The sequence below is a fragment of the Cygnus olor genome, chromosome 5 (assembly GCF_009769625.2).
Source record: "Cygnus olor isolate bCygOlo1 chromosome 5, bCygOlo1.pri.v2, whole genome shotgun sequence".
NCBI classification, from domain to species: Eukaryota; Metazoa; Chordata; class Aves; order Anseriformes; family Anatidae; genus Cygnus; species Cygnus olor.
The window spans coordinates 26,209,814-26,497,029 of NC_049173.1; the positions used below are offsets into that span (position 1 = coordinate 26,209,814).

At 39.9% G+C, this 287,216-nt stretch overlaps 4 protein-coding genes and 1 long non-coding RNA gene across 24 annotated transcripts; 2 read left to right on the forward strand and 3 right to left on the reverse strand.

The window, feature by feature from the left end:
- Nucleotides 1-41,539: 41,539 nt before the first annotated feature.
- Nucleotides 41,540-46,741, reverse strand: LOC121070917. Its single transcript, XR_005820294.1, has 3 exons — nucleotides 46,613-46,741; nucleotides 43,285-43,469; nucleotides 41,540-42,593 (listed from the first exon to the last, which is right to left on the reverse strand). It is a non-coding gene; the product is annotated as an uncharacterized LOC121070917 (long non-coding RNA).
- Nucleotides 46,742-61,878: 15,137 nt separating this feature from the next.
- BRMS1L (BRMS1 like transcriptional repressor) lies at nucleotides 61,879-83,877 on the reverse strand. Its single transcript, XM_040559028.1, has 10 exons — nucleotides 83,665-83,877; nucleotides 77,268-77,358; nucleotides 74,808-74,935; nucleotides 72,519-72,598; nucleotides 69,906-70,002; nucleotides 69,439-69,522; nucleotides 67,437-67,501; nucleotides 66,031-66,070; nucleotides 65,057-65,183; nucleotides 61,879-63,440 (listed from the first exon to the last, which is right to left on the reverse strand). Exons 1-10 carry the CDS (start codon nucleotides 83,798-83,800, stop codon nucleotides 63,317-63,319), a joined length of 972 nt encoding a protein of 323 aa, XP_040414962.1. The 5' UTR covers nucleotides 83,801-83,877; the 3' UTR covers nucleotides 61,879-63,316.
- A 6,376-nt stretch (nucleotides 83,878-90,253) lies between these two features.
- On the forward strand, nucleotides 90,254-221,730 carry RALGAPA1 (Ral GTPase activating protein catalytic subunit alpha 1). 20 transcript variants are annotated; one of them, XM_040557426.1, is made up of 44 exons: nucleotides 90,254-90,619; nucleotides 101,589-101,699; nucleotides 102,180-102,229; nucleotides 103,744-103,801; nucleotides 104,346-104,389; nucleotides 105,309-105,486; nucleotides 107,074-107,189; nucleotides 109,946-110,084; nucleotides 115,435-115,643; nucleotides 116,000-116,239; nucleotides 118,285-118,476; nucleotides 118,965-119,102; nucleotides 122,059-122,207; nucleotides 123,452-123,581; nucleotides 124,010-124,247; nucleotides 126,507-126,668; nucleotides 131,000-131,140; nucleotides 135,035-136,603; nucleotides 138,528-138,652; nucleotides 140,904-141,120; nucleotides 141,970-142,170; nucleotides 142,243-142,419; nucleotides 145,583-145,735; nucleotides 147,254-147,447; nucleotides 147,573-147,671; nucleotides 147,775-147,930; nucleotides 149,498-149,626; nucleotides 150,678-150,803; nucleotides 151,522-151,580; nucleotides 155,925-156,033; nucleotides 163,323-163,433; nucleotides 164,436-164,504; nucleotides 166,332-166,478; nucleotides 166,949-167,132; nucleotides 173,952-174,816; nucleotides 176,374-176,445; nucleotides 177,786-177,909; nucleotides 179,566-179,721; nucleotides 188,167-188,325; nucleotides 189,554-189,681; nucleotides 211,341-211,465; nucleotides 212,107-212,137; nucleotides 218,346-218,348; nucleotides 220,304-220,481. In XM_040557426.1, the coding sequence occupies exons 1-42, from the start codon at nucleotides 90,514-90,516 to the stop codon at nucleotides 212,112-212,114; spliced, it is 7,863 nt and encodes a 2,620-aa protein (XP_040413360.1). In that variant the 5' UTR covers nucleotides 90,254-90,513; the 3' UTR covers nucleotides 212,115-212,137; nucleotides 218,346-218,348; nucleotides 220,304-220,481. The 20 variants fall into 20 exon arrangements, with proteins under 20 accessions (XP_040413360.1, XP_040413354.1, XP_040413356.1 ...); XM_040557420.1 differs by lacking the exon at nucleotides 212,107-212,137 and having other exon boundaries at nucleotides 220,304-221,730; XM_040557422.1 differs by lacking the exon at nucleotides 212,107-212,137 and having other exon boundaries at nucleotides 166,344-166,478; nucleotides 220,304-221,730.
- A 98-nt stretch (nucleotides 221,731-221,828) lies between these two features.
- On the reverse strand, nucleotides 221,829-224,316 carry INSM2 (INSM transcriptional repressor 2; the record flags this gene model as incomplete). Its single annotated transcript, XM_040557951.1, has 2 exons — nucleotides 221,829-223,800; nucleotides 223,891-224,316. Coding segments are annotated over 2 exons (930 nt in total), but the record flags the coding sequence as incomplete, so codon positions are not given.
- A 38,220-nt stretch (nucleotides 224,317-262,536) lies between these two features.
- Nucleotides 262,537-266,418, forward strand: NFKBIA (NFKB inhibitor alpha). The gene is made up of 6 exons (XM_040559143.1): nucleotides 262,537-263,025; nucleotides 263,341-263,449; nucleotides 263,932-264,142; nucleotides 264,672-264,760; nucleotides 264,881-265,141; nucleotides 265,662-266,418. Exons 1-6 carry the CDS (start codon nucleotides 262,787-262,789, stop codon nucleotides 265,707-265,709), a joined length of 957 nt encoding a protein of 318 aa, XP_040415077.1. The 5' UTR covers nucleotides 262,537-262,786; the 3' UTR covers nucleotides 265,710-266,418.
- The last annotated feature ends 20,798 nt before the right edge of the window (nucleotides 266,419-287,216 follow it).

The window sequence follows — 287,216 nt, forward strand, 5'->3', positions numbered from 1 at the left end:
ATGTAATATTTTGTATTAATAACAATCTCTTTAAGGTCACACAGTTAATCACATATGGATTAAACAGCAGTTAACTAATGAGGACAGCAACTTATTAATAAATTGCAGATGATACATTTCCGTTACTCAGTGTAACCTTTAAAGAGCAGAGCTAAGACTGAGGGCTGACTTAAAGACTTTTTGCCTCCCTCTTCCTATTTCTTCTTGAGTTTTTTTTTTCCTGAATTCTAAGCTTTTTTTGTAAGCTATTGTCACAGTCTTGCTGTAACCATATGGGGAGCTTTAGCAAAGCAAGAACATGCAGCTGATGCTTTGATAGAAAAGGTGAAGAGGTTACTTGAATTGTACTACTGTTAATTTGTCCTTTAAGCACCTACAGCGGGGAGTCTATAATGGTAAGAACTGAAGCACAGAGATTTGTCTATCAGATTATTACGTCAGAAATGCTAAAGATTCAAAGGAAAGAAAAGGGCAAAAGGCTTTTTGTATCCAATTTAATATAATCCACTGAGCTTTCACTGAGGCCCATCTGTAAATGCACCAGCAGTTTACTCAGAAAATTGCATGCCTAAATTTCTCTTCTTAAACATTTGTATACCACTACTCACTGGCATGAATTTGTAGTTGTGTTTATAAACAATAAACTTGCAGTCCTTACATTTTTATGAAGCATGAAATCCCTCAACATGCCAATATAGTACAGATCATTCTGTGAAAAATAATAGTCAAACACCCTCCAATGTGCTATTTGTTAAATCTCAGCTATTCAATAGCAAACACATTTAATCACCTCTACAGTTAGTCTGAAACAGGCTCATAATCTTTAGAAGGAAACAACCGATGTGGGAAATATAAAAAAGCATAAAATACATGGTTTGCAGTTTAGGACTTTAAAAATTCCCAACAATCATATTTTAAAGAGTAAATCCAAATTAGCCTTAAAGAGTAAATCCAAATTAGTCTTGCTATGCTAAATTTGATGCTGAATAATGACAGAGGACATTTAAATACCATAGTTACTGTAATAATCCCTGTTTGAATCATGGCTTCCATGAACTGGGCTAAGCCTTCAGACAGAAACTAATTGCTACAAACACTAATTTTCAAATCCCTTTTGTTTCCTATTGCAGGCACCTCTGGATGCAGAAGGTACCCAATTAGTAGAATTCATGGTTCTGATTGTGCATTGTGGGGCTAGTATAAACACTGCTGATTACTATTCCACTGTAATGGTTGATTTTTATTTATTTTTTTTTTCTGATTGCTTAATAGGGCCATCTATTCTGCATCAGGCACTGGCAAGGCTGCTGGTGAAATCAGTTAGGTCACTTTTTCTGGTCATAGTAGCAGGAGAAGCCTTGTGATGGTAACAGATGACTAAAGGCGTAATTATAGGCTATTTAACCACATCTGTTTCCCCACTTAACATTGTTTGCTCAAGTTAGATGTAGTTAAATAAATCAAAAGGAAAATAATGGTGAAGACACTAAAAAATTATTATTACATGGGTAAAACTCTAGGGTTTGTTATAATTACAGAAAACAGAGTTTACAGTGATTTTTAAAAGGCACTAATTTATATTAGAGAGTTTCTATACACATACACTCTGGCTGGTTGCTGCTGATTTTATAGCCTATGTTATTTAAATACCTATTTGTACAGAAAAATTAATTGAAACTAGAAAAAAAATGAAGATAACTATTATGTATTCAATTTAGCTCTATGTTCTTATCCAGTATAATAATTATATGTCACATTTAGTAACTCTTTTAACAGTTTTGTAATTAAGAACAAATCCAAAAATCTCTCTGTGTTTCTCCAGCTATCCAGGGATACTGTTTTTATCCTTTATTTTTTTTCTACAGGTATATCCCTTGTTATCATCCGTTAATATATTACTACTTCATAATCAAATATAGCACATAAGTACATTGAGTGTTATAGAATTCCATGTTGCACACAGACATATAGCCAAACCACTCAGTGCAGCAGGTACAGACATATCCGTATGCCTAGCCAACATCAGCACATGCTTTAAATGTCCACTGCAATACTTTTTTTTTTGTGTGTGTGCAGGAAAAATGTAGTCAAAATATGCACTAAATTATGTCAGATAAAGGGACATACTGGTGTGGTTTTTTGGTTGTTTTTGTTGTTGTTGTGCATTTGGGTTGGTTGGTTTTAAACTAAGGAACTGAAGAATTAGAGCAAATATTGAACTTCTTTATGACAGCTGCCACCAGCAGGCAGATTTTTAGAGCTGTCCCTGAGAAAACTACTGGACTAGTCTACACCTTCCACCAGTGTAAAACCCACTGAAAAAACTGAAGTCTTTCTGATGAAGGCATGTGTCCTTACGTGTTCAGGCTATGAGTTCTAGTGTGAGACCATTATATGGTTTAAAATAACACGGCTTGACTCAGGGCAGTGGAGTTCCACACTCTTAAGTCTGATATGTCTATAGCCCTATTTTTATTTTTTCAATTTAGTTTTGTTTGTTTGTTTGTTTTTGGCAGACCGTTGGAAAGAGCTTGGGATCTTGTAGGGGAACTAGTTTGGTTTTTCAGGGTTCCAAGTGCTCAGGGCTGCATTGGAAAATCATTTTGCCTAGATACATTGGATTGGAAAGATGTAGCTCTGTGTCCCCTGACATTTCTGACCATTAGAGGGGAAAAAAATAAAAAATAATAATAAAAAAAAAAAACAGGAAACAAACTGTTCTAAAAGTAAAAATGTATTTGCAGAAAGATGGGTTAAATAAGCGGTACGATCTTAATTTCAAAGGTGTGGTGGAAAACAGTGTCCTTTCAAAACTAAATGTTCCAGGGTCGAATATAACAGGGGTGTGACGAGAGCTTTCATCAGATGTCAGTGTCAGGACAGGCAGAACCTGCCGACTAAATTAAATCTGTAGGAGCTATTGTTGACACAGGAGGTTCCTATTGTGTGAAATGATCGGGTGACAATTTTTGCTTGGTAACAAGTAGTTGTGACAATGCACATCCCTACTGTGCATGTGCACTTGTACACATATGCTCACCTATGCATATATATCACTTAAGGTCAGATGTATGATTATGGAGGATTGAGAAATTCACTATTCTGCATGCTGTAAAAGCATCTGTACTTCAATTACACTGCTTGTTCCTGGGATTAGACTCCTCATTTTCATGAGACTCTCACTCAAGCAACGCATTCAAGACTGACCTTATTCATACTTCATCTATTTCCACACTCTGCACAAAGAAAATGAGGCCACCGTTCCTCTTATCATTACAGCCCCATTTCATGATTTTGTTTTCCTCTAAACTAATACAGCATCTTCCCTTCTAGCACATCTTCCTCTCAGCTCATCCCTCTGTGTGCTGCCCAAATTCAAACAGCTAAGACAGAGTTCCTCCTGTGCCTCCCTCTGACACTTCATTAAAATTTAAAATCCTGCTCTCAATTTGAAGGCCATATAACAGCTCTTCTCCAGGTTCTCCTGTGCTATTCAGTCATATCTCTTACTACAGCTCTTGCAAAAAAATATGATTTATTCTTTGACCATTTCTAGTGAGCTGTGACTAAACAGAACTGCACGGAACCATTTGCCCTCTGTAACTACAGACACTGGAGTCATGTTCCCACTGTCACAACTCCCCATCTGAGCCAAAACAAAACATTTAGGAAAAAAAGATATGAATGTGATACAAATACCTAAGCTATCTATACTATCAACTGAATTTCTTAACAATTTCTGTACAGTCCTTGAGGTGACTTGTGGACAACCAACTCTCAAACACTTCCCACCCTACCTCAGTACTATTAAGAGGGCATGCTCAGGCTCCTGTGTTTCAAGTAGCTGTCACTACCATGTGCTGGAGGCCTTCTCTGGGTCTAAAATAAAATTAAATTAAAATTAAAATTTAAAATAAAATAAAATAAAATAAAGCAGATCCTTCCTACCCCTCCATCTCACTAGTCAGTTTTGGGGACAATGCTGCTTCTCCATCTGGAGTACAGCAACTCTACAGCATCCTGGCACAGAGACATGTAACACTACATTCATGCATGGACAGTGGCTCAGTGAATTCCAAGAGGTGCACGTGCATTTATCGGGCAGTGGGAAAAGAGGGTACAGCCATAAACACGATCTAGTACAATTTATATACAGCCAAATTTCATGGCAAAGTCACAGCCAAAGAGGTCTACAGCTTCTGTCTCCCATTACCACCAGGTTCAGGCTGAATCCACTGCTGCTGTAGTGGTAAAGTGCCGTAATTTAATCAGAGATAAGCACAGTAGGAGTTCTGAGCTGCCACTATTTTAAATATGATTTTGTACACTGTTTTCCCTGGGTAATTAGGTTGAGAACCATCAGGAGCACCTAATACCTATCTGAGGCTGCACAGCGCTGCCAACAGCTTGACTCCCTGCCCACAGCAGTGCAGTTCATCACCAGGCAATAGACTTAGAGATGACAAGGGACAATAGACATGAGGTACATCATCTCTTGGTTAGCTGCAATATTTTCTAGTAAAGCTATTTCAGGGAAGTTAGAGCTAGCACATATCTTTTTCAAACTTACATGAACAAAGGTATAATTACTTTGCAAAAGAGCCCAATTTTCTGTTGCAATGATGAGGAACACCTCTGTGAGTTGGCCTGTATTTCTGGCAAACACAACAGTTCAACAGATTTGCATAAGTTAATGTTTACTTATATAAAATATTCTAAGCCCATTCTCTTAGACTCGTTAATCCTTCACTGTTATTCAAACATTACTTTCTTTCCATTTAACTTATTTTTGAAATTATTGTTACAAATTACATCTTAATGTTTTTAAATAAATGCTCACCTAGTTTGCTAAACTGGTAGTGGAGCCAGAAGTGTGACCTCAGTTAATGAGCTTAAAGGTAATACCCTGCAGAAAGCATACAGAAGTTGTATATATATATACTATAATCATGTGTGTAATCACAAACCTCCATTTTTTGTAGGAATTTACTGCTCTCATAGCAGAGGTGGTAGAGAACACAGAAAGTGCTGGTGGTCAACTGCAGCAGCTGAGATTTGGAGCATGATCATTCTCAGTTGCAATGGTGGCAAGCTCTGACAAAGCAGAAGGACAGAGAGCATGGTAAACTGTTGTCACCTGTTACAAAGGAAATTTTTTTTTTTTTCACTTGGAAGGAGAACCAGCCCATAATTTTCATTGTCAGTGTTATGTGACTGCCCTAGACTTCAGCGAGATGTTGTTAACCAAACACATTAGCAATATCACATCAGAACTATCTGTAAGGCTCTTACAGAGCCTTAACTCTTAAAAGGACAGTTCTTACAGAAGAACTTTTAAGTGGCCATATAGCATCAGTCCAAAGGTTTGTCTAATACAGCATCCCGTAGCCAGAAGCAGATGCCCATGAAAGAGCACAAGAATAGGAAAAAAATATATGATGCATTTTCTTAATACTCTCCCAGGCTTACTGCAGCCTTCTTATGCCCAGCCCTGTTGGTAATTTGTTATTTTTTTATGAAGATTTAAGGATTTTACATTTCTTAAACACATTTGCTTTCACACCCATGTGTTGAGGAGCAGGAATATACAATACTACCACTGCTGCTGTTTAATGTTGTTTCATTTAATTTGTCTTGTGCAGAGTTAATATGTGTTTAGGTGAGTCACTTTTGCCATCACACTCAGCCATCAAGCTGAAGTTTCCATTCCTCTTCTAGACAGGCCGTTCTCATGAGCATTTTCTGATAGTACCACTCCTACAAACGCAGAATAGTGTGGCAACTTTACTTGGATAGCAAACATCAAGTAGGTAGAACTCAACCATAATGTACAAGCAGTAGAGATTATTATACAAAATTAATAAAGGCACAGAAATGTTTCATGTGGTTCCCACTTATAAATCCTTATCTTATTAAGCATTTTAGATTTGAATACTCAAAAATGGTTAATAAAATATATAAAAAAATATATCAACTATTTAAAAATATTGGGCTTCATACTTGGGTTAAGTAAATTTCAGGAAACAGTTATTTAAAAAGTTATTAGAGAGCAGACAAAGACTGAATCTTGTTTTAAATCAAAGGATGCAATATTATTCATCTAAGTTGCAATTTCAAACTTTGTATTTTAAGAGAGAAGAGCCTGGAGCTTTGTTCCTTTCTTGTGTAATAAGTTATTTAAATCTATTGAAATAGATACCTCGCTATGCCAAGTAGTGTTACCAAGCAATCAAAATCTGGAAGCACACAAGTGTCATTGAGGACAAAACATATAGATCACGTATTCTGAAAAGTATGTTACCCTTTTGTGTCAAAAATATTATCCAGCAACTTTGTTCCAACTGGATGCCTACCAAAAAAACAAGACAAGTTGAAAATCAGTAGAGTTAAACCCCTTGGAGAGATGTAATACTGTGAGTATAATTGAAATGTTAATAATTATGCTCATGCTGATAATTACCAAGAATAGTTTGGTATAGTAGTTACAGAGCTCACCTTTCACCCTGGGTCTTGGATTTGATTTCTACCTGGGACTGTATGAAAAGAGTTCAATTATCTCCATCTCCCTTTTAGTGGATGGATTTTCCACCCCATTCACACTTCAGAAATAAACAAGAATAAAAATGGAGAGGGACAGAAAGAACATTTTACGGCCCCTAATTAGCTAATTAGTGTGAAGTTGTTTTTGTTTTTTTGTTTTTTTTTTTGTAATTAAATTTGACAGGAAATGTAATACAGTTTAGACCATTTGGGAAAGACACAAAATGACTGAAAAAATGCAAGCTGAGAACAAAGCTCTACTGAAGGCCTTCCTCTACAGTTTATTTTCATATTTTGAGTATAACATACAAAAATTACAGTGGTCTCTTAATGTAAAGATAATACACTTTGTTGCTGCGCAACAGCCTTATAGCTGCATACCCAACCTTATCAACATGACACAAACACTTTAGCTCAACACTTATTTCTATTCAAGCTAATGCATAATAAGAAAAGGAATTAAATTACAGCTTATGCACAGGATTAACAGCAGAAGTTTGAACAAATACATCAAACCTACTCGATGTTTTGATGCTGGATTTTAACCAGCCCAATTACATCCATCTACATATAGCTGAAACAAACTGTGAGAATACATAGCTATCTATGCTATCTCTAACTTGAGGGTTTCAAAGGTTGTATGAAGTTCTGCCCACTTTGGAGTGCATCTCTGAGAACTGAAAACACAATGATAGTATGAGCAGGTCAGCACCTGATGCCCCAGTGCAGATCTACAAGACACTATGCAGTCAGGAATTAAGGAAACTGAAAGGTGTCTTATCATACCAAGTGAAATCTCAGAGAGTTCTGCTGTGCTACACAAAGAGTAAGGCCAACATTTACAAACAGTCATTGCTTATGAGATACTGTAATTAGTCTCCATCAGTTACTTACCATTTACTATGGTAAATGCTGGCTTAATCTGTGAATTGTACAAGTTAAAAAAAAAAAAAAAGACAACAAACAAACAACAACAACAACAAAACAACCAACCAACAAAATATAGTGGACACAAGCTGCATTCCTTAAGTATGTTAAGAACAAACCAAATGGGCTTTTACTCCGTTCTTATTTGGAAACAAAACCATCATTATCTGTACTCTTCTTTCTAACGCATTATAGATACCAATATAAAATAGGAAATGAAATAAGATCCAGGCATCATGAAGAAAATATATATTAGAAAATGTATACTCTAGTAACTAAATACCACAACACAGGAAACTAAATACAGCCTACGCCTGGAAATGAATAGGAATTTCCCCTTGGGTTTCAGTAGCATTCAAAAGGAATTTGAAATCAAGTAGGCTAGGGACAACAACACGAGAGGATTCAGCTTAGCTTAGAACTGAAATATATGTGCCTTTGCATCACAGTGGACTTTGAAAAATTCAGTGTAATGGGATAAAATCCACAGAGGTAGAAGGAAAGGGAGCACAGCCCTCTCGTACCCAGAAAGTGCTCCAGTTACTGACAGGGCACACTACACGTTGCTCCAGTTCTGTTCTGCTTTCCCTGGCTTTTATTTGAAAATGCTTTGATTTCAAGTCAAATGGCAGGTACTGTGTCATTATACTTGTTTTGTCCCTTTTCTTCCAGCAAGGTAGAGAAGTATAAGGGAAACAGGAGGGAACTAGGGCTATTGCAGTTTAAGCACAAGGCCAAAAATTTGTGAAATCAAGCTGCGCTTGCTCTGTGAAGCACCTTAAGTGCTTTATTCCTCATACATGGCAGAGCCAACTTAAAGCTATTTTCTCTAATAAAGTGCTTCATGAGTCTTTATTTCTCTCTGTGCTAAGACGACACCATCCCCAATTGCAGAATTAGCCACAAGAGGATATTTATTAAGCCATACTAAAGTTTGCTCTCGCAGTGCTAGCAGGGTACCTTGTGGATGAGCTATACTTCCATTTGGTAAACATGCAAATTGTCCTACATTTGTCACATCTGCAGCTTTAAATGCTACAATTACAGCATATGAAATGCTCTGGGCATCACACAAAAGCCTTGGCAGGGATTTGAGAGCGGCAGCCCACCACATGCCCCACTGCTAGCACCGATGGCACTGCACCCTGGCACATCTCACTTAGACTGTCTCAAGCCATCAGTAAATATGTAGTAAGACCTCGTGTCAGAGTGCACGCCATGATGCATGTTGCTGATCTGCACAAACTCTGCAAGAAGCGGTGTGCTTGGTGTGTCAGAGCCGTCCATCTTACTATAGCAGCAAACAGGATACTGACAGGAGGGATGGCCCAAAGCCCAGCAGGGAATCCTGCCCTAAGTCTCACAGGAAAGGACAATATACATGACCTGAAACAGAGGAGAGCATTGGAAAGGCCTTGCCATGCATATTTCCTTTATCTGTGAGAGGTGTCATACACAAGTGCACAACGCTTCAGCATCATGCAGTGCCACAGTTTGTTCTCTGGCTGTATATCACCTGTGGTGTTGCCACTCACTAAAATGGATAAATAAATAATTAAAAAATCCACAACCATCAACCAGAGTGTTACAGACATGGTTACCTATCAATTAAAATGTATTGTGAAATTTTTGAAGTGGTAAAAAGGCATAAACCTATAGGGAATGCAAGAGTCGCTGGAAGGAATAGGGCAGGGAAGAAGAACCCCCCCAGCTTAATATAATCAAAGGCTTTGATATTAAATGTACAGGTGCTGCACTGCACCCACAGAGTTTCAAAACAGTGAATATCAGGTTTTTCTTCCCTGGGTTTTAAAACAGGAAAAATACTAAAACCCAAGTGAAAATGGGAAAATAGAGAATCCATTAAAGATATTCTCACAGTGGGGCACAATAGGCTTTCTATTTAGCAGCTCACAGCTAAAGCGTTTGCAAACTGTATAGTTATCAAGAAAATCATAGATGAAGGAATTTAAAATAGTAATTTCAAATAGGTATTTCTTTGGCCTTGCTCTACTTTATTTCACAAGAGGAGTTTACCTACAAAATGTTTAGACATCAAAGAATTCTGGCCTTGAAACTGCTCTCACGCCTGCTTTATGCTTGTACCTCTTGTGTCCATGATTTCTTTCAAAATATAAATAATTCCACTTCTTTATGTATAGTTTGACTTATTTGTGTCCCCAAATCCTCTGATTTCTAAAGAACGGAGATTGGTGCTATTGGTCATTCCATATGCACTCTGTTTTTTCTCCGTATTAAATGTCCTTCTTTTTGAATTAGAATTTCAGTACATGTGAGGACCTAAAGGAAATGCAGCATTTCAAGTGCGGATGCATTAATGCTGTGTGTCTTGCAGACACCGTTACTTTGAGTTTGTGCACTGCCTCACAATACATTCCACCACAAGCAGCCTGGCCTTCACTCTGTAATTTCATATGCATTTATATATCTCCATATATTCGTATCATTAAAACTCTACCCGTTCCTAAAGTTGCTGATATCTGAAGTGCTAATCCTCAGTTTGTATCCAACCTGTTTATCTGCTTTCATGTGCCATACATATGACTTTACACTTGCTGGTATTTAACATTATGTCAGATGCAATTTTTCACAGTGATGTACTTTCCAAGCTTCCCTTTTTTCCCCTGATTTTGCCCAGTGAATGTGCAAATCTCTTGGTAATATTTCTGTTTTCTTTGCACTTAGTTTGCTGTTTCTGGATTAGCACGTTTTCTCATGTGTGCAGGCAACTCCAACATGAAATCTGTTGCCTATTGCACACTTACACAGGGCTGCCAAAGGTCTCGGACAGGTCACTTGCTCTGGGACCTGGCAATATAAAAGACAGGTGCCTGGGGCACTGGTATTCCTCACACCTTTTCTCCCACTTCTCCCAGCCTATTTTGACAATTTCCAGGCTCTGCCAGTCGATTTCCTGATTGGAAAATGGAAAACATTGTGAAGAGGCTGCAGGCAGGCAAATACTTTGTTTGATCAGAGAAAAGCAGTCTTTGATATATGGTTATCCTTCATGGATTTCACATGTTTACGGAAACGTTTGCACATACATATACATACTAGCAATATGATTTATGCAAGTTAACTCCTCTGTCTCCTCTATTCTTTAAAGTGCACATTTTATACGGTATTTTCTACAGGCAAGAACTGGTAATCAGACACCAGCTAAGCCAGGGCTTGTCACCACATCTGGCAGTGCTTCCCTCTGCTTGCCCTCCGCCAGCACCCAGCGCCGCAGCCCGCGGGTGCCAGCCAAGGAAGGCAGATTCCCAAGCATCGTGCTGCTCTGCTGCTCTCGCTGGGGCTCCTCTGCTTCACATCACCGCCCAGCTGCAGCACAGCACAGACCTGTTCTGCCTAGGACCAAACCAGCTGCATCGGGTACCACTCCTACTCAAAGCAGAAAGCCTCCTTGTATATGGTAACTTTTCTTTTTCTCCTTCTTCCGACTGTGTGCTTTTATGCTCTCTGCGAAATGACACAAACTTCCAAGGCATTCCCTCTTCAAACAAATGCCAGTTTCTTCCACCTTGATCAGCCTTTTCCTTGTGTGTAGATTATGGTTCACATTAAAATTGAACAGCAATACCTTATGACATTCACAGCACTGTGTGCCAAAAGGAAAATAAATTTACCTTAACCTGTCCTTTATCATTCTGTGCAGACTCCATGCTGATTCATTGGATGTTTTGGATTCTCTGACTGATTTCCTTTGGAAAATCACTGACCATGATTTTTTAGACACCTGTTATTTTTCACTGTATCTTTGTAAATAAGTAGGCCTTTTTTACACTAAAATATGCTAGCTTGGTTAAAGAGCTTTTTTTCCCATTTTTCTACAAATACCGTTCTGTTGAAAATGGAGTCCTAGGGCACTGTTCTCTGCTTGTCTTTGTAAATTGACTATGCTTTTTGTTGTTGATGTTGTTGCATGCCCTCCCTCTTTCCTCTGTCTTCTTCATATTTCTATGGCTAGAAGACAAAACTGAGCTGGTTATTGAGACTGTATCATTTATTTGTGTTCTTTAAGCAGGCTGCAGCAGAGCCAGAAGATAATGGGCACCTCATTTATTCAGGCTTTGAATGATCATATTTAATTCCCAGTGACAGCTGTCTTCACTGCATTAGCATTGCAAATCAGCTCTGTTTTGTAATGGCCTTCTATTGAACATGATTCAATTATGTGTGGTCCATGGTGAGGCAGGATACGGTCTTAGTATCTATAGCAATATTTCTGCAAGCTGCTGCTCTTTACACTGCTCACATTTAAGCTGTCTGTTTACCACAATGCTTTCCTTGAACTACACTGAACTCTCTTCATTTTGCAGCTAAATAAAGAAGAATGAATATAATTCGTAAAAGCAGTTATCTGGTCAGACATATTACATACCCCATCTTCTTTACACATGCCTGGAATCAGGAAACACTTGTTAAAATAATTGTTATTATACTTAAATCATTTATATTACAAAAGTCATTAAAGTGGATTTAAATGATTATAGTGTTAAATGGTACTAAGTACTAAAGTTCAAAGCTGGTTTGAAGAAAGATTATAATAATATTCCAAACAAGTAAATTTTCTTTTAATGTCAGAGCTTCCCAGGAAAAGGGCAGCAAGGCTTAACACCTATAAAGTAAGCTAAAAAACACAAAATTTTGAAAACACAGTTTCAAAAGGTTTGAAAAGTCCTATCTAATTTACTGTGAAATGGCTAAATCCTGTGCACCATAAATTCCAGTCCTTCTGCATCTGGGGCTGATGTGCAGATTACTTTTCAGACTAAGCTGCTGAGGGTCTGGATCACATCACAGTAGCTTAATAGGTCTGTCTACTTGGTATAATATAAAAAACCTTTCTAAATTCTGATTCCACTTGTAAGGCAAGTCCTCCTATTGTGTCAGGCAGCCTCAAAAAGAAAAGCTTCCTCTGTACAGATCCTGCAAAAACATGCTTATGTCAGTGCAAGGCAAAGCACAAACCATACCCTTTTCTTCAGGATTTCCACTCCTGTGATCTGTAAAATATTCCACGCTTGCAGAAATCTCATTATACACAATGCCACTGTCCCCAGCCTCAGGGCTCTTCTGGCACCCTTCATCTTACTGATGAAGTGCACGTATGGCAGAAATATCTTACTTGTTCCACACACTAGAGTGCTGGACCATCATTCCAAAGTATCTTGTCAAACAATGCAAGGCAAGGTTTGTTAGTCATACACTACTTGGAATTGTTTAAAGATCCCCTCCAGCTAACAATGATAGAGCAGTTACGGTGTACCTCCTGCAGGACCCCTGGTCTGAGGCTGGACCTGGGCTGGAAGGTCACAGACACTCTTGTAAGATGCTGTTCCCTCAAATGCTGCTGCACTGGACACTGCTGTGCATTTACAACTTTCTTCCAACATGATGACCTCCAGATAAAGAGGCACTCTTCTGTCACAAAAGTAACACTTCAGCTCCTCTGCTTATGCACTGCCTCCCTGAGAGAGAAAAATGACATAGAGGTGTAGAAGCAAATGTGCAACTCATTTTGACTGTTGAGAACCCAGAAGAGAAGAAAACCTAAGAGGACTGCTGTGTATTTTAAGTTTTGATCTTAAATTTCTTTTCTATTTTTTCCCTACAGAACAGCCCATTAGAAATGTCTTTGCTAACTTCCAAGTCTGAACAAGAGGGCAGCTCAGCAAGGAACAACTTGTATGGGTATTTCTAACCTTTTCCTCAAGCCTGACTCCCTTGAGAACACAATCTGAAACTGATATCTGTCTTTTCTGACCATTTTCTGACCATTTTTTTCTTTTTTAAACCTGCATTCACACCTTTCCCTCTCCACTGTTCCCTATGACATATTCAGTTTTCTTTTCTGCCAAGATTCTGGACATTGCCATTTCTTGATTATGTTCTTAACTTAGTTTATGAAGTTATACTACATTTTGGAAAACACAGAATTTATATGAAAATAACGACCACTTCATCACTCATATAGGTGATTCACATTTTTTAAAATAAGACCCATCTGTTTTTAACGGCTGTTTATTTTACATACCTCAAGTTGTACATTCACCTACCTGGGAAACACACTGAATTTACAGAAGCAGTAACTTTAGCAGGGTCTCAGGCCCCAGTCCTCAGAGGTATCTATGGATCCAGTGCCCATCAGCTTAGGTGCTAGATGAAAAATTCGGCTATATATTTTAAAGAAAGGAGGTGCCAATATTTCAAAAATTGATGTTAAATTGTATTTAAAATCTACTCAGCTCAGACCTCCAGAAAAGGAAGATGTCTCTTTTTTTTTCTTTTCTTCTAATTTGCTTGAACCTTTCTGCTGATTAAAAGCAGTCTACAAAAGGAATGAAATACTTGATAATGGAATAAACCAGTCTCCATCACATTAAGAGTTGCATTCTCTACACTCTTCACAGACAATCAGAGATTTTTTAAAAAAATTGTTAAAAGGGAGTTGTTCAGTTCTCTTTCATATCATTTCCCTTACTTTCTGTAATAATACCCACAAAGGTTTAAAGTAAAATTAGATTTCTTAACAGAAACTAAGTTTATCAGGGATAAAACTTTCCTTGTGGATGAGTAATGGAACCAGGAAAAAGAGCAAAAAGAAAGCCTGCACCACAAGCTCTACAGGGAAGAACAGAGCAAAAGAGTTTGGCAAATAGATTAGAGGAGAAACAAGATCTTAACTGTACCTTTTAATTTCTTTCTTCCACTGAAAAATAAATGAAGGAAATATTTATTTCATTAAATGTGAATATCCAGGATTTCCAGTAGTAAACAATTCCACTATGGCACACATTAAGAACACTTGTACATACTAGAGTATCTTCCTTTTTCATCAGTCTTTCACCTCAGAAGCATTGCACTGTGACTGAAAAGGAAAAACAAGTACAACGTCTACACCGTGGCAGAGGCTGGTTGCACTCCTGGTGGAGTATAGTCTCATGCTTTGGCAGCCAGTCCCAAGGCCCATACTATCTGACACTGCTAGATTGCTCTCAGGTTCATATTTTCAGATGCTGATCTTCATACAAAATATTTTTTGCCTAAGGAAGAAAGGTCTGTGTAACCATAGTATCTCTCTCTCATCTATTTTCCCCCTCTTGTAACCATTATTAACCCAAATCCCTGAGGTATTAGAAGTCCTAAAGCTGCAGAAACCAACCAATATCACCTTTTGTATATGCTTTGCTATTATGTAAGATTGGTCATGTTTACAGTCAATTACAGAGGAAAAAAAATAAAAGGAAATTTCTTTCTATATTGCTTTATGTAATGGATACTAATGAAAACTTCCTCCACCTGTCATATAATTTGGTGCAATTAATGCAATTTGTTCTGGTAATTGTAAAAAGGTCAGGACCAGAGTTCATGAAATATGAATCACATCCCATTTCAATATTTATCATCCTGTGCTATCCAAAGATACCATTAATATACAAATAACTTCATTGAGAAACAATAAAGATTTCTAGAAAAAAAATAAACCTGTTAGAGAAGTAAGAAAATGGAAAGTAAATCCCATAACACCCTCTCATTCTTCAACTGAAGGCAGACATTCTTTAGCATTCACCCACCATAGGCCATCGTCTTGTAGCCAGCCTTCCAAAATAACTGCTGATCAACTGATTTGTTGTAGTACTTTGAAGTTTGTGCTGTTGTGTCTGCCCCAGATGTGTTCCAAGTACAAAGGGAATTAATGCAAATAGATCAATGAGGGAAATAAAGCTAACAGTCATCTTGATCTCACATGACTGTGCTGATGCTGCCCCATGTATTAGTCCTAGTTAAGAAGAATATTAAGTAATTAATAGATAAAAATATTAAAAGATAATTATTAAGGTTGTGTCTGCCTAGACCTTCAAGTAGATGAAGAAGCCTGTGTTTGTGGGCTAAATAGAAGTTGGTGTCTTGCAGATAAGATGATAGGTAGGTTGTCAAAAGCCTTAAGAATGAATCCACAGCTTAGGTTTGGTGACGCTAAGCGGACTTCTGTAAAGCAAGGGAAGTAAATGTAAGGGAAACATAGGAAGAAAGATTCTTGCAGCAATATGAAGAATTGTCAGAAGAACAAAATTAAAACAAAAGAAAAAAAGTTATAGTAACTGAGGCATAAGACAATGCCAACTTCTGCTAGCTGGAAGGAAATACAGAAATGTATTTTAAATATTTGAAATTTGAAATGTTGCAGTAAGAACACATACCTCTTGGACATATAAGAGATTTGGTCCAAGATTTTTGTTTGGACAAAATAAGCAAATATGCTTTAATAAAGTATATTGCACTGAAAAATCGACACTTTAAAAGGCATAATATTATCAATGCCAGTTACTGAGAGCAACAGAGTTGCTATGGGTAAGCTGGAAATAAATGGCTAGTTTTTAAATCAAAAAAGATGTGTTTGGTTTCTTAGATATACAACTCATAGAAGCTTGTTGGTATTTGTTTGGTTGGTTGGCTTGGTTTCTGTTTTGTTTTGTTTTTTACCAAGAGAAACCACTGTTAAGTCATAAAGTATAGAGAACAATATTTTATAAAATGAGTTTCTAATAGAGGAATGCAGGTAAACAGTGACAGTTTACATGAGTTAAAAAAACAAGCAGTCAACAATTGCTGATATAAGAATAGGCAAGTGTTTGTTTATTATTTCCCAATTTCCCCTCTCATTAAGTAATTTAAATGGGAAATGTTTAATATAGGGAATATTGGCTAGTAAACTTGAAGCATACTCCAGTAATCTATAAATAAATGAGTTATGTTAAATTATCACAGGTATTAATAAGCCTTCTAAAATCCATATAGTCTACAAATATATATTTAATTTGACCTTGACTGATCTTCATACAGAGTATTCCCTAAATAACAACTAGGAGCAAAGCCATGTAAAAGATTATAAAATTCTTTCTTCAAAGATAAAAAGGACACTAGCATTTCCTGGTTTCCCATTCTGTTTTATACACACTTTTTTTTTTTTTGGTGGAATGCAATTTATTTTCTCTTACATTCCTTTCTTCCATACAGATTCTCTGTACTTGATATATGGTAATTCACGATCACCATTTTTAAAAGGCCTTTAAGGGCACTATAGGTAGAACAAAGAGAAGCCAATTCCCTGAGTTCTCTGTGGACAAAGAAGTCAGGTTAGCAAGCTTCTGTTACAAAAGAAGCTCTCCAGCAATTTCAAGCGTCTGGTTCAAATTAACAGTTGTCAACTAAATCAAGGAGACTGAAGCTGAGAAGTTAAGCAAGATAAACATGTGAAAATGCTCATGAAGAGCTGAAGCCAATCAAATAACCATTTTATCAAATTCCAGTACAGTTAAATGAATTAAGTATGGTATTATTAATATGGTGAAATGGTCCCCTCACTTTCTAAGACTCTGGTTGTCATTCTCGTGAATGCCATGGCCACTTGGAGCTCAGCAGCAATGCTGGAGATGAAACTCAGAGGTTACTGCTCTGAAAGCAAAGCCCTGAGCTCCACAGCTGGTGAAAAATCTGTACTAACTTGGAGACCAACAGAACATATGACAAAAATAGGGTTGATTACTTTAAACATTCAAAGATTTTCGAAAGATAATTTATCTTGATTTTAAGATGTCAGGTAATGTGTATCACACCACTTAATCTTCACTGTTAAAAATAATCATTTCAGATTTGTTGGCATTGATTCCATGTCTTTTTCTACAGGCTCTTTTCTATCTGTATCTGTTTCTACCACTTTCTTCTGTCAAATGATCACTCTAGAACACTGTTTCTTAATCTGATCACCATACAGGCAAAACTATTACAAAAAACACTTGGCAACAGACAACTGCGTTTGCAGTAGACAACTGCATAGTTACACATGCCCATACTCACAAGCAAAAACAAAACAAACAAACAAACAAAAAACTAGAATATACTATAATACATTTTTTTAATAAAAACTATTTTGGTACTGCCATACACCAAACCACTCTGAAATAAATAAATTATCTTTGGGTTTTTAAAGGTTGGAAACACAATAGAGTACAACTAAGGCATCTAAAACTTAATGACAGTTTACAAGTGTCATGCTTGGTGCAGTTCTGTGCACTGTAATATTGTTCAGTACCACATGAAATCAATAGTTGAGTAAGGAATGCTCCAGATTTTATCTTCAGGAAAAGTCCTCCTTCTTATATAATAGTGCCTTAATACTGGGGTTGGATGTGAAAGGTTGCAAAATATGGGAGATATGTTGGCATGGCTTTATCCAAGACATTCATGCTTTAAATATATTGTGACATGCAAGATTAGCTGTATAAACAGCACACATCATGTCTGTTCAACGTGTTACAGTATTTTAGGATTACTAAAGTCGTATACATACACCCACAAAACCTCTATCAATATAACTATCCTTTCACTTCTCTTCATCAAGAACAAAACAGTTATTTCTGAGCTTGTAGAACAAATGAGTTAAAAAATCAGTGATGTCTTCATCATGAATATTTGTCCATATCAGAATGGAGGCTCCTGGAACAATTACTACGTATCTAGGCAGCAGCACTATAAGTGAATGTGAATTAGCATCACTACAGATTATTCCAATAGTTCCTATTCATCACAAACAACAACAGCTTCAGGAAAACATAGCACTAACACATGCGACCAGACAGGGAATATAACTGAAAGCACATTTTCAAATCAAGAAAGTAGTCTAAAGACTATCAAAAATACTAGTATATAAGGAAACCCACAAGACAGTGTTCAAAATTAGAATATTTAATTGAATTCCTTAATAATTTCTGAGAACTGCAGCAAAAAAGCTCTTATATGTGCAATACAAAAGGTTATAAGCAGACAATCCATTCAGACAGTGACCTTGCCAGCCAGTACTGGTGGATAAAAAAATAAATAAAGCAGTACCATTCCATGTCACATTCTCCAACACCCTTATTGCTCTACCTCCCAATAGAAATGTCATGCAAATAATAGAGGATAATCCATGTTAAATTATGGTCCATACATGAAAAGGTTTTGGAAAACATAATTAGTGTTAACATGAAAAATATTTTGCACGTTATCACCACAGTTTTTATTCTAGCAAATGAAAGGAAATAAGCCTGCTGTCTCCCATCCTCTCTCCAGTTATTAGTTATCATGAGTATAACTACATGCAAGTAGTACAACAGCTCTAGACCCTGCATTTATACAAAATTGCTGAACTAGGTTTTACAAATAAACACAAGGAACAAACATGTTGTTTAATATGTTCATTTCAGATTAATCCTTTTTAAAAAGTCAGTCAACTCTGTTTATTTGACAATAATTCTAATAGCAGAACCTATGTTGCCAAGAAAAAGTGAACAAATATTTTCAGAGATTACAATCTGCATACACTTTATGCCATTATCACTTTATCAGTATCATATGCCTGGGGAAGAAGAGGAACCATTATTCACACTTTACTTAAATTAGACTCACCTCAATGGGCTGGTATTTGGCAATCCAAAAAGCAACCTCATTTCTAGAGTCCACAACAAATTTGCAGAGGTAACAGTCAGTAAGAAGATGGATTTATTTTAAAAACTTTTCATAGAATCACAGAATCGTCTAGGTTGGAAGAGACCTCCAAGATCACCCAGTCCAACCTCTGACCTAACACTAACAAGTCCTCCACTAAACCATATCACTAAGCTCTACATCCAAACGTCTCTTAAAGACCTCCAGGGATGGTGACTCAACCACTTCCCTGGGCAGCCTATTCCAATGCCTAACAACCCTTTCAGTAAAGAAGTTCCTCCTAATATCCAACCTAAAGCTCCCCTGGCACAACTTTAGCCCATTCCCCCTCGTCCTGTCACCAGGTACGTGGGAGAATAGACCAACCCCTACCTCACTACAGCCTCCTTTAAGGTACCTGTAGAGAGTGCTAAGGTCACCCCTGAGCCTCCTCTTCTCCAGGCTGAACAATCCCAGCTCCCTCAGCCGCTCCTCGTAAGACTTGTTCTCCAGACCCCTCACCAGCCTCGTCGCCCTTCTCTGGACTCTCTCAAGCACCTCGACGTCCTTCTTGTAGCAAGGGGCCCAAAACTGAACACAGTACTCAAGGTGCTATATATATATAGGTATATATAGGCATACATACCAGTCCCAAATAGTATTATCTACTTTACATACAAAATCATTTAAAATATAGCCAGACTTTACTATCTGCATTTTAACAGTATGAAGAAACAAAGCCTTAGAAGTTTTACTTAAAAATGCAGAATAACAGCAGGAACTGAATCCTATTCTTTTCACCTAATACTTTCTCTCCACTAGCCCATAGACATCAAACCTACACCGATATTGGGTCATCCAAACCACACTCTACAAATTTTCCACTTTGAGTATTCCTACTCTGGCCAAAATGCATATCCCATTTCTATTCTGGTTTCATTGAACTGTCATTCCAGGAGTTTAAGAAGTGAGTTCAGAATATTTCTGCAAATAACTACTTGGTTCAAACAGCTGCAAACATATCAGATGTAATCAAAAAGCAATTGGCAGTGACCACATGCATCAAGCATGCCAGAGTGGATGAGAACTTAAAAGCTAAGATCAAGAGAGTAATTTGGAAATCTAATCCTCACTGATACCTGCATCCAATTTGCATCTCAATTTTTGCCACAAATTCCTCAAAGCACCTAAAATTGGCCACTAAAGCATGTGCAACAGCACCTGAGTCCTACTCAGGGACAAAGTGACAGGGTTCTTGGAGTCTAAGTCCCAAGAGCCAGAATGTTGATATGGTCCTCAAGACTGTGCTGTCTTAAGCTACAGTCTTATGACCTGAAAGGACTGTTCAGCCCTTTGCCGTTGTACAATATAGCCAATGCTGGATGCACCTCTACACAGTGGCGTTCCCTGGTCCAGCACCAGAACTACTACTCATACAGCTGGAGCCCTCCTGGACAACTCTTGGAGCCATGCACAGCATGGGTGTTTCATATGAAGCTGGGGCTGAGTTTAACATAGCCAGACACCTTACATTGGAAGCAAGTGATAGCACAAGTCCCAGCTCCCTTAGGAAGCTGCATGAGTAGCCGGGTGCCCATCAGACAGGGCCGTTCATTCTTCAGCTTTCAAAAATCCAGGCAGTACAGTAGTACCTGTCTATAAATTTTAAATATATAACAGAACACTTGATTCTAGACTGTTCATCTCAACATTTCAGTGGCTGACGTCAATATTAACAGCCAATCTTTCCTTTTTCTGTCATTATTCCCATCTCACAAGTACTAAGGGTATGATTCTGCCTCAAATATTTAGGGCTTTTTTTGCACAATACTCTCAACTCATTCAGCCTTGCAGTCAAAAGAATCTAATTTTCTCTACCCAGAAAGGGGGGAGGAATACCCCTCTAACACTTTGCAGACCTTCCACATGCTGATTCCAGAGTTACGTTTTTGTTCATATTGGGCCTTGACAGAGAAAGGATTATTGTCGCATTAGCTCTGCAGACCTGTGAAGACACCCGCTTTCTCTGACCACACTGTTTTCTGTTCCCACAGAAACCACATATTTAGTGGGGGCAGCCCTTGAAATGAATGGAAGTCTCAGCATTCATACAGTAATAAAGGACTACAACCACCTGGATTACTGTTTTTCTGGTGCTATTTTATAAATACAAAGATATTGAAAATACTGAACCATTCCTTCCTTCCCTGTTTTTGCTTTACTAAAACAAGAGAAACTGAATTAACATCTTTTGCTAGATCATGTAGGTACATCTCTCATTTGCCCTTCAACCACACTGTACTTACTGTTTTGAATCTCAGTCTATGTGTTCTGTTTCATTCCTTATTCAAAGTAACATTTAAAATATTTGTATGTTCTTAGATATATGATAAATGCATAAAAGGAACATTTGATTGAAGGTTTTGATTGGAAGTTACACCAAATTTAATCATGCAACCCCAATGAAAACCTGGTTAGCTTTTATGCTAAGAATAGGCCAGCGGAAAGGATAGCAGAATCAGAGCTTACATATTTAGTATTGAATAAACCCTATCTTCTGTGCTGTTTTCCATAAAAACAGACATGCTAGATCAAACTAAAAGATTTTTCTCAGCCAGTGGCCAGAAGCTGATGTTTAGAAAAAAGAACATATGAAAGAGGGAAAGTAGAGTGCTAGTTGCCAGCTACTCCTGTTTAAAATCATCGACCTCTTATTTAATGGCTTTTCATGGTCTTTCCTTTATAGAACTGTTTAATCACTTTGGAACTTTTTTGTAATTTTGGCATCCCATGAAATTGAATTTCAAAATATAATATTCTTAAGCAGAAAAGGTCTTTCTTATGTTTGTTTTAAACCTGCTGCCTAATAGTTTTCTTGGGTACCCCACAGTGAGTAATCACTCCCTATTCAGTTTCTTCGTGTCATTCATAATTTTATATTCCTCTATCACACCCACCTTTTGTTGTCTCTTTCCAGGATGAAGAGTACAAGTACAATTCTGATACAGAAGCTGCCCCATACCTCCAACCTTCCCCTCTGCTGTTCTGCCCTTTCTGGGTCTACATATCCTCCAGCAGTTCCACAAAGCATTCACTGTGTGGCAGTCTCATCAATATATGCAGGGACATAATCAAGCTTTCTGTTTCTTTTTATTGTTATTATTCTTTTCCTAATACTTCCAAATATTGTTTGTCCCTTGATAGCTGCTGAGAACTGGGATGATGTTTTTAGGGAATTAATCAGAATAGCTCCAAGATCTTCTTTGCTAATTTAGAATCAACCACTGTGAGCTTCATAATTGCAATTGTTTTTTTCCTCAAGAGTATTGCTTTGCATTAATTTCTCACCCAGTCATTCAATGCAGTAAAATCCTTCTGCAGCTCTTTACAGAAAGTTTTGGCTATCTTGAGAAATTTTATATCAGTCAAAAATTGTTTCCTAATCTCCACCCTTTTTTTAGAGATGTTAAGATGTTGAATAGTTAAGAACGTTAAGATGTTGAATAGCAGACAGCTCCATTCATTCCCCTACTAAACCTTTTGGAAAATGACCACCTGTCATATTCTTTTTTATTCCCCTTTTCTTTAACATATTACTAATTCAGGAAGAAACTTATATCCACTTATACCCAAAATGGTTATTTTTTATTAATTGTTGTTAAGACAACTATTAAATATCCAAGTATGTAATGCCAAGTTTTGCTGATTTATCCCCATTATCACACAATAAAACACTGTCACATACTTGTTCTGGTCTTTTTTTAAATTTTAGCTAATCTGCTCACTAGAGAATTGAGATACACTAATGAATTTCAGTCTTGCACTCTTCAGTTCAGGTTCTTTCAAAAAGATTTTTTTCTTTAGTTTAAATCTTTCTTGAATGGTGCTTTGATACTTTGTCAGAACTACAGTCAGCCTTCCTCCTTTTTTATTTTAAATTCTGTAATTAGTTGTGTCAATGCTTTTAGCAAGTCAATGTTCAACAGCATTTTGGGCTAGTTTCATAACAGTTAAAAATTAATTTTCTATGTTCTCATTTTTTCTATGTTTCTTTTTCTAGGGTTTTCTATGTTCTCGTTTGGACAGAAGTTCCAAAATGGAATTTTTTGCTAATACCTTTAATAGTCTTCTGAAAGCATTTTACCCTTTGAAACACCTCTTTTAACTTCTTTTGAGAAATGTTCATCTGTATGCACTTTCCTGTTTGAAGTTATATTATGATGGGAAGATGGGCATGGAGTTCTTTCTTTGTGCCTTCAGTGATATCAAATTTGAGAAGGCTGTGACCAGTATTGCAGAGCAGATTATCATTATGATTTTACAGCAGAATTTCAAGAAATAAATAAATTTTATTTTCATTACAAATGTCTAATCATTCATTGCTGGATTAAAATAACTGCCTTAGGAATACACTCACAGGTGTGTGCACTGCATAGCATATAGTTAACATAAAAAATCTGATTTAAATTACTGCCACTAAGTGAGAAACTGGGATAAAATATATGTTGGCCTGGATTATTTGTGAAATATTATATTATTATGATTACCTTCATCTATTATGTGGACCTTTTCGTTGTTGTTTTAAAATTGATTTAGTTCATTGACCTGACTAAGCCTGCCTTTTTCATGGAAGTGTAGAACCTTTCACCTGGGATAAAGATTAGATATTGCATTTCATCATTCAACAGGAATACATAAAATCTATTTATATTGCAAGGAAAATAGATCCTTTTAATCATTTCAGCAATCCCTATTTTGCAGATTATTCAAATTAAAAAAAAAAAAAAGAGGAAATAATCCATTGATATCTACATCACTAAGGACGAAAAATAAAATAAATAAATAAATAAATAAATAAAGATAATTGCAGGTTTCTAGTTAAGTAAATAGCTTAAAAGAAATTCTTATTAAAACAAGAATTTCTGCATGTTGCTATTGACATGAGTGCCCTCAGAAAATATTTCAAATTTATCTGCAATTTGTTTTCATTCTTTGCATATACTGTGAAAAATACAGCACATTTTTTTCAGAAATGCCTTTGAATTCCCATTTTTAAGCATATTAAAAGGCAAAATAACTGAAAATGAATTACTAACCTAATTTTTCTTCTGTGTGACATTAATTGTCATATTGGTCTGTCCACAATGATATTCAATGAAAGTTTATTTTTGGTTGATGATTACAAATTTTTATTTATTTTCAATGCTAGACAGTATTATCTTCTCTTCATTTTACCAGTGACTGTGGCAGACTACAAGGTCTGCCAGGTCTACAAGGTTTGAAAACACTGACCCATGCATGAGCACAACAAAATTCAGCTTTTGTAGTCAGTGCAGAACAAAGGCTACAGGTGAAAACCAATTCAAAATCAGTGTTTTGCTTGTTTGTTTTTTAAATAAAAGAGGATCAGAGGTTAAGAAATATCTATTTTATATAAATACTGACTAGTATTTTTTGACATTTTAAATTACAGAGTTGTTGCAACAATAGTCAATGTCAGCAAATGACTCAGATCTGCACAAACAGAAAGAATCAGTTGTCTTCAGATCACCTGGACCACAATTAAATTGGCCCAGACGTATATAGATAATTCTTTATAATTTCTTTTCTACCTGTTTTGCCACCTACAGCATTTTTTCCCCAGTTCAGTGAGATTCCCCAAAATAAGAACAGAATGGAGACAAGCCATGTTCATTTTACCCAGAGATAAAGTCACTCAGGCTGCCCCCTCAACAGTGAGTGAAAAATAGTGGGTGGGAGAAGATCTTCACGTTAGTAAAAATGTGCTGAATGTTAAAAAATAAAACAAAGAAACAAACATGAGCAGTAAAGCTAATTTTGAACAGAAGTTAGGGGCTCTGTAGCAACAATTTTCAGAACTGTCTCAAATTTAAAGGATAGGAGCTGAATAATGACAGCCCCACAGCCAAGAGGAATTTCCCTTCTTGTAATTACATGGATTGTAACCAAAATCACCCTTCTATGCACTCCAAACAGGAAAAGCAATATTTTTCTATCAAATACACTTTAAATATAATAAGATATGTCACACAAATACCTCATGCAAGAACTCTAAAGAAATCAAACTTAGATAATGTAGAGTATAGGCAAGTATACATAAATCTATGCACACACAACATTGAAAATCATTTAAACTACATATAAACTACATAACAAATTGCAACAAACTTTTAATAAAACAAAAACATTTTCTTTTTACCCTGCTCTTTTCAAAATTAATACATTTTTCTCCTTTCCTTTATATCTGTATATATTGCCTTGTTTCTCCTTTTTCTGTTAATGTTAGATTTTCTCCCTCTTCCTCCATTTCCATGTGTATTCTTTTACTCACCTACCTGACTTCCCTCTTCTTTCTCTCCCCTCTTTATTTATTGCCCTGTATCTAAATAGCTGGGTGGGACATAAACTCTGCCTAAGCCAATCTCAGCGACTTTATACCCACTGCTTAGAGAGGGTACTCAGGGTATAAATGACTTTTTCCCTGGTACCTCAGTGTCCCTTGTATCAAGGCACAGTCTTGTCAAGGTGTGGCCTGAAAATAATGAGGATGGAAATCCTTTTGGCTTAGGGATCTCCACGTCTGTTTGTGGTTTAGAAAAAACAGTAGGTATTTTACTGTACTTTTTATTTTTAATCTGTTTTTGCATTTGTTTTGTTCAACAGCATGTTATTTTAAAAATAAAATAAAATAATGAAATGAAATGAAATATAAAATAAAATAAAATAAAATAAAATAAAATATAAAATAAAATAAAATAAAATAAAATAAAAAATAAAATAAATAAAAGTGTGTGTCTTTTTTCTCACAGCGATGTTTCTTGTCTCCTCCTCCCATCTCTGCCATGCATAACAGGGCTGCTTGTCATGCACAAAGCAGGGCCACAAAGGAAGAGTGCAATCCTGCATACTCTTTACAATTTCGCCACTGAACTTTGCCTGTGGTTTCATGTTATTCATGGAGCAATTTATAAAAATATGTCTTCTGATGAATATTAAGCCATATTATCTTCAGTGAAATGCTCAAAAACACGATCCTCGGAGTACTTAGCACAAATACCAACCCACGTTCCAGTTGAGATAGAAGCCAGACAAGTTTTCCAGGTATCAGACAATCACCTGCATGTCTTTTCTTGCCAACATCGTAATGTTTTCAAGGACAACACTCTTAGTATTCTCCTATGTAAATAACTCACAGTACAGTCAATGGGATGTGTAGCTGAGAAGCTCTGGAGAGATGTTACCTAGCTATAAAACACTACAATGAAAGTTTTTGTTGCTGAATATACACCTGTTCACAGAAACTAATAGGTATTTGCTGCATTTTATGAAATGTAAATATATTTAAGCTTCAATTTTATTAAAATCTATTGATGAGGAGAGGAGGTTCTTTTAACAGAGTGCTAGGAAGACATTTATGAAGCCTTTTCTATCATACTTTGCCAACGCTTTTACCAAGAGGTTCTTGCAAAGAGCTTCTGCCTTAGCTTTCTCCAAATCCTATATCCCAGATGTACATGAGCTTGAGATTCTGACGATTTTTTATGTTTAGCTCAACTTTTAGGCAAAAATGCTTCTTTTAACCAAGAAGTTAAAAAATATCCCTGAATCAAGAAACACATTAAAACTTACCTTCCCCCACCCCAGCCCCCGAAATTAATAGAATAATACAGTTTCCAATTTACCTAATTTTAAATAAAATTAAAAATATATATATAATAATAAATGAAATTCCTGTAAGCAAGAGATTTTCTCTTCAGAAATATTTTGATGAATAATAAAAATAACAATGAATTCTGCTGGGAATCACTTCATCGTGAAATTGCCATTCAATATTAAATCAAGCCACTCAATACATCCATAAAATAGAATCATTGGCCCATTAATTTGTTAATAGAATTGTTACTTTCATAAACATCACAGTTATAACTGAATCTTATAAAGCAAATGCCATAACAAGATTGGTCATTAGACAATTAGGAGATAAGTGTGGCTACCCTTGTGGAACACATTTCCTCCTCTTTTATTCATATTTCTTCATTGAAGTATTAGGTTGCCACTGATTTCTTTTCAATAGCACGTGTGTTTTTGTGACCAGTCAAGTTCTCTCTTCATTCTGCTCTGCGCATTTATCCGGTCTGTTTACACTATAATCTTGTTGCCATTACAAATTAAGGCAATGCCAAGCAACACATGGCCTTTATTATTTATAGAGCAGTAAATAAAGTTTTACAAATTGCTTATATAATCAAAGTAAGTTTCTTTTTAGAGCTCTTATGTTGTCAAAAGAGAGGTTACTTTTATTTTTCCATATATTGATAGAATGTTTTTTTGCAGTTATATTGGAATGGTTCCAGTAAAGAACTGTCTTCCAGACACAGCAGAAAATAAACCAGCCATGTGTGCTGTTGCAATATTCATATTTGACACATTCCATATCATGCTTCATTGGAAGCTTCATTCACCAAATATGATGTCAAATGTGCTCTATTTGAAAACCTGAGTTGCAGTATTTTTGGCTACTCTGCTGTTTGCTCAGGCATGTTTTCTGTGTAAGGACTCTTCAAGTGAAGTCATGTGCAATGACAAGGAAGCCATAAGCACTCTCTGTTCAGATGCAGGCTGACACAAAAGAAAAGGCACACCATGCTTCCTACAAACACTTCAGAGCCTCTAGTTCTGGACTTTGTTTGATATATAGAACAAAAGTTATTAGACCTTGAAAGCAGAAGCTACACATGGAATGTGGCAACACAATTTCTAATACACTAATAAATTGTTTATGAAAAAATGTTGAATTTCTTTAAAGCACTGTTACCTTTAGGCAAGAAGGTTAGATGGCTATGTGCTTATTGTATCAAAGTGGGCAAGAAAGGCTCTAGGGAGACCGTACCGAGGTTTTTTAATATATAAAAAGAGTTTATCAGAAAGATGGACAGAGACTTTTTTACCAGGGCATGTAGTGATAGGACATGGGGCAACAGTTTTAAACTGAAAAAAGTTAGATTTGTATTGGATATAAGGAAGAAATTTTATATGATGAGGGTGATGAGGCACTGGCACAAGTTGCCCAGAGAAGTGTGGATGCCCCGTCCCTGGAGGTGTTCAAGGCAAGGCTGGATGGGGCTTTGAGCAACCTGATAGCAGATCTCCCTGCCAGAGGAGGGGAGGGATGTTGGACTAGATGGTCTTTAAGGTCCCTCCAACCCATACCGTTTTATGAGTCTATGATCTAGAAGTCAAGCTGGAGGCAGGAACAAAGTTGCCCTGGTCATGAGTGACACAGCACATAAAGTCCAGCTTCCCAAGGAAGTGGGCAGCTGTAAGCCAGTCTCCACATATGATGTGAAGAGAAGGCTCAGATCCTGGTGAGTGTGGAATAAGACAAAGGTGTATTCTATACCACCCCATGAGGGCCTTCAATAGCAGTCTATCGAAAACTGGATAGCAATCTATCGGCTAAGAAGCACTACTGGAATGTACACAACTGGTTCGTTCTGTGGCAGTGAGGAATGATTTGATGAATGTTAACAATTTCTCCCACTAATTGGTTGCAAAAACAATCTGTGTGGAAAATGCTAGGATAAGGAAGAACCAGTTAGATCTCCTCAATGCTTACAGTTAATTAGGTTCATCTTTTTCTAGTGTTCAGGTACACAGACAGAGGGACCAGAGCAGGGACCATTCTCGGTGCAAGAGAACTTATGTTGACAGACAAGCCAGAAAAAAGGAAATATATATCCTCTGTAACAAATCATGAAAAAGGCACAGAAACTTTAGTTGTAGCTGTAATGGAACAACAGAAGATCAACACAAAACCATTCTCATTATCCCTGAAGAAAAAAACAAAGAATGCACAGATCACTTTTAATGTCTGCCTGACTTTAAATGTCTGCCTAATTCAGACTTCTGCCTGAAACAAAAATAAATTTTGACAGCATAGACAAAAATGGATCATTTTGACAGTGCATGGAAATATCTTTGGGGGGAACTTAAAAAAAAGTAATAAAATGTAACATGGCAGGCATGGCAAGGAGGGATAAAATAACTACAATCTTGCTCAAAGTGGCAAAGAGAATCTGGGATGGCAGTCCTGTGTCTGAGCATACCAGTCACCTGAAGGACTGGGAAAAAGGAACCACTATGAAACTGTATTACAAATGGTATTAAAATAGCCTTAACAAATGGCATGCGATCTTATTGCTAACAATTCATGGCAAATATACCACACTTTTTCTGATCAGAATGCTAGCAATTGCAGATTTTAATTCCCTACCCCTACCCTGTCAGTGATATTTTGCCTTTCAACTTACCCTCGCCTTGCAGAGTAATAGTTGTCACAAAAGAATCTCATTGAACAAAGCTGGATGGGTAGTATCTCTCCTCTTTTAGAAAAAAAATTCAGTAGTGTAGTTGAAGGGCATATGTGTAGACAATGGTGAGATATTCCTTTGGATAAAACAACTTCCTGAAGTATTGTCAAAATAGAATATGTCCTCAGATGTCCATACCAGGACAAATTTATTGGCCGGATATTTCCTAAATGATTAAATACAGATATATTCTTTTCCATTTGAGCTTGCCTTACAATAAACCTCTTTCACCAAATCAGAATTCTGCAGAGAGACAGAGAAATTAATTTTGCTCATGTTATCTATTTCCTGCAGACATTGACAGATGAACCAAAAACTTACTCAGTGACTGGAGTCACTAAATGTTAAAACTTTAGGAGAAAAATTTCAATGAGATTTCAGAAAAGGTCTCTATTTCAAGACAGTTGACTAATGCATTTATCTAAGCAGTACACTCATTGTTCTGATTACATTTTTAATGTAACAACTTAAGTCAGCAACGAGAACCGTGCCTCTCAAAACCTCACCTGAAGAGCTTAACACCATTGCTCATCACCCCTAAGTAACAAGGCTTCAGTAATAACTTTGGTGCTTCTGTGTCAAGGGTTGTGAAGGAGCCACAAGCCTTCCCTAGAGAAAGGCTTTCAGTGCCGATGTATGGAACATACTGTGAAACTATTGGGCAGAACAAAGGAGGTGGAGGATTCGGAGCAGTGACAATGACCAGCAGCTATGCAGCAGCACAGATGCAAAAGTGGACACATCTGGCCAAAGTAATGAGCTCTCGCAAAAAAAAAAAAAAAAAAAAAAAAAAAAGCATTATTTTGGCAAGCCCAAGAACAATTCACAACACATTTAAAGAGTAAAAGCTAAAAAATTGATGAAAGCATTTATCAGAATTGTCTGGGATGAGATCTCTACTTGCTATCTCTCAAAGTGGAGGAAAGTGACTGGATTGGGATGGGGGGAGGAGAAAATTAAAAAAAAAAAAGAAAAAGAAAAAAGAAAAAGGAAGAGTAGCAATTAATTTGTTTTTCTGAAGTTGAAGAGCAATACTCTTCTACATACTTTCTTCATACTTATACAGCTCAATGGGCACAAAGATGCAGCTCAGGGCAACGAAGCTAGTGAGGGGTCTGGAGAACAAGTCTTACGAGGAGCGGCTGAGGGAGTTGGGATTGTTCAGTCTGGAAAAGAGGAGGCCCGGGGTGACCTTATCACTCTCTACAGGTACCTTAAAGGAGGCTGTAACGAGGTGGGGGTTGGTCTATTCTCCCACGTGCCTGGTGACAGGACGAGGGAGAATGGGCTAAAGTTGCGCCAGGGGAGGTTTGGGTTGGATATTAGGAGGAACTTCTTTACTGAAAGGGTTGTTAGGCATTGGAATGGGCTGCCCAGGGAAGTGGTTGAGTCACCATCCCTGAAGGTCTTTAAGAGACATTTAGATGTAGAGCTTAGTGATATGGTTTAGTGGAGGACTTGTTAGTGTTAGGTCAGAGGTTGGACTGGGTGATCTTGGAGGTCTCTTCCAACCTAGATGATTCTGTGATTCTGTGATTCAAAGTGTATCCCCAGGGTTAACAAAACTAACGATCTGAAGGAAGGGAGTTTCACAGCTTTTAAGCCAAGCTATAGGACATATAGACAATATTTTATAACACCACTACTGATTCACATTGCTTCCCACGTAACATTAACTCAGTGAAAACTTGCTAGCATAATTGGCAGTCATTTATCATGTTATCATTTCAAATGGAATAAATCCAAGTGCAGATATACACATCAAATGATTCCAGTGAGTAAGTGAAATAAATTTATCATAGATAAATACAGTGCTTTATGAGTAATACTTTTTTTTTAAGGCAAGAGTATTTTGTAAGACAATATTTTACTAAAGGAGACCAGGGACAATTTTACTACAAAGCCAGGGAAAGATCTTGTAGCCTCCCTGGCTTTTAGTCTTAATTCAAATGCAGTAACAAATAACACGCATTTTTAAAAAGAACCCTTCAAACTATGCTGCTGTCCTTCTGCCTTGCAGTTAATTCATTAATTAAAACACTTCCACTAAAAATACTAACTGGCTGAAAGTGGAGTAGGATATAGAGAAAAATGAAATTGAGCTTCACTTCTATTATAATCTCTATACAGCTAAAGGAAAATACGAATTTATTGAGGGTGACAATTTTTCTTTCTCTAATGGACAATTTCCATTTTAATTTTTTTTAAATTCAAGTATAGACTAGAAAATGGGTGGTGTTTTACCAACATTATATGTTCATTATGTTAATTCAGATAGTAAGCATCCACTGTTTTTCAGATCAGACAGACAGTTAAGATGATTGCTTCTTTTATGTATTTATACACATTTTAAGAAATTGCATGCTGTCTGCTTCTGCTATTGATTTCTATCCCCTTTTTCAGCTGATAAATGCAAAAAGTGTCTATCTGCTTGGTGACCTTCCCAATATATAAATGCATACTTTCAGCAAAGGCATGCCCTTTCCCAACATTTTTTTTTTTTTTTAGTTTGCATTTAACAAAATAACTGCAAATGTCAGGTATTAGAACGGTTGAAACAACCTTTTCTATTTTGTTGTCTTTAGAACCCCATCTTTTATTCATGACTTCTCTCTTGGTGCTGGAAGGGAGGCTGTGTTGCCATAGCAATGCCCTGCATATCCTTGTGGATAGCTTACAGTTTCACTTTTTTTAAACAACAAAGAGCCATTGATACTACATGTTGCCAAAGGTTACAAAAGTTGAATTCTAAAATGGAAATATTTCTTCTATAAGACTGCATAGTATATATGCCATGCAAATTCAAAGATTCAAGTAAACATACAGCCCTTTTGTGAATACAGGCGAACCTGGGATAATACTGTTTGGTGTCAATATATTATGCAGAAGAAAAGTATTTAAAATATACTCCTTGTTATCTCCTGTTTTCAAGATATAAATGTTCAGATATGTACAACATACTCTTACAGCTTTCTGACCTATGTTAGAAAAAAAAACTTTCTACATTTTAACAGTTCCGGATAATAAAATACAATCTTGTATTCCAATTATGATTTAATGGTAAATACACTCCCAATGTCAGGGAACAGTCACCTTATAGGAGCTTCCTTGCCCACAATGGATATTAAATATAGTTGAGTGTCCTTCAGGACTTCTCAAGTATGGTTTTTGTTCCTACCCTAATTGATTTCTCTTCTGTCATATTTGAGTCCCACAGATAGATGTTTACATAGTACGAATTCAATAACAGTTCAACAAGTTAAATCAAATAACGAGTTAGATGGAAAAAATTAGGGTTACAGTCATAAAAAAGAAAGGTATACTGGTGATTCAGCAGGCAGCACCCAATGACTCAGAACAGATCAAAGAGGATAACAGGGGCAAAGCATCTCCTGTCGCTTCTACAGATGAGTAAATCAGAGAGAAAATCCAGACTTTTCCACCCGCAAAATGCAAGACAGATGACAGAACAAATGCCTCTCTCCCTGAGCATACTGAAGGTCTTTACTCCTTTCTCCTACTATACTTACTAGAGAACCAAAGCAACTTCAGTAGGGGTTTCAATGAAGGGATTCAATTTCATGTGCAATCCTTTTGGGATCACTGACTGGTAGCAACATGGTCCAGGTTCAGTTCCCAGATCACTAAAGTACTCAAAATGAGCCTTTCTGTAGAAACCTGGCACACAAAGGCCACCACTCGACACCTGACAGCAGTGCCACACCAAGCATCTCCTGCACCTCACGCCCACCCCAGTCCTCCCTCAGGCCTGTCCCGATGCAGCCGTCTGCTGGGGCCATGCAGGAGTTCATCTCACAAAAACAGCAATCACAGAATCATAGACGGCTTGGGTTGGAAGGGACGTTAAAGACCATCTCATTCCAACCCCTCTGCCCTGGACAGGAACATCACCCACCAGACCAGGTTGCCCAGGGCCTCATCCAACCTGGCCTTGAACACCTCCAGGGATGAGGCATCCACAGCTTCTCTGGGCAACCTGGTCCAGTGCCTCACCACCCTCTGAGTGAAGAACTTCTTCCTAATATCTAATATAAATCTCCCCTCTTTTAGTTTAAAACCATTCCCCCTTGTTCTATCATTATCTGGCTTAGCAAAAAGTTGCTCTCCATCTTTTTTATAAGCACCCTTTATGTACTGAAAAGCTGCAATAAGGTGTCCCCAGAGCCATCTCTTCTTTAGGCTGAACATCCCCAGCTCTCTCCTTCCACTCACAGAAGTCTGCTGTAAGCCCTTGGGTTGGTTGTCAAACCTCACTAGATTTACTAATTCACAAACAGTTGCTAACACAGTAACGGGCAGAGTGCAACTGACGGAACAAGGAAATATTCATCAAATATCATCCTGACTGGACCATGTGGGTACTTGACAGTAAAACTTCACCATTAAGCAGAGACTGGGACAGGCAGGTTTAAACAAACTGTTTAAGTGGAAGAGAAGGAAAAAGAAAAACATATATAAACAACCCCAAAACCCACCACCCTGGCAGAGTACCTAGCACTTGTCCTGATGCCATCTCCTCCAGGCGAGAAACTGCTGAGGCAAACACGTGTCATCTCCTCCCTCCCTGACTTCCACCACTTGCCCCCTGACAGAAGTCAGTTAGCTGCCTTTCTCTGCAGAAGGAGCTCCCCAGGCATTCCCCCGGCCAGCCCAGACAACCATTTTCCCCAGGTCATTGCCAGCTGCTCTGATTTTGGTTTTGCCATCAGTGCTGGGACCAAGTCTGCTGGTGCCCCTCTGCCACACCACCTCCCAGGAAAGCAGTGACATACCAGCCCCACCTGGGCCCCTGACCCAAAGGGAAGGCCCCACTCCAAGTGGTCCCTTGGCCTTGCAAACAGCTCCTTGAAGCTTTGGCTCCTCACCTTTTTTTTTTTTTCTCCCCAACTCTCAAACTGCAGAATTTAATTAGGGTGGCTCCCTCATCCCAGGAAACAGCTAGGCTCCTTGAGCTTCTCCCAACATTTTACAACTTTATTTATTTTACGACTCAGAAATGCCCTTAAAAAGCTGCTCAATAAATAAATAAACAAACAAAACTTTAAAAAGCTGCTCAGAGAGGGACAGGTTGCATCACCCTGGCCTACCCGCCCATTTCAGCCACCACTTCCCAAAAGAGGCTCTCAGAGGAACAGGGGAGCTCTGGATTTAGAGTTCCCAGAAAAGTACTTGTCCTTGTCCTTCTTGACACCCACAGTCAAGCATACAAGGAAATATTATAAACAAAAGACTAGAGTGAAAATAAAGCATGCCACAGCATCAACTCACATTCTGTAAATTACCACAGAACATTTTGTAAAAAAAAAAAAAAAAAAGTTTTCTTTTTGTATGTGATGACAGTGAAAGCTTGCTAGAAACTCCTTGCTGGACATCTACAAGGCTGCTGTGTTTGAGCCTGTCCCTTACCAAAAATAGTCCATAGAAAGCCTGTACTCCATGTCTTCATACACATTTAGACATTTGTGAACATGATGCTGCTCACTTGTAACAACATCAATGTTCTTAACACCATGGGCAATTTTATGAATAGTGGAGAATGAAAAATTGTTTTGCTGATACATTTTTAGTAAATAATATGTCAGTGCTACATTACCAAATTTGAATATTAAAGTAGTCATAGGATTGTCTCTGAAGTCACTGTTTCTTACAGCAAATAAAACTCAGGGAAAAGTCAAATGGTTTAGATGAAAATATGTCATGCTCTCATCATGATAAAGGCAGCCAAACCCATTTAAAATAAAGCTTGAGGTCTGATAATGATGCATTCAATACCAAGTACAATTAATAGGCTGTACGCAGGCAGCTGCCCCAGACTACCATGTGCAGCTTTTAACAACTTGCACCTTCCAAACCTGGGCCTAGAAGCAAAGCCATCACCATTAGCTGGAGCCAAGCTGGAACCCAGACTAGCCAGGACAGAAAGATCTTGCAGAGACCATACTTAGGTGTCTGAAACTTTTATACTCATTTTCTGTGTCTCTACCTACTGCCTATTAAAAACAGTATTTGTGGGTTGCACAAAGCATCAAACAGCAGTTTGAGGTGACTGGGAAATTTTGTGGGTTTGCTTGCAAAGTAGAAGAAAATAAAACATTCAGAAGAATTTGTGTCACATATTTAGTGCTTGAAAAGTTGTTAATTCAGTAAGAAATTAATTTGTTGCCATCCTACTTTAACCAGAATTACTATTTCTGGTTTACTTTCATTTTCCACTTAACCTGGCATTACAAATGCCTATCCAAGAAAGCTACCCACCTCCCACTGCTGAACCACCTGCAGTACTTACTGCTGTCTTTTGCTCTCAAGTTCTCAGCTGCCCATCCCTCTTCCCTAGCCCTATTTCCCTGCTTCTGACCTCTTACACATCTTTCTTCTGCTCTCTGATGGGTTCTACAAATATCTTCTTTACTGTACGTGTGCTCTTGCAACTCTAATTCCCACTCTCAACATGCTCTTGCAGATGAAGTCTTGGGTTATGACCACAGGTCCAAAAACTGCTCTTGGATAGTTTTATACCCCAGATCACTGCTGAGCAACAAATGTATAAGGGCTTTATTTCTATCATGCTAGTCCCCAGTTGGCTGCTGTGTTTAAACATATGGTTTTATGTTGCAAATTCTAAGTAAACCTACATGCATTGGACCTCCCTCCAAAACCCAACAACAAAGATCCACGTTTACTGTCAGATAGATACTACTGGAAGATGGAGCTGAAGTTAACAGTACGCAGAAAAGTCTTGTGGTAAAACCATTAAAGGATTGAATTGTAATCATTCATAAAATCAGGAAAATCAGGATGAAAATTACACTTCATATAAATCCAAATATATCAAGGTATTTAGGATATCATTATATGCCTTTTTTTTTTTTCCCATATTCAAGGGCCTTATGTACTGGCCTGGAATAACACCAACTAATAATCATGAGATTGTGATTAGGCAAATCTGGCTGTTGAGGCCAAACTCAGAGTCCTGCAGCTGTCCCATGGAGCTATATTGAAGCTTAGAGCTTTTGCTTAGTCTTTAAAGTATTTGTCCTTAAAAGTCTGATAATAGCTGTCATAGCAGACCATGAATTTCCACAATTGTCAAAGTTTTGAGGGCTCTCAGATTGGGGATTTTTGTGCTTGTATGCCTAGATGAAGTCCACATTTAAAGCACACTTCATTTTTTATGCTTTCTTGCCCTCACAACAGGAGGGCTATTCTTATGGTCATTCAGAACAAAATAAAAGATGGAGAACTGTGTACATGACCCAATTTTTAATTATTTTCAATTTAATTTTGTCATATTGAAATGTTTTCTTTTTTAATAAAATAGTAACTGAGACCATCACATTTTCTGAAGAAAATCACTGCAGCTTTCATATATTAATGCTCAGTGCAGTACCGCATATTAAATGGTTATGCTGAAGATATATATTCTATACAATTTCTTCTGTGTTTCATATCAAAATGGTAGGACAGATAATTCTAGGCAGCAGCACTCAAAATCTGAGCTGTATTTGCAAATACCTTAATACATTAGTGTATCAGGCAGCTTCTAGCGTCCAAGTGATAAACCTTGTAAAGAATTTAGAGGGTAAAGTGATGTATTAAAATCAATGTGAAAGATGACTTAGAAGAACTTATTATGGACCAGAAGCACAAAATCGGGTATCCAGGAAGGCAGGGAAGAGGATGTCACAGTTGTTTAAAAGAGAATGACTTCTCTATTGAAATGACGGATTTAGAGATTCTGAAGAATAAGTATCAGGATTTGGGGCACTCCTGACACATGGGTTACCAACTAGTAGAAGGGCTGAGTATTATGCAGAGGCTATCTAAGCTAGTGGCATTAATAGTCTCTCTCTTTAACTGTTAGGTAACATGGTTCATTGTCTCTTTGCCTTGATTATGTGTTGCAAATTAACCTCTTCAATGTTGCTTGAGCTTGTAGAAATGAACATTACAATTAAATGGTCTTATTCAGTCATGTGGCAACGTTTGCCCAAATTAGAAGTTGTTTTCTTGACCTCTGAATGTTTAATAAAATGGTAAGCAAAGTATTATTATCTTTTGTTTGTTCAGAATGACTGTCCCATATCTCTCTCATCTTTCCCACTTTCTGACAACAATTAATAAGCAGTGTGCCCTTTACTAGCTTACGAAAGCAATCTAAAATTCAAAGGAAATGCACAGCATCCCTCTGCACCTAGAAATGATTAATCCAACATTTTATCTTCCATTTTCTTTATACGCATACATATATATGTATTTTAGACCACACTGTAGTTACTAGTAAGACTAAGCACACATTTCATTCAGTATCAATTTGAAAAATTAAACATATATTTCTATACCTAACCTATCACTTGGTACTCACACATACTTTTAAATGTGTGCATGTTGTGGATTAAAGCCAACATTTTAATAGATTCCAGAAACATGAAAAGGAGACAGTGGTAGACAGACAGACTCCAACACTGTGCTTCAACACTGACTAGGCCAATCATGGGCAGGATTCAGCCTCTGTCTATCCAATTCAGAGAACAACTTTCAAACTAAGGTCTACCTTTCTCACAAAAAGAGTCCCTTAAAGGAGTCCTCAGAGAACCCAACAGATGCATTCCGGTGTCATTCCAGCTGCAGACACTGCGTTTCATATAAAAAAATAAAATAAAAATAGTATCTAAAAACAAGGACTTAAAAACGGGTGTACCAGAACAGTGACGTAACTGCTAATCTCTCTCCTTTTATGTTCAATAGGTATTTAGAATATTTGTAACATACACAAAAATCAGTTTTAAGCAGGATAGATTTTTACTCTAAAACACACATTTTTGGCCTGCTTGTTAAAGCCTTCTGCTGGGACACAGACGACTTGGGTTGCAACCTCTTTCCCAAATCAACAAGGAGATGTGAATGTAGGTTTATACATTCTTCTTGGGAGTCTTGGTTACTGACTGCAAATAGATTAGGGGGGTTTCTCGTTGCTGTTTCTGTGAATGCTACCTATCACCTTGAAATTTGTATTAAGCCAAAAACAATTCATCAAGTTGCACTCAAATTTGCAAAGCTTTTCCCTTCTCTTGAAACTTTCTCAGTGGGGGAGTAGGGGGGCAGGAGGGAGAAAAACAAAACAAAACAAAACCTCAACCATAGTAACTATAATATTGGGCATAAAAATTCTCAGTCAAAAATAAGAGGGTATGCACATGTGATAATTTTCAGGTTTGAGAACCATAATTAATACTCAAAAAAGAGTACAAACATCTACTAGCTACAGAAAGGATGCTGCTTAATACTACTTTATAGCTTTACCTTAAAACATATTGAAGGATAAAAGGGAATTCTGTTCTTTAGTCTCCTGGTCTCATTTTCAGTTATATCACACATAGTTGTTAAAGACAGTTGTTAAGGAAAAAAAAAAATCTGACTTAAATTAGTTCCCAGATTCTCCTTTATTCCTTGCACGATTCTCAATTACTGGTTAAGACCATAGAATAAAATATAGGTGGGAATGCCATAGATCCATTCGATTCTAATTGGGTTTATGGGCACTTGTCTGGAGTGTCAAGCAGATAAGCTGCCCCTCTGGGAGTCTAGTAATGGGTGCACAAGAGATCCCATAACATCCAGTACAGACAACTCCTGGCAAGAAGTTAAAAATGAGCATCCTTTCTAAATGACTGCTTTTGCACAAGTCAGGACCCTATACAGTAATGGAAACAACATGGAAAGAAGCAGGGGAAAATGACCAGAATAATTTTTGATCAAGGTAATTTTATCAAATTTTATACCAGAGGGTAATCACAGCAGATAAGAGTATTTGAATAAGTATAATAGAAGAATTAAACTGATGATGCTGAGCACACATAAAACATAAAATTGTTTGTGAAGTCACAAGATTTTAAGTAACATAGTACTATAACCAGTATATAAAAATAAATGCAAAGTATTTATTGTACGATGGCTACAGAAATCAAACCAAGTTATCTGAAGACTTAGAAACAGAAGCAATTATTTTTCTAAGGGGATGTGTAAATTGATGTGGTGACTTCATTAAGACACAGGAGGTGGTAGCGTGCTGCCCTCCAGAGACTGGATTGATTGCTTCTGTTACCACTTTCTTATTTTTACTATTAGCAGCAAAATGTTATGTCCTTGCTTTGCCCGATGCCCAAACAACTCTGAACAAGTTAGTTTTGTGGCATTATAGACTTCACTAGCCACTTTAGGAAAATTAATAATTTTATTTTCTGCTACAGCTGAAATCCGATTCTAAGTGCAATAAGTAGGTGCAGTGCCTTATGCTTTTCGTTTTTGGGCATCTAAGTTTCTAATATGTCCACAGTCATCAAAACAAATTTGAATATTTATTATTTACTCACACAGAATCACATATCCCCACATACAGTTTCTTTGTGTTTACATTTAAGAAAATAAAACAATAGATGATTGCATCTTACTTCATCTGAGCTGCTTAGCAGCCATCACAAATGTACCAAGGTAAGTCTTCTAGCTCATTCTTCCACAACCTTTCTAGCTGCCTGAGTTCTTGTTTGGATTTGATATACAAAATCATGGAAGACTGTGTAATGTGGGAAATAAAGTGTTATCTTCAAAAAAATAGGCCTAGGAAGCCAGAACTCAAATATTCACAGCTGGTTTGCTGGCTGTCTTGCCTGTCACTCTACATATATTTATTTTTTCATTAAACCTCTCTAATCTTCTCAGAGGAAATCAGTCTCAGGTATCTCCTCCTTTCTGGTCCTCTGCCTTACCTGGTTGCCTCTCTTCCTTTATTTTGGTCTGTTTTTCTCCTCATCTTTTTAACCAAACTGAGTATTTGCAAAGGACTACTTTCTGCTTCATATCTTTTCTTTGTAAAATTTTCTCTTTGTATTGTCTACTTCAACTCTATGTTTTACAAACCTGAAACCATAGTCTGCATTTAAAATTAATGAAAATGTGGAGTTGAATTGCCCACAGTATTTTTCAATTAATTCTTTCTGCTTTAACATCCTCCTCCCCCACCTCTACATCCACATGCTTCCTGTTTTCTCTACAAGGTCTCTAAGGCTAAGTCTGCCCTGTCTTGATTTTGGTTTAAAAAAAAAAGAAAAGAAAAAGAAAAAGAAAATCAGCACAAAAATAAACAGAAACCCTGGTAGAGAGTATTTGCTGTATGGTATTATAATGTCAAGGAAAGAAAATGACTCATTTCTCTTCTGTCCTTCATCTTCAATCAAAATGCAAATTTGTTATTTACAACAAGTTGAGAGCTTGTCATACTGTCCTCTGTATTTTGAAGACAGAAGAAGTGATCTAGAAAAGGAAGGGTTGGATTTGTGGGAGATTGGTTACAAGGCAAGTATACATCTTCCGGGTACATACAGTTCAGTCCCAGCAGATTTCCCCTGAAGCGGGTGGGAAATGAGGTGCAGGAAATATAAGGTGAAGTTGCACGTAAGTGGTTAACCCTAGATGCAGGGACATTTAGCACCTGTAAAATTTTTGAGTGATATTTTCACAAGGTTGAAGGTAAAGAACCACACAGGTAAATAGAAAAGGCATGTCCCCATCAGTTCATCAAATTAGAAAAGTCAATACTTGAGCTCACAACATATATTTGGGGTTCAGAACGCTTCTCACAGCACTACTGTTAATCTGCATGAAGAAACATAATCTCTTGCCCGAAGGACTCCAGGGAGAGCACACAAATATGCAAGGACAGGGGTAGTCTTGCATGCTGTCATTATTCAAAACCAACCAAGGGCTTTCAAGCCACTGATCTGAATCAGACCATTTTAGCTTTAGCCCAGTAAAGAGCTCATATAGAGCCAGCTCCCCCTGGCCTTTTTTCCTTAACCCTCAGAAGAGAAGATCTCACTACCTGGTGTCTGACTGGCTTAACAGAGTAGTTTTAATGATCACAACCAAGAGCTGTTCGTGTCATCAGGTATAAGTTAGAACCAAAACAAAAAATGGAGACAAATATTTTGGATTCACTGGCAAACCTCAGTGAAAATCCTCTTTCAACAGGACACAATTGTAATGTGGCACATATTTGTTATTTAGGAGTGACACACAGCATCTGCCACTTCCCATTTCAACCTCGCTGATTTGTAGTCAATGTTTGGAAAGGATCGCTCCCTTTATCAAAAACCATACGCACAAACCAACAGCAGAAGTTTAATTCAGCATTTCAGTCATGACTAGCCGCCACTTCTCAGGTATAAACATACAAATACATATATGCTATACACGTCTAAACATGACTGATACACAGTAGGATTATATGCATGCCTCTGAGCAACCTGCAGTGGTGACTACACCGACCACAGGCCACCCCAGCACCAGCCAGGCCCTGCGTGGGCCGGGTCCAGGGCCGGGGCCTGGCAGGCTGGCACACAGGTGCTAGGGACGGGTTTGCTGTCACAGGCCAGGGCCAGGGCTGTGCAGGCTGTCGCAGGCCTGCATGCAGGTGAGGGTGGCCCAGGCCTGTGGGAGGGGCACTCTCATGGCAGTAGGTGTCCCCTTTTCAGCTCAGTAATCAAATAGGTTTGACTGGTCGATGTCCGCCTTTGTCCAGCACTGACCTACATGTTCTGCCGAAGGACATCTTTGTCTCACTTTTCTTTGGTCACCGAGTTCATGGACCTCAATAGGCTGTGGCTCGCAGTCCATTAACAAGGGTTCTCAGCGCGGCCCAGGCCACCCAGGAGTCCCGGTGCATGTTCTCACTGAATGGCTTCACTGGTGGCCCATTCAAATGCGCTAATGTCAGAAAAAAAGGGTTGAATGGAGGAGCCAATGTACACCATTGCTCAGGCAAAGTGACTGCAGCCTCCAACAAAGCCTCCCCTGTGGCGATGTTAAGCAGAGTTATCAATAGTGCTAAGGCAGAGCAAGAACTAATGCTCCAATCATGTCATCAACAGGTGGCACAGATGCAGCCACTTCAATGCAGAAATCACAGGGCAACATTTCCTGGTAATTCTATCCTCTTTCCAGTGCTAACTTACAGAAAAATGTGCAGATGTCATGTGGCTTTCTTGTAGTGTGTCAGACCCCCTTGAACTGCGCTCCAAAGGACTTTTTTGTTTCCAGTTTCTTTTACTATTCACACCAACTGTAGGCAATGTTAAAGTCTCATTTTGTGTAAAGCAGAAGACTTGGTTTTAAGGTACACATAAATAATTTTCTGTAGTTTTCCCTTAGCTGCATGAATGGGCACTGCAACCAAGAAAGGGAACCATTTCAATATGCACAATACTGGACACATTCTTATACCATTTCATTAATTCTTTAAGGAGCACACTAGGTTATTTCAATTTATTTTAAATCAAATTATCGTTGAACTCACATCAACTACGAACACAATTATCTTTTCTTTTCAGTTCAGTACTATGTCCACCTCCAAGATTTTGGGGGAAAATAGGGCACAGTAAAAACAGGCCTCACAACAATTCTGAATGCAACATCTATACAATGTGAATTTGAAAAATATATTTGAGGCAAAGAACTCCCACAGTTTCTGGCTCTAATTAACTCATCATTTTTGCAATGGATTTCCATTGCTGTGCTCATAGTAGGTGGTAAATGTGCAGCAGAAGGGTAGTAACCATCTCCACAAATGTTACTTCAGAGGAAGATGGACACCCTCCTCTGTTAGGCCTGAAGACTTGCATTAATTTTCAAACTATTAATATGAGACAGAAGGGGAGGAAAAAAACACTACGGAAAATTCCCCTGCCAGGGGAAATCCCAGCACTCCAGAAGGCTGAGATAGGACTCCTTCCAAAAGTGATTCCCACAGTCATCAATCTTTCAGGAAAAGCCCCAGGTCATGGACCACTCACAGAAAACTCACACCACTCACACCCAGACCACTCACAAGAAAGCTTTGGTGAACTCTGTAACTAACCTGAAACCAAGAACCACAGCTGGAGTAGGTCCCACAAAGAAACAGAAGAAACTACACCAATGTTCTAGGTCTTTATGCTACAGGGCATTGGTTAAATGGAATTCCCAGATGATTTTAGGAAGCGAATTGAGCCCCATGCTACAAAGGTGAGAGGAAAAATTCCCTTTGGTTTCTAGCAGTCGAACCTGGGGAAGAAAAAAAAAAAAAGAAAAAGAGAAAACACAAACAAACATACAAACTGAACAACAACAACAAAAAATTCTTATTCAGACTTGGGCTATTGTTTGAATATCCTGCTTACCAGCAGGGAACAACTTCTTCTTTAGATAGACAGGAGAGAAATTGTGGGCCAGAAGCATGAACTAGGCAATAGTCAGTGCACAAGTGACAGGTTTAACATTCCTCCAATTCAATGCAAAGAATATCAGTTTAACATTCCTCCAGTTCAATGCAAAGAATATCCACTTTAATGACAAATAGAATTGATAAAAAGAGATAAGATTTTCATTGCCATCAGGTAGGTGTACTGTCAGAAGGGGTTAGTTTTTTCCTAGCTGCTCTAAATTCTTACAAATCCATTAATGTGTATACAGAGTACTGAACCAAGATTTCAGTTTATTTGTTTGTTCAATTGTCTGGATGTGATCTGCATTGTTTATTGATAGCTACTTTAATCATACATAATTTAGCTATTCCAAATTCAGGCTGATTATATATATATATATATATTAAAAAAAAAAAAAACAACCACCTAGTAATACAGAGTGGTAACATTTTCATATAATCATTAAATCAACCTGGCTCTGAAATATGTGATTATTCATTAAAAACAATAGAATGCCTGTACTGAAAAGAGAGCTTTTGCTTTAAACTCTACAAAACCCTAGAGAAACAACTGTAAGACAGAAATGAGCCCTTTATAGATACCTACTCATTACAGCAGATTTTCCATGGCCCTTTCCATGAGAGTTTATGGAATAGTGAATCACCAAACACGTTAGCCTTCTTTCTCTGAGTTTTTGAAAGATGGAAGTAAAAGCAAAAGGATATCCTGATAAAATAAATGTTTTCCCTATTTCTTTGCAAATTGTTACAAATTGTTTTCAGCTTCACATCCAGCATACAAAATTTCCAGCATATTTCACAGAAATTTTGTCCAAAAAGGGGTCTAACCTGCAGAATTCAGGAACCCTTTAAATCCTGTATTTATCTTCAGTCTGTGCTTTGTAATAATTTTCATTATAAATGGAACTGAACAGAGATTTTATATTTTAAAAACAATAAAATACTTTTTTTCATATTTTCACCTTAAATGCGACTAAGCTTTTTTTTTTTAATTTCAAGTTAATTTGCCCCAAGCAAAACTGCTTTTAGTTAGCACAGAATCACCTGCTTTTCATTAGTTTCCTCTTCTTTTATTCTGTACGCTTATGACCTTAAAGGCTTAGCAGATCCCTGCGGACCTTTAAACTGTGAAGTGGGAAAGAAACTCCTGCTGCTTTGCATGACTTAGTCTTTACTGCCTTTATAAACATGAACAAAAAATGAAGGGCCAAAACACAGACTGCAGTAATTTCGCGGCTAGCCTTCTCCTTCCACATCTGAAATTCTCCATGTCTAAAAGCAGCACCTCTGCGCTGCTGCCCTGCACAGCTGACAAGAGTCAGCGATCTGGTGCCTGTCCCAGGGGAGTGACCACAGGCTGTGGCTCCCAGACGGCAGCACAACAACTTTTGTTCTTAAAGGACAGGCCAAAGTGTTTTACATACTCATATTTATACTCAGAATGTAATAAATAAAAAATTCTTCCTATAAGTATCAGTAGCTCTTGCTTGTTTTTTTACAATGTTAGGATTTACAATGCTGACTATTCTTCCTTCCTATTTCATCCAGGTGTTCTCACTAGGTTTTCTAGTCACAAGAGATACAATGCGGACTGGAGGTTCATACATGTAAGGCCTCATCCCTACAAGCATACTTAATATACCTTCCTGTTTACACTCAGAGAAGTAATTCATTTGACTAAAGCAGTCTTTGGCTAAAACAAATCTTTAATATGCTTTTTGATGTTATACATACATGGATGGAGGATCCAAATATAACACAGGATCATTTTCTGAAATACTACTTAGTACCTTGAAGAGATGGGACAATAAAAGACCAAGATTAGAATATCTGTATTTTAAACTTTAAAGCTGGCTTAAAAATTGCTCCATTTCCAATGGGAAGTGGCAGTTTCAGTTCTCCACAATGTAATACTTAGCACTGTGTAAGGAAAAGTTTTGTGCCTTACAAATTCTTTAGTAGGCACCATTCATATCTAGGTATTTAGGTAATGGTAAGAAATGTTGGTATTTCAGGATAGAGTAGCCAATGGAAGTATTTGGCTCCAGCTGCTCTGTCCTGCACAAGTTAAAGATGGGAGTGAACAGCAGCTCTCTCACTGGTGCTAGAAGACAGAAAGCACTGCCAGTTTTCCTTAGGTCAGTAAACCAGCCAGGCAAGGCGAGAGCCCTTCTCTTTTGTTATAATCCACCAAGTGTTCGTATAAAACCAGAGAGCGTGAGAACCTCACAGGGATCAAAATTTGGAACAGCATCCGATAGCAGAGATCCTCAGCTATACCTGCAGAGGAGCCCTCCCCACGTCCTCTCTCCCGCTCCCATGCAGGGACTATAAAAATATCCACCACAGGGCAGGCAGAAAGAGAGATAGTATAGGGAAGGAAACACTGTGGCTGTGACCTGCTTTTTGAAGTATGATTCTCTTTCTTCTTGTCCCCCTTTATCCTAGTGCATTCCGCAACTTCTGTGCTATCTTCCCCTCCAGTGTGTAATATTTCCTCAATCATCTCTTTCTGCGGTGCTCAGGAGGGCTGAGGGAGCTGTGAGGACCTCCTTTTCTGCCTTCCACCCACCCCACACACAAACACGTTCCCACCTTTTTCTCTTCACGGAGTGCAGCAGCAGCCTGTGCTTTTAAAAAGCAAGAACTTGAACCAAACCCCCCCCCCTTTTTTTTTTTTTTTTTGCCCTAGCAACTTGAGAACACAGAGCAGAGAAAGGAAGAACAGGAGCTTGAATATGTGCCAAAATACTGAGATACTGCCGTGAAATCATAAAAATGCAGGGCTGAAATAGACTTCAAGAGGTCATCTAACACAGCAGGGTGCATTAAAGAAGAAACCTCTCTGTTCACAATACTGATGTTAATACTACCAGTCCACCTCAGCGACTTCTTATCAGAGTATTTGGCTGCCACTCACTCTTTTTTTTTGAATCATGCATAATTTCTGTCTGTTGTTCAGCCAAGTATCGCACCAACTTACATCTCAGGATGCAGCACTAGCTCCAGATAACCCTCTCCTCCTGGGCTGTGTTCTGACATGGTTTGCAGACACTGTTGTTCAAGGAACTTCTTCCTGTGAGTTCCTTTCAGAAAAGGACAGATGCATTAAAGGGTAGTTATTCTTACTAAACCCATTGAAATTGCATTTGTGACATCAGAATGGATTTTTTTTCAGGCAGTGCACTGGACTGGTGAGAAAACAGTTTTTCAACAGCAAATGAGAGTGAAAATTAATAGGAGACTAAGGCAAAAGAAAGACCACTGGTTTTGTTCACCCAGCTCACACTGCTTGGATTTGGAAGAGCACACTTTGACCTTCCCCAGACTCATTACTGCTTTCTGTTTGACTGTTTAGGACGTTAGTCATCCTCATAGAAATATGCAGAAAAAAAAAAAAAAAGTTCTGCAGAGAAAAAAAAAACGTGTATGTTTTGCATCTGTTATAGCAGAAGGATTATGTGATATTTCCTTTCCTATGAATATATGAAATTGCCACAGACTGCTGTGCTAAGCTATAAACTACCAATGTAATTACCAATACACATATGTGGATTTGCACAATGATTCATTAGTCCACTGCACCTAGTGCTGGGAAGGGCAGTTAGCAGAACATGTGGCCCTCTCTGTAACAGATGATGTACAAATTTCAGACATGCCATAGTAAGGCAGGAAAGAAAAGGAAAGAAATGGGATGAGAACAGGTGTGGTAAGGGATAAAGCTATGAATTCAGACGGAGGCGAACGTGGCAGGATGATCTAAGGTCAAAGGCTCTATTGAGTCTGTTTACAATTCACTCAGACTCTCTTTGGGGTGCTGGATAAAAATACTTCCTTGCAATTCTGCAGCTGGTCCTGTGCAAAGCTGGGGGAGGTGTGGGAAGAGGAGTGTGCGTCGTCATTTTCTCCCTCAGGGATCTCAGTGAGACCAGTTCTAGAGCACCTCAAGACTTAAGTTTTGCTTCATCTGCCTAGGATACAGGGAGAATAATGCTTCCCTTTCACCACTGTTCTTCCTTTAATCTATGAATGTATGTGCACTTTCAAATTCTAGTAAGAAGTAACATACATGCATTGAACAGTGCATACCAAGTTCTTATGGCCTTGCATTCTCTGCATCAAATAAAAGCAGATTGCCAAAAGGCTCTCCAAAGCCATGCATTGACTTTAGTGCCAAGACAGCAACAGCTGGGATGGGTCATGTGTGCTTATGGTTTGCTCCACCTCTCCAATCTCAGAATCCATCAACATTAACACTTTCAAGATGCAAAAATATCCAAAGAGAAATTAGAAGAGCAGTTAAAAGATGCATTGTTCAATCCTAAATACTGTGTGTCAACATAGGGATTTTGTACTTCTCTGAGTAATTTCTCTCCTCTATCATAGTCTCCACTTTGCTGATATACAAAACCAAAACAGATTACTACTAGCAAGATAAACAGTTCTTCTAAACAAGCTGTTTTTCATTAAGATAGATTAATGCTTTTTTTTTTTTTTTTTTTTTTTCTGGAGGGAGAGGCCAATAGGATGGAAATAGCAATATAAAGTCAAACAAACAAGACAGAGTATTTTGCAAGTTATATGGCATTCCTGCATTTTTATAGCCCTGTAAAAAGGAATAAAGATTTTTTACATCAAAGGTATATATTGAGTTTGTATAGGAAGGAAAAGCAAGGGAGGGAGTATTGGCCACGTTAAACTGACTTGACATAAGGCAAAAAAAAATAAAATAAAATAAGGTCAACACAATACACCTAAACATCTCTTACTAAGTTATATTGAAGCATATTGTTTCATATGTGTTAGAAAGAGCCCCATTCATAGCTTGAGCCTTTGCCTGTAGTTCTGGAGCTAGCTAATGATTGCTACAACTGTGTTTGCCTTGGGTTACCAGTTTCACCCAGATCCAGGATTTATAAGCAAGGTGTTTACTGTATCATGAGCAGCCCATTACAACAGCCCATTTAGCAGGGATGTCGCTGAGAACTGTATGCTAGCAGCAGGTTTCTGTATGTTCACCACTGGCACCAGCCAGGCACTGCATTTTTCCACATCCATCCCAACATGCTGAGGTGACCAGAAACACCCCACTGCCAGGGTGACATATGCTCAGGTCACACACTCACGTAGCCAGCAAAGCAGTCTGCAGGACAACGTGCCAACTTCTGCTACGGGGTAACCATGAAACATCCAAACTTACCTCCCTACAGATGAACATGTCCTGCACCAAGTAACTTGGCTTACAAAATAGGTTTGATAATAGTATATTAAACTATTCTATTGGGTAATTCCTGACAAAGTACTTCATTTCTTGAAATAAGACATGTAGTCTAGGGCTTCAGCTTATTGTATATTACTTAGGTGCACTGGACGTATCACAGTAGGTCTGCAGTCTTCCTTTGGAGAGACTGGTGTGTATTTCTATATACATACATGTTTAGGTATGTAAACATACACAAATACACACGCAGAGGTGTACTGTAAGCTTAGTGTAAATTACGCTGCCATGTTAGACTTAAGTTTCCCTTAATATATCTTTGCCATCACATTATTTTTGGCCACTCTTCAGCAGGAAAAACATGAATCTGAGTTTAGGAAGTATTTGGAAGCAGAAAATGCCTACTTAACTAAAAACACTGGAGGCATTTTATTTTTGTAGTAGTTGGATATAGCAGATTATCCTTATTCTACATTAGACTCACAGCTTTCCCGACAAACACTAAGAATTCCCTCTGTCCTGCAAAGAGTCATACTGCAGTATTTTTATTTTTTATTTTTGCCAGCTTAGTGCAAAACTCAAACTTTCCACAGTCTGAGTGGAAAAGAATCTTTGGAAACAGAACCTGGGTTTTCATGTAGTGATTGAAGCTGTTTCCCGTAAAACTGTCTTAACAACCATATAAAACATTTCCAAATTCTTTTATGTGGTATATAGCCCATTACATAAACTAGAAGATTTTGGCTAAGTCTAAATGGTTAATGCCCACGCTTGTACATTTTAATCCTTATTATATCAGTGAGACTTGTTTTATATTGCAAATCTAATTAGAAGGAAGCCATTCATAAATAACAGTGTACATAAATCAGAATGGAGCAATAAGGATGCTCAATATTTGTGTACTTTTTCTATAAGGTTTCTGGAACCCTTTCTTCTCACAACAATAGAAAACCTTGAATTTAATAGTTAACATAATTGGCATATATTCATTTTCTGTGCAAATTGGATGAGAAAACTAGAAGCAAACATGACCCTGAAAACACAGAAATAAATTCTCTAAGTACGTCTTATAAAGGGACTTATGCTATAACAGGTTCTTCATTTTATTTCACCTTTCTAGCAGCTCAAAAATTTAAAAACAAAACCACCAAAAAAACAAAACAAACAAAAAAACACTTTCTAGTCAGATCCCTTATTCCATTCTCAGAGGAAAAAAGACACATCCACAAACAGGAGAAACCACAATTTTAGGTCTTTCCAGAAATCACATAAAAAGGAACACAGTATGTTCTACCTGTTTAAAAATACTGTATTTTTATCCTCTGAAGACCTGTTTTTGAGCTGTGTTTTAATTAAACATCACAAAGCCATCACACAACTATTAAAGGTACAAATAATCATTGCTGAACATGCCCAGTACTTATGACTTCAGAGCAAACCCATCCTTTTCCATACTTTTAGATGTTCAGAAGATTTCAGCAGAGAATAAGTGATGACATTACTAAAAGTACAAGGATGCACTAATAGAAAATAGAAACAGAGCTGGGTTTTAAATGGATATCTTCTGTGTGATTCCCTCCAAGAAATTAATGAGTAACAGAGCAAGCACTTTGTCCTTATATGCACCAGTAGTTCTATGAAAACGAGAATCTCTTTCCTGCTGTCCTTTGAAGCACATAGTGTGTTAAGCAATTCAGTTCTTTACTAGCCAAACCCTCCTTTCTTACAAGAAAAAAAAATAAAAAGGTTTTGAAAGTGCAATGGTAACAAAAAAATAATACTAAATTAAAAAAATAAAACACTACAACAACAAAAAAGCCAATTCACAATATGGTAATCCCACCTTTAGGATTTCTGGTGTTGAAATTTTTCTGGTCTGAAGAAGACCAAGTTGCTAACTGGTGTTTGTATGCTCTGACCTCGCAACAATGCGGCGCAGGAATAACTGAGTTCCAGGAGCATTATTACGAAAAACAGGCGGAATATTACATCCAAACCACCCTGGATCACAATGTGCTCTGTGCATTTCTAACAGACTAAAACTGAAACAGACTTAAATTTACATTCCTGAGATGGGTTTCTGGGTTTTGTGCAAATCAGGTAAGAATTGTTGTGATGATCCATCCAATTAAAGTTTTTTCTCCTTAATAATACCATTTTTACATCTTCATTCTTTGTACGTCTAAGACCATATTTTCTTATATTAGCCAAGTAACCAAGTGCTCATATACCCTCAAAATATGAGAAGTTTTTACACACTTTTATTCCAAAAATCACAGATTGTTTTTTCTGGATTACAGGATATCAGTGTTAGCAAATAAATGGCAGATAAATGCTTTTAAAAGTGAGTAGTCACCGCACATAAAGATTGAAAAATAATGTACGCTGTTTTAAAATGAAAATAATACAAGTGCTAGTGCACGAACTGCATTCATATTTTCTCTTTTAACTCAATAATTTTGTTTATTTTAGAGAAGTTGCTGTGAAGCTTCCAGCATTCAGCAAAATGAAGGACCTTGCAGAGAAATTCAACTCCATTTACTAGACTCTCAAAAGCAAGTCCTTGTTATTTCCTCCGAAATCTTCACCCAAGGTCCGCCAGACTCAGATGCCTCAGGCTATCACCCGAAGTGCATTTCAGCAGGCACCAAGCACTGACGAGTGCGTTTCTCATTTCTCCCAGACATTTCTCTGCCAGCCCCAGCACTTGCAAGACCCAGCAGCAAACTGTGAAGAGAATTTGATTGAGGTGAATAACCAGGGAAGGAAACACCTGAGGAACCCTGCCAACCCCCAGATGCTGTGTGCCTGACCCTGAACCCACAGAGAAGCCAACCTTGCCCACACTTCACAGCAAGGCACAGGGCTCCCATTTTCTGTTTCTGTGTGTAAAAAATACCTCTGGTTTAAATCACAGACCACTATGAAAAATATTTCTATAGCTTTCCTAAGGTGATCTTATGCAAAACATTAACAGACAAATTCTATATTATGCAATGTCAACAGCAATTTCAACTGCTGCTGTAGCTCACATCTGTACCTACCAGCTTGGAAGGAACACCATCAGTGGCACAGACAGTGACAGGGTAGCCTTAGGAGTACAGAAGTTCTAAATATAGAAACTGAGAGAAGGTAGGTAATTCTCCATTTTCATTGAAAGACAAAAGCCTGATCCTTCAACAGATGCACACACACACAAGCAGATCTGATACCTCTGCAACCCTCCTTCAGGTCAGTAAGGCCCTTCAGGAATGCAAACGTTCATCCACAGGTTTCTCAGGTACAAGAGTGGTCTGCCTGTTCTGACAGCACCTGATATGCACAGAGTTAAACCAACATTAACAGGCATCTACACTACACAAAACAAAAGGTAAACAACTGGAACTGAATAGCAGGTCCTCAGAGTGGCTGGAATAGCACTCTTCCTTGTACACCTACAGTTTTTTAGGTCTTTCAAGCTCTTATGGGATTTTCTCTAAAGAAAGCAATTCTGCTCATTTCTACTGTCAGCCACAAAGGATGTTCACAGGAGAAGGTGCTGCCTTTTGGACAAGGACAAGGCCCCACAGGTGGTGCAGTTGCTGGTATGGTTATGGCGATGGCCAGCTCCTCAGCACCCTGGCTGGAATTGCTGCTGCCATGAGCGTGCTGCTGGTGCTCCTGGTGCACGTGGCAATACCCTGTTAGTTGAACAAGCTGCAAAGCCGTAAATCCTCTTTATTTTTCTGTTTTCCTCAAGAATTCCTCACAGCATTTAAAAAGAAAAAGAAAAAGAAAAAGAAAAAGAAAAAGAAAAAGAAAAAGAAAAAGAAAAAGAAAAAGAAAAAGAAAAAGAAAAAGAAAAAGAAAAAGAAAAAGAAAAAAAGAAAAAGAGAAAATCCATGTACATTACACATATTTAAACTTGATGTACCAACTATAAAAATTAAATTCCCAAACATGATAATATGCATAGAAAACTCCAAAGTATGTCTGTAATACTCTTCTCATGATTGTTTCTGATCACTTCCTAGCAGTTTAGAAAAGAAACTGTGTACTGTGATAACTTTCAGGCTACAAATTACCAAGAACAAAAAAAAATATGGACAGCAGGCAACAGTTTGAACATTTAGGATTACATTTACAATTAAGACATAAAGCACTATAAAAGTTATAAACAAAGATGTAAAGGAAATAAAACCCTATCCCTCATTGTGTTTTGCTTGCTCACTGCTTTTGATATAAAATACACATAGGATGGGCTTCCCCTGCTTCCCCTGGTGACAGCGAGGGCCGGCTGAGAGCTGTTTGTGCAACACCCAGAGGTAGGAACGTGGCTGCCTACCCACGCTGCAATTGCTCCTGCGAAGGGAAGGATGCCAATTTCCCCAAAGCTGGCAAAGCTGAAAGCATTTCTAAGTGGATATCACCAAACACAGCTGCTAACAACAGTCTGGCTAGGTATGTTTCTAAAGTCAAAACTAGGGATAACGTCATTAGTCTGGTCTAAGGTATCAGGAGATAACCACTACGGCAATAGACTCCTTCATAAAATAAAATATGAATGTGTTAGGGTGAGCCTTCTGGGGGAAAAAAAAAAAGGAGAAAAAAAAAACTTTCTTGTATTATAAAACACAATAATAAAGCAAACCACATCCTGAATCCTACATAGCCAGAAAAAACATTTTTATGCTATGCTATTCCAAACAATACCGGGCTATTTATATCCCATAAAAGCAGGAAAAGAAAAAAGAAAAAACACAGTGAGCATTACTTAAAATGAGAAACAGCTTTTTGTGAGTTGAGCATGAAATTTTTATGATAGAGCCCAATTCACATGAAGCCTGATTAAAAATGGTTCATTTGTAGGCATGTTGGAATTGGCTCGCTACTACCTAATCATGAGGAATATTTATATGCATCTCAAACTATTTAAAAGGGAAACAATGGAAGAAAGACTTAAAAAAATAAAATAAATAAAAATGTAAGCTTTCCCTTACTTTCTATTTAAAGATTTAAGTAATACTGCAGTTACACAAGTAGCAAGACCACGCAATAAGAGAATGAAAGAACCTGAACAAATATGAGAATTTAGTATCTGTGTTTTGCAATTAATAATACATTTTATCACAGTATCTCACAAGTTTTTCGACAGGTGCCGAGTTTCAGGCTGTTCAGCACGGTACTGCACTATTGCTGTCTGCAGCACCTGCAAGCAGACTCAGCCGTGTACCTGCTCCTCTGGATCTTGCCCACAAGAGACTTAGAATAATTGGTGGTAGAATGGTACCTTAAGCTCTTCCTCAGATGTTTGGGGAATGTATTCTGGCACTTTATAATCTCTCACATTTACCCATCATTTCACTTTGGTGAATGCTTTACGTCATATTTCACGATATAACTCCTCTGTGCATCATGATGGAGCCAGTGAGAGGATTCCAGCTTATTTCACTTAAAGAACTGTGAAGCACTAAAATGTTCTATGGTCTTCCTTGGTATTTAAGAATATATATAAGATACTATATATCTCCCTGTAAAAGATTGAATTGATCTGATACTTTTATAATTTTGTCACATCTACTTTTTTGATGAAATTTGAAAACACAACTTTTCAGCCCCCACTCTTCTTAAAGAGCATCTGTTATTTTTTCTCCAAATGGTGATTACAAAAAGATTTTCTTCTTTTGAATGCATTTGAAGGTTGCATTTGAATGTATTTGAAAGCCCTAGCAGTTGTCATGCAGCTTCATATCCACCATAGCAGTGCGCCAACTGCTTTGGCATCATATGTTTGCTGCTGAATAAATACCCTGGACTGAAATACTTTAGCTGTCTCCTCACACCAAGGCAATCAAGAGCTGAGTGGCAAACTGAAGGAGAACAATTTTTACAAGCATTTTGCCAAGATAGGCAGGTTGGAAATTATTTGGTTGGTAAAATAAAGAGTGAATAATTGTCTCAGCCTTTAGAAAGGTGCAGATGGCTTAAGGGTCATGTAATGACTGGTGTAGTGCTAACCACAGAAAATTAGGAATTTGGTATTTTACAGATGCTAAACACAGAGCATAACACAGAGCACATTGTTAATCATTTAAGAGGATAAGTAAATGGTGACAATTTTGCATTATAGTGAGGTAAAACAAGATTTCCAGCAATAACACTGGATACAACGCTTGTGGTGATTTCCCCTTACCCGTGAGGTGTATTATCCTAAGGCGCTGCAATCTCATAGCAGAGAGAGAAGCCAGCAGCCACCAGATGATTCAGCACATGCAGCTCAAACAACTCAGGTGGAAGGGGGGGGGGATTCTGCCAGCAAGAGTCACAGGACAGGCAGATATGTGTTACAATGCATTAAGGTAAGCATGCCAGTGCATCCACACAAGGAGGCAGAGCAACCAACCTATAACCAGCAAGAACATAGCAGCTCAGAGGACTCAGACATCCAATAAGATTTTTTTTCCTTGGTGTTTTAGTGCAATTCACAATTTTTCTAACTTTCTGAACTCTTTTCTTTACTTCGCTTGTTTGTAATAACACTACAGATAGCACCTACTGCTTCCATTTGACATGAGAGACATTAGGGCAGTTTTTCATTAGGATCAGATGACTCCATTAGGGAAGGCTTAGGAGACAGGAGAAAAAAAAATGTCCCTAAGCAGTTTTTTCACAAAGCTAAGACACAATCCTCTTGTGAAAAATTTGGGAAAAGAAAGAAAGGAAGGAAGGAAGGAAGGAAGGAAGGAAGGAAGGAAGGAAGGAAGGAAGGAAGGAAGGAAGGAAGGAAGGAAGGAAGGAAGGAAGACATTCAGAGAAATTCAAGCTCAAAATGCAACTCAACATGTGAAGAACAAACAGAACCACTTATCAATAAGAGATATTAACAGCCAATTACTAGACATCCAAAAGCAGTTATTCTCTGGACAGATTGCACCCAAATATTTTCTTCAATTAAATTTTGAAAGTTTTGGGATAATATTCAGTGTGGGTAGTGTTTATATCTCTTAGTTCTAGAGAAGTGTCACTGATTTACTCCTTTTGTTTTTCTGTTAGATACAGTTGTGCATAACAAAATATAATCCAAAGTGTTGGAATTTTTATAAACAGGCAGATATTTCATACCAGCGCAGACAGGACTTAAGTACCAGATTTACATGTTAAAATGTTTTTTGACAGGATTGAAAAAATAACATCTGAACCATTACAGCATTTTGTATCATAAAAGATTTTTTGAACTATTGATAAAAGTGAAGAATCACAGAAGAATTTCAAATGGAAATAATTTAGTAACTTAAGGCAAGACGCTAGACAAATGTTTATTAACTTTAAACACATACAAGTAAATAATATCAGTTAATTGTGTTTCACTTCAGTGTCTTCAAATGCATGTAAAGAAGAAGACGCTTTCATAATATTCCAAAATAAACCTGTTCCTTAATAATTAAGCAATGGTTTTACTAAAACACAAGTATACCTGCCCACATGGGTTTTTTGGGATCATCTCTAACACATCTTTGGCATTGCCTTCCCCTCATTTTTAAACATTTTTTGCAATTTTTGTTTTGGGGTGGCAGTGGTGATGTTACATTCTAAGTTGCAGCATCTTGATTGTAGAATACGTTTATTTATTTATTTAACCTAAAAACACTCCAAAAAACATTTAAAAACAACACATTTTCCCCACCATACACAACCAATTTCTTTGTTAGATTGGTCTACGTTGTAATTATGAAGAACTCCAGGTAACTTCGCCTGATTTAAAAAAAAAAAAAAAAAAGTCTTTGCCTTCTGAAATCTTAGCAGTGGCAGGTAGGCTAAAGCATGGAGGACGAATGGGTTTCAGCACACAACCCAAAAGAAGAAAACCAAAGGGAAAAAGTCAAAATATTTTTCTAGGTTTTGTTTGTTTACTTAAAGATACTTGTATGATAGCATTGGTTGCCTGGACTAATGGATGAGATGCTTTAGAAATCAATTTAAATATAGGCCATCACAACAGGGCACACATACCTGACGATGAAACAACTGGTTGTTGGAGGAATAAAAGGTAGGCAGGCAGACCTGAAATGAATTCCTGTCTCAGAGAATTCCAGGATTTTCCTTCCTCCTTTTTTTCCCCCTCTATTTCCCTTTTGGTCTCAAGTGAGCGGGTAGGGATGGGACAGACTTTGCCCTTGAGGCAGAGCTTGCTGTCTGTGTCCCCTTCTGAAGTGTCCTATGATTTGTTGAGACCTGGAGGTGCCAAGGACTACAACTAGGTACCGTAAAATAAAGGAAGGATCATAAGAAGGGATAAAATAAATTCATTTCACGTAGAAGCCTTGCAAGCAGGTGGAGGCATACCGCATAAAAAGTGTTTCCAAGGTAAACAGTGCCTGGATGGGGTAGATTCTGTCATTTTAGCCACGTTTTGTAGTAAGTACCTGAACATGAAAGCAAACATTGATGTGAATACAGGGTTTCTTTTATCTTCCTTCATTTGCTTCACTCTGACAAATAAAGATGACAAATCATATATTGACACATTTTACGTGTCTCTCTTTTTTCTTTTCTGTAGAACTGAAAGCTAACCAATTTTAGTGCTCCTCCTATGGCCACACTTTGAGCCATGTGCTAAATAAAAGATCCTTCCATGGAAGCATGCGTCCTTAATTTACTGTTAGCAAATGTGGTCAACTTCAGAATTAAGCTACCAAAGAGCAGTAACAGTCACTGCTACCCTTCTGAACTTTAAACCATGAAATCTTATGATGAAAGAAGAAAGAGAGAGAGAAGAGGAAGAGAGAGAGAGAGAGAGAGAGAGAGAGAAAGGAAGAGAGAGAGAGAGAGAGAGAGAGGAAGAGAGAGAGAGAGAGAGAGAAGAGAGAGAGAGAGAGAAGAGAGAGAGAGAGAGAGAGAGAGGAAGAGGAGAGAGAGAGAGAGAGAGAGGAAGAGAGAGAGAAGAGGAAAGAAAGAAGAGAAAGAAAACAATTGAGAACTCAGGTGAAACTTTCAAAGTAAATAACATTTCATAAGAAACCTCAAAGTGCCCTCTTCTGGCAGCTAGTACTAACTGCTCGCTGACTCGAAATGCATGCTAAACCCACAGTACTTACTTGCTGATTTGATGGAAGATCTTTTGACACATTATCTGATACGAAATCGTCTTATATTCATTTGTCTTGCAGATGAACTAATCCAAAAATACCGACTTACAGCTCAAAATGTTAACATGACATTGTTACACGTCTCCAATGTTTTTAAGAGTCATCTTTTGAATGGTATGCGAAACTGATGTTATAAACAGCAAGCATAAACGTCACAGAGCAAGGATGTGAATCTCTTAATATACTCTTATAGAATAATAAGCATTGAAGTGATCTGTTATTTTAAAGTATATGAATATGAACTGTTTAGTTAAATTTACGTTTGTTTTTCCCCCCAAAAAATGTACTTAAAGTTTGTATCATAGTATCATCAGTATCACATAATATCAATGTTAATAATTTGCAGCAGTACTGATGAGAGACCTCAATGTATTACTTACTGATTAACACTCCTTTTTATAACTTCACCCTAGGAAACAAAATATTTTTGCTTTGAGTTAGCTGAGTGCCAAATATGCAGTAGACAAAAATCGTATTAGAAAAATAATCCCAAATCCTGTTTATTTCTTGATGTTGCAATATAAAACACTCACTGTCCAACCTTTCCTAAGTACTTTTCAGTGTAAGAGTTTAAATATATTTCATTTTGTTTAATTACATATTTTGTTTCTATAGCAACTAGAAAACATCTAATCCGTTTCTATTGCTTCCTAAGCCTTTACAAAGCAATTTTCCTTCACGATACAGTAGCAAAAGATAATCCTTCTTTAGAGCTCTGTGTACTATCTGTTCTTTCTAAATATCCCTTAATTAGCATGCATTAGGATTAAAACCAATTGTAATAGTGCTACAACTAAAAGAAACAAAGCAAAAAAAACTAACAGGATCTTGACAGAATATTCAAAACCTACCAGTAATTTGGACGTAAATTTACTGCCACCTGCAGGCTTAAAGAAAGAGCACAGGAGCAAGGATACCCCCACATCCGGGATCATAATGAAATTTCTGCCAATTGTTTCAGACTTATTTTGCTCATAGGAAAAAGAGGATCCACTCATGCACCCTGTTCAAGGAAATAATGCAGTTTATTTTTCCTTTGCATTGCCCTATTCCAGTTTGTTTCTATTCACGGAGACACGGTGCTTTCTATAATTCAAAGAGATTATTATTTTCAAAAATATAACACAGATTTTAAAAATATCTAGCAAATCAGATCTTATAATACAAATATTGTCAGTAATAAAAACACCTGAAAACAGTTTTAGCAGAATTTGGAGATTACTGACTTACTAAACGTCTGGAGTCCTTTATATTTCTATTCCTTCCTACACAAAAGCCATTCTTAAAGAACATTCACACTTCCAAAGGTCAGAAATGCCAAATACAGTTTGCCTACTAAGCCTTTTTTGAACTCATTGTCATGTAGGACAATTCTTAATTACAAAAGCTTTTCTTCCTATCAGGAGTTGTCTGTCTGTGCCCAGGATAACTATGACTAAGTTACTCATCGCACCATTTTTTTCAAAGCAGAAATTTTTGTCACAAACTTCATTTTTTCCATTTATCCCTTCAATCTTTATTCTGCAATTGAAATTTCTTCCTTTCAACATTTCCTTCAGCACCACAACTTTGGGTCCTCTGCCAGCTGGTCAGTCTCTCAGCTCACTTCCAGCATTCAAAGTCTTTTTACAACATGCCTGGGAAAGTCAAATTTCTAGAAATGAGGTCTATAGGAGGCAGCGCGCTGAAACAGCCGCCAGCTCAGCACATCACCTTCTCGAACCACCTGACTGCAAAGGTGAACCCAGAAAAAAATCTTAAAGGTTCAAAGTCACATGTTTCACCAGGACCAGGTTTTCCATGCAGAGAAATAAAAACATACAGAAGCATCATTAGGCTGACATTTCAGGAAATTGCAGGCTTAAGGAATACATGCTGTGTTTTTGATTAAATCGTAGACTGCAAATCCCAGGCTGATTTCGGGCAACTGTATCACGCAGCTGAGCTACACGCATGCTGCAGAACCACCAAAGGATTTCCAGGCTTCAGGCAGTTACCAGCAGTACCACCAGGAAGTACCCAGCACCCAGTGCATCCTGGCTGCAAGTCCCTGAGGTAAAAACATTGGCTACTTGGTCTTAATGTCAATGGCTGCTGTGCCCCTGACCTAGAAGGACCTTGTTTCTGAAGAACTTCCTTAGGAAGGATTAAGTGCCCTAAAAAAAGAGCTCAATCAGCCATTTTAAAGGGGTTTTTGGACAGAGTTGTCATAGGTATAAACTGAAGAAAATATGCCTCATTTAGCTAACACTAGGAACAGTGAGAAGTGCAAACCCACCTGATGCAGGTAAAAGCACTGAAGATTCTGGCTACTGAAATGCACAATCTACCGACCACGTTTTCTCCGTACCACTTCTCCTTGCCCTCAAAAAACAGACAAAAAACACACCTCTTCCCACATTATTAATTGAAGGGAAAAAAAAAAAAGGAAAGTAAAACAAAAAATGGAACAAATTAAACCTGTCACTGGAAGACAGCACAGATTTTGAAACTGAGTTAAAATTTTAGTACTTTATCATCCCTTACCACTTGATGGGGTTGGTGAGCTGGCTATGCAGGCCTTGGCTTACAAATTTTTAACAAAATGTTCCATGAACTATAAATAGCTGATTTTTAGTCTTAAAACACACACAGTGAGACGCGCCAACATCTGAGTGTTTTTAGAAAGTTTAAGAGCTTGTTTTTACAAGATACCTAAGCTAAATTCCACAATATTCATGCATTAAATGTTTTCAGATTACATCAATAACATTTCAACTGAATATACTGGATATTTTGTTATGAGAAAGATGAACAGATCATCTTGCTCCATGTGATCGGCAAAAACAAACAGCATCTCCTCTGAAGCACAGCTATATATATATATATATACACATATATATCTTTGTCTATACATATACAGAAAGATATTTTTGTCACAAAATGCTCTATTATCCTTTTACATAGTGTACGCCAAGAAATAAATAGTATGCTCAACATCTTTTTCCTTTTGGTGCTCTACTGATTTTAATCCTATTTGTAGTTTAAAACAATGCTACCGAGGCTTGAAATGTTTTACTGTAGCAGTGCAAAAGATAGAAAAGATGAACAAGTTGACAATGTCTGTCCTTGAGATTTTAGTCCTTTGAAGACCCCTTATACTTCGTGACAGAGTGAGCAAACCATTACCTGTCAAAATATAACAAAGATATATAGCACGTATCAAATATGGTTTGCATAAGAATAGAACAATTATAAGTCATACTATAAAGAACAAAAACAATTATAAAAACCCTTCTCGTTCCTTTCCTATCACATGCACAGAAGTGACCACATGTAAGAAGGAAAGCCATAGCTCAGTTGCTTGGAATTGTAGTAATGGAATAGCAAGATTCCAGCTGTTTGATCACTAAGACATACCGCTATGCTTATTACCTGCCATGCTAATACAAATAACGTTTATTCTAAATAAAGAAACCACACTCACCATGTGTCAATCCAAGCTGCAAAGTCTGTACAAAGCAAAGCTCTGCACCGCAAGAGATCAGATTAGAAACAGCTTTAGAAATAATCGATTGCAACTAGTGTGGTGCATAATACAGGGGAGAAAATAGGAAAGAGGTGAACCACAGCCCCAGTACACCCTAAATGCAAGTGGATTTAAGCTCTTTGGGAACCAAAACATTTTTAACAGTGTTTAAATTTGATTTTATAAGCAGTGCAGATTATTGCTTGCATAAAATATTACAGAAAAAAGTAAAACAAAAGATACACATCTATATATACTCTCAAATTTTGAGAGAAAACGCAAGTCAAAGGTCTTTAAAACGATTTACACTTTCTGAAAACAACTTTTGATTTAGGATTTGTTACATGAGCAACTCCAACAAGACTAGAAAACCAAAAAGCAAAACACAATACAAGATATTCACTACCACCAATGATTTATTTATATACTAAGTTAAAAAATACGAATATTTTATTACAAAAAGATTATCAAACAACTGTATACATACAGTTCATATTGTTAAAAGCCAACGTCAATTGATACTTTATATACATTTGATTATTAATGTCATACACTTGTAGAAAAGCATCACTCAGCAGAAACCGATTTGGCATTTGGAAAGTAGTTACTACCCTGCACTAAAAGAGACAACTAATATAGGAATAAACCATTTTTATGTTACAATAAAAATACTTATTTGCTGTGATCCTTTAAACCAAACGGATGCTTTCTTTCTCCAAGAAGAGTCATCATAAGTGGAGATTAAAGTGCATATAACCAACATATTAAAAATTCTTCAACGATCCCATCTAACATTCTAGATGTTCCAAGCACATCACAGTAACATTAAGGATTTAGGACCTTTCTCCATGGCTTAAACAATAAGATTCAAGGGAAATTCAGCTTTTAAAACTGCATTAAATAATTCTGGTGTACAATAAGACAAAATAGGTTACAGAAATTTGGAAAACTGTTTGATGAAAAAGTCAGTGTAAATTTGCCCACTTAAATGATTTCTGGGGAGATGTTTTCCTTTTGAAAAAAAAGAATTCATAGTATTCCATACAACATGGACCAAATAAGCAGAGCATGCAATAATATTTACATAATTGTCACAGCAGCCATCCTTCGTAGGCTGCATGTAACAGGTTGGAGCAACACTGTCTACTTTATGCATAAATTTTGCTGGTAATCTGGGGGAGAAGAAAAAATCACCAATAATTTGTTTACTATAGACTAGGGTCCTAAGCCAGAAAAATGCTCCTGAAAAATTGTAACTCAAAATATTGGCTTTGTCTCATTATAAGCAAGATAGTAAACCTTACAAAATATAACGCAGTTACAACTAGCAGAGCTGTTGAGGGCAGATTTTAATAAATCGATCCACTTTGGATAAAAGAATGCTTATGCATGTTACAATCTATTCAAAAGCAACAGCTGAACAGGCTAAATTTACATCCACAAGAGAAGCATGACAATGTTCACTGAAAACAAAGTGAGTTGCTGGTAACTGTGGTTATCATTTTTATCACACGAACTGGTCAACAATGGATTTTTTTTTTTTTAAATTTCATTTTACAAATATGACTATTAATGAGAAGTTCTGAGCCATTACATTTGAAGAGCGAACTTCATACCTTAGGCACTGGACCCAGTTTAGAGGTAAAACTGTCAACATGATTTAACGTCCTCAGGTTTCTGAAGGCCATCCATATGAAGTTTACATACAGCACTACAAATACACATCAGATACTGCTGTAAATTTATAAGGAATACAAAACACTATTAAATACAACTTTCATCCCATGGCACATCAAGCATGGCAATACCACTTGTTTCATTTCTGGTTAGCAATAGTCAGTTGTGGTTATGCTTTATTGAATATTTTCCTTTCTGTAGCTGAGAAATATATAGCTTGGACTTGCTTCCATCCGGTCTTTTGAACCAAACTTCATCATGGTTAATTGTTGTAATTATGGCACTACAGAAAACGAGGGAAGAAGGGTCAGGGAGAGAAAAACAGGAAAAATTTAGACATCTTAGAAGTAATTAAATAACCTCAAAACTGCAGCTGTATTTCTGTACTGTAAATGAAAGTACGCAGTAGGTGTAAACGAAAGCAGAATTCTTTAGTAACTGCACGTCTTCAATAAAGGTAGTTGATTTTCCAGCCAACTGTTTTCTTCTCCTGCTATAAGAAAACCCTCACAGTATCTACAAATATTTTAACTGTTTAAATGAATAGTCACCTATAGTAAACAATAGACTACCCATAGTAAAAAACAGATCTGCTGGAAAACATATCCAGAAAAAGGTTAAACAGTCTGAAACTCAAGACAGACAGGAGGAAAAGAAAAAAAAAGGCCAATTTATTGAATTTAACTGAATCATTCTTACATGAACTTTGCTTTTATGCTTTTTGTGGTAAACCTTAATACAAATACTTAAAAAAACAATATTTTTTTCCAAATAGAATTGATGACAAAAATGGCTCAAAAACAGAGAGCAAAACAGTTAGTGGAAGAAAGATCCATCACATACTGAGTGTAACAAAACTCCCTGTGGGAAACTCTTCAGCATTAACAGTTGCTGAAATCTTGAAATGCTGGGGAAATTCCACTGTATGCTAACATCAGCTTTTGGCCACTGTCAGACACAGGGCACTAGGAAGATTTTTTTTGACCTAGTACAACTGTTATGCTGCGCAGAACAACTTCAGAATTCTTTAAATTTCAGAAATAACATATGATTTACTAAAACACCTTTGTTTCAGCTCTGGAAAAAAAAAAAATCTGCTCTCCCTCACCAGGGAATGAAAGAAACAGTTTTACAGTAAACTACTGCTATATAAAGTCTAAGCATGAATTGGGAAACTTTTTTTCCTTAAGGAACAATATCTGTCTTACCTGGGTAACAATACTTATTTAATCAACACTCTGCTCTTAGACTGATTTATCCCATTCAGTAGAATTTAACATATATTTTTAACTATTTTTTAAAAATATACTTACACTACAGAATTGACAAATACGACCCATATAGAAAAAATACATTTAGATATCTTTAACAGTCAACCAAATTTGCACTGTTATATTTAGACCAGGGAGAAACTTAATTATGAGAAGGAACACTGTTTAAAAAAAAGTTCTATTTGGTTTATTTCTGAGCAATCAATCAAACAACAGAAAAACAAAGCTTATCTTTAATAGTAGAAAATATTTTTCCATAATTAAGTATTTTTCAGCCGGCCAACAGACCAAATCCTCAAAGGAACAAAATCCCTGCTAAAAAAAAAAAAAAAAAAAAAAGCACCGCACACCGCAATCCCAGGGTATTCAGAAATGAGCAAGAGCTGAAATGCTCTAGTGAGATACCACCCTGACAAAACATCACATTACCTTCAGTGAAATTCAACCTTTACTCCTCTCTCAGAAGCCAAGGGCTCAAACTTCTTTGATAATGCCTGCCTTCCAATGTGAACTAATAAATGTTAGTAAGCTGGCACTACCTGCAAACAAGCCTTATTCTTCAATGCCATCATGTTATCTTTTGCTTTAACAGGACTGTACAGAGCTGTATAAAATTAATAGTCTTTACCTTGTAGGACATTCATCTTTCTTATCAATGCATATCGTCTGTCCACGTCCATACCACTCTCCATCGTAATAGAGCCTTCCTTCTTCAGATCTAGCACTATGTAGATGTTTCTCTAATTTGACAGGTGCTGAAATGACCAATAAAAAGGGATTTAATATCAACTGGCAGAAGCCAGCAAAATTTATAAACACACTTTCAGTAAGTTATTTACATACAACACACAGTTTTTCCGTTGTCAAAAGTAGCCATTTTCTAAATAATTAACTCCAAATGGATGAAAATTAGAAGATAACTTTTTATTTCCAGTCAGATAAAAGTTACATTTCCATTTTCAGATAGAAGTTTTCTTCTCTCAGTGTATGAATTTTCACAAATGGAGTAATGCAATGTAGGCAAGATTGCAAATGGAAGACTCTGAAACCTCTTCATCAATGCATTATCACAAAATGCATGTAAGTAATGCATCACTGAAGAAATATACCACCTGCTTGTTTTCTCTCCCTTTTCCTCATTACTAACCACCTCCATGTACTTGATTTTACCTAGCCTTAATGTGCTTCTCAGGCCAAATTATCATTTACCACTCCTTTATCAGACCTCTATTTTTTCCAGAGTTGTAGCTTGCAGTGAACGTGAGCTGCTTTTAGAAAGCTCCCCTAAGGTTTCTCAGTTTTCTGCTTCATGTTTTGTAAACATTGGCATAGCTTACCAATATTTATTGGTATAATCCACTTTTAGAAGTCTAAATTTTTTGGATAATTTTCTACAATTTACCATCAATAAAATCATTAATAGTCAAGCTACAATTATCAGCACCTGAGAGCAGAGAAAGGCAAAAAGCCACATCCGCCAGTTACCTCACCCCATCCTCCACCAGTATACCATGGCTAAGATAAACATGACCTGCCTAGATGCAGTTTGCATCACTGCACACAGCAAGTTCTGTCTTGTGAAACCAGACAATGTTTACTTACGTTCCGGCTTTACTCTGTGTGGCCCCAGTGTAGCCATTGCCTTGAAACACACACACAAAAAAAGTTCATCAGCAAACAGTCTTTTTTCTTAGCTGTCAGCTTTAATTGTGTTGTGCAGTGTAGCTCAAGATGCTTGCTTTTGCATGCAAAAACACAATCAGAACAAATCTGAAAAGTGTGTTGAACAGTGACCCAGTAACTGAAACAGGATTTGGGACGGAGGGGAGAACCACTTTTTTAATTAATTTTGATTTTATATAACTCAAATTTTCTAAATTAAATCCTCAAAACTGCTGTTATGTAATTCTATCAAAAATGCAAAATTACATTAATTCTGATTCTGAAAAAGAAAGTGCCATCTGAAGCAGTTACTCTTCAGATTCATAAGCTATACTCACAAGCTCACACAGTAGCAAAGTAGGTTTAAAAAACATAAAACTAAGTTGTTTTTTTTTAAATGATTTCAATAAAAGACAAAATCCCCATCAGATTCTAGCTTTAAATCATGTTACACTACAACAAAGAAACTGAGGGAAAGCTATTTTGTGTCTATGCCTCTGATGTGATAGGTAGAGAAAACACTCAGACAGGTTTTCACATAGGAACCACATTTTACTTCTTGTTTAGGAAATATTTACAAGTATAAAGCCGTATGGAAATAGACTCAATGCCGTCTCCCAACAAGCTTTTGAATTCTCATAAAGTAGTTTCCTACTCCATAAGCTAGGAAGCACTGATTTTTGCTAGCTTACTGTGGGATATTTTCCAACTGCAGATGCAAGGCAAAGATAGCATTTGGTTACAGCAAGTTGTATTAACAATATGGTAAAGATCCTATATGACACTCTGTACCCAAAAGTTGGATTTATTTTCTTCCAAATATATTAACTGGTCAAATAAATTTATCTTCCTGTAAACCCTGATCCTCTTATAATCCGGGAAAAAAAAAATAGTTATACTTTATACCAAAAAAGTGTTGAAATGAAAAGCTGAAGAAGTCTTCATAAAATAAACAATTTACTATCAGAAAACATACTATATGACATATGTTCAAATTTTGTTATTTAAAAGAAAATCCTACCAAACTATCCTATCATAGTCTGACATAGTTGGGTAGAAATTCTGAGAAATCTCATCTCTATCACAGAAATTGTGGTCTACACATTTTAGAGTTAAGCTCTTCCACTCCCTGATCAGATTCCTCTGCATGATTTGGGTAGAGTCAGAGAAAGTAGCAATAACATAGCTTGAACAGAAGCATTAGCTGACCAATGAAGAAATGAAAATCTGCTTTAAGTCTTGATTGTATTCAAAACACATTCACATATTTTTAAGAGGCAAAAGGAACAGTCAAGAACCCACACAAAACCCAAAGGAAGCTACTGGCATTCAACTTTTCATCTTACCTTCCTTATTGTCGTCCAGTCTTCAAGAATATCAAGGTCTTGTAACATATAAACTATATAAGGGCGTGGAAAAGTTAAGGAATACTCCTTTAAACAGTGATAATAAAAACACCTGAAAGATTGTAGAAAGATATTAACACCTGTTCTGACAAGCTCTCACATAAAAAATACCTACGTGAAGTGAAAGCTCAGTAATAATAAATGCATCTTTGAATTGTGCAACCCAGAATCATAGAATAGCTTGAGTTGTAGGGGACCCTAAAAACCATGACTGAAATTGCTGGGCTTTTAGGTCTAAAACTATGTTAATGTTTTCTGTTTGGAATGTATCTTAAAATGGCAAGGTATTTCATAATCCACAGAATCAGATGCTGTTTATCTTGACCTCCTAAAGACGATGACTGAGAACTAAAGGAATGCACCTTCACAACCTGGCACTGAAATTTCCAAAAGCAGTTAAAACTAAACAAGGCATTTGTAATCTGTATTGATTAACAGCACTCAGCTTTTAAGCACTAGTTAAAAAACATCTCCACTAAATTGCATGTATGACACATTCTAATGTCAGTTGTTATTAGTACATGTCACTCATCTGGGATGTGTTCTGATAAATCAACCATCCTGATGCAGGGTGTCTCAATTAGGACAGGTACAGAAAAAGAAAAGAGATAATACAAATAATATAAATACAGAAACAAAATTTAAAAACATTTAAAAATAGAAAGTGACCATTCTGTCAAAGCCTTATTCCTTCATATATTATCCTCCCAGTTAGTCAGAAAAACATGTGAAAGTAACAGGATTCTTTTGCAGCACCTTAGCAATAAAAATTGCATTTATGCCACATAATGTCAGTATTTAATAGAAATTTCTTTTACAGGCAGTCTCCATGATTCAGGCATCTTCTAAGCCATTACATCTCTATCCTGTAATGTGGGGTAGGGCCAGAAGGGAGATAGAACACTCGGTTTGCAAACATAATTCCTTCTTTCTCTTAAGAAGGATGATACTGTCTCCTAGGTCTTATACCCTAAGAAGTTTCAGCTGCACTGTATGCTCATCTACAGCTAAAAAGAAGTCATCAACACAAAATACTTAAATACTTAAATACTACACTCACTTGAATCCCAAGCACGCAAAAAACTTTAAAAGTTAAAAATTCCAAGAACTGAGACAGTTAATCAAAGAAGGTTCTAAAGTCTATAGAATTGTTAAGGAGTAATAAATTGAGGTAGATATATCCCAGTATGACAAGCAAAGCTATAAATCAGAAGTTACACCAGTCAAGTTATACCCTGTAAACATAACACCTAACTGTTTCTTCTTTCATTTTGTAGCTAGCTGATCATCAGGCTGAATCCCCACTGCACTGAATGAAGGTCAGCACTTTACCTCAATTTTCTTTTCACCAAATTAATCCTTTTAGTAAAATCAGAAGGCGGCTCCAGTTACAAGAAGTTATTACTTATTCATTCATGCCCAGAAGAGCTTTTAATCTCAGGGTAACCACCTTTCTATGTCTCCGCACAAGAAAAAAAGTCTCTTCCTAACTTGTAATAACTATCTACGCCTTTCTGCTCTAAGCCTCTTCTCCCAAGTTCCTTGTTTTTCAGAAGAGCAGCTGGACTGAGCACGCTTCAAGATACGTTCTTCATTATGTACAGGATATTCCTTAATATACAAGGTACCTAATTCAGACCTCTGAAGTCCTTTCTTTCTAACCAACCATATTGAAAAAATGATGGCAAATACTCACGAAATACCTGAAACATGAGACAAATTACTTCTATTTTCTGAAGTTAGAAAAGTCAAATATGAAACTAGTAGTTAGAGATTCTTAATTTCAATTTCAACTATGTTTCTCTAATCTGAATTAGAATAATATCTGCCATTCCAAAATCAATTTTGAGAATGCATTCTCTCTTCAACTTATCAATGACATGTAGTAAAAGTCCCTATGTGAAAGCTACCAGGAAGAACAGCAATTTCAGTAAAAGGATATCTGATACAACAACAGGTTTCTTTTTATCTGGACTAAATGGATCCTTTCTTTTCTTCCGGGACTGTAGCTCATCATTCCATAATTCTGAAAAGACATAATAAGAATATGTTACGAATCAGAAACGTGCACATCTAGCTTTTCTTACAGTAAAAAAACACTGTCCAGAAATGAGAAATACGAAATTTTCTGGTGAGATGCAGTTTCTGAACAGAATGAAGATGTTGCATGATTATGCAGTCATAGATTAATATTCTCAAAACACACAAAAGATGCTGACAATTACTGGACTAAAGTTTGATTAAACCTTAAATTTAAGTTTAAACCCACCTCCCAAAGCCTACACTGTAGTTCTGAACAGCATTCTACTGGATAACCTGAAACTCACCAGAAATATTATGAGTACTGTCAACCAACTAATCAGTAGCTACAACATTAAAACAAACCAAACACTTTTAATTTCCATTCACCTGAGGTAATATCAATGCTATGCCTGTCTTCTTCAAGTCTTCTAATCTTCTCTTCTAATTCACTTTGTACAGTATCATACAACAGAAGCTTTTCACTCTAAAATAAAAAGAAATTAGGCATTTATACATGACTAAGTTCTATCACCTAAACACACATAAGATCTATTTAAAGGCTCAGTGGAAGGAAAGAACTGATTTGAGATAAAAAAAATTCAGAAGCAGTACAGCATACAACATATCCCCATATCCATTTCCTTAGCACACGATCCTGGTTTCTCAGAGACAGCACATTCATTGGCATAAGCATAAATACAGTTATCAAATATCAGAACCAAGAATAACTAGGTATATAAAGCACACAGCTAGATCTCCAGAATAGCTACTTGTATTTTGACACAAATTCAGTATTTTCCTTTTGGGTAGCAAAAATTTATTCACGATGAGTAACTGTAAAGTCTTAAGCTCTTCTCCAACTTTCTTTAAGGATCAAAAAAGCTAATGTTTTCATGGAAAGTCCTTTATTAACCCACCTCCAATATTAACAAGACTGTAGTCAATAGATAGATAGAGATGTATCATCCACCACTACAGTATTTACAATTGCCTATTTTCAGAGAACTGAAAAATACCTACTCACAACAAAAATAATTTATTATGCACACAAACTAATGGTCTAGAAAGTTGTGAAAGCAAAACTGTGTACCTCAAAGCTAAGAGAAACACTTTAAAACTGCTTTAGAAAAGTATGCTAGTTCATTCTTTCAAAATATAATTTCTGATCCAAATAGATTAACACAAACCTTTAACCTTTGTATATAAGAAGTGCTAAAAACACACCTAAGATAAATGGAAACACTTTGGTGTGAACTTTCTACAGAATTTTGTAGTCTACCCTCTCTTCCATCTCTAAGCCTTTGACAATGAGAAAATCAACTTTGTAGTACAACTGCTCTCAATTATAATTCACCATATAGGACTGATGCCAAAGTTACACAGTACCTATATAGATGAGTTACCCTTTTAAAGGCAGCTTCTGAACACACTAAGCACACTAAAACAGTAACTTCAATTTAAGGCAAGTTCCAAGCTTCAAGACAATAAATTTACTGCATAAATTTGCACACTTCCTGAAACACAAGTAGAAAATGCAGCCAACTATTACATTTTAAAGTTCATTTTTGCTGAGCAGCATCTCTAACAACTCTGGAAAACAGAGACTTGGACTTACAGGGAAAAAAAAAAAGGCAGCTTAAGCAGCACAAGTATCTAGCTATTAGGTACCACATTGGAACCAGAAGTTGCAGTCCCTAGAGCCACTAGAGTAAATGTCTGCACCTCATCTGCTCCTGCCCACAGTACAGCATACCAACAGAAACTTACCTTAACCAGTGTTCAAGCTAGTATGCAGGTGTGAAGCAAAAGAGTTATAAAGAAAACAAGGACTCCTATTGCAATAGATGGTTGTCATGCTTAACATTCCCTTCAAGTCACAAAGTACTTACACTCCAGAGACCTCCTTTCATATATTTTTCAACCCCTTGTTACTAAAAATAAAAATATTCCCCACTGGAATTGAAAAGACAAAACTTTCTTATATATACCTGAAAGGTCAGATGAGTGTTATTTGTTCTGAGACCGTTTTAAAATTAAATTGTGTTTGTGTTTAGACACCTGTTTTGCTGCAAGCACTTGGTGACAAATAAGGTGTGAAAAGCTGTTACAGGCAACAGAAGCTGAATGGCTGTGCTCTAGTGTAACATTGATTTTACAAGCAGTTCTACTGACTTTGAAGAGCTTTCCCCCTGAGAGACCCTTATTGGATGGTGCATGTTTGAATTCTGAAGGTTTCACAGGAGAAGCATAGCAGCAAAACAAGCAAGAAGAACCACCTGAAAGAGGAATAATATATAGCCAAAGCAAATCATTCATTTGTGGATGGAAAACCCTGCCAGTCTTACAGCATTCTGTCCAGCCTCAGGAGAATTCACAGGAATGAAGAAAGTCAGTAATGAGTAGTCCTACATTATACCTTGAAGTAAACGAGAAAACAAGCAAAGAAGAAAACACTGTAATGGGGGGCTGAGGAGGACTATGATGCAAACCTCAGGATCTAAGCAGCTAGGCTAGAGGATCAGACATGCATGTACTTGAGTATTTGTACAACAGTATGCAGTATTTAGATACTTAAATACAAGTGTTTATGCTCAAGGAGAGAAACGTATTTTTCCCGTAATTGCTTTTGAAATGACAACTCTTTCCACCAGCAGACCAAGATACTTTAAAAAGACTTAAGACTATTATTATTACAAAAGTGTAGTGTACCTTTTCTTAAAATTATGGTAGATAATTTAGCTACTGTTCTTAGTAATCATTTCATAAAAAAGGCTAAAAAATCTAATAAGAACTTGCTAATGAAAAATAAGAGAACTTAATTTATATTCAAATCTAACCTAATATAAAGACAATTTTAATATGCTTTGAACAAACTTTAACGTGGGCTTAAATATCACAAAACAAATGCATTAAAATAACTGCAATAATAAAAGTATGCACTGAACATGACACAGTAAAGACAAATGAAATTAGCTAGCAATATAGAATAGCTAGCACAACCTCACAGTGCTGTCGAGAGGCTTGAATTTCACATTCATATTTGTTCTTCACAGATTCCAGACAAAGCTCTCTATAGATACCTGTAACCAAGCAAATTACAACAATATTAATTTCTTTAGGTGACATCTGATTTCAAAGTTCTCTTTTAGGACTTCCTGCACATCCCAAAATAGGTACAAAAGGGAAAATATAGATATATTACTTTAGGCAATTACAGTGGCTAGCTCCTTTACAAAGTAAAAATAAGTACAAGTAATCTCTTAAATCTAAAGATCTGATGAAAAATAAATGCTATTTTCACTTTTTCCCCTATCAGTCAACAGATCATGCTAACCTTACAAAACAGGTCTATTTCATATTTCTGATCAAATTATCCTGGATATCCTTACTTTTCAAATACAGGAAGTACTTGATGGCCTCTTCTATCCTGTAATTAGTATTTTAAATAACAAGGGGAGGGGTGTTAAACAGCTAGAAATAATATTTGGAATGAGGCTTGCTTTGCACAGCACAACACTAATAAATCACATCAATTAACAAGACTGTTCCATTCTTAGAACCAGCCTTCTTGCAATACAAGGAGCACTGCTTCTGAGTATTAGGACTATTTCTTACACCTACCAATTTATCATCATTGTTTATCTGCCTGAAATCAGCAGTGTGGGTATAAATGTTTCTAGAAGAAACAGAGATGTTTTATTGACTTGCTGAAATAGTCGACTCATGTTTTGTGTGAAGTGCTCACTGCCTTAGAGAGCAGAGGAAAAAAAGTTTCTTTTCTATTACATCCATAGTTTTTGTTTTTTTTTTTCCCCCTTCCTCCCCTCTTTAAGGAACAAGTGGGTCCTTTGGACCTGCTGGAGCTCAAGTCCTGCTACTACCCACTTCTGTCAAGGCTGTGAAACAGCAAGGACAAATAGACCCGTTCTGCAGTTTCCAGTGTCCTATGGAACAACTCTGTGAATCTCATTAAGTTGAGGACAAAAGGAAAAAAAATAAATCTGATTTCTAGTCTCAACTTCAAGGAAACGTGTAGTCTTCTCCCTGGGCTCTTTTTACATTGGAACATGCATCTTCAGTGCTGCTGAAGACTCAAATCAGGAAAATCTTTAATATTCTCCCTATCCACACCCTCCTACATGAAAGCACTGACAGAAAGTCACACTTAAAACTGAAAACCAACAGCTTGGGTTAAGGTTGTTTTCATGTCAAACTTTCAGGGAAGTTCATCTGGGAATCTACCATTAAACACAAGAGGGCTGCTTAGGATTAGTCAAGTAAAGTTGTGGTGAAGATCTTAAAACCCAGAAATTCCAGGTCACCATCTGAGGGAAAGCATTACAGAGATGACCAGGAGGGAGAGAAATGCAATAGACCAAAAGATTCCAATTTCATTTCACAGTCTGCAGTCAAAAGTACCAATGAAAACATACTGTGTACTACTAGTATTATAAAAAACATAAGCAGGCTTGTCATTTTCCAGTTGGCTGACGTACTGCTTCTGCTGAATTTTTTAGAAAAGACATTGGCATAACTTCTCACAGCTGTCTGCCTTTTGTCTCTGACTGCCTGTTTCAGGTAACCCCTGGACAGCTGAATTACTCTTTTAGGAAGCTACAGAATGAAAAGACTTTACCATAAGGAAGACAAAGTTGTATATGTCCCTTAATAGCACTATTCCATGTGACTATACGGTTGTATCCTAGAAGAAGATAAGACTTCTTGCCTGCTTCTTCTATGAGCATAAAAGCCCACCTAAACATTCACTAAAATGCAGTTTACATAAAAGCTGTTAAGGACAAGGATTTTCTTCCTTCCCCAGACTGGAACAAGAGGAGGGGAGCAAAGGACTGAAGAGACATAACTAGAGGAGCAGAAAAAACATGATGTTCTAAGATGACAAGAATGAACTGGATGGCATCTATATAGTTCTTCATTTCAACAATGACCCACGTGAGCAGAGTTGATCCCAAATCTTCTGACTAATAAAAATGATTACTGTTTCTAATTCAATAATTTTATGCTCACTACACAAAGACAGCCAGACATTAAATGAAACCTAAATGAGCCATATTTTTAATGTAATGTTATCAGGCAATTTGTGGAAAGAAGTAAGCAACCTATTCATTTTGACTTGAAAATTACTTTAAGTTTAAAACCATGCCATGGTGTTTCTAGCTTTAAAACACACTGCTTTAACAATTCTAAAGTTAAAAAAAAAAAGATTTCCCTTAAAATTCATAGCAACATTATACTGTTGAAGCAGAAATATTTACTTTTTATGCCTACCTGCCACCTTGGTTCGGATTTGCATATTTTCTTGCAATGCTGCCAATGGTTCTAAATATTCAGGTGCTTTTCCAGCTATGACCTCTTGTAGTTTTGCATCCACTTGACTTAATCTCTCTTTGTAAAGTCTTAAAGAAAATGAACATTAAAAAAATTAAAGCAAACAAATTAGAAGAAATATTTTTAAAAGACCTAATCTGCCTCTCTTTGTTAACATTATGGCACACCCACTGAAGCAAATTTAAGATTTGTTACCATTTGAATTTTCCATGCTTGTGTCATGGAAGGGAGGGAAGGAGAGCCATTTTGTGGACAGAAAATCCCATCCACTTTGTTGTTCACACATCTGCTCTCATCCTACCACAAACCAAGGCAAAAGATAGGTAGGCTCTTATTGAAGCAACCCTCATTCCATCCCCTGTGAAAATCCACATATCAAATACCATCAAAACGTCATGGGATAGTGTGTAACTGCCATCTTCCATTCCCACCAAAAGGAAATATTACGATATTTTTATTTTACCTGATGTAGTATCAATTACAAGCCTTTCAATCACAATAAAACTCCACTCTTCATAGCTAGTTAATTAAATATAATGTTGAAAGATAAAATCATCAACATAAACAGCTCATCCTGTTCTCATGTTTTCACTTTGCACTCCACAATCAAAAGTGTTAACACTGAGGCAAGCATATACAAACTTCCATGTATGTGCTGAGAACACATCAAACATTACCTTTTAACGCAGTCTCCTCTTCAGGACAGCAATGCTACCTTTTTACTTGTTTAGAGTATATTGCTTAAGTAATGAATTAAACAGAAGAAAGTTCACACATACCAAAAAATCAAGACCTGCTTGAGAACTACTGCCTGTTCACTTGAAGCAACACCAGCCTGATTTTCATTTTATCTTGATGACAACTCAAATAGTTCAAGCATATGTACCTAACACAGCTATAGTTAAATAGTGATCACTCCCACTTATCTGCAAACTGATAATAGACTCAATCTGACCTGCAGCCAAATGACATAGCCTGCAGCTGATTAAAGACCAATTTGGTGTTCTCAGTCCTTGATGAGCATGCTATGCACGCAGTCATTAACATCTAGCTACATCAGAATAATCTAACAACAACATAAGCAGAGGTACATAGCGCACATGACTGGCTGCGTCACTAACATCACATTTACACAGCACCAACTTCCAGCTAAATCAGGCCTGGGTGCTGCAAGCACTTGGTATCACATAGCAGTTGATGAACTAAAACTGCTTACCCAGTAATTTCAAACAGTGATTTGCCTAAAATGGGTAACTGCTGTCAACAAGTGTAAACCCCACTTATAGGATCCAAATTTAGTTTCCCTATAAAACAATCGCTTCTTCATCTCTGCTGCTGGTTGAGGAACACCCTGTTGTTCAAGCATCTCTTCCTTCTTTCCCCCTTTCTTTTTTATAAAGTTTGCTATTACGTATCTCAGATCTCCAGTAGAAAGAGCTATCACACAATATGAACACTCATCTGGAATGCAATGACAACTGATTCATTTTCAATTAGAATATGTACGCCCAAGAATAGACAAGGTTTCCTGAATATTTCTTTTGCAGGTACCTGGTTAAGTTAATTGCCGAATTCCCATCAATTTAAACTGGAACAGATACATCTAGCTTACCTGGGCACATCTGAAAATAAATTTTATATACATACAGAAGACTGGGTCTAACTCAAACGAGATTCTCTTCTGAATAACTGTGACTATTCAGTTCTTCTCTTCTACTTACTAGGTCTTTACTCTGAGTGATGCAGATATTATGGCAAACTACTGACAAAGAGCTAACAAAGGTTTCATTTCCAGTATTGGTTTCTGGTTTGCAGTAACTACAGGAAATTTTCATTAGTACTGGCTATAAAAACTGCTATTATACCTTGTAAAAAAAAACTCATTTCTAGTGTAGCAAAGACAGTGCTTGGATCTGTTTATGCAAGTCACATATATATAAAAGGAGGACAAGGATCTTGATACATACCTCCAAAGATCACAATTCCTTGGTTTTGCTAAGCATCAATTCCTTGGTTTTGCTAAGCATCTAGATGCAATAGACCCATGTCAGCCCTATGCAGCAACACTTCAGAATCATTCTTACAGCAAAGCAGAAATAAAATAAATATTTGTATATATACACACAGTAAATTCTCTCTCTCTCTCTCTCTCTCTCTCTCTCTCTCTCTATATATATATATATATAAAATATATGAAAACAAATATATTCTCTCATATAAGAGCCTGCAGAAAATAAAATAATTTGGAGCAACTGTCTGCAAATCATTTCAGAACTTCCAATCCTTATTCTTCTCCAAAAGTAGTATCTGCTTATTTGAAAAACAAGAAACACCAGCTGCACACAGTATTCTCATGGAACAAAACCTCAAACGAGGCACTTAAAATATTAAAATACTTACTGATCTTTGAGGTCTGTAAATTGCTTTTCAAGATTGGACATTTCATCTAAACACTCCATTCTTCTTCTTTCACAGTCCTCATCATCCATTTCTAAGAATAAGAAAAGGTAACATATTTTGAACAACATAAACAAATAAACTGGATTTTTTTTCTAGCAAATTTTCAACACATCTGAATTTTAGCCAAAAACAGATCAACCTCTCTTATCTTACAGCAGGTTATAAGAAATCATTTGTCACATGAACTGCGAGGTTAAGAAACTTAGGTCTAATTCTAGAAGAAACCCCATAAAGTGCAATTTTTCTTCCTCAAAGCAAGATTAAATCATTGTAAGTCTTCAAGAGGTTAAATTTTGTAACTGATAATGCAAAGTACGCCTGAAGAAAGTAAGAAACAGAACTATTAAACATTTTATAGCACGTCAGATGAAAGGCAGCATTACCCATGAAGATTTATTTGCCATAGCTGAAAATTCAAGTGCATCCTTGTGTTAGTATGAGCAAAAGCAATCTGCAGAAAGCAAACACAGTCCAAATGTTACATTTGTCATACATAATTCAAAGCTTAGTTTTAATAATATCAGTTAAAAAGAAAAATGTAACACTTGGTTTTGAAAACAGCTTTCATCCTTTACAATTGGGACACTTGTTTGAGTCTCAATTACTCATGTAGAAATATCTGCAGCTCATCATAAAGACCATTTAAAAATACTGTATTTGTAATGAAACAGGTCTTAACAGCAAAACCTGCAAAATCTAGAATTTTGAAGAAATTTGATTTCATATGCTTTTATGGAACAAGAGTTACTAACATTAAATTCTTTCCAGAGCTTCTGAAGTGCTTTGAAAAGTTGAACTAAAAGTTTTAGCTTAGTTTCCTTTTGTTGAAGAAAGCATTATCTACCTTTTTCCTTGCTTTTGTGATGAATTAAACAAACTAAAAGTTGGGAAGGCTTTCCTCAAAACAGCATTTCTTGCTTCATTTCCCTTCACACAGGATCTCACCCTCTGCTCTTTTAGATTTACCAAAGCACAACTCAAGAGGATAAAAGGTATGGTATCTCAAAAGATGTATGTAACAAGTAGTAAAGCACACAATGGAAAACTGCTGAATTTTAGTGACATGCAACCTTCTGCTGTACTTCAGCAAATATAAGGTAGAAAAAGGCAAGTTCAAAACCCTATTTCTGTCAAAGAGACGCGTTTCCAAGGCATTAATGAAACTGGTGCTTCATTAATCACAGTTCTCCATAATAAAAAATTAAGTATCTAGGCTCGAAGCTACAAAATTCTTCACTCCTTCCTGCCCTTCCTCCACCAGCCCTGCCCATCTGAGCGTTTTAAAAAGAAGAGTGAAAAAAAAGGCTCTGCTAAGCCACATTCGGAAGATAGAGATATGCTGAAGCAGCTTTACAGCAGCAGCATCTCAAGGAAATAGCTCCTGTACAAGTGACTGATGATGAACAATCACAGGAAGAATGGAGAGCCACGCCATCAGGAGCTGGGGCTGGACTGGTGCAAGCAGGCCACAGTGTGAGAGCTGTCCTGAGGGGGCCATGCCCAGCTGAGGAGTTAAGCAAACTCCCAGTTGCTGATGGAGAGGCAAAGCAGGATGCTCTGCATCCGTTCTTCTAGAACGCAAACAACTTCAAAAGCCTTTGCTTCTTCCTCACCCACATCTTTACAGCAGACACCTTCAATTGCTTTATGCTGTCTCCTACACCAGCTTTAAAAAAAAAAAAAGGCAGCGTTCCTCCTGATTGTTTTGCAAAAGAGCATGGCAAATCGCAAAGGTGATGGGATAAAAGGAGTACCTTCGGGCATGCACATCACCTCCCTGACTCAGAGGAGCCAGTAGCTCAGATCTTCCACTTAAACCTCTTGAAGTACGAAGTTAAGTCCACGTACCTTTATACTGGAACCATCACAAGCTTTTCAGACTGAACGCCACACTAGCCCTCTCTGCCTGGATATGAAAACCAACAGGCAATGGAGCAGTACATGAGTCCAAATCAAAGCCTTATTGCAGTTCTCACACTACAGTGAGTATGAACAATAGAAGGCAGCCTTTACAAAGTTATAAAAACATGGGATAGCCTGAAGAGAGAGAAGATCTGCAGTCAGAACTTCAAAAATTGCTTGGCATGTTGAGAAGGGTGTGAGAAGAGAATATGAGGCTGCTAAAAGACACTTTCATTTTAAAGTATCATTCTCATAAATAAGGCAGATCCCAAAACTCAGAATAAGATCGAAAGTCAGATTAAAGAACAAAGTTTTAGTCAGCTGTCCAATGCAACGCTTGAGCCAAAATTGACTGAGCAACTTTCATCTTGGCCAGATTTAAGGAATGTGCCAGTCACATAACTTGAAGGTTTGTCTGAAGCATTTGTGTGCTATAAAAATAAATTTCCATTAAAAATTGAAGGAACCTCCCCATGAATCCAGGCAGGAACAAGCCCTGGGATCCAGATGGCTTTCCCACTTGTTTCTCAAGCTCACATACACGTTTCAGACATTTCCAGGTATGGTTTTGTTTCTAAGTGTGTTTTGTAAATAATTCATTCAGAAGTTTTCCTTAAATTAACATGGATTTCATTGCTCATGCACGCTTAAGGACTGCAAATAAAAAAATAATATTAGAACTGTGGCCCTTTCTGAGGATCGATGCAGACTGAAAGTGACTGCATCTTACATTTTTATCTTCTGCTGCAAGAAAACAAGCATGCATTGGGATGTGACGGCACAGCTGATACTCCTGTAGATGCTGAAATAAAACACAGCTCTCTCCAGTCTCCCCTCAGCTAGGTCCACGCTCAAAGATGTTTGACTTCCTGCCTAGAAGACTATTCTACCTATAATACTGAATGGCAACTGACACGCTAAGTCACTCTTCTGCTGTTTCACCTTTATTCTGCCAATTAACCTTTTTCACATTTTCAGAGTCTTGAAATACCTTCAGTTTCCCAATTATGGAACTTCTTCCCCACAGCATTAAACAACGTACAGATCGGGAAATATTTAGTATTAAAAAAGTAATTTTTGAGATTAAACCTCATGGCTTTTCTGTTGAAAATTTGTATTGCTAGAGACAGAATCCTTCTCATTTTATATTAAAATACTTGCTAACAGGCCAAAACTGTCTCAACACCTCAGATTTCCCATAAAGTTCTGTATTGCAGAAAGCATTTGGGGCATTTTTAACACCACTGAAATCGCAGTCATTTGTTTCCTACTGCATTTGAGTAGTCCAACTCCCTAACTAGCACAGCCCAGTTTTAAGACACACAAAAAAAAGTACTTAAAATGTAACAGCACCTAAAATAGTCCTTTTTAATAAGCTATGGCCTATATAAAGTGCTCTACAAAAATGTTCAAATTCTCATCTGGGATGGCAAGCATAACTTGTGGCTTTTTTATTCATCCCTGATACGCTATTCTATACCCTGGTCAATAATTTAAAAAAACTAAATATGTATCATCAAAAGAAAAAGGATAGAAACAGTGCCAGCTCTCAAGAGCATGTTATGCTGTTTCTAGCCACACCTTCTGTATTCTCAGTCAAATACTGGGGGGGGGGGGGGGAGAAAAAAAACACCAAATGCAAGTAAAGCGTAGGACAAATTTAATGAAAAAAAACTCTTCCTTCTAAATCTTTCTTTTTTCCCCTACTAATTTTAATTAAGACTTATTTCTTGCAGTGCTAATCATCTTGTATCTGTAGAAGCAATATGATTCCATGGAGTACATTCATATTTGTCAAGACCCCAAGACAAGCATGCAATTTCCTGTAATCATCACTTTTTAAGTGCTCCCTTAAAAGCATTTCTCTGCGGAATGCTACAGAAATTATCTGGAGGGTTTCTGGTATTATTGTTGTAAAGAAACACTCCCACACTACATTCACTTAAAACATAGCTCCTCCTTCTTCCTCCCAATCCCAAAAGAAACCAAGACCAGGAAAAGATGACAGAATTATTTGCCCTCGACAAAAATAAAATTAAATTAAACAAAAATAAAATAAAAATTAAAGAAATCGACCAAAGTGTCTTTGTGGACGTGTAAACACCAAAGTTTGGTTTTAAAGTGACAGCTGGTTAAAACTTCATATAGGAGTACAAGCAGGTTTTGAAAGAGAGCAAACTTTTTGAAGAGAGCAAAAAAAGTCAGTGGCTGGAACTAACAGAGCCATTTTTCCTTTCACCAGAGCCAGGGAGCTGGAGGAGAGATAGGTAAGTTTACATCTGTCATACCAAGCTCCTTTCTCACATAGAAAATGAGATTTTTTTTTTTTTTTTGACATACTGATCGGCTAGAATAATAGATGAAGAAAAGGCACCCCCGGACAGCATCTTTTGTAATCTACATAAACTACATAATCTGTTGTAACACAAACTGGAAGACCCTAGACTTCCAGTGTGCTAACTAAGCAGGGGTAATTGTTGCAGTGGTGCTCCTGGACCTCAACAAAGACTCCTTCACAACCCTGTGTCTCACCCCCATAATGCCCAATAAACTTATGTATTCCTCCTCTACACTATTTTATGTTTTCCCCTGAAAGATTTAACAAACTTCATTCAGCTATGTTAGAACTTTTTGAAAAATAGTCATGTTTAGGTGGGAATAGTCATGTCTGTATTTTCCAAAATACAGAATTCACTTTCTAGTCCATGTACAATAGCAATAACGAAAGAATTGAAACACACCTTCCTAAGTCGCATCTAAAAGGAGCAGAGCACGCTGCTGTGCAAACAGGGACAAACTAGACATGCTTTTCCAACTTAAAACTTGATTACCTCCAGCTGCTTGTCCTTGTATCCGCACTCAAGTTTGCCTTTCTTTGAGCATAATCGCCAGCACATAGGGATGCTGCCCAGCTTAGTTTTCATCAAACCGACCCGTGACAATTCAAGTACATTTTTCTGGCCCTCTTTTTCAATTCAATCACTTAATGTGATTAAGGAAAGACCAATCAGTCTTCCTCAGCAGCAGATCTGTAGCTGGATCAATACACTCTCCACCCATAACTGGAGCCCAACTATTTATAAAAGTTGCGTGCACGTTCATGTGTCAGTACAGGAGAGCTTTGAAGTGAGTCCTATGACTGTGTGAGCTTACCACCCACGGGGTCAGTTTGCAGCCGCTTCAGAGAACACAAACCAAATTAGTTTTTTTATCAAGTTAAACCCAAAGCTTCATTCCAGGTTCTTGTCAAATGTACTCAAATGTCTACAGAGAACACAAGGGTTTGAAACAATGACTTGGTCTTCAAGCAGCTTCCAACCAAATGTGTTCAGTTGGGGATACATTATGTGAAACAAATCCCTAACTACTTTGGAGATGTATGGGCCTCAGTACCGTCTACTCTGGACTACGTATCTCTATTCCTGCTTTGCCAATTTAGTTGTTAATGTAGGCACAAATAAAATCACTGTGTTTATGATCATTTTGCTGGCAGTGTAGTGGCAGCCAGCAATTCTATCCAAGCAGGCAGCCATGGATCAGCAGGGTAGAGCTGTAAAATGGGGTTCAGGCAGTGATATTTGATATCTCAGAGGTACAGGGGAACAAGGGAGAAGGGAGGGGGAAAAAAAGACACGGGAAGCTCTATATAAACTCTGGGCAGATTACCTGGACTTGGGGATTAGCCAAGGCCTCTACTGGGGGATCACCTCTGGTCCAGTGAGTATTAACTCAGATCAAGGGCACGACTGCTGTCTCCCAGCACAGCAGCCACACTTTCCCAGCACCAGCAGAGCCTTCGCTCTACTTCTGTGGAGCCAGTGTGGCCGACCCTGTCCCTACCGTGCCTCTGCGGCCTCCAGCAGCTCAGCAGTCTATGCACAGCCCAGACAGGAGCAAGTGCCACAGGTAAGCATGGCACAACCAGGACAGGGCTTTCCCTGAAACGAAGGGAGCGTGAACATAAAGATATACCGGGACGTAACACCCAAGATCTTCTAACACCAAATAGGGATGAATTAGCCCGAGGGTTAATAGTACACTGAGGGCTCCAACGCGCTCAGGTGGCTCAGTTACAGCAGCAGTGCCACTTCCCAGCTGCCTAACCTGCCCAGCTCACAGCACCCTACCCCTCACGGGCCAGTGCCTGGGAGCGGTGCCGGGGCAGCAGCACCCTCGGAAAGCCGCCAGGCTCCCGGTAGGTGGCAATTTCCCCCCGTGTGAGCCCCCAGGGGAGCACGGCGAGCCCCGCTGCTGCCCGGAGCCGGCCCCCCCTCGCCGGCCCGGGGCGGGGCGGAAAGGCCGCGGGGCGGGGTCCCGGCGGGGCGGGCACCGGCGGCGCTGTGGGGGCCGGGGGGAGGCGGGAGGCCGCTGCCCAGCCCCAGGGCGAGGGGCGCGGGGGGGGGGGGGGGGGGGGGGGGGGAGGCGGTGCCGGTACCTGAGCTGTCGCCCTCCTCGGACACGGAGGAGCTCTCGGTCTCCTCCTCCTCCGAGCTGCTCCCCTCGTTCTCCCCGTAGTCCACCTCCATCTCATCGTGGTTGTTCTCCTTCTTCTCCCGGGAGTGGACCGGCATCGCGCCGCCAACGCCGGGCCCCGGCCCCCGGCACGGCCCCTTCCCGCCGCCGCCGCCGCCGCCGGCCCCGCCCCGCCGCCGCAGCCTACCCCGCCCGGCGCCCGCCGCGCCCTCTCATTGGCTGAGGCCTGCCAGCGGCCGGGCCAGCACGTTCGGTGAGCCCGCGCGCGGGGCGTGCTGGGAGTTGTGGTTCTCCCGGAGCGGCGCGGCGGGGGCGGGACTCCGGGACGGGGCCTCCGCGCCGCTGCCTCCCCTCCCGGCCCCTGCCCCGGGGCCGTTGCAGCCTCGTCACGGGGCGGGGCGGTGTCAGAGCCTCTCTGCTGGGTGTCAAGAGATTCGCTGCTCGTTTACCCACTGCCTTTAATAATGCTGTGCTGTCTGAGCTGCCCACCTGACGAGGGAGCTGCTCAGCCTCACCTCACAGCACACGTCGACAGCCCCAAATCCCTCGTGGGTCATAGCCCACAGGCAAGCGGGGGCGGTTTTGTTGTGGCCACGGGCAGGTGGCCCAGCTTAACTTTGTTACGGGTCTGGTTATTTAAAATAAAAGGCGAGCAACAAGTGATGGTGTCCTCAGGTTCTCCTTGTTTAAAAGCAGCTTTTAGGAGCCCCAAATATGATCAAGTGCTGGTTCGTAAAGTTCAAAAACTTAAAGGATATTACCAAAGGGATTGTAAGCTGGTGATCTTTCAAGCTAATGTGGCGAAAGTGCTTCAGTAGTGGTGTCAGATATTCAGAGAGCTGGAAGGAATTAGGAAAAGGCCTGAAGTAAGCTGGAAATGACCCCAAAGAAAATGGATAAATTCCACAAACAGGGGTCCACAGGGATCTGACAAAAAGAGAAACCAGAGGAAAAAAAAAAAAAAAAAAGAAGAAAAAAAAAAGAAAAAAAAAGTTTAAGAATTGCAAATTCAAGGTTTGCATCTTGGACTAGTAAAATAAAGCTAGAAGTCAAAAGATATGGACAAAAAAAAAATAATACTAAAACCAGCGGCAGGGAAAGGAATGGCAGGAAATCAGAAAACCTTTGGCCTCCTGGTTGTAATTTCCTATCCAAACAGTTGAAAGTAGGTCTAAGGGAGCTAAAAATAAGTTCCAGAAGGAGAACAAAGTTCCCATGCCACAGTGGAAATCAACAACTAGGATGGGGAATTGAGCCAGTTTTTTTTAAGGTTATGATATGTTTTTACATGTTTCTTCTATTAATTGTTTATCCTTTCAAGGCAGGAAGGAGCTACCCAGCTAAAGCAATCCAACGTTTACAATACAACATTTACTGTCTAGAGGAAGAAAAAATGTACCAGTTGAAGTCAACCTCACTGCCTAAATGGAATGCTAGAAAAGCTAAGAGAACAGGCTAATTCCACAAGCTGTGTGTGGTGGCAGAGCAGTGTTGGCACATTATAACTTGTTTCCAGAAATATAGGTTCATCTGGTTAATGAACTCTATAAGCCCATAACATATAAAATGGCAACACCTGTCTGAATCAGCTATCTAAGGCCCAGATTTGTGCTAGATGGACAAGGAACGATGCAATTCTGGCTGGCTTAATAGAGGACATTCAAAGATTTGTGTTCTTGCCGTGTGAAGATACCATCTAGGAATCCACATTCAGCTACCAGAAGACCAGTCTATAGATCGGCCATCTTATCAAGGTAAGTGAAAGTAAGCATTAGATGCCAGCAAAGCTATGATATGTTTCTGGACTAAGTTATACCTACAACCAGTAGAAAAATAAAATAAAATAAAAATAAACAGCCATAAAGAAGAAGATGATCCTCATCATCTTCAATAGCTCCACTCTGCATTTAATAGGAAAGTGGTGATTAACATCTGGTATGTGGTATTTTTGAACAACTAGAAAAAGACATGGTCCAATAGCAGGCATAGTTGGCAATAATGTAAGTTTCAGGACTGGCAATTCTGTTAAAAGCTGGTACTGAAAAAATTTGGATACAAGAAGAATAGTTGTAAATGAAACATTGGCCTGCACAGACCTTGACAGATGGTGAAATCTCTTTCCAGTATGGGAAGGAGAGGGATGATTTCAGATCGGGAATGTGCTGTCTGTCTGTCTCTCTCTCCTTCTCTCACACACACACATGCACACACACGAAAAGCTTGAAAATGCAGGCATCAGCTTCATAGGACTTAATCTGGGCCAATCTTAAACCATTGATAGGAACCAGCTATTGAATAGCACCTGTGAAACACACAGAAAAGTGGAACCTCACACAAGCATAGTGGCTGTTAGACGAGGTATTTTCAGAAAAAGGCTGGGAAGCTGAGATCTAATTTTGCACCTGATTTGTTGAGTGGAGACAGTGACTGGAAATATGCATCATTCTAGAATCTGATAGCAGTTACTAGCTTTCTGATCGTCAAACTGATTGCCAGATTTCATTGTAAAGTAAATGGAGAATAATCCTACACCTTTCTACATGCATTACAAATCCTCTTTAGAGAGGTGGCTTGGTGAACACAAAAGAAAAATGGTTGTATGCGTCAGTTTTGCCTTCTCTCTGCCCTCTAGAGACTGAAACCACAATAGCTATACTTCAGCAGAAAGGCCAGAGTGTTTGAAACCTGTTTAAGACTAGCTTTCAAGTCAGATTTTCTGCATCTGAAACTGGAAAAAATCCCAGTTAGTTTGCTGAATATTTCTGACAAGAAGAAGATTGCAAAGAGAGAAGCCAAAGATGTAAATGAGAGTAAATAGTGATGCAGGTATGATGTCACCCTCCAGGAAAAGCAAGGACAGAAAAGTTTCTTTTGTGTGCGATCCAATACATCATACTACATCTAAGTGAGTTTGAAATATCTTGGTAGGAGTTGTTCACCCAGTTCAGAGATGTAATTTGTCTTGTACTGACCACAAGATAGATTGGGGGGCACAAGAACACAGAAAAGACTATTTTCCCTTGCACGACAAGGTCTGCAGCAAGGTAAAGTAGCAGTATTCACAGTGTGCGAGCTACTAGCTGCGTTGAAAAGCTATTGGAGCATGTTCCTCCCTCAGCTCATGTGTTATCTAGGCAAGATATTCTGGTATATACTGCGAATGATCTAAAGTATACTTAAAACTACTAATGAAAATAAACCCAAGGAGATATGATTTATTTCTAGAAGACCTTGCTTACTCCTGCAGGTGAGATATGAGGAGAGATTGGGGACAAAATATCTTCTTTGATAAAAAGGGAACAATTGGTGCAAAACTGGCTCTCCCCTTGAGGCTGGAGGACATGCAGAGCTTCTGCAGGGCTTTTCTCTTCTAGAAATACTTTTTGTGGGTTCATCAGTATTGCAATACTATTTCATAAGTTGGGAAAGGAAAAGAGAACATCTTAGTTGTTGAGAGAGAGAGTTTGAGCATTTTCAGTTTAAAAAAGGTTTCGTAACTGTGGCTATCAGTGCATTCATATTTCAAAACCTCTGTCATATCAGATATGGGTGCTAGTGCTTACATAAGAACTCAAACACTGTGAGTTGGAGGTGACTTATTACAGCAAAATTCTAAACTCTCTAGCACCATTGGAGGGGAATTAGTAATGGTTACACCTGTTAAAAATAACTTTCACATGTTTGTAAGTTTCTGGTCGTGGCAGGCCATATATCCCTTCTGTTCTTTAAGCATGGCTGATGTCATTAATTAAGCTTTGTTTTTGTAATTTGTTAGGACTTTATTTTTTTCCTTAATTGGACTCTCTCTTTGCTACTCTTGAAGGCGTTGTCTAATTTAGATCGAATTTTACGTGAAAGCAGAAGCATTAAAAATACAGTTTCTGAGAGTTTTGAAAAACTGTATCTGAAACAAAAAGCCCCTATTAATGTCTCACAGAGGACACTGTAAGACTTCATTTTTACCTTTCCAAGAGTCAGCAGTGAGCTCACCAACCTGTATACACGTAGTTAAGTCTTAACTGCAGTTGGGCCTCTTGCCTGCCTCAAATAGGTGGGGAAGGACTAAGCAAAGGAAGGTTTATAGCTGTAGATGGAGGTGACTCATGGCATTCAGTGGCTAGGGTAGAAATTCAGAGGAAATCTGGCTTCATTAATCCTGTAGCTCATGGAAAAAATATTCAAGCTTGGGCTCTTTAGTGGATGAAAAGACTACAGTGTACAGACTTCATACCAGATGCCCACACAAAAGTGTTAATGCTGATATAGTACTTAGCAAGTAAAGTAATAAAGCAGTAATTGGTTGCTCGGAACATATGCTCACAAAGAGCTCTTTTACTCAATTACAGAGGAATATAGCTTCCAGATTTTTATCTGTGAGATAAGGGGTTGTGTGAATGGGAAGCTGTGCTTATTTTGCAGATGAACAGGATTTTGTTGCTGGCATAGCTAGCTGTACCATTATTCTCATGCTAGAAATATCTTACAGGATCTTGATATTTGACTGCTTCGGTCAAAGTGGCCAACACCTCCAGTATCAATGTGTTACACTAGAGTAAAGAGTTGTACAGAAGCCTGGTTTTGACGAGTCAAACCTGAATTATTTAGATCTGGGGGTCTTTTTCTCAAATTAAAGTTGCCGATCAAGTTAACTAAAAATTTGTTACGCAGGATGGTTCACTGTAGCACAGGCAAAAGCCATATACCCTGAGGATTACAGCACACCACCCTAAAGCACAGTATGCAACTTCAGGTAAACTTAATTGTGGAGGTGCCCTCATGGCTGGATGAAAATATTTGAAAAGTTCTTTCTTTAGAGTGGAAATGCAAAGAATTGGGTACAGTAATAATGACCTAGAATGTAGTACAACCTAACTCCTCCCTAACTAATTCTGGTCTTTTCTAACCTTGTCCTCTATGCATTATCAAAGTCATTGAAGTCACACGCTTCAAAGTCAGGCTTTTGCAAGACCATGGCCTTCTATAGAACATGCCCTTCCTGCCTGGTATGATTTCAATGAGGACGTTCTCTACAGAAGCCATCATTAACTTGGTTAACACCACTCCCTCCCTCCTTTCATTTACTATTTTGTTGATGTCTTACTCTGTTCATTTATTATTTTTAACCTCTGTCTTAAGTTGAAGTCCTAAAAATAATGAGAAAAGCAAGTAAGTTCTTCAAAGTGTTTTTTAAAGGTTGTCAAAATACAAAAATATGCATAGAATTTGTAAGATCTAGAATACAAAGCACTTAATTTATAGTTGTCAAATCTTACAGAGATGTACTGTTATGGAAAAATAAATAGTTGTAATAGTAGCTATTACATAACATTACTGATCCTCAGATCTTATTTAGAAAGGTGATAGAACCGTGAAATGATTTGTGGCAGACCACATGGGCAGATGACACTGATTCCTTAAAGCCCTGCTGACTAAAACCCACTGCCCCACTGCTCATAATATTAACTATGATTGGCCATGCATTTAAAGATTTGGGTTATGTTATTTATGTATCATGGATATTCAAACTCTTGACAACTCCTATGATTTTATAACGTCTGAAATAGTTAAGTATTCCCTATAGTAAAAACTCTGGCTGTTGTAATCACCTATGGCTGAGGGAACTTGATTTCCTTGATAGAAATCCAGGTACCAGGGACTATTAAAAAAAATAATAATTCAAGCAGAGCCACTAGAAATCTTAAGTCTTAATCATCAGCAGAAGTTTATTGAAAAGTCCAAGAATTTGGCAGTACTAACAGAGGCCTCAGCAGCAAAGTTCCTGTGGCAGACAGCACGTGTTTTTGACTGCTGCCACAGGCCTCACTGGTGACTTGGACAAATTCGGCTTCTTGAGCCTGTTCCTTGCATTTCTCCCATTCTTGAGGAGCCATTTCGCAATTTATTGAGGACCAGCAAGGGCGTGAGCGGCCTAAGGAGCGCAGCACAGAGGCAAGGATGGCACCGCAGAGTGTCACGCTGGTTGGACCACCTCTGTCACTTCACTCTTGACGTCAGCGCTGCCACCAGAGATGAGGTGACCATGGGCAGGAGCTGGGGTGAGGAGCTGCAGCAACTTGGGAGCTGGCGAGGCAAGAGGGGCTGTGAGGCAGATCACTGCCTGCTGCTCAGCTGGGGCTTGACTGGAAGAAGGCTTGGAGCCACTGCCTTGGCAACCACGGTCCTGGCCTGCGTTTTCTGTCCACGTTCCCCGCAGGATTTCACAAAACCACACAGAACTGTAGGGGTCAGAAGGGACCTCGAGAGATCATCGGGTCCAACTTCCTTTACCTTGCTACATTTCAGTGCCTCTGTACCATCAGGAGCACCTGAAAAACTGGTTAACTTTCTGTTTTACATCTGAACGGCCACCAGCGGCTCCCGGCCCGCTCCCTGCCGCCGGGCTCAGCAGCACACCGGGCCGCCGGACCCTTCCCCCGGTCCCGGGGCAGGACGAGGCCCAGCCGGGCGCTGCCCCCCCCCTCAAGCCGCCTGCCTCCGCCCGCCGCGCCTCCGGCGGTGACGTCACGGCGCGGTTGCCATAGGAACGGCCGGGGTCGCACCTGACGGCTGTCGTGAAGCAGCGGGAGGAGGGCGAGGGAAGGAGGAAGGAAGGGGGAGCCCAGGCCCGGCCCGGCCCCCGCCGGGCCCCTCCAGCCCCGCCGGCCCCGGAGGAGGAGGAGGAGGCCGGAGGAGAAGGAGAAGGAGGCGGTGCTGCTGCCGCTGCCGGCGGCTATGTAGGGGCCCCGGTGCGGGCGGATCCGGAGGCCGCTGCTCGCCTCTGGAGCGCGGCGCCGGGGCCGGGCCCGGCGGGATGTTCTCCAAGAAGCCGCACGGGGACGTGCGGAAATCCACGCAGAAGGTGCTGGACACCCGCAAGGACCCGCTCACCCGCCTCAAGCACCTGCGCGTCCTCATCGGTGGGTGAGGCGGGGGGGGGGGGAGGCGGCGAGCGGGGTCCGGCCCGCGGCGCTGTGCGGCCGCCGCCCCCCGGCCCCGGCGGAGGAGGGAGCTGGAGGCCGGGGACACCGGCGGGTGGGGGGCTCGGGGCCCGCAGGGACACCCCGACCGCAGCCCCAACCCCAAGCTTCGGGGCTGGGCCGGGCCGGGGGACCCCAGGAGCTCCGCTCCCCGCTGCTCTGCACAGGCACCGGCAGCCCCACCTTGTCTGGGGGAGGAATTCATTGGGCAGCGGGGACAGAAGTGAAAAACGGGTGGATTTCCCCACCAAAACGCTGTTGTGAAGTCAGTGAGTTTGAATAGAAGCGGTGAGTGAGCAGTAGTGGTGCCCCTGGCTCCCTAATCCATTTTCCGCCAGTACCTAAAGTAACAACGGTGTTCTCTCGAGTTGGAGCTACCAGGGTGAGTGCTCACCAGGACCCCAGTAGGTGAGCATCCATACAGCTATCCCAAAGACATCTCTGCTTCGCAAATTGGTCAAGAAGGGAGCATAAGCACTTAGGTGCCACCGTAGTGCAGTGCGGACAGCTGTTTAACCTGACCAGCGAATTATATTGTGTGATTATATGCAGTAACATGCCTAATGGAAAAGGCAGAGTTAACCATTCCAAAATATCTGCTAGCTGGAGGTGTTTGTAGAGATCTAGGTCCTTGTCATCGAGCTGTCCTTGAAAAAAGCAGCTTCCTCTCGAGCATGTTTTGGGTCCTCGAGTTCAGTAACCGTATGGGTTGTTTCTGACAGTTTATTAATGTGTGAGCAGAGCAGGGTCAAGGGCAACTGCATTCCGTATTTAGAACAGAGTGTTGAATGGATTATTTTGGGTTCTGCCCACAGTCTGGGGGTATTTGAGTAGATTGTCCTCAGCCTGCAAAGCTGAATTCTTTCCTTTCAAAGGAAAACGGTTCTTGCTCTCTTTTTTCTTTTGTATTAGTGTTTGAAGGAACAGCTGTTCCCACATGGCAGCAACTGCTGCTGCATGACTTATTTTTGTAATGTAATTATGTCTTTTGAAATGGAGAATAGTTTTGTAGCGAGCTATCCCAGACACTTCAGTAGTCAGATATAGCCTCTTGCCTCACTCAGGATCTTAGAACTCGTCCTAGCTAGCTGCACTGAGCCAGTTGTGGCTTGTTTTATGTTGATTTATGTTTATTTTTAGCTCCTTAATCAGTTGAAGAAATTTAAGAGGAAAGATCATTATAAAGAAACTAAATACAGCTCTGAATTTAGTTTTCCTGGCTGTTGTGGGTTAACCCCAGTAGGCAGTACACTGGGTAAAGCATGCTGAATATTTCCAGTTTGCTGTAGTCTTCAAAACATTATATTTGTCTGATTTTGATCTGGTTTGTTCTGGATTTGGTGTTTCTGTAACTTGTCTGCTATTTACAAGATTTTTCCTTCAGGTTTGTTAACAGTCAGGTGCATTTAGTGAGATGCAAGCTGTGAGCTCTAGTCAAGCAAATGTTCTTATCTAATCTTGGGTTTCTGCTTACTGGCTTTAGGACAGACGAAATCTGCTGGGACATGTTTTCATGTGATGGCCATTCCCCTTTTTCCACCGCACATGCATATTTCTTGGCTGTTTTAGCACAGCTCCCACATATGCTTTCTCTAAGTTTGGGAGAATGCAATTCAGTGTATGACTGTATGTAGGGAAAGGTGTGACACTGCTCTTCAGTTTGTCTGTCTTGTATCCATCTACAAACTTTTATTGTTATGCAGGCGTATCTTAGATCCACAAGGTACAAAAACAAGGTGTTTTTTTTTTTTGTAAGGGGGGCAGAGCGATACTTCTCTAATTTGTAGTTGAGTGCAAGAGAAGTGTAGTGCAGATTATTTGAAGTCCATTTTCTTCTGTGATCACATCTTCGCTTTATTCCTTAAATTTTTCTCCTCCCTAAACAGGCCTTCAAAGTGTAAGCTCTATGCCTTTTCTTCTCCATTTGTTTCTTTGACTAGTCAGCAGGACCAGATTAAAGAAAAGAAATGTGCCCACATGGGACAAACTGCTGCCTGAGATGGCTTTGGATGCAGACGCCATGCTGCAGCTTGAGCAGCTTAGTGCTGCATTTTCCTGTTTATCTTTTTTCTTCAGTGACAACTTCCCCCCGCCTCACACACACCCCAGCATAATAATCAGCATGTTTCCATGTGCTTCAGGGGAGCCAAGTGAGCTAGTGCCAGCAGGCTGTCTGGGGGAGAGGAATGGAATCTCTGTTTGGTATCTTCATTAATGAAAAATTGTTTGTCTTGTTCATTGCTCTTAGCCTCTGTGTATCGGAGACTAAAAGACCGTCAAGAAGAGAATTCTCGGATGTTTTGCGTGCAGAGAATGGGGAGAAGTGTTTCTTGTTCATAAATGGCAAAGTGCATTGGACCAGAATTATTTTTTCTGCTCTGCATTTTAGTGTTCGGTTCAGCGACAATAAACTGAAACATGGCCTTAGATTCATGGTTAAGACTCGCAAGGAAGAAAGGAGTGCTACTTCATCTTCCTTGTATTTTAGCAAGGCATCAAAAGCACTCGTTTTCCATTAAGACATTACTAAGATAATGAAATAGTCATGAAAAGAGGCAGAGTGGTCAGGAATTTTAGACTGATTGTTATCTATTAGCCAAAGAAGACACATACAAACCATTTTGTTACGGTGAAAGATGGACAGTTGAATCCCACAAAGCAGCAGTGCAAGTCAGACGTTATCTAAAAATATTTAAGCTAGGATCATATGGTTGTTAGACAAGACCAGAAGAGAGCGAACAGTTTCAGAGAACATAATACGAAGCTAAGTGACCGGATAGCACAAAGGCAGGCAACGTTTATTTTTAACAAATTAAAAATAGTGCACATTAGATGGAATTACGTAAATGCCTTTTACAAGACAACTTAGAATCCCGTGAGTTGTATCATTTCAAGAAAATAAATACTGTTGTTGACAGCTCAGTTTAAATTTAGTCAAAAATGCAAATTAGTCTGCCTAAAGTATACAGAAAACTTTGTCTTCATAAAACAGTAGTGAAGTTATCTGAAAATATCACTGCAGCATTACTAGTCTTGTTGCTGTAGTCAGTATAGAGAGGATTTAGAGATGGGAGTGGCTCAGATAAGAATAAAAGTTTAATGTAAAAAGAAATCTTTGGAATCCCTTTTTGGAGGGATAGAGAGTGAAAAATGTGGAAACATACATGAAAAAGACTAGGAAGTAAAGCCTATTAAGAGCTACTGAGTTTGAAGTTACAGGAGAAGATTTTGGCTTGGGGAGCTCCTGAGTGCTAGCCTGTCTACCAGGTACGGGTAAAGTGGGGGGTAAATGTATTTGCCTTTTTTTCAAAACAAACAAACAAACAAAAAAAAACAAACAAACAAAAAAAGAAAACTCATGATGTAGAATCTGCTTTTTGCCACTTCAGTCCAGTATCCTGATTCTCTGCTCTGGCTCAGTATGGCTTTTTTCATGGGATATTTATTCAGTCCGTTTTGTAATTAAGCAACCAAGGAAAATTCAGAGAAATTTAGGTGACCAATTCCTAATTATTTAAATTAGCTGTTAAAGTAAATATAATAAATGACCAATTTATGCATGTCACAGACATTAAGTTTCCTTATAGAGGTCAAAGCCTGGAGGAAACCTCCAAGTAGTAATAAGCGCTGTTAATGCTAAGAACTGCCATGAAAAATTGGAAAGAGATTGAAGAAGTCATCCTGCGATTTATCAGTCTCTGAGCAAAGGTAATCTGCCTTTGTGTGTTGCCGCTGCAGTACCTTTCTTGAAACAGATGGAACTATCTTCTTTCTAGAGACTTGATGATTTTAAGGTGGGTTAGTTTCTTCCTATAGAGAACTGATCATCCTCTTTATTTAATTAGTTCTGGGACGTGCCTTTGAAGCATACAGGCTGCTAGCACTGTCTCTGTCAGCATGTGACTTTTTTTAAATCAAACTCTTCTCTCTGGTTCCTCTACACCGGGAAGGCTGTGGCAGTTGCGCTTACCCAGAGCTGCTTTGGTGGTAAGAGCACAGGAACCCTGAGCAGGAGCATGGCGTGGGATTCTGCTGCCAACGGCGTGGAAGTGGCTCAGCCTTGTCAGCTAATGGCCATTTGGGGGATTGTTAAGAGGAAATAGCATGGAAATAATACTGCCTTTTTCTTATCATCAGTGTTGCACTGCTTAATTGGACCTCAGCATCAAAGAGGTCTTTTTGCTGTGCATATGCACATAAACGGTAGTAACAACATAATTAAGATTCTCTGGTTTTAAAGTGATAGCTCTTAGAAGTTCATTCTAGTAATTCTTCAAGCATCAAATCATGCTTGATTTGTCCTATTGTTAAAGCTGTGCTTTGGGATCTCTGTAAATAATTACGGCAGCTAGGTATTTGACTTCATACCGTCATACCTTAACAATATTGACAATATTGTTTTTTTTATGGTTGTGGTACCAAACATGTTGCTGCTACGGCTGAATATGTGATTTCAGTCAGAATTTTAAATACATGTATATAAAGAAAGCTAAAACCTGATATCTTTAATGATTTCTGCATAGTCTTACTCTGTGCAAGCAAGACAAATGAACATGCTCAGTTTAGGATTTACTTTTATGGCTGAATTCTTAAGGGAAATCCTTTGTTTTTCTACTTTTTGGTAGGGGAGGAGTTACAGGCCTGTAATCTGTCAATCCAGGGTAAAGCAAAAAGGAGTATTTTGTTTCTCAAAAATTATTTTATTTGTGTCTGATACCTTTAAAATACACTGTATCTCTGGAGCCATGGAGAGCATGCTTGTTAACATTTAATGCTAAGAGAACAGTGTGTTTGAAATGTGGATCTTCTTAGTTGTTATTTGGTTTTGGTGTTCCCAGTGGTTGGTTAGTGCTCGACATCTCCTGTGAGTGATCTCTGAAAGGGAGGAGTCAAACTGTGCAGGACAGAATGAGACAGTCTATATTTGACATTGTCTGATATATTTCTCAATATTAAGACAATATACTTAGACAAAGATTGCATTTGTCTAAAGGGATTTTAATTTGAGAAATGTATCTCACTGGCAGCCAGCCCTAATGCTTCAGCTGGATGACATTCATTGGTGTTGCACATGGTCAACATCGTTCATTAGAGTATCGCTGATGTACTGTAAGAAATAAAAATTTTTTACAGCTGTTCAGATGAAAGGCGGGTGGGGAGCTGCAGCAAACTGGCTGCCTGGAATTTCCTCTGGAGATAACTGTTCCAGAAGTTTCTGTGGATATGCAGCGCTGTATTATTTTTGGCATGAGTTGTGTGTATTTTTTTATTTCCCTCTCCTGGTAATTCTAACTGCGGAGGACATGTCACCGGCAGTATTCATGGGTTTGGCTGCAGGCTAGGTACAGTTTAAGACATCAGAGTTGGTGTTCTGTCAGTCTTAAGCCTGAACCCTTTCTGATCTGTTTTAGCCAGGGGGAAGAAGTGTTTTGCTTTAGGATTTTGGCTAATGTTCCGCTTGACTTGCAGGCAGCAGCGCTGGCCAGTGCTGCCGGCTTGCAAGGACAAGGGCTGGAATCGGATCCAAGTCCCAGACCAGACAAAGGGACGGCTCTGACCTCTTGGATGCGAGGGAAAGGTCTGCGTGGGTTCAGCTTGTGGCAGTTCGCAATGGAAATAAGTGTACTGCTGTGGAAGTGCTTGAAGTTACTCAGATAAAACCTACTTTCTGGAACACGCCTGAGTTGTCATGGAAGTATTTTTGTAAAGCTCACCGGTGTTGTAACTCCTCTGGAGTCTGCCGGCAACCTGAAACAATTAGGTTGGAGAGCTGTCAGCTGCGCTGCTCATTCCTATAGAGCACTGGTGTTGAAATTTGGCAACGCTTTGTACGTAGACCATGTTCATTAGTGCTGTTAATGTGCTTATTCATTCATGGGTTTTGCCTTGTACATTTGTCTCTAGAAGGTGCTCATGATCTGGAGTTCAGACTTGTCCAACACAAAATTGAAGTCCATTAAAAGATTTCTTTTAGTATGTTCTTTTTTCAGTACCCAAACCCTCAAGAATATCTTCTTTGACAAAATTACTTCCAAAAAATGGAATTGTCTGGCCAAATAGTTGTTATTGTTACGATAAAGCTAAGGTGCAGCCCTTGTTTAACAGAAGTGCACTTGTAGCGCACTGTTAGAGCAAACCAGGTTGTTTCCATCAGCTCTTCTTCGCTTTTTCAGTCTGTTAACTATGTCAGAGCCATCAGTTAGTTCCAGATGTTTTCTACTTAACCTTTTAAAATTACATATTTTGATATTCCAGAGACTGCTTATATGTAACTGAATCTCTGCACTGCTTTGCTATAAAGCAGCAGTTAAATTTTCCACCTTGGGAGTTTGGAATAAGTTCTGCTGGATATTTTGCCTGTATGTTAGCTGAAATTTAGGACACGTAGAAACTTCTTGCTTACTAAAGCCACCAATTTATTATGATAATTGATACTGAATACTCAGCCCGTAGCAGGCCTCTGCTTTACAGAAATGGAATTAGAGATCTGGCCGTCTTCCAGGTCATTGCTTGTTGCAGTTGTCACTGGTGTTGTGTTTCTGGGTGAGGATGAGGGAAAGTGACTCAAAAGCCACCGAGTCTCTGAATGAGACGGGATAATACTTCTGTTATCTATCAAACTGTGGCAGCGTGTAGTATAAACACACTATTAAATTCCCTAACACTCAAAAGTCAAATGTAAAATGAACCACAACTTGGAATAATGGTAGACTGTTCTGTTAGCTGCTACAGTAAATTTCTGTGATGCTATGTGTGAAGCTGGTGAATGTTAATGCTCTCTTTAGAAAAAGTTAGTGTATTTCTAAGATCTGTGTGTGGTGTTTTTTTTGTTGTTGTGGTTATTATAAGTTCACTAGGTTGATTGTTTACCACTAAAGTTCTGTCCTGTGCAGAAAATTCAGGTTTACCTGCTTTATCTGTATAAGATTTTAATTTCACATGGAGGTGCAGTCATCTACATAGTATTCCCTTGCTTACTCAACTCATTCATAAATATGCAACAGATATTGCAGATTAGTTTATAATCATTTATAATGTAATATGTAGGAAACAAAATAGGTAAGGAGAGTTGTATTAAAGCTCGCTGAGGTTGTCCTGCAGAGGATTGGGGTGTTACATTTGTAAACATGAAAGTTTTCCAGAGTCTTGCTGAGGTGAGCCTGTACAAGTTTAAATATACAGTAAAAGTCTCTGTTGCTTTTTGTGTTTTACGTCTGACAAAACAGTGGTTTGTGGGGTTTGTTTTCTTACTTTTTTTTTAAGCTCTCTGAGATGGTACTTGGACTTAGAATGCCGAAGTACTGAATTCTAAGTATACCATCCTGTTTGTATCCTTCTTCAAATGCTTGATATAAAGGATTTTTTTATTAAAATCCTGAATTACTTCTGTGGGTAAAAATTATTCCTCCTTAAAAAGGGAGATGCTGATAATTGAACTGTAATTAAAGCCTTTGAGCAAAAACACACTTACTCCTAGGCAGAGTTGTGTAGCAGAATTAAGCCTAGAACTGCTCTTCCTAAAATGGTCAGCCTCTCCAGGCACTGAGGTCTGCATAGCTTACTGAGGTACTTGAAAAGAATGTAACCTTTTGGAAAGTTTGAACAATTAACCTTCAAAAGAGTTGGCCATTTGAAAATACATGAAACCAAGTTCCTGAAAGAGCAGTTGGCCATTTGAAAATAGATGAAAGTAAATTCCTAAAAGTATAGTTGCATATAAGCATGGAAGCTGATAGGAGAGGTGAAGTTTTTTTATTATTTGGTTCTGATGTTTTGTTTTCATTTAGTCCTGTCCTACGGCTCTTGTCTATAAGATGGGGAACAGTACAACTTCCAAGTTTTAACGGATTTAATGGAAACCTGAATTCTGGTTGATCTGATACTCAGTTGCTCTTGTGGTGAGGTTTGTACAGCTACCTTAGACGTTGTCTTCCATTTTTAGTTTGTTTCTCTGTATCGTGCAACAAAATAGAACTGAATTTGTAAACAGAATACAGTTTCTACAACTTCCGTAGGAAATGCTAATTTACTTGCTTAGTGCTGGACCTAGAAAAAACAACTGCTGCTTTCATAAAAGCTTCAGGGGAGGAGGGAAGGACAGAAGTTGTATAGTGTCTCTTTGTGCTTAAATGTAACTTTCTCCCTTTATTAAAAAAAAATTAAAAAGAACACAGTTAATGCAGAGATCAGATTTGTACCAATTTTTAGGTTACAGAAGAGTAGTAAGGAAAACTCAAATCAAAACTCCATGTTTTTGTTTTTCTATTGGGAAACATGAAGAAAATTAAGTTTTCTTGGCAAAACTTCTGTAAATGATGCTGGAAATCTGGATTTTATTGTATTGGAACTATTTTTTGTATAGTTGAAGGTTTGGTTTTTATGTTCTTGGAGTACAGTAAAATATATTGCCCCATTTTTCCCTCTCCTGTTCTGGGATACTTTTTAAACTATTCTAAGTGGTGCCAGATCTATTTTTGAGTCCTTTTTCTTTTCCGTCTGGGCACGAGTACCAAGAACACAAGGAACACATTAGTTTGTGTCAGTTGCATGAAGCTGTGGTAAGAGGATACAAAGTTCTTTTGTTTAAAAAGAAATTGGAAGCTAGGGAGGCAAGTCTGTTTCTGTGTAATCCCACTTTATGCAAAATGGCTACATCTCTCCTAGGAAGGCAGGAAAGTTAAAGGAGCCAAAGCAGACAAGCAACTTCCTGCAAATTCCCAGTTCAAGGCTGTGTGAAAGGGGCATGCATGTGCTCCCTGTAGAGGAAATAGTTTTTACCTCTCTGCATAGCATTTGTGATACTTTGGGGGAGCAGAGAGAAGAGACAAATGGCTTTGGGTTGAAGAAAATGGTTTAAGGTGAGAGGATTGAAAAGCCGTATCTTTTGGTTGATTACAAGGATAGAGGTGAACTGAAAGTTTTAGAAACACTTTCATTGGCGAAAATGATCAGATTCTTAATGGAGAAAAGCACAGCAGTGTATAGCTGGAAGTTAGGTAAATCCAAATGGTGAGCAAGGGATGCGTTTTTGGTAAAGTCATCAAGGAGAGCAGTAATGTTTGTGCCTGTTGCAGTCATGGGTTGTGCTGAGCACAGGGGCAGCAGTGAAATGGAACCATCTGCACAGGTGGCCACACAAGGTGACTTCCAGACCAAAATCTTCCAAGGTCTGTGTCACTATTTCTGTGCTCTATCTGCTTGCTTTTTTCTTCTTCTTCTTGCTGAGGTTCTTGGTCCAGCTGTGCCTAGGTCCCAAGTTTCTTGATCAGTAACTTAGAGAACCACTAAGCGTGTTGTTTGATGGTGAGCAAAAGCTGTCCTTTACTCTAGGTGGCAAACGGTGCCCTTTCAGACCAACAAGCGTGTTTTCCCTTCTTTAAAAGGAAAGCCAATTTTCAGCAGTAACAGAAAGTGTGCGTGTTATTTTCAGGTAATGACAGGACAAAATTCCTATTCAAAAGTTCTATTTTTATTTCCTTGCATCCTGAAGCAATAGAACTTATTGCAAGCACCCAGTGGTTAACTGAATTCCATAAACTTCCTTTTGTTTATGCTATTGTGTGGGATCTTAGGAAGAAAAGAGTGAATTTCATTTGCTAGAAAAGCTTCAAAGTTAAGGACCTTTTGACTTGCATCCTACTCCTGAGCTGTGTCTGTTCTGGAGGTGTGCTTTCAGTGCTCATCAGGTGTCAGTGGTAACGCTGTAGGTCAGCAGTGCTCCTCTGGCTCTTTTCTGAGGTGACTGACACCACATGGTATTAAACAGATAACTAGAAACTAAAACGGAGCGTTCTCTGAAATTCCTCCCAGAGCAGAGCTCTGAAAAGACACAGGGCTTTTCCATAGCGCCAATTATACCTATGAAAGTGTCACTACAGTGATGGTGAGACAGATAATGAAGATTCACTGTTCAGCTGGTTATCTAGGCAAGCCTTTAGTTTGTTTCCTAAAGAGTTTAGGAATTTCCAAAAATTAAGAACTGTTGTGATTAAGAACTTGCCCTGACCTCCTGCAAATCACGGGCCACTTTGTTTAGAGTCAAAATGTTTTTTTGTTGTCCTGTAATATTGCAGACTCTAAACTATTAGTGGTTCAGCTGCTGATCAGTGAACAGTGTGCAAGTGGTCTGCAACACTGAAGGTTTGGTAATCCTGTAGATGGTCAGGAAGACACCTACCTCCCTGGGCTGCGAAGTTTAGTACTAGCTAAGCCACCTTGCTCGAAGAGTTGATCTTAGTTTTTAACATAGCACTATCTTCAAGAGCACTCTGGTTCCACCACGCTGACTGTGAAAGGCAATGCAAGAAAGCCAGGATGCTGCAGAAATTGAATGTGTATTAGAAAATCTTGTGGCAGGATTTGTGATAAAATTGAATTGGTGGTACTGTAAACACTGTTTAAAATACTTAAACAGCCTCCCTGTTCCTGTGTGCTTCCCTGCAATTCTTCTGCCACCTAGTTTTTCTAGTTTTTCACAGTTAAATATCAGAGCAGGGACTGCGTTTTGATTCAGTGAATGTATTGGTATGAAAGAATTAGTTAGAACAGTGGGTTTAAAATTAATCTAGATAAATCATTGTGTATTTCTTTGAGGATTTCCACACAAGTGTTCATAAGTACAGTGCTAGTATTGGTGGAATTCTGGTTCATCACGGGGGTTTGCAGGTGTTACAGTCATGCAAGAAGATGCTGTTCCCTGTTTTGAAGTTTGCAAGGCACTTATGGCATGCCATATGGAATTTCATTTGGCTTCTGTTTAAAAGAATGAAAACTTCAAGGACTTCTTTAGCAATAATAATTACTTTTTTTTGTTTTAAATATCTCCTATTATTACTATTGGATAAAAGTATATTGTGGGTGACTGAATATCTGAAGAAGAATGAAAATGATCTTCTGTTCTGTTTTTCAGACAATGCGGAATCAATTGATCTCAAACAGTTTTTTGACCTACATTTCTCACATATATATTATGTGTTCTTTGAAAACTTTGTGACTATTGAAGTAGGCCTTAAACAAAAAGGTGGGTATTTCAAATAGAACACTTTGTCTTTGCGCTTCTGTGATCACAAATTGCATTAGGTATGCAGAAATACATGTAAGCACTAACATGGCAAATAAAGGCAGAGCAACTAAAGATGCATACAGTGTGGATTGAGGAAGGAGAGTTTATTCTCTGGCTGTTTTTTCAGTTTTGCAAAAGGAAGATTATTAAGATGTTAGGCTTTTGGTGGTCTGCAGAATTACAGAAAGCTTTGCTTCGCAAGATAGCGTTTAACTTAATCTCTGCTAACTGCTGATGCTATAATAGAAAGTTATAAACTGTACATGTTTTACATCATAGCAAATCAAAATATACTTCTGCTTTGTATTTGCAGAAGGAATACAAAATAATTCATAAAGTTGTAGAAATGAATGTCTTTGTTTTATATGTTTAAGGATCTCTTTCAGTGTTCCTTAAATCTTGTTTTGGTATCTTCTATTTATTTTTAATTGTATCTAGGTCACAAGTCTCAGAGAGAAGAATTAGATTCTATTCTTTTTATTTTTGAGGTAAGATAATTTGAATATTCCTGAGTTTTTGACTTTGAATTTAGTCCTGTTGAATAGTAACAGTATAGCTATCCTGCAGTCACATAGAAATATGCTTTATGCTTAACTGCATTCCCTTTTCCTTTTGCTTAGTGTTGAATATATGTGGTTAATGTAAAAAGAAAAAGAATTTGACTTGCTCTGTTTCAGGAAGGTGTCTTAACGGAAGAAACATGTTTTCTACATTTTGTGGATGGTTCCCAAATTTGTTTTTGTGGTGGTGTTCCCCTCCCACTCCCCATGTATCATACACTTTGAAATTCTTATAAAAGTGATCTCTGATTACTCTTGATCTTTGGTTTTTGATTGCATGTTATCCCTGAGTTTGTTCTCATAATAATAAGATTGCTGCTGCACAGCTAGTTTTTATAGGTCCCTTTTATTCTGGAGAGATCTATGATTTGAAAATAACACTTCACAATATCCTTACCAAAAGCATAGCCTGACTTAATTAAAATGATTTAGATTCTAACTGAATAAAATCAGACCATTTCAGATCAGAGATCATAATTTAGAAATAACTTAATGTCATTTTTCTTTTCTATTTTGATTGAAGTTTTTGATCATGGAATCAGGATTTTTTAAGAATACTTCATTGAAAGCTGCTGAACGCTTATTACAATGTTGGACACAGATTCAAGAGGGTTTTTTTGTTTTTGTTTGGTTTTTTTTTTTGTAATGTATGTTGGTGCTTAAAACTGTGGGATTGGCTGTTAAAAGGGGAGTGAATCTGAAGAGAGCTAGTTTGTTTGTTCCCTGAATCCTGCATAAGGATCCAGGTCACCTGTATTAGGTGACCTGTGCTTTGGGAGCAATTGCACGGGCTTCTAGAGGGACAGGGCTAATAATCTGTTTGGGAAATCAGCTTGTTTACGAACTGTTAATGCCTTGGACATAAATATTGAAGTGCCTTTGTTACTGTTCTGTTTCCTACTATTTGAAAGATGGTATTGAATTGAAAGCTGCAGAGGTGTTAAGATTATTATTGCCCCACCTCCGCCCTTTTTTGTTTTGCTGGAGCTCTTTACCTCGCTGTTGAGGAGTCTGAAGCAAATGTTTGCCAGTGCCACAGAGACAAGTTCACAGCTGAACATGCTTGCTTAAGCCACTATAAAGGTGGAATTAGCCTAATAGAGCCTGTTGTGAACGGGGAAAGCTGAGACATTTGTCCTCTTCCGCTCCCAGTGCTGCAAGAAGTAATATCCAGCAGAGGCAGTGAAGCCAGATAAACTGCAGTAACATCTGAAGTCTACAGGACTTGCTAGATAGCCCAAAGGCTCTGACAGACTTCTTAACTTTAGGAAGGGAATTATCTTGAAAGGACAGTAATGCTTCCGAAGAAAGCAGTGCGGAAACTTTGTAAATTAATCCTTCAGCTTCTGATCCGTGGCCTTGGTGAGAGTGCTTCTTAGCCTTCTGTTTGTGATATCTGCAGCATAGGTCTGTGGGTTCCATTTTGTTGTTTTTTTTTGTAGAAAATTTTGCAACTCCTTCCAGAAAGGATTCATCAGAGATGGCAATTTCATAGTATTGGTAAGTTAATTTTCTTTTTTCCTTTTTTTAATTTTATTTTTTATTAGTAGCTGTTTCACACTACTCTTTTCTTAGTTCGCACTACTCATTTCATAAACCTGTAAGTGCCCTAACAGGGATTAAAGTCTTGAAAGAGTAGCAAGATAAGGGGGGAGGAAAAAAAAGAGGCAGGGTGTGCATGTGTGGAATGAAACAACAACAAAAATCAACAATGTAGTAAGATGCTCTTCTAGGTACAAATAAAGTTGGGCTGTTGAGAAAGAACATTAATAACTATAAAGTTAGAGTTACCCATTTATGGCTACATTTAATGTATACCTCCCAAGAAGTTCTTTGGGAAAGATGTTATGGGTTATAAGGAAGGTATGAAAGGTGATCTTTTTTTTTCCTTCTGGCATTGAGAGAATTGCCTGAAGATAAAAAAGTTCACCAAGATTAAACTGGAGATTGCCAAGGACTTGTTTAAAAGATGTTATCAAGTCTGACCGAGAACTCTGACATCTTACTTGACAAAGAACAACAACAAATTTTTCTTTTTTTTCAGGGTTGATTTTAAAGAAGCTTCTTCATACTGGAAATTCATTAAAGGTATTTGAGAAAGTTATATACTAATTAATTTTGTCTAAAATGTTTAAAAATACAAGTAAGAATATAAGGGTGAATTTTATGGTAAAATCACAGGAGTGAGGTCATGACTTGTGTGTCATGAAGTAATGACTTTTAATCATTATCTTCAGTAGAACTACTCACAGTAGTAATGTGCTTATACAGAGTAGCCAAGAATTTGTGCAAGTGGTTGAAGGATTTTGTACTACAGCAGAAGTAAGCCTTTATCATTTGATGTTAGGGGCAAAGAAACTGTTTTTGGAGCTGAGGTTCTTAAAAGTGGAAGATTATCTAGGTCAAAGAGACTAATGGGTAGTGTAATAACAGTTGACCGTGGGACAAAAGTTGCCCATGTAGTTTTGGTATAGCAGCAAACAGCTGTGCCGCTTCTCTGTAAACCATCTGCAGGCTTGGTTGGTGCTGAAATTTTCCAGCATGACAGTCAGGAGTGGAGTGCTCTAGGACTCCATCACCTCCCTTGAAGAAGGAATGAAAAAGGGTAGAAGGAGTCCTTCTGCAAAAAAAAAAAAAAAAAAAAAAAAGCTCACTACGCTGTTTTAATTCACAAATGTGTTTAAAAATCTTATGATGTTATTTGGATTTTCTGAAAAATTCAGATGGCGTCTTGCACTACTGTATTCAAGCAAATGTCTAGATGCATGTTGGTTTTCTTCCTCTTCTTTTAGGGAAAGCCCTATGAAAGACTCTGGGACAAACAGCAGTGCCAAGATGCCAGGGTTGTCCTTGCATTTCATCAAGGACCTGCAGATGTGCTAGTTTGGCTCTGCTAGTGGCCATACTGTCTATGTTCATCTTTTCTACCCTTCCCTTTCTTCTCCTCCTTCCAGGACATGTCAAAGTGCTTTGGGCCAAGCTAACTTGTTCCATTTTCTTTTTTAAGATACGTCGAGAGGGTGTACGTCTCTTTCTACTGTGGCTGCAAGCACTTCAAAATAACTGTAGTAGAGAACAATTATGGATGTTTTCTTGCTTAATTCCTGGATTTTCATCACCACAATCTGAATATGGTCCCCGAACACTAGATAATCTTATTAACCCTCCTCTTAATGTTCAAGAAAGTAAGTAATTTGATAACATTACTCAGTTCTTCACATAATTCAATTCTCAGCACAGAGCAGGAAAGTTGAAGCAGTGTTTGTACCCAGGAAGATTATGGATCTATTAATGTGTTTCCTGATAGTTTGAGGCTTTATTGAATATTAACACTGTCCTTTTTTGTTGTTGCTGGCTTTTTTTAAACATACGGCAATGATAGCTCAGCACATGGTAGGTGAAAATAAATTGACCAATTTCATTTATTTTTTTTAAGAATTACAAGCAGATGTTGCATCTACTGAAAACTTGCATAGGCATGTTCTGCTTGTGCTGAACTGTTGCACTTGCTTTGGCTTTATTCTAGGGGATTAGAAAAAAATAGTAGTTTCTGCTATGGCTTTCAAGACAGTGAGGAGTTGTTAAGGCAACTTGTAAAACCAAACAATTGATCTTCCCACTGTCTCTGTGTATGACCAGGCAATTAAAGCTGCAATATTCTTATGGCTCAGAAGGCATTTTCCAAAAAAATTGCACCTTTTAAATTGCAGAACATGAGGTCAGAAAGGTATACATCATTGGAAAGGCTTGAACATTCTGAGATAAGCTTGTTACACTTTCTTTAATGCCAATATAATTGAGTGATCAATATTGAGTAGTCAGTAGAGTAAGGATGATTTTTTTCTGTTACGATTTTTTTATGACAAATTTTCCTTTGTTCACTCTAGCAGTATTGGACACTTGTAGCTTTAGGGAAACTTGCTTCCTAACTCTACGTGTACCTGTTAGGATTTCAGGTTTATTGATGACTTGGAATTGGGTAGTCAAGTGCAAACTGTGCATTCACACAAATGCAAATAAGAAGCTAACCACTTTTTCTTCTGAGCAGAAGGTGCTGTTACTTTTTTCCCTATCTCTACCCAGTGCTTCAGAGCTGATGCAAGCATTGCTTATAGAAGCAAACAGTGTCTCCTTCATTGTTAATTAAATTTACTGAAAGAAAGCTGATGCTAGCTGCTGAATTTCAGCTCTGCAGAGAAAAGTTTGCTAGATTAAGTCCTGTTTTAGAGTTATCTTGTGTACGTATCTACAGCAGGAAAGGAGGAACAAATCTAAACAGGATGTAGGCAGCACAGAATTGCAGAGTACAAAGGGTGTAATGCAAATATGTAACTGCAGGATCAAGAGTAAAATAAATACCTATCTAGCTTCACTTTAGAGGCAAAGGAAGTATAAAGCTAAAACTTTATGCAAATTAACTGGTGAATTGCTAAAGGAAGAAAATAATGAAAGATATAAAGGTTTGGCATTTGTAAAATACAAACATTACATTCCATTTTGGAATTTATGCAAATAATAAATTGATAACGCCTTTTGGAAAAATTGTGTTTTAGCAGGTAGATTCCCAAGATGCATAGGGAGAATTTATTTATCTTCTGTATTTTTAGATATAAACCAACACAGAACTAATTTTTTACTTTAGTGAAATTTAATAAGTTTGAGCTAGTATGTTTTGCCTGTAGGTGTCTGTACGTTTCTACTTTCATTACTTGGTAGATATTTATGTATGGAAAGAAATGGTATAAATGTAGACCTGTTGTTTTTTTTAATAGCTCAAGTGACTATAGAGGAAATCACTCCACTTGTTCCTCCGCAATCAGGAGATAAAGGACAAGAAGACTTAACAAGCTATTTCTTAGAAGCGCTTTTGAAATACATAGTAATTCAGGTATGTTCTATAGTTTTCAAACAAATAAATATGAAATAGCTAACATCTGTTTATTCATTACAAGGCGAATAATTCGCTATGAGCACTCCCTATATTGCAAGCATATATAAAAATAGTTTAACATCCCTCCCCATCCCACCAAGTCCTTCATGAAAAGCCCAGTCTCTTAGAAAATCCTCAGTTGTCTTGTGAACTGACCTCTCACCACAGGGTCCTGCATCAGATTGAAGCATGGATTAAAAAACAGGCTTGTCAGTCATTGCAAGAAATGCAGATTCCAGCTCTCTTCCCATTTCTGTCTCCTCACCATGTTGTCTTCAACCAGTGAAAGGATCAACTAGGCCCTTCCTTATAGTGTAGGCTTCTTGATGGTCAGGGATTTTGTTTTTCAAACTAAGGGGAAACTTGTAACTGAAAGCACTGGATTTTTGTGATAAGGGTTTTAACAAGTCTGAGCAAACTTTTGCTGGCCTCTTTCCTAGGCTTATACTCAGGCTAGCTGGCAAAACCAAATGGAAATAGGATTTCAGACTCAGTGATCTGTAAAACTGGGACAGACAGTGTATCTGTGCTCAGCATCGTATTTTTCCTCCATCTCTTTCCAGAATTGATGTTGTTACATGAGATTATATGTACAGCTTCTCCATTCTCTAATGGAAACTCTTAGCTACTGGAAAGTTCTAGTTATTAGAAATACTCCAGGGTATGTTGAGAGTCTGGTACAGAGGTTATGGCTTTCTAGCAAGAGCTTGTGTCTTTTTCTGATCAACGAGGTATTTGCTGCCCAGATCTTGTGAGGATCAAGCTGTGACTCTTGTAGCTATTTTAACCGTACTTTCTGGGGCTTTAGTTCTAGGAGACTTGTAAACCTAGGTGTAATACAGTATGCTACACAGAGTTTGGGATTACTGGTACAGCTGTGCAAGTGAACCTTTTCAAAACAGAAGCAGTGGGAAGCAGTAAATATTTGGAATGCTTCAGATCTGACAAAGCTTACAACTTAAGCTCTGCTTGAAAGTAACTGCACTGATGAGATTATACTCACAATATAGTGGCATTGCTTTGTGAAAACTAGGTAATAAGATCGTACATGTTCCAAGCTACCTAGAAGGCAGATTATAGAACTAAACGGTGAACAGAAAATAAAGACTTGAGTAAGTATCTAGTCCACAGCATGCAACTCAAGTGTCTCTTACTACCTCGCACTATGTCTTTCCCTTTGTACTTTAACACTTCTGTGGTCTTTGTCAGTATTTCAGATGCTTAAGACAGGGCATGGCAGGAGCTCCTATCAAAAGCTGTTTGGCTAAGCTATTAGTATATAATTAATTTGCTGGCCAGTTAGCACACTGCTTCAAAGCCTGCTCTGCTGTTATGCTCAGCAACCTGCTTGGCTGTGTGACAGTCTGTAGGTGTTCCAGGGCACTGACCTTCTCGGTCAGAATTACACAGCAGAACCCAATGGGAGACCAATCTATAAGTTCTTCATGCTTTTAGAGGTTGTGCTAAAGTGGCTGGACAGTGGCACAGATACTGTCAACATAGAGTATAACATTTCATGACTTGATTTTATCTGTCTTCCTGTGTGAACTCACAGTACTGGAATAATTTGCAGCCTCATTTAATTGCTTCCAGCATCTCCCAGTTTGAATAGAGGCCATCATACTTGTGGTCTGTAGATTAATGATGACTGTTAACTTTGACTAAAATTACCCCCTTATATTCTTGAAGAGAACTGTCCTCTCTCTAGTAAAGTGGTAGCATTACATCTAAATTTAGATGTTGTTCAGACAAGTGTCACAGAACTTATTCACTGTGTGAATGCTGGAGTCTTCAGTGCTTCTAAAAAAAACTTTAGCAAAAAATTTCAGGATGAATAGCTACCTTTTTGGTATTAATACTGCTAAAAGGACTTCAGGTTACTAGTTCCTATGCGTTAGTCATCTATTCTGTTGACTGTTTTGGGGTGTGTGTATGTATGTGTGTTCCATCCTAAAGGCTTATTGTCATGAAAATATATCGTTAATAAAACTGTGGACTTGGAGGAAGGAATAGGGTGTGTTTGGGGAAGGTGCTTTCCTGAAAACTTCCTTTAATTTATTTGTAGTAGACTTTACACAACTCTGCAGACAGATGCATTCTTCAGGACAAAAACAGAAACTGGATATTGAGTTTATTATTGAGAAGAACTTATGCTTTTCAATAGGAAAACATTTTGTAATGAGGAGGGCTTAGCACTCATAATCCAAAAGCAGATCTGTATAATTCAACTTTAAAGTTGTATCTTCTAATTGCAATTGACAAATTGGGTTGTTTCATGTTGCCAAACGCAGAGATGAATCCAAATACCTATTATAATGAATACAAGGACAGTTGTTAGTCAAAATGTTTTAAAACAAATGTTCAGAGTAGCATGGGTAATTGTCCTTTTCTTATGAATATTTTGAAATATTAAAACCAAACAATTAGTTTGACTTTACTTCCTGACTTACCTAATATGACTATAAAAACAGATGCATTTCTGTTGGTTTCAATATTTGATGTGTTTAAGTTCCTTTTAAAGGGGAAACAGTCTTCGCTTCATTGAAATTTACCAGTTAATTTCTGTTCTACCCTTTTAAAAAGTGTTTATTAAAATATATATGTTATTGTTCCATAGAAATAATGTATAAAGAAACAATTTCATCAGTCATCTTTCTCTTCTACTTCTAGATGTTTACTTTACCCAACAGTTGTTTTCTTCTTTTGCTTTTAAGGTTAAGAGTTTAGAATGGAAGAACAAGGAAAACCAGGAAAAGGGATTTTCATTTTTATTCTCAAATTTTAAGAAATATTACTTGCCTTCTATTTTCCCAAACATCTGTAAGGAGACCAGCTTATATAACCCTATACTTGGTAAGTGTTAACACAGCTGATAAAATCATTACATTTTCTCTAATACAGAATATGGCAAAGCAGTTTTTTTGATTGAGTCACATTGCCTGTAAAGAATATTCTCCAAAAGTGCTCCTTATGAAAGAATATGTTATGGTTTCAGTTTTGTGGTTCTCAGTTCTCTATTTGTGGAAGCACCTGAACACTTCATTAGTTTGAGTCAATCTTACTGTATTAACCTGATTCAGGTAAATTAAATGTTGTAAAACAGTTCTTTAATGTGGTCTCTGTTGTTGATGCAAGTTATGCTCAGAAGAGCATTCTGTTGAGATAAGAGGTTTAGTGTGCTGTTCTTTGGGGGATGTTGGCTTTATCTGTACAGAATCACAGTGTTTGGATCATACGATGTTTGCTCAAGTTTTCAGTCAGGGCAAAGTTGGTTGCATTTTTGTATCAACTGTCTTTTGTCAAGAGCTTGCAGTAGGAGGAAGAAGTGAGGTTTTAACACCATCTTTAAGCTGATCATGCTAAAATGCATCTTTCCATATAAAGACTGGAATTCTAGGTGTTTGCTAAGCAAACCTAACTAGAGTTTTGTTTAGAGGTTTTTAGCCCATTCTAAACTAGGATGTTGTTTGCATATCCTGATTTTGCTGTCTCACATTTGCATGCACCCATGCACAAAGTCTTGTAAGCCAACGGAGTTGAAGACTCTTGTTTGTGAAAATATCATCAGCTCAGGCTTTCAGCTGCCATTTTGTTGCCTGAATAATATGGGTACCTCACTGTTCTTCTTGCATATTGATGCAGTGTCTCGTAAGGATTAATAGCAATCTCTCCAGCCACAATTCCAGCTTCTAAAATCAAGTCGTCAGAAGCATGTTGAAAAGGTCTTTCTTTCTGCCAGTCCATGTACATGTATTTGGATTATGGCCTTCTGCAGAGATGAGTGTTTCAGAAACCTGGGATGGGTGTTCTCCTGGGAAAGACAAACAGCGGACATCTAAGGGAGAAGAAACAATATAAATCCAGTTATACATAACTGTAGAAGAAAAGTTGTGTGAAGATACTGGAGAGTTTCAGTGTTGAAATGGCTACAAGTAGAATGATAGCAATGCTGGGAAAGCAAACCTGCTTGAGGTCTTGGAACAACATACGTGGAACCAATTTCTTTTCGTGGAGGTCTTGATTGAATCTTCCACAGAAGTGCTACTGTAGTTCTTTCTTTCTGTGAACCATAAACAAGAAACTTCCACTGTTTTGAACAATGGGGAAGAAGAAGAAATGGGCTCAGATCTCCAAAACTACTGTCAGTACCTTAAACTGTGCAAAGTCAGAGGCAATTCTGAGGATCTGGGGGAAAAGAACAGTAATGAAGGCAACAGAAACATTGGTAAGTGGGATAGGATTTTCTCCTTTCTGAAATTCTTCTCTGGCATGCCTCTCCCCACCCTATTTGAAAACAATCCTGTATCTGCCTGTTATGAACAAAATTGATAGCTCTTTCAGGCAGAAAGCAGTGCAAACCTTGACACAGAGCATGCTGCTGAAAACCGAATTTTTTTATGCGACTCACCTAATATTTAATTTAGGAAAAGTCAGAAGATACGAATTAGAACAGTTTTACTAAGCAAGCATTAATACAGGGGCTTTGCTGGAGATGGTATATTGGATGCAGATTTTTTTGTTGTTGTTAAGGCAGCTTTACAGATACACATATCAGTTACAGTAATGGACATTCCAGTTACAGGAAGCTAACAGTATGCCTCCTCCAAATTCCTTCATGAGTCTCACAGGCTTAGAAGAGCAGTACAGTACAGGAGTATGGATTTGTTTTGTTTTGACTGTCTTTTAACATATATTTAGACTCAGTAATATGTCCTTTGGAAACTTTAGTAAGAGCTATGGTTACAATAGGTAGACTTCAGGGGAATTCTAACTTCCATCATTGTAATGTACATATCTGTTCCATTTCTAAGTCATTTAGAAGGGCTCCTTCATTTACAGGTAAACAAAAAAGCAGGCTGCCATATGGCTCTCTTAAGCTTGTTATTGACTTACAAAGTAAGCATGGTCAAAACTGCAAGTATCCGCTATTACAACTGTGTTTTTTTCTAGCTTTTTCGTTTTCTGCCTTGTGTATGTCTTCCAAAACTTCTTGTCCTTTTGGACACAAGCTTACACAAAGTTTCTCGGGGGGCAGGACAGAATGGAAAAATGGAAAGTTGGGGGAAGGGAATATTTTCTCTTGTGTTATTTGAGTCAATCTAGTAAACTTCTGTTTTACTTTGGTTTTAGGTCAGTGCCCTCACCTGGAGCCTTCACAAGAAATGTGCAAATACAAGAAACAGTTGAAGGAAGATAGATTTGAGAAGCAGCTGCAGCACATAATCCAGTTGAGAGGAACTGTGTATAGAGAGGATGTTCTGAGAAGATACCATGAAACTACAGAAGGAGACAGTGTACTGCAAGGACGTGTTTACTGCATGTCTCCTGGTTGTCCTTTTGAAAATACTGTCTACGTGCTGTTGCTGCATAGCCAGTATTGCAGCCTTCACACCCTACTGAATGCTAATAGATAGCAGAGAGAACTGATTTTTGCATCTTTTTTACTGCACTACCAGGCAATTCCTTTTTTTCACTTACTGTGCTGTTATATATGCTGCTGTGTAAGATGTTAATTTTTTTAGTATTCTTCCTAAGCTGCTGTCTTCCACAGAATGAAAACAATGTACTGTTTTTTATTTGTATTAAATAAAACCTTTGTAAACAGTTTAAAAGTATTCTGTGCATTTGTAACTTAGTTTTATGTGGTTGGTATGCAAGAGTCACGTAGTTTTTCTGCTTTTTTTCTCTAAAAATAACGTTTCCATTAGAAGCAGTTGATGTTATTTTAAAGTGTGTTCTGGAAACAGTCATCTGTTAGCAGCACCAGGATGAGATTGTCACTCCTTTCGTATGTGTGTGTTGAAATGACACTGAGATATACCAGCTTGGATATCCTCTATGCTGGTGCTAGCTGTTGTGATGTGCATGTGTAGTGTTAACAGGGAAACCTTTACAGCATGGTGGCAAGTAGGCTGTGTTCACTTCAGACACCTAGAAGTGTATATGCCTGTCAGAAGACAAGCAGCTACTATCTAGGCAATTATTTCTTTGCTGCTGTCCAGATTTATTCCTCTTGAATTATGACGCCATAACCCAGCAGAAATTGTGCTGGATCCCTTTCAAACAAATGAACACAAAAAACTCAGCTGTTGGCTTGGCATTAGGAAGATATAGTCGGGAAACAACTTTATATTATGCAGTGTGGCTGCTTTGCATCTTCTTTGATTTCAAGCATAACTATTTTTGAACTGCCTTCTGGCCTACTCAAAGATTTGTAAAACCATGGAACATACCTCACTACTTAGCTGCATACTGTAGAAAAGTTGAGACAGTGCTGAAATACCGCTCTGCACAATCAGTCTCTCTCCATATGTGAACAGGACCATCCTTTTCCTTGCCTTCTGTTTTGTGTTTTTGTTGTTTGCTTTTGTGAGGGAGGGGGAGGTTGCATGGTATCCCCAGATAAAAGCTGTGATACTGAAATGCCAGCAGTAGGGTATGTTCTGACTGAACATGTCATCTTCAGTCCTCGGACAGATTTTCATCAACTCCTTGTATTGGAGCAGATCTCATACTTGCCCTTCTACGCTGAAGAACCAGGAATAAAGTTGGCACACTGCTCCAGAGAAATGCCATGCATATCCAGGAGTCTTGTAGTCGCTTCAGATTGTTAATGATTTGTATCACAGCAGTGTTCTACACTCTGTATTGGGCTGCGAAACCCAGAGATGGCTTTTGCAGTATTGAGGTTGCTGATACATGCCTGGAGTTTCACTGGGATGTTGATACATGTCCTTGCAGAAATGCAGACTATGCACCATTTAAAAAAAAAAAAAACAAACAACAACAAAAAAAACTATTCTTTCCCCACCCTGTGTTTTTGTAACACTTTTACTGCAGATGTCTTCCAAGTTGGGTTTTCAAAAACTGCCGCTCTGTTTTTTTCTGTATCAGATTCAGGAATACGACTGGTACCATCAGCATCTTTGTCACTACAGGAGTAGAAGACCAGGTGGTGTACACTATTCTGAAGCATTGCATAGAACGTGGGATGGAGAAAAGAGAATTGTAGATTTAGAAACCCCAAATGACCACAGTTCTTTCAGAGCTGGATTGTCATCCTACTGGGCATCGTTCATTGTGTTTCTTGCAATCCAGGATGGGAGTTAGCACTGTTAGAATTGTATTTTAGCTGAATCACGTGAAGTTGTATGTGCTCTTGTTCTGGCAGCAAAGTCCACCAAAATTATCTGGTGCAAATGTGGCATTAGATGAAGCTGTGAGACTCCAGTGGCTTTGGAGAAGAATTTTTCACTGTCCTATTACTCATCTTTCACCTATTTCAGAGCCAGAAGAGGCTGTTTTTATTGCAGCTGCTTTTAAAATGCAGTTTGGAATTAAGGCTATCCCCTTATAGGCATGATTAGATGTTAGGATCTGTATTAGTAAACGACTGATGACCCTTATCTCTAACTACGTGGCTTAACTGTGTGTTGCTGCAGACAGAGAGATTTCAAAGACTGCATTAGAAAATTTAATGCATTGCTTCTGAACTGCATCTGTTTTCCCACTAGGTTTGGTATTAGGATGTAAGTGATTTACAGGGTTCTTCAATGTCTGTAAAGTTGGTATGAGTCACAGATAAATTGTTGCTTAGTAACTTAGCTATAAACACTTATTAAAAAATAAAAAAATTGACATTGCCTTCATTCTATATGAAAACAATTTTCTTGTATAGGCTGCATTCTAGTGTAGTTAATGGTTATTTTCCTACTTAGAACTGCTTTGTAGTTTTCAGTGCACGTGTGAAGTAGTTCATTATGCTATTGGATGAGTTTGCTGAAGTTTATCTTTAAATATTAAATGTAGTGCATAGCTTAAAAAAGGCTGAAAACATTACAAGAATATAAAAACGTTTTAACTTATTTTAGGGGAAAAAACTGCAAGCCAGGCAATGAGGCTATACAAATCACTTTCCAAGGAAAATTAAAGGCTTTGTAATAGCAGAAACTTGTTGCTGTCTGTTGGACTACAGATACAGTCTCTCTCTAGGAAGAAATTACAACCTTTTGAAGCCGTATAGTCTAGTCTTGGGATTATCTATATCATAGCCATTTAGGCACATCTTGGGATGATGTGTGCAACAGCAAATATTAACAAAACAATCTCTGAATGTTCACCATGTATTCGTTATGGCTTTCAGATTTCTTACGCACATAGTTTTCTCTCTGCATGTATTTTAAAATGTTGCATTTCCTTACAGATATACCACAGATGAGACCAAAGCCACACTATGTAATGGTTAAGAAAGATGCTGAAACCAATGAGGCAATATATTGCACAAAGGAACCTTTTATTAAGGCTCGTGTTATTGTCATTCGGTGGTTGGTGTCTTTCTGGCTTGAGCCAAAACCTCATGCAGGACCTCATATTCCTGGGATGGAAGGTGAAAATGTGCCAAAGAATATACAGGTAAAACCAAATATGCAAAGTTTTCTTCTTTTCATGTGTTTGTCTTAATTGTATTCTCAGCAGCATGTAATCCTCTGATAATTATAGCTGATGAAGAATTGGAAAAAGGAATTTCTAAACAATTTTTCTGCATATGAATTCAGTCTAGAAGGATTTGCTGTACTTTAAAAAAAATAAATCTGCTAAACATTTGGGTTTTAATCAAGTGGAGGTAAAAATCTTTGAAATGCATTGTATCTTGTCTTTTTTTTAATTCTTTGTACTGTTTTAAATTATTCTTCTATGCGATTTAAATTTTATGTTCAAATTGTATTGCTAAAATACGTTATGGAAATTCCCTTTAATTTTTGTTTCAGAGAGCAGCTGCTAGCATGGCTTCGAGGGAAGACAGCAAAAATGACAGCACTGATAAGCAGGACAGAAATGCAGAGCCAGAACAATCTCATTCTAATACAAGTACTCTAACAGAGAGAGAACCAAGTTCTTCCAGCCTCTGCAGTATTGATGAAGAACATTTAACTGATATTGAAATTGTCCGCAAAGTCTTTTCTTCTAAAAGAAGTAATGTTAATTTTCTAACTGAGATTTTTCGACAGGTAAAGAACCTGCTTTAGAATGGAAGAATATTGACTATTATACTGTATACGATGTCAGAGTTTTTTCAAGTGTATTTGCTAACCAGAACATTATATATGTTTTTTGTCATCTTGCCTTTAAAATTAAAGCATTAGAAAATATTTCAGAATTTTTCCCTTTTAATCAGAATATCTCCAATTCCTGATTTTTCTAAATCTATTTATTTCCTAACCGGCTTTAGAGCATTTAACTTGGATTTTACAGTTCCCTATAGACAGGAGTGTTTGATCTTTTCATGCATCAACCCCATAGCTATTAGAGCTCATAATCAAACATAAAAATAAACCTGCTGTAGGAGTCTGCAGCTGTTCAAGAGCTGTTTTAGGAGCAGTCAAATGCCCTTACCTTGACAGCATTCATCAGAAGGGTGAGACAGATGGCTACAGAAGGTAGCATTCTGCTTCTGACTTCACTGCAACCACAAGTGTTAGCTAAGTGTACTCAAAATAGTGTTTTTCAGATGTAAACTTTACTAAACAAATTAAAATTAAGAACATATGCCAGAATACTGAGTCTTTCCTATAATACAAAAATACTTAGCTTTGAGTTCAAAGCAGAAAAATGGAACTAAGTAGATTTTCTGTATGTCCCAGAGAATAGAACAAAAGGTGAAGAGGTTTTTCTGAATAAAATTAAAGAAAAATACGCTAACTTTCAGTTGAAGTGCAAGATGCTAATTGCTTTAAACAACATAAAACTAAACATGCAAAATCTCCAGTATTTCTGGATGAAGGGGTTATTTTTGAGTGAGGTGAATGTCAGAAGCATATCCACTGAAACTTATCTATCAGAAGCTTAACCACATCCCATGTGTTGAAGAACTGGGACGCATTACTGAAGGAGATAGCAGAGTTACCAAATTTAGACTGCCACTCGGGTTGACAGAGCCTGAGGCATTGAATGTAGATTCAAAATTATTGATACATCTATTTACAACCCTTTCGTTTTTTTTTCTTCACACTTCATTTTAATGGGTTTCTTTTTCTTCACACTTTTTAGTTTGATACTCAGATGACACATCCATTTCTGGAGAGAGAGCATATTGTTTGTGTCAAGTGGGCACTAATTAAAGGAGTCAGTGAGTTTTCAACATTCACACCATGGGCTCCATAAAACATTGTGTTAATGTAGTTTATCTGTTCTTTTTTTCTTTTTTTTTTTTTTTTTTTTAATACAGTTAGGTCATCATGGTCTTTGGTAAATGCATTTATAGTTCATTGAAACCTGCCTAATGTTAAAAGTTCCTGATCTCTGACTACTTGTTACCAGTACAGCAGGTACATAAAACCTCCTGAAGAGGGCAGAAATTGGCCGTCACACTGACTCAAATGCATTATTTTTAAAAATAATAATTTTGAAATCTTTTCAGGGAGTCAAGCTACTGTTTAAGGCTACTGTTTTGAATCTCATCTAGATAAAAATAAGATATGTGCCTACCAGTAATGTATGACACTTGAAATTTTGTCATTTAGAACTGATTTAACTCCCCTCTTCCAAGTCCTCTGAATCAAAGGTGCTGTAGTAGAAACTTCTGCTCACTTGTTTTGCATGCTTTTGATGAGTGTTTGTGCTTTAATTTCAGCAGTTCTGGGCACTGAGTAGATCTGCCTGTACAGATTCTCATATCTGTCTCTTTGGCAGTGAAGTTTTCAATTTACTTTGTTGACAAGTTTTCTTGTTAAAACTTTTTCTCCATTGCCTGTGTGCACACTTTCAGATTTCAGATGAAGAAAGTGAGCTAACATTTAGGTTCAGGAGTAATTTACTTGTTCAGATCCTACAGCGGTTGTAAGGTTTTTTTGTTTGTTTGTTTCTCTTATGCCTTAGAACCTGGCCATTACAGAGCACTAGTTTAGTACTTATCTTGATGCTTCTTGACTTTAGAAGTACACTTTGTACTTAAAACTGTTCAATTCTAATTACAGCTTGAAGCCACGTAGTTTAGTTCCAATTTGATTTCAAGTAATGTAACTGGGCTTTTGTTTGTTTCTGTTTCTACTCCCAGGCATTTCTGTTGCCAATATGTGAAGCCGCTGCCATGAGGAAAGTGGTAAAGGTTTATCAGGAATGGATCCAGCAAGAAGATAAGCCCCTATTTATGAAAGAACCTGAAGAAATAATGCAGTGTACAGCTGTAGATTGTGATGAAAATGTTGTAGACCATAATTCATCAGAGAAGGCAAAAGAAAGAGAAGAGGTAAAATATTGTTGGTTACTATTTGTGGATCTTTTGCACAGTAGACAGAGGCTGAGACCAATTGGCCTTCTCAACAGACTATAAGTGGTTTAGTTGGATGTTACAGCATGTTGAGGGGAATGAAACAAAGGTAATTAAACAGCGCATGTATGTGCTACCGATTTGTTCCATTATCTGTAGATATTTATGTGTCTATTTAAATTTAAAGAAATCATATAGATTTATAAACTACTTCCAAGATATCGTTTATACGGTATGTCAACTTTCAGCTGTGTAAAAATTATATACAAATAAATGGGTAGGAAAAAATAGTAATTACTTTATCCAGATACTTTAAAATAATTGCTACAAACACCTTTAAACATGATGTTCTCTTTAAGATGTATCTGTCTGACATGTATTATCTATTACATCTTTTGTCCTTTAATGTAAAACAAAAACTACCTGTCAACAGATCAACGGGATTTTAAGAGCAAAATATTTTTCAGGAAAAAGGTATGAATTCCAGTCATGTTAGAAATTCAAACTGGGCAAGAAATGGCTGTTACCAAGACACTTTGCATAAACTTTCCGAAATTGATACTGAAGAGCAAAATGTACGAGCTGGAGTGCAGTCAGTATTGCAGGTATGGAATGAACTTGCTGTCTGATTTTCAGCCTAATAGTAAAAATTATGGTATCAGTACGTGAAAGAGTAGAATACAGCATAATACTCTTGCAAAGGCATCCCATGCCCCTTCAAAGCATCTCCAAATTCTGCAAATTATTTTAGATATAATCAAAAGTATATAATTTGAGGTTCTTTGAAATGCATTTATGGTCATAGAAGATATGTGCATTTTATGTATAATATGTACACACAAACTTACATTGTAGTGTGTATATGACTGTAGCCTTCTATCCAGAAGAAAATTTATTCTAAACCAAACAGGTGTATATTTACTACTATTTACTACTCCATTGTGTGCACTTGAATTATGGGTTACCATCCCAATTAGAATTCAAAGTTTTTACTGTAGCTTGAATGATTTCCTATAATGCTGTTCACTGCTAAATATAAAAATAAACTTTGTAACTGAAATGACTTTTTAATTCAAACTTTATAACAATTCAACCTTCATAATCTTTGCATACAGTGACTATATGTAGAATATGTATGACATGCTTCTAGGAAAGGAATGAAGAGTCTGTCCATTTGCAATGTATTTTTAAGGTTCACGCATCCGTGAATGTCTGGGAGATACTTCATGTTGAAGTTTTTCTAGACAGAGGTTCATTTGACCAGCAAATATCTTATTTAGCCAGAAACAGAATCAAGACATTCTGTCCCAGCACAGTGTCTGAATTTGAGAGGTTTCCGGACCTAGAACCACATTTGCCATTTGCTGTGAATGAAGAATCCAAGACTTCTATCTTAAGTTTTCTTCCCATTTAATTCTTGCATAGGCTTATTGCTAGGTCCTTCAAGGCGGGTAGGTTCATTAGCTGAAGCAAGTAACTTTTAACTGTATACTAATAGTTTTTAATCATTAAACTCCAAAGCTCTCAGTAGAGGGAGATTACAAGTGTAGAACCAATGCTTTCATGAACATGTGGATTAAGAAAGACAAATAAATTGGAGATCTAGAACTGCCTGTGATTTAAATATTTCCTAACCTCACATGAAAATATAACAGCACTTTAATAGTAGATCCTGTAACTTCTGAAGGGTCCATGCCTGCTTTGGTTTCATTGTTTTCATTCTAAAAGCCCTAATTCACTGTCTACTGAAGTCAGTGGAAAACTTGCTAATATTTAATAACATTGAAATCATTCAGCCTTAAGAAGACTTGTTCACCAGAGGATAGAGTCCAAATCCAGCCTGTCATAATACTCTTTACTAGATCTTTTTTTTTTTTTTTTTTTTTAATATTCGGTATGTTACCCTTTTTCATCCCGAGAATGTTATTACAGTAAATGGTATTACATTAAAGAGCACTCCAGAGGACGTAATTATTTTCTGTCCTCACAATAGATGGACTCGCCATTAATTATTGCCTTCTGTGAAAAATACATTCCCCAACCTCCATAATGTTTTAACCCAGATTAAAGACCAAAGCTGAGAATAACTTATGTTAAGAACACAGTTATTTAAAGTCTAGTAGTGTATACATGTTTGTTTTTTGTTGTTGTTTTATGTTGCTTTTGTTTTTTTTCTTGTTGCTGCATAATGCTGACATAGTACAATATCATTCCACTGCACAAGGAGCAAAGGATAATCAATGGCACGAAGAATTGCTTTGACTATGTTTTTCATTCATTTCTGAATATTGTGAAAACAGTACCTTTCTGGATACAGGCTTACATGCTTGAATTCCCTAACTCCATCATGTACTTTGGCAGGCTTCCTAACGTAAATATGTAGGAAGTAGTACTTGTGACCATTCAAACTTGACGGCACAGTTAATCCTAGTAGCTTTTATAGTTTATATGCCTGGTATGTTGCACCTTGGAAGAGGACAGGTAAGTAGCATCCATAAGAAGATTTTCTGCAGCTTACAGAAACTTTTAAAACCTATTAAAAATTCTGCTGCTTTCTTTCCATATGGAAGAATAACTTACATAAATTATGTAAATATACCTATGAGAAAAGTGAATTTGGTGACTGTGGTTTTGGTTGTGAGCTACAAATAGCTTACAAGAACTCTTATTTGTCTTGTTTGATGAGAGTGTATTACATGTGTGGTGGTGGTAGATCTGTAGATCTGTAGCAGTGGTGGGTACGGGCTTCCAATGAACACAGTTTTGCACTGTAAAAGGAACCAAAAAGCCAAGAGTTCCTGAAGCCAGTGCCACTACACGTTACTTGGCTGCCATATATTTTCCTGGAAATCTTGTCCTTTTTTCTCCCTTTGAACCATCCTGGGGTTCATCCTCACATGAGCTTGCTGGGTATTTGACGTTTGTCAATTTTATGAAGATTTTGGTATGTGATTTCATAGAGCCGAGGAGGTAGTCCATATCTGATTTGCAGCATCACATGGAGCTATTATAAAATACATGCATATTTGAATTGTACTGCTGGGTATGATGGCGACCACTTTGGAGAAGGTATCCTGTTTCCTATTTCTGGTAAGCCATGCTGATCGTGATGGGATGAATACTGTAGATTCCCAGAATGTAGTACACTCTTCATCATGCTGATGCACAAAGAGTGTACAAGGACTCATTCAAGTAGTTTAGTGTGTGTTATACTAGTCAGTTGCTCGTTTACAGTGGAACTTCTGTGCTTAAAGAAGCAGTGGACTTCTTTACTGGAATATTTTTGTCCATCATACTAAATAATTGTGTAATTTTTTGTAGCATATATCTAGGAGAACAAAGATATACAAATAGGTTTTATAGATATTTTTTTTAATCTATTGGTTTTTCTGTAGCTTTATCATCAAATCAAGCTAACTTGTGTTCAAATACATACTTCTGAGTGTATATGCAGCCCGTTCTGTTAATCATGGGTGTTGTCTTTCCGTGTTACTATCAGCTAAACTGTTGAAAATATCAAAGTGCTTCAAACTCATTACACCCACTTTTTTTTACTTACAGGTTTTTATTATAAATTCTTCAAACATATTCTTTCTTGAACCAGCAAATGAAATTAAAACTCTGCTGGACGAACACACTGATATGTGTAAACGCATTCTTAATATCTACCGCCACATGGTAGTCCAAGTGACTATGGACAAGAAGACTTGGTAAAATGCTAATGTTTTTGTCTTAGATTATTAGTTCACAAGATAAATGTGAGATGGTGCTTGGTAGTAAACACAGTAGGATGGTATTGACTATGTGAATCTGTTCCTCTAAATCAGTAAATGAATGGGCTTTAAAATCACAAACGACTTACCACAGGGGAAGTGGTGAGCTCCTCTGTTAATGCCGATAATAAGCACTAGCTAGTTTGAGTCAGCTTAGCCCTCAATGAAAAAATAAGTAAGCTAGAATATACAGACTACTATCAAGGATTGACTGATGACATTTTTCCAGGACATTTTGCTCATGTGTCAAAGTGCTAAGTATGAAGTCACATATGAAGCTTCACAGCCTTATTTAAAAATAGACAAAAATCCTCAGATAAGCTTGGATAATTGTTATAATGAATGTGAGTTGTTCTTGATCTATAATTAACTCCAGCTTTAGACACTTCTTTACAAGAGTCCATTTACTGTTTTAACTGTTTTGTCCTTTCCAGTGTTTAAGATTCATAGCAGGGACAAGGGACCCTCCTTCAAAGTCATCTGCATTATTTCCCCCTCTTCTTTAAATAGCTGTTTTTAATGAGGTAATATATTGCCACCATTCTCCATTGTAAGGAAGCAGTATCAAGGGGATTTCAGATGGCTGATTTATTCCATTTTAATTTGACATGCATTCAGTCTCTCACTGGGTAAATAGAGCTGGCATTACATGTCATTTAAAATTTGTTTGCTCATGTTAGGAAATAAGGAATCAGTTCAAGGCTAGCCACTGGGAAATTTGGGAGTAATAAAAGAAAACAGATCACACTAAATTAGTATTTTCTTCCCCAATTTCTTGTCAGTAAAGAAGTGGCTCTAGACTGTGATGACAAAGTTTCTGTGCCACACAAAAGAATTAATGAAGTTTGTTTATGATCATGTAACATTGCCAAAACTTGTCATTCATACAAAAAAAGTATAAACTCAGATCAGAAATATGACTAAACCTTTGTCCTGCAATTTCAGGCCATTGAAAGTGATGACCCTTGAACAACCTTGCACATGATGTTACAGGGCAATAGGGGTTCCTCACTGTGAAAGTCAAGTGTGGAAGGCATGGGAGTAATTTCTTTTACAAGAAAAAAGTCAGTCTGTTTGCAGTGTGTTTGGGCAAATCAAGCTCAGTCATTGTCTTTAAAAGTATCTTGGTATATATAGGATTATAGTAAAATAGTAACTCTAAGTTTAATATTGTTTTGCAGGGAACAGATGCTACTTGTGCTGCTCAGGGTTACTGAATCTGTGCTGAAAATACCACCCCAAACTTTCTTGCAGTATCAAGGAAGAAAAAACTCCACCTTAGCAGGAAGACTTGCAGGACCTCTTTTCCAGGCAATTAAACATTAATTCACTTTAATTAATTCCGTTTCATTTTGACCAAGAGACTAGAAGCAACAGCTGCTGTTGACTGGTTTGTTCTAGGATCTGTAAAGTCCTCAGATTCTTTAGTAGGGTGAAAAAAGGATAGAAAAGATATAAATGTGATGAGAACTAGGTGAGGACAGTGTTACAAAACTGTTCAACAAAATTTGTAATGTATGGAAAGATCTTACACAAGTCAAACCAGTTGTTCCTCAAAGTCAGAAGCACGTGTTAACATAATACTTGATTATTCATGGAAAGTCTGTGTACTGGCAAGGAAGTGAATATTAGGACTACACAAAAATGTTTGTGGCAGTTAGAAACTTCTTTTTAAGCAGTAATATTGAATGTTGTCATCTTTTGTTGGTAAGCCAACATTTCTCATTTTATTCTTTTAGACTCTTATAGTAGCTTGGATCAAAGCAAATCTAAATGTGTACATCTCTCGAGAACTTTGGGATGACTTGCTGTCTGTAATGTCATCACTGACATATTGGGAAGAGCTGGCCACTGAGTGGTCATTGACAATGGAGACACTAACTAAAGTATTAGCTAGAAACCTCTATAGCCTGGACCTCAGTGACCTGCCATTGGATAAATTAAGTGAGCAGAAGCAGAAAAAACACAAAGGCAAAGGTAAGACAGCACTATGTACATATTTTAAGAGTTTGAGTGGAGCTAATGAGATGTTGGGTACAACGGAGTTTTTGTCCCGTCTTTTCAGAGTACCTAATTAGACATAACTGTCACCTGAAATAACCCAGTTTCTTTACAGTAAGGCTGTTTTTTAGAACCACTGTTAAATCCTACCATAAAGGTTCAGTCCTGCAAATAGGCACATATGGAATTTAATTCCTAAAGGTATGTAGAATTAAACCCAAAATTTTACACTACTATGGGTTAAACCTTTCCATTTTTATCAAATAAAAGTTGAGTCCCAATCATAACATCTTGAAATTAATGAGGATTACATGTCTGGTAAAAATTAGGTAGCAAGTGCCTATTGCAAGCATAACTGGAACACGGATCCTGAAATCCTATGAATGTTGAAAGATAAAATGTTAGATTAACATAGTTTTGTTTGAGCAGTAACTCACTGCTAAACCATGGTGAAGACTGGTTTTGTTAAAGTGACTTACTTTGACTAAGTGAAATGATACTAGTACCATGTGAATGGTACCAGTTTTTAAACTGATTCTGATATGATGCAGGACTCTGTAGGACTATAAACAAGGAGAGAGAGGGTGGCTACTTTTATTGTTATAGTTCTGATATTGTTGAGGCAGGAAATCTGTCCTCCTGTATAGAGTGCTGAATTGAGATTGGCAAAGCCTGGCTTCTGTTCCCAAATTAGAGACTGACTTCCTGCATGTCACCACAAGTCTTGGTTTAGTCTACTGTATAATACGTGTATGTTCTTTAAAAAGGGCTTTGAGAGGCCGAACTGTATTTAAGATGAGTAATAAAGATGGAAAAAAGTGTCGTTTTTAGTCTACTTTTTAATCTCTCTGTATTCTGATGGATGTGGTTCATCACACATCTCTGAGGGAGAACCAAACCTAAGGGAAGGAACTTAAAACGTCCCTAGGGTTTGTCAGTGAGAAATAATCAATATTCAATGTGCATGTTCCTTTCCCTGTCTTAAAGAGGATATTCTTTTAGCCTGTATTTACCAATGATGTTTTCACATGCTTCCAAATTCCTCATCTTGGGCAGAGACATTCATACTTTCATTTTGTTCTTCTCATGACGACTGAACAAACATACATTTTTCTTTCTGAGAGATTGCTCCAGACCATGCATTTTTACTTTCCTGTTCTATACAGCTACTTTTTCTTTGAAAAGATGGTTGTTGTTGTTTTTAAAAAATAAATAAAACTGATACTGGATAAGAATGTGTATAGTTATGTTGAATAGAGGTTTAAAAAATATTTTGATTCATCTGTATCACCCATACAGAGCCACATGAGAAGAGTTTATGTTATCTTTCAGCAGTAGAATTCCAGAGCCTCCATTATTAAATGAGAGTTGAAGAGTTAACTCTAGTGGGTTTTGGAAGTAATAAATTCCATACAGATTATGCCCAATTTCTTTGGCTCTGCTGATTTGTTAATAATAATGAACATGCTCTATTAAGGCTCACTTTCCAAGAAGATGCCCTTTTAATGATCGTTAACTGTTATAAAGTATAATTTGTGATCATAAGTCGGTTCAGTGTGGGTAAGGAAATATACTGCAAATATTCTTTAGTTCACAGGGCTTTTTTGTGTACAGTTTCTTGAAAACTCCTCATGTGAGCTTTATTGACTTTGATATAAATGTCAATTCTGAATTTGTTACATCTTTTCTTCTTATAGTATTTTTAGGGTGAATTTCCAAAAAACCTTGTTCTTTGAGCCTAAATTCCCTTTTACTTGCTTTTGCATTTGATGATAAAATATTTTATCATTTTTACTTCATGTTCCTCAAGTGTCACAAGGTTATTTGGCAAACAACTGCAGTATTAATGGTATGTAATGTATGATTTTGTGTGTTTTGTCTAACAGGAACAGCAAAGGTTGAGATAGAGGTAAAATGTATATAGTTACACATTTTATTTGTCTACAGTCTTTGTAAAACCAGTTTTCTTGTGTTTTTGAACTTAATTGGTCAGAAAAGAAAATCACAATAGCTTAATAGCACCAGTGCTTCTGAAAAAAAATTCAGTATCCCTCAGTTAATGCTAGCTGAGTGGATCTATAGAGATACTTAAATATAGTAATGTGCTGTTTAGCTTTTAAAATCATGCTAGCTTTGATAATTTATCCAACTTTAAATCTCTCTGAAAGAATACAACTGTCACTGTTTGGTGATACCAGCATAGTAGTGAATAAATTTACAATTCTATTTTTGTAGGAGTTGGGCATGAATTCCCCAAATCTTCTGTTGATAAGTCCTTTTCTAGAGGCTGGAGCCGTGATCAGCCTGGACAGGCACCAATGAGACAACGCAGTGCTACAACCACTGGATCTCCAGGGACAGAAAAGGCAAGAAGCATAGTACGGCAGAAAACAGTTGGTACGTATCTGTAAAAGCTGATTTAAGTGACATTTGAGAAAGGGGAAGGAATTCATAACTGACATTGTAGCTACATGGTTAACTTTTTTTTTTCCCCACAAAAGTATACTCTCTGCAGTAATTAGTTGAATATATAAGTGTAAATGATGTAGCCTTACATGTTTTGAGGGTAGTTGAATAGCTTGTTACTACAATTACAGTTACTGCAAATGAGAGTAATGTAGTTAAGTATTGTGTAACTTTTAATGTTTGATCACACGCTTAAGATGCATTAGAAAAATAATACTGTTGTGTGTCTATGGAAAAGAAAAAAAATTGAGTAATTTGATCAATGGTATGGATAGGTGGCTTTTTAAGTCTGTTTTCATAAATTATGCACACAATAGGTAGAGTATTTTCCAACTGTGGAAAGAAAAGTGTGAGAATTATGTACATGTCTGCATAGTTCATAAAATGTGTTGTCTTTTACTATACCCTGAATCTTGCGTTAATGAGAGATTGGCGCAGCCGTGTAGTTCTCCATTTCTGAAGTGACCTATTTCTCAATTTCATTACTTGCAGATACTCTTTCCAGTGTTAGAAATGACTGATGGTAGTCAATGGTTTAGATGGATTGCTCAAAAGAAGACTCATTTACATTTGTATGATTTGCCTACCATATCTTAACATGAACTGGACTGTAAATTTCTTTACTTTGTTTTCTTATCTTGATGATCTCAGTGCTATCCATTATGTGAAGGAAGTTTAAGCGGATTTTACTTTTTCATGTAAAAGAAGAACCTTTTAAGGAGTATCTCATGCTTTTTCACTGTCTCTGTAGTAGTAGTGGCTTCAGTCATGAAGTGTTCTTGCACTGATACTTCTTGGAAGCAGGTACAATCTGACGCAGTTTTAGAACGCAGGAATGGTAATCAAATATGTAATAGTGTTAACTTTTCAGAGATTAACATCTCTGTTAGCTTTCCAAAAATCTTCACATTTGTTTTTTGAAGTCACAAAGGTTATGTAGCAAAGAAAATTATTTGAATATTCTTCAAAATTCTTAATAAATTTTTAAGATCTGTTTACGAGTAGCATCTGAAGCCTTCTGTTGGGGTGGGAGAGTTGTTTGTTCTGTAAGCACTACTATAAAAATGCTAATTTTGTGTATCCAAATGCTACACAGCATTTCCTTATCTCATGCTGACAGCTAGTTTGGCTCAAAAGTTTTCCTTATGGATTACAGATACTTTAAATGTAACTTCTGCTTCTCTTCAGATAGGCTGTGATTAACTGTTGCAGTATTTTTGCTTTAAGTCTTAATTGTCTTAACAAGGTAAAGCTCATGTTAAAATTTCTCCCTCTCAAATTATTATTTCAGATGTCAGAAGGTTATACTGCTTGATCAATTTTTAATGGTTTTGTTTTGCTGTTATTTGAAAGATGGCTATTTATATGATGTTAGCCCTAAAATCACTGCTTATACTAATCAAGCTATATATTGACCTGGTTAGCAGCAAAATAATCTGATTTTAGTTTCACTATACTTCAGCTTCCTTCATTTGGTTCTTTTTTGCCTTATATTTGATATTAATGAGCCAAGTTTATATTACTGTAACCAGTTAAAATTTCATCTCTATTCATTTTATAGAACACCATCCATAGACAAGCATCTTAGCATTAGTAGGATAATTTTAAAAGATGAAAAGCCCCCAGAAAGTTTCCAGAGCCAGAATCCCAAACTCTTCAGTTCTTCATCAACGTTTTTTTAAAAGATGTTGATGAAGCATCACATCAGGTTACAAAAGCATACATCTTAACTGTCAGCAAAGATTTGCTTGTTATCGTCTCAGGTCTTCTAAGAGAGCTGTTCAGGTGCTTCCTAACCTGTGCCAGTTAAAATAGGGTCACATAACAAAAAAATGGTTTATAATAAGTAAAATTTTCTGTATAACATTTTGCTAGTTTGTCTGCTTCAGTTAATTAATGCTGCAAGCAAAGCCTAGAATTGAGTCAGACCTCAGATGTGTTGCATGATGTCTGATATGTAGTATATTTCCTTTGATTGTGAGTAATATACTCTTTATATCTGAGTAGGTAGGATGTGCATGTTGAATATGTTATGGTAAGAAAAAGCTGGGGTTTCTTTTTCATCTGTTTTATGTTGTACACATTTTGTGTACATCTGCACACCTTTGTTTTTTGAGCCATCCTCATGCCAGCGCACGTCTATTGCTGCACTATTGTGTTTTACTCAAATAAAAATCACAGCTTTCCTGATATGCAGTGTGTACATTTTTAGCCTGAACTTATGTAAAGTAATTTTTGGAAAAGGGCCTTTAAATGCATATGGGTTGAAAAATCTTTTGTGCGGCTAGATACAGAATTTGTAGGCAGCAGATTCTCGTCCTATAAAAATACCAGATCTGAAGGAATTTAGGAGTCTATTGTTCTGTGTTTTTTTTTCTATAGATAACAGCGGAAGGTTTTGAACTGACATATCTAGTCCACATTTTGTGTTAAGTCTGACTCTACTTGACTACTTAATTGAACATGACACATCTTATTTAAAATAATTATTCAGTGAGATCACATTTTCATTTTACAGCATCACAATGTTAATCTTGCTTTCAGTAATAATATGTTACATTTTTCCTTTGAAAGTTTCTCTAAAATTTCTGTCTTCCAAATTGTAAATGTGATTTTCTATTCCCTCTTTTTAGAATCAAAGTAAGATGGTGGAAGAAAATCAGTCAAATTACAAGGGACACTTATTTTTAATGATTTGTATTCAACATAGTATCCAATCTCAAAAGTTTGGTTTATTTACTCTGTAGCTTGATATTTTCTCTCTTGGCTGCATTCATTTTAAAATGCATAATGATGAATGCAGTGCATTTAACCATGACTGTATTCTGAATTTTAATATTGCATCTCTTAAAAAGAAGTTAAACAGTTGCATGTAGTTGTCTTTTTCTTTTTTTTTAAGTTGGTTTCTGTCTTTTAAACTAAATTTAATTTAAAATAGAGGATGGCTTCAGTCTTAAAATATCTGTCTTTCTGAATTGTTTTTTCAAACTGTTGTTAAGATTCCACCTAAGTTGTGCTGCATTTGTCAGATGTGTTTTCTGCTCTATGTACATAGACCTACCCAAGTTATCTTCATGTTGCTGTGTTAGAGACCATTCTTTAAGAAGATTTATAAGTGTGATGTGCTCAACTTTTTCTGTACTTCATTCTTTTCTTCTGATTCCCGTATAGATTAGGAGCACTGAGATTCTAAGGGTACATTCCATGTTTTGAAAATATGTGTGTAGAAGTTCAAAGACTGCTTAAGTATTGTGCAAACAATATTTATGTAGGATGAACTGAAGTTTCCTTAAGAGAAGTTTATCAGCAACTATTTTAGCATAAATTCTGAAATTTGCAACAATTCGAAAAGGAAACTGCTTGAAACCATGAATAGTATTTTTTGAAGAACTTAAGCTGTACTTTGAAATTGAATGCAATATCAGTTCTTGCTATGTCTTACTATGACAATGGAAAACAAATGTCATAAATGTTCACTTTAAATCTGTTGGAAAAATTGCAGTTATAACCTTGATCCTGTTGCCACAATTCTTTTGTAAATTTTCTTTCTGTAGGACTGTTGGCAGGATGTGAGAAACAAAAAGGTGAATTGGGATCAGTTTAGAAAGATTTATCCAATATCCATTAAAATCGAGACCCTGTGGATAAGAATGCAACCGTTTTAGTTGACAAACCATTTCACTTCAGTCATTTCATTTTTAATGCAGAACTATACAATGTTGTATTGCATTTTTTTCCACACAGAATTGCTTGTTTCCTTCTTACAATTTTGAATCTCTTTTGAAGAATCTTAAATTCAAGACTATAGATCAAAATTCAGATGTACTTATTTAAGAGCAAACCAAAGTAAACTAGAAAAATGGAAATGTAGTGTAAGTTGGTTTTTTTCTGTTAAAATATATAAATTTCAGAGTGCTTGTGGAGTGCTTTAACTTTGATTTTTCAACCCCTGATGCAATGGGAGAAAAAAAAAGTGTTAATTAGTTTCTTGGTTTTGAATGCAAAATCTCTATAATAGTCATAATAAAAGCATTGTTGCTGCTTTACATAAAAGTTGAAAACTCAAAATGTCTTATCAGTGTCCACTGATTTTTTCTTTCTTACAGCTCTGCCAATATCTGCCGTGCTGAAATGTTTTAATTTTTAAATTTTCTTCCTTTTTATCTTTGTTTTCTCTGTTGCTGCTTTTTCTGTGACACAAGCCTTTCATTATAGTCACTCTTCTTTTTTCCTTCCCCACTTCTTTCTTTTCCTTTTTAAAGCCATGAGAAGCCGATCCATTGGTGAATGTGCTCTGCCATCGGCCTATATACGCAGTGCTAAAAGTGCTCCTGTTCTGATCCATACTTCCAAACCCTTCTTGCCTGATATTGTTCTCACTCCCCTTTCTGATGAGCTTTCAGGTAGTGCCACCTCTGCTAATTTCTGCACCCCCTTTATCACTTTTTTAAACCTTCTGCTTTCAAATTCTGCAAAATCATTAAATTTTTCAAAGTAAAAATACTTGGGGGATGGGATGGGGGGGAGAGGGGAAGAGATTAAGAATGAATATTTTGAATTATGTAATATCATGCTATTTCGCAATCCATTCTGGAACTGTTAGAAGTTAGTGCTGTGCCAATGTTTACTATCATAAAAATGAAAATGAGAGGAATCTCTTGCTTTCTCAATTTATTGGTAAGCATATGTGTGGCCAACCATGATAATGATATAATTTAGCTCCCATGAAAAAAGAATTCCTAAAGTATATGGTATCGTATAGTATGCTTTACAGAATGCCTGTTTTTCATTAGTATATAAAACCATAAAGAGTTAAATACAGTTTTGGATTCTGAAGTGCTATGGTTTGGTTTCGTTTTCCAAATTATCCATCTTTACAGAGTTGTAGTTTTCTATAATATTATGTTTGACCCTGCAGGATGGTTGGCTAGAAGTTTTTTGGTAGTAGCTTTCTTTGGAGGATAGTCTTTGAGCAAGTAGATTAAACAATTAGGGTTTTCACAGGTTTTTAAAATGCACATATGAAATTTTACAGATAATGTTTTTTCTTGTACCCCAGCTATTACTTAGATAGAAATTAGTAAATGCTGACAATCCTATTATGCCTTTGTCTCAATGAGTACAAAAGTGAAAGCACAGTGGGATATATACACACACACACTCAAAACTGTGTACAAATAGAAGGATTTAAGGGCAGTAAATTTTTGTATGGAAGATATGTCCTATTTTTTTCCCACTTTCTTCTTGCCTGCCTCTTGTTACCCAAGAAGTATCAGGAAATGTGTTTTGAAAGTTGTATTCCATGCTGTATTGCCAGAATGTGTTTGTATTGACAGAGCATATCTGTCTCCCAGCTGGTACTGAAAAGCTGTCTTTTCTTTCTGCCTTCAAGCAGAAAAAGGGGAGGTAAGGCTGGTTTAAGGAAAGTTGTGATTAGGTGAGATTACCCAGAACTATCAATTTCAGTGTCTTCCATACTGTAACGTCCTAGGAACCAGGCCAGCATTTCTTCCGAGTATGTGCGCTGTCAGAGACGCAGCCCTCTGTGGCACGCTTGTGATGTAGTCAGTAAAAACTCTTTAGGATAGTGTCCCATTTTGACTGTATACCAGTGTGCAGGGGTGAGCCCTGGTTGCCAAGGAGGCTGTTCATTTGGATTTTAAAACATTTTCTTTTCAGTGCTGATAATACAGTAGCAGTTTTTCATTACCTTAATTTCTTCTTCTATTCTACAAAAAGGAAATTTCTGTTGGCACAAGCACTACACGATTGTATGAAAATGTTTGTATACTTGTGTGTGCTAGTCCTGCATACATGAGCACCTAATAAATAATACTGGATCAACATTGAAATAAATCTTGCTGAATTTATTTCAATGTGTGGAGCTGCTTGGCATGCATTTGGAGTTCTCCATCCAGTAATTTTTAACATCCTAGAAAATCATAATCACTGCATGCATGCATAGTATGCAATCCTCAGGCTGGTTCTTTATATAAAATGAAGTTTATAAAACATACGAAAGATGCATATTGAGGACTCAGGATGAGATCAGTTTATCATAAATATATATATTAATCTCATCTATAACCTTATCATGCATATTTTAGCTGCATCCTTTGGTCCTCAGTTGCTGCTTTCATGAAGACCAATTTCTTACAGCTGCAAAAAGAAATTCTTGAGGCTCTATAGGCACAATCCATGTTAATATCTGCCTAAGTCAATAAAGACTCTGAAATAGCAGTTGTAGCTAGAGAGCAACACCCATTTTATGGGATGTTAGTTTGTATAGTCAAATAATAAGTTGAACAAGAATGTTGTAGAGAAATTTGTTGCTGGTGAAAGCAGAAGAGAAAGGAAAGGGTTAATAAATCTTGCAGTATACAACAATTTTCAGTTTATGTTTATTTTCTGGAAGAGCTTGTATGTATACTCTCTTTTTCAATATAGACTTCTCTATTTCCTGTCCAATAGCATATTTACAGTTCAGTAAACTTTGAATCAGGTCAAGCTTCAATTTTCAAATTATAACTTCCCTGAAAAATTGAGCGTGGAAATTACCACTTTTCATCATATTCCAACACATTCACTTAGTGCAGATGTATCCGATTCCTCCAGGTTATATGCTCTGCTCAGAAGGAAAATACGACAATCCTTCTCCAGTTCTTTCTCAGAAAAGTGTGAGCACTTCAAAACGGGTGACATTTTTAAGGTGACTTCTGATTACCATAATTAAATATTATTGAAATAGTGTAAGGACAATGAAGTAATAATTTGAAATATTTTTAAATGAATTCAACATACTTTCTTCATTTTGGCAATAACACATTGGGATTTTAGGATGTACTGAGTTTACGTAAATGTACTACTGCAGTCCTGAAGATAAACTCTCTAGATAGAACAAGGTAAGTCTGTTTATTGTGGCAACTGTTACTCTTCATTGTTATTCTTGATTTTAAAAGCATATCTACAACTTCTTAAGCAGTATGTCTAAAAAATAAATCTGGGGAATAAATGATTCTATGAAAAAGGAACTAACAGAAAACTGACAAAGCTGTTTTTACCTTACTGTTCAAGTGCCTGTCCCATAAAAAGACAGCAAGGGATAGCTTGAATTTGTACAATTAGTTGAAGAGACACTTAGCCTTGCCTGTTTCAGTGATTTTATAGTATGTAGTATTCCTGTAACATATCAAGAAATGTGATGAGGAATGTGAAGGTTCTGTATTTTGGTGGATGATGTGAAGTGGGTTGAAGATATTTCCATACGTTTCCTAGGTGATCCCTGTTGGAACTGCTGCTTTCATTACAGTTAACTATGATTTGTGCTGATGGTAAAGTATTAGCTGTCTCTGTTGAGACTAGGAATCACTAATTTAAATTTTCATAACAAATGTTCTTGTCTTTTCATAGGTAAAAGTGATTTTACTCTAATGTTAGCTGTTGTATGGCTGCAGGATTTTTTCAGTATTTCTTAATTTGGTAATTCCTAGGACTCATTTTGAGTAAAACTGGAAGAAGATGGGGAGGTTAGCTTCCATTTAGCATTTAGTTTTGCATTTTGAAGATGAGAGACGTTTCACAAAACATCCTTTTAGGGGAAAAAAAAAGTTATATTGTTAAATAATGTGTTACTTATAGTCATCTTTTCCCGACAGGGCCAGTTCTTCCATGTCATTTCAAAGCTTTTTAAAAAAAATAATTAAGTCTCAGGTATACGCTATATTACATATGCCATAATATTCATAACTGTGTACTATAGTTTCTGATATTTCAGCAACTTACATACATTCGCACAAGTTATGAAAAAGTAATAGTTTGCCACTTCAGTAGACAATTCTAATTTTCCAGAAAACTTGTATGTTCTCTTTGGAGTTGTGTATTTTTCTGAAGACGTAAATTCTATGAAGGGTGCTAGTGTTAAGCTAATTTGTATTCAAGTTAACCATTTCTTCAAGCTAGTTGGTATAATATTGGTTGAATTATTGAACTTATTGGCACAGCCCTAGCTTTAACTGTATTTCCAAACGTTCCATGGTCTCACTGTTTGTTCTCATGCATGTTAACATTTAAAACCGTGTTCTGATGGTCTAACTCATTTATATTACATTCTGTACTGGATATTATGTGTGTTTGTTTTTAACACTCTAGTACTGGAAAAAGTATATTTATTGTACTTAAGTAAACAAGGCTCTGGACTTTCCTGGCTTTTTAAATCACATAATTAGGATGTAGCGGTAAATAAATATTATCTCTGTATGTAAATTCTAGTGTGTATTACATATACCTTTTTCCTGCAGACATTGATGATGCTCAAATTCTTCCACGTCCACCTCGAGTCAGACATTTTTCACAGAGTGAGGATGCTCCAAGTGAAGTTTTTGGTGCATTAAATGAGGAACAGCCACTGCCACGAAGCAGCAGCACCTCTGACATCCTGGAACCATTCGCAGTTGAACGAGCCAAAGGTGCAGTTCCTGTCATTGACAGTTCATCCCATCACGCTCCAAGCTTACAGAGTTCCACTGAGACCTCTTCAATGCATAGATCCACTGAAAGCCATATTACTGATACAAATAGCAGAGAGTCCTCCTTGGAAGTTGGGGATAGTATTTATGACCATCTTTGTCATTTAATAGGGCCGGTAGAATTTGCAAACACAACCTTTGAACAAAGCCAATATGTTGACCTTGAAGGTGAAGATGATCTTCTTTCCTCTCTGAGAGAATATCTTAAAGAAAAAGAAGAACTTTGCGGTAACTTTGAGATAGATAAATGTGAGGCTTCTGCTCACGAAGGTGATACATCAGTAAATAGGAATGATAGATTACCACTGGATGGATTAGAAAATAGTGATCAGACTGCTCAATGCACGAATAGCATCACTGTTACAGAAAGAGCTGATAACACAGAGCTGCACCTAGAACAAAACCAAAGTGGCTTTATAAGTAATATTGCACCTACTCAAGTAGACATTTTTGCAAGAAATGAAGCACTCGATAAAGCCAGACAGTTAAATATTGATAAACAATATGAAAGCCTGTTTGATCATGGGTCAAGTAGTCCTAGCAGCAAAGAAGGGAAGAGATATCTGTACAGGCAAGCAGCCACTGAAGCTGATGTAGATTCAGCTGTGGAAGCAGCATTAGCTGAAAAGCATAGAAGTACCCAATTTAACGAAAAAATAACCAACTCACGTGTTATGCATGCAAAGAAAATTCTTCCTAAAGCACAAGTTAACCCTCAAATGCCTCACATCACAGTTACAAGCAAACTGTCACCAACTAAACGGAGTATATCTGAAACAGTAACTCATAGGGCCAAAATCATGAAAATAACAACTAAAAAAAGAAATAGTGTTCATGTAACTTTTAGACCATCTACAGAATCAGTTCAATTTTACAATCCTCTTGAGAACAAAGAGGCTGCTTGGAAAGCACGACTTCGTAAACTCAGTGGCTTCAGTAGTGGTGGTAGTGGTAGCAGCAACAGCAGTACCAGTACAAGCACCAGCTCATCAGCTGTCATGGAGCTGGTTAGACCCGGAATATATAGACCTCTAGATGCGATCAATGCTGCTTCAGTTGGTAGCAAGCAAACTAAGGAAACTCCAGAAACTCAAGCAGCCATGCTGCAAAAAGAAGGTATTGCAGTTAACCAGTTCCATAATCGTAGTGCATTTAGATCATCAGGTCAGGAGTCAGCGCAACAGCAGGGTTCCCTGGGTGGTGTTTATAAAACTGTTGTACATGCTCTTTCGAAGCCGAAGGCAAATGTTTCCCCACAGAGGCAGAACAGAGTGCCAGCAGAGGCTCCACTGAGGGATCTGTACAGTCATGTAATGGGCTATTTTGGAAGGAAAGCTGCAGGTGAGCACTAACAGTGTGCAGAGCGCAAAAGGAGAAAGGCAGCACCAGTTTGGCTTAATGCGACTGAAGCAAGCTCTGATAAGCAATCAAAAGGCTTTGGGATGATCACTGCTTTCCCTGTTTGGTTATGCATGCGCCTATAGCCAGCTGATTTTCTCCCAGCATAAGTTACTTTTACATACTTTAAATTACTAATTTCCCTTTTAAAGATATTTAGTTGAACCTCTTTGCTGCTGAAGACCGTCATGTTAGGGAAGAGGAAGAGACAGTAAATGACCTAAAAAAGGACAAAACCTTGAGAGTTTTGAATTTTCATCTACCATGCAGAGCCTCAAAATTCAGCCTACCAGACGATTGGCATGTGAACATGATATCAGAGTGTACTACTCCCCTGTAACTGTACTTTGTCAGAAGGACCTGGCTATCAACCAGCTACGTTCAACTGACTACATTTCTGGTTCATTTAGTGTGTTTTCTTCCTCCTCCTCTTCCTCGCCCTCTCCTTTTCCTCCTCCAAAACAAAAAAAGCCCCTCAAATTTACATTTGGAGGTCAGTTTAGATAACTTTTTTAAAAGTTGTAAACAGAAATCTGTTACTGGAATGATTTCGTTGTGACAGTTCTCTGTGAATAGTCATAAGGTTTTGTCTGAATCTTTTTCAAAACATTCTGTAGGCCTTTCTGTATGCATCCATCAAAATGGATACAGTTACATCTTGGCAACATCTTCCATTGCTTCTTTTTTCCTTGGAATCATTCATGGATGTTCATGAAGGTCTCATGATAGTCCTGCTAACTATGAGACCTCTCTGGACTGAGCAAAAAAGAAGGCTGTCGCTCTAATATCCATTGGCTTAGTTCACATCCTAAATAACCTCAAATGAACAATAAATTAACTTTCAGCAGTAATGTAGGTTTTCTTTTTTTCCCATTGTTATGCTAGCATGATTAACAGAGGTTCTGTAATGCATCCTGCATTGAGATGTTAATGCCACCTGAGGGCAGTCTGTGAAAGCATAGCACCATGACAAGTGGGAAGTAGTGTGATTGTCACGTTTATCCAAAAAACAAACAAACAAACAAAAAAACAAAAACAAAAACACGATTTGTTCTCAGTCATTTCTGTTTCTCTGCAGGATCTTTTCTGACAGAGATATCTAGAAAGCCTATTTTATTTAAAATCTGTAACATCTAGCAGAGCCTCAACATGGAGCCATGAGGGGAAAATTCTTATAGAGAAAAAAAGAACTGAAAAAACTTGAAAACTTTAAAGTCTAAGATCATGAAGTTAGGTCTAACAGCCACTGCTAAAAATTAAAAGGATAATTATATCGAAAATATAAAAATGATCCTTGAGTGAACTTAATTAATTGTTCATCACCATTGACCATCCAGAGATTGAAGTTTCATTCCATATAGTAGCATGCTGTTTTATTACGTAAGACTTTTATTTGCACTATTTATACTAAGTGTATACAGTGCCACATTGACATTTGTCATTATTTTATATCACAATCTATTTTTTCCACTACATTGCTTTTCATTAAGAATGCAATGAAGAAGGAGTGCCTGTAGGAATAGTATACAATTGTTAGGATTTATTCCTTATTTTTTTGTGATATGGAGGAAGAATATGTGCTGTATCCTTAAAGCAAGCATTAACAACTTTAAGTAGTGCTTTCCTATAAGCTTTCTTGCTCTTAAAGGTTTTACTGGAAATTGACTAACACCTGCTTAGTGGGAAGAAGTTGTTTTACTAATTCCTACAGTAGAATCTGCTTAAAAAGAGGGAATTCTTAAAATGCATGTTTGGCAATTTTGATTTTTTTTTCTATTTATTAGCAGGGCTTCTTTATTTGTTGCCTTTTGTTTTGAAAATATGTTGATTTGTTCTTTACTATATACAGTTATTCATTTGCTTTTAGCTAATAGAGAGGACATGAGTCAAAAGCTGCACCCTATTGATAGTGATATTGGCAGCAGCAATACAAATGTTCCTGACCTCATGGATGAATTTATAGCTGAGAGACTCCGCAGTGGTAGTGCACTGGTAAGCCTTTAAACTTCCTATATTTCAGTATGTAAGTCTGCACATTTGTGTGAACTAATAAATGACATTATTAAATCACTTTACTATATAGTAAGATGTTTATCTTACTCTGTTTTTTATGAATCAGAATTCAGAATATCACTAAATTATTCTTTGGCTTTAAATCATTTTGAAAAAGATTTGTGGTATTTTATGCATTTGTGTTTACATTTTTATTAAATTTTCATTGTTCAAACAAGGTAGAAATAACTGTCAGATGAATAGTCTCGTTGAATTAAATGGCTTTAATTGCACCTGCAAAGATCTTTGTACGCAGGCAGTTCCAGGATAATAGTTTATATATAAATTTGCAGACCGCAGTGTAATACTGTATTTATGCAAATACTGGAGTACTGTAGTATGGTACTATTCTCTACAGTTTCAGCCAGTGCAAGACTACAAAACTACATTAACACATGTTTTTCCTTTATTTTTTTTCTACTTAAAAGTGTTGAATAATTTCTTGTAGTTTTCTGCTAACAGAATTTTTCATATGCTTTATTCCTATGCTTTTCCAGTAATGACATGTTGTTTTGATTATCATTCATAATCAAAAATTTCAATCAATTTTAAGTCAAGAATTTCTGGTTACACTTGAATGCTTACCAAATAAGACAAATGATTTGAAGAGATAAGTGTTTTATTAAGTAGCAAAGAAGGGAGAAATATTCAAAGAAATGATGCAAATGAAGAACAGCATGGGTGATAATTGAAATGTACTGTTTCAAAGTTGTTCCGTTCTTTTTTCTACTTTTTTAAGTTTGTTTTTTTTTTAAGGAAAAGAAGGTCATTCTAAGACAAGCTACTGTAGAAAGCTGGCAACAAGTATCTTAGTTGTTGCTAATAAGGGACAGAAGAAGATTCTTCAAGGTGATTGGAGAAATTAGTTTGTTTATCAGCATCTTTGATTATGGAAAGAGAGGACCTATAGAGTTTGTTCAAATGTATGCTTTTTTTCTTTTTTTTCTTTTTTTTTTTTGTATTGAAATTATGTTTATCAAACATTTTTTCATCTTGCATTACAAGTTAAAAATGCTAACTTGCAGTTAATATTTTTTTACATATTTCAAGTTGGTAAAACAGAAGTCATCAGAGCTGGCCACAGAAAAAGAAAGAAAGAGAAGGGGGTGTTGTTCATTTTCTCACATAGTTGGTCAAGAATTTTGATTGTTAATAGTTCAGGTGAGAGAATTGGTACTTTCCTCAGGTAGCAAAAAACGGCCAAGGTAAGTTTGAGTAAGTGCTATGAAACTTGCCTGTCACTGATCTTGCAATCTAGCACACAAGAATGGATATTCTGTTTTAAAACAAAGTACCAAGTTATTAAGATTACTTTTAGATTATGGATCTATTGAACGCTAAATCCTTGTATTTTGTCAGACTTGTCATTCTGAGTAAATCTCTAATTAGTAGCAAGATGGTGATGGGAAAAGAAGTGACTAGACCTAATGTAAGTCACCTTCAGTCTCTTAGTTTACAATGTGTAAAGATTTCAAGCCATTTCGTAAAAGATCATAAATTTCTACATTTATCTTTGCTCCTTCTCAAACAAACAGTCCTACTTTCCACAGTCCTTTCCACTCCATGAAGAGTGGCTTAAAGAAAAGACTTGAGTAGAACAGCTTACTTTTACATGAGCAAATCTGTATGCATTATTTCTTGTATATACTTTTTTTGCCTTAAGTCAATACTAAGTTTTGGCTTAATCGTAAGAAAATTAGATGTGAATTAGAAAATTCATTTGCTTGTGGTGTACATTAAATTTTTGCTTATAGCATCATAGTCTGTAAGCCAGAAAACACTATATTTCTTGAAATCTTTTTTCTGCTTGTGCCTGAAACAAAGGTTAACAAGTCTTGTTTAGTAATTTAGAATAATTTGGAGATAATGCACTTCTTTACTATTTTTTTCTGAAGTCTTATATAAGTGCAGCTTGTTTTAGTCTGAATCCTTGTCTTTTAAAATATGTACCCAAACATCTGTTGTGCAAATAGAATTTATATGTATGAAATTGTGTGACTACCTAGGTTCTTCACTTTCTGCTGTCTGGGGTTTTAGGAAGTCTTGGCTATGTAGGATGATGACAATTTTTGGCTTAGGTATTTGTCAACTGTTTGTTATATAATGACATTTGCAAATGACATTTGCTTTTTCCATTGTATGTAAATAAGTCATCCCAGGTTGTAAACTACTTTGTCTCTTCAATGTTTAGAATGTGACAAGACGAGGAAGCAGTCCTGGCAGCCTGGAAGTTCCAAAAGACCTTCCTGATGTATTGAACAAACAGAACCAAATGCGTCCTATAGACGACCCGGGCGTGCCATCCGAATGGACATCGCCTGCTAGTGCAGGCAGCAGTGACCTCATCAGTTCAGATAGCCACTCTGACTCGTTCAGTGCTTTTCAGTATGATGGCCGCAAATTTGAAAGCAAGTATACTTTTTCAAAGTAGGAGCATTTTTGGTTGACTGCTTGTGAATTTCCTTTGCCGAGTTTTCTTTAAGTTATATGCCAGCAGTCTTCTGTAAAAAGAGCTTATTTTGATTCCCCTCAGAAATTACTAGTAAGTTAATGGAGCAAGCAGGGTTCTTGAGAGAATCATTTTTATAGTATATGAATAAAACAGCACTGAAACATTGCTGTACAAAAGCTAAACAACAGTGCACAGAAGTTAGAAAGCAATATTTGTTGTCTTTTCTCTGGAGTGTATCTGCGTTTTATGCACAAAATGTAAAAATGAAAGACTGCTTACTTCAGAATTTATTTCAATTCTTTTGAAAAATTTAGGTAAAAGGTAAAGAAGGCCATCTGATATTATTACAGTGGTCTTTTTGTAGCTGTAGCTTAATCGAGATACTAAATGTAATATCATAAAATTAGTATGCTATTGTAATAACTTAGTATGCTTTTCATTCATTTCATGCATCTGTTCCCACTCTTACTCATATGAAGGGGTTATTGTAGTTGCTTGGAATTATGTTTTCATGTATTACAAAAGGGAGAAATAATGTTTGTATGGCAGAAGTATTTATTGACAAAATTGCAATTTTTATATACATAGTTGTTATGTAACTAAGTGATGTTATTTAACTACATTTGAGCATGATATTTTGTCTTAAGTGTTGAAAAAAACATTAGCCAGAATGCCATTTGCTGTATAATTTGTAGTTTGAAGTTAGTACTTTAATGAAAAACTTGGCTATTTCTTTCATTTTACAGATTTTGCATATAAACTTCTTAATGTATGTTTCCATTATTTTTACTTTATTCTCATTTAGGTACACTTACAGCGACTAAGCAGAATACAGGACATGCAATAGGAATGTCTTCTCCAGAAGTTCAGTCACAGTTTTGTGACAGAAATGAGAATGTCCATAATAGCCAATTACTTTCTGCTTTTACATCTTATGTAAATTGTGCAACAGTGTGTTGGAAGCATAGGAGATGTACATACAAGTTTTACATGGAAGATTTTGGAGGTGCTAGGCTTTTGTATTTTATATTAGTGGTATTTTTAAATTGTCAGTTAATACAACACTTTCCTCATACAGATTTCAGCTTTGGCACCGAGGCAGGGACACCAGCTTCCACTGATGTTGATGCAATTTCAGGACAACAACAGAGTGCCGAGGAGCAAGAAGTAGCCAGTCTAACTACACTCCACATAGATTCGGAAACAAGTAGTCTCAATCAGCAACCATTGTCTGCTGAAGCTGCAACTATTACTGGTAAAGTAGTTAAAAAAATAATCATTTTTTTCAGAATTTCTCCACCCATCCTGAAGAATACAAGGTTCAGGTTCTGTGATGAATCTATATTCTGTATAAAACAATTCTTGGAATTCAGTTACTGTTTGATTGCAATAGAACACTAATGTGTGAAATAACAATTGGAAATATTTTGTTTGACTTAGCTACATACATAATCCGTTTCTTGATGCTAAATGTGTTTTAAACCCTTCATGAGAAAATCTTTGTAATTATCAGAGAGAAAACGTACCACAAAGTGTAAGCTAGATCTTACCAGTGTCCTTATATTACTGGTTGCCAAATAGCTAGTTTTGAGTAAGTTATTTTTTCTTGAAAGGCTTTGCAAGTGCTTTCAAACCAGTGCACAGAAGTCCTATGCGATTCTTTTGTTTACACCCATATTAACCTCTCTCCATATTGTCTGTTGTTAAACTTGGAACTTTCAATATGCAGAATGTTACTGTAACATGTAAGATCAGCTTCCATTTGTGTAACTTATTTCTTTTTCTTTTAGGGTTTTCCCTGTTTTGTCATAAAAGTAAGCCTGTAATGAACCAAACCAGTGTTTCACAACCTCAGTCAAACTTGAGGCTCTGCCAATTTATTTTGCAACTATTTCTTGAGAAAGAGAGAGGATTAACAACCATCAAGTGATGCAGTTAAACCAAATTGAGTGGGCTGCTTTCTGAAAGAGAGAATCTCCCTCTCTCAGAAGTATTTGGAAGAAAGGTCTCTCAACATATTTCATGAATGAGACTTGAAGACATCCATAGTCATTTTTATACTCCTTGTTCCATAACCGTTAAGCGCTACCATGCCTATCACAATCCTGGGAACAAGTACTGATTTGTCTGTGAAAGCTTACACCTACCTACAGTGTCCTGTTCGCTGTGACAAATCACACTGCATTTTCAGAGATACTGAAAAGACCATCTTTCCTTGCAACTATTTTCATATTGTGAAATTGCCTTTCTGCTGAAAAAGCATGATATTAGCTTTTTCAGTGTAGTTGTTTAGCTTGTTCAGCAGTGATCAGCTTGACTTTTATTCTCGTCGCTTTTCGCTTTGCTGTGTGCTTGTTGAGAGTCCTCGCAGAAAATGTTGTCTGTTTGTTTCTGTGTTAATGATTTCATTACTGTTTGGTGTTTTTGTCTAAGTTTGCACTATAATTGTTAAGATTGGAATTAATGACAGAGTTGTCCATTGAGAAAGTTCCGTGGCTGTCTTTTCTTGTTGTTTGGACCACTGTTTTAGAGAGGCAGCTTTTGTGTGTCATTTGTATCAGTTAAATGCAAGGTTTCCTGAGAGGAAGACTTGTGCACTTTTACCGTCTGTCTCTGTCTGACTGTTCCATGCCCCCAACAGTGTTGGAACCCATTGTCTAATTTCTGCTAAATTGACATATTAGAAGAAAACAGAAGGGTTTTTTTTTGAAATTTTATGAAAGATAGGCAGCTGTATAGTGAAAACCACATGTATGAAGAAGAGTCCTATGACAGGGAGACTGCAATGTGAATTCTCTTTATTAGATACCAGAAAATCCATGCAAACTCAACTTCAAAGCACACTCATAGGAAACCAGTTTTCAGTAGTTCTGCTGCTCAGAAACCTACTTGTTTCTAAACACGTTTGAGGGTTTGGGGAAAGAAAATGTCTTCTTCGCATATAGGCTTTATTTCATATTCTTAGCAAATGACTGAGTTTAATATAGACTGTTGTTTACTAGTCTCGGAACAAGCTGAACCCATAGTATTCCCTGTCAAATTTGAATCCATGTAGGCTGGGGTATCTTCTAGTGCTTCTTAGATGACTCCAGTAGTTCAGTAGTTTTTCCATAATTATGTCTGTCCATTATTTTCCATTATATGAAGGTCTGTTTCCCTTTCCCTCTCTTTTTCTCTCCCCACCCCATTGCTTTTTCTCTGGACCTATTTCAGTCCCTCCCCTCTTAGTGAGCAGAATGGAGAAGTAGGAAAAGATTTCTTTGAACATCTTTAAATGTGTATTTTATATTATCTTTGTGTGTATGTGGAAAACAAGTGATCAGTAATGAGTGGAGAATATAATATAACTGTTGAGTTAAACAGTCGTCTGTGTGTGGAGTAGTGGAAAAGGAAAGGCACTACCACAATTTATCATTTACAGAAATTAATGACATTCATATGTATGTCCCTCTCTCCTGCATAGAGGTGTTGATTTAAACATGGTAAAAGTTGCATTACCTTTGTCATTTAAAACAGATAGAAACCTTTGCAGTTTAACAATTTACGTTCATTTACCACAATTTCTGTTCTGATAACACTTCACATTTTCTATCAAGTTCTTTAAACAATGCAATTTTCTTCAGAAGAAAGTACATTTGACAGCCCAATAATTTGGGGAAAATACTCTTAAGAGCCTCATTTTTGATTTGCTATCCCTAAAGTCCAATTAAACTTGTTTAGCAGAAGATAGTGCAGAAGAAAAACACAAGTACCAGCTCCCTCCCCCTATGTAGGTATCTCAGTAGAGATCAAGTAGTTGCCTAGAGAGGTTGCCCAGTGGTGATCATGGAAAGATGCCTTTGCAGCACTGCCAAACTTGTATTATTCTGTCTTAGAGGAAATAACATTCCTTGCACTATATAGAACGTTCCCTCCATTTGGATTTTCTAATCACCAGATAAACATCAAAGAATATCAGTTCCTGGTATGAGCTTTTATTTATAAATTAACTTGTATGCATCCATAAACCTGGAAAAATAATTGTTCCAGCAAAATTTATGTTTAAATAATTTGCTGGAGAGAAATTTAGGTGAAGGAATGTAGAGAGAAATTTGACTGATTCAGAGCACTGAAAGTGCTGCAGAATAAACGCATTTAAAATGTTTTGCACTTAAAATGGAGCTCTGTTAATCCATTTGACTATCTGATTTTGATGTTCATCTCTCAGCTTTCCTGCATGTAATTTGTTGTCTTTTGGAGCACCATTCACAGGGAGATCTGCTTACAGTTTTTATAACTTTTCTTTCTTTTTTTTTTTTTTTGGACAGATTTGGTATATTAAAGTAGTTCAGTTTATTTTAATGCTATGTTTAGTCAACATTTCAGCTCAAGAAAATAGAAAAGGCTTTTAAGGTAACTGTTAAAAATTGCATTTGCAGGCTCTGAAAGTGCTTCTCCAATCCAATCTGCTCTTGGATCCCGATCACAGACACCCTCTCCTGCCACTCTTCATGCAGATCATATTGAGCAGAAGGATCTGCAGCTGGATGAGAAGCTCCACCACTCTGTTTTACAGACGCCAGATGACCTAGGCAGTATCTGGAATAGAAACTATAAACCTGTTTTTTTTTTCCTTTCCAATGCAATATAGTGAAGTAGCTAGTATCCCATTAGCTGTAGACAATCCTGTACAAGTCTATTTCATCTGCACTTTTAAAAATATTTAATTGCAGTTATTTTCTTTAAAAGCAAACAAAACTCTTTTTGTCTTGCATTTCATTGGAACTATTTGCAGTAGATTACTGGTCCACACATTAATAATTGTTCTATTTGATATGTAGAGTTGTGCCAACTTGACCTGCTATGTGGTCCTCCCATGGACAGTTCTATCATTAATGTACAGTAATAAGACACGATTTTTAAGTAGTGTTTTAATTTCTTCTTGGAATATCTGTTGTTTTCCCTTTATTGTTTATAATATATATATATATATAATTACTTTAGTTATCAAATTCTAGAATATGTTTTGTAATGTAAATACAAAGTTCCCATTTCTCCCATATTTCATCTCATGGAAACAGAATAGTGTCTGATGCATATTTCAGACCCTTTTCTTTTAAGTAGCCTACTGATGGACAGAAATGCCATCATTTTGCTTTATACTTTGAAATCTACAACCCAGAAACCATTAGTGTCTCTACCACAGTGGTCCAGATCTTCAAAAGAAGAAGCTATGTGATAGGACTGAATTCAGATTTCATTTTCATTTTGTATGCCTGTGGGAGCTGCAAGATTTTCAGAAGATCTCAGCAGGTTCTGGTGCTGAGGTGTTTTGAAAATAAGTGTGAGAGGGACAGGAGGAAAAATCTGGATACCTGCAGCTTTAAAACTGTGGCTCTTCAGCTGGTTTGGTGTGTTTGTGTAGCCACATCAAGAGCGAGCCATTGTAATCTATCATTTTTCTTTGTACGGATGAACTGAAATGAACAGACCTTCCACCTAAAAAGACTGTTCATTCATATAATGTGTAGAGATAATGTGTACCGATGTGTAGAGAGAACTGGTTGAGAGTAAGACTGCATGGTGCTAGGTACTGAATGTTGCCTCTCAGTCATACAAATTTACCACTTAAAGAACATTAGCCAGAGACAACAGTTTACTCCCACCTTTCTCTTCAATTTGCAAGTAAAATACATGAATAGTAGATTCTAAGGAAAATCATCTTTCTGTTTTATTGGAAAAAAATATAAAGTTGAAATGTAACTATGCTTGGAGGGAGGCAAGTGGAGTTTTGGAGATTCATTGACTCCAAAAAATTGAGAAACTTCTTATAAAAGTATTGGCCCTGTGAGGTCCATCAGATTAGTATTAGGGCTGCAGCGGTGACCTAGATTGTTACTTACGAAATGAATATAAGAAACAGAACAATTCTTTTAGAGAGTTTGAAAGTAGATTTATAGTTAAACATTTTTGAGATGGCTTAATGGGTAAGAAATATCTTGCTCTAAAAGCCTTTTTCCCTTTGGTTTTAAGAAAACCGTGTATGTAATAGTTATAGCAGAACTTTTCTTTCTCTGAAGGTCTCACTGTACTTTTTTCTTCCATTACAGAAACTAGTGAATTTCCCTCAGAATGTTGCAGTGTGATGGCTGGGGGAACACTTACAGGATGGCATGCAGATGTTGCTACTGTGATGTGGAGGCGGATGCTAGGAATTTTGGGGGATGTCAACAGCATCATGGATCCAGAAATTCATGCCCAGGTTTTTGATTACCTCTGTGAACTGTGGCAGAATCTGGCCAAGGTAAAAGAACTGAACATCTTCTCCAAGCTGACCTGATTGGTCAGGATTTTCAGAGGGAAAAACCATCACCTTATATATTTCCCTTAAATGTTTTTATCTTTTTGTTTTGTTTTTGATGATTGCAGATAAGAGACAATCTTGGTATTTCAACAGATAATCTAACTTCACCATCTCCACCAGTTTTAATTCCACCACTAAGAATTCTAACACCTTGGCTGTTCAAGGTAAATTTGAGCACTGAGCAGTGAAGCAGAAGTAAAAAATTGTGTAATGTGTGTAATTTACTTTTGTCTTCTATGAATAATAAACATTTTTCTGAAACTGTAGGCAACAATGCTGACTGATAAATACAAACAAGGCAAGCTACATGCTTATAAGCTCATTTGTAAGACAATGAAGCGAAGACAAGATGTATCTCCAAACAGGGATTTTTTAACTCATTTCTACAATATAATGCACTGTGGACTTCTTCATGTTGATCAGGTAAGTTTAATTATGATATTCAAGTTAAAATAAATAGAACTAACAATTAAATTGTTTTGTTGGGAATACTGAATGGATTTTAGCTGAGTAATTTAACTTTGTCTTTAAAAATAGTTATGTGACTGATACTTTTTACAAGCTTTGATAACTGATTCTTGGTTGTAATCAGGAATGCTTTTTTTTGTAGTCCATTTCAAGCAAATAAGAGGGCAGAAAGGGTACTCTTTCTTTTTTTGCTGATTGTATGGTACAGATTGAAGCATACAAGAATGAAGGAAGTAGATCTCTCTAATGTCTGCTCTTCTTCTTACATGCTCCCTGATGTAACAGTTCAGCTAGTGGAAAAGTAAATTGTGCTCACTGTATGTCTGGAGTAGTTTATTTCTACAGCAAGTATAGGAACCAGCAAAATGAGACATACTAAGTATATTTAATCGAGGGAGTAGATCTTTATAAGATTTAATATGAAAAAGTCTGAAAATACTGTATGGCTTAAACACTCTTTTTAGAGGCGTACATCAGAGGTGTGAAAAAGTTGTTTTTGTGACCTTTTTAGGTGAGCACTTGAAGGTATGGGGAGAACAAAGGTTCAAACAGCCCTGTTTGGTTAGCTGGGCTAACCAGAACTACTTTAAAATTATTCCACAGACAGCTATAGATAGGACAGATCTCCTATCTCTGTCCTCTAACAACTACTTTACTCTACTTTTCTTACTGGATTGAAAATCTTCATATAACATATTGCCATCTGCTGGATACCATTATTATTGGAGAATTATGTGGAGAGGGAAAAGGGTTCCCTTTTTGCCTAATCTTGGGATGCTTTTTAATACTGTTTATATTTTACACTTTTTCTAATACTTTGAAAGGGAATATATCATGTACATTATTTTAAAAACTGTGTCATTAAGTCTACGATCACATAATATACTGTGTTGAATAACTATATACCAGGTATGTTATAAAACACTTTATTATAATTCTTTTATGGTTCCATAAAGGATATAGGTAAGAGCTTAATACCTTTCTAAAAGTTATAGTCAAGTGACACTTGTTGGAGGGGATTTAAGCATGCTGTTAAGAAGGTATGAGCAACTTGATGTAGTGGGATAGTATCCTCGCCTATGGCAGTGGGGTTGGAACTAGATGATCTCCAAGGTCCCTTCGTATCCAGCCATTCTATGATTCTATATAATAAGTGGTTATCTCACTATCTCTCCTCTGTAGATATTTAAATGAACTGTTAGTCATCTATCAAACTGTTTAAATGTAAATGGATATAGGATGGGACCTGGTGCCAAGCCGGTGCAATAGTGTCCAAAGTTAAATCTGTAAAGTTGATCTATAAAGTATACCACAGCTTACTTGTATTAATATGAATATTCATAATGAATGTATCTTTTTAGTGCTACGCCTTCCTCAGTAATGAGAATTTAGAGTGTCATAATTGCTCCAATGAATTTGCATGCTTTTTACTCTCAAGCTTCAGTAAATATCTGCCTTTTTTCATTCAAGGTTTATCTTCTTGACATTCTTCTTTTCCTTTTTTCCTTCTTCCTCTTGCAAGGATATTGTGAATACAATCATCAAGCACTGCTCTCCTCAGTTCTTTTCACTTGGTTTGCCTGGTGCCACCATGCTTATTATGGATTTCATCGTGGCAGCAGGAAGAGTGGCAGCTTCTTCTTTTCTCAATGTAAGTGCTCATCAGATCATTCTCATTTATGGGCAAATAGGAAGGATATGAGAGAAAATTGAGCAATATTTTTCCTTGGCTAGGGGGTTCATTTGTCTCCAGACGTCAGTGTAACAGTTAGCAAATACAGATACTGTCAGTGCTTCACTCTAGAACACTACACATGCAAGTCCTCTACAGAAAATGTAATGCAAAGAATGCAAAAATTACTGTTGAAACAGTAATTTGGGAGTCCTAGGATTTCTGACTGCTTTAAAATGTTTTAAAATACATGTCCATTTAGACTGTAACTTCATTTTAGAAGTATGTATATATGTGTATATAGATATATTTGTATACTGGACGTGTATGCATATATGGATATATTTCTATATCTAGTATACACATATATATACAGTATATACAAATATATCTATATACACACTGCAATGACTTTCATACTCTGGCTTAAGAACTCATGTATCTGATAGGCCTTTTCAGATGTCTCTCTGATATTGTTACCTAGGCATCTTCAGCCTTGTATGGTGATACTGATATGATTACCTAGGTTTTGTTGACCTTGCATGCCTGTACTCTATCAAAGGTCCACAGTACTCCCCTCCAGTTGTCAGCAACTTTTGGCTGTTTCTCAAATCATTCTCCCTTTAAATCACCTGTGAAATTTAGCTTCCCTTAAGACACTATCAAAGCTGACCTTTGTCATCTTCTTACACCATTATCTGTCACACCCAGCAGTCTCATGTCACATCCAGTATTTTTCCACATCCAGTTCAATTAGCTTAACCTACGACCCAAGCCTAGTTAGCTGCTCAGTCATTTGTCTGTAGTCCTAACAATTCCTCCACTTCCCTTCGGCCAGCTTGGAAAATGGGAACAGGGAGTGTGCGTGAGTAGCAATCCATGGGGCAACGGTCTCAGTTTACTCAGCTCTGTAGAATTTGGAGAAGGAGAAAGGAGATAGCTGTGCTAGTCATTGTTCTTTATTAAGGCAGCTAGAAATGTCACCTTCCTGATTGCAGTAAGAATACTCCTCACATTTTTTTTCTTTTAGGCACCAAGAGTTGAAGCACAAGTTCTTTTAGGATCTCTTGTCTGTTTTCCCAATTTATATCATGAACTACCAGCTCTTCACCCAAACATTCCGGACATTGCTGTGTCTCAGTTTACAGATGTTAAGGTAGGAAATTAAGTATATGTGGATAGTATTCAACCACCAAGTATATTTTTAATATGATGATGTTCCAGGAAATATTAACTACAATTTTAAGATTCTAAATTTTTCACACGTCATTTCAAATAGATTATAAGGCTTAAGATTACAAAAATCTTGTAAAACTTTATACTTCTAAATGTACTGACTGTTTACTTGAGCTTCATTGAGAGGGACAGTTGAGTCAGAATTCTTCCTGACATTGTTCTTAAGGCACTGTAATCATTTCTTCTGCAGATACTTCCAAAGACTTCTTTAATTAATATAGTTTTGATTGGGAAGAATATGATTGTTTAATACCTACCTCAAAGTGACCAGTAGATACTTTGTGTAATATCCTTCATGGCTATTCACAGAAGCTAGCTTTAGGGAGATCATTTTTTTGTTTGTCTGTTTTGTTTGATTTTTTTTCCCCCCATGATACATTATGAAAATATGTTGGATGAACAGTTAATTAGCAGAAATTAGGACAGTAACCTGTGGAATATTCTTGGGGTAGCACAATAATGAGCATTTGGAACAGATGAGAAGCTTGGAGTAGAAGCAAGCAAACAGTTTGTCTGACCATAAATCTAGAGACTCAGCTAAGCTACGTGCCTGTGTGCTATAATAAAATTCTAATTTCCTAAGATTTCATGTGACAGAGTTATTGGCAAATCAGTGAGTATTTTCATCTTTGTTTTAGGAGCTCATAATTAAAACTGTGTTAAGCTCAGCAAGAGAGGAACCGTCTGGTCCTGCACGGTAGGTCATACAAAAAAGAGCTTCTACATTAATAGGTATATACATATACATATACATATACATATATATATATATATAAATAAATAAAATACTGTTTTGAAGAAAATATATTGGAGACTGTAAAGTAAAACTTTGTATGTATTTTATTCGTGTTTTTCTTCATCACTATCAAAACTGTCGTCCACCATGTTAATTCAAACTTGTTTGTAAATAGAGATAATAAAACAAAAGACATTATGTGTCAGACCAGAGGTTGACAGTAGTCCTTTCTCTGACAGTGGATGATAGAAGGTGTAAATATGAGTAAGTGCATAAGCTTTATGCTCTCCCATGCTAACCTGTTTTTCAGCTCAGGAATTTTCTGCACTAGAAGGGGCACTTTTGAGTTTGATTAAGGCCAAGATTATTTATGAAGGAGGTATGGTTATCTTTTATTAGACCACATTATATGGAAAAACAGAAATAATCCAAGGTACTTGAGCTCTTCTTTACAGTATGGAAGTGAAGTAGATAACATTGAGCTATGCATTAAACTGGGAACAACTGCTGTGATGCTTAAAGCCTAAGCACATTCATCAAATAGAGAACTTCAAAGAAGATAGTTACCACTTTTCTTTACCGTTTCTTAAATTACGTAGTGTTTTGTTCCTCCTTCCCAGTCCCCAGAGTTACAGGGTCCTGCATATGGGATTGGAATGGGAATCTGTAATGCCTACCAAGGAAGAGCACACCTTTGTGCCTTGTGTATTTGGATAGTGTCTATATATGTGCTCAATTAATAGATTTTTACTGAAAAAAAAAGCAAAATACGAGAAACACATGCCTGAAGAATGTTACAGAAAAACAAATTCATTGCACCTTAAACACCTTAAAATGTTTTGCTGGAAAACCAAGAGCAGTTTTCATTGGCCCATTTATCTGTTCTTCACTTGAGCTGGTAATATCTCCCAACACAAGAAAGGGAAGGGAAGGGATGTCCTGAGATAATTTTAATTTAATTTTCATGTTCTTTTTTTTTTTTAAATGAATTTTTTTTTTTTTTAAAAAAAGAGCTCGAAAAGCATAACACTCTCCATTCTGCTTTTGAAAAAGGTGTTTTAAATTCAGATGGTTCAGAACATTACTGCTTATTCTGTGGCAACTTCAGTTCTGGCAGTGTGGCTGGGAGGAGAAAAGCAACATTCTGCATGTCCTTATATCCTGTCTGACTGTGAGGGTTTGTGTATAGGAACAGGAGGCACGTGTGCATGCCTGACCTTTCAGAATGCTGAGTGATCCTGCCCCCAAATTGCAGAGTTGGAGCACTGTATGTAATGGCATTAAGTGAAGATTAAAAAGAAATAGATTTCCAGTGTCTGTTTAGGATATCTGTGCCCCTTTCCTTCTTCTGGGAGAGGGATGGGTATGTCTTCATTGTGGGGAGAATGATGTTTCCATAGCTCTTGAAGTCTGACAGCCTCACTCTTCAGGGGCAGTTTATCCACTGTCTCTTTGGGGAATCATCTCTCTGATACCATCTGCTTCACACAACAGTACAGGGTTCACCTGTGTTACAGTTTAGGTTACATTCAGGATATGCATTACAGTTCTGCCATGTCATCTCGGTGACTAGTCGAGACATAATTGTCTTTATAGTTTCCTAGCAGATAAGTTTCATGGAGCTTAGGTTCATAGTTTTGTATATCTCTAGTAAATCTGAGTGCTGTTATTGTTACCCAAGCTATGAGTCTATTCCTTATCTCTTCCACGGAGGCTCAGTGCCCTGCGTTACGTTGCATACTTGACCCAGCTGAGCTTCAGGGGAGTCAGGTATCTGAAAATGCATTCTACTCTTCGATCTCCATCTGTAAAGATTAATAACTGTGTTAGTCAAATTCTTCTCCTACTGCTGACAGTCTGAAAAAGAAGCCTTAGGTTGATCACCTAAGTGTTCATCTCTTCATCTTCTTGTGCTGTTAAGGCTGCGACTCTTCAGTCACAACATTGTAGGTACACAACTACACAGCTTTTCAGAGGCTACTCAAAATAACAATAGCTACCCTGGTGTTCTTAGTAGAAACCTCACAGACTCCTGGATATTTTGCAAATCAGTGTATGATCAGATGTAGAATGATTCTCAGTAGTCTGAAGAAAATTTTGAATTAGTAACATGGACTTAGAACTGCCTGCGCTTCTATATACTAAAGGTTCGTTTTCTGATTCAGGTTACACAAACCATGATTATTGTTGTATCCATGCTTTGCTCTTATTTTCTTTGGTTCAAAAAGTATTGAAACAACACGTGTTGTGGAAACAGCAGAAGCGTAGATTAGGAAGGGACCATGAGCATTTCCATAAGCTCCTCCTTTTCTGAGACAGAAGTATATCTAAAACATTTCTGGTAGTAGTTTGCATAAAGCTTTCTGAAAATATTCTCAAAGAGGAAAATTACAAAAATCTTAGACTTCCAATATTTAATTTCTATGGTTAGATAGTTTTTATTACTGGTATATAAGAGAATTGTTTACTAGAAATTAAACTCGTCAGTGCCTAACTATGTCAGAAGATTTCTTATCATTTACTTCCTTAATTGTGATTTAGAGTCAATGAGCTCTTCAACTTTTCTTCCATATGTAATATTTCCCAAAAACCTTTCTCATTTTTGTCACTTTTCTTCTGGACTCCCTCATTCTTGTCTTTATTCTTAAATTGTATTATTCAAAATGGAGGCAGTGTTGCAATTGTGCTTTCAGCAACAGTGTACAAAGCAAGCATCTTATCTACACCCTCATTGTTGCACAGAATTCATTCCAAGATGTATTTTTGCAATCTATTAGCAATTTAACGATTCTTTGTAGATTTGAAATGGTTTTTGTACTACACATCTTCGTAGACGTTTCTGTTTCTTTTTCTATTCCAGCATATGATTTTCCCTTCCCAGGTCTAATGTTTTGCTATTCCCATGACTAGCTTTCTTCTTGTTGATTTTTGGATTGCTCTCCGGTTTTATACAGATGATTTTGGATTCTGAAGCTATTTCCAGAATATTTGCAGCCTGTTTCAATTTGTTCACATCTTTAGTTTTATTTCTGTAGTCTTTATTTTATCACTCAAGTGACTAGTAAAAGTACTGACTACACTTGGGCCCACGATAAGTTCCTTCATGGTTGGCTTTTGAAATGACCCATCAATTTGGTTTTATATCATTGGTAATTATTTGAGTGCAGCTCTTCAATCAGTTGCATGCCTCCTATGCTGCTGTGGTTTCCAGTAGGCTGACCTTTCTTTATATGCTTATAAAAATAGTCATGTGGGACTTCTTACGTTTGCTGTTTACCCTTTTTCACTAAGCTAAGTAGCCTGTGAAAGGAAGATTATAGTTTGGTTTGACGTGATTTATTCTCAGTAAGTCAACTTTGTCTGTTTCTTACCACCATATTTTCTTTTTTTTTCTTTTTCATTTTGCTTGTAGTTTTTTATCTCTTCATATCAAAATTGGATAGATTATAATTGTCCACATTTAACCTTTCTCTCTTTTCTTAAGATACATAAAGTATTTCCTTTCCAGTTCAAGCATTTGTTTCCAGTTCCATGGAACTCCATGGTTCTCCTTTAGTTTTTTAAGATAATTACAAATGATTCAGAGATTGCTTAAGCCTAACATTTCTGAGCAACTTTCATACATGTCTGCTTCTTTGAGCCCGTCTATCTAAATATACTTTACCTTTACAATTTCCTTCTATAAATTTCCTTCTATATCACTGTTTTAAAAGAAACAGTGATGTGTTATTTTAAATATTTAATCAAAATATGTACAGTCTCTAGCATTCGTTTACTCCTCTTCCATTCATCCTTGTTTATTGCCAGTCTAAAAAAAATGTAAATATCTATGAACAAATAACGTTCCCCTCTTCCATCTGTGTCCCAGAAGCTCTAAAGAGATATGTACAAACTCTCACACTGGGGAGGAAGGATCTTCAACCATAGTTTTTTCTTTGGTTTAAGAAAATACTTTTTAAAATAAAATATTAATTCAAAATATTAATTTAAGAAATTAAAATATTTAAAAGAAATAAGAAAATATTTTGAATCCATAAAGCATATAGTGATTCAGAGGTACTTAATTGCTTTTAGATTTTCCAGTTTGTCCTTTTTGCTTTCTTGTGTTTTGACAGGGGTAGGTGGGATTTCTTACTCATTTTTTTACAGTTAGAAGTTACAGAATTTTAAGTATTTGTTTAGTTCTTTTAGTAATTAAAACAAAACATTTCTTAGGTTTTAGCAGGGCATGTCATGAATTATAAAAATTATGCATATTTTTGAAGCATGTTTTTCAACTCTTTATCCTCCACCACTGTTTTGCAGATGTGTTGCTCTTTGCAGTCTTGGTATTTGGATCTGTGAGGAGCTAGTTCATGAATCCCATCATCCTCAGATTAAGGAAGCATTGAATGTGATTTGTGTTTCTTTAAAGGTGAGAGACTAACACTTTTACAATGTACATTATCTTACAGATACATTGCCTGTTCAAAATCATGATGACATTTTAGCATCCTTACTTCACAGTCTCATTTTCAGTTCTTACAAAAGCATGAATTCAGTTTAATTGGTGGATTTCTAAACTCTTAATATTACCTGTATTATAATTTACTCTTACTTAAGTTCGGAGGAAATGGTGTGCTGGAACATGAGATGGTGGATTCTGTTTAATGTATATCATTAGCCACTTCACTCTGACCTTTACCCATGGGAATATAATAGTCCATCACCCCATCTTCTCATAAATAATCCTTGCAATTCAAGTTTCAACAAAAACACTGCTGGTTTTGTCTGACTTTGTCCAGCTATACCTCTTCCCACATCCTGTACCCAAGGTTCCATCAGGGCTTTCTGTATCTCTTTGTAACTAGCTGACTTTTTGCAAAACATCTAGGACTCTGTGGTGGGCTAAACTTTTCTAAGGGTCAAACTCCCAGCTGCTCACACATTCCCCCTCCTCAATAGGACAGGGGAAGAAAATAGGATGAAGAAGCTTGTGGGTTGAGATTAAGACAGGGAGATTGCTTACCAATTACTGCCATGCTCAAAACAGACTCAACGTGGGGTAAATTTGTTTAATTTATTGCCAGTTAAAATAATTTGTGTAGTGAGAAACAAAGATAAAAAAATTAAAACAACACCTTCTGCTGCCTTCCCCTTTCCCCAGGGAACTCCTTCACTCCTTTATTCCCAGCTCCTTTACCTCCACCTATTCCCCCCACACAGAGGAGATGGGGGATTACAGTCAGTCCATAACAGTTCCATAGTGCGGGTCCTTCTCCTGGTTGCAGTCCTTCAGGATAAATCTGCTCCAGCGTGGGCTCTCTATGGTCTGCAGTTCCTTCAGGAAATATCCAATGCTCTTGCGTAGTGTCATCCACAAGCTGCAGCACGGATATCTACTCTGGTGTGGTCTTTCCCACAGGCTGCTCTGGTGCCTCAACCATCATCCCCCTTCCTTCTTTTCTGACCTTGCTGTTTATACTGTTGTTTCTCTTTTTTTTTTTTTTTTCCCTCCTCCTTTACCTCTGCCAGGGTGGCATTTTTGCCCTTTCTTAAGTATGTTTCCACAGAGGTGCCACACACTTGGCTGGTGGGCTCCACCATGCCCTGGGGTGGGTCTGTTGTGGATCTGTCTGGGACCTGCTGTGTCTGGGCAGCCCCTAGCCTATTCTCACAGAGGCCCCCCCATAGCACCTCCACTACCAAAATATTGCCATGGGCACTCAGTATAGATCCCTACAAAGACACTGGAATGTAGAAGTGTCAGAGTCTTTCCTGCTCCAACATCTAGAGATCTTCTGTCTAGACTAGACATGGATGCCCAGGGAAATCACATTCCCCACTAATTGGTATCCTGTGTTCCCCAACTCTGATGAACAGTACTGTTGAACCCTCCATGGTACAGTCTGCTGACCCATTACAAAACAGAAAAGCCAGGGCAGAGAGGAAACTGGAAGGGATCCCAGTTTGTGAGCCATCTGCCATCATATGCAAAAGACCTGTACCAAGCCAAGTTAATGCCTTGTGCTCTTTGGTTGACAGAGCAGAGCATCCAGTGTAAGAGGGGGACAGGGAAGAAAGTGGAAAGGTGACAAAAGCTGAGGGCAAGCAGAATTTTCCCAAAGGTTCTCATGCTTCTTGCTTACCTGTCCTCTTCTTGCCCCCACCAACAAAATCCCGTTAGTATCGCTTCTTGGGCCTTGCCAGATGTTTAGAGGGAGGTAGAGTACTTAAGCCGCATGCATGGAAGCACTGGAAGATGTTTGATTTCCTGTGGTAAAATACTTCTCTGTGCTCATTACCAGACAGAATCATGTAGGACCTATTAAAAAAATCTGAATCCGAAGAGAGGTCAAGAGTTTGCATCAAAGTTTCTGTGATTAAACTACATATTGAAAGGGAATAATGAGAACTCTAATTTTGGTGAAATGTAGAGAGGAGCTGTTTTTATGGTTATTATAAAAATGAATTTCCAGGTTTTAACAAAGCATGTCAAAGGACAGGGAGATCACTTATCAATTGCTGTTGCAGGCAAAACAGGGAACTCTCAACTTGGGGAAATGAATTTGCTGCCAATTAAAATAAATATTTAATTACGAATTTGGTTAGTCAGAAAAAAAAAAAGCCAAAAGCATTAAAATACATAGGTAAAACGCCTTTGCTACCCTGTTTCCCAAACTCAACTTCACTCCAAATTCTTCTCCTCCTCTTCCAAGTTATCACTACAGGTTACAGTTAGTCCCATCAGCAAGGCAACAAACAGCACAAGTTGAAGGGGTGTCTCTTTTCCTTCTCTCTCACCCTTTTCCCCTGCTCTAGTGCGTGCTCTCCAGAGGCTGCAGGGAATATCAGCCCTGGGACCAGCTGTGCATGACAAAGAGTAGCTCCTCACCTCCTCCCACAGTGGCCAACCATGCTGCCCCCTGCTACCAACACCTTGCCACCTAAACCCAATGCATTGGTTCTGAAAACAATTTGCAAGATAAAATTTTACAGTCTCTGGTAGTCACTGTGCCATTATGCACAAACACCTTCACATTACATAATTGAAATCTGAATAATTTACTGACTTGATATTAGCTGTTTTGTTTGAATCTGTTGGATTCTAGCATGCAGTGATTCTCACTTAGAAATGCAGCTTACTCACATACAGTTTGTTCATTGTGGTGCAATGCCTATAAAATGTTTCTGAATAGATTTGATGTTATTTGTCTTTTGCAACTGACAAATTTTCACTATTCTGAAACTAGTGTCACTGGATTTCAAGTCTAGTCTTGAGATTGTGTATTGGTGGTAGTACATCAACAGCTTTCTTTCATCGTCTCTGTTAAAAAGCTGGAGTTTTGGGGCTTTTTTGTTTGTCTTTTTGCTTAAACGAGTGGTTTTGCTTTCCTACTTTTTTGAATTCCATTCCCTGTTAGTTCATATTTTATGGAATAATTAGAATATTAATAAAAACATTTTCTAGCATTTTGCAGACTTGCATGCATGTTCATCAACAGTATCTTCAAATTAAATATTTCCAAGTTTATCTTCAGAAGCTTTCTACACGCTTCTTGTTTACACCAAAACTCAATAAATACTCTTTCTGTATATATGTGGTGATAAAAATTGGGTGTACACCTGTTATACATAGCTTGTGCCAGATGTTGCTGACTATTCTTTTCAGCAAAGGGAATCTGAAAAATATCTTAGAAAATCAGCTGATGACATCCTGTGAAGCAGGATTTGAGTCTGCTTCTAAAAGGGATTGCTTCAGGGCTTTTAGTATTAGTCTCTAAATTGCAATTTCCTGTTTTGCAAAATCACATTCATGCTTTGCAGCTTTACTAATTTTCTCTTCCAGGGTTCTCCCCTCACTTTTTAATATCCCTTAACTAATTCATTTTATCCAGTTCCTGTGCAAATTTGGTATTAAGCCAATGACACTGTTATCATCTTACTTCTACAATTTATCAAATTTTTGAAATATATTTAATCCTGACATTCACAGTGTTTTCTCCTATTTTTCTTTGATGTGTTTATTAAACCAATTGTTTGTATCTCATCTGTATTAAATATAAATTACTTCTTGAATGAGAAGACAAAGGTGTTTATATTTCTACTTTTATCCAGGGCATGCTGGCTTTTCTCCCATTTTGAGCAGTGGTATAAACTCACAACAGAACTTAATCATGAAATGATTAAATATATATCATGGGACAACAAATTAATTTGTTACCTAAGCAATCTCTTGGTTTTGAAGTAGTCAGCTATTTGAACTCCAAGAATTTTCTCATTTTCAGGAGAAATGAATGGATAGAGATCTATAGTGCTAGTCCAACTTACTAATAATTACAATTGAGCAAAAAATATTAAATATAAATGTTAGCAACGATTATATGCTTATTTCTGAAATACAGAAGTTATTGTCAGAATTACAATTGAGCAGCTCATTCCAAATCTCACCACACTTCCCTCAGCAGTGTGGTGATAACTGCTGTAGCTGTGTTAACCTCTGCTGAAGTCTGAGCTCAAAGGATCCTAACCAGCCATCCAGACCTCTGCATCTCATGATTAAATTATATTCCTCTCAAAAATGTTGCAGATACACCACAAAAATGCGTTGTACAGGCTTAGTTGAATGAGCACTAAAATAGTTTATTTGCAAGTTTGGACAATGTTAAACTACTTATGTGACATCCAGAAACTAATGGATCCTTGCAAAGATTAAAAGTATATTAAGACTTACCCTTCTGAGAAAAACCCTGAGAGTAAGGTATCAAGCAAAGTGCTATTGGAAGCTTCTCTTATTCCCATCAAGTAACTTAAAAAAATACACCCACAATTACACTACTAAATATAAAATAATATAAAAGTAGTGAATTCTTATGCTTTACTAAACATCCTTCTGAGATGGAGAATGGCTGGTGGATTGTTTGTTGAATTGCACAGCCACCTTTAGCCGGCTCTGAAGGCTCCTGGAAAGAAGTTAGAACAGAGCAGTGTGAATTCAAGGGGTTGAATTGTCCTGCTACGGAACATAAACTTGGTGCTGCTGCTTGGATTCAGGAAAAGTGTCCTTGCAGGACATGCAGCTATTTGTCTGTTCAGAAGTTTCCTTGTATTCTTTTGAAACATGGTTGGAAGACTGTGCTGGGACAGATTTCTGAAGTAGATGAAGGGTTTGATCTGTTTGGGACAATCCCTGTATTGGTAAAAGCTTCATACCTGGTGCTCTTTCCATGCATAAGTCTTGAAAAATTCAGTGCACAAGATTTTAATTTTATTCATATTCATTATTTTATACCTTTCAGCCTTACGAAATGAGTCTCCAATACATTGTTCCCTTTTTCTTTAAAGAAAAAAAATAAATATTTTCTCTCCAACTGGAGAACAGAAAGAGATTAAATAATTTGCATGAAACATCACTAGAAATCATTCACTTAATTCATTTTAGAGCCTAATGACCCTCTTTTTTTAAAAAACAAAAGAAAATGCTCAGTTTTTATGTAGTCAACAGCTGACTGTACAAAGTCTCTGAAAAGTCTCTGGGTGTTTCTCTCAGGCAATTTTTCTTAAATTCACTAATCTGGACATTCTGCATTAAGATACTCTGGCTTGACCACCCATTCTGTCTTCTTCAGTGACTCTGGGGTTTTCTTGCAAGCTTGTAAGGATATTTCCAGCAACCTGGATTTGATCTCAAGTTCTGTAATCAAATTGTTGCACTTTCAATTTTATTTAATTTTTTTTGTTGCCTGTTGGGGTTGAACATTAGAATCTGCAGTCTGCTTACTGCGCTTGCATGATGTACCTTCACAGAATGGAGAGAGGCTGTTTTGTGAGGAATAAAAAGTAATGGTGTTCTTATCACAAGCTCTGGGAAGGCTTGTGGATGTAAGATGTCTGCATTGTTTTGGTTAAATAACAGCAATAGTAGGGAACTGTGACCACTGAGAAAAAGGAAAGGCAGAACAAGAATTAACTAGCCTGTCTACTTTCTGACTCCGTGGCTGTCTTATAAGAGCAAATCACAATCTTTATTTATGCTTCCATGCATATTAAATAAAAAGTGTTAAAGCATGGTACTCCATACTTTTGCTTATCCTTGTACCTTTTTGTCTTCTTTTCAAGACCTTAAATGTAAAACATGATAGCTCTGCTTTGTAAGAAGCTTGCTCAGGGTAGAGTTTTCTTCCAGTGTATTTTTCACCCTCAGATTTTTGCCATTCAAAAATTTTATTCTGCAATCCTTAATGTTCCATTCAAGCTTTGTTGCCCAGCTGTTTCAGCTTTCTTAAAGCTTTTTTTTTTCCTATAGGTTTGTAAAATATACCCATCTCTGAAAGGTTAATAGCACTGGAGTGATTAAGAACACATTCTAAGAAGCCAAGAAAGTAGATCTAACTATTTTTACAACATAATTCTGACTTAGGAGGTAGGCACTTAGCCACGTTGCAACACACCTGTGATAGTTTCACTGCTAAGTGAGATAAAAACAAGTAATCTACTTTATTAGTCTTTTAAGAAAGGAGGAATTCTAAAGTCACTCATCAAAGAAATAGAATAGGATTTTTCCTGATTAAAGCATGGATTGCCTAAGTATTTTCTGTGTGATTTGCAATTCATCAGAAGTATGATTTGGAATACTTGTTTTCAGCAAAGATACAGCATTTTTTTAAATTAAGAATGTATTTGAAATCCTTCCCTTTCCCATATGCTTGGGGCTATTACATGTAATTTATTCTATGAATTTTGTGCCGTCTTCTGAAATCTGTAGTTTTGCTGTGCTAAAATAACCATTTTCAGTGTATCTTTAGCTCAGATTTGTAGGATTTTCATGTCTTAGATGAACGAGATTCACTTGTAAAATTGACTTCGTTATTTGATGCACAGCTTAGTGTTTGAAGGCAACTGTAACACAGGAAGAAGCCTCAGTTACGTGTCCTGTGTATTAACAATTCAGAGAAATATACCCCTGTCTCTTCTTTTTCTTTGTTTTCCCTCTTAGGAGTCTATGGCAGTGTGTACATCCACTCACAAGACTAGAGAGTGTGGGCTAGATTGTATAAATTCATTCATGTCTGCCTCAACCCATACAGTTAATTTAACTTAAGCAGTTTAGGAACTGTTTAAACCAGGCTCCAGTGCAGCAACATTGTGCTACCTTTAAAAGACAACACAGAAAACAGGAGTTAAGTGTAGAAGTCAGGGTGCACTCAGTTCCACTCAGACAAGTGCTGTACGCAGCAGTCACTAACACAGAACAGTCAGTCTCGCTCTCGTTAGTACTGTGTCTTGCATTTCAGGTACTTGGCTGTTCACATGTCTTGGTTCTCAATAAAGGCCTCTGATAGCAAAATCAGATCCTTGTCTTTTTTCAGTGATGTGTTAACATTAATAATCATGCAGGTACTAAGAAATTTATTTTTTTGTTCTGGTTTCATGGTCCTATACTAACCAGTCTGACATTGAACTTGGAAGACTCCTCTCCCCTTTCCTTCGTTGTGTGCAGCTCACTAATTGTCTGTTCGAAACCTTTGATGTTAGCTGATAACATTTATTTGTGACTATCGTTCCTTTTATATTTTGTAAAATTTGATTGTTTTTTTTCCTGTAAATAGGTACATAAGGAGCTATATGTATAAACCTGTCATCGGAATTCCTGACCAGCTTACCAACTAGCATGCTATTACATGAAATCACATAATATCATTACCGTGCTGTGTTCTTTTCTAGTTTCCCAATAAAACAGTAGCCCAAGTTGCCTGCAGTATGCTGAACATGCTGATACATTATGTGCATAGACTTCAAGTGTATCAAGCTGATTCACCTTTAAGAATTATTCAAGTAAGTAATTTTTAATTTTTTTATTATTATTCTTTTAAATTTAACAGTAAAATGCATTTCACTAAAATTAAAATACCAGAATATTGGCAAGTATGTTTCACAAAATCAATATAAATATAATCTTAACAAACATTAACAGTATGGGTTCACATAACACTTGCTAACTCCAGTGTTAACATGTAAAATGGCTATATAATGCTTTTTTTCTCCAGTACAACTTTGTCGTTATTTACATGAGCCATATTGTCAATTAAGTCTGTTATTTATATTAAATATGATTGAATATGTATGTTTAAGTTTAGTGAGAAAGTGATTACTTAAAATATGGATCTGCAATTCTATTCTGCATATCCATTGAAATTTGTCAGTATAAAGCAAGTATATATATATAGAGAGAGAGAGAGAGAGAGAGAGGGGGGGAGAGAGAGAGAGAGAGAGAGAGAATACGCTTTAAATAACAAGGAGTTAGGCTATGGCCTCTGAGAGTCTTAACAACAGAAAAAAAGATAGAGACCTCCCAGGTAACCAGAAAGGGAATTGTGTGGAAGCTTCTTAAGAGGTATAAGAAGTATTTCTCTGCCCCTGTGCAGTAATGTTATTGAGTCATAGGTAGAGTGTTTACAAATTCTAGTATTTCTAAGAAATAATGGAATTCAAATAGTCCCATACACAAACCTTCATCAGGCTCTTTACTGCACTCTAAAGTGTGTTGAATTAAGTTATCTTCCTGCCTAAATATTTGGAGTAGCTACGTAATTTCTTTGTCCCTAATGCACCTATGTCAGCCATGAATAACGTTTTCCTTTAGTGTCTTCTTTGAAATTCAATTAAAAGGGTTTTATTTACAAAAAAAAAGTGGCCCTATCCTTTGTCTCAAAGTAACTTAAAAAGAATTTAACCATGAATCTAGCATTGTGTCACATTTACCTGCTTAAAAATTCATTATATAAACTGAAATATTTTAATTATATTTGTAAAGAAACTATGCTGTATTTTCCTCAGATTCTGATAGCAACTATTACTCATCTGTTACCCAGTACAGAAGCTTCCTCATATGAACAGGACAAGAGGGTAAACATTTTCCATTCCTTTTTAATGTGTTAATATTATTGCAAAGCTGTGACAGAGTTTTGTTACAAAATTTAAGATGTGCCTTAAAGCGGGTATTCAGCTTTTAAAGTATAATACAGTATAGTCTTCCCAGACTTTCAGCAGTATTGTCTATGCAAGTGAATTTCTGAAGTTTTTGTAGGAAAATACGCATTTAAAATTAATTGAAATAGATTGCTTTCAGTAATTAGAAAATCTTATGTCTTTTTTCCTTATGCTAAGTGAACTTAGAAGTAATGTAGACTCTTCAAAATTGTCTTATAGTGAAAATATATTTTCAACTTGTAGAGAGTACATTTCAAAATACTTACGAGGTTATGATTTTTTACTTTTTCCATTGTAAGTACATTTTTGAGCAAGATTGCATCTGTAATATTCAGATTAATTTGATTGTTGTCATCCTTCAAAACAGTTGCATCTTTTTATATTTTCAGGGCACCTGAGTCCCCTAGTTAAGACGGGCTCTTTCTTCAACCCTCTGATACTCACAGTAGTATTTGCTGTCTCCTGAAAGCTGTATCTTTTCTGAGTTATTTGGCTTTCCTCTTTTACTGGGGGACCAAGAGCTGTGGGACACAGTGGTCATTTAAATTTGGACACTTCAGTGCGGTTTTGCACTGGCAGCTCTGCTGTTCTGGAACACCCATTCCAACGGGAGCTACAATTCATCCATTGGTCATTTTGGTCACCAGAGCCCCATTTCACCTCTCCTTTTTGCTTGTGACAAGTCAGTGGCTGTTGTAGGATACAGCAATATATCAGACTAACCACCTCTCCAACTGAGGATGCTTCCCATAAATGAAAAAGTTTCACCATGACCTCTAGCTGATCATTTTATGTCAACGCTGCATCAGAAATGGGTTTGCTTAGTTTGACAAACTTAGTCCTACTGCCTTTTCAAAAATTTGTTTAATAAAAAATACTTAGAGTCCTTCACTGTTAGGTTTATTTTATGGTGCTTCTGTGAGACGAAGTTGTAATGTATTACGTGAAATGAGTAAGATGTTTTTACGTCTTTTATTAGTAAATTACTTAAGTGGATTTTCTTTGAAAGACTTTCATTTAACTTGGAAAATATTTTAGAGAATCTTAAGCTATTTGTCTGAATTGTTTCATCTTCCACAGCTAAGTTTTAAAAATTAAAAATAATTATTTGAAGCCGGTAAGTTATTAATAATTTGGCGTGTGTGTTTGTCTTAATCTAATTATGTTCTACGGTCTTTACAAATATCCCCTAGAGGGAGTTGGTTCTTTTGCTGACTGAGGAGCCTACAATAGAGAAAGCAGTTGGATTTCTGTCAGATAATACCTGATGCTGCATAGCAATATTGACATGTTGTGAAGGAAATTCTGTATTATTTATAAAGCAGAAATGCAGCTGTGTTAGTTCAGTTTTGTGTAATCCTTCATTCACTTTACAGTGAGATTTATATTCCGAATGGTATGTCAGCCTTAATTTGTATGGTGTAATCTGTCATTTTGTAAACAGCACCCTACAGACCAGTTTTGAAAAATCATGGGTGTTTTCTTAAGCACGGTAGCTACTCAGACTTACCATGATGATAAACTCTTGTATGGATGGTCTTTGTTAAATATCTCAGTAGCTAAAATTTTCACTCATGCTATAGCATTTTGAACATACAGCAGCTTTCAAACAAGTGTGACCTGCCATTTCTGTCTAAGGTTGACAGGTTCTCTAAACTGAGAAAAGAAAACAAAACAGAGAAATGAAATACAGTGGTAACTGTGAAGTAACGAGTGCTGGTTTAACTGATTTATAATTGAAAGTGTTTGTTGCAGTTGGTGGTTTCCTTACTTCTGTGCCTGTTGGATTGGATAATGGCCTTGCCATTAAAGACCTTGCTGCAGCCTCTTCACTCTACAGGAGCAGAAAATGATAAGACTGAGAGATCTGTTCTTAATTGTATCTATAAGGTACATGTTTCTTTACTTGGTAAATGAGAATACCATTAGCAATAAGCAAAGTAAAAAGTGTTAATTTATAATTACTGCCTTTATGTACACAGAACAAAGATTTGTTCTGTTTGGGTATTTTTTAAGTGAATGGGATTAAAACCTCCAACAGCATAGACCTAGTGTATGTAATTAGGAGAGACAGGAGATCTATGAATACAAGTGGCTTAATGATTTGTTGGAAAACGTGTTTCATGTTTCTATACTGTTAAATTCCACTTCAGTGTAGACACAATTTTAGTGGTTTTCCTTGCAGACCTGGGTTTGTTTCTGTAAATATTAAGCCTCTAAAATTTTCCCTCATTTTATCCTACCTACATGCTTCCAACAACTTCATTTGAGAATGTAAATAAAAATAAACTTAATTTCTTATAAAACTATCAAATAGAAATTTCAGTAATTAATGTAATGAAATCCTGGTTTTGTTCTAGGTTCTGCATGGATGTGTCTATGGTTCTCAGTGTTTTAGCAACCCCAAATATTTTCCTCTAAGTCTTTCTGATTTGGCATGTGTGGACTACGATCCTTTTATGCATTTAGAAAGCTTGAAGGAACCAGAACCACTGCATTCTCCAGACTCTGAGCGTTCTTCTAAACTTCAGCCAGTCACTGAAGGTTTGTGAAATTGCCTAAATACATTTTATTTCAAAAAGATTTTTATCTTGGTTTCCACTATTGAAGTGTTTGTCTAAAGCATAAGTTTTAAATCATAACCAGACACTACATAAGGACCTTTAGTATGGAATTAGCTAACATAATTTTGAGCAATTACTGTTCAATTAACTGAAATATATATCTTCTGAACAGTGTGAAGATCAATTTGATACAGATTCTTCTGTGCTCTGTATCAACAAAAAGCGTTACAAATTGCAACATGGATAAATGTTGCTTTTGAGTTTACTTTCCGTAAATTATTTTTTTCTTAATTTTACTCCTTTTTCTAAAAATATTTCAGATTTTGTTCTTATCTGAGATTGCAATATTATAAGCTTTTTTTTTTTAACGTCATAATTTGTTGTTGATCTATTTACACTTTTAGAAGAGAAATTTTCTCTCATCTATTTGGAACCATAAGAGACCTGAGAATTAGCATTTTCTTCAGAACTCAAAAATAGAAATAAGCAACTAAGATACACTGTATAATATGTACTACTCTTCTGTATCTAGTAAATATCAGATGGCTACTTTGGGAAGAAAATTGAAAAAGATGAGATTAATACTGATACCAGAAACTCTGTGTAGTGCTATTCTCCTTCCATATTAAGTTGTTCCATTTAGGCTTCCTTAAAGGTATTAAGAACCAGATAAATGCAGAAGCTCTTTGTAGCAGCTGTGTGCTAACAGCAGGTGATTTTGTGGTCTGTAGTGACTACGTGCTGTTTTTTATGTAGAGAAAATGACTAATCATTGTGCCCTTGTCTAAGGCATGCTTCATCATCCTCAAGTACTTTTTTGGCCAAAGAATTCTAAACATAGAGCTGTCCCCTAATAAGCTCAGTATTGGATTGAACAAGTCTGATTTGAGAACTATTGGCAGGAGGAGCTGTAATTATTAAATTTACTGAAGAATGAAGCAAGGTACTATAGTTGGCTTTTTGTCAAATGGCTGTGGTCTTATTAGTAAAAAGTAATCATCTGCTGGGTCAGAATGAAAGAGGCTTCCAAGGATTCATTCTGTCCTAATTACAGTCTCACCTATACATATTATGTAAAGCTAATATTTAAAGCATTTGCCAAAATTAACTTCCACCGCATGCTCTATTACAGTGTAGTGAATTGTAGTAGCTTTTTATGCCTGGCATCTTTTGTATTCTGTAATAATCTGTAATTATGGGTTTGCAGCAAATGCTGTGTGGCTTGTTTAATCTGACAATCTGAAAAGACAACCCTGAATAGATTTCTCTTTAAATGAATGCAGTTGCACAAAGCCTTAGCATCGATATCTTCATTTTGCATTTCCCTACGTGATCTGTTCTTTTATGATTTCTTGTTAAATTTCTAAATAAAAGTAATTTCAGGTGTTCCTTTTCTCTCTCTCCAGATAAGTTAAGGAAGACCCGTATGTTTTTAAAGTTTCAGAACTCAGGAATTGTAAGTCAGATTGTGAAATTTAATTGGCAAATGACAGCATTATAACGCAACCCTGGTCTTGCAACCTTGGCATTTCTAGCCTGCATTGCCAGGCAGAGAACAAAATTGGCAGTTTTTAACCGATCACACAGCATCTCTGGCACTGTTGAAGGAATTGGACAAGTAAATTCAGTAGATAATGACCAGCCTAGGACTCAGTCAAGACAAGGGGGTCAGGTAGTGCAAGCTAGCAGCAGAGCAGTTTGCCAGCTTCTTATTTAGTAGAGTAGAAGTGCTGTCATATCTTTTTGAAGATTATGGAAACAGGTAGGACAGCAGTAGTAGGGAAATCAGGGAAGTTATACAAAAACAGGGTGCGGATTGTTAGACTCTTTCCTTAGGTCACAAGCAAAAGCGAAAGTACTGAAACAGCAGTATTCTAAACAGGATGCTTTTTATCAGTTTAAGGGTTGTGATTCTCGTACCCTGTTATGCCTCCCATTGCTCAAGGTCAGATCCATCACAAGTTTTATGGACACTTACCCCCAGTACAAATTGGTATGAGACCATGAAGGTATAGGACTTTCAGTGGTACAGCTGTATAATGGGGACAGGATCTATTCAGAGGTTGGAGCAAGCTGTCCGATAAACAGCTGCACAAAGATTTCTTAAATCCTCTGGAAACAGGCAATGGGGGGAGAGAAGAGGAATATTCCCATCTTTGTTTTGTTAACTTGCCAAATGCTGTCTCTTGCAAGGAAGGCATTAGGTAGAATTATCAGGGAAACTGTCTTTTCCTCCTTTCTATAGTTTTCCAATAAAGTAGTAAATTGCAGTAGAAGATGTACAAAGTATGATTTTGAAATTGTGTTAAGTATATTAAAGTGTTATATTTAGACCAGAAAGAACTTTCAGCAGCTAACAATAGACTTCAATAAGCAGCTTTTCTTGCATCATCTGAATTTGCAGACAGCAAGTCTGTGGTGCTTTAATACATCTAAGGAATCACAGAGCATGTCTACCAGATGACCATATCCTCCAGCTAGCAGCAACAACAGCTTCCTCTAGCTACAGTACAGTCATTAAGTGCTGCCTATGCTGATTAACTGCACCTAACTAGCCTAGAGTCAGTATCACACTGATACAGGTATACTTTCACCAAGAAGTACAGCATTATAGTGTACAGTTTAGTTATATCGTGCCATGATCTGCTCACCTACTTCTGATCTTTTACCTGTCATTAAAGGACCATGAACGTATATGAGGGAGAATTAAAACGGAGCCTCTCATTTAAAAATTTTTAAAAATGTTTATATTAAATGATGTAAACATTTACGAAAAAGTAAAATTATTTTCTGTAACACATGTATAAACAAGGAAGGTGGTTACATGAAAATATGTAGAGTTAAGCAAGTGCTATATATCTTCTAATATTAATAGATAGCAAAATCAGACCATTGAATAGAGTCTAGTTGGAAGGAAATAGTATTTTACAGGAATCTCTTTGCAACTGTAGGCAAAACACTTTAAATCCTGTCCTTCATAGATCACATCTGCTAGAAGTAGATGTGATTGGAAAGACAGTAGTTGCATTGCATAGACACAGTGGTGCATCAGTTATTGACTTCATGTATTTTACCCTATTTATGTCATTTCTTCAAACATTTTTAAACTGTTTTGTGTAGACTGATCATTTTTCCTAACATGTTTCAATTTCTGAAGAAAAGTTCTCCATGTGATGTAAATTTAGTCTTTGCTTTTCTTCAAAAACTAGAAAAATAAGGTACTTTCACTTTTTTTAAGGCTTTGCTGCTGTTTGCTTTTTTACTGAAAGAAGACAAAAAGTACACATTTTAAAAAACAGCCTATACATGGTGCATCCAGATTTGTGTTTTGTGATGGATATTCTAGAGAGGGGCTCTCTCTGTACCTGTAGCTTAAAATTAGAAAGGAGTAGGACTTCCATAAACTAATGTAAAATTTAGATATCTAAGCTAAGCTGAACTCTCTTAGGCTTCATCTAAAAGTGATGGAGGAAAAGAGTTTCCAGAGAATGATTCATCACATTGCTCCAATTTGTGCTTCTAACTGAGATGAGTCACTCTGTACTGGTGCATCATTCTTTTGGATAGCTAAAAGGATGAGGAGAGTTTAATTTCACCCTCAGTCATTACTTTTTCCTTCTACTACATAACTGTAGTTGTTTAGAAGCGGTTCGACCAAAGTTGAAGTAAAGAGTTAACACCACATCCTAAGGAAATTCAGGAATCCTCCATTCGTGCCACTGATACAAATTAGTGGTGATGGACTTTTATTCTTCCCACAAAAGTGGTAATTTCAGGAACTGAGAAAAATGTAACATGCTTCTAGCAAATTACCAAGTGATCACATACACATACAAATTGCATTGCCCAAGTGAAAGACTGTACCACTGTAAAGAGAGCAGAGATGTGTTCCCTTAGGATTACCTGTTGGCAAAGCAGCCAGTTAGACTTCTTTAATGTGCAATAGCATGGCTTAGTTGGTAGAATCTGTAGTAAAGCTGTGATGGCTTGCATTATTGCATGTTTTGAGCTGCCCTTTCAAAACACAGTGCATGGTTTAGATATTCATTTTAAGAGTCGTAATATATTGAATATGCAGTTGTTCCTGATTGAGGAGATGTGCTTCTAGGAACAAATTCCTAAATGTATCCTACATGTTACGAATTTAATTTAAAACTCTCATATTTTCCAAATACAGTATTGTTTGGTTTTTGATTTGTTTGTTTTGTTTCCTTTTTTAATAAGGGAAACCATCACCAAAATCTAATTTGCTATGTGGCAAAAATGTTTATAGAGACTGCTTTATTTTATTTCAACATAACAGGCTATGTCTTACAGTTTATTTTTCTGTATGCTTCTCTTAATAGTTCTGATTTAAGTTTTCTGTGACATTTTGGATCAAGTGATCAACATTAACATATTCTGAGGAGGTGCAGTGAGAAGTACTGTTCTCATGTTCTAGTGGAGGCACTTAGAGATTTATATTACAGCTCTTTTATTTTTTATTTAAATTCAATAATAATATTTTCATAGAAAGACTATGGTAGGGCTGGGAATGGACCTTCCAAATTTTAGTTTGATGTTCCACTCTTTGTCTCATTGTATGTCTTTCTGTATGTCTTCAGGCTCCTAAAGCAGTATCTTTATGCATGTAGGCACAATACATCTGTGATACGGTTTGAGATCTTTAGGGTTTGCCACAAAATAGCAATAGTAATAACTTACATACTATTAAATCCCTCATTCTTCAGTTGTTTCAGCAGAAACACGCTGAAGACAGTCTATTCAGTGAGACTTCACGTAGCTGGGAAGATCACATCTGTTCCTAGGAACCTGGCAAAAGCATTATCGTGCTTATCTGTGCAGTAACAAGTTGTAAACATTTGGCATAAATGTGCTGACAGAGGTGGCCAGCATCTGTACTGTCCAGGTGCTGCTTAGTACCACACAGATGAATTATTCTTCAAGCATCCAACTTGTTTTCTTTGTCTTGTATACATTTGCTTACAGTTCCTTCTTATGTTTCAGCAGATGGCACTATAACTTAATTTCCTCATATGCTATCAGTATCTGGGCATTTAATTCAGCTTCACTGAATGTTTTTATGTTTGTTAATTTTCAAACTTCAAGAAGGCTATTGATAATAAAAAATAGTATATCTAATTTGTTTTTATCTGTTTTCAAGGACTTAATTAATCAAAACATTTGAAATTTTCTGAGTTTTAGAAAAATATAGAAATTAAGTGGATTTATTAACAGGATGAGATGTTTCCCTTTTGGCACTTCAGATCTAGTGCTCCCTAAAGAGCCAGATTCCCAAATGTCCCTTACATGCTTTACCCAAACTTTGGGAGAAAAAAAAAAAAGGAAATATATACTATTTGTTTACTTTTGCAGATGCAGAAAATATTCAGTGCTTTAGAAACTAATTAACTGTCACAACAGTCATTACGCATTACAAATTGGCCTTTATTTTTCCAGTTAAACCAATTGCAGTTTTTCTAGGAAAATAAATTTGGACCTTAAACTGCAAAAAGACATTAGTTTATTAAACATTAGTTTTTATTGTGTATTAATATTCAGTATAAAGGGAGATGAGCTAATTATTCTTACTTATCCAAGAGGTTACATTTTCTCAGTAAACACTGAGTGAATGAAAAATGAAAAATACTGAAAGAATGAAAAAGAAAGGTGTTTCAGGTTATTTTAATTTGATAGATTTTAGGTAACAAAAAAATGGGAGTCCGAGAGCCAGGACAGCTGACACAGACTGGCAACAGGGATGTCCCATACCTTATGGCCTCGTGCTGAGCAATAAAACTGGGGGAGTTGGCCGGGGGGGTGCTGCTGCTCTTAGGGGAGTGGCTGGGCATCTCTGGGCAGGTGGTGAGCAACTGCATTGTGCACCACTTGCTTTGTATATTCTTTTATCATTATTATTATTATTACTATCCTTTCCTTTTCTGTCTTATCAAACTGTCTTAATCTCAACCTCTGAGTTTTTACCCTCTTTTTCGGATTCTCTCCTCCATCCCACTGTGGGGTGAGGGAGGGAGGGAGTGGTTGTGGGGTACTTTACTGCCTGCCGGGTTAAACCACACCACAAGGCCATATTGAAATACTGTTACGTTTCACAGCATGAATTTCATATAAGATGGGTACAATTTGCTTCTCTTTCTCTCTCCAAGTTTTTCCAGCTTGAAACTTTTTTAAATGCAGTTAGGGTGTGCGTGAGATATATTTATTTATTATTTTGCTAATGTTAGCTTTTGTTCAGTATAGACAGCCTGGTCTTTGATTTAGTACTTTAAAATCATCCAGTGTTATTCTCAACCTAACCTGCAGCTATATGCTCCCCTGGGAAATTAAGATGGATTAGAGGTTTTGTGCATCTATGTTCCTTTGTTTTTCACAGTGTAATGATGTGTATAAATACAAAAATCCATTGCAGTTGGGAATGGTCTTCTTACAACAAAATTATGATCTCTAGCTCATCAGCAATTTAAGATCTATTTTCACTAGAATAAGAATTGCTATTGTATGTTTTAGAGAAACCACGCTGATTACCAAGGTATGGTAAGGAGCCTGTAAAATAATTAAGATGCTTCTTTAACTACGTTGAGATTTTTCATGCTGTTTATGTATGAAACCAATGTTTGTCAAAATGTGTATTTTCCATTACTGCATTGGCTGTATGCTAAGCTCGCGGTGCTCATCCTCTGTTTAAATCTCCTGAGGAAGAAGAGACCAAAAGAAATAAGTAAATCTCAGTGTTGTTTTCTGAACTCTTACTTTAAAACCTGTGTTCTTTCTCTCACAGTGAAAACCCACATGCAACAAGGATTAATTTCTGTTGCTGCTCGTACTGTGATAACACATCTAGTCAACCACTTAGGCCACTATCCTATGAGCGGAGGTCCTGCTATGCTAACTAGCCAAGTGTGTGAAAACAATGACAATCCATACAGTGAAAGTCCTGAACTTTCTCCTGAACTTTTTGAGAACCCAAACCTTCAGTTCTTTGTGTTAAACAACACTTCCTTGGTGTCTTGCATACAAATCCAAGCAGAAGACGACATGCCTGGTGGAGGACTATCTGCTGGACTTGCATCTGCTAATTCAAATGTCAGAATTATAGTGCGTGATCTGTCTGGCAAATACTCGTGGGATTCGGCCATTTTGTATGGACCGTCATCTTTATGTGCATCATCACAACAGACGTCTTTTGCACTTTCACTGTCTCAACAAGACAAAACAGAAGATGCTCTTTCATCTTTTGAACACGTGGAGGATATAGCTTCAAGGGATGGAATTACACTCCAAGTAAAAAGGAAATTTAGAGACACTGTACCGACATGGGATACAATTAGGGATGAAGAAGATGCCCTTGATGAGCTCTTGCAGTATTTAGGTGTTACAAGCCCTGAATGCTTACAGAGAACTGGTGTCTCACTCAACATTCCTGCTCCTCAGCCGGTCTGCATCTCAGAGAAGCAGGAGAATGATGTCATTAATGCAATTCTGAAACAGCACACAGAAGAGAAAGAGTTTGTTGAAAAACATTTCAATGATTTAAATATGAGGGCTATGGAGCAGGACGAGCCAACCTCACAAAAGCCCCAGTCAGCATTTTACTACTGCAGGCTACTTCTAAGTATATTGGGAATGAATTCTTGGGATAAAAGGTAAAATGAAAAGACAGGACTTGGTATTTAAGAACTTTTTTTTTTTTAAGGAATTGTGGTACTCTTACTGTGTAATAATGGTTGTTCATAGAATGGATCAAGCCAAAAATACTCCTGGGCAGCCAACAAAAGCAGAGAGGGGTTGTGCAACTAAGGAGGAAATGGCAGTTTTCTTCTGCATTTCAGCCTGTCATTTATAGAGACAGAAAAGAGAAGCCTGTTGCCTTTATTGCTATTTATGTTCATAGTCTTGGAAGGAGAATTGGAGGAGTGATATTTTTTCTAATAATCCTTTCACCAGCTGTACTAAGGGGTACTAGCATAGGTAGACAAGACATCTTTTTGCTTTCTTTGCTTCCCTTGTACATTTGTGCAAAAATCATTACATTTCTATGCCAGAATGAGACTCTGAAAGTGTCATATTCTCAGCTATTGTGTTGCTGGACAGTTTCCTGCTGCTTTGCCTGCTAAGAGCATGCTTGCATGCAGCCTCAAAGCATTGCCTCCTTGTTAGCTAACTAGAAAGACGTGTCCCCTACTATTTATTTCGACATTGGCAATGTTTGCGTATTGTTTAGAACAACAGGAGACAAGCCACGTTCAGTTATGAAAGTAAATGTCTCTGTTTACATTATTGTTATTATTTGTGTTTAGGAGTATTTAGATGTATGTGCACGCACATGTGGATATGTACAAATATTAGCATCGTAGAATTTAAGGGTCATTCTGAAAATTTCTTTTGCCATATCTCTCAAATTTTGTATTAGAGATACTGAAATATGTTCTTACTATGAAGGAAAATGGGTATTTTTAGAAAAAGAATAGCCCGTGTCACTGAGATACCACTGGAATCAAAATTTTTTTTTACTTCAAAAATGTTGGTGTTATAACCCTTTAAAAATTGTGCCTTTAGTTCCTCAAGGCAGTCTGTTTTTGAATAATACTACTGCTCTTAAATTCATTCCACTGTATTTTATGGGAAACATCTTAAGTGCAATTTTGTTAAAAATTAGAAGTGCCTTTCTGGCTGTAACATATTGTTTTGGTTTTTTCCTTTAAATAGTTTACAGCTGGCTGGGCGACTACTGAGCTGTGTTCTGTTTTCTTCAGCAATTCAGAAGAGCAGAAGCTCAGTGTTTAATGCTCTAACTCCCTACAACAGTAGATTACGGGAGTGTCTTTTGTCACTAAGCACGTAATATTTTGGCCTAGTAAAGTGTGCGGTTTATATATGCATCAAAGGCAATTCTGTCCCTTCTTCTGTAGAGAGCAGATTGATTGCAGCTGGATCGAATAGGTGGACAGAAGCAAGTGGAAAGAAATAAAGGTTGTTTTCAGGGTTATAATGGATATAGAAGATTACCTGGAGTAAAAAATGGCTTGTACATTTTTTTAAAAGATACTTTAATCATTTTATGTAAGAAAGTACTGTTGAAAAAGCAAAAGCATTTGCTGGCTATTCTTGCTTGGACCTGGAAATGTTTTGTACAATTCTTGTACTGTTCCGGTGTTACAGGTGAACAGGTAATAAAAAAAATTACAAATTTCTCTATTTAGAAGGAGCTTTCATCTCTTGAAGAAAAATGAGAAGTTACTTCGAGAACTCAGAAATTTGGATTCAAGACAATGGTAAATTCTTCTAATGGCTACCCTACCTTATTTGTTTTATGTTTTATACTTAAATGGCTCTAATTTGCATAGATGAGAGAATTGAACTGATTTTTAAAAATTTTTTTGTAAATTTTGTAAATTATTCAGGTATACTGTAGTTATTGTTGTTACATTGAAGTTGCATTATTGTTACTTATAGAGTGAAATTCCACAGGTAGAATGTCATGAAATAGAGCAAATTTCAAAGTAACTTAAAATTATGAAAATCTGTATATGTAACATGGGATTATTTTAATTTTAAAATAACTTTTTAAAAAAATTAAAACATAGATATGTAAGTCTCCATGTATTTAGCTTCAGTTACTTGTTTAGCTGTTCTCCAATGCTCTTAGTATTTGAAGATGTGGAATTATAAGTGGAGTTGTAGCACTGAATTAACGAGTTTGAATTATTTCTGTATAAGTTAAAATAACATCCAGTGGAGGCTTTAGACTATATCCAGGAAAATCCAGTCTCTCAAGCCAAATGATGGTAGTTTAGTGTATAAAACAGACTTTTAGTTTGGTGAGTTCTTTGCAAATGAGCACCAAACTAGCCTCTGAGGGCTTTCTCAGTACACTGATGAGGGCATTCAGGGATGGATATTAGAAGGAAATGTTATCTTTTTGCCCTTGTGGCACTGCAGTTAATTTCAGCAGTTAGGCAAGATGGGAACTCACTTAAAATGGACTGTGAAAATTTTACAGGTGGAAGGGCTGTGGGAACTGTTTTGCTTCAGGGACAGTACTGAATGCATTCAAAGCATACCCTGGGAAATTGGTAGTTACTGCTTGGGCTGATTTTGGATAATCTATCACAGTTGAGTAATCAGCGAGCAAAGCATGTGAAACCACCTTCAGTTGCTCCAATGCCTAACTGCAAGCTGTGAACAAGAGACGTTGTAGTACTTAAAAATAATTCATCTGCTTAAGATGCATTTGCCACAGCATTCACAAAGCCTTGTTGTTAATGGGCAGTGCAATGTAAATGCCTGCGTTACAGGGTTTGTTCATCTCAAAACCCCAGCTATTCCATTAGCAATTGGTAGTGCCAGCACCATCCTACATCTTAAAAGTGATGAAGAGGGTTAAAAGCTGTTCATGTATCACCAAACTTTAGGCTCTAGAGAAGATCAGACTAGAAATGACAGAATGGGTATATGGAAATAGAGAAGATGGTCAAAAAAGTTGTATAGTTGTACTTTACTTCTGCTGTCTTTTTCAATGTTATAAAAGTCGTGTTCTGTGTGTACTGTTTGCATATTTTGGTTTCGTATTAGCAAAGACTCTGTCATGCAGTGACCATCCTGTGTTTTACAGCCGAGAGACTCACAAGATTGCAGTGTTTTATGTTGCTGAGGGACAAGAAGATAAACACTCCATTCTTACTAATACTGGGGGAAGTCAAGCCTATGAGGATTTTGTAGCTGGTCTTGGCTGGGAGGTATTTATTCAAAAGTTTTATCTTAAGTTTGTTTACAGAGAAAATTATAGATTCTTGTAGATCTTACAATTTGTTGTTTCTTTAACATTACTTACAAGTACTGAAATAGACTGTTTTGCTAGCAGGATAAAGAAAAGAATTCTGGTTTTAATTTTACTAGTAATACTAGCTATTTATTTCTAAGCCCTTTCAATTTAGGAAAGTTTATGCAGGCAGAGATTGTTCAGTAATATGCAGTCCTGTACTTGTCTTTCATGGACTGATTAGGAAGCATCTTGATTGCCCTGTGGGCCTGTGAAGCCTGAAATCCACTGAAGTTTGAGCTTTGCTCAAATTTGTGAATCCCAGAAGTAGGAATGTGCATCATTACTCACGCTCCCTTCTTCCTGCCTCCCGCTGTAGGCGTGTATCTGTTCACACACTTCATTCTCTTCACGTGTTTCTTCTAGCAGTCAGAAGTACTGTGATACACCCCTTATGGTGCTGCAACTCTTTGGTCACTAGTTTGGTATTGCTGTGAGGATTTCCTTTTTTTGCATCCTTTCTTTCTTCAGAAGGTTAACTTCCTGAGACCTCGAATTGTCTCACAGAAGTGCAGGAATAACTTCTGGATGGCTGTAGGAGTAATTGCGCTTTTTCTCGTCCTCTTTCAACTTGTGTTCATCAAGAGTATGCACACGCATGTCCATCTCTTTTTCTTACCCCTTAGTTTCATAAGAGCACTATTAGATTAGCTGTGTGGATAAGGGGTCTGACCTTTCTGCAGGAACAGAAGAAGACTGCTAGAAGTCTGCCAACTGTCACGAGCATAGATGTTTATTTCCCACATTCCTGATTCTTCAGGAGAAAAAAAAATCACTTTGATGTCTTAAATATCCTTCTTTAGTGGGTTAATTCTCTTAGCCTTTATTAGCAAGAGTAAAGATTTGCTTATTTGGATTAGTATTTCATGATGAGACATCAAATATGTTAACTTATTAACATTAAATTGTGGATCCTTTAGTAGTATAAAAGCAAATATATCCAATGTGGGCTGAGATTAAATATATTCACGTCTGAGATACGGCTTTATTTAGGCACTGCTGTAAAAGTGAAATAGCACATTAAATATTATTTCAGTGTCAGACTATTTCCCATAGAGCTAAGATTTACAAACATATTTATGAATTATCAGTTAGTTTTCCATGATGTTTTTTCGTATTCAAAGAATGAAAATTTCTCTAGGAAAAGACATAGGAGGTAACGACAAAATTGTCTGGCTGTCATGCAGGGTTTCTTCAGAGCTCAGGTGAGAGCTGATGTAGTATCACAGAATTTTTATAAAGTCAAAAAGCGTGTGTGATTCACTACTGCCAAGAGGTCAGGGAATAATGAAATAGATATTCATGTACACATCCATTCCCTATTTCCTACGTCATCTTCCCTGAAACATCTGTGGTGAACATGGAATATAGAATGCCACTGCACTGCAGTTGATTTCCAATCTAGTCAGTGAGTCTGAACAGTGTTAGATAAGCATAACTGTACTGACAGTGTTATGAAAATTGACCTTCAATTTTTAAAATTCCATTGAAAGAAAAATAAAAAAAAGTGTGTAAAGAATGTATTTATCGCTTGATTTTTTTTTTCCTAATGTCTCCTGGACTTTACCTGTAGGTGAATCTCACAAACCATTGTGGCTTTATGGGAGGACTGCAAAAAAACAAAAGCACTGGATTGACCACTCCATATTTTGCTACCTCAACGGTAGAAGTAATGTTTCATGTATCAACAAGAATGCCTTCTGATTCAGATGACTCTCTAACAAAAAAGGTAGGTGTTTACAATTAACAGGTTTTCTTTGAGGAATAAACCCAGTAAGAGTCATTCTAAAAAGAAAATCCAGTAACTTTTTATAAAAAAAAAAATCATAAAACATTATAATAACTTTATGTGCTGCTAGTTGGTATTTTACTGAAGGGGGGTAAAGCCATATAAATTATTCTCTAGGAGTGAATTTTGTCGTCATTGCAAATGTTGGTGGGATCACATGAATAGTGGTGAAAAATGAAGGGAGGTAATTGTGTAGAAGAAAAAGCTGTACATCTGAATGGTATTTTAGATTTGAGACTATGGCAATTAATAAATATATGATGAGTACTTTCTAAGGTGACTTTTTATTCACTGAAGAGTCACGTGCTGTCTATTAACCTAATTTTTCCTTTTAAAAAAATTAAAATACTTATAATTTGACAATGTTTATCATATATAAGGTATTTTGTTTTAGAACAGGCACAGTGTTCAACAATGATAAGATCTCTCATAGCCACATTAAGAAAAGAATGGTTTTCTGTATCGGTATTTTTTCTTTAGAATATAATAAATTCCACATTAGTGATAATAAGTCACGGCCTCCAACATGCGTCCTATTATAAATGAACAATTGGCTGTCATTAGACTGTCCCCTGTTCTAGGTACATACATCTTCAGATGTGCTAATCCATCCAGTAGACACGTTAATGAGCACTGGTTGAAGTGTAATATTGGAGGAACTGAAGCTGGTTGACCTCAGCATGGAGTTTAATACTTGTAATTAAATTAGACAGTAGACAGTTAGTAAAGAGAGAAATAGCCATGCCTCTGGCAAAGTTCAATTATTAATGACTTTTTTGTTCTTTGTGTTCAACTTGAAGAAAAAATATTATTGTTGTTATTGTTATTATTATAGACTGACTATGAGTTTTAACATCCTGCTGTCGCATCTCAAATTATTTTTTTTTAATTAAAAATATTTTTTCTTGTATGTCTATGGTGCTGGGCCCTTTCTGTTCTTTATTCCATGAAGTATAGCCAGATTAATACTCAGGTTATTAAATGATTCATAAAATTGGTTTATTAGAAAATATAATTAATTTTTGAACAAGATTGTTGCTATTGTTCTAGTATAGAACATATTATATATATATTGCTACAATATATACTGCTAAGTTGACTGGCTTCTGAATTTTTTAAACAGAAAATTGATTTTATAATTATGCTTTTTATAATTTATAAGCTTATAATTATGCTTACAGTCCTTGCATATAATGTTTGAATTAGAGCATTAAAAAGTGTTGACAGGGGGAAAGATAGGTCATAATGAAAATTAATTAATTTTTCTTAAATAATTTGCAAATGCTGTAGGCTTCAGCAGAACACGCAGGAAAGATCTCATGTCTGTTTCCAGGAGCACTCAGAATCTACATAGAGCTGTTCTGCCAGACAAGGTTCAGTGCTGCCTCATGCCTCCTGTGATTTCACTTGTGAAAGTGGTGTCAGCTGGACTTTTTTAACAACTCCAATTTGCCCCAAGCCTGTTTCTCTCCTCCTTTACCCAAAATCTCACTTTTCAGTAATTAAGAATATTTGAGGTCTGTATGGATATGTCAGGAGGGTATATATCAAAAGATTGGGATTGTATTTGTAGCCCACTGCTGATGGGCTGTTTGACTTTAATCAAGCTACTTTATTCTGCATGGCTTTCTTGCCTGTTCTTCTTCTGCATGTGTTTTTTGTTCATTTATAGCCCAGTTTCCTAATGAACAAAGGCTTGTGAGTCTGCCTTTATGTCCTCCCCTAATTTTTTTTTTGAATCGTTTCAATCAAATTTAGTAGAGACATATTGGAAAGGTATTAATTTCATGTGTGTTTAATGAAGATGGGCTAAATAAAGGAGTAGGAGAGACTCCTTCCTACTCATCAGGTAAAGACTGTATGGGGAAACATTAGACATCAAGGAACCAGCACAAGAGAGAGATACTATGAGTGTTATCCCAAATTAGAGAAAATCATCATGTTTGCACCTTGGGTAAAAAACAGCAAGTCAAAGCCATAGGAAAACAGGTTTAATTCTTTTACTGTTTGTAGAACTGCTTGTGCTGCTTAGTCTGTGAACAGATCAGAAAAAGACCTGTTTTTATGAGATGCACCATTTTATGAGGTGCTATCCAGCACAAGCTCACACCCAGTAGCGTAAACCTCAAAGTCATCTGAGTGCCATGCGTGTGCTAACACTTGTAATTGTGTTGAGTGCATGTACTGTTCATGACCTTCAGAGAAACTTGAGTTTTGAGTTTCTCTGCAGGTCTTTCATGTGCTTGCTTTCATTCAAAGAGAAAAACAAGCAAACTTGCAGTTGTTGGCTTAGTACTGCTGCTGTTTTTTATATTGTAGATGTGCCTAGAGGTGCATGATAGGTTCATCTTATAAATGGAAATTAAATTAAATTAAAGCAAAACTTCTTCCTGCCGGTCCAGCCACTGCAAAATCAAGATTCTGCTGTTTCAGAGGCCAACCCAATTTTAAACTTATTTTCCATCAGTCTTAAAGAGCAGTAAATAAAACTTTTAAGTGTCTTGGATGCCTCTGAAGCATTTGTTACTGAAGACATGAACAAGAGCAAGAAAAGACATGATTACAGGAAGAACAAATAAAAAACTTCTGGATATATAGAGGAACTTAACATTGAAAGTTAAGCATATCCAAAGAATGTATTTAATTTGTAAATACTATATTAAAGATTTAAGGTTGATAATATAACCCAGTTTGTTTTTCTCTAGAATTAAAAGTTAGAGTAAAAAGCATTTACAGTAGCCTGACAAGAACAAACTTGCAAAGAAAATGTCAGAATTAAATGAAACTGTGAAAACTCAGTTCACAGAGTGAAAAAGCTCGTATCTGTCTCTACAGCTTATCACCTGTCTAGCTGTTTCTTCCTTAGATAATGGAGTGGAGGTGTTGTACATGAGCTTATACACGAGACATGTAAATAAGTAATAGTAATGTTATTAACAATTGGAGTACTAACTCATCTTGGACCTTGGGTGTATTACATCATTCTAGGTTATCTGTGAGGTTGTCCTAACCACCTAAAAGAATTATAACTCTGAGTATTCTGAGAGTTCATTCTGGTATTAACATGTATTCATTCTGGTATTAGCATGTATTGGGAAATTGAAGGTTTATAAATGTAAATTATTAGTACAATATTTCTTGAGTTACCATTAAGTACACGTACTGCGAAAAAAAAAAAAACACACAACAAAACAACAATAACAACACACAAAAGTCATCAACACACCATAGGTACTAAAATAAAGTTTTGTGAAAAATTCAACCAGAGGGTACATACGCTGTAGACAGCAGTGCTGCCTACATTTAATGGGCAAAACTGTCTGCAGTGAGGCAATACCTCAGATGTTTCTGCTACTTCTGTTCTTTTTATCATGAACACTTTCATTTTTGAAGAAGAAACAAAGTTTGGGCTAGCTGTTATAAGAAAATATAATAGCCTTTTTTCTCCCTCCTTTAGGTAAGCGAGTATTAGAAATTACAGTAATTTTGGCAAGAGTTCAAGGGTTAATGCAACAGATAAATAAAAGGAATTTTCTGTAAATTGAGCCCTGCATTATTTCACTTGTCTTGCCTTTCCAAACCTAACTCATTTAATTTTAAAAAGTAAATACTTAAATTCTTCCTGACAGTGTGCTTTGCTTTTACTATCGTTTATTACTTCAATTATGCTTGGTATCACTTAGAACAATCTGCCATTTGGAAATTTCAGTATAGCCTGCAGCTTAGTATTAAGTCTGGCTGCTATTGTAACATGTACAGCATATGACACTAATGTATCAAAATTAGATTTGATCATCCCTCCTGGTTATATTTATTTCACGTTTCTTTTGTATTCAGTTAACATAAATGTATTAGGAGAGCTGACACATGATGATGGTTATAGAGTAAGAATATTTTAAAGTATTTTGAGTTAAATTTGAAATTTCAGGTAACCTAACAGTCGGTCATTTTTATATATTTATTTTAATGGAGTAGAGTTTCAAAGCAAGCCTAAAAAAATCTGTTCATCTCTGACATCTCCTCAGGCTGTCTTCCCGTCAGCTCAGATTTAAAATTGGTAAAACAGGGCTCTTAATCTCTTTCTCATTGCCACCTTTCTGGATCACCATGGATAACATGACCATTGTGCCTGTCACTTGTGCCCATAACTGGAAATCATCTTTAATTTGGTCCACTTTTCTGGATTCTTACATTCAGTCTCTGCTTAAGACTCTGTTCTTTTTTCTGCATCATTTCTTGCAATATAGCCTTTCCTTCTCCATACACGAAGCTAAAATTTATCCACTATATCCTAAACTGTTGTCTTGCTTGCTGAACCTTCCTTTCTCTGGGCTTGACACTTTGATCCTTTAAGAACGCTGCTATAAAAGACATTTGCCTTTTTTACAGATTCTTTACATTTGCCCATCTCTATTTTATGTATTCCCTTATATTTTGCTAACAAACTCCTGAGAACAGTTAGACCCGCATTTATACAGTATTTAGTATTTTAGAATATAAAGGTGTTTCAGCTATAGTGTATTACAAGTTACTTGAAGTCTAACATTACTTTAGTGATTTTTATTATTTATATTATTGCTGTGCCTTAAATCTCTAGTAAATACTTGCACTCTATTTTGCTTACTGTAATTTATGCACATGCAAAGGTGTAAATTTAGGGAGACAAGGTCAGAAAGTGAGTTTGAAGATGATAATGCTTTACAGAACCAGTGGTGAGTTTTGAATAACCAGTGGCATAGATTTCACTCTCTGTACCTGTATATGCTGTGCACAACACATCTGATTCTGTTAGGTAACACTGGGACCACAACTCCTTCTTAGGAAACCATATTGCCCTCTGTTCTTAGGAGTCAATGCACAGAGATGGTTGTAACTCAGTATCTTTGTACCACTTGTGTCCAGGACTTAGTAAATTCTGGGATGCTTCCAATTCAGTGCAAAGACATAAAGAATCCAGATTAAAGTGGAAAGAGGTCAGACTCTGGCTCTTCTGTGGTGTAATAATTACAGTGAATGATGGATTCTCCTAACGTTTGCTGTGCTTGCAGGAGAGCTTTGTAGTGGAATACTGCTCAATTTCAGAGTCCTTCAAAAGGGAACTGAAAAATGAAGAAGTAAAACTGGAATTCTTCTTTCTAAAAAGTTAGTTCAAAAATCTAGCAGGCCTTGGAAAGCTTTTCAAAACGATTCCAGATATTGGATCTCTTTCATGAATCAAGTGTTTTGATCAGTCAAGTTACTAGCATTCAAACTTTCTTGTAAGCGTTGCTTGCTGACCACGGTGAGGACATGAAAGAAGCAACAAGGAACACTATGTTAGGATCAGAGTTTGTTCTGATCTACTCTAGAAAAACAAACAGAATGACTTCTCCAACATTTATTTCTTCTCCAAACATAAAGTCAGCAACTTGTATCAGATCTTGTATACTTGTCTATTCTCTTGTCACCCTTTTGTCTCCTATGATGGAAACAAGGCATTGATCATAGTCTCAATTTTGTGTACAATACATCTTGTTACAAACCACCATATACAGTTTATACCATCAGCCACCTGCTTGCACCATCTGACTTTGACTCTCAGTGCATTGCCAAATGTTACAGAGATGCCATTCAACACTTCACTCAAACTGAGTCTTTGCCAAATCATTCTTGGTAGTAACCATGAGGTGAAGCACACCTGACAGGACTTGGAACTCAGTGGAATAATCCAATTCGTTTTCCTTTTCCTCAAAAGAAGTTTGTAAGTTTAGCCTGGACTGTATCCTCACACCTCCACGGGCTATAAAGCAGATTTTGAAATGGAGAGAAAAATCACTGATGGGGCTTCAGTACACTTGGCATCCAATAATACATGCCCCTTGTCAGTAGTTCCTGTAAAATAACTGCACAATGCACTTTTATCACACTCCAAAATCTGTGCCAGTCTGATTTGAAAGTATACACCAGTAGTGATGCTCCATCTTAGAATCACAGAATCATTAAGGTTGGAAAAGACCTCCAAGATCATCTGGTCCAACCATCACCCTACTACCAATGTCACCCACTAAACCAGGTCCCTAAGCTGCTGGTTAGCTGCAGATGTCAGTAAGAGGTACACAGGGGCAACCTTTGATGAATGAAACTCAGAGATGCCAAGAAGGTGTACTATCTAAACTCTGTATACGTTTCGGATTTTAAGGCCATTTATTTGGCATATAGACTGTCTCTGTCTTTTGTTTCAAATCTAACGGTGTGAGTTATGTTGTCTTTGAGTCCAAAGATGGTAAGTAAAGGAGAGCTAATTCTAGTAAATAGTTCAATATTGCTGTACTAGGAGTGGTACAGTGCAGTGATGGGTGTTCTGCTTTTTGGCAGCCAGTTCAATAGAGGTGCACCAGACAACCATGTCTCAATATAGGATCCTATATTGTACAGTCTTTTCACATTCCACAAGATTTCATACCTGAACCTCTTACTTTCCCTTTGATAAGGCTGTCTAATCCTTCCTGAGCTTTTCACTTGCTTCTAAATGTGTGCCCATCAGTTCCACATGCCTTTCTGTCACTGTCATATTCCAACAGATAGCTTGGCTGTCACTTCACCTGGGAAGGCAGAAGAAGCTTAGGCCTTCATAACAGTTCCACAGTTAGTTGTCTTTTTACAACATACGTTACTGTTGACTGTCATCCAGAGTTTCTGCAGCTGCTGTTTGTGTTTCACATCAGTCATTCAGGTTGCTGCCTGGTTTTGTTCTAGCGTAGTCAAATAAAACTCAATGTAGTGAATGTTGTTATAACCAGTTCTTCTCTGGGTCTGGGTTTACAGTTGGCACAAGAGCATCCCTAACTGTTGTTCAAAATAACTCAGCCATCTACAAAAGAGGCAAGAATAGCTCACTTCAAAGGAAGTGCAATCATTGTACATTAGATGTATGTACGGTCTGGTCCAAGCAACACAAATGACTTGTTGAGCATCACACAAGATGCGGGGCACTGATGCCATCTGTCCTTTGCCCAGTCCAATGCTGAAGAAAAACCTTTTCTTGCAGAAATACTATGCAGGTTTTCAGGCTGATACAATTCAAAGCCAGCAGAGAAGAGCAGAGGCGGCTTTTTTTTGTTTTTTTTTTCCTTCTTTGTTTTGTTTTTGTAAAGGCTGCTGCTGACAACCAATGTAAGTCTTCAGATAAGACGAAAGCAGCATTCCAGGAGGTTTCATAATATAAACAAGCAAATACTTGCAATGAAATTTCTCGGATGACTATGTATATGTTTTGCTTTTATTTGAAGTGCAGTTGTATTTTGAAAATGAATACAGAAAATTGTTGCCTTTTTATACAAAATAACTTCTTGTAAGTGCTCAGATTAGTATCTGCATGTTACCTGTTAACAGCAGTTCACAGTGCTGTCCTTTGAATAACATCAATGCAATTGTTTGACAAACTAGAGTTGGCTAAAGCTGTGCAAACAAACTGAAAACTGTGGGTGAGGAAAATTGTCAGCTCTATCTGGTGATGCACAAGGAGGAAAAAATGAGATTCCAGCTTGAATTTTCACAAATGGCCTTTAGTGGAAGGAAACTTAATCTTTAATAATCTGAATGTATTTAATCAGCATATATAAAGCCTCTCTCCATGATGTTAACAGTTTTTTTTTTCTCAGATGGCAATGTTTTACCTGAAAGAGCATTTGGGGGCTTCAGTGCAGATAATTCCAAAGCGTTCAGTATGTTCTTCAGTCGGGTTATGTGATTACAGCTGAGGGTGCAGCACTGTTTTTCAGGATCCCATTCAGCCATTCTGAGCAAGTTTTTTTGATTAATTTTTCAAGACCTGTTTTTGTTTACAGGGGGGTGGTTAGTTTTCCAAAGGTGTTACAGATTTCCGTTTCATCTAGGGGTGTGCCAAATGCAGTATCTCATCTCCTTTAGAAGGCTTTTTGTTTGTGGTGGCCAGTTTGGAATTTGGCTAGAATGATGAGGTTAAAAGACTGCTTAGATAGGTATCTTTTATACAGATGTTCATACATATGCTTATAAAATTCATATAGAAATTAGTAGTTCACTGCCTGTGAATGAAGGAAATCTTGAAAGCATTTTAGCAAATCAGATTGAATCATTCAGCGTTCTTGAGATAATATCAACAAAATTTTAGTTTTTAGTAGTCTTATTGACATCTCTGTTAAATAGTCGTTGGCACTGATGTATAAAAGTCTATAGCAAAAACCAGTACTGCAAACTAATACTGTGACTGAAAATGTAAGAGAACTATAGTGTCATATGTTTACTTTATTCATCCTTCTTTATTTCTTTTTAGTGGGTTTGTCCTATTGAAAGATGAGCATTTAGTATAGCAGTATGACTACAAGATATATTTAAACTGACAGGCTTTTATCTCTGCTTTTTCAGCTAAGACATTTAGGAAACGATGAAGTACACATTGTCTGGTCAGAGCATACTCGGGATTATAGAAGAGGAATAATTCCAACAGAATTTGGTGATGTTCTTATAGTTATCTATCCCATGAAAAACCATATGTTCAGTATCCAGATCATGAAAAAGCCTGAGGTAAGAGTGGGGAGGTTTGTGTGTATTTCCTTCATATGTTTGTAATGAACTGAATTCTGTTTTGAATGGGAGCGTTTGGTGTAATAAATTGATTCAACAAGGTGATCTGTCTTTAACACTGACAATTGCAGTGGAGTGGTAGGAGGAAGGGGAAGAAATCAGTGAGAACAGTGCATGGTAAAATAAGCAACTTGAAACTGCAAAGATCTGATCCTATCAAGTAAATCTGCTAACACTTTAAACTGCAAACAAAGCTGGAATATTCTGCATAATTGTTTAAATTCTAAGATAAACTTTGAAATCTTCTTTGTCAAATTTGATATGTGACCGTGGGCATTGAATCATAGCCTGCTCCAGTTCTCTCCATCCGTGACATATTCCCCTTTCTTCTTAAAGCCAGTTTTCACCTTCTCCTGGACTCCACGCAGGAATTTGGAGATTAATTCAGCAAAGCAGGGATCATTCAACTCGAAAGCATGTGAACACAGTCTTTCTAATGACTGTTCATTAAATGTCTGTGCTAGCTCTGTTCTTAAAACAGTGGTTTAGGGTAGTGAACACTGACTGAGTAAAAATAGTCCTAAATGTTTGTACTACATAATTTCTGTTTCTGATGTCACTTGCCATGAATTTCTGTATTTCGAATTTTAAAATTCTTTCTAGAAGTACTAAAATTAATAAAAGAGATATGACAGATAGAGGTTTGCCTATCTCTGATGATAGGAATGAAATGATGCCCAGTACATGGTCTTGTTACTGCTGGGTTACTTACATTTTAATTAATAAGTATATTATTTTCCTTACTCTTTAGGTACAATGAGTTGTATTATGGAAGGGCTTGCAGGTTAAAGAGGAAAAAGGAAGCTGCTCTTGCTTACTACTACCTACAATATTGTCATCTAGTCTTTCAACCTCATAAACATATGCATGACTATTCTTAGGATTTTGGCAGCAAGTGTTGAAAATAAGCTTTGATGAGACATAGTATTAAAATGGTTGCTTAATTTTCTTCAAATACTATGTTATCTATTACCAAGGATATCAAGCTGTTATATGGCTGTATATTTCCCCAAGAGAAAAGGTCTGTCATGGAGCACAATAACTGGTCTGATTATCTAGCAATGAGGAGAAAAAAATTATATATTTGAGTGCTCTATTGTTAATGTTGATTGCTAATTGTTATAGCTTAGATCCTGCTTTATGTTGGATTTCTTAATTTTTTATTCAGGTTCCATTTTTTGGTCCACTCTTTGATGGTGCTATTGTGAATGGAAAAATTCTTCCTATTATGGTTCGCGCAACAGCTATAAATGCAAGCCGTGCATTGAAATCATTAATCCCATTATACCAAAACTTGTATCCTTTCACTCATATGGTTCCCAAGGCATATACATTCCCTTGCAGTTCTACAGATATGATTTTCATGTTTTCTGTTATCTTTTATTTTTGTCAGATTAATTTAGGGAAAATAGTTTCAATGTATTATGGTGTCATTGCCTTTAGGAAACTTAAACCCATAGGACAGCATTCAGATAAAGACCATTTTTAATTAAGCAAAGAATAGATTCAGCACTAAAAAGTTGTTCTTATAATATTTTATAACATGGAGTAAATTCTTAGCGCATTGTCTTAAGTAATTATTTTAATGACCATTTTGTGGGTAGACTTTCTAAAGCATCCACGTCATGGTGTTACTAATCTTTCTTTTCTTAAATATAAAGTATTTTTCCAGTATTAGTATCTCTTAGTTTCATTTTCTAGAAAACAATCTAGCATCCTAGAAGGATGCCAATGCTGTTTTCCTTGAAATTAGTTACTCTATTTTGTCCTATAAATTTTGTTGTTCAGCTCAGAATGCATTTTTTTTTGTCAAAATGAAGATAGTGCCTTTGTAAACATGTCAGAAAACTATCTCATTTTTTTGTTGGAACAGAATTTTAGTATTTTGAAAGGGCTGCTCTTGAGAGAATACCAACCAGAAATTAAGAAACATAAGGTAAGTCAATCACTTAGATGTCTCTCCTTCTTAAGATCGAGTTCTATTCTGTTATGTATGTGTTATTTAAATCAACAAGAACATACTATTTTTTGGTTTCATAAATTCAAAGGTAAGTTTAAATTTTGATCCAAAAGACATTCTGTACTTAATTTCCATCCAAGCTGTAGATATTTGTATTTGTCATGTGATAGATTGATACTAGAATACTCTATTCTATTAAGGCTGACTGTTAATACTCATGTTTGTTCTCACTTTAAATATGATGAAGTGGATTTACAGATGAGTGATGGATGGTGTTTGATGTGATCACATTAAATGACGTTGGTGCCATTTCTGTACATGACGTTGATTCATTGTATTTTTATGTTCAGAAAGGTCCGATCTTTTTGTCATTACTCAAGTGGCATAATCAAAGTATTTAAAATGTATTATCATCATTATACCACAAAAAGTGATGGCTTATAGCATTATATTGATGTATAGTGATGAGCAATTGGAAAACAATTTACTTTGAAATAGCAAACTTTTAGTAGGAAAAAAATCACAAACTTGTATGTTTCAACTTCTTTATAGAATATGGAAGTTGTAATAAATTCCTCAGTCAGAGCTTGCCAGTTTGATGTCTTGGAATTGGCCAGGTCCTAAGAGCTGTTTATTGTATATTCACTTAAAGTTCAGTTCTCTAAACTGTACTTTCTATATGCATCAATTCACTCCACATCATTAATGAAATAAAGTTGCTTACATTAAAATGTTGATATGTCTCCCATAATATGGTTAGCATAATAACTATGAAAAGCATTACCTATATTTAATATTAGATAGTATTGGTTGGTAGGTTTTATGTCATCACTTGGTAAGCTTATGAAGCATCAGCTGATTGAGCACTGATTTTAAAGACTTTATTAAGTAGCCAGTGGAATTCTTTTTCCACCTTAGAGTATCTTATACTCAGTGCTTTGTATAGTACTTCAAAAACTAAAGTGGAGGCATGAGGGCTTCTTTAAAAGCTGTTTGCTTGGAGTGAGATTAGAAAAAACATCTAACTTCCCTGGACTGAGTTAGGCTATGGTGGGGTCAATTGCATCAGTAGGGAACAGAAAAATAAAATAAAATACATTCCAAAGTTTGGCCAAGTTCTCTGTGTTTTAAAAAACTCTTGATTAAAAAGTCGTGTCCTTGCTCTTGGTGTTCAACCCATCATCATATTTGAGGTTGATAAAGAATTTCCCTTAGATAAGAACAGCAAAGACTGGTAGGAGGTTGCTGTAACATGGACATAGTCTAGGAATATTTGAAGAATATTTGAAAATTGAGTCCAGTGAATGTTCCTGCAGTAGAAAGGAATTGAAGATGTTGAGGATTGTCTTTAGTGTCTCCCACTCTTTTCCTCTGGCGTATTTTAGCTATGACAAAAGCCTTTCTCTACTAGCTTTTAAGTTTGTTGTGGAATGAAGGGGGCAGGGACAGAAGTATTTTACGGTCTGTGGTTAAATAGCATTTCTGGAGACCTCTCCAGACTTAATGTGTCTTGTGGAAGACAGGACTTTTTGAGCAAATAAAAGAGAGGGCTCAGAGTAATGAAAATGTCTCTGAGGACAATGAACAGAAAAAAAGGAACAGAAAAGCTGTTTTTCAGAAGGTGCACCAAAAGCAGCAATCCTTCAGAAAACTGAAGCTGATAATCAAGGCCTCCCACATGTCCAGGACCATAATTGTGTCAGTGAAGGAGACTTCTCAGCTGATCTGCTTGAAATTAGTTTTTATTTATCTATTGAGTATATTTTAATACATTCGAGCAGTGATAATTTTTTAGGAACTTTGATGATGGTAAGTGGAAATATAGTTTAATGTGGATCTTGAGGGAACAGGAATACTGAAGACTTCTGTTGAATACATAAAGAACAAATTTCAAGCCATACACTTCTGTATTTGCTCTCCTTTTACTAATGTAGTAGACCAACAAAATAGGTAATTAGAAAGCCAGTATCAGTGTATGGATGGCTCTGTGCCTGCAATGTTGTGGTTCATTTCACTGTGCTGTGGAATACTTGGTGGACATTTTTTCACGCTGCATGGAGTTGATGATATGTAGGTCTGTGTTTTTGTATATTTGAGGAATATTTACAGTGTTGTGTTGCAGATCTTTGTGGTTAAAATGGGTCATGGTAAACTCTTGATTAAACTAGGTGTGTGCTGATTTGAAAGCATATGGCAACATGAAGAAAGTGGCACTGAGTTTGGCCCTTCTCCTTCCAAGGAGAGGATTTATCCATCCTGAGTTAGTGCTTTTTCTAAATGCAGACCTGACTGAAAAAATCAGCTGTCATTTGTAATCAGCAGGGATATTCAGTCCTCTTCATGTAACCTGATTGCAACTTTTTCCTTATTGAGCTAGTCTGTTAATCATGATGTGGCAATGAGTAGTACATGTGAATAGTATAATAATGGTTGCATGGATACAGGAAATTCTGCTCATCTCCCTTTTATAATCTGCTCCAACTTTGAGAATGTATTGTATGGTCTGAAGTATCTTTCTGAGATTGAAATACTCTGTCATTCACCTTCCTCTTTCTGATGTTATTTTGACACTCCTGATAGCAAACGTGGATAGCAAAACACTGAAGATTTGATTTTGTTAATGATCGTTAAAGGTTTCATCTGCTCTGTTTTCATTCTTTGCTCAGAATACTATAATAATGTTTCAGTATTGTAGTATTTTAAGATTAAAAATGTACTGTATTTATCAGCAGACATCAGACAGGCATGGCAGGTATCTTGCTTTAATTTGATGCTTGACATTTTCATTGCTGTAGCTTCTTGAAGAGAAAATTGCTATTTTAGATGGCATTACTATGTTGATTTGTGGAATTTTCTTTAGTTTCCCCTTGAAGGATTCTGGAGCTCCTCACTGTCTTTCAGTTGCCTTGCTTTCATGTAACAGTACCCCTTCACCAATAGGCGGCATATATGCATGCAGTAGCAGATGACACACAAAATACTTGCATTGTCTCACTACCGAAGCAGCAGTACCCCCTTCTCTACCTCATATATGTGCTGCTTGTCATTCCATTTGCCTTTGTACACATCTATCTCCTGAATACACTCCAGCTGCACGTATGCTAGGAAAGCTGGTAAGACTCACAGCAGAGTCTAGCAAGACTGCAGGTGTAATAAGGGTACTGAATGGTGAGAACAATTGTTTTCACTATGACGTGGAATAAGCAGGCTGTCATTTAGAGGGTCATTAAATATTTTTTATTTACTGAATTGTATGGAAAGTCCTGGTAGGAATGGTTTTACTAATGGCTTCGATATCTGAGCAAGTACTTTGTTACATTCTGAATTCAGAAACTATTGTGTGTAGGAAATCTATCAAAATTAAATATTTTGAGCAATAGAAAGAGTGGTTTCATACAAAAGTTTACCTGAACTTCCTGAATAAATGACAGTTAGTCAGATGCCAAAAGGTACACAAAGGTAACACTCCTTACTTGGCATAGTAGGCTTGTCCAATGATCCAAGTTGTTAACATTATTTATATTATACAACAAGCCAGGAAAAAACCTAAAACCTTGTGAGAGTACAGTGTGAAACACTACTGTATTACTTTTTAGATATTTACACAATTTTTGGAGCATTATCAATTATTGCAAACTATCTGCACTTCAGATTGTCTGCAATTCAGACACCATGATGCTTTCTTTCTTATGTAATATTCCCCCCCAAAAGGATGCTACCTAATGTGTAGCTGCACACAAAGTAGTAAATCCTATTGAGCATCTTTTAAATCTGAAATTTATTGAAAGTTTAGAACATCTGGAATATAGATGACTGTTGTATCCATAATAATAGCATCATTTTCACTTCTTTATAATAATCTGCAAAGTATTTGACCTCATGCCAATAATTCTTCAACCAGCTGAATTTTTTTTTGTCTTATGTGCAGGAATGTAAATAGCAAAAATATAATGCTGCTTTAATTATTCAATCTACAGAATGCAGAATGTTGTAGAATAAATCTTTATCTAAAGGATTTAGTAATTTTTGTTACCAAAACGGGAAAATTTACACCTCCTCATCTTTTTGACATTGTATTCCTAAACAGTTGGTACTTGATGTAGCTAGCATTTTTAGACAGTTGTCTTCCAGAAATGGAAAACATAGACCCTATATGGTATCTGACAAGACAGTCACTTCTTTACAAATAAAACAGTGTGTTTGAGGTGTTTCTTAAAAGTTTGACATGTATTAAAAGCTCATAGCACAGAAGCTTTCTTGCTTGATGAGATATACTCAACTGCCCCTATAAAGGGATTTATGTGAAATGGTAGTGTCTTTATTTGTTGTGTCTGCTTGACTATCATCTGCCTCAAGATAGTATTTTGGACATTGGAAAGTCTGTATTTTAAAAATTGTAGTGGTTCATGACATACAGTGAGCAAAGAGCAAGTTTACATTCTCTAGTCACATTTAATTAAGCACGTGTTTCATTTACATTTTCACATGAGGATTTGTGAAGATTTTGGAGATTTCTCTCTAATACAGAAACTTAGAAGTTAATGCTAGAAAGCACTGACTTCGGCAATACCAGTTTCCCTTCCCTTCATTTGAATGAGCATGTGTAAGAAAAAAATGAATGCAATGATACTGCATCAGTGATAAATGTGTTTAAAATGGAAAAGGCATAAGAGGTGCTTAAGGAGCATTCCTTCTCTTTCCTAGATATATATCAATTCATTTTTCAGAATACCACTTAATCAATTTTGGTATTGGTGAAAGAAATAGCACACGCTGTTATAATTGCTCTTCTAATATGTTCATTCTTACAATTTTTTTGAAATGCCACGTACCAAGACTCTCAGCAAACTTCACTGTATTTCTGGCAATACAGTTTTGATACATGACATTGAATAAGCTTTTAAAATACCTGTTATTGCTTCTTCTGTCATCATAGGTGAAAAGAAATAGACAATAAATATAATGCTTGATATACTTTTTAGATATTACTCTATATGCTTTAAAACAAATAATTGAAAATTTCAAGATTTCAGTGAATATTTATCCCATCCTGAGTCATACCATTGTAGCCTTACCTGTTGTGAGCTCAAATAGGAGTTGCAGATGAATTCATTATATGACCCCTGCTGTTTCTTCCATGAGGAAATAGAGTTATTTCTAAAATCTACTTTACTGTTTAGTGATGGAAATTATTTTCCAAATTCAAGCAGGAATCACAAGGTAGAGAATATGATGTTCAGTCTTTCCTAATCCTAGTTCTGCTGACAACTCTTTTGATCTTTTAATAATTCATAATGTAGTTACTTACATGCCTGCTTACAACAGTTAAAAAAAAAAAAAAAGTGAAGATTTCCCTGGCATTTATAAATATCGGATTGTTTTAATAGACTGTTCAGCTGTTTCAATTTCAAGGAATAGTGTAACAGTTTCTCTCAGTATTGTAAGACCTAAATATAAGAGGAAGGTTCTGCCTCTATATAGAGGCATACATACACGTGTGCATGTGTGTGTGTGTGACTAGTTATAGGTATGTAATGACAGTAATAGCTTTTTATATCATCTTTATGGAATTTTCTTCCTTGAACTAATACATCTAGTTAATGTATTTTTCCTTTGATGTCACAAGCATATTTGGACAATAAGGGACTGTTGTAAGAAAAATTCCAGAGGAAATACCAGGAGGATTTGGTTTCTTGTAAACCATGGATAGCTAAAGTACTCAGAATGGCAAACCACTAATGAAAAAAGCAAAATGAACAGTACTTAAATAACCGCTGCATTTATTAATATTCATAATTTAATATGTTATACTGAAAATTGGTGCTCTTCGAAATATCTTACTTAAAGGAGTTGTATACGTGATGGCAATGGAATGTAACAGAACCATATAAAGTAACTTCTGTATGGATAATAAAATCACACTGAAATTTGCCCCATTAAAATAAAAGGCCAAATGAAAAAGCAGTGAAGATTCCAAAGCATAAATTGTGCTATTTATGTTCGTTAAGTATAGTTTGAATCCTGTCTTAGGGACATCTCACCTAACTATATATCTAATGTTGCTCAGTAAATGAGGCAAGTATTGATTGGCATATGCTGCTTAAATCGATCACCTTGACAGCCAGAATTACAGTAATCTGTCAGTATTAATGACTGTCTTTCAAGCTTTGATACCTCTCCTTCGCTTGTCTCGTCTTGCCTCACTTCTGTTTGAAGTGCATTTTCTTGCAACCCCTGGTTTTGTCAGGGTAGGTATTTTTGTAGTGTTTTTTTGTCCCCTGAGTCCAATTTATTGGCTTGATCATGCAATTAGAGTTAAAATGCAACACCAGGGAGCAAAAGTAGGCAGTGTTCTGAGTAACAATTGGACCTCAGGGGTAGTGCAAGCCTGTTCTCAGCCATCATTTATTAGTTACCTGTTGAAAGAATAGGATTGTTTTGCAATGAATAATTCCAAAGCATCACTTTAAATGCCTTTGATTTTAGCCACTAGAGACAAATGATTGAACCAACATTTGTGATAGGTTTTTAAACTCTCACCTTAACGTTGTCATATAGACACTTCAAATAACTGCTGGAGAAATACTGCAGATGTGTGTACAAAGCTGCTGCTTTTCCTGCATTTTCATGTAGACATATACATCATTTCAGTTGCTTTTCTTTATTGTTGTTTTTCTTTTCTTTTGAAGAATGTGTTTTTAATACTAGGAGTAACTTGAAATGGAAAGCTTGAAAGCATTGCTTCTGTGTTATAGTGTAATATATTTTCATGTATATAGTCTATGAGGTTTTATGGCAAAACATACATGCTATACTTCTCTTTAACAGCAGTTCTAGATTGGTATCTCTTCAGGCAAACATATTTTCTTCAGTAATTTTCCTGCTTCTGATCCCAGAGAACCTGCTTTCTCTACCCCAATAGCTTTTCTGTCTCTCGCTCTTCTTATGGTCTGTCTGCAGATCTTAGGATGCTGGGAGCACCTCTTAAAGAGGTATAGTGTAAGCACTTGGATTTAAGGGTAATAACGTTGTCATTACCAGATACCATAATTTGTTTTTGAATTAGTCGTATAGTTTTATTTATTAGTTATTCTTCCCTAATGAAATGCATGAGACCCTCTTGAAAGTGGTAAAAAAGCAAAATATCAAATAAGGCAAAACTGTTTGACCCTAGTAATACAATTTTCTTCTAATAACTACACTTATAAAGACCTTAGTGTGCTGTGCATAGAATCATACAGTGGCTTGGGTTGGAAGAGACTTAAAGAACATTTAGTTCCAACCCCCCTAGCATAGACAGGGATGCCACATATGTTGATGTAGATGGTTTGGGATGGGGCTCAAATCTTTTTGTATTGTTCAGAAAAAATAGAGGTTCTTCTACATTCTTTCATTAATTGACTTTACCCATCTGAAGGGAAGTCTACTGATTTCTGTATAAAATCTGGGTAGGCTTATTCAGGTGGCATTATGATTTAGAATAAAAGAATGTCAGTGGGCTACCATGAAAAGCAGTGAAGTGCTTTATCAGCCTACTAGAACTTCTGAATTGGGATCTGTCAGCACAGATTGCTTGAGGGAGGCAAGTTCCTCTTTGTTACCGCATCTTTTAAAGGTAGGAAATTTTTGGTATGTTGTAAGTTGAAAATTAGTAGAGCAATCACTCTTTCGTCAAAAAATGTGCTTTAAAGGTCTGTATATCCCTCTTCTAAACAAAAATGTGCAGAGGAAAGAAGGCTGAGAGTCCTTAAACTGGAATGAAAAATATAAACTAGTTCAATCATATGCAGAGTGATTGCTTTGTACGTAACACAAAATGACAGGTTTTTTGTTAATACCTACTTAGCCTTATTAATTAATTAAACATTTTGGATAACAAAAGCCCATTGTTAAAATGTTAAGACTCTTGCCCCTGTAAGGTGTTAAAATTCATACATACAGATTTCTTTGATAGCTCTCAGTAGTCTGTGAATAAAAGGGAAGATTAAACAATTTTTTGTGTCATTTCTAGGGTTTAGAGTAAGGTGGGGTTTTTTTGTTGTTGTTGTTGTTTTAATTATTTAAGCCCTGTTTTTATGCTGTGAAAGAGAGTGTTGTTTGGTGTTGTTTTCTGGAATTGTTGTTTTTTTGGAATTGTTTTCTGGTCATAAACTCCTAATAACAGATAAATGACTTGCAAGTAACTTGGAAGTTTTGTATGCTAAAACACTAAAAGCTGTATTTATAAAAAGAGTTAAGTATATACCACTGATATGTATTGATTGTGTTGTATAAATTGGTGGGAAATGTGGGATATTATTTGCAACAAGCAAAACTGACAAACGCTAGTGTCTGTGAGATAGAAAGATGCTTTCAGATGATAATGACAAACTGTTTCTGCATCATTCTACATATGGTAATCAAGACTGCTTTCCAGTACCAACAGAAGAATTAAAAATGATACATACCAAAAAAAAAAAAAGAGAGAGAATAGAAACAAGCCTATTGGTTGTCTTTGTTCTCCTACAAGTCTCCTACAAATCTGTATTTCAGTTATTGAACAAAGGGGTTTTATATAATACCTGTGAATATGCAAAAATATCTAGCTGGAATATGTAACAATATTCAGTAATTAAACAGGTCAAAATTATAGCCAAAAAAGAGTGTATGCATATAATTAATTTTGTATGTGCCACATATTTAGTAGAAAAACTGAATAACATGAAGCAAGGATTAAAAGTTAGTATTACAGTAATTGAAATTACCATATGGTGGTCTGAGGAACATGAGTCCTAATCATAGCCTGGCCAATCAAATTAATCACAAAATACTTTCTAGACAAGACATTAGAAAAAAATAGTTTAATTGCTGATTAACTGCACCTGAATAGATCTGTGGGTCATAGATATATCTGTTTCCTTCTGAATGCTTCTCTTCCCAAACATAGAAGAATGCAGGCTATTAGAAAATCTTTTAATTTCTGCTTGCCAAACCATAGTTACCATCCATCTGTTCTTGCCAATTGTGGAAAAAGGTCAGTTTTCAGCAAAGCCATGCATTTCACAGAAGGTATGTGAAGTGAAATTTCACAGGGGACACGATGGATCCTGATTCTTAGTGATAAACCTTTGGGGCCAGCCGGGTTGGCATATGGTTCAGCATGATATGAAGGCTTGGGTTCCCTGGCTTCACTTCTTTGGCGTGGAACTGATAAAACCTGGCTCTTAAGTATTGTTTCAGTGGACACCAATCATGGGCAGCAGGAACTGCCCATTTAACTCTCTGTGGGAAGGAAGCCCAGACCCTGTTCACAATAGTACCATTGTAGTGCTGCAAACTGCTCTCAACAGCTTGACAGCACTAGGTAGGAGGGAGAAGGGGCTGCTTTACTAATTGCTCTTCAAAATAAAGGAAGAGGGGAGCAACTGAAAATATTTGTTTTCATCATTTGAATAAAAGATGCCTGTCTTCTAGTTCTGAAAATTATGGAAGACTTTGGTGCCATCCAAAGAGACTTATAATTAGCTTATCTTGTATCTGTACTCCAGCAGCCCATGGTAAAGATTAAAAAAAAAAAAAAAAAAAAAAAAAAAAAAAAAACAACAAACATTCTCTTCAAGTATAAAAGAAAAAGGAAAGGTAGTTTTAAAGTTTATTTAAATGCAGATTGGAATTAATGACAAAATTTCTCATTTGAGAAGTTATCTTTGTTACTATGTAGTGTGGGATGGCAAATTGATTTATCTATATATGTATTCTTTACTGGATTATATTTAATATTAATATAATTTTATATCTGTAATTTTGCAGTTTCTGGTGAAGTTTTTATGAAGGGCATTTTCTTAACTGTTTCTCTCCTCAGTAAGTACATCTATATCAGCAGAGATAGTATTTAAGATAGAAATTTAAACTTCTGAGTGTATGAAAACATGCAGCATTCAAGCCAATACTAGAAGCAAAGAGCCAGTTTTGCTTCCCTATTTTTACACACATCAATCTTCATTTCTTGATTTTAAACCAATACAATGCTGAGTATCAGAGTGGGGATAAGCCCCTCTCCCCAAATCTGGCATTTTTGTGAGGCAGCACTTCCCTCTGCCCTACACTATTCTACATTATTTGTGGGCTGAAGTGGTCACTGAAATGGCTGAACACCTCTCATTGGCACGTTTGGTGCAGCATCCTTAATAAACTTCAGCCCTTTGGCCGGCCGTATCTTTGCCTCTCCTGCTGCTTGCCTGCAATGCCACTGCCACGTCGGACGTTTGGGAGCTGCTCTGTCTGCCTCGGGGAACCCAGTTCCAAGGAAGTCATGAAGCAGGGGTAGCTGTATGGTCTGCAAAATAATTAACATAACACACCTTAGAGTTTCATTGATTCCTGTCTGGGCAACATTAGTAAGACAAACCCTCCCTAGAAGGTAGAGTGGAAATTCTGCCTGCATAAGGGCTGCAGCGCTGTTCTGTTGCTGTTTTGCTTTCACCTCTCTAGCCTGTTACTAAAACATAGGCGAGTGGGATATTTGTAAATGCTGTCATTAGTCTTCTGGCTACACCACCAGTAAATTTAATGAGTAATCTGTTACGGTCTTGAGGTATTCTTCCTTCCTTTACTGTTAGTCATTTGACCTTACTGTCTTTCATGTTAAATGCGGTTCAGGCTTTGTAAAATAAGTGTGCAACAAATGGTAGAGAAGCTGAGACTTTCTTCTATATGTTTGTGTTAATCTGCTCCTGCTATATTTCAAACAGATAATTCATTGAATGCCCATTCTTCCTCTTACCGCAGAGTGGATTATATTTAAGTCAAGATTAATGGATAGATTCTGATGTTAAAACCCAGTCTCTGAGCCTGTCATTCCCTAGAGGCATATAGTGCATTAGTTTAAGCCAATATGCTGCTTATCATAGATACTATGACACTGTCTTGAATGAGTTTACTGTACTTTGTTACTGCTTACTCTGGTAATAAAATCACTATATTGTGTTCTTGATAATTACAATATTAAATAGAAACTTAATTTGATTACTGCACATTTAGATACAGATAGGTCTTAAGTAATTGCCCACTGTAAAATTTCTGATACTCATTTTTTCTCTCATGAGGTGTATTCTGTTAGTGTCTAAGCTTACTACTTAGTTCAGTCACATTAGCTGAAAAAGTGATGAAAGAAAGATCTACAATGGGACTTTTTGGGTACGAGGCAGTATCTTTTACCTTTAGTTTTCTCACTTGAACCTTGTTGTTTTTTAAATGCTTCTGTAGGATGCTTTCATTTGCCAAAGGCCTTAAAATAAAATAAATTCCAGGTTATACAGAGTAAAAGAATTCAGTAAATACTGTTAATTCAGGATTTTTCTCCTTGCCTTTAAAATGGCTAGAAATCTGAACATCAGTGTTGTCATTTTTGTTGCATAAGCAGATGATGAGAATTAGAATCCATTCCATTTAGTAAGTGTAATCTCATAATATTTTGCTATGGTAGTCTTAAAATTATAACTTTTTTCTATAGCTGTTTTTTATATGCTTCAGGAGAATATTTATCCTAAAGATTTCTGTTAAGCCCATTACACTTGCACTTTAATTCTACATATCTTTGTAAGTGCCTTTTCTAAAGATGCTTGGTGCAAAGTGGTTACATTTTTCGTTTCATAATTGAGTGTTTTAAGTGGTTAAGCATAGTCCAAATTTTATCTAATTCCAGCTTGTGTTAATGGTGCTACGCTCACACTGCCTTAGCACCTGTTATGGATTTTGAGTCATCTGGCAGCCCGTGGGACTTAGATAAAGAAGTACCAGGTGTCCTGCCTGTCTCTTAATTGAGACGCAATGTAAACAATATAGACTTGGCAATATGGTTATAGGAATGGATTAAAGCCCAGCTTTGTCTGCTCTGATGAATCACAGCTTTTTCTTCACAGAAGATGTTATAAACCACTAAAGAATTTAGTTAGCTGTAAGGTCTGATGGAACAACATAAAAATAAATGATATACCAAGGATGTTCCTAGAAGGACAGTACTGGGCTTTCCAATGAAAATTTAAGCATCAATTATCATTTCTTGCAATAATTTACCAATTTTGAAAGTGTTTACACTGTAAAAATGCAGATTCTCATATAAATTCAGATAAAGTCAATGCCTTTCGATGTGTAAGGTGGCAGTAAACTAGGCAGAAGGCAGTATTATTGACTCAGAAGCACTTAGTGGCTGCAACTTTATCTAGCTTATACTTGCCTTGCAAAATTTTTAATCATTTAACTATAGGGTAGATACACTAGAATTAATCTCCTTTAGCTGTAAGATTAGTACTCTTTAAGAAAAAAAGCCTCTAAATGGCAAAAATGTGTTGTTATAATTTCCCAAAAACTTTAAGTTATTAAAAATATATTGAACTTTTTAGTAGTGTAAAAAACAACAAGTACTTTTTGTTATGTTCATTTAAGGAATGATGCAAGTATATGCATTGAAAACAAATTTCAAAATCTGGAATGATGGGATTAATTTGTATGGATTTATCTATTGCATATTTCCTTATTTTTCATCACGAAGAAATTACACCTCAGAAATTGCCTCAGAAAGCCCTTTGGCAGTTACAGTTTTTTCTGAAAAAGATTTTCATTACGGATGCTAGATACTGTACTCTACTTAAATTCTATAGTCTGTTACTTGCTTTTAATAGTAATTTTGATTTTTGTATTGAGATATCTACACTACTTAGTAGATTGTCATATATAATTCACCTTCACCTGTGTCAAGCATTGCAATTTTTTTCCTGCTTTAACCTAAATAACTTGCATCAGATATGAGAATCATAAACTGAATTCTGCTTTATGAATCATCAGTGTTGAGGATAAACTCATATTGTATATGTAGAAGCTGCTTTCATTTACAGCATATCTGTGTAAACCGTTGCACACAGCAAAATACTTATATGTAATTTTCGATACTGGCAGTATTTAAGGAACAGGAAAGAGTCCATGCCGACTTTGAGAGTTCTAGTTGACTTAACAGAAGTTGCAGTTGGAAAAAAGAATCTCTTTATTTGTATACTGTGCAAACTAGATGTGGAAATCACTAAAATGTAATAAGTAGGGAACACCATGATGCCATTTGTACAGAGTCACTTTTTGGAATAAAACAGAACTTTAACTATTCCTCTCAGTGTGGCCGGTTGATACTGATCACCCACCTACATCCAAAACGCAGCTAGTTGCAGGGCTTCCAACACTAGATCAATAGCAGCCCAACTTACATCCTTAATTCTAAGAGCAAACAAAGAGTACAAACAGCTGTGACTCAGTATGAGTTCAGCTGGTTTGACAACCACTGCACAATCTCTTCTTTCAGAGTGAGATTTCCCAGAAAAAACTTCCATTTCTGTGATGTCTGGGTTTTGTCCTGTCTTCCTTTAAAAGTCAAATTTTGCTATGGCTAAGTTTTTATTTCATCTCTAAAACCTTGGTCCTAACCTGTACTTGCTGTCTTTTTCTGGAGGCAATCCTCTTTTCACATTTTGATGTCAGGAATTGTAATTTACTAGGAAGAATCTGCCCGATACAATTGGCATTTTCTTCGTTCTAAGTACCTCAAATTGTAGCAATTTCAAATTGTAGCAATTAATTCTGTGTGTTTTGCACACCTTTTCAGGCCAGAGAGCAAGAAACTTGAAAACTTCTACCAACATCTGCCATTTATTGTGCCTCGCTATTTCTATTTTTCCTTTGGTCTTGAATACCCTGGGAGCATTTTTTGACTGTTGACAATACTGCAGGTTTTTCCTAGCAAAGAAGTGAGCTTCTAAATCTGATGAGGGGGCAAATGTAAACAAAAGGATGCCATCTTATGTAGCTTTTGTTAAAATATTGTTCATCTCTTTCATATAAATAGTGTACATGCAATCAAAAAAAAAAGAAACCAAAAAACAAACACTTACAGGTGTCCATTGACCCTACAAGCAAGTATCTCTGGGCGGAGGGTTTTCATTTTCCAGTTAAGGATGGAAGCAGTACTTTGGCTTCTGCTTGTCTAAATTATTTTCCAAATGCCTGGCTGACAAAGTCATACTCTCCGCAATCATATCAATATATATTGACTTCTTAGATGATTTTGCTAACAGTTGGAACTGCCAGGGATGCAGCTGTACATGTATTTCTGACAATAGTTTGCAATTTAACCTGAAAAGGTCCATCTTGCTATTTAGAAATGCATTCTCTGGCTTTTTTCAAAAAGCCATTTCTAGGCAATCACCAAAAAAATCCTCTTTTTCCTAGCATTGGAATCAAAGACTCTCAGATGCTACATACCGTCAGTATTGTGATCACATATGCCAATATGCAGTTACATTGTGAACCTACACAGGTGTGCACATACATATAAGCAGCACAAGTAATTTATGACTAAAACTTTCATGGCGGTATTTGATATTTTGATTTGTGTTCAGTTTGTGTGAATGAGACAGACAGTGATGTAAAAGGAAAAAAAAAAAGCGCACATTTTTACTCCATTTCACAGGTCTTTGGAAATGACAGTCAATATTTTTGTTAAAATTCTTAATTATTTTCTTAAAAAAAAAAAAAAAACTTGTGCTTTCAGTCTACTGGCCTTGACCAGCCCACCAGCAAGAGTCTAGAAGTAGCTGTAGCACCTTTGGGCCTGCGGTTTGGAACTTCATAGTTGTAGGGTATTTCCTGAACTATAGTGACCTTGATGCATTTTAAATCATCCAGAAATGATCTTGTAGTCATCTATTAAACTGGAAGCTGTGGCATGACATTTTATTGTTTTATCTGAAATGGTAAATACTTTCTTTTGACTGCTGGGAAATTACAGATTTTCTGCTATTGGTGACTTTAGGTACTTCACAAATGCAGTTGTTTCAAATTCTTTGGAACGAATGACGTACTCACCTTTTAAAGAGATTTTTCAAGCATTATAAATCCTTCCATAACCATTTAAACATATTAATAAACTGTGCCTTCAGCCCTTTTTAAACTTTCTGTCTTTGAATATGTTCCCCAGCATAATCTTTCCCCCCAGATGCTGCTTAGGAAATCCGTTGTGATAAAACATTTTCTGTATTTTTTTCACAGTCTTTAGAGTATTTCAGCATACAACTACTGACAAGTCAGCCTAACACAAGTTCCTGCCGAAAGCCCTTAGAGGTGCTTGAGTCTAAAAGAGAGGTGCTAAGAATCTCCACACAGCGAATGCCCGGTGTTAGATACCTCTGATGTCCACAGGTATCTATCTGCAGCTTCTGTTGCTACCCTTCCCTGGAAACTTGTCCACTTCAGCACACAGTAGAGCTGCCTAAGTTCTTTCTATATCCTGAACAGCCACACACCCGGTTCATACTTCTCTTTATCCCTTGAGTAGGAAGGCATTTCTTTACTCTTCTTGTCTGTGAGGCAGCAGTGCTAGGAGTTTTGAAAGTGTGCTCGCTGGATTAGAGCCCACACGAAAACAACAGGAGGCAACTCAGTTGCATCAATCGTCCAGGAAATGAGAACAGTTTCCAACTCTGAGGCCACATCTACTGCCTCTTACAAGGGTGTTGCTCTGGCCATCGGGACTGAGGACTTTTTGTAGTACGGCACGCTCAGTGCACTGCTGAAATTGCTCTTCGTTCCATGAAATATACTCTGCATCACAGGGAAAGTACATGCTCATCTGTAGAGACCAGTGGTTATGGTACTTCCCTGGGAGAGGAGAGTCCCTGGATTCCAGTCCCTGCTCAGGAAGCCTTTGTTATCAGATCCTCTTGGGAGCAGACACTCGAATTTCTTCTCCAGCCCCTTTTAATGAGTCTAGCGTGTAGGTTACAGAATTTTGAAGCACCACATTCTTGATTGAAGTCATGGAAATTTTACTCCATGTTGAAACTGCTTTTTTTTTTCTTCATTTTTTTTCAGATTCAGGTTAATGAAATTTTGAGATTGTTATTCCCTGGATGATGATAACATACCAATCAGGAATCCAGTTTTCTTTAATTGATAAATACCGGATAGGTTATTTGCAAAACATATTATTTAATTCTAAAGCTTACAGGCAGACTTTTTCCAGATGTTACACAGGTGTAAATAAGAATGGGAAGAAAAACAGTAGTTAGAATGAGACAGTAACTCTACAGAAATGGTTATGAGGAGATGGACAACATAAGGACTTTAAAGACGAAGACAGTAGAAGAGACTGGGCAATACAGGATCTTACGGAGCTTGCATTGTTCGAATTGCAAGAAAGGAAAATTGAAGACAAACTGAGAGATGTGGGTAATTAGCGAATATCTTTCCTCATCAAATGGAAGGATGGCAAATTCATGGATAAAAACAAGTGGATCTTTGAAGGAAAAAGATGCTGGATGAAAAAGCACAGAGAAATATTTCACTTGTTTTATTGTGGCATACATATACCCTTCCCATAGACCAGAGTCTCTTTATGCTGGCATGCTGTACAGACAAGACAAATGTTGTTTGTTGTTTGAAGTCAAAAAGCTAAATATAAAAATGAAGACAATAAATGAAGGCAGATACAAAATACAAGGAAATATGAAATAGCAGTGATCAGCATGAGTAGTTGCATGATCTACACACCAATAGATGATATAAATCTTCCAAGATGTTTTCTTTGTTTCTTTTTAGATAAATGTAATAGCAAAGGGAGGAGGGTTAAAGGGTGGTTTTTTTGTGGACATTTAGGGAGACCTGGTGCTAGGCAAAGGAAGAAAGTACAGAAGTGCCTGTCTGAAAATGTTGTGTGAGTGAGAATGGTTGTGGTAACAGCAGGTGAGAGTAGTTTTGATCAAACGGACCAAATAGGTATCAACTGTAAAGTTAAAATAAGGAACTTGCATTTGCAGTAGGGAATGGCAGATTGATGGTGATATCTGAAGAGACTGCCTCATCTAAGCAGGATGTTCAGAAAGTGGGCCGTAAGCTGTTTTGGGTAGATAAAAATTCATTTATTGAGGGGGAAAAAAAGCATAGGGCAGCAACTGAGATATGAGGTAGAACCCTAAACAAATTGTTCATGTAGGTGGCTAGAAAAAGTTCTAGCTTAAGTAATGCAAAAAGAATCTGAAGATTTAGGTGTATGCTGCCATAGGAATGTAATGAGACCTTAAGTTAAAAAAATAAATAAAAAAATGTAACACACTCAACATTGATGAAGAGCTATTAGGTGAGCTGTTGTTTCTCAGGCAGATTAAGCACAAGTAGTGATCTGACAGCCAGAATTTTGGTGCTTGTTCCCAAATGAGAATCAACAGGTCTAAAAAAGATCTCATGTCTGTAGTAATGGAAAGTACAGTATTTTCAGTATCGTTAGATATATCGTGAGAAATAATTGCAGATTTGGAGAATAAGTAAAATGAATTGTAATGCAAATGAAATTTTAATTGCAGTGACTACATCCTGAATGACCTGTAAAGGTACGATTTCTGATTTTTCTGCTGTATTGATCGTATTTTTCATAACAATAACATCTGGAAAAGTATAGTGAAGTCATTTCTTCAAATCTTTGCATTTTTTTTGTTTTGCTTTTTTGTGGATTATACATCAGCAAGTTTTTAGCCAACAGATTGGGTTCCTGTACAAATAATGTGTATCTTACCTTTTTATCCGTTCTCTTTTGTTCCAGTTAGCACCTTCTTTGGAAGCAGAAAGCTCACAGCATTGTTAGTTTATGTATTTAGTTACTCTCTGTGCCAGATTCTTTCCCCATTGGTTTGTCTGTGCATCCTTCCCATTCCATCTTAATTGCTGATGCCAGTGGCAACACCCACTCACAGTAAGCATACAGCTTGCATTGCCCTGTTATTACTAGCCATTGAGTTTGTGTGTGCCACTCAATTTATAGGTGCTAATAACTCTTCCCTAGAGAGCAGCATTTTAAAGAAATAAATGTCCAGCCTATTAGAACTAATGTAGAAATTAACTACCTTGGGATTATGGTCACTCTTGCTGATAGTTGCATTCAAATGCAGTGTGGAACTAGATTATCACAGCCACAAAAGCATGAAAATATGGAGTTTAAAATACTAGAATGTTCTTAAAGTCTAAGTGAATAGAAGATAGAAGTAGCCAAATCTCAGCTACTCAGTTTCTAATAGAAGAGCTGTTCTTCGGAGGAGACTGTGTCCTTTCTTAGTGCAGAATGCTGCAAGCCTTGGACTTGGCTTTCGCCTCAGATTTGTGTTCCTTTTTAAGCGGGGTTCTGTTATTAACCCGGTGCAGATGGTTTTGTGGATTGCTAAGACGCGAAGTAACCTGGCTAGCTGAATTACTTTCCTCCGGGTGTGCTAAGTGTGCATTTGAATTCGTCTTCTAGAACTGATATAAGCATGTCCTCTCCATTGTGTAACAAAAACATCATTATCCTCCTCAGTCAGCATCTGTGTCAAGACTTCTCTGTTTGGTTAGGAGATACACACATAGATTGGAGAATGGGAAAGTCCTTGTCACATTCAAAGTGGTAACTTTCCTTCATTTCTGCCTTATTTGTGTATAAGCTTTAGATGTAATAGGATAAACTAAAAGGTTTCCTTTAGAGACCTCTGAAAGTAGAACATTTTAAAAGCAGGTAGGTGTCTCCACCCTACTTTTTCATGAAACATTTTACCCATTCAAGCAGACTTTTAAAAACAGCTTGTTTTGATAGCAGTCTGTTCTCCTGTGGGCCTTCAGCCTTTGCTTCCTGGCAGCACCTTTGGTGCGAAAAGAGAGTGATCAATTGGGAGACTATCAGTGCCAGCATGCATAGAGTGATAAGTTAACACACCACTGGGAATTTCTAGGGCCCACCAAGATACTTCACTTCTAATGTGCTAACAAGCTCATTTTTCTACCTCTTGCCTCTTCAGTTATTTTTTTTCTCAGAAGAGCTTAGAAGTTGAGTGCATCAGGCATAATGAAAAGCTCTGTAGGAGGGAGAAGCAATAACCCCATTTTTCCCTTTTCAGCCAAATAGAAAATTAGTTTCTGGTAATACACAAAGGCCAGTATTTTTTGTGCAAGGGGCACTGCTGTGAATCAAAGGACTCTATTAACTGCAGAAAATTCAGCAGCTGTGAATCTCCCCCAATGAAAAAAGTGCTTTTCAACAAGTTGTGAGATACGTAGTATTATTTAGACTTCAACCATCAGTTTCATCCTCTACCACTTATACATAGCCTCTTAAAAACTGTGCTATATTACTCTCCTCTCTTAAGGCTCAATACTGTGTTTATCCCCCAACCTAAGAACCTCTACAATGGGAGATTTTTATATTTTCTCTTGTCCCCGTGCTTCTGTTATAGCTTCTCCAGATTGAGAATTCTGCTGGGTTTCAGATCTCTGAGGATCCAGAAGGAATTTGCAACACAAATTTTGGAGGGAAAATTGTTTCACAGTTTCACCATGTAAGCAAGTTGTGGTCTCAGGAAACACAACAAAGATGATGTTATTCACTATAAAGTTTTTTTTCAGATAATATATTCTTTTTACATTCCTTCATATTTAGATGTACTACAATATCTATTGTAAATATTGTGCAGAAAACAAGGACAGGAAGGTTTCATAGGAAAAGTTCTGTAACAGTTGAGGTATACTTTTAATAGCTAAGATGAAGGCTGTTGTTTCCAGCTGTAATTTAAGGCTGAGAATTGTCCTGATTATCATAACTGAAAACAGTATAGTTATTTATTTAAAATGTTAGCACTTGGTATTAAAAAAATCGTCACTTCTTATGCAGTTCTCATGTTTCAATTGCTAAAAAGATGTGTGCAGGACGCAAGATACTGCTTCCCCTCCCACACCCCCAAAAAGAGCAGCAAACCTGAAGTCAGAACTTCAAGAAACTGATCCTGAATGCATTTCTCCACAGCATGTTGTTTTGTTTTGTTTTGTTTTTTGTTTGTTTTTCTGTTTTGGGGTTTTTGTTTTGTTTTGTGTTTTTGCTTTTCTAGGAAAAAAAAAACGGGAAGTTGATCTTTCTGTCTAAAAATAAAATACAGAAACAAAATGTGCACAAGCATAAATGCCAGGAAAAAATCCTGATTGTTTTATGGTTACATAAGATAAGTTGAGAAGGTCTCCCTCATTCAAAGTATTGAGTCCAGCCAGAGGACTTGGAAAGTTGTGAGAGAAAAGGTTAACTGATTTCTCAGTTCAGGAACTATACGACATGAAGTCAGCATGGGAGTTTTTCTTGATAATTGTATGTTGCTGCCTGCTGCTCTACATTTTGACAGCCATTTCCATAGTTGCTTTCATGAACAGCAGAAATATTCTCTCTTTTTCTCGCTCACTCTGTGCTAACAGCACAATCAGGCCTGCTGGAACAAGCAGCCTGGAGAGGGTTCTTCAAAAGCAGCAACACTTCAAGATACTGGTCTCTTGTCAATAATATCAGAGAAGGAGAATGCAGTGAAAAGGAAGAAGTACAGTATTTTACTGTCAGTGCCCTGCTGACACCCTGTTAGCCAGTATTTAAGGGTCCTGCAGATTCTTTACAAATATTCTTGCTTGTTTTAATGGCATAATGGATGAGGTGTTTTTCCTAATACTCAAATTTAGCTATGTATTTATCTTAACTGCGTGTGTGTTTAGGGATTACAGAAGGAGTTTGTTATTGAAAAGTGCAAAATAAATTATTGTGTTAATGTTCATCTGTTACTTTTCATGCTATACTCTTAAAAATTGTGAGATTTTTGTATTTAATTGTAACCAAACTGCAGCAAATCGGTTAGTTTAAAGAGAATATTTACATTGCTGTTGGAAAAGATTTTCAGAAGGTATTGTATGAGACTTGAAAAAGAGATGGTTTAACCATAATGGTTCACATTGACCATGTGTGCCTTACAGTTCATATCACTACAGTGCATCAGATAATCTCAGAGTTATGTAAAGAGTTAAAGTGTGTACTGTCACTGAAATACACAATATGTATTTAACAAAAATAGGAACTCTGAAATACTTGGCATTGGTATTTAGCAGTTACAGTACATGACATAAATTGTTCCTTAATTCTTGGCTAAACCAGTTATGAGGAGAGAGCACGATACCTGCAAACGATTGTCCAGCATCACCTAGAACCTACAACTTTTGAGGATTTTGCTGCGCAGGTTTTCTGTCCAGCACCTTACCATCATTTGCCCTCGGACACAGGTAAGCAGTACAGTAAAGAACTGTTTTTATACAGTCTTACTTGAAATGCAGTATCCTTACTTATAAAGAATAAAAATTCAAACATTTACATATCATTAAGAGTTACCATTAATCTGAAAGACTGTATGCACCTATTTTGAGAACTTGGGCAAAGTTGCCTTTAATTCCTTATTCTGTTGTCTGGCATCATGGGAAAATGTCTGGCATTAAGATTTGGCAAGCTACTTGAACCTAGCAAACAGATTCTATATTTTTACAATGAATTTTATTGCATTCTCCTGTATAAAATCTGAAACTGCTGGTACTTCTTTATGTTGGCTAGTTCAAATAGATAAATTCTTTAATGTAAGCACACTTTTCGTATAAGAAAGTTTTAAGCTCTCATTTTTAGAATGTAAAGTTTGAAACTAGAAGCCTGAGAGCCTTGCGATCACCACTTTTGTTTCCAGGTTGTTAGTTGCAAAGTTGTTTTCAAGGTGATTTTTACTTTCCACTAAAATACCTGGTTTATAAGAGGATACTGCATTTTCAGTTACTAATAAGAAAATCGGTAAGAAAATGAGTAACTCAAGGCCTTCCTGTTCTGAAATTCCTTGAACTCCTTATGATTATTTCATTTATTTTATTTCCCCTCTTTTTAGATCATTAAATATCAGTTCTGTTTATCTGAAGGTAAGACAAAGTGTCCAAAAAAACCCTTTGTTCCTATTACTTTTACTAGAGCACTAAGCTTGTAACCAAATTGTATGCAAACTTTCCTTGTTGCTCTTGTTCACACTAAAAAGAATTTCACACTGATTGAGAAATGACCACTACATCTTCTTAAAGTTTTAGTCTTTTACTAACCTCAGGTCTGCATGAAGCACTAACACTGGTTCTGGGATTAAGGTAACTAATGGTAGAGACAGTTGTTGAATGAGTAACACTTTATTGTTTTGACCTTTGTTTCTCAGCATGAACAAGTAGTACTGGATGGCAGTGGTGTGTTTTGTACCCTGTACTGTCTTTCATTGATGTTGTAAGACATTCTGCAGTGATAACATAGGAGAGAAGGAGAAGAAGAATGTGTAACACTTGAAATTCTTTGTTCAGAAAACTTTATTTAATGTCAAATAAATCAAAGTGCTACTGTGGAAAAGCTGTAAATCTAAATAAAATAAATTTTGTAAGAATTAATTCGGTAAGTCATTATCTCAAAATTTGTTTCTTAATTGCAAAATTTTGCAGAAATCAATTTTAAAATTATGAAAGCATTCCGATTAGGACTGCAGAAAGAATGACTGAGAGATGTTGAAACACTGAGATTGCTTTGTGTGAAGGTATAAACTGTAAGTGGAAATGAGGCGCAGTTTTAAAGTGTAAGTGGATAGCTGTGCCAGTTCTAATCATCAAAACCAAAGGGAAACCAAATTAAAAGGCAGTGATTTAAAACTAATTAAATCAGTACAAAAATAGTAATTTAATTTAATGTATGAAAATGTTTGAATAGGAGAAATCCGTAACTAGAAACATTGGAAGCAATAAGCAGGGGTACCAATCCTTACCACTTTTCCTCCCTAATGCGCTCAGTAAGCATTCAGCATCAGACAGTTCCGTATCACTAGTATAGATCCTATATTCTAGTGCACTCTTATCAGTTCTGCCTGATCACTTTTGGAAATCTCATTCCAGGCTAAATCGTTCTCTGTTCATCTAGCTCCTTCTTCTGAGGTGAAGCAAAGCTGCTTTTCTCCCTTGCACCAAACTAGTACAGAACAGGGGCAATTCCTATATTCCCTTAAAAATTGTCCAAGTCGTACTTGCTTTCTCTAACTTGATCTAGAAAAAAGATTCTTACTGAAAAACTTGATTTTAGTCTTAAGCTTTCTCTCACAGGTACTAATTTTCTGCAGGAATCTCATTAATAGGAACTTGTGATCTATTTCACACTTGAGTGTATGAACGTGTGTTTACATACCACAAAATGTCACCTCCTACCCTAAGGGACGTCGTCTCCTGAACTTTGTGGAGTGTGGTGGAGCTGACCAACACATCTGTGTCAGGAGCAGCCAGGATCTCCCTAGGACATAGATGCAGCACACTGTGACCCAACATCCAAGAGCCTATCCCCAGAGCTCCCTGACTGACTTTTAGTTGCAGCACAGGGAAGCCGGGAATGCTGCGGGAGTCCTTATTGCAACCTGGCCCCTCGGCGCTCCCAGACCTCAGGGCTGACCCACGCTGGGTCCAGGGCTCCAGGTGCTCTGATGCTCAGCTCCAGGACAGTACCTGGAGTAGCACCACACTTTCTGCCTCCAGGCTGACTCAGGAGAGCACAGACTCTAAAGCCTGAAGCAGGTCTAATTTAGTACTGCGGTCATCTGCCAAAACGGCTTCCCCAGGGCTGGTTAGTGGGCAAACCGCTGGTGTCCAGTTCTCATGAAGGCAGACCTGTGAGCAGGGTGCCTACAGATGGCCCTGAACTTTGAAGGACCGTGATCCCAAGAAACAATCCACCTGATGTGCTACTAAAATACTTATTACCCCTATGTTACTAGGGTCCCTGCATCAGACAGCTGTATTGAAAGATAGGTACGGAGGTCTCACTTGTGCCAGGATTACGTGTAGGATCAGCACTGGAATCCTGCCTGGGCATCTACACGCATTCATCACCTCCAAGGTGACTCAAAACCTTGCAGGCTACCTGCCAGACATTTCTGTGTCATCCAAAAATTTCTGACCAGCTTCTAAAAATATGTTGCAATTACTTTTTTATATAATATTTTATTTATATCTGCTTTTTATGAAAAAACAAGACCACAAGCAACTAGAAAATATTTCCTTATTTTAGACTTGATTGTTTAGTTGGATCATGATCTTGAAGCTTATAGTTGTCCAATATGTTTAATTTTTATAAAATATTATATACAATTTCTTCTTCTAAGATATACATAGAAACTGCGAAGCTACTAATGCCCATCAACAAGTACTGTATTTTATTTTTGTTGTTGTGACCCCATGGGCTGCTTTCAGCATGCCAAATTCTTCACTTGAACTATGACAGTCAGCATATAGAGACTATGCCATTCGGTTACAAACTGTATTTTCTCAGATTGGTGTATTTTATGAAAGCTTCAGTCCTCAGCAAAAGCTGTTTCCTTCCTTAGAGTGGTTGCTGCTTGATACAAAGTAATTGTGGCTGCTGCTGTTTTATCTAGATATCTAGGTTGCCCTGTTAAAATACATGAAAAGTCCATCTTCCCAGGTTTAGGAACTTGACTAATGTAGTGGATATATGGTTTTGTTTTTGTTTTGTTTTTGTTTTTTTTTAATTAACCCTGCTTAATCACAGAATGTAATTCAGTAGCTGCTCTTTTTTTTTTTTTTTTTTTTTTTTTTTTTACTTTGTGCTGACTCTGGTAAGTAGAGTTAACTGCAAAATAATATTTTCTGCTATACAGCTATTGAGTAAACCAGACTTCTGTGACACCAGAGTAGGCTGAGGAAACTGTCAATGACAAGCTCAATGATATTGAATGGCTTATTGACCCCTCGATGCTAAGACTGAGTTTTAAATTGTACTGATGATTTGATTTTGTTTTTTCTGTCATCTTTTTTTTTCCTCTCTTGCTACTAAAAATAGGACCTCAGTATAGTAAACCTTGTTAAAAAGGGTCATAGTATTTTCCTTGTGATGCCAGCAGAAGACTATTTGATCCCAACACTTGTTCCTACATTTTCAAGCCTGCGTTCAGACCAATCCTGCTGCCCCACTCCCAAAGTCAGTGGGGATGCCAGCTTACAGAGAGAGAAGTGGAGGAATGTAGAGGTATTGGTGCTTCAGCCTTGCACAAGAAAATCTCGAATTCCATGGCCTGCATCTTAACCCGATCTGCTGCTTGTGTGCTGTGTAACTTTGAACAGAGAATCTGTTCATCTTTTCGGCCCTCTGTTATCCCTTTTGCATATTACAATGATGGTGCCTAAGCACCACTGGTGACAAACAATGCTTCTGGTGGTGATGGTTGAACTTTGTGACCAGAAATGCAGTTAAAAACAGAAATGTTTTATGAAGGCTGTATGTGTGGCAGGGCTGGGAAGAGTTTCTCATTATTCCTTCTCCAGTCCAAACTTAGTAAGAAATGCTTTCGTTCCAGATCAGAGCAAACCCACAAAACTTAATGAAATTTTCCAAAAATTCCACATTGGACGACTGAAGCTGAAATGTTATGCATTTCTGAACTGTTGCCCATGCGTTGACCACTTGGGTCGTAGTAAGCTGCAGATCCTCAGCACTTCAAAGTGATAAATCCAGTGAGGACTGCTGGAGACCCAAACAGATCAACTTTGTTCATTTCCACTGAAAAGCAAGGAATATGATTGTCCAATAAAAAAACATTCCATGCATACGTACAAGGTGATGAAATTAAAGCAGCATGTGCAATTTTAATCCTGACATTTCCTAGTTTTTGAATGTTTTGACTTGACAGTTTTATTGTCCTGTAAAAACACTTTCTTGTATAAGTACTTTCGTTTTTGTTTTGTTTAAGGCATAGGGCAGAAGAGAAATTCCTTAATACTGATTAACCACCGTATGATTCGTAAGCAAAGTTGTAGCCTCTAGATCCACCACCAACTTCTGCAAACTGAAGTAGTGCAATAATGAGCTGTCTTACCTCTGCCTGAAGCTCTCCTAGAGGAAAGACTGGAAATTTTGCCAGTGGGTTTCACAGCTACTTGATGACACAGAGGAGTAGGTTTATCTAGTAGGTTAAAGCCAGGTTCTGAAGAGCGTTCTTTATTTAGGACAAGGGGGAATGGTTTTAAACTAGAAGAGGGTAGATCTAGATTAGATATTCAGAAGAAATTCTTTACTCAGCGGGTGGTGAGGCACTGGCACGGGTTGCACAGAGAGGCTGTGGATGCCCCATCCCTGGAAATGTTCAAGGCCAGGCTGGATGGGGCTTTGGGCAGCCTGGTCTGGTGGGAGGTGTCCTGCCCATGGCAGGGGGGCTGGACCCAGGTGATCTTTACAGTCCCACCCAAACCATTCTGTGATTTACCGGACACTGGCTTTTCTGCTCATTCTCCATAAACCACTTCTTGCTGTAAATCTTTCTCATGTCTGGCTCTTAGTTCTTTCTCTCCTACCCGGTTCCAGCCTCTCAGGTCTTTAGGCCACTCACCGCCCTCCTCAGCTTCTTGTCTTGCTTGGCAGCTGCTTCTGCAGTCTTCCTCTCTGCCTCTGCTTCTTGCAACCTCTTGTCTTTTCCCAAAATTATTGACTTAATGCCTTGACTCAAGCAAGGTTCTGCTGAGCATAACTGATAGCTTGGCCAGCTTTGGACTGGTATTTGTATGAGTGGAAAAGGGCAGAAGCTGTACAAAAATGATTGCCCTCTTCCCCAGAGGCCACGTGGGAGGCTGAAGTATATTAAAAAGCCATCAAAATGCATTAACATAGACAAGTGATATTTTCCTGTGCCCTCATTCTCAGAAATGGCACTCAGGATAATGTTGTTCCAGACAACTGGTGTGATAAAGCCAGAAGTCTTAACAGGTAGTGTATCAGCACCCCATCAGACTTCTAGCCGGTGAAATTTCCACCTCTTTGAAAGTCAGAATTGTTGAGCGAGGTGAGTTGTGCAAATGGGTGTGTTACGGTACGCCTGGGTCCCTCCCAGTGAACTTCAGTTCACTTCTAACGCAGTCTGTGTAGTTAGGGTACTGTTTTACATTTAAATAGCTCATTTCTGAGACAAATAACCAACATACTATCTTTAGAAGATCCTAAAAGCTTCAAATAGAATAGGAAAATGTCCCATTTCAACTTCGCTGAACAACTTTGTTGTTCACAACAACAGAAACAGCTTTACGTTACGGTCCTAAACTATCATAGCTGATCAAATTGCTTCATGCTAGCCTGGTCAGTTGTCAAGCCTAAGAGAAGGAAAAAAAATGGATCACTTTCTGACATTTTTTCAAATTCTTAAAAATGCTAACACGTTCATTTTGTTTATTTGAATTGAACTTTCTTGTTCCAGGACAATTGACAATAAAGCTTTCTTACTTAACCCTATTTTTTTAGTTTGGATAACTAAACATTTCACTGCATAAAGATATAAAGATACAGCATTCTACACTGAAGATTTTAAACTGAAGGGGAAACAAAACTTGCAAAATTTATATAATCACATATAATATCCACGTGTGTGTATGTGCGTACGTATATATATACAGAGATACATATATCTAAAATCTAAAGAAATTGAGTTATTAATCAGCCTGTTGATTGCTGCCAGACTAAATATATTTTAAGTGCCATTATTCTTCACTCTTCTGGTGTGATATGTTCAGATGTGAAAATCACTTTACATGACTTCTGTTCTTCAATAACTCTACATCAGTTTTTTAAAATGGGATTAGATGTGAATCTGTGCTTTCTGATGTCTGTCTGCAGAAATTATAAGCAAACTTTAAAGATATGATTGGAATAATGCCTTAATTAAAATAGTGGGGGTTTTAAGGTTTTCTTTATCCAGCACTTGATAAAATTTCGCAGTATGGTTTTAGTCTTTGACTCAAACTAACAAGCTTAAATACAATGTTTTTTTCTTTATGTGATTTCAGCAGTCTCGTGTTGAGACTGGCTATAATTGTAGCATATGTAAAAATGTGAAACAGCTGGGGAGCAGAAGCCATATATCAAATTGCCATTTGTTTTTCCTTCTTGATTGTGTCTATGTGTGTGACTATTGAACTGTTTTCACAGACTTTAAGAAAGCGTTTCAGGCAATGTTTAGGATGTATCTCAGTTGCTATAAATAAGGTTGCTGGATCTGGATAATGTCATAGAATTCTTTTCTTTCTCTCTCTCTTCTTTTTTTCTTGTAATGCTTAGTTGGTAAGTATGACGCTGGATTTCAGAGCTGTTGCTTCATTGCACATAACTAACTCATCATTCTCTTTAACCTGTAGCATGAGCAGCAATTACATAATGAAATTCAAAATTCTGTTTTCTGTGCTCATCTGTTAATACCCTTCAATCTTTGCGGTTCGTGTCTCATGTCTCACACCTGTTATCTTTTATCTTCTCTCCTCCCCCTTCCTCACTTCTTTCCACTTCTCCTTCCTCATCACTTCTTCATTCTCAACAAAGAAAGAAATGCTGTGATATTTCTTCTCCTTCCAAAACCTCCACTAGAAAGCATTGGCCACATCAAGGTAAAGGGCAAAGGCTTGAAACGGAAGGTCTTTCACGCTAGCTGTGAATGGTATGCTGTGCAAAACAACAACGGTTATTTTCTATTCTCTATCTTCCACCATTTGAAATGCTTTAATTCCTTGTAAAATTAGAACAAGATAGAATTTCAGAAAATGAGACTGCATGTTTCCCTGCTTGCCTTTTTTTATAAGGCACAGTGAGTCAGGCATTATCATGCTTTTCCAGATTGTTTGGCAATGAAGTACCTAGTTCATGAACAGAATAACTGTCACCAGCTGGGGAACAAATAACAGCCCTTTTTCCTCCCTGTCACTTCAATGGCTCATGTCGGTTTGAAAAAGACAGAAAGTATTGGGCCGTCCCTCTGGAGCAGGCAGATGATGGACCAGGCAAGGAGGACATCCAGGTCGCTAAATCCTTTAGGTTTATGACAGTGTTTTAAATGAACTCTTAGACTTCTTACCTGATGACCTGGGATTTTATTTTAGAGGAGTCTTTCAAATGAAATGTGCTCGGTTTTGAATGTTTTTTGTGCCCATTATATATGAAATGTTAACTGAGGGAGAGAGGTCTCCAGTTCTGATTATTGCATTATTATTTTAAAGTATTACCAGTAATAGCGTGATGTGAAAGAAATAGCAAGTGATATTCTGGCTTACCAAAGTCAGCAGGGGTTTTCCCATTGACTTCTGCAGGACTAAGCTTCTGCCCGTAATTCATACAGCTCAAAAGTGATTAGTGGCAACTGAGGTAATTGGGTTCAATCAGCCTGCCGGTCTCTGCAAACGGCCAATTAAAATGCAGTTTGGTTTTGTGCGTGAGAGTGCATAGTGTTAAAGTTCTGCACCCAGGAAGGAGAACGTAATTTAGCTTGCACGTTGCCTCCTCTCCCTTCTGTACCTCTGTGGAGGCTGACTGGAGGCGGAGGGTCCCACTGGGCTGTTCGTAAGGGAAAGGCTCGTGTAGTGAGGACTCAGGGCCCACTGCGGAGTAGTTGGGTGCTGGGTGACAAACGCCATGCCGTTATCTCAAATTCATCTTGTTCCTTTTACAAAGAAATTGGGATGCGTAGTGCATCCGCTTAGTACGATCTGTTCAAGCTTCTGCCTTGTGGGCCCTGTAGGAATTGGCCTTTTGAAGCACTGACTAAAGCCTAGATGGGAGGAGATGTGTTGCTCTCCCAGTTCACCCCAATTCACTCCACCTTTTCAGCTGCATTCCCAGAACTCCCTTCATGCGCAGTGAGCCGTTAACCTTCATGTTCTCATTATAGACGGGATTCTTCTGGGTGATGGCATGAATAATCACTCCCCATCCCCGCCAGGGAACTGGAGGGGTCGGTTCTCCTGGCTAGCAGGATGATGCTGCCCACCTCAGTGCTGTTTCAATTGCCGAGGGTTCTCTGCAGTCTTGCGGCTCAGTGGTTTCTGGCATCATCTTTTCTCTAGAGATGATTTTGTGGCAGTCGCTAGCTCCATGTGTGGTGCAATCACCCACAGCTGGTAAAGGGCTAGTATATGCTGTGGGCTTGACAACAGCACTGAAATTCCTACCTGCCCCTTGTGTGTATAGATTCCTGTGCTGCGCGCGTGGAAGGCAGCACTGATGGGTTTGGTTCTTGCTGTCCTCTGCAGGCTTCTGCCCAGAGACTCAGCCGGGAGAAACTCCAGCAGCAGCAACAGCACAGGTGGATGGAACAGACTTAGCCTCTCCAATGTCTCCTCGGACTAGCAAGAGCCGAATGTCCATGAAACTGCGCCGCTCCTCTGGCTCGGCCAACAAGTCCTAAGTGTTGAGATGCCTGCAGCTTTCTAGTAACCAGCCGTCAGCAACCCTTCCTACGACTCGCAGCTTTCAGCTGAAGGATAACGTCTCTAGCGCATGTGTGCCCCGTTCCCTGCATACCCTTTTTCTGTATGTTTATTTTAAACAGTGACACTGGAATTTTACTTTACTATTTTAGCTTTTGGTTGTTTTTGTTTGTTTGTTTTTTTAATCAAACTCCAGGCTGCCTTTTTTTTTTCTCCCCCTCCTTTTTTTTTTTTTTCAGTGCAGTTTGTCCTCTGCACCTTTTACCTTCCTGGATGATTATGATATCTTACCAGTAGTCATTTTTAACTCTGGTTGATCTGGAGTGACATATGGAATTGGAGACTGCAGTTTGATTACACTATATTTATTGTGCCCCACTACAATTTTCTCTGTAACAAAGAAAGAAATATGTACAATTTGAAAATGAATGTACAATTTTAAATTGAAGTTGCATTTGTAAAGTCTTTGTCAGATGTCACAATGTTAATGCACAGGCTGTGTACAGACTATTTATGTTAAGAATAAAATACTTAAACAGCCTTTCAAGCATTACAGTGTCCAAACAAAATAACTTGCCAGTAGCACCAACTCTTTCTTCACAAAGCAATGTATCATTTCTTAACTGTGCAGGTGGTGCCATAATCTATGCCAGAAAAAAAAAGAAGAAGAAAAAAAAGAAAAAAAAAAAAGGAAAAAGAAAAAAAATCACTGTGCTGAAATTCTACTTATGCTTGGCTTCCAAATATTTTTATAATGTTTGCTTTTGGAAGTGTTATCAATAGTAAATGCCATTGAGTCTCATGTTTTTTAGCCTTTATCACCGGGCTGCTGGGTCTAGATGTATATTATTGTTTCTTACATTAAAAAAAAAAAAAGCACTTTCCTGATACAAATTCATTGCTCTGATGCTGTGTACTGAGGAAGAAAAGGGAACATGCTCCAAGAGGCTGACCTGCAATGCTGATGATTCCAACCCTGTAAGTGCAGGTTAGTACACGCATTCCACCCATCCAGAGATATTTTCCTACAGCAGATGAAATGCTCACATTTTGAGTCTGGCAAACAACAAGATGCTGTTAACAAAATGTAGCATGACATCCGTACTAACTGCATGTGTAAATATATCATATGATATGGGCAACAATAAAAATATAAATTATGTATTGTCATTCATGTAGTATCTACAAATTTGTAATGGTTGAAGAGAAAACATGCTATTTAATAATACAATAAAATTATTCTTACCACCTTTTGTATATTGGTCATTCACCTCAGTGATTAGATTCCTACTGCAATTTGTAAAAGAAAAGCAAATTACACGTGGAGCAGTTAAGTGCGATACACAGCTTAGTTGTCATTCATATTAAAAGCTTGGCGTGTCAACTAGTTCTTGGGAGCTCTCCCCGTCCGCTGCAAGGACGCCGTATCGGACACTTGTCCCCAGCTCTGGTAAATGCCTTCTGTAGCCCTGTTTCTTTGACCGTACGAGCAGAGACGGGAGGGTAATGATTTAAAAAAGCACAGTGACCTTCTCCATGGGAGAACTCGGTGAACGGCATAAACGGGCACTGCTATCTGCGCCTCGGTTACCGGCGAATGATTGAAAAACGCCCTACTTAAAATGACATGCTTTATTTCTGGTGGGGGAGAATAGCAAGCTCCAAGTTTAAGCCTCCGCCAGGCAGCAAGCGTTGGCAGCTGCAGGTTATACCGCACTTATTCATATTTCCCAGGTCCTGCAACCAACACCAGAAAGTCGACGGAGCACATTTGAAATAAAACGCTATCGCTTGCTTTCGGCCTTCGGGCATGATGTACGCGAGCCTTTTGTTGGGTGTAACAAAATATAAAACTAGAGAAATAGCTGCATTAGAGGATGCTAATGAAAAGATAGCAATATTCTGCGTGCTCTAACAAAGGTTGGGGCTGGGATCAGTTTGTTTCTTCGGGAACCACCAAGCGACCCGCTTTTCCCCTGCTGAATTCAAGAAAGGCGTTAGCTTCGTTTTAAATCGTTTATTGAATTCGCTCGTCCTTTTTGGCCTCACCCGCTATCGCATTTGGAACGAGCACTCCCGCGTGAAAATAAATAAACAGACGACCAAATAAATAAGGCCTGAAAGGTCCGTAGCTGGCAAGGTGCACAGAATTGCAAAGCGCTGGGCCGGGCTGCCGCTGAAGCCGGGGGAAAAACGCAGAGGGCGGCTTGGCCGGGCCGGGGAGCGGCGCCCCGGGGTCCCCCCGGCCGCGGGGCACCCCCCGAGGGGCCGGGGCCGCCCGCAGGGCCCCCAAAAACTCGCGTGGGAAGCAAGGGGCGCGCACCTAGCTGGGGCAGGGCGCCTCGCCTTCGGTAAGCGGACAGCACGACCGGGTTCCCGCATGTTTCGCTAGCTATTACAGAGCTGACACCGACTTAGCAAGAACATTTACCTTCGCGACTATTTTAGCACAGAGTACAGCAAACGAAACACTGCACGAGAACTTAAATGTTCGAGCTTGGGGTGGGGGGGAAGGCTATGAAAACAAGGTAACTAGGTCAGGCGCCTTTTCTCACGAAAAATAATAATAATAATTCCTCTCTTTAAATATCCTATGTACAGCTGGACTTCAGCGGGCACCCGCCGCCCCCCAGCGCCCCGGGGCAGCCCGGAGGGGACGGGGCGGAGGGCACAGGGGGGTCCGCAGGCGGCTTTGCCTCGGTGGCCGTGTGCGCACCCAGCGCGACTTTCCATAGGAATTACAGCGTGGACGGGACTCGCTCGGCGCTCGCCCGGGCCGTCGGGCGATGGGGTCCCATCGGGGGCGGCCGCGGGGGCTAGCAGCCCGGCCGGACGGGCACCTGGAGCAGCAGGACCTGCCTGCCCTCGGGCGGGTGGCACTTGGTGGCGTGCCGCGCCAGCCCCGGCGCGCTGAAGAAGGTGGCGGGGCAGTGCTTGCAGGGGAAGCCCTGCCGCTCGCCGCCCCCCGCCGCCGCCGCCCCGCCGCCCTCGGGCTGCCCGGCGGCTGGAGGCGGCGGCGGCGGCGGCAGCAGCAGCTCCTCCCGCACGGCGTGCCACAGCCGGTGCTTGTCCCTGATGTCCGCCGAGGGGAAGCGGGCGCCGCAGAGGTGGCAGGCGAAGGCGAGCTGCCCGCGCTCCGGCGGCCCGAAGGCGGCTGGCCGCGCCGCGCCGTGGGTGCCCAGGTGCTTGCGGAGGTAGGCCTGCCGTCGGAAGCGCTTCTGGCAGCAGGGGCAGGCGAACGCCTCCCCGACGGGGCCGGGGCCGGGGGCGCCGGGGGCAGAGGCCGGGGCTCCGCCGGCGCTGTCCGCGCCGCCGCGGTGCTGACGGGGAAGCGGCGGCGGAGGCGGCGGGAGAGCGGCGGCGGGGCCGCGGGGCCGCCGCTCGGGGCTGTTCTCCTTGCCCGGCGGGGCGGCGGCGGCGGCGGCAGAGCCGTCGGCGCTGGGGCCGGGCCGCGGCTTGTGCCAGCGGCGGTGCGAGGCAAGGTTGGCGGGGCAGCTGAAGATCTTGTGGCACTCGGGGCAGCGGTACTCGACGCGCACGATGCGGGAGCAGCGGTGCTGGGCCAGCGCCAGCGGGTCGGCGTAGTGCTCCTTGCACAGCTGGCAGATGAACTCGCCCAGCGGCGTGCGCCCCCCCGACGGCGGCGGCCCCGGCCCCGGCCGCCCCTCGGGGCCCTCCTCCTTGATGCGCAGCCCCAGCACGGGCGAGGTGGTCACCTCGTCGGCGAAGCTCAGCTTCCGCGTGGCCTTCGCCTTCTTGCCGGGCGCCTTGGCCCTCGACGGCCGCTTCAGCGCCGGGCCCGGCGGCGGCGGCTGCGGGGCGGGCGGCGGCGGGGCGGGCAGCGGCGTGCGGGGCTGCAGCAGCAGCTTCTCGGCCGGCGGGAAGGAGGCGGCCAGCGGGAAGGACTCGGCGGACGCCGGGGAGCTGAGGCACCGCTCGAAGAACGCCGCCCGCGGCCCCGCCGCGCTGCACGGCCCCGCCGCCCCCCAGGCGCCCGCTGCCTCCGCCGGGGCTCGCAGCGGGCCCCCGCCGCCGGGGCTCCACGTCGCCGCGGGGGGCGCGGGGCAGGCGGCGGCGGCGGCGCCCTCCTCCTCCTCGCCCTCCTCCTCCTCCTCCGCCCCTTGCCGGGCGGCGGGGCTTCCCCCGGCGGCGGCGGGCAGTGGCGGCGACGGCGGCGGGTCCCGCTCCCGCGGGCGCGCGCGGTAGGAGCCGCCGGGGCGCCGGCTGCGCTTGACGAGGAAGCCGCGCGGCATGGCGGAGCCGGGAGGGCTGCGGGAGCGCGGCGCGCAGGGCCCGCCCGGCCTTTATACCCCCGGCGCCCGCTCCCGCCCGGGCGCCCTCCTCCCTCCGGCGCCGGCGGCCAATGAGGGGCTGGGGCCGGCGCTGGCGGCCGCGGGGGAGGAGGCGGCGGCAGGGCCCCGCCGGGCCCCCGCCGGCATCGCCCCGTCGGGGCTGGTGCGGGGCCGGGAGGGGAGGGGGAGCCGGAGGGAGCGGGGCCGCTTCTGCCGCTCGGACCCGAGCTGCGCGGCCGAGCACCGACGGCCGGGGCGTGCTCGCGGCTGCCCGTGCACCGACGGAGCGGGCTCCAGGCGGAACGGGGCGCTGCCCCAGCGGCTGAGGCCCGCCTGAGCGCCCCACTTACCCCCCTCAGCAGATCCGTGAGCGTGCTTTGCCTCGCTCTCCTCTCACGTTTCCCTCCGTTTTCGCCGCTGCGCTGAATTTTAGATTAGATTACAGACTGCGAGCGAGAGATTGCCCCTCGTTACTACAAACCATTTTAACTGGGACCGATGAGCCGTGCTGCAGCACAGCTAGATCGCTCCCTGGACGGACCGCATGATTTTTTCCTAATGCCCGGTTGACCTTTGTAACTGGGACTTCCAAACTACATTTCTCACTGAATTACTGTATCCCTGCTTACAGAGCCACTGTGTTATGCTGTTCCTCCAAGCAAAACGTAAATAGGTCTTTCAATTTGCAAAGCCATGTTCTTTCCTTTCAGTGTTCCTTTTGCTTTGGTCACACTGCAGAAGGCTGTGGTGGGAAAGCCCAGCTCAGATCCTGTCCTAAGGGGTGAGGAACCTCAAAGTGCCTTTTCCTACCTGGGAGCACCACGTGCCAGCTGGGCAGCAGGTGCATGGAGAGCATTTGCTGGGACCTCGGCCATTTTCCAGCGCTCCGAGCTGCAGGCTGGAGCTGTGCCAGGGAGCTCCCCCAGGCCCTCAGCAGCCAGGCCAGATGCGGCCCTGGGGCCCAGGGGCACTTCAGAGCCTCCCCTCCCAAAGCACTGCTCCAGCCCCAGCCCCTCACCACCCCCTGCTCCTTGCCCCAGCGTGGCAGGTGGCCAAACCCCCCCATGCTCTTGTAGGACCTTGGTGTGACTCTGTTGCACTACTGGTTTGTGAGGTGGGGCCAGAAGTGAAGAACCCAGCATCCCATCGATGGTCTTACTGCAGCGCATGCCACCTCCTGGGGGTCTCGTACAAAGTCACTGCCAAAACTGTTTCGGGATTCATGCCTGGGTTTGTTTCAATAAACTTAATGTTTTCCCTACCCTGCCCCTTCTCCCAGTTCCTTGGCTCCCATTTACGGTTTTACTTCAGCGTATTTTGCATCACCCCACCACAAGCGAATTTGGTCCTGCTGACCCTGGTTACACGAGACTCTCTGAGCTTCAAGGCTTTCTGAATTGTCACATGGCTTTATACTTTTGCCTTCAGCTTTTATTCCTTCCAAAATTTTCAGAATTAAGACATTCCAATGATTTATAAGGATATTTAACAATTTTGCACATGCACACACAACTCCTGGGGGAATTTGCAGGATTTTTTTCCCCCCCCGACATTAAATTCCACTGGTCCCATCACACTGCTGAGAGAGCGATGTTCAGCCCACCTGAACATCATACATGAGGGAAATTCATGTAAGGTGAAGGCTTTCCTAAGCAAGCAGCTGAATGCTGTCAGAAGAAGTGGCAGGTTTCCTGGCCATACACCATGTTCTCTGGAGTCTGATAGAACTAGGTTAGACCTCATCAAATGTATTGGCTGCTTACATAAGAGTCATCCTCAGATGACCTTGGATTAGCCAAAGGGTTAATCCCACACTTAATAGGAAATCAAACTTCTAGCAGAAAGATGTGATGGCTAATGAGCAGAAAGGACACAGGCACTCCTGGGGAGCCGGCAGGGCTGAGAGCGCGAGGAAGCAGTTCCCTCTCTTAAATCTTCGCCTCCTCAGACCCCAGCCCTCCTTCCTGGCCTGGTCAAATAAATGCAGGTGTGTCTAGGAAGCAGGGGGAAGCCAGATGCTGCTGCTCTTCCTCCCCTTGGCAGGGGCTTCCTCTTCTGTGTGGATGCGCTTTCACACCTGCTCACAACTTCCCTGACCAAACAGGGCCGTATTCGGGCCTTACCGGGATTCAGAAGCCAGGTTCAGCGATGGCCAAAGCAACCTCCTGAAGACCTTCTAGATATTTCCCCTGCCGAAAGCCCTCGCTAAGCAGAGAGGTCTCAGCATGTTCTGCAGGAAGCAGTGAAACAGAAACAGCCAAATTATGGCGGCGAGTTCCAGTGCACGGTGCTGGCGCCTCGTGCCTGAGGCAGCTGAGGCGACGCCACCTGTGGTGCCAGCGCCCACAGGCCGCCCAGCAGCCTGGCCGTGAGGTGGGCACCGCTCAGCCACCCAACCAAACCCAAACCCGCCAGGCTCTGGCACCTCGCCTCATGGCCTGTGGTGGGCTGGGGGCCTGTGTTGGTGCCAGGGACAAACAAATTGTCACTGAGTGAGCGGGCAGCTGCGTTTGGTGTTTCCTCAGGCATAAACAGAGAGAGGAATGTATGGCAGCCCTGCTGGCTGGGAGGGAGAAGGGCCTGGTGAGGGCTGGTTCTCAGAGAAAAGGCTAAAAACTCTTCTGGGGGCAGAAAGAGGGAGAAGTGCCTTCGGCCACTTAATAAGAGAAAAAAATAACCACAGCTTTAAAAAATAAAAGTTAAAAATAAAATAGAAAAGGACTATAAGCAAAGGATTAAAGGACATTTTTCTCCTTCATGTGTCCCCTGCCCACCACAAAAAAAAAAGTCGTTGTGGTCAAGTTTTTTATATTTTCAAATTTCAAATAAAGTTGACTTTTGAATCTTCCCTCAACATCTGGTTTGTAATTGGAGGAGCAGTAAATAGAAGGGAGGCAGGAGCCACCTCAGAAGACTGCCCTTGGTAGAGGCCGCCATGACGGCACAGCCTGAGGAGCAGTCCCAGCCCAGGGCTTGAGCAGGCTGCTGCTGGGGGAGAGCCACCAAAGCCTCCCCCTGCAAGGAGGCTGCCACTTACCCTGCTGCAGTCAGGGTTCGGTGCTGGTGATAGACATGGAAGGAGATCTCTGCATTGCGAGGCTCCATGTTGTCTAATATACCTGGCCTCGCTGGTACGTTAATTGGGGTTTGTTTTACCTGAGGACAATCAGCCTCAGGGGGGAAATTATGCTAACAGCGGCTGTTTTCTTTATTGCTCAAACATTAACGAAGAGGTTTCCATAATAGAAGGTATGAAACATTTGTTCTGTGAGGATACTTGGACTGGAGGCATTTTAAGGGGTTTTAGGACACTACAAAAGCATTCACCCTTCTTTCTCTTCCGTAAATGACGTCACACCATCGATATCACCGCACTGCCGTCACTGAGCTGATGCAGGAGGACAGTGATGCTCTCCATCCATGAGCCTCGATGGGGCCATTATGACTTCTGTTATTTCATTACTGATTTCAGCTGGTGTCCCATAGGCTGAAGCCATCTGCCATTACAATTGTGCTTGTAATGGAGTTATTTATTGATCTCACAAAGTCATAAATAGGAAGCTTGGGCTTCCTTCGGCATGAGATACTCAGCAGTCTTTTTCCTACAAACATCATTATATGTTGTAATTCACTGAAAAAGATACTCCTTTTCATGGAAAGGCCACAGTTATTAATTATATGAATAGCAGCAGCAGCTTTCAGTGAGCCCGAGTCCCAGCTGCGCTACGTGCAGATGTATGTGCAGATAGGTAGGCGGCTCTGCATGTGAAGAGCACAACAGCTCTAGAGACAAACAGAGAGCAGGAGTACAAGAGGGATGAGGCTCGTGAGTTGTGCCTGTCCTGCACATACCTCTTGGTAAGAAACACTTCCAGGCGCAGGCAGCACACCCAGGGAGACTTCCACAGGGACTCAGTGCAGGGAGCCAAGCCCTCAGGAAAATATTTACCTGGTTGGTTTTTTTTTGTTTGTTTGTTTGTTTTTACCCCCCCCCCAGAATTTTGTCATGCTCATGCTCCAACACCAGCTTTCTCCATCAAATTTTGCCAGCGTGAAGGGGGTACAAACAATTCCTATGACTGGTGCCAAATACTTGGCTTGGCTGTGCCCTGCCTACTTCTCCTTCTGTTTTATCAGGTTCCACCAAACTCTCATATCCCTCTCTTGCCTGAGCTGCAGGTAACTCCTGATGGAAAAATGTTATTGAAGCTTTGCTTTCCTATATGGAGGAATTGCAGGAACTGTTGAGGAACAAGGTGCAGTTCCCTCCTGGCCACTGCAAAGCAGATGGCAACATAGGAGCCATGAGCAGGAGCACCAGCAGTTACAAAGGGGCAGGTGGGGCACCTAAGGGAGAGATAAGGAAAAGTGGTGGTAGGGGATGGAGAAGGAGGGAAAACCAACACAGAACGCTGACCAGAAAAACACCATAAAGAAACAAGTAAGAAAACTGCATTACGTGGAAATAAAACACATCTGTGTTGGGTGCCTGCATTTCACAAAAGCAGCAAGGAGGGCAACAGCTCTCACAAGGAAATGACTCACATAATTCATCTCAGTGCATGAAATCTGAAGAAAAAGGGGAAAGAAAATGGATTGCTGGCCCAGAGACCTGGCTGCTCCTCTTAGGAAGCTCACCTCCAGCCTCTGAGGTCAGCCAACTTGCTGGTCCCAAAAACAAGAGCTGGCAAACTCCCTTCTGCACACAGGTGAGGCTGCAGTGCTGGAGTGTGGCGGGTGCATCAGGTGGGAGGCTGTGCCCCTCTGGGTGACGAGCAGTGTGGGAAAGCCCCTGGGGGCAAGGGCAAAATGAGCTCCCAGATGGGGAGTCAGAAAAGGGGAAATGTGACAGCATATAGGGATGCAGACGACAAGGGTGGCCAGCACTGGGTACTTGGGGGTGTCTCCAGCAGGGAGCATGGGGGAGAGCAGCAAAAATCAGAAATCATTGCCTTTCTCAAACCATTATATTGTTTTGAAAATATTTTTGCCGTTAGGAATTTGCCATGTTTACTCCAAAGTCAGACAAAACACAGGGGATTTGAAAACAGCATGAGGGGCTAAGGACTGCAAACATCAGCGATGACTAGCAGTTGCCATACGAGATTCTCCAAATGCATCTGTTTTGCTTCTTCCATGACATTTGATTAAAGTCTCGCTATCCTGACTATTAATTAAAGTGTTTGGAGGCGAGGCCCAAATTTCACTTCCCCTCCCAAGTTCACCAGCTCCATACTCCTCCTCCTCCAAATATGTTTTTGCTATAAATTACTGGCACTGTTTCTGTTGATAGTCAACATAATCAAACATTTGTAAGCATGCTGTCTCTTCAATCTGTTCAGTTGATGCACTTTACCTGATCTTTCATTAAAGTAATCAAAACACTTGCTGTGCCGCATCTAATGAATGTTGCATGTATGATTAAGTACTTTCATTCATATTGCAAGTTTGATTTAATGTAATCTGCCTTTCAGACAGCCATTAGCCTAGCTCCTGCGTGAATTCGATTAATTGGCTGAATTCTTCCAGATGTCCATTAAGTATTACAGGAATTTCTATGTAAAAACAGCAGGGACTGTCTAGCAGAGAACCAAACAATGATATGTTATATTGCTGCCATGACTTACAAAAAGCTGGATTCATTTTCATTAATAAAACATCTGTACTCCTGCACAGCTATGCATCAAGATGCATTTATTTTATATGTTTATTTCTCTTATGACTATAAATAGACAGTTAAACAGAAGCACAGTATGTTCAGTTGGAAGATACACAAACAGAAATGTATTAGAAATGAAAATATGAATAAGGAATAGCTGAGTTAATCCTTCAAATAAGCATTAGGCGTTGTAACAAACAAGGGAGCGACTCCTATAGCTGCGTGATATTTCTTCCCACAAAGGCATTTTTCTTTAGACAGCTACAAATCCACCAAACAGCCAGCTCTTGAGTTGAAAAGTCCTGTGCCTGTTCTATGTTACAAGGCACATCATCACACCTTTAGGCAGGAGCAAAAACACAGTTGAGCATTTTTCGATGGTATGGGGTAAAGAGAAAAGCTGCCATTGAAATAAAAAATTCTGATAAAGTTTTTCTTCTTAATACTTAAAACTAGAATTTTCTTCTTTTGTTTTTAACACAGTTGCAGTCTGGAAAGGAATCACTTTTTCCTAAAAAGCAAAGTCAGTTTGGATTTTGGTGTGCCATACTGAGCTCGTGCAGGGAATGATGGTGTTTCAGGGGGTGACGAGGATGCCTCAGCATGCAGATGGAGTTCTCAACTTTCTGCCGAACATCCTAGCTCCAGGAGCACCTTTCAAAGCACTCTGTGGGACCTGTGGACCTCCTTGCCCCTTTCATTCCCTCTCCCCCTCACCAAATACTCTCCTCTCCCTCACGCAAGGGCAGGAACCCCAGCAAGCAGCCTGGGGAGGCCTTGCAGGAGCTTGACGCTGCCCCTCTAAGGTGCTGACCCCAGTGCAGCTCCATTTTCCAAACATGCCATCAAACATCTCCTCGAAGGCAGGGAGCTACCAGGACACAACCGTGCTTTATTTCTCCCTGTTGTCCCAGTCAGCAGAAGCTGGTACAAGCCAGTTCCTTTCCAAAGGCTGCTTTAAAGATGCTCAACTTACAGGAGACAGCTGAAATAATATCGCTTAGCAAAATTCAGACCGTACAGCAAGAAGAATCTGAATTTACTGAACTGCAACTCCTGTTTTCTTCCAATAGCTCACAGAGTCGCGATGGTAGCTGATAGCTGTCTTGTTTATTTACACATTGTCTCCTGGTTCCACTTCTTTCTCCATTTCTTGCTTTTGTTGCTGTGTTCTCTACTATCCCCCTATAGCAAACATACACAAAAAACTCCTGACAGCCGTGCACATTTTTACAATTCAATGCTCTCTCTGTTCTGCTATGAAAAATACTTTAAGACAAATTTTCTACAATAGTTGTGCTGTGAGAACTTGGTCCAGGACCCAGGCAACTTAATACAAGTATGGGCCTATAAGTTTCAGCGATCACACCAAAATCTCTTCAGTAACCCACTGCAACATCCTCATGCAAATGACAGGGGAACGCAAAGCACCGGTGTGTGAGTGATGCCACTGGTCTTCATTACAGAGGCCTTTTGTCAGCAATGGAAACGGCGGTGGCAGAGCAGGTCGCTGAGCAGGGGACTGCAGCGGTGCAGGGGGAAAGAAGAGGATGCACACTCTCCTCTGCAAGCTGCAGCAGCGCTGGGAGAAGCAGTTCCCCGCTCTGAAACGCATCAGAAATCTGGCTCCTAGCACAACCAGAAGCAGCTCTTATATTGCTGCACATAGCAAAATCCTGTAAATATCATTTATAGGTGACCAATTTCAAAATGTAATGTAGCAAAGCAAACTGAGCTTTGGCTAATTTACAGAGCCGTATGTTTTTCAAGGCGAATGTGGACAAGTCACATCTTCTTTTGAAGCCCGAGAGACTGAAAAATTAAATCAGTGGGCTTTGTTATTGGTGTTTTTCTAATACAAATGTTTTGAAATCCCTGCCTTTCATGTGTCTCTTACAAATAAGCAGAAACGTGTGATGAATCATCTCAGCTTTTAATTCCTTTAATAGATTCTTATCTCACCCACTAACGTCTAAACAATTTTTGTTTCTGTAACAATCCCTTCCTCAGTGGTAAATATTGCTCTCAGACAACATCTTGTTGTTTGGAGGTTCATTATGTTCATTCTGTGGCTGAGACTCATTATACTCAGTTATTTATTTAAAAGAACAAAATGACAGCAAATGCCTGCATTTATCATGTTTCCCTTTACACATTTATAAAATATATTTCAGCAGGAAGGCCCAGCCACTCTCACAGTTTTGAGCAAGCAGCTGGCCTTCCTTCGTAACCATCACTCCCCGATAAAGAAATACTTAAAGACTATGGTGCAGCCTCACCTCGCTCACTAAGTGGAACTCCGCTGATGCTAATGGGAGATTTGGCAAAGACAGGAAAATAATTTGTGAACTATTTCATTTTTTTTTTCAATTACAAAATAAAAACTTTGGGAATCGTTGCCGAGGAAGAAGCAAATGAAAACGCCACTGTAAGACACAGTGAAATGGTGTATGTGGAACCAGCCCAATAAATAATTTGGATACCTGAGGATAGGTTTGAAACTTCCTGCACAAACAAAGTGTCACTGATCTACCACTGAAGATTTTGCACTCTGTCACGCAAAAAAAGGTCTTTTATTTTTCCACAGAAAAGTCACCAGCCTTTACACTAATAGCTCACCAATAAAACTTATATAGAGTGGCTTCTGCTCATGTTATTCTTATAAAGTCCTGAAACCCCATCTCCTAAATGAAACCCCAAGTCCCACGGTGGCACCCACTTCTGTTCCCACCAGACTACCTCTGGTCCCCAAAAGAGAGGGCCTAACTGGTTCAGTCATAGCAAAAAGTTATCAAGATGCCTACGTAGATTTTAATCAGCCTAATTAGAAAAAGAGAGAGCAGCTTGGCTGCAGTGAGCTGTAAAATACATTTTTAAATAGGCCACTGATACAATGGAGGCAAGATGAAAAACAAGAGAGGAGGGCAAAGGTTTCGCTGTGTGGCCATTCTGGGAACTGCCTGAAAAACAAGAACAAGGCTATTCAGAGCAGAAATGTTAAGGAAAAAAAAAATCTAAACTGAGTGTAAAAGATAGGAAATAGAAATATGACAAAGTATCATACAAAGCAGAGGTCAAAAAGACATCAGTAATTAATGGTGAAAAGATAAAGAAGCAAGCACTTAATTTAAAAGAAGTAGTAGAAGAAGGCATAATGGTTCTGCAATCGGGAAAAAAAGGATTTTGCAGAAGTAAATGAAAATGAGTAAGATTGCAATAGGGGAAAAATGGATAATTGAAGAAGTAGAAGAACTGTAAATTGCTGCAGAAATTCACCTGGAACATAAATCAGTTGTTTAGGACTGAAGGCGAAAAACATTTCTGAATGGATCAATTTTTTCTAAGGGACCTTTAGGCACACACCACCAATTTTGCTCTGATATTGTTCCGCATCCAGTTTTTGTGCATGGAAAATACAGGTGACAATGTCTACTGAGTTTGGAAGTTTAAAGATTACTGTCTGAAATGCAGACCAATGTCTTCTACTTTTGTCTTATCATCAGATGCCTACTGGAAGGGAATGGGTTGGAAGCACAAGCCCAGAAAAATGGAAAGTACCAGATGTTTAAAACCAGCAGATACAACACCATTAACATCTTCCCAAATTTTCTGCTTGTTTCGTTTTCTGAGCTTCAGTGCCAGATAGGAAAAAATAGATAACGCTGAGGGTAAAACAGCAGGGGACAGCCTACACCAGTACAGCCTCAATTACTGTCCTGAGCTGGAACAAAAGCAAATCTTAAGGGAAAAAAAAATAAAATAAAAAGACCCAGGGAAGGTATGGCTTCCCCACAGCCTCTGATGCAGGAGACTGTCACACCACCTCCACCAGAAAAGGACGTGGAAGAGCAAATGATTTACCTTACAGTTGCTCCTTGAATTGTTTCTGTTTATTTCCCAGTTAAGCCCCTTTTACTTTCCTCCAGGATCTGAGTAAGAAGACTCGCTTGCCCAAATAAATAAACAAACTGATTGTGTTAAACAGGTCAGACTTATCAGAGCAATCACACTTAACCTAACGCTTTCTTGGTTGAGCCCCCTGATGCTGGCTGGGTGGCTTGAGGAGGATGCTCGGGTCCTGCAGGATTGCAGAGCCCTGCGCAGCAGCTCACAAAGCAGCAGAAAATTTATCTGCTCTTCAGAAGCTGCTGCACCGGAGGTTTGATGTATTATGCAGTAATGCACAAGCCCTTACACCAGACAGTGACCGTTCCAGTCTTATCAGAAGGATTAATAACCACATCAGCCCAGTACTGCAGAGCCAGCTCAGAGACTAATTCCCAGGGGCTGGACCGCAAGCTGAACTTTTACGTGGCAATGTAACACACGGTGCTGCGGGCTGTAAAGTACAGTCAGCCTCTTCTGGGAGGAGACTGGCAACAGATTCACCTGGTATGGCTGTGGAGCTCAGGCAGCAAAGGAAGATATACGTGGTATGTGCGCTGTGTGAAGGGAACCTGTTTTAGCTGAAAAGATGCAGTGCTTTCCCTCAAATATTGTTTTTCAGTAGCACACTAGTGTGTGGATCTAGGAAAAGGCAGTCCATGATATTCTGTGCGTCCACAGGACTTGGCAAAACTTTATTCCCTGCCATCTTCAGAAAACAAGCAAAAGAAATCTTAACAGCTGCAAGGGTTGAGTGAGGCATAAAGCCCTTAAACACCATAAGTCACACCCAGGAGCATCCCCCTCTGGACGCTGATCCTTAATCCCCAAGCGTCCAGAGCTCTCGGAGGCTTAATCTCTTTCAACAATGGGATGAGCTGGGGGCCATGTCCTTCCAGGATTTGCCCAACACCCCAGCACACATGTCTTTGAGGAGGACAAGACCAATTAATATGTCCTGAATTCACATTTTTACAGCCATTCATTTTAAACCCATGTCTCTCTCACTGCTGGGAAAACCTGAATTACGGAAGCCATCCTCAGCCCACCAGCACCATGGGGTGGGAGCTCCCCAGCCAGCTCAGCCCCACAGGATACACTCCTGCACCCGTGTCCTGGATCCTTGCCCCTTGCCCCGACACACAGTGTGCCTTCTCGTGGCAAACTCCCTGCCAACCTGCCAAGTATGTGTTTTATATCCTCTTGAAACTTGAGTGGGAACCCGTGAGAGGCTTCTTGAGTTGGAAGCTGTTGCTTGAGGAAGAGTAACAGAAGACTGATATCTCTTGGGAAAAGAGAGCCAAGGGATACCAGCACATGCTCGGGGTGCATGCCTATTTAACCTTACATTGTGCTGGCAAATGGTTAAAATCTCTCCTTTACTGGCCTCTTAATGTGCCATTCATCTGTTGTAGATCACTCAAGAGTGATCTCCACCATGGAGCTCCACGGTTGTCCTCCATCTCTGCAGGGCTGCAATAAGTCATATTTAATTGTGTCAGTATTAATACTGCATCCAGTAGAATGAAGTTTGCTTTGAAGCAGAACTGTTTTCTGGTGAAGTTCTTGGTTCCTCCGAAAGAGAGAAGCAAGCCTGACAACAGCTTTCCTCGCTTTAATTACTGTAAGTGTTTTCTTCGTGCCAGCAATCTCCCATGGATGCAACAATCAATTCTCAGGACAAGGACAGATGAACAGCTAATACATCTGAACTGAAAGGAGCGGAGAAAAGAGAGATGAAATTGAGAAAAAAGCTTACAATGAAAATGAGCCCAACCTTTGGTTGTCAGTTGATACCCTTGCCTGTTCCTTTTCCCATCAGCTCTGTTTTGTCTTTCTTCTCTCATGTGCCCAAGTAGCTGCTTCATCTGAAAACTGGCAGATTCACGGAGCTCCCTTGGCTCTGCTTTAGCAGCACTTGTCTCCAGCTGCAAAGCGCTTCTTTTATTTTGCTGGGGAAACATTCCAGCATTATTAACTGAGTGTTTTTCAATGTAAGCTTTAACCTCGCAAGACTTTTCTAAGTCAACAGCAGCAATGCTGGCACATGAGGACCATCCCTTCAGCTCTTATTTGGAAGGGCATGGCTGTAACAAAAAAGTGAGGAAGAAATCTAGAAATGTAACAACACACAAAAGAGACTGAAAATTATTAAAACCTGTCCTTAACAGCTAGAACTGGACACTTACTGATATCCTTCAAGTGGACCTCAGAATGGACTTTGGACCTTGGCAGCTCTAAAGAGGTGCCTAGTTCTTCATTCAAGGACTTCAGTGCGCTTAAAGTTGAGGGAAAATCAATACTGGATATTTTGGATATCCACAAAATGAAATATGGATATTTTTGTGGAGAAAAATGGGGAAGAGAATCAGCTTGCTCAAGATAACCAGAGGGACAGACCTGGAGCCAGAACGGAGGCTTATTCAGTACCAGACCTGCACAGCACCTGCAGAGTCACTAGTTCCTAAGGCAGGCATTGCTGGCTTCCAACTCAGCCCCCATCTCTTCAGGACAACTCATGGAGCCACTCATGGGGCAGAGAGGGAGAGAAAAAGGGAAGAATTGGCCCCATCTCAGCATCAGGGGGCTGGGAGTGCACTTAGAACTTGCAAAAATCCAGGGTCTGGCTTAAAAGATGCACAGAGTAGAAATGCAGTAGGGCACAACCAACAGGACATGGACAGAGTTATACAGAGGTCAGGATAGAATCACATCCAGTAAATGAAAACAAAGAGCAACACACACTGTGTCTCTACAATTTTAAAATGTTGTTGAAGAAAAAGAAACTCAATAGAAAACATATTATTTGTGCCACACACCTCCCCCATCAAAAAAAAAAGGGGGGGGACATACGCTGTCAATCAGTATTTTTCAGATTTAGATTTTTTGAGGGGGTACAGCAAGCCAAAATGCAAACAGACACAAATTTCCGTTTGGCTAGCAATCCAGTTTTATGTCCCATAATACTTTCCATCAGCCTTAAAGTCAAAAAATTGCCAATAAAATAAAAGCTGCCGGGATTGCTAGGAAGAATTTTGTGACAGGCAACTTCCTGTTAATAGCCCCTTATACACAATGTTGTGGAAGAGAAAGAGGTGAAAAAACACTGCTATAAGCAATATGGCCATTTAATCCGTAACATGGGAATGTATTTCTGCTCTTTTTCCCTCCCTAGATTCATTTTATGTTCCCATCAGAAGGTTAATTGTGTTAACAGGAGTTACGGCCACAGGGGAAAGATGTGATTGAATACTGAGTGCAGTTTTAGCTGATAACCTCCGAGTGAGTGAAAGGGCACAAAAAGGGGCTGATCTCCTCTAAAGGGGTTGTCAGTCATTCAGGAAAAGTGCAGCTGTGGGAGAAACAGCCTTATCTCCCCGGACACGAAGAAGAGAAGCTATCAAAATAATCTCAAACCTGCACTCATCCCAGGCTGTATGGCTGTGCCTCTGGATCTGACAGCTGAGTTAAATACGAATGACTGGCTTTTTTTGTGTGCGTGAACAAACAGACCCTGACTTTATGCACATTCTTGAAGACTGATTACGTTGCATGAAAATGTTTAATTAACAACAATAGGCCCAAAATAATTATATTTCTAAAAAGCTGGCATGAAATCTTGTCATCTTTAACGTGACAGCACAACTCCTGTTTGCTGAACTGAGGACATCATTGCACTCTGAGATTTTAGTTAAACAAGCAGTGAAGTCTTTCCCATAGATTTAAACTTAATCAAAAATGCATGAAAAACAAGGACTTCCCTCTCCACTGATCATTTAGGCCCATGTCTGAACTCATTGTGTAAAATTACATAGGATTTTTGGTAAGTAGATTGGAGAAGAAGGGTTTATAAAAAAAAAAAAAAGGAAAAAAAAAAAAGGAAAAAAAAAAAGGTTAAGTATTTCCATAAGCTGCAGTTGATGAGAGTAAGTATTTGTGGAACTGACTGCACCCACAGAGACAGGACAAAAGACCAGAGCATATGTCTGTGCTAGAATACAGGCGGTGAAGTTTGCAGCTGGTTTGTCTTATAGGTGCACTGCAGGCTCCAGAAACATAAGACCTTCTCCTCCATGCACGCCCAGAGAACCTTAGAAATACCTGCTGTTACCAGCTGCATCACAGCTATCCTTTCCTACCTTGAAAGTGGGTGGGATGCTAACCCTCCGAAACCTGGCAGCCCCTTCCCATTCAGTGAAGATCCTTTTCTCAGTTAAAGAGATGAAAATGCATATATATGTGACCAGCTAGACCCAGAATATACCAATTCAGTCTTGGGAAAGAAAAAAAAAAAAAAAAAAAAAAAACAGCTGAAAAAGAAATATTTAGACTTTTACTTAAAATTGCCCAAATATAAACCTATCTGCCTTTTTCCCCCAAAGCTTCCAAGTGCAAAAAGTTCTGTAATATTAACATCAACAGTACAACTTGAACAAAACAACTAAAATGCTTATTGACTTGGTAGAAGGGAAAGCCAGTTTGAAATATTTGATCCTAACACCAGCTAAGCAAGTATGTGTAAAGTGTAAAGCCTGCACTTGTTGATTTCTGAGATAAAAATCAATAAAACTGTCCATAACCTATAACTCTTCGGTTTACCTCTCCATAGAGATCAAAAGAGAGTAATTAGATTTCTGCCTGACTAGCAGGGGTAGAAAACTGTTTCATTTTGGATCAAAACCTTCCCAGTGGATTACACCTTCTAGCCACTGCCTATCAACACTTAACAATTGCTTCTGTATTTGACTTTGACAGAACTACCAGAATGTTACTATCTAATTTTCAGTGTAGTTGATACAGGGTTTTGAAGCTTTATTCTAGTGTCAGATTTTAAAATTAATTCTTCCCACTTCATATTTTACATTTTTACTCTGCTTGGTGTTTTGTAACATCCAGTCTTTCTAATGCTATAAATAATTAAAAAACAAAACGACAACACCCATCCAACCTCTACTTTACAACAGGCAAAAAACCTTAATCTATTATTGATGATCCAGCCTTTGGATTCAGATATAATTCTAAACAAGCAGTTGTCTGCCTTGGATTGTCTCTACATTTCATATTCAAATGAGGTTGATGCTGTTGCATATATTTTCATCTGATGACATTTTAATATCACCAGATGCTATTGCCTGCATAGGAGATAACTGCTTCAAATACAGCCTCCTTCCCCTTCTAAGCATAGCAATATTGAGGGTCAGGCAGAAAACAGGTCATGTTTTAAAATAACAGCTCTATAACATTTGCCACTATCACTGTTCTCTCACATTTCAGCAGTCCTGGAGTCTTTCTGTAATAATGGCTTTTTAAAGAGAAATGTCACTCTGCATTTTGATCTTCCTTAACTCAGCACCTTTTTGAACAGTCTGAGAGCATGAAATATCAAATAACAAAAAGCACTCGCAACAACTTCACATGCTAGATAGAGATTAATCTATTGGAAAATATGTGACAGCCTAAGTTCAAGTTCCATGTAATGAGCTGTGTTGATGGACAGATGCAATAAATTCCTGTCCTGATACGGAGGACTTTGTCAGATGAAGTCCAGATCACAGACAGACACCCCCAGCACCTCCTGCTATACTCCGAGTGAGCGTGTGGGGGCATTTTGCACTCACTTGCTCACAGGATTAACAAACATTTCCATTCTCACAGCTCTGAGCATTAAAAACAAACAAACAAAAACAAACAAACAAAAACCTAGCCTCATTTTTAAAAAGAACTAAAACTTGCAGTATTTGAACCTGGACACGTTGTATATCTGTGCAAATGCTTGAATTACATAAGATTTAAGCTTACTCTAAGTGTATGCTTTTTGATTGAAACTCCTCGTGAGCTGGATCATCTTTCACTGTCTGTTGGACAGGTTAAAGCACCCTAATCTCTAAAAAGTACTGTATTGCTATCGGTTACCGCTTTGGCTGCTGATGGGGAAACCATCCCAGGACACCTCTCTCCTCTGCAAAGGGAATTGAGAAGGATAGTGAAGGCAGCTGGCTAGTCCAGGAGAACCTGTAGCTTTCCAAGGCTGCCAAACCCTGGGCCTGGGTATGTCCCAAGGCCTTTCTGTTTTGGATGGTGAAATTCTCCCTTGCTTGATCACAGCAGTCCACAAAAGCGAATGTCCCATTTGAGTTCATCAGACCAGAGCATAAGGCAGAAAGCCCCAGGCTTGAGACCATGAATCTACCTTGCGTGACAGCTTGACATGGTGCTGTGCAAGCTCACATTGAGAAGGAAAGCTATTTTCTCTCTCTGAAAGGTGTACTAGCTAGGGCACAGAGACATGCCCACAGATATTTAATAATTCTGCACTTCAGCTCATTTACATGGCCCCAGCTTCGGCAGAGGTTTTGTCACTACAATCTGCAGTGTGGGATTAGTACCTCCAGGACATCTCCAGCACCTCCAATTAGGGGGCTGTTTCCAGTATGAAACTTTTGGGTGCCTTCTCCATGCCATGCCTGAAATGGAGACAAATGTCAGCACTCACTCCGAGACAGAAGCAAGGCTACCTTCTGCTCAGCACATCCAGAATAATGTTACCGAGCAGCACTGAAATGCTCCACTTTTGTAAACTCATATACAAGATGGTACAATTTGCCCTACTTCCCCACTTTCTTTGTGCTGGCACATCTGCTCCTCAAATCCAGGCAACATTTTCATTGCAAAGTCCAAGCACCACAGTGGCTGCTGTACATGCGGAAGCCCTCGTTTATATACCTGAGCAGTGGATCCTAGCAGCTTCATACAGGGATGTGATTGCTTGTGAAATGTGGCAGTAAATATTGTAAGCCTAAATACATATTATTGAGAGCCATTTTTCTAACCTCAGGACCATCAAATCATTTCTTTACGCTATGCTACATTTTAAATCAGATTCAATTCTGTCTGTGGTTTTATTCTGCCCCTAGTGAAACATCTCTTTATCCAATCTTTATCTTTTATCAGTTTCCATTAAATCCTGCCCAGATGCATTAGCATTAAAGCAGAGACAGTAAAGATTTTCTGTGTTATAACCGCTGAAGGGTTACATTGGTAGAAACAACTTTACGTGCAGTTCCACAGCACAATTTCCAAGTGGCAAACCTGGTTCAAGAGAGTACCACCCTTCTTTGATGAAATTTACTGGTTCCACCTATGGGGTTCATAAAGCTACATAGAGAAATGTGCCCTAAATCTCACCAGTTAAAAATGACATAGGTTTTCAAAAATACATATTTTTAAAGAGTTACTGCATTGCCTTAAGTAGTAGTTGCATTGTCATAACTGCTCAGGTGGTTAAACTAAATCAGGAATTCTTCAGCTCTGTTCACCACTCAAGATATCATAATACTAAGCAAATCTGCATTTTGCTGAGGCAAATGTGCCAGAGGGGTCCATTCCTGAACTGCACCCAAAAAAGAAGTCTTGATTCTGACCTTTCAGAGGACATCAAAGAGACAGCAGAGGTTGAGGGAAGGGCATCTGAGGGAATACAACTTAGCAAAGTGCTTACCCTCATGCCTAATTTGAAGCTGCAGCTTACACGCTTTGCTGAATTGGGACTAGTGACTTAATTGTGAAGTTATCTGTATTTTGTCCTATGTTAGGTACAATAATTTTATTAGGTAACCTTAGCAACTAGGCAGGACAGTTAAATTATAAGTGACACCCTGTTAGCATGAAGCCATTGTTCACCTGACATCTCAAGAAAGGTGTTTGGGCACTTCACGTTCCCTCCCCTGATTCTGATTTTTCTGGTGAGAGAAGTGTTCTATCTCCATCGCTGCCCCCATTCCTCCCCTGCCTTGTTCTTTCTGTTCTGTGAAGGAGGAAGCTTTCTGTCTTTATTAAAGTCACACCAGTCACGAAGTACTCCCTTGACATGTAACAGGCTGAAACACAACAGATTTTGAAGAGCTGGCAATTGCACATTGTTCTGCGGTGCTCCGTTCTCCCGATTCTCCTTTTGGAGAGCAGGTGATTGTGTGAAAGATACATACAGTTCCTTTCCCGCGTGCACGTGTGGCTCTACGACCGTCTGTGTGCCTCAGCCTCACGGGCATAGGAATTGCACACAACCTATTTCCAGGCAGGCAGTGTTCTTAGACCTTTCTCTATAGATGCCAATTAGAAGATTAGCGTCTTTTCTCTTCCCCTCTTTGCTATTAAATAGTCACACAAAAGCTGAGCTGACAAATTGCTCTCTCTATGGTGTGTGACAAAGACAGACAATAGATCAACATCATTTACTATACTCAAATCCTATTAATCACAGATTAATGAGAACATGTCTAGGGGGGGAGAAATTACCAGAATGTAGGCATATTGGCTTGTTACTCATGTAACATCTGCTGTAGCTTTACCTTTAGAGTCATGTCATCTTTTATCACATTGAAATAATGTTTGCTCCAGAAACATAATTAAGATAATGGGTCCTTCCTTTAACAATCACTGAGGTACAGTAGGATTATATTTCTTAGCCATTTGTTTTTTTCAACTCTCTTAACTACTTCCTGAATATTTCTATCAGTCTTTATGTGATTAATGAAAATGTATTTATAAGCATTAATAGAAACTTATTATCTTTATTCTTATTAATCATAGTTTTATTTGTTATCTTTCTCCTCTAACAAATTACACAAAGTAAAACTAGATTTTAGCTTTTAGTTTTTAAGCTCTTTCTCTTTTAGGAGTAACTATTAATAATTTTTCATCAATTCAAATTACAACAGTGTTCAACGTTACGTTCGTTTTGATAAATGCGCACGTTTCTAACCTTCTTCTTGAAGTACTTGCAGAGTTGAATTGCTTGTCAGTCTGTTCCCCCATTTTCTTTTCAGCTGCTGTCATTGGCAGGGTATATTGTTCAGATCGGCAGCCCAGTATGCGCATTGTCTCAGTGCATTTAACCACCTACCCTTTCTCGAATCGTCTTTTTCCTCCATTTGCCTTTTAGACCTGAAATTCGAAGTCCTGGGTTTAAGTAACCGGTGTTCTTCGTGACACCTCCTAACGCCGTTATCCTCAACACGGGGGAAGCTCTGCCACGGCTAAATAGCAAAGCAATTACGGCCATAATCAGCCGGCAATAACGGGGGGCTGCCGCCCACACCCATGAGGGTGTCTCCCAGCAATTAACTGCCCCTTGCCCTCAGGGCCCCGCTCCAGCACCGCGGTCCCGGACAGCTCCGCGGGCCTTGGGGCTGCCGAGGGCGGGCCCGGCGGAGCCCCCTCAGCTCTCGCCGCCCCCTTCAGGGCCCAGCCCGGCTGAGGCTGCCAGAGAATCCCCCACACACACACACGTCGTAGCCCCGTCTGGAAGGACCTCGGTGCCTTGTAGATCTGCACTCAGGGACTGATCCTGCCGCCAGTTTCCCCTAGCGGGCAGCACCTGGGCTTGGGATTCACAGACCTGCGCCCTCCTGTCAGGGTAGCTATGTCAGCCGCCAGTCTGGAAAACCAAGGCAGGGATTATGCCTTCCTGTAAAGTACAGTCGTGTTTCACATCCTCATACAACCACTGAGCTTACTCACCCATGCCACAGGAAAACTAGGCTCAATGCTTGTATCTGTGCAAGGGGAGCCCAACCTTCCCCCTTCTAAAAGAGTGTCCCTCTCCACCTGATGGCAGAGTTAGCTGTACCGGGGCACTCTCCACTCCCCCTGCAGAAATGGGGTTGCTGTGCTTCAACTACTCAAACATTCACAGAGAAGGGGGGAAGAGGGAGATCAACCCTCTTGCTTGGTGGCTAAGACAACCAGAGGAAAATCTAGCCATCTGTCCCAATCCCCTCTCCAAGAATGGCTCATACTTCTTTATCCAATAGTTGGTGTATTTAGTACACAATAGCAGGGCTTCCCACAACACAATTTTGCCCAGGCCACAGTGAGTCTAACATGAAATCGTATATTTCTTAGCTATCTCTGAGGAAGTTCAGCACAGTGGCCTGGTTCCCCACCCTCGGGTGACGGATGGAGCTGGTGCACTGCATCTTTTTCACCAGGCCTCAGTGAGATTACCTTGTGGATCACAGTGAACTGGGAAGTCTTTCTTTTTAGCCCTTGACTTGGGCAGTTCACTGGAGATATACACATAGATCTGAACTGTCACAATCAGAAGGCCTACTGCTATCTCACCTACATCCCGTGTGACTGATCTAATCAACTACTGGATATAAAACCAGTGATAAGACAGTCAGAGCTCTTCGTATCTGGGAAAAACAACAACAACCCTCAAAAAAACAACATTGATTCTACTGGTGTTAGTTGTGAAAACTGGCCCAAGGATTTCAGCATACTCAGAGCATGTGGTGGCAAATTCACCTTCCAGAAGGAAATGAGGAAAGACCTGCTGAGGCCACAGGCTCTGACAGGGGAAAGGTTAGACATACCAGCTGCTGTGCCCTGAGAAAACTGACATCCTTCAAGGTAGGGACAGAAGGAAATCTTCATGTATGTGGGACCTCAGGTATGTCCAAAACAGAAGCACATTCAAAATGGGGAGACTTTGGGTAGCATCTGCAAAAAGTGGTCTTGAGAATTAGATTTGGATGTAGGACCCTCATTTCTGCCTAAATTCTGCATCCTTTTGTGGCTTTGGTCTGTAAAATGGGGGTATGCAGCCTTTCCAAGTGATTGTGAGGATAAAAGTATTCATGGTTTTGAGGTAATGGTACTAAAACTCTGGTAAATGGGGAGCCAGAGATAGATGAGGGCTGCTTACTCACACCGTGCTTCCTTTCTCAATAACTAATAGCATGTCTAGGCTTTGATGTTGATGGGTAGGCAGAAGAGTGGTCTTGATTAAAAGCATTAATTTACCTCTCTGAGATAACAGATTCATATACACAGGTCTAAATCAGGAGTAACTCCATCAAAATAAACAGCCCTCAGGTAAAACGGGTGTAAAAGAGAAGAGAGCCAGGCAGCATCTAGCAGATATATGACAAGGTAAATGGGTGAACACAAGGAAAGTGAATTATTGTTATTATATGTGCACGTTACACTCAGTGCCATTAAAAACTAATGCTACAAAGAAAATACCTTTCAAGCTTTCAAAGTATAGGCAATAGCGGCTGCCAAGAACTCATCAAAATCTGTGAATGTTTCCTTTGTATATGTTGCCTTCATTGCAGCATTGATGTAAATCGGGAGCACCTTCACTGGCATAAATCTGACAGGAGAAAAAAATCAGGTCTGTTAACTCTAAGGAAATTAACTGAGACCCATTGACTCAAGAAAACCTTTAGAAAATTTGAATTGCATCTTAAATGAACATTTAATTTCATAATTTGTCACCTTAGATAATAATGTTAAGAGATCTATGCCGGTACAAACCACTGCGTTAATTACAGTAAAAGCCATCAAATTAAATTAAATTTCTGGAATCAATAGCATTTCTACAAGTACCATCCCTAATGACAGCCATACCTTTCATTAGGAGTTTTATTAATGCATGTGTTATATCTGTCACCTTCTTCAGTTGTGAGCAAATTCGCTATATGTTAATTCACACCAGATAACAATCGTTTTTCTTGTACTTATCTTCTAAACCTGCTGATAAGATATGTCAACACCTATACGGTTTTTTTGTTTTATTTGGGGATTTTGTTTAAGTTTTGGTGTTTTTATTTTAAATTTGCTGCTAAATGACAGTTTCCAGGGATTTTAATTGTAATAATGGACAACAATAATGAAGAGTAAAAACTTTACTCTCTTTGCTGCAGTCTCCATGAATGTGGAGTAATTACCCCAGTAATGAAATCTAAGCACATAAACTTTTATAAGTTTTTCTTCTCACTTCAAGGGGAAAGTATTCTCATGCTTCCACACAGACAAACCATGGCAATATTCATACAGTTATTTACACACACTCTCCAAATAATCTGCTTACATTAAGTTTAGACCTAATACTCTAGAAAATTCAGCATCACACCAGCCTTCCTGTTTATCAAGTGTTTTCATGCTGTGTATCACAGTCAAAGCATCACCTCCCTCAATAGACACTCTCATGACAAACTGCCAGGACACTATGAAGATTGCTGTGAGTGCATAACACCTTATGCTAATTTCCAGCATGTTTAATCTCTGCAGTCTTACCTCCTTCTACCAACCATATCATCAGCAAACTTTTCCAAAGCAACATAACCTTAATTACATTTTAACTTCATCACAGAGAGAAGTGATATATTCATTTACTGTTGGGAGGCAATTTTCAGGTTGAGCTGCGGGTGGTTTTCTTTTTTCATGGTGACTATTTTTTTTCAGACAGGGCACAACTATAACAAAGTATTAGAAAAATACATTCTTTTCCTTAGCTCTTAGTCATTCTTTAGTGGACTATAAAACTGATTTAAAAAAAAAAAAAAAGCCACCACCACCAACAAAAAAAACACTTTTCCTGTGACAACAACTGACTGTGTGAACATAAGGTTAAGGTGTCCCTCCTCTTGTCAGCAAATTTTAGCCACTTAAAAGACAGCTGTATATTTTAAATCAGTTGGTTAAACACCTTCCACACATGAACGGCCTTTTTGGTCCCTCTGTGTCAGAGCTGGGACACAGGCAACTGGACCTAGGTGTGATGAACCCACCCGTAACCTCCATGTTTTGTTCCACATCATGGGTGTCAGAAAGGAACCTCCACTTAGTTTTACTGCAGACCAAGAAGCCAGTAGGGGCACATACAGCATTTAGCATTAGTAACCCATACCCAAACCCAAAACCCAGGCCAACAACAAGGCGTGTCACAGACTCCCTAAGCAGAACACAGGGAGATGGAGAAAGCTGACCAGTGTGACCCTGAAAAATAATGAAAAAAAATATTATATTTGAGGCAGGAATTATTAAGAAAAAATGGAAGTTTTACCAGACTCAAACAAGGAACTGAAAACATTATGAAAGATGACAAGAACAAAGAATCTTGTTGACCTGTGAAAATTTTGAATTTAAGGGATCAGAATTCACTTTCAGGTGCCAGAAGCTCCCAGGACATCTGCCCAACAGGCTGGGGAGACTCAGGGCATATGGACTACCTATCTTCACTTAACTTCACAGCATTGCACACCACAAATAACGCTTGTCTGTGAGAGGTTTGATTATCCCTGTATCACCTGCTGTCTGCTCAGCTGCACCCTGTCCAGATTCACCAGGAGGTCAACGTGACATGTATAAGCACATTCACAATGAAAGAATGATTACAACAAAGCGTTCAGTTTTGCTAGGAAGCCCTTGAGATAGCAAGTGGAGCTGTCAGCCACCTGCAACTTTAGCTGACATGAGGTGTTGTGGGGAGGAGAACTCAACATATCCACAAATAAGGCATCAGGTCCCCTCAGTTAGCACCCAGAAACAAGGAGCAGTCTATGCCCTCTTTCAAAGAAGGTGGTTTCACCCAAGACATCCAGCGTGGCACTGAAGTGCTCTCAGGGCAGGCTCTCGTGGCACTTAGCAGCCTTCCCTGGTGCTCACCAGCAGCTCCTCTTCTTGCCTATAAGCTCCTGCCTCACTGCAGGCAGGAGGAGGTAGAACTCTACAGGCTACCCTCTCCTTCACCCTGTGCGTCTCGTTCAACTTGAGTGACCCCTGCTCTGTGATCTGAATGAGGGAAGGACCTTATCGAAAAAATAGTGTTACTGTGTAGAACAAGTCTATCTCCTAGTGCACACAGGAGGGCACCAGACAGGATTGTAACTTGTGGAAGATTCTCAAATATCATTACAAGACACTTGTTTTGACATTTTCTTCCCTCTACATGCTTAACATTGCAACCTTAATGGTGTTGTTCTAATTTTTGTTACTTTATTATCTGATTAATTTTTAGTTTTCTGATACAGCTAGACTCATTGCCAAAGACTTGTTCACAAAAGCCTTGGGATTTGGTGACACACTCCCAGCAAGGCAGCACAAAAAGGCCTGTTGAGCTTTATCTGTCCTAAAAATATCCAGTTGGCTCACTTAAGGCCCATCTGGCCTAGTAACTCCTACAGTGGCCAAAAGCAGATGCTTGGGGAAATGTATAGAAACAGGAAAGCATAAAGTGATACTTCCTTTTAATGTATTCCCAACAGCCAGCAATGTTTGGCTCAGGAAATTCCTGAGTGATGTCTTTAGATTTAATAGGTTTAATAGATAGGCTTCTTCATCCATTCACTTCTGACATTCAGCATCCTCAAGAGACAGGGGATGTCTCTTGAGACTACAGGAGATGTATAAGGAATGGGAGCTGGGGAGGGGGGTATCAAGGGCTTCGGACCAGGCTCCAGCTTGGTCTCCCATGAAATAGTCACTGGGTAACCATGACCAGGGACTGGATCTGAGGATCCTAGGAGACCTTGGGTCTGACTGGGGACTGAGGGATTGGAATTTGAGGAGCTGAAGTCCTTTGCAACATGAAACTGCATTATTCATAGACTTTGGGCCAGGGTGAGACAGCACGCAAGTGGTGGTTCTCATTGTCACAGTTTTGAACTAAAGCAGCTGAACTCTGCCCAAGTCCTGCCCTTACACCCCTCTTACAGCTGGATGCACACCTGCGAGTCGTTCTGGCATCCCTGTTGCTGGTGCTTTGCTTCAGCAAAAATTAATTAAAAGCCTTTAAAGCTGTTCCAACAAAACAATGTAGTAGCAATAATATTTAAAAGATACAACGTTAATGAGCCCACATTAGTCAATGTTATTTATGTTAACATTTTTAACATACTATTATAAACTCTTATACTAGTAACATTGTAAATACCCACAATAGCTTTTTAATCTTAAGAGAAATAATCAGAAAAATCACCTGCTTTCCCTACCAGATGTAAAAGAACAAAAATTTCCTTTTCTCATCAGGAGACTCAAGAAATCTTTTCACATATTCATCTGCCAAAATCAATGAACTATGCCACACACTCTCCCCCAGTCTGTTGTCTTTCTGAAGGAGGAGATGGAGGTCAAGGATGATGCTATGATAGGTGCTTAGGTAGCTTTATTAGAAGAGCTTTAGATAATCTTTGCAAAAAGCCATTTTAATGATGTTGCATATATAGATGTAAGCCAAAAAGATGGCTTGCAATCCAGAAGCCAGTGCTGTATGTGGTTCAGGGAGCTGAATCTGGACCAAAACAAGGATAAGAGTATGGCTTTTCAACAACTTCTAGTAGCTGCTTGTGAAGGGACTGAGAAAGGGAGATGGCAGGTTAGCAGGAAAGTACATGGAGGAAGAGAAGTAAAGTGCAATGCAGGAGAATCTAAGCGAGATTGCCAGTATGAAGCTTCCAAGGTGGTCAAATGTGAAATGTGGGTCAGCAACAGGTGGCTTTCCCTTAACCTCTGCCCTACACAAAATCAGGTTTATTTCAGCAGAAGCTGTGTAGTTAGGCTGAGCATGGAGAGAGGGGTTTATACTAAAACACAGTGATGTGGTGGCATAGGTGGCACAGGTCTAATGTAACCAGAAGTGGAAGCTGAGGTCTGGAGGTCTTGCAGCTCACTCCTTTGATTTCGTTAATGTTGGGCAGGTTACAAAAACTTGCACCAGGCTTTTTAGCATTCGCAATTGATAGTAAACAGCAGGCGTGTAATGTCACCTGCCCAGAGTAACTTAAACTTGGTCAGAAAGCTGGGCAGAGGACACAGTGTCCTTGGGTAGGACACCGCGCAGGCAAGGTGGACCCCCTTTTTGACTCAAGCCATCATGTTACAGCACTGAGCTCTTGGCATTAAGGAGCTTTGCAGTGCTCTCATGGATGGCATTTATGTCAGATCTAAGAGCAGTTGGAGGATTCACCAACCCACTTCCAACTGCCTTGAGACATGGGATGTTTCTCAACCAGTGTGAAAATCCCCTGGCCTAGGACATCTGCAGAAAGCTCAAAGGCCCTGTAATAGGCTGTGGAGAAGGAACTTATTAGGCTTGTCTTTGGTTTTTATTTGTGAAGAGTTTCTTGTTTGCACAAGGTATTTTACCTCAGTCCTGATACGTTAAATCTTTCTTCCTTGGAGATTTAAAATGTATTTGTTTTCACCATTTCTCCTCAGTCTCCATCTGTTGCTTGCAATACTAGAATAACACAGAGACTAAAACAGCCTGACATGGACTTCCCCTAGAGATGTGTCAGGTGGTCAGGAACAACCTCGACGTTTCAGCATCCTAACTCAGCAAAATACAGATTCCTGGAAATAGGTTTTTCAGCCGTGCCAAGAATGCTGCACCAAGCAATGCTGTTATCGATCCAGACCACACAATGAATGATAACTTCATGTATACAAGGACAGATCAAGTGTACTTCATAAAGCATTCCTTGAGAGTCTAATGAAGCACAGAGTTATATTTTTGCCGCGAACCCACCGTTGTTCGCCTGGAGGCACGCTGCCACCTCCTTGGATCGCTCACTGAAGCAAAGATCAGTTTTGCGAGCTCTGAAAGCCACCCCCCCAGCCTCTCCTGCAGATCACGGCCAGCTTGCAGGTTCGCTGCGCTTTTCTGCAGGGCTCAGGCACCACTAGAGGGAAACACAGCACCACCCTCGGCAGCTGCCGCGGAGGCCGAGGGCCGGTGGAAGGCCGAGGAGAAGCCGGGCTCTTCCCCAGGGGCTGTCCTGCCCTAGGACACCCTTCTGCCGGGCACTGCACGGGAATTGGGGCCGCGGGGGGGTAAATCCCACAAAGGGTGGCAGGGGAGGAACCCAGTCCCACTGAACCGGAGGAACTGCCCGTGAGAAGGTGGCGGGCTCACGGGGTCGAGGGCCTCCTGACAGGAGGCACGCTGATATTTCTGTATGGATAACATGAAGGGCATCAGGGGGAAGCTGCCTCTGGTTGGTAATTAAATTGACATGAAGAGCTGCTCCTTGGTCTGAGAAAGAGGGGCAGGAGGTTTGTTTTCTCTTCATCACACTCTGAAGGAAGCACCTGGAGGCTGAGAGGCCCCAGGCACGGCGCTGACAGGGACACAAGTCCTCCACGGCATCTCCCCAGAGGCAGCAGCTCCAACCAGCCTAGTGCTGCGTCCAGGCAGTGAGTGAGGGCTCATCACCAGCCTGCCAGGGTGAGAGCCGTGACCCTTCTCCACTTCAAAGGTGCTGGATTCACCATTTTCCAGCATGGAAGCAAGGGGTTCAGCAGTTTTCCTAAAAGTCTCATGTTTCAAACTTTTCTTTGGCTTGGCAGGGAGAGGTGAATACATTCAGCTTGTAAAAAAACAGTGCTGTTCCAAACAGCTCCTGGATCTGGTTTGTTGCTAACAAGAATACTATCAAAGGACAGATCAATGACACAAAGGTTGACAAGAATGATCATTATCGTCATCATTGTTCTAACATACTCTTACCTTGTATAATAGACATTTTCTCCCTAGACTTGGCCTTTAAAGAAAATTATGTCCAGTTCTCACCATGTTGTTTTCCATATCCTTGAATGATCTAGAAAATGGAGTGAAGAGCCAAGTAGCAAAGACCACAGCTGATACAGAATTAGCCATAACAGGTAAAACTGTGACTGAGAAGAATAGCAGAAATGTATTCTCTGCTATGTCATATTTTGAAACCCTATTTATGCATGAACAATTATGGGCTTTAAATGAACTGTTTTTATTATAAGGATATAAAACTACTAGAGAATGTCCAAAGGAGGCTACAAAGATAGTGAAGGGTCTAGAGGGGAAGAGATGAGGAGCAGCTGAGGTCCCTTGGTTTGCTCAGCCCAGAGCAGAGCAGGCTGAGGGGAGGCCTCATGGCAGCCTGCAGCTCCCTCACAAGGGGAGCGGAGGGGCAGGCGCTGAGCTCTGCTCTCTGGGGACAGCGACAGGACCCGAGGGAACGGCATGGAGCTGGGACAGGGCAGGGTCAGGCTGGGTGTTAGGAAAAGGTTCTGCACCGAGAGGGTGGTCGGGCACCAGAACAGGCTCCCCAGGGCAGTGGTCACAGAACCATGCCTGTCAGAGTTCAGGAAGCGTTTGAACAACGTTCTCAGACATAAGGTCAGATTTTGGGGTGGTCCTGTGAGGAGCCTGTGAAAAGCTCCCGTATGAGAAGAAACTCAACAGGTTAGAAGTAGACTATCTGAGGTTTGAAAAGTAGACAGCAGAGGGTGGTGACAGCTCAGTCTCATCACTGGTGGCCTAAGAAGATGTAGAAGGAATCTCATTCCTTTTTTCACATAACAGAAGTATTCCTTTTTCTCTATTAAACTATGACCTAATAGTTTTAAAACAAACACCAGGAAGTCTTGGTGGAGTTTTGTTTTCATTGTATGTTTAATTAAATCTCATTGTCACAGGATATTGTGGAGTCCAAAGATGTGGAGAAGCCCACCAAGGGATTAGATACATTCACTGCAGCTAAATCCACGAGTAGCTACTAAAGATAGGTGCACAGGAAGCCCCTAAAGCTCTGAAAGCTGGATGCACAGTCCAGGAGCTGGACCATTACATAGTTATCTGCTGCTTCTTTTTCTTCTGTAGGTATCTTCAGATGGATAGTGTCAGAGATAAGGTGCTGAACCATGTGGATTAGCATGCTATAGCCAAGTTGGAAAGCTGGAGCCACAAGGCTATGATTTTTCTGAAGTTCATATGGAATTTAGGATGTAGCTGGGAACTGACTTTCCACCTACAAAGTGTCATACCTGGGATACAGCAATGAATAACTCAGGAGCAGCTTCCCTGCACAACTGCAAGCCAGAGTTTCACTTGCTGATCTGGAAATGAAGCAGGCGGTAAAAGTGATTAGCAGTGGAAAGACACCAGACAGCTGTAATCATCTAAATGCCTTCCTATTAACCATGTGAGAAACTAAATCCTCACAATCACATTCGTTAGTAAATGCTAATGACAAACTGACTGCATGAAGTTTCATTTGATTAGGTATAAGAATCCTACCCCAATATAATTACATTACACAGAATGACCTAAAAAAATAAAACCAGCCTGCCTTGGAGAGCAAATGACTGTTAATAGTAAGAAACAAGCAGAGAAGCCCTGTCCTTGCAGTACAAGGGCTGCTCCTGCTGCCGAGCAGCTTGACTGCACCCACATGCAACCAACAGCCCGTGGTGAATGGCGCAGAGTGGTCAGGCTCCCTCGGCCGATGGTAAAATGCCACCACGCTGCCTGGGGCAGCTCCTGCCTCGCTGCGGGACCTGCCGCTGTGACCCATCCTGGCACAGCCCCGAGGCTGCAGCGGATGCTGAGTGCAAGAAGGATTGAGCCAGTCCGGCTGCAGCACATCGTGATGATTCACTGTGTATTAGCCTCATTCAGAAAACTCTGAAATGTCATAGTGAGAGCAGATAGCGGGCAGCAGGAGAAATTTGCCTTGTTGATGGCTGTGCTGTTTCTCACCCCACGGGAACAACGTGGTTCGACGGATGGGGCATCGGCATGAAACATGTGAGCACAGTCTGGCTGCCACTGACTTCAGAGGTGCTGGGTTTTTGCCATCCCTGGCACCCCACGTTGTGAAAGTGCGTCACCAGTCTCTGTGCTAGATGTGCTCACTCTTTCCTGCATTTGCAAAGCAGCGTGAGTGCTAAACATAAGAATTCATACAGAAATGTGAAAATAACACAGCAGACATCAGTTTTCTGAGCAGGCTGCTTTCTTCATAACTTGGCTGATCCTATTCTTGAAATATTGCTGAAAAAGATGTTTTCCTGAAATCATCTCCACAGAGCACGCACTGTTGTTAACTAAGAGATCGCTCTGCTCATGGTCTCATGCATTCACATTCAATAGCCATAGCATCTTCCTGCCCTGCTCACAAATGAAAAGTGGCACAGACTCAGCACCCCAAGTGGTGCAGATTCAGGCTCCTCACGCTGGTGAGCAAGAAGAGGTAGGGCTGCTTACCCCACACACCAGCTGAACACAGTGGGGAAGGAGCTCACTGTGCCCTTGGGGGAAGGCTGAGAGCAATCCTAGCTCCAAGCTGAAGCCCACTGAATCTGTAACATCCATCATTTCTAGATACCCAGGTCTGGAGGTGACAAGCGCTATGGCAGTGTCTCTGAACAACAAAATAATCACGTGTATTGTGGTCCATTCATAGCATGAAGTACTTCAGAACAAAAAAGCAGCATGCATCCTGATCCTAGGTATGACAGCGATGAAGACATGAGAGTGAAAGCCTGAGCCAGAGGTTTTGGGAGGGGGCCAGACCACAGGAAATCCTTCAGACAGGGAGGCAGAAGAGAAAACATAGCCTCTCCAGAGAGGATATGTCACATTTCTTTGAGGGCACAAGTCCCTCCTCAGCCAATGAAAGCTGCAGCCAAAGGGCCCCTGGGGATCCTGTCACTGCTCCCTTTCTGCTCCCCAGCCTGACTGGTGGCCGCTGTGCACTGCCAGCTGGGGGACATCGTGTGCACGGAGGCCTCCCAAGCACCTGGCTGCCCTGCAGCCCCTCCTGCACTGACCCTGCAGATGAATTCTTTATACGTAATGAAATAAACGGGAAGGTTATTAGATTTGAATTAGCATTCACTAACACAATTGATTGTGTGGATTTTGTCATCTAAATGGTCAATGGTAGGACATTTGGATAATTATTACTGTTTAGTGATATTTCTTCAGCTAATTGTTTTTATTGAATGACTCACTTCGATGATGCAGCTGAAATTAGTGAGCAGCTGGGCTCCAGAGGACTGACTTTTATATGCCCAATCCACCTCCTAGAGGCTCCATCCTTCCTGTGAGACAGCACATGTGGTCCCTCTGGATGCTCCTTAGGAAAGGAACCATTTGGGAACTATTTCTGCCTCTGCCAATGCATGCCATGGGATGATCTCTTACAGTAGCTCACCCCATCAGGGTTAAATCAAACTGAGCTGAACTTAGCTAATAAACTCAGCCAAGGTGGGTTTTTTCCAAACTCCACTTGAGTGGGTGCCACCTGTGAGGGTAGCAGTGCAACAGCCCCAGGAGCCAAGATGTTTCCTCTTCCACCCTCTTAAACACACCCACCCTCACCCCCGGGGAGCAAAGCCCTGCTGGAGCTGCCCTCCTGCCCCCTTCTCCACAGAGGGGCTCAGAGCAGGGTTCGCCCACCTGTAGGTGTCTGGAAAAGCCTGGATGAGCGGCATGCTGCACCAGCAGAATGAGCACACCCGTGCCTGCGACCAACAGCTTCCTCTGGGTACGAGGTCTCCCCGGACCACTTCTGGGCTCCACAAATTGGTGGCATCACAGCGGTGTTTACCAGAGTCCTCCGTACAGGGCAGCTGAGGAAAGATGCTAAGGTACGCAGGAGTGAGAGTAGGTCTCACGGTCACGCTGTGCCGGAAACTGTGTTTTTGGGTCATCTGGCTTGTTTTTAATTCTGCTGTACATTGTCATTTGAGATCAACTGATGGGACCGTGCAGGCTGGATCCACCCACCCTTAACCAGGGAGGAGACGGGGAGCAACCAACCCAGTGCCTCTTCCTAGGTGCGTGCATAACCCCGTGCTGCTCCTGCACAGCCGGCAGAGCAGGGGAGCTGGGGAAACACCCATGGCCCAGAGATCAGGGAGATTAGGCTCGAGCTTCTCCCTGGTCCCGCAGCACTGGTGGCTGTGAGGTGACAGCAACATGACAGGCACACTGCTGTCCTGCAGGGGGTCACACTCCTGGAAGCCCTGGTAGATGTGGATATTTTGTGGTGTCTTCTCCCTCCCAGGAGCGCGGGGTGAAGAGCTGCCAGCTGGGGAGGGTGCAGCAGGGGCTGCGATGAGCGCGGTGAGATGCAGACTGTGGGAGGCAGGGGAGGCAGCTGAGGGAGGGGTTTGTGCCCGTGCACGCAAATAGCAGCAGCATAAATAATGTGACTGTCAAACGCTTGTTTCAGAGAGGGACTAATAAAACTTTGCACAGCTCGGGGGGAAAACACACCCTTCCCTCCCACTTCCCTCACTGGCTTTCCCACAAACACATTTCAGAGCCTCCATGAATCTCCCCATCTGAAGCATAAAACCAAAGCAGTGGCCGTAAGACTGTGTTGCCAGAGGTCAGGGTTTTCCTAAACACATTATCTGTGTTTCCTGCTCAAAAATGTTGTCCCGGAAGAATTCAAGGACTACTTTTTCCCCACTTGTTCCCGGACATCGAGGGAAGGCAGGCACCGTGTGTCATCGGGGCTATGCTGCACGCCTCCGGACGTCAACACACCACCCATGCACAAACCGTCTGGCCAAGAAGGAGCTTATCCCAGAGATATTTCTGCCTGGGGAACACCGCAGCCCTAATTCTGTAAGCATCGCCCACTAAATCTGAAGAAATCAGAGCCCTGAAGGACATAGCACTGAGTGAGAAGTCATCCCAGGAACAGATGCAACCTTGGAGGGAGAGAGAGACACTTAAACTCCATCCAGGCTGAAAAATCTGTGTGGTGTCTCCATCTGCTCCCGCTTCCTCTGGAGCCCTGGTTATGACTCTCCAGCCCAGCACTGTGGCAATCTGTTCCCCTTTCCTGCATCGCCCGGTGCAGCTGGGGGACCCCAACACCAGCAGGCACGGGCACGCTCTGACGTGGACGTGCAGCGTATCTCTCTGCTGTCCCTTGGAGCTCTTCTCCCCATTTGCTCTCCTTAGCTCAGCTACCGTAGGTGCTGCAGCCCTGCTCTCGTCAGCAGCCTTTTGTGAACTCAGAGGAAGGATGGGCTGGGACAGGACATCGTGCCAGAAACACAGCTAGCCCTTGGCAGCGCTGCCTGTGCTCCCTGCGGTCACAGCCAGAGCTCCAGGTCTGAGCACGGCCCAGAACTCATCCAGAACAAAACGAGGGTCAAACCTGAGAGCTTTCCCAAGAGCAGCACCGTCAGGAACACGTCACACCGAGATGCTTGAGGCAAAGCCCCCATGGTGCCGGTTCGGCAGCTGCTGGCACTGACGGGAGTTTCAGACTCGGGTGCTTTATGGGGGGCAGAGGCAGGGGCTGGGGCTGCCCAAAGGCTGCCTGCCTTCGGAGAAGGTGTGCGCAGGAGGAACCAACCTCAGGACCTCTGCTCGCAGTCCCAGGGCTTTTTGAGGAAGTACCCAGCCCAAAGTTCATTTTCTGTGGTTCTTTTTTTTTTTTTTTTTCTTTTTTTTTTTTTCCCCCTCAGGGTTATGCTCTTAGTATTCTGTCTAGTATTTCCTGCTTCCTTCCCCCTCGGCTCCTCAGCTATCTCACAGACACAGTTACAGCACTCAGTGCATTAGCCCCTGCGTTTGCCACATCCGTCCCCAGGGAAATCCCTGGGCCCACACACAGTTCAGCTGCTAATTCAGGCTCGCCGTGTGCCTGTCTTCTGCGGAGGGCTCCAGCTGCTTCAGCTACTTCCATATAAGCAGCATGTTGGCTTTTTAAACTCACCCAGGCTGAAGAGCAGCCTTTGCACCCACCAACTTCAGGCATCAGTGCTGCACAGAGCAACCCAGACCCGCTCTGGCTTGGCTCAGAGGCTGCCCACGTGCAGCCTCTCTTCGGACAGCCCAGCTTTGTCCAGTTCAGGTCTTTAGTTTGTTCAAAATATCATCTCGTACCACGCGAAAATTTGCATCTAGAGCCAGTCTCAACCTTCTGGATCCCTAATCCAAAGAGAAAGGAGATGAGCTCCTTCCTTAGCACATCCCTGCTTGCTGCTTCAACTCCCCCTGTGCCTGACAGAGGTCTTGGTCTTGAAATCCCGTGGGGCCACTTGTCTGCATGGTCCCATGGTGCTTCTTTCCCCACCTTTGCAGGATTCCTACTTGCTGGGAAAAAGCAGAGAACGTCACATTATCAAATGTCACAGCTGCCTGCAGGGGAAAGTCCCTTCGTAATTGTCAGTATGCTCCCAGTTCATATTTTCCCTGTCAGGTGCTTCCACTCTGTTTGCAGCCGAAGAAGGGGCTGTACTGATGGGCAGCACTGGTATTTGTGTAGCTGAAGGGGAAGTTGTACAACAAGCCCAAGAGACCTGTCTCTGCTTCCCTGCTCTTTCCCCACCCCACATCTCTCCTGTCCTACGTGACAGCAAGGTTTGCTGCAGCCGGCAGCAAGCATCAGCTGAAGGCATAAGCACTGCAAGCAGCATGCTTTAACAAAACTTCCACGGGAGAAATGAAAGGAAAGCACCAAGGAAAACTTGCCCTCCAAGTGGTAGCAGATTTCAAACTAAGTGACCTATATTTACCTTTAAGGCATAACAATAAAGGCAGTGTAAATTTATATGGTACATCTCATCCCTAAGGATCTCTAGATATACAAGCAACTGATATATAAACAGCCCCACAGTTCACACAGAGAAATGCAGATCTTCCCAGGGATGCAACACGTCGATTTAAGAGAGGCCAGAAATAAGCTGCAGTCTAAAAATAAAACCAGAGACCAGCGTGGTCAGTTGGAAATCTATGTAACATAATGTCCCTGCTAGGCTCTGGCCTGGACACCCTGCTGAGCTCCCTTTCTGTACCATGGAACAGCCACAGGATGTTAAATGCCTAGTCTGGACCTTGGCTTCACACGCTGAAAAAGTACCTCCCGTGTTGTTTCCTTGGATATTATATAAGCCTGAATAAGCCGGGGAAATGTTTCCTACCGCATCCACTGCTGGACTTTTCAGAGCACCTGGCAGTCCCTTGACAGCCTCTGATCAAACGTGTGAGGAGGATGGTAAACAGCCCGCAGGGCACGGGCAGCACTGCGAGCCACATCCAGGCTGACAAAAATAACCTTTGTTTAACTTTCCCCTTGTGTCCTTTCAAATTAGTAACAGTCAAATTATTATTAGAAAGTGGGAGGGAAATGTGTTCCCCTCGTTTAGCGCTGGACTAGGCGTCTGGACCTGAAAGCAGCCTGGTCCTTATCTCGGCAGCAGCTGTAGATGGGCGGCTGAGATACGCTGGTTTGAACTGCAAAATGTTGTCAGAATGACAGTGTTTTCTAGCAAGTGCTTCCTAGCTTCCAGTGCATAGCAAAGTCCTTAATCCCCTGGAGAAATAAAAGGGAGTCCTATTCCAAAGAGCACACAGATTAGACAGGAGATACGTGCACGTGCACTGGCACATGCAGGCTTACTGCTCTGCTTTGCTTTGCTTTTGGCTCTAGCAGCCTGGGCCAAGATCCTGCCGAATGTTGTGAACTGCCCTTCCTGTCATGTTTACTGCTAGACGTGCACGGCCCCTGAGATTAAATGGGAGGAAACAGTTAATAGATATCTGCAGCAGCAATCACAAAAGGACGAAGTTGAGGGACAAACTCTGGTAAATCAACAGCACCACAGTGACAGCACTAGACAGGTCTCGTGATTAGTGTGGCAATCAGGAAATTACAGTTTAATGTGTTTGCTTGAGGAAGCAGCACGAGAATCTTTCATGTACTTTAAGAACTGATTAAAACCCTACTGCCCCTTTTCAGTATTCAGGCACGCAAGGCTGCTTCTCAGAGCCCCACCAGCTGCTTGCTGCAAGCTAGAATAAAACCAAACATACCATTCCTGCAGGCCAGCAGCTCTGCAAATTGGGTTTTCAAGGTACCTAGAGCAGTGGGCACTTTTGCAAAATCCAGTCCTTGGGTATCAAAACTACCTCCCACGGTCCCAGCCTTTTGCATCGGTACAGCGCCGTTTAGGTAGCCACTTTTTTTTGGGAATGGCCTCAGTACTGTGCTGTCCGTGTAACAAGGAGCCAGACCCATTTGCAGAGCATCTCCCATGGATCTTCACTAAGCTCCTTCAGGCAGCGGAGACTCCTAACATAGTCACAAATAAGAAAACGCAGAGACCCTTGATCTCTAGCTGATGAGTATGAAAAGCACTCAGAGCAGAGGTTCTAAACCATAACATGCAAGAGGACAAAAAGGCATTCAGGTCAGCACAAACTACGGCAGCATTCATGAAGTTTGCTCCTGCTTCAGCGTGGCTAGATGTGATCCGTGTGCTGCTGGTGCTGGCCCTGACCCTAGCCCTGTCCCTGGGTCGGGATGGCTGCTCCGTACCCAGGGGCACATCACACGCGGGCAAAGGGCTGCCTAGCAAATCTGAGCAACCACACAACTGAAAGGGGAAAACCAAACATTGAAAAGTTAAGTTTGTTTCTTTCTGTTATATTTGTTCATGCTTGTGGACTGTATGGAAAATTGTACAGAGTAACTGCTAGAATGAGTTAATTTTCAGGAAAGGACGGTACCTCAGTAGCATAAAAGCAGCACCGGTGACCTTCAACATAGCTAAGAAACCTTTGTTTTATATTGTCTCCTACAAGCTTAAGCTATCCCTCTAAGCAAATATTGTAAAACACTATTGTTAGCTGAGAGGAGTTCCCGAGAAGATAGCAGCCTTATTTGTTTTAATAAGAGTACTGCTTGCCCATGCATCCGCTGGCTGTCTGCTACTGTACAGATGGATTAGGGTTAGGGCAGAGCCGGTTCTTGAGCTGTGCTTTTGGCTGCCTCTTAGCCTCAGCACTGGCTCACGTCTGGGGCCCTTCACCAGTGAGACTGTCAAAGCTACTATTACCACCGGGGACGTCATTTTTCTTTGTACAAAGAAAAACAACAGAGACGTCAGTAAATGTGAAACACTGATGTGCACCCACTCCCACCCAAAGCTCAGCTCCTGCTGCCAGGGCACGGCCAAGCACCCGGGCACCGCAGCCCCGTGCAGCAGAGGCTGGTGCTGCATCTGCCGGTGCAGGAAGTGGGCTGATCTTTCCATCCAGAAATCATTTTCCATCTCCTTTCCGCCACCTACAACTGGCTGAAGCACCACAGCGTTCAGATGTACACAAAATGAGAGCATCTCAGCTCGCGTGCCTCCAAAAAGAGGTTTCTGCTGGCAAACACTTTCCAAAAATAGCCCCGAGGTTGCCTGTGACAGCAGCTGGAAGTCACTCGCAGAGGCAAAGAGCTTGTTTTGCTGAACTCGGTTTCCAGCCATCGCAACGAGGACGGGAAGTTTGCAAGTTTAATTTCTGCGTGGCTCTGGCGAAGCCCCACCGGGAGGCAGCTCGGTTCTTGCTGGGCTCGGTGCCCCTGCTACTCGGATCAGGAGCTTGCTTTCCAGCTCCCCTCCTTGCTTGTGCACAGAGGCAGGTGGGAGGAGAATCATTTGTTAATTAAATTTCCCCTGCCAATTTACATTAAAAAGGGTAAACTCTTTCAAGAAGCTCGCAAAACTTTCATAACCCTTAACCTATAAAAGAAAAAGCTGCACGGCTTTTCTAAACCTGCCCAAAAGCACCACCGGGTTGTCCCAGGCCCAGAGATGAATAATGAAAAAAAGCCCAGGAATGGTACGGCTGGGCTGAAAATCAGAAACATCTGTTTACGGAAAGCCAGGCGTCTTCCCTCTCCTCTGGCTCCCCCTTTCATCTTCGGATTTTCTCACAAGTCCTTTTTTTCAAAGGGACACCATCCCATGGGAAAATGGCAAAAGCAAAAAAACTCTCAGACACTGTTAGTCAGCGAGGCCAGCAAGAGTTGCAAGAGAAGAAAAATTCTTAATGGGAATCCCCCACATCTGAGAAGCGGCAGCAAAATTCACCAGGGAAAAATTCAGCATCGTCAACCTCACAGGCATCTTTTATCCATGTGGGAGCCCGCGTCTATCCTGTTCTCCCTATGCACGGATGGGAGGACATTGGTAATGAGGAGCAGGGAATAACTAAAACGGATGCAGAGAGTAAGGGTACTGGGAGAAGGTACCAGTTCTTGGGAAACAAAGTTCCTGTGTGTACGGTCTGAAGGGTTCTGTTTAGCCTTTGACAGGGCCTGGACGCACAGAGTGAAGCAGGATCCTCCCGCCTGCTCCTAATCCCCTGAGCTCTTCCACCGCAGAGGTGTGAGGTCCCTCAGGTGCTGTGTGGTACCCGCACACCTGCAGGCTCCGCGATGTTTAACGCCAGCCGTGTGCAGCATCTGAGTCTCTCCAAAGCCTGACACCCCCCAGTAAGTAAATTATTAGCATCACGGCGACCCGATCCAGGCTTTGGGACACGGGGTGCAGAAGCAGCCCCACGCCGCAGCCCAAGCTCCCCTCCTGCGTCCCCCAGAGCCCCGTTTGGCCTCCGGGGGAGGGCCAAGGAGCCGGGGGGCTGCCTGCAGCGGGCAGCGGGCCCCGCGGGGAAGCCCCCGGGGCGGCCGGGCGGCGGCGTCCCCGCGCGGGGCGCCGAGTACTTCCCCGCCGCGGGCAGGGCAGGGCCGGGCAGGGAGGGCGCAGGGAATTCCGCCCTGCCGGGCCGCGCCGTGCCGAGCCGGGCCGGCCCCCTTCCCTCCCTCCCCACCCCGTCGCCGCCCCTGGCGCCGAGCAGGACCGGACTCGCCCGGCGAGGCCTTGAGAGGCTGGAAATTCCCGCGGCGGCGGCTCCTCCCCCGCAGAAATCCCCTCCGCCGCCGTGTATATGCGGCGCGCCGCCGCCGCCGCCGCTCACTCGCGGATGCCCGCCCGGCCGGCAGCGCCAGCCCCGCTCACAGCCCCGCTCACCGCCCCGCTCCCGGCCCCGCCAGCCGCCCTCGGAGCCGCGGCGCCCCGCCGCCCTCAGAGCCCCGCCGCCCTCAGAGCCCCGCCGCCATGATCAGCGCCCGCCTCGCCGCCGAGCCGCCCGCCGCGGAGGGCTGCGAGCCGCCCCGCAAGGAGCGGCCGGCCGGGCTGCTGCCGCCCGACGACCGCCACGACAGCGGGCTGGACTCCATGAAGGAGGAGGAGTACCGGCAGCTGGTGCGGGAGCTGGAGGACATCCGCCTGCAGCCCCGCGAGCCGCCCGCCCGCCCGCACGGCTGGGCGCAGCAGCTCACCGAGGACGGGGACACGTAAGTCGGGGACGGGGCCGCGGGGAGGCCGGGGACGGGGCCGGGACGGGAACGGGGCCGCGGCCGCGGCCGCCGTCGGGGAGGCGCCGGGCGGGGAGCGGAGCGCGGAAAGTCCCTGGAGCGGCGCCAGGGAGAGGCGGCTCCCGCTGCCGTCGGAAAGCCCCGGCCGCCGAAAGCCCCGGCTTTCGAAACCCGCACATGACTGAGGCCGTGGCCCGGGCACCTCGTCACCCGTGTTCCCGCCGGGGGGACTGGGGCTTTCGCGTAGGTCGGCTAATTTTTCTTTTATTCTCTTTTTTTTTTTTTTGGATGCAGTTTTCTCCACTTGGCGATTATCCACGAAGAAAAAGCCCTCAGCCTGGAGGTGATCCGGCAGACCAGCGGGGACCGTGCCTTCCTGAATTTCCAGAACAACCTCAGCCAGGTACTTTCACCTCGGCACCCCGGGGCCCGGATCAACCCCCACCGCCCCCACAAAAGCCCTGCGGGGAATTCCCAAGGAAAAATCTCTTTTTTAATTCAGTGGATATTAAATCAAAGCCTACGTTCAGGAAAGCACCCGAATGACTCCGACCGGTGTTGGTGCAACACTTTGCCTCCCCAGCAGCGGCCTCTTACCGCCCCCATTTTTCAAATATGATGCAATGGGTTGCACCCCTCCTCGCTGGGATGTTAATGATACCCTTCTTACGGATTGCATGTCTGGTATCTGGAGAGCCCCGAGTTCATTGCTTCCAGACTAACGAGCAGCCCTGCACTATGTCAGGAAGCGTAACGAACTGACTTTGTGGGGTGTGTTTTCAGCTGGGCAGAAATCCACAAGTGACTGCAGGGTTTGTGTGTTCAGACATTGCTGCCACGTCTGCTGTGTAACTTACAGGTTTCTCTTTTCTCTTTTGCCTGCAGACTCCCCTTCACCTGGCAGTGATCACTGATCAGCCCGAAATCGCTGAGCACCTCCTGAAAGCTGGATGTGACCTGGACATCAGGGACTTCCGAGGAAACACACCGCTCCATATCGCCTGCCAGCAGGGCTCCCTCAGAAGCGTCAGCGTCCTCACGCAGTACTGCCAGCCCCACCACCTCCTCGCCGTCCTGCAGGCGACCAACTACAATGGTACGCACATGCTGCCATACGCACACCTCAGTACACGGCGCTGCAGACGGGGCTGCTGACCTCTGGAGAGCTGGAGAAGCAGTGTTGTTCCCATTTTAATGCTGAGGAGGCCCCAGAACAATGCAGTGTCTGACTTCCTTAAAATGTCACGGGCTGCATCTCGTAGGCCTCCTCACTGTTGATCATTGGCTCTCATGGCTTTGAATTTTGCATTTTTAATGAGTGCTTTTGCAGTACTCATTACAGTTATATTTTATATTTTTGCATGTTCCTCTTGTTTTTGTTGTTGTTGTTACAATAAGCCACAGTTAAACACTGGAATAAAGCCTCTTAAGAAATCTTTCCAAATCCAACCCTATTATCCATACTTGATGGAAGTTGGAAAGCTCTTCTGGAAAGTACCCCTTTGTTCTGGATTAATTGCAAACTTAAATATCATCCTATCCTATCATCTTGACTGAATTATTAACTGAATTATAGGGCGTTACGTTAGACTTGCTCAAATTTTACCTTCATTTGTGTCTTACAGGACATACGTGTCTCCATTTGGCTTCTATTCAAGGATATCTGGCTGTTGTCGAATACCTGCTGTCCTTGGGAGCAGATGTAAATGCTCAGGTATGTAACTTATACCATGAATTTAACCGAACAGGGCTGTGTAGTCACAAGATTCAACAGGTCTGACACCAGCAAGCCCAGCTCTCCTAACGTGCAATACCTTGCGTTATTTCCAAACAGGAGCCATGCAATGGCAGAACGGCGCTGCACTTGGCCGTGGACCTGCAGAATTCAGAGCTGGTGTCACTTCTGGTGAAGCACGGGGCAGACGTGAACAAAGTGACCTACCAGGGCTACTCCCCTTATCAGCTCACGTGGGGAAGAGACAACTCCAGCATACAGGAACAGCTGAAGCAGCTGACCACAGCTGATCTGCAGATGTTGCCCGAAAGCGAGGACGAGGAGAGCAGTGAATCGGAGCCTGAGTTCACAGAGGATGAAGTAAGTGGCCATTTGCACCTTTACGAGAGATGGGTCAGATCCTGCCCTTTGTGGTTTGGCTGGTGCCGCTCTGATGACCTCTTACCTATATAACTTGTGGGGATAAATAGCTGCTAAAGTAAGGTTACACTGCCAACTGTCAGAAAGGTGGCAAGTTGGGGCAGGGATATAAATAGAATAAGCTTAAAAATAAAATACAAACAATACACTGGGGAATGGAGGTTTACTTCACACGATTCGTTCCTCTGAGCGTTCTGTTCTGTTCTCCTCTGAGTGTCCTGTTCCTGACACCTACAGAACCTTGTGAGATAAAATTTAAGTTAATTGGTGGTTTTTGCCTCCCCAGCATTTGTTTTTCTGACATTATTAGTGCTGTTAAAGAGCAAATGTAACCATTTCAGTGTAGAAATTATAGGCACCACTGAAGTCAGGGCACACAGCATTTGGCTGTTTTCCCAGAGTAGATAGGATACTCCCAGTAGGAGTTTTGCATTAACAGCATTCTGTGTTTTTCTTCCAGCTTATGTACGACGACTGCTGTATTGGAGGACGACAGCTGGCATTTTAAAGCAGAGGTTTCTGTGAAAAGTGACTGTGTACATATGTATAGAAAAAGGACTGACTTTCTTCATTTAAAAAGAAAGTCTAAATGCAGAGAAGACAGTACTGAAATACTACACTGCCCGGCCAGGAGCACGAAATGGTAACAAGAACAGTTGGTTCCACGTTCTGACCTGTATTTAAGTAACAGGAGTGGGATGTGTAACATCATTAGAGATCTGTGATTACGCACACCACCTGATAAAGAGCTGTATATCTCGTCGTCTCAGCCAGCTGAAGATAACAGACTACTACACAGCCAGCGTGCTGCTGACAGAAATGCATTCGAGAGCTACCTTGCGACGTGGAGTACCATGAGGGATGTTGTCCCCTCGAGGCAGGATGGGCTCATACAAATGCCCCATGTGCTGGAGGCTGTGTGTTGGGCTGGTGTAAGGCTGATGGTACTCCTTTGCCTCGCTGACTGACCCCAGGTGCTCTCAGGGTGCGGGGCAGCAGGCAGAGGAGTTAGAGAGGAGATGTGGCCTCCTAGCTGTTACGAGAAAGGTAGCAATGATGTTAACTGTGGGCATTGGAAACAATGCGTTTCACACCGTGTGTGTCATAATTGCTACACTTTTTAGCAATTGTATAGAATGTAAATACTGTACATTTCTGTTTATAATTATTTTGGTACATGTGAGATATGTATTTATTAAAAAAGTCAGATTACTGTACCTGGCCTGTGAAGCAGTTTGTTGTCCCTTTCATTGTCCTGAGCTGTGTGGGACCCACACGGTTAGCTTTCTCAGAAGTACTTGAAATATAGTAGACCTACAAGGTCAGAGGCTCAGGGGTTTTAGGGGGTTTACTGCAGCAGGAGTAAGACATCTAAGCAGCTTTCAGCTCTCAGCCCTTCTGCAGCTAATTTTAGCAGCACACGTAGGTGTAGTTTCCTGTGCCCGTTGTCGCAGGCGGGTAGGGGGCTGGGATTCCCCCTCTGTCACACAAGTGCCAGACCGCCCAGGCCAGGCGGAGACTTCGACACCATCTCTGGTGATAACCGCCCGCCCTGGTGGCACCTTTTGTTCCATCTCCGGTGGCTGCGGGCACAGCAGGGATGCAGAACATGGCTTGAAACTTGGCTGCTCTTGTATTGACTTGCTGAGGGAGGTTTGCAGAGCAGCCCCGTGCCTGCCCTCCCTCATTTATCACAGCCCAGCTCCGGTTTGAACTCGGACACCTTCAGACTTTCCAGCGGGGATTTCCGCAGGAAGAAGGGAGCGCATGCCCGGGAAGGAGCGCTGCTGCTTCCCCCCCCCTGAAATTCAGGCAGGGGCCTCCCCCTCCTCCCCACTGCAGGAGCTGCAGCCATCCCCGCACAGTCTGCAGCAGTGCAGTCAGGGGCCTTAACGCCTCCCAGTTTTTCCTCCGCATTCTCTCCAGGAACTAACACAGAATCACGTAGTTCAAATTCCCATCTGCATCTGATCGCCCTTCAGCAGCCTGTTGCAGAGCAGGGCTGATTTTAGCCGCAGACACCAGATTATGCAATCACATAGAGATTCGGCTGAGAGAAATGGGGCCATTCCCAGCTTTATGTGCCACACTCCTCCCACACCACGACCCCGAGATTGGGATGGGGTGCGGCAGAGTTGCTGACGCAGGACCGAGCTCTGCCAGCTCTGCTGGCCAGGGGACTCCTGTGCTGCTGGCAGCCGGCCACCCTCAAGAGGCGGCGAGGGCTCCAGGTTGCACAGGACGCCCATCCCCTTTCCCATCTCCCTCTTTGTGGTGGGTTTCTGACACACAACCTGCACAAAGGGCTGTTTGGTATGAGGAAGAGCACTGCATCTGGCTGGGCACTTCCTAATTTGCATGGGAGCCAAAGGCCCTTGTGGAAGTGACTACATAGAAATTGCCATCCTGAGTCATTTGTATTTCCCTTCCACTCTCATTTCATTAGAATTGGCCAGGTGTACACACTGAAACTTCCTTCTTGCAGAAAGGGCCATGCCCAAATTTTAAGCCTGCAATGTTTTCCAGGATTGGGGCTGGGTAAAAATCTGCCAAACCTTCTTGGGCTTTGAGCTTCACCCTGCACTCCTGCAGATTTAGCAGCCACTAAATCTGAGCTGGGGGTGGAGGGGATGGGGGTTTACCTACCTGCTGCAGGGTTTTTCACCAGCAAAGAATCCCAGTTGGCTTCAAGCCTTTCTTGACTAAGTACCATGTTGCAATGGCTGAAAATAAAAAAGACAATGGTTCCCTCAAGTAGCTGCACCTCTTGTTTCCCACTGACAAAACGTGGGCTTGAAATGCTGTCAGGGCCCTTTGGAGGCATTCACCACCTGTAGATATCAGTGTTCTGGAAGTGCTCAGGTACGTGGCTGGACCTGGTATACAAATATTTAAATAGATACCATCTGAATACAAATATTTTTTACTGAAAAGCCGGAGGGAGGGAGGGAAGTGTAGTTATCAGGAGTACCAGGCTGGCTGAGTACTTTTGGAGGCAGTGGTACATTCCCTACTGCCCATTGCAACATTTAGGCAAACAATATATTAGGTAGGTGCTGTTATAATGTTGTAAGAATTCTGTAATGACTTAATAAATTAAGCAAATGCTTTACTGTACAAGGAAGTTTTGCAGCTAAACAAATCATTGTCAAGGTACTGCATGTTGGTTATGCTACTGTTTGCCTTCATCAGTCATGCAAAATTAACAAAGTACCAAAAATGCAGGAACCACAGTTAAAGCAAGTAGGACAGTGATTAATGTGAGAATTTGTGTTTGTTCACAAAATAGGTTTGGGCATGTTGTGTATTTGTGACCACTCCACAGTGTACATTGCTAGCACGGATTTATTCAGTGCAGCGTTTTGCCTTTTCACTTGATGCAACTTGATCATGCTGTAACACAAAAGTGAAGCCTGTCCACTATATGTCACTCACACACCCACCCCCAAAAAAGCAAGTTCTGACACATGTCCTTAACCAACACATATCTGCACTGTTTCTGTCTTTTCCAGACCTATGCCTTTAGAAAGATCTTCTGAGACTGGTTTTGGTGATAACCTTCTGCCTTTATGCTTCCTCCCTGGCATTCTGGTAGACGTCTCATTAGAAGGACTGGGAGAAAAAGCTCCTTGGGTATTCTTTCTGCCAGCATCGCTTTTTTCCTTATTCTGCCACTACAGCTGCTATTAGCAGAGCAACTCAACCTGTTCTTGCTTGTCTGCTCCCTCCTGCCAATGCTTCTCCATGTTGACCCAGGGTTCAAAATTCTCTTCTAGCACCTATCCTGGGTGGCTCAGCAAGCTTTAAAGAGTTCCAGAACAGCTTTGCTGCCACAGATCAGGGTCTTACAGAAAAGCATACAAGGATGGCCACTATCTAGCAATACTGAGCATACTCTCCTAACTTCAGCAACTTGTGTTTTAATGACTGTCTGAGGTCAAGGTGGCCTCCTTCATGAGAAATGGTTCTCGATGGGGTTTTATTCCACAGACGTTGTTAACTGCTTCTGAGGTGACTGCACACCTCTGACATTGGCAGCATCTTGTGGGAGGGACTCTCAGTCCACCGATAAACGGCATGAAGAAGCACATCTCTTCATTTCAGCTGGCCACCAGATAACTTCCCTTGAAATGCCCCTGACTACAGACCCATCCTCATAGCATGTTCTGCCTCCTGTTTATCCTGTGGTATCAAAACATAACTCTGTCTCTCCATGAAGGCCAGTGCAGCTTCTGCTGCTTTCACACCACTGACACTGACTTCCTGGAGCTGCTGCTGGCTTCCCACCACAGGATCCCTCATCCCTGCTGTCCCTCAGAGCAAGGACGGGCACAAAGCAGCACATTTCTCTGTTTCCTTATAAATTCTCCCAGTATATATTTTTTTCTAATGTAGTCACATCTACTGTTATTAGCAGGCTCAGTTCTTTCCATTAGCCTCCCTTCCCAGCACCTTGGTTCTCTCTTCCCCAGCAGCAGGATCCACCTTTTTCTGTTCTTTTCTCCCTTTCAGGCTGAGCATTTCCCTCAGGTCCCTCCTCTTCTCCTCCTGCACCAGCTTCCCCATGAGCTTATTCACTCATCCACCTTTATGACATTGCCCTGCATGAGCCTGCATTTTTGTTTCCAGCCTTTCCCCTCACCCATTCTTGTAAAGCAATTCGATAATCCCTCAGGGATATTCCCATACTTCCTTATATTGCACACGCAGAGCTGAACTATCTATTTCCTCCCACACCTTCTTCTTCCTCCTCATACTCTCTCTCACCCCCGAGTACTTTGGGACCCTTCTCCTTAGTTCATTGCAGAATGTGTAAAGGTGAGGGTGTCTCGCCTCAGCAGGGCGAGGTGGCCATGGGCTTGGGCTGCTGTCTGCACAAGGGGCCTACACGGGGGCTGTAACTCTTGCTCTCCTCCTCCTTCAGCCTGTTGGCATTAGGAAGTGGCTCCCTGCTGACACTTTGGCGTTTTACACAGGGGACATAGCACAGAAGCGCTATCGGACAGACAGGGCCAAGGCCTGGCGTTCAGCAACCACTCACCCACATGCAGCCCGTGGGCACGGCCGCCCACCTGCCCCAGCAGGACTCCATGCACCAAAAGGCAGCGAGGCCTCCAGCACCTGTAATCTGTTTTAAAAGCTGCTGCTGGCTTTGCCCCACAGCTTCAGTTCAATCTTTGGGGCAGTGGCTGTGTGGGCTCTCCCCATCTCCAGCAAGAGCCGGTCACAGCTGTGGCACCTTGGGGCAGCTCTCTGAAGCCCACACATCAAAGCCAAAAGGCTCTGTTTAAACGCTGACACATTTATCAGGCCACAGTGTACGAAACCAAAGTCCAGAGGGCTTGAAACAGAAACACCCCCCGCCCTGGAGATCCGGCTTCCTTTCCTCCCCCTCACTCTGGCACTCAGCTCTTCCCAAGGCCATCTCCTTGTCCGGTTTTCCAAACAGGACTTTCTAGCCTGGATCAGAGTAAAGCTGGGGATTTCCCTGCTCAATCCTTTCCGCAATGTGACAGCTTTAGAGCCATCACAAGCAGCTGCAATGGGCTCTGTCACCTTTCCCAGCAGTGGCCATGCAGCCTTGGACCTACCCACCACTGGCCACGGCTTGGTGGCAGCTTCACCAACTGCCTGGGCCGACTGGGTCCTCACACCAACCCTACCTCCTGTCCCCCAAGCCCCCAGCAGACCCAATCCTCCAGGTAGAAGTCCCAGAGGCACAGATGCCAGCAAGATTTGTGGGTACGCCTGGAGAGGCAAGGGGAACACTTCCAGGGCTGGATGTTGGAGGACAGCATCCAGATTCGGATTGCTTAACCCCCTTACTAACATTTAAGTGTAGAGGGCTTCCTGCGCTGCTCCTCAACCTGCCTCTTCCTGGCCCTTGCCAATGCCTGGGTGCTCTAGAGAGTTTATGCAAACTAATTTAAATTGCCCATTTTTTGAGCTTAGTTTGCTTTTGGATGGGTGTCTTGCTTGGAAGGTGCAGGCCTCTTTTAATTTAAATCCTTTTTAAAATCCCAGTTTTAGCTAGCTGAGATTAATTTCCTGCATGTCTTTCAAGAGACACCCTAAAGAGAAGCTTGTCATCCCTCCAAGCAGAAGCAAAATGCAAAGTGTAACGTGAAGCTAAATGAGCGAATACGTGCAAAGTGCTGCAAGGCCGTCACACAGAAAGAGCCTTAAAATGCAAACATTTTTAACACAAACGCACCCAGCAAAGTGCACATGGCTGCAATTACAGTGCAAGCCTTAACTCAGTTAATTATTACCCCAGGATTTCAGTAGCTCGGAGGAGGGTGTTTCACAAAGAGGTAGGGAAGAGTTCTGTGAGTGCTGCTGCTGCACTTCACAACCCTGTTTGTCTGCACCTGGGACTGCCCAGGTGTTGAGCAACAGGCAGCCCACGCCGAGAAGCACCGAGCAGCTTTCAACAAGGGGCTGTGCTAGCAGAGCTGAGCTGCCTCCTTCCCCTCTGCATGGGGAAAGGACACGCGATTTCCAAGCCAGAGCTCTAAGTACATGTTGAACTGAGAAGGACTGAAAGTCAGTAATGATAGCTGCCTGGCCTGTGTGGTACACGGAGTGAAACCGCCCTCTTATTTCAGTTTTTCTAAGTGGATGGGTTTCCACTCCAGCCTGCGTCAGGGCTGTTGCTTCTGGGTTCAATATAAAATGCGTATTTGACTACTCATCGCGGCCTCTCTGAGAAGCTTTGCCCCAGCAAACAAGCAAACAAATAAATAAAACCTCCGTTAAGCTGCATGAAGACTACTTACTCTGGGCTGTGCCGAGCTGAGTTTGGGGAAAACCCTTCAGAAGAGGGAGATTCACACCACCCACTCGCCCCCAAATAGACTTGACCTCCACCTCCTGTCTCACAGCCTATGAAATTTCCCGAGCTGTAGCAGAACATCCCACATCCTCCATATGCCTGCCTGCCCGAGACCTGTCCATGCTCCCATCCTTGCAGGCCTGACCCACAGCAGCACCAATGTGGATGGATGCACCGAGATGCTGGGATATCCGACCGTAAAGAAGTCCCACTCGCACCCTGATTCACTTGCTGAGGTGATTGTTTTTCATATGGAAATGCCTTAAAGATTTACCACTGTATCATCTCTGGATCTGCTCCTGCTTAAGAGATGTGGACAGCATCATGAATGGCCAGGACTTCGGGCCAGCGTCACCTTCAGCCACAGCATGCCTGGATGCAAAGCCCGTTTCCCTTCTCTGGGAAAAGAGGCTGACCTCCAACACGCACAGAGTATCTACTTCCCTTCGCGAACCATTCCTGTTTCTGAAGGACTTGTGAAGCCAGGAACTGATAAATCTTCATTTCCCTTTTCAGAAAAGTCTTGACAAAGTGGGATGAGGAAACCGCTGGGGTTATTTTGCAGTCGGCTTCTTTCGGTGCTTCCTTCCTTCCAAGCAGTGTCCAAGGAGGTCTTCCAAGATGAGGTGCTCTGGGAAGCCCGTTCCTAAAAATAGCTGTGTTGAGGGGCAGGAGAAAAGAGGAAAGAGCTGCAACCATGCACTGCACAATAACAGAGAAGAGCACGTCAGTCAGTGTGCAGCAGCAGTGTGGCATAAGTAGCACTGAACACATTTTTCACAAACATTAAGGAGTAAAGAATGTGTAGCCCCACCTGTATCTCAGCATCCTGTGAATGAATGCCAATTTCACCAAATGTTCTGCTTAATTTAATAAAAAGTTGAATAATTCAAAATTGCCATTTTTTTCCTTTTTTTTTCCAAAGGGAATATTTTGTTTTGTTTTAGTTAGAAAAAATACATTGTTTAAAACTTTTGTGTGATTAAAATAATATCGAGAACTTCCAAGCTGAAACAGAGTACTCAGTAGACTCAGAAAACAAGCCTTTATTTCATTTTTTCTTAGTCTTTGGAAACTTCAGATATTTCTTTTGTCACTCATCCAAAACAATTTTTCTCCCAAGCTTTCAAGACTGTGATACGACATAATTTCCTCTCCCCCTCTTCTCTTGACTCATGTGAACTGGGCATACCTCTCTGACCTGGGGCGTGCTGCGTCATCCGTGAAAAGTCAACCCCAAAATTTGCATCCAATAGTAGTCTATACAATAGCTATTAAACACCTCGGGCTTGTTTAGGGGCAAGTTTTCAGGCAGCCTTGCAATCGGTGGCCTTCAGTCAGGTCATCTCTGCTGCCTCTTGCAGTCACAAGCACTCACCCACCTCACCCACGTAGATCCCGTTTCCTGTATCCACTGACTGTATCTTTTGGCTGCTCCGCATACATCAAACATTAGGAGAAAGCTGAGCTCACAAGAGGAGATATTTTCCAAAATAGATCCTGAGGGCTTTTTTTTTATGGTGAAACTCTTGAGGTGGTAAAGCAATCACGAGCGTGCAGCTTCTCACAGGTTAATGGGTGCTGATTCGGGCACCTCATGACAAGTGTCCTGGTGTGGAAGATTTTACCCGTGACTTACACCATGTCTCCACGGTGATTCAACTAAAGGCATGAAGCCAATGCACATGACCCAGGGAGTGTTAGGTATTTCCCATGCAGATGCTCTCATTTAGCAGCAAAGCTGAATGAAAGGAGCTCAGTGTGTCCTCTTCCTGCGGGCAAGTCCCCTGCATTGCAGGCAAGTTTGTCATGGAACACCACCATACAAGGCTTCTTAGCATCACCTTAAGAAAAAAAAATTACAGCTTCACTAACTTTACATCTGGACCCTTGGCTGCTGTCAGCAGAAACTGCATATTCCTCGTAACCACAGTACAAAGAAAAATGGGTATAGCTTTATTAACCATTTTGCTTAATGTCATATGAAATATCACCTTCATTGCCAATCCCCAGAGCACCTGAGGTCTATCTCTGAGGACAGCTAAAACTAGCAAGGAAACCCTTTGGGAGCAGCCTCCCCGCAGGCAGAGATGACCCTGGCCCAGTGCGGATGCGAAGAATGATGCAGCACTGCTGGGATCCATCAGAAAAGGGACTTTCAAGGGTGAACTAAAAAGCAAGCACGCCCTAACGATAGGGCAGACTTTTCCATCACGTTTCCTCAGCACTCAGCCGAAGCGCAGTGCTGTGATGCATGCAGAGCACTTGCTGTTTGGTCCTAGTGGCTGCTTGCTCCATGGCGTGGCGGGCCGTGACGTGGTGCTCCCCACTTCATGCCCGTGGTGGGAGCAGGAGGCCGCCCCGTTCCTGCAGCACGCCGTGTGCCCCGAGCCCTGTCCCTTGAGCTGTGGGGGACATGCTTCAGGAAACCACGGAAGGAAATCAAAGATGAGATAGGTGAGATGGGTGAAGTGTGCAGAGCACGGTCCCGCTCAGCCCAATTGCTCCATCACCAGCATGTGCGAATCCAGAGCTCGGGGGCAGAACTCACCAAAAGCACTTATATAAACAGGCATGACAATCAGAAGAAAGAGAGCTTCAAAATGAGGGCAAGTACTGCACAAGGAGAGAGGCGCCATGTGCCCACAAGCCCCACTGAAGCGAGCGGGAGCTCAGCACCTCTTGCACCGAGCCTTTGGGAGCTCTTCAGACAGGAAAGTGCGAGCTGGCTCCAAGTGAGGTTGCTGCTTTGCATGGGATTTCACTTTACCTCGTTTTACAAAGCAGTGGTAAGAAAAAGAGGCAGTGATGGTAAATGCAAATATCTGCAGCACATCAAGGCCTCAGCACGGAAAACATTTTGAAGCTGCTCAGCTCTGCAGTACCTGAGCATACAGATAAAGGAGCTGCATGGCTGCGGCGTGATTGACATGGGCCTTGACTGCTCTTCTGGCTGGGAAGGGTGCTGAAAAGTCCCTTTATCCTGTCAACATTAATAGGGATTTTTTTGGCTCCTACTCAAACATGATTGAAATAGGTACCGAAGATCTGCTCTTAAAAGTGAGAGCTTGACACGCACAGCTGCCTTTGGCATTACAAGAAATGAAGAAGAAAGAGGAAATGATTTGAGCTGCATGCACACAGCATGAGCTGCATCAAACAGCAGATAGGAAGATTCTTCCAAGACGCAGTGCTGCAGCTACATTGGCACCTTCTCCCTCTTACTGCTGGCGGCTAATTATTTCTTGCATAGCTGTAGTCCTGCACCTAATGCACTTGCTCCTGCACAAATCCAGAGCATCTCCCCATTGCTAACTGGCAACCTGTTCGGCTCTGTGTGCCTGCACAGCACTGCAGAGATCTCAAGTGCAATACCAGATGTGCTGCTGGCACGGTGTTGAAGTCCCCAGGAGGGGCCCCCTGCTCCCATCGCCCTCCGCGAGCTGTGTGCTCCCAGCATCTGCCAACTGGGGCTGCAGATGTCCCGCGAGAAAACCCCTCTGCAAGCAGCCAGCACGGAGCAGACTGATTAATACCAAAGGAATGAGGGAGAGGGAAAGAAATGTTTTTGCTAGCAAACAGCCAGCAATTTAAATTAAGAATTGCAGTAATACCAGCGAGCCCGACTGAGTGTGGTATTAGCTTCTCAAAATACTTGCAGCGCGACCAATACTACAGGTCTGAAGCGGGGAAAACTGAGGCACGGGTAGTTGATGGTTTATCTTACCCCTTCTGCAGCACAGGAGGGCTCAGCCTGCTCCCTGATGGCACCTAGGGCAGGGGGAAAGTGAAACATCACTCCTTCAAAGCACCTTTCAGTAGTGGCACAGGCTGGCAAGTGCTCAGAGAGCAAAGCCCCTGCCACCTGCGTGGCTCTGCTGCTCCTCGCCTGGGCAGGCTGCGCGCCCCTCGGGGCAGCCAGCGCCAGCCGGGCACGAACTCCTGCTGCAGGGAATGAAGTCAGAGCCCGCAGCGGGCCCGTGGCCTGCAGGATCACCGTCCCAGCTTCAGGCTGCAAGCTCCCCAGGGCACAGGCTGCTTTTAAATACATGTTTGTGGAGGTGCCTGGAGACTGTGTGCTACCAGTCCACTCCGGTGCAAAGCCACAAGGATACAAACTGGTAAAACCAGCACCAACAGAGTTAAATCCATTGGTGCTTTCAGCTGCACGCACTTCGATGTCTGCTGTGACAGCCAAGATTCAGGCTGTCTCCTCCGCACAGGGCCTCCCTCAGGTGCTTTAGGCACAACCAAATGAGCAGATTTCCATCAGAGATGTGCAATAAGGTGAAGTAAAAGGCTGTGGACTCCAGGGACAGGCGCAAGGTGGAAATTCAGCAGGATTTCTGGCTGGGCTGGGACCATGCGTTCCAGCAGGTTTCACCTTTGCTCAGCCTGCCTTGCAGAGGCAGTCTTTGCAAATGCAGTTCTTGAAGTTTTAACACGCATAACTTTCAAAAGTTTCACGCGATTCAGAAAAAAATTTATAGGATCAGATTTTCCTATGGCCCCTCAAGTCATTTTATTAATCACTGGGACCATTCTCAAACGTCTTTCAACATTGAGAAATTCCACTTAATCACAACCTGCCCTGCTACCACCCTTCTCAGCATCAGATGGAGAAAGAAATGATGCAGCGAGGACCTTAGTCACACTAACAGTGCTTCAAGGCTGAGCTGGGGAATGGGACGTGAATCATCTTTGCCTTTTGTTTCTTTTAAGGGAAATAGAGAAGACTGCTGCTGTGAGAATAAAGTGCATAAAGCAGTGACGGGGGCTTCCTGCTTCCTTCCCAGCTTGGGTCCCTGCTCCTTCCCTGCACTCAGCTGTGTGGACTGAAATACCCAGCACTACTTAAAGCTATTCCCTGGGGATTTGTTCCCCACATCTCAGCGAGCGCAGCGCCGTGCAGAGCTGTTTTCCGGGACTGGCTGGTGGAGTGAACCAAGGGATAGTATCCAAACAAGCCCATTCCTCTTACCTGCTTCAGTTTCACTCAGCCCGGAGACTTTTCTGTGCATACGGAGGTACAAGGCCAGTAGGATGTGGTGTAAGGAGAAAACAGACCAGCCTGTCAGAGAGGTGTGAGCATGGCAATGACAGGCATTAAAGCCGCTCACTTATAAAAGCTTGCTGAAATCCACAGGGCACTTTTGGAGCCCGGGATACAGAGCAAGGCGCTGCCTGAGCAAGCAAAGGGAAATGCCAAGGCCAGAGCTGCCCCTTCAGCCTCACACTGACCAACACGGAGGGGAGCAGAGGGCAATCATGATCGCCCTTGGTGCAGCCCTGCAGCAAAGAAAAATCCAGCAGTTGTTTTCTAGACGTGCTTTCAGCAAGGACTCTGCTAAAGAGCTGCGAGCTCAGCTCTGCTACTGCTCCCTCCTCCTCTTCGACCTGCTCCTGCCTTACTACTACACGTGAAGATCTTTCAGGGCACTGAGGCCACGGTGTCTGCAGTGGCTTCCTGCCAAAGCAACAGGAAGCTGCAGACATCGCATCTGCACCCAGCAGCTGGGCACACCACAGCGCCTGCCTCTGCGAGCTACCCGAAAGAGCGAGGGCCAGGCAGTAAGCCCGGGCTTCTCTGTGGCAGGGCAAAGCCATGCGACTTGCTGCAAGCAAGCTGGGACACTGCTTGCTGCAAGCAAACAGCTCGTTGCATCTCTTCCCCAGGGAGAAACCCCAGCGGGCTGCCTGGGCAGGCAGGGGTTGCCGTGTTTCTGTTTGGGATTTCCTGGCCCGAAATACACGTGCCCGCGCTGCGGAGCCGTGCACGCAGTGAGCTCGACAGGTTGTGCGCGCGTCGGGTTTCCTGCACTCCGGGCAGCCGTCTGCGCAGCGCGGCCAGATTTCGGCAGCCCTTGCGCAACTGGGAGCCCAGGATTTCCAAACACTCGGCTGCCGACGAGTCACAGCTGCAGCTTTGTCGGGACTGCCTGGAGTCAGACAGCCCAAGTCCTTGGCTTCGGCACCAACAAAATTTCCAAGGGTGGAAATTGCTTGGCCAGGAAGGGCCCGGGCACGTGGTACCTGCCGTGTGCCCTCCTCCAGGGCCCAGGCCAGGGGATCCAGCCCCTGCTGGTCCCTTCCACATGCCGGCAAGCTGCTGGCCTTCCTGGCTGACCCGAGCACTGTTTTAGACAGAAAGGTGCCATTAGTTTAACAGCCAGGTCTGCACACAGAGTAGCTTGTTATTAATTTAGGTATGGCTCGCTTTTTTGTTGTCTCGAGTTTGCAGCCAGCCGGACTCAAATGACATGAGGCTGGGGATCTCCCCACGCCCCAACCTCTCTATCACTGAACAAAGCCACCTCCCTAAACTGCAGGCCTTCAACCTAATTACAGAGCCCGGCAGCACGCCTGTACGGACACACTCCTGCCATCACACACTCCAGGGATCACAGATCCAGGCTGCAGACCTGTCTGCAGGAGACAGCTTCAAGGGTTTTCTTATTTTGACCCCAATACTCAGTCTCTGTCTCCCAGCCACTCATCCCACCACCACTGCGGAGCTATCTGGCAGCCGTGCCCTGGTCACAGAGCAGGCTTAGGAGCTCACTTAGCTCTCTTAACTTAAATCTCTTGTTTTGAGATTTATCAGCCTAAAAGGGATAAACAAGTGAGTTCCTAGAAGCTTTGCTGCCGGAGCTGGCAACCTCCACTGGCCATCAGAGACAACTATGCAGGAAGGTGGTGCCAGAGGTTACACGAACAGGGAAGCCCCCAGCAGGCAATTTTGCAACAACATCCTGAGCATCCAGGACGGGGATGGCGGCTTCCAAGGTCGCTCCTCTCCATCAGCCTGAGCACGTCTCCCTGGCAGGCTCCGCAGAAGCTGCACGCTCTTGCCAAGTGTTTGTGCAATGCTGGAATCAAAGCTGTGCTTAAGGCAATCTGAGCTCATGTTTGCTGATACTTATACGGGGGCCTCGTCCTCGGAGTTGAGCAAACCCATAATTTATGCTGGGGATGATTGGCTTTGGGAGCACGCTGAGCCACGGGGGGAGCCGGTCACGTTGCTCACTGCTCTGCAATTTATTTGCTACCCAGACTATTTCAGGCTGTGTCAGGGTTACGTGAAGAAAACAGCTCGTTGAGCAACAGGCTGAGTTTAACACTTAATAAGGATACTGCAGTCACCGTTCCAGAGGTCCTTCCAACCTGGTGCTGTCTGCAGCCGTGACCAATGCTGGAAACATCAGGGTATAACCTCACCGTCACTTGGGCTCCTGGCCAAGTAATAGCACAGACCTATGCAAGGAGATGTTTCTGCCCACACGGGAGACGATCTGAGCCACTCTGCAGCAGCAGGACTATTAACAGCCCTGTAACGAGATCCCGGCTGGAGCCGTGCTTCTGAAAGGCCACAGAAATACAGGAGCTATTCAGTCCCGGCCTCAGGAAAGACCGCTTGTTCTCCAGTAGCACAGCGGAAGTCAGCACTTGGGCACAGATCCCAGAAGAGATTTCAAATCCTAAATCAGGATGCTGGTAGGCTGTAAAAGCCTATATCCAAGCCTGGAAAGCTGGCACTCAGCAACTCCCTACATCCTGCAGCATGTCATATGCACTAGCTGGCTTCTCAGCTCAGCTGACAAGTGGCTCCTCTTGGCACAGGGCTGGTTGGCCGTTTTCTGGACCTTTTGGAGGAGGACAGGTCTTGCTGCACACCCAGCTTTGCTGGTGGAAGAGGCAAGGGCCCCAGCCTGACTGGCCAATGTGGTACCCACTTTTCAGCCCCCTGAGGGCTGGCAGAGAGCACTGCACAAGGTTTCCCCTGATTCAGCTCAGACAGAACCAGCCTGGGTTGCTTAGGTGAGCAGCGTAACCTGTATAATTTTGCCTGAAACTCACACTGGGAACTGCACTCTAATCACTCCACCAGCCACCTGGGGGAAGCAGTCTCTGGTGGGAAGGATGGGTGAGAGTCGGGAAGCTGGAAACCTCCTGCAGCACCAGAGCTAGGACCAGAGGAAGGAAGGTCCCCATGGCCCAATGCACACAGGAAACCCCTCCCGAGGACCCACCAAACCACCATGGTAGGCAGCAGCATCCCTTCCCAGAAGGGACGGAAGGGTGAAGTTTCTGCAGGTTCTTTAGTAAAAGACGGAGAGGGCCCTAAAGGTTTATCAGGAGACTGAGCAGGAAAAGCCAGTAGGACTGTCTGTGAGTGTGTGGGAGCACAGAGCAGATCGCAGGTAGGAGGGGGCCCATCCATGGAGCAGCCAAGGCTGGGAGGGCATCCAGGGGAATGAAAAGCTGGGAGGCTGAAGAGAAACCAGCAGGCCCCACAGCTTGCCAGGCAAAATGTGTATGGCCGAGCACGTGCTGTATTGAAATAGAGGAAATTTGTAAAGGGAGAGGAGTCCCAGGGTTCTCAGTGTAGCACCACGCCAGCCAGCAGAGTCAGCCTCCGGCCCCCACAGCCTCCCAGGCCACCACGCTTCAGGGAGGGGAGGAGAAGAGCAGCACCTGTGTCCTGCACAAAGGCACTTGTTCCCTCTGCTCACGTAGGATGTCTCACCTTGAAGACCAGCCTGGCACCAGGTGAAGAGGCGCTGAGCCCAACCAACACCAGCCAGGCAGGCGGACGCCTTTCCCAGCCCGGCACGAGGCTGGCTAGGCCGAGGCGGGACCACGGAGAGGCAGCCAACTGCTCGATGGCAGCACAATCGGCTAAGCCATTGCTCTCACACTGGGAAATTCCAGGTTTCTTCCAGAAACAAAATGTTCCTTTTGCAGCCTAGTTTTGGTGGGGCTCCTGTCAACGCCCAGTCTGTATAAACAACACCAGGGCTGGAAGTAAAGGTATCAGCTCAGTGGTATGCACAGGGCTCCTGAGGGAATGTTTGCAGAGCTTCTCGTGTTAATTGTGGTGTGACAGACATCCTCCGTTGCCCCAGTGATGTTCTCAGGTAAACCTGATGCACATCTGTGATGTGAGCAGCACGTGCCATCGCATATGCTGGTCCTCTGCGGGACGGCATTGCCCAAAGCACCTGTTGACAGATAGGTGTCCTGGTGACTCGGCTCTCATGACGTGCTGCCACTCATCGAGGAGGGGTTTGCTACTTCCAGCCTAACTAGCAAGGCCAGCAGTGCGTGTACTTGAGGTGACCTTCCTTCTCTGCTTCATCGATGCATTGTGTTGGCAACGCCCTTCCTTCTTCCCTTGCCTTAGGAGGCAGATAGCTACTGAGCGTGTCCACCTTGAAGCAAGACTTGCTGTAGTGGATGAAGTGCTGCACCGAGCACTTCCACTGCAGAAGGGAACCAGGAGAGGAAAGGTTCAAAGTCTGAAGTGGGAGAAGATGTGCCTATGGAGGAGCAAAAAGCAGATGCCAGCACAGAATGGGCTTGGGGCAGACAGACAAACCCCAGTTTGGTGAGTTTGGTGAGAACCCAGGGAAACTTCTTAGCGAGGGACGGGCTGGGGGCAGGACTGGAGAAGCTCACAGAAGCCTTTGGCAACATGCAATGGCAGCTGGAACAGATCTGGGCAGAGATATACAGATGAAAACATTGCCTTCAATTGCTATTCTCAGAACAAAATTACCCCTGGATCAAACTGATGTAATTTCTAGCTGGATGTGCTGGATTTCAGAGCAAATGGGCGTGTCATGCAGATGCTCTCCTTTTGGTGTTTTAGCTCAGAAACCAGAGGGTTTCCTGTGGTAACTTGCTGAGACAAACTCCTCAGCTTTGGAAAGAAGACATTTTTCCATGCCCCCCAGGGCAGCTTCCTGATGGGACACGCTGGGAAGAAGGAAGGGCTTCCTGGGGGGCTCTGGAGCGGTGGGGGTTGGCTTCCTGTCCTTATCCTTTTTTCTTTCACCCTGTCTGGCTGCTGCCGAGGTGGAGGAGAGGCTGCTGCAGCGGTTCCCATGGAAGGCTGTGGCTGGTGGAGCTGTGCCAGCGCCGGCGACTAGCCACCGATTTGGCCTTGACTGCGGTTTTCTGGGGAATCACCCCAATGAAAGCAAACAAAGCACACACCTGACGACTCCTATTAAATATATCTCACTTCCTGAAGGTAGCCGGCAGCCAGCGTCCTCCACTGCTCTGGAGTTGGCTGCTCGGTGCAGCCAGATCTAGGAGCAAGTGCCCCAGCTGCAGCAGGGCTGCTTTGTGCCTGCAAAGGACTGCTGAGGCCGGAGAGCTTCGGGGGGGTTTTGCAGTGCTGGTTCATGCATATGCTGATCATGTAATGCTGCTTTCTGTCTCACCAGGCCAACCTCCTTTACTGTCACACTAATCAGCTGATTGCATTTCACTATTAATAGTTACTTTAAAAAAAAAAAAAAAGTTCCTTGTGCCATCTTCTGGTTAATACCCATCTCCCTAGGATTCTTCTCCTACTTTCATAGTGATTCAGGTGGAAAACACTGCTATGGCACGATTTCTACTGAATATGCAGATTCACAGGGTCACACGCTGATCAGAAGTTCGGTGGCAATCAGTTTGTACTTTCTGTCCTTATTTTAACAGTGAGAAGAAAAGCTGGTCCCTCCAGCTGGAGCACCGCCAGCCCCAGCTGGTGGGCCAGGAAAAGGCTGCTGCATGCAAGCAGCCTCAGCACCAAGTGTTGTAGATGCAACACACTGGCAAAAAGTGTTGGCACTACAGTGACTTGCTGTACTGACCACTCACTTACATTCAGGGCAACAGAGCATTCTCCTTTCTCAGAAATGTATTCCCCATTGCAGCCCTGTTTATGCTCCCCTGAAGCCCCCTTGCAGCACTCTCTGCTGCCCCAAAGCACTGCAGAAGCAGGATTTTGGGTCCTCAAGTTGAGACGATGTTCCCCAAGCCACCTGTGTCACTTTGGGTCTCCCACACTCCTGCTGATCAATGGACCAGAGGAGGAAAATTCTTGAGGATGTTTCCAGCAAGCCTGCAGAACTGGGGTGGAAAACAAACTCATCTAAAAGTCAATTTTTTTAGATGGAAAAAATAAAAAGGATGGAAACCAAGCCTAGAGTAACTGCGGGATGGACATGCCATAATGCTTACATGAAAAACAAGGCACATCTCTCCCATTTTTTAAGTCAGTTTTGCCCTGCAGCTAAACACAGCAAGAGACCTACACAGGGACAGAATGTCTTCCCAGGACTTCTTTTTCCTCTCTCTTTTTTTTTTTTTTTCCTCCCATGCCTTTTTGTTTGTCCTCTTTTTAATCTTTTTTTCCCCTCCCCTCTGTTTGGTCTTACACGACAACATCTGCTTTTGCAAGGAACACATTGCTCCGGCCTCAGCACTGCCTGTTTCAGCTTACTCAGCTTCTCCTCTGGGGGATTTCTAGCGGAAGGCCACTGGCACCGCAGCTAACGCAGCTCCTTCAGCAGCCAGTAAATAATCCCTGCCCTCCAGAAGAGGAGCACATGCACCTCACCAGCGCGAGCTATTTCGCACCATCTGCGTTCCTACCTTGTCCTCTCGTCCCACTGATGGCACTGGGAGGGGAACCGCAACTTGTGGTCGGACCTGTTCATAGCCCCTAATCCTCCAGGCCCTAGAGGTGACTAATCGGGCTTTTAGGATTTGAAGGGATTTTCGCAAGATTACTCTTTGTGAAAAACATATTGCTATCAAGATTAAAAAGTCCATTAGTGCCAGCTCTACAGTGCCTGCTCTTCTCCATTTGCACACTTATGTGAGTCTGTTTCCCCTTGCTCCTTATCTGCTTAAAACCAGGAACATATTGGCCAAAAATAAATTTTTAAAAAAATAAAGAAAAAGAAAAGAAGTTTGTGGTTTATAAGAACTATCTACTCCTGGAGGTGCTGTCAATTCTCTTGACAGGATGGCTGAGGGAAAAAAGGAGGATCCCTCGCTCCTTGCCATACCAAAAATGTCTCCCATGCATGTGAGTCTGCAGAAATTGTCATGAATGGAGCAGCAGCCACCACGCGGTCTCACGGGGATCCTGGCATGGTCTCAGTTTTTTTGAGACAGACGCAGAGGACACTGGTTGTGTAATGACAAAACCGCTGCATTTTAGGAAGAAGAAAAGAAGAAGGAAACCGTGCAAGACAGGAATTTCCCAGACTGCTACACTATCTTCATACAAGGTACTTTTGAATGGAGGAGAAGTCTGGGAACCGGGAAACCAGGAGGGGATTTTGGTACCTTCACTTCTTGTCGAGCCCATAACTCAGATTCCAGCTGAGGCCATGACAGAGTTTCCCCACCTCAGGCCGTGCACCGCAAGAACCTGGCAGGCTCATGCAAAAGGTGCCAGATACTGGAAGCTGAGAGAGGTGCACACAGTGCATGGATGCCTGCCTGCCTCATTTGCCTGGGGACCTGCTGGCACCAGAAAATGCTGCTGGCAGGCCCAGAGGTCTCCCCAGCAGCAAGCATCACCTTCAGCCGTCCTTTGCAGCACCTCCCTGCCCTCTGCTCTGCGGGGCAGCTGGGGCTGGATCCAGCCACTGCAGCAGGGGGAGCACCCCACTACCTCTTGTTTGTTTGTTTTAAACAAAGCTTTTTGAAGAGTCAGCAGTTGGACTTAACGACCTTAGGGGTCTTTTCCAACCTAAATGATTCTATGAATCCATGACCACCCCCGCAGTTTACGCACTCATCTTGGATGCAGCACGTAAGTCAGCAGGGGATTTTGCTGTGAAGCTGGTATCTGCCCTGCAGCGTTTGAAACACAATTTGGTGTGACCCGCAGCTTCCAGGTGGGAAGATGTCACTGCCCATCTGGCCAGGAGGGATAAAAGCAGAGACCAACCACCCCAGTCTTATCAGAGGAAAACCATTATTTGCTGCTTGCCAAAACCAGAAACAAAGCAAACACCACGCTCCCCTAGCTGCCACGGTCACGATAACCCTCTGCATCGAGCAGATACAGCTTGGCTTCCCTGGGGGAGCTTCAAAGGTGCTGGCATAGAAAATCCTCTTGGGGGGGGGGGGGGGTACTCAGGAAAGGCTGTGCACATTCACATCTCCTTCCTTTACAGGATCTGCAGCCAAGTTCCCTGCTGTGCTGGTTTCGTGTTGGCCATGGTGTTTGCTGTGGTGCTGCCGCGCAGTCACCGCGCGTGGGAATTCCCTGCGGGGTGCGGCCCTGCCGGCGGGTGTGGTGCGGGCACCGCTGAGCCCAGGGGTTGCTGCTGCTGCTGTCGGGGTGGGCCTGTAGGGCCTTCCAGGGCGGGGAGCTGCCTCGGAAATTTTCTGCTGTTTATGGTTTAGCAGAGGAGCAATTAGCTGCTGAGCGTGTCGAATGTGGAGGGGACGGGACTGGGACAAGCACTGAGTTGACAAGTTTCTAACAGCCTCTATCCCAGTGTTTTGTAACTTACTTTCTGCAGAGCTTCTTGCCATTTTTGCATCAAAAAGAGCGAACACTGATCTGTTCTCCCAGACTGAAAAACCTGCCCATGACCTGGGCATAAGGTTCCAAAGACACCTGAAAACAAGACCAGCTTATAGAAGTCTGTCCATTTGCAAGGCAGCTCTCTGTTCTAAAAAATGGTTGGAATAATCCAAATTACAGTCAACAACAGGAGGGCAAGAGGAAGTGTGATGCTGTTCCTTGCAGCTCAGGGCTCCTGCAAGGCTGCTGGCGGCACGGTGCCACTGCGGGCCACGAGCCAGCCCCAGTGCCCGGCTGAGCCGCCTGCGGCAGGGCAGTGACAGCCCGCCATGCCTGCTGCCATCGCCACCGAAACCGCACCGGCAGGAACCACGCCAGGATATTTTTTGATCAACGTTTCTAAAGCACTGGCCCAGCTGAAACGAGCCAGGCAGGTTCTCCTGCAGCTATATTTAATCTGTTCCAAATCCTGCACAAGGCTCGCGAGAGCAGCGGCAGCGCTCAGCTGGCTTCCTTTCAGCCCAGTATCCCCACATGACCTCGGTTACTGCGGGCAGCACGCTCTTCTTTCCCACCTCTAAAATCAACGGATGTGCAAAACTGACTGCCAAGCCTTGTTCGTAGATACTGCGAATGCTCAGTTGTGGTAAACGCGTATCTTTTCACATAGATGCATTTAAAACAACAACAAACCAGACCTTCACTCAGCAAATCCGAGGCAGAACAGGATGGGGGAGCAGGCAAGAACACAGCAGCCAGCACGGCCAACCTGTCCCAGCAGCTCCTCAGTATTTGCTAAGAGCTCAGGGAGGGAGCTCGAGCCTTCCAGCAGCTGGAAAGAACCCGGGGAGTAACCGCAGATCCTAAATCCAGCCCTCACAACCATCTGTTTCGGGGAAAACAGAAACAAGCACGTGCATCGGGAGTTTCACACGCTGTGCTGATTCAGCCCGCTTTGCAGGTACCTCACCTCAGTCACAACAACACGGGCTGGAAGGCTGTGCTTTTACTCCTGGAGTGTGCCACAAGCTAGTGACGCGGGTGAAGTTGGCAGAGAGCAATCGTTTATTATTCTCCTAGGGAACTAAAAAAAAAAAATACCCACACAGCATAACCATGGCAACCCGCAGCATGCTGCATGCCCGTCTAACAAGAGACACGCGGGCTTTTCACTCTGACAGGGTGACGGCACAGCAGCCTGTGCTACATGGGGTCCCACCTGCCCTGCTTCCACAAGACCTTGCCCCCTTCCCTGATCGCACAGATGCCATTGCTGCACGAGGGATGGTGTGGGACCTGCAGCGACCAAATGCTGGCATTTCTGACTTGGATGTGGTAAAGATGCTGTAAACCCGCACCTTCGCCTGCTCGTGCTGAGAGCTGAACCTAGACAGATTCTTTTTTTTTTTATTGTGAGCCTAGAAGCTGAAACAAACCCTTTGCCCACCCTGCTCTTACAGCGCTCTTCTCACTTAGGCACTGCTAGCCCTCCCCACTCACAGAATCACAGAATCGTCTAGGTTGGAAGAGACCTCCAAGATCACCTAGTCCAACCTCTGACCTAACACTAACAAGTCCTTCACTCCCCGCAGATCTGGGTTACAGCACGTATCAAAACCATATGCAGCAATTCTGGTCACAAAGCACAAGTGTTCATGCATTGTGACTTTGTGTTTTGAATTGCTACCAGAGCGGGACAGCAGCATATACTCATTATTACCTACATCTGCAATAAGGACTGCAGTTTGGTTCTGAAAATGTGCTTCATCAACAGTGGGAGTTTCTCAGTCCTTCTGCTAAGTGTATTGCACATGTTTTTATTTATCAATAGGCGTAGCATCAAAAAACATAAA

What these genes read in the sequence shown, in the direction of transcription:
- RALGAPA1 (XM_040557420.1), top strand. Translation starts at nt 90,514, where the DNA reads ATGTTCTCCAAGAAGCCGCACGGGGACGTGCGGAAATCCACGCAGAAG. An exon ending in AGTAGGCCTTAAACAAAAAG is followed by an intron (nt 101,700 to 102,179) that starts GTGGGTATTTCA and finishes AATTGTATCTAG; the next exon opens with GTCACAAGTCTCAGAGAGAA. An exon ending in AATTTGGATTCAAGACAATG is followed by an intron (nt 176,446 to 177,785) that starts GTAAATTCTTCT and finishes TGTGTTTTACAG; the next exon opens with CCGAGAGACTCACAAGATTG.
- NFKBIA (XM_040559143.1), top strand. Translation starts at nt 262,787, where the DNA reads ATGATCAGCGCCCGCCTCGCCGCCGAGCCGCCCGCCGCGGAGGGCTGC. An exon ending in TCCAGAACAACCTCAGCCAG is followed by an intron (nt 263,450 to 263,931) that starts GTACTTTCACCT and finishes TTTTGCCTGCAG; the next exon opens with ACTCCCCTTCACCTGGCAGT. An exon ending in GCAGGCGACCAACTACAATG is followed by an intron (nt 264,143 to 264,671) that starts GTACGCACATGC and finishes TGTGTCTTACAG; the next exon opens with GACATACGTGTCTCCATTTG.
- BRMS1L (XM_040559028.1), bottom strand. Translation starts at nt 83,800, where the DNA reads ATGCCGGTCCACTCCCGGGAGAAGAAGGAGAACAACCACGATGAGATG. An exon ending in TTTACAGACCTCAAAGATCA is followed by an intron (nt 74,936 to 77,267) that starts GTAAGTATTTTA and finishes ATTTTCTTTAAG; the next exon opens with ACTTTACAAAGAGAGATTAA. An exon ending in ACTGGACGACAATAAGGAAG is followed by an intron (nt 66,071 to 67,436) that starts GTAAGATGAAAA and finishes GTGTGTTTCAAG; the next exon opens with GCAATGGCTACACTGGGGCC.